Source organism: Moschus berezovskii, chromosome 1 (assembly GCF_049115385.1).
Source record: "Moschus berezovskii isolate FMDL1 chromosome 1, NW_MosBer_1.0, whole genome shotgun sequence".
In the NCBI taxonomy this organism is placed as follows: Eukaryota; Metazoa; Chordata; class Mammalia; order Artiodactyla; family Moschidae; genus Moschus; species Moschus berezovskii.
The window spans coordinates 141,920,224-142,208,581 of record NC_142460.1 but is presented as its reverse complement, the minus strand read 5'-3'; the positions used below and the strand labels follow the sequence as shown (position 1 = coordinate 142,208,581).

The 288,358-nt window shown below is 41.7% G+C and overlaps 2 protein-coding genes and 1 pseudogene across 4 annotated transcripts; 1 reads left to right on the top strand and 2 right to left on the bottom strand.

The window, feature by feature from the left end:
• Positions 1 to 6,256: 6,256 nt before the first annotated feature.
• On the bottom strand, positions 6,257 to 7,290 carry LOC129551995 (DCN1-like protein 4 pseudogene; annotated as a pseudogene).
• Positions 7,291 to 78,832: 71,542 nt separating this feature from the next.
• Positions 78,833 to 107,627, top strand: TM4SF4 (transmembrane 4 L six family member 4). The gene is made up of 5 exons (XM_055418920.2): positions 78,833 to 79,134; positions 79,852 to 79,941; positions 92,128 to 92,267; positions 102,367 to 102,556; positions 107,404 to 107,627. The coding sequence occupies exons 1-5, from the start codon at positions 78,961 to 78,963 to the stop codon at positions 107,419 to 107,421; spliced, it is 612 nt and encodes a 203-aa protein (XP_055274895.1). The 5' UTR covers positions 78,833 to 78,960; the 3' UTR covers positions 107,422 to 107,627.
• A 17,499-nt stretch (positions 107,628 to 125,126) lies between these two features.
• On the bottom strand, positions 125,127 to 266,852 carry WWTR1 (WW domain containing transcription regulator 1). Of its 3 annotated transcripts, none has more exons than XM_055411972.2 (7): positions 266,569 to 266,850; positions 265,725 to 266,161; positions 185,585 to 185,721; positions 152,324 to 152,526; positions 135,908 to 136,041; positions 133,978 to 134,090; positions 125,127 to 128,541 (listed from the first exon to the last, which is right to left on the bottom strand). In XM_055411972.2, the coding sequence occupies exons 2-7, from the start codon at positions 266,153 to 266,155 to the stop codon at positions 128,357 to 128,359; spliced, it is 1,203 nt and encodes a 400-aa protein (XP_055267947.1). In that variant the 5' UTR covers positions 266,156 to 266,161; positions 266,569 to 266,850; the 3' UTR covers positions 125,127 to 128,356. The 3 variants fall into 3 exon arrangements, with proteins under 3 accessions (XP_055267947.1, XP_055267938.1, XP_055267956.2); XM_055411963.2 differs by having other exon boundaries at positions 265,725 to 266,158; positions 266,569 to 266,849; XM_055411981.2 differs by lacking the exons at positions 125,127 to 128,541; positions 133,978 to 134,090 and adding an exon at positions 135,154 to 135,460 and having other exon boundaries at positions 265,725 to 266,158; positions 266,569 to 266,852.
• Between the last annotated feature and the right edge of the window lie 21,506 nt (positions 266,853 to 288,358).

Below are 288,358 nucleotides of genomic sequence, written 5' to 3'. Positions count from 1 at the left end.
TACAAAATTATTCCAATTTCCTTTAGGATGCAACTTCTGAAACACTCTATTTGCAGTCTCTCCATGATAATGGCTCAACCAGTTTCTCAGTCTTTATGTTTTTCTAACTCTTAATCATGAACTTGCATTCTCATCCTCTGGTCTCCTCACCATCAAACACTCATGCCCCATCTCTTTTCTCCAACTGGAAATCCCTATTTCTGATGGCTTTAATTCTATCTAAAAACTACCATTCCTTCAAGTATCAACTCCAATGTTTCTTTCACCATAAAGTCTTCTCAATCTACTCAGCTCACAGTGATTATTCATTTTTGCAAGACTACAGTACTTTTTAACAAGTCAGTTCTCCTCTGATCATCCTCATTTCCTTACCTGCAAATGAGTGACCTCCCCTACTTCTTAGTGTGGTTTGTAGAGACTGAATAAGGCAATATACTGGTTACAGTACATAATTATTGGTCAATGGTTGCCACTGCATTAGGAAAGAGTGATATTATGAAAGGATAGATTGATATTGAGAAAAAAGTTTTAAGGTTCTGCCAGTACTGGGTTCCAACACCATTTTACTTCCTGAGTTTGTAAAATGGGAAAAATAATTCCTATCTCAGAGTTATGGTGAAGATCAATGAAGAGAATGCAGATAAGGATCTTCTTGACTCTAGAACATGCAATTGGTTTGTTTTCACCTGATTGCCTCAGAGTTCATTCGTTCATTCACTCATTCCCTAAACATGAACTGGGGGCTTGAGATACAACTGTGAACCAGACACAAACAGTCCCCTCCCGCATGACCTGGTAAGGGCTGTTCTACGATGGGGACAATCAGGACACCCAGGGGAAGGCACCTGATCTAGACCTGGGAGGTCAGGAAAACCAGGAGCTGAGCGGGGACAGGAAAGGCTATGGCAGTCAGGCATCTCAGGTAGAGGTAAATTTTTATAATAACAATATTTAAGTTCTGAAAATTTAACGGTCAACTCTTGTGACCCTGTGCAAGTCAGCCCTGCACACTGCTGTTTTATGGGGGGGAAAAGGTCACCTTAGATTGATAGAACATCACAGAAAATTTCCCAGAGCACGTTGAGAATGAATTTTAATAAAGGGATATCAGTATTTAACTCTCAGGGTAAAACCATTTTTTACTGATCATAATTCAAATCTCAACACAGAGTAACCATTTAAAGAGAAAGAAAGGTATCCTAATGTCCTATTTGGCTCAAACATCCTAACAATTTAAGGTTCTATGTTCCAGCTACTGTGTGTGCACCTTGGACAAGTTCCCTGGCCTCTCTAAGTCTCCATTTTTTCATCTGTAAAATGGGGAGAATGAATGACCTGTAGATGGTTATGAGGAAATAAAATACAATCAATGGTTTGTCAGAAACAACCCAGTTCAATTAGCAGATGAATGGATAGACACATTGAGGCTTACTCTCACTAATACCTACCGTTTAGCAACAGGAATTAACTCTTAATACACACAATTTTTGGATCTCAAAATCATGACCTGAATTAAAGAAGACAGATTTTAAAAGTGTACATACTGTGCAAACCATTTGTATAAAATTCCATAAAATGCAAACTAACATGAGAACAGAAAACAGATCGGTAGTTGTGAGTGAGAGATGCAGGGAAGGGGTGAGAGGTGAGGACTACAAGGAACCCAAATAGACTGAGAAGTAATGGAAATGTTTGTTATCTTGATTGTGGTGATGGCTCCGTGGGTGTATACATGTGTCAAGACTTATCAAATTGTACACTTTAAATATACGCAGCTTATTATTTGCCAATTATATCTCAATAGGCTTTTTTTTTTCTGAAACCAAACACAAATAACTTTTTTATTTATGGGGTATCATTTTACATCAATTCCATTAAAACCTAAAACCAGTTTGCTGTACTCAAGTTAGGTGGCATAACAATATTTCAGTTAAGCTAGGGGTCACAGGACTTGCACACGTTTATGAAGGTGATGCAAATACTGACAACACGAAGCATTCACAGTTACAGGTTAGCTGCAGTTCACTGACAGTAACCCCCGAGAGAAATGACTTCATGAAAAGAAGCAACCCACATTTTGGTCTCATTTACAGACACGCAACAATTTAGTTGGTCAATGGATTCTATACATTTATTATACAACATATGAAAAAATAAAAGGTAAGGCTTACAGAGGTTATTTTAGCAGTTGCTTCCCTGGTGGCTCAGAGGTTAAAGCGTCTGCCCCCAATGCGGGAGACCCGGGTTCGATCCCTGGGTCGGGAAGATCCCTTGGAGAAGGAAACGGTAACCCACTCCAGTATTCTTGCCTGGAGAATCCCATGGATGGAGAAGCCTGACAGTCCACGGGGTCGCATAGAGTCGGACACGACTGAGCGACGGAACGGACGGAAGAATAAAAACCAAGGGCACAAACTAACTTTTAAAGCTTTCTGTATAAACTTCAGAAGCACTGTTAAGGTGGAGACGGAGAGGCAACAGAAGTCTGTTGTTAATCAAGATCCTAGAAGTCTGTCTAGTCAACTTTATAAAAACTTAGCTCAGAGGTCATGCTTCAAATAAGCTGCATGTAAGGTTACTGAGGGTGATTATGGCAAATCAAATAATGCAATTTCTGACTTACCGCAACAGTAAACATCTAAAAGTTGGATTCCATTATCACAGAGTATTGCAACGTGGAGGCCAAAACAGGAGAGAAAGGGTGGAGATGTAGGTGATAAAGAAAAACCAGAAAAAGGCGCCCTCATTTACTTAGCATTTGCCCATAAATAAGTGCTTGGTGACTGCTCAACTTATGTAGCCTAGGGAGATTTTTATGAAAAAAATATCTTATTACTTCTGGCTCTTCTTCCCCTTAAAAATAACTGCACAAAATCACAGAAACCAAGGGCAAGCACACTGCAGTCACAAAGAATTATTTTTCAAGGGAATTCAGAGATTATTTGGCCTTTTCAGTGAAGAGGAACTCAAAAGCCTCTTGATGAAAGTGAAAGAGGAGAGTGAAAAGGTTGGCTTGAAGCTCAACATTCAGAAAACAAAGCTCATGGCATCTGGTCCCATCACTTCATGGGAAATAGATGGAAAAACAGTGGAAACAGTGTCAGACTTTATTTTTTTGGGCTCCAAAATCACTGCAGATGCTGATTGCAGCCAGGAAATTAAAAGACGCTTGCTCCTTGGAAGGAAAGTTATGACCAACCTTGATAGTATATTAAAAAACAGAGACATTACTTTGCCAACCAAGGTCCGTCTAGTCAAGGCAATGGTTTTTCCCGTGGTCATGTATGGATGTGAGAGTTGGACTGTGAAGAAAGCTGATCGCCGAAGAATTGATGCTTTTGAACTGTGGTGTTGGAGAAGACTCTTGAGAGTCCCTTGGACTCCAAGGAGATCCAACCAGTCCATTCTAAAGGAGATCAATCCTGGATGTTCATTGGAGGGACTGATGCTAAAGCTGAAACTGCAATACTTTGGCCACCTCATGTGACGAGTTGACTCACTGGAAAAGACTCTGATGCTGGGAAAGGTTGGGGGCGGGAGGAGATGGGGACGACAGAGAATGGGATGGCTGGATGGCATCACCGACTCTGTGGACATGAGTTTGAGTGTACTCCGGGAGTTGGTGATGGACAGGGAGGCCTGGTGTGCTGTGATTCATAGGGTCGCGGAGAGTCGGACACGACTGAGCGACTGAACTGAACTGAAATAGGCAAGGTCATCCTTTTGGAATACTTGCTTCCATGTTACACATCATGAAATAATTTTTGCTTGGGTTTTCCAAAACCCCTGTCATCAAAGTGTTCATTGTGTGTAACATTTTCCCCGTAGCCATCCTCTTATTTTGGGATTAACTGTGCTTACTGTTAAAAAATTTTCCAGTTTCTTACAGTACCTTTGAAAATAACTTCATTGATGATTTCTATTTGCTTTAAACAAAACTAGAGTTGATCAAATTTAAGAACTGCTGTCTTTAAAGTGTGATTTGTTAACTTCATGGGATCCTTTTTAAAAATGAATCAAGTTCTCCACAGATTGGAACCTGCCTATAGCCAATCGCCAATGGAGTTAACAGGCATCCATCGGAACGGAAACCCTTTCAACATGCTGGTCTCACAGCTGTGCTTGCTGTCAACGTCTTCTGTTCTTTTCAGGGATGAATTTGTGCAAACTGGTGTGAATGTGTAAAGTAGAAGGGGAGTCTACAGCTTCTAAACAAGGAATGATTAAGTATGCTTAATCACTACAGAGTTTTTCAAACTTCTGGTTTATTTCACAGCAAACCAAACCTTTCTATTTGGTAGAAAAAGGAAGTGAATTTCATTCTACCAGATCATGATTTTGTATATGCACACACACTGTATATACATACAAAATTCCTGTCTTTGGTGGTTCAGTTAAGGGGAAAAAAAATGAAAATCTGAACACTGTTTGCAAAGAAACTGTGAAATCGTGGTCAAACAGTAGCATTGTCTGTGTGCTTTACTCATATAACGCCACATTTAAAGGTTCACATTTGACCCAAAAGGTTTTGGGCCAGGTTTTGAAATAATCTGAACCTCTTCCAACTGTCACATGTTCAGTCATGGATTCTGCTCACAACTATGCATTTACTTGCTCAAATGCACCAGGAGTGTTCACTTGGTTGAAAGTCATTAGACTATTGTGTTCTCACAAAACTTTAGGGACTAAATTAAGTCATTCAATAGCACCAAAGAGTTGAGGGAGAAGCATGTTTTTATACATTTCCTTGAGAAGGGTTAAAACAAGAAAAGAAAAAAAAAAAAAAAAAACATAAAATACAAACCTAAAAATACCGTCCCGTTTACTCCTGTTTCCTCACCCACATAAATAATGGCTATCACCTCTCTGTACAATTACTCAGGTAATGATGAGCAGCCCCTCCAGGAAAGGTCCTACCGTGTAATAGAGTTTTTAGCTCAATGCTGGTGGTGTCGTGTCCACTGCCTGCAATACATTCTGCCAGGAAAAGCCTAGCATGAAAGAAACAAAAAAAGGAAAACAAAGCAAAACACCTCTCACTTATAGTATAGTTCTCCCCCCCCCCACCCCCTCAAAACTAGAAAATCAGACACCATGAAAGCTTAACTAAAAATTCAAGCCACAACTAAAAGTTCTCTGCAGTTATAAATTGCCAGCAAACCATTAGGTTTTCATGGAGGTGGCAAAATAAATTTTACTTAGAATGGCATAGAAAGCATCAGCAGACCAAACACTGACTAGAAGAATGCAAAAGGAAAAAAAAAAAGCACTAAAAAAGCGTCAGTTCAGTTCAGTCGCTCAGTCATGTCCGACTCTTGGCGACCCCATGAATCACAGCACGCCAGGCCTCCCTGTCCATCACCAACTCCCGGAGTTCACTCAAACTCATGTCCACAGAGTCGGTGATGTCATCCAGCCATCTCATTCTCCGTCGTCCCCTTTTCCTCCCGCCCCCAACCTTTCCCAGCATCAGAGTCTTTTCCAGTGAGTCAACTCGTCACACAAGGTGACCAAAGTATTGGAGTTTCGTACAAGGGTTTAAAACCAATGGGAAAAAAAGGTGCAATTGTAATTTGTTCATCTGTACATATATTCATGGAGAAGGAAATGGCAACTCACTCCAGTGTTCTTGCCTGGAGAGTCCTGGGGACGGGGGAACCTGGTGGGCTTCTGTCTATGGGGTCACACAGAGTCGGACACGACTGAAGTGACTTAGCACCTATATTCAAACTATGACAGCTTTAACATTAGAAAATCAAAACCTATATACTGCATGGTGGAAATGATTTGTGGCATGGTATGGGTATATATGTTCAATTATTCTAACTTTCATCATTTCAAAATGCTAATATTTAAGTAAACCAAATTAGATTTGGCATAATACCTCTGAAAAGTTACGACTCCCACCTCCTTCCAAAGTTGGCCTCTTAAATAATAAGGTTAATTCTGGCAACATTTGAATATGGTTATAGCTGTTCTGTCTTGTGTTCTGAAATGCTACATTTTGAGACCAAAGAAAAGTGTAACTGGGTCATTTGAAAAAAGGGACTAGAAATATGCCACAAAAATTATTTTACAATATATTTTTGCAGAAATAATCTCTAGCTTAAGCTTTGTCTTTTTATACACATACACAAAATTTAAAAAGCAATATACACATAATCACAGTGAGGACGTTGGCAAATTCACCAATCTGTAGTGTAAATACAAACTGCAAAGCAGCCTTCCAAGAGAACAATGCTACACAGCAAGCAGAGCTGGCACATTCAATAGCAAACACCAACATGTCCCTGCCAAAGGGAGACAGTGCAAGAAAAGCAGCATGCGCTTGGATACAAACAGCAATTTATGGCTAATGGTTGACATAACTGTGGTAACAGTGACTCTCTCGCTGCTATGCATAAAGTCCTAGGACATCTGTTTGTCTTTATACCACTCCACAAACTTGTTCAACAAAACTGGCCATGCTCCATCTTCATCGTAGTTGCTGAGGTCAAGGTTAATTGTTCTGCTAAACTCTAGCACATTGCACCACTGGTCTTTATTAATAACTTTATATTTTGATTGCTCTAAGAACTGGTGAAAAACTGGAAAAAGGGGCCAGATTTTTCCTAGTAACAGTCCCAACATGCACTTGGCAGTGTTTATGTTTAGGCTTCGCTGGTCCTTTTCCGGTGCAAAGTCAAACACATATCTGTAAATAAGTTTAAAGTTTGTAGAATCATTTAATAATGATCTTAAGTAATCCAAAGTATTTCTGAGTTTTTCTGTTGTATCACATTGTAGAGAAGTCATTCCTTTTAACCATTCCTGTAGAGTAAAATAACCCATATTTTCTGCATCCAATTTCCAAGCTAGGACAAGCATAACTACTTTTTCTGGCTAGACACCAATGTCTTCACAAAATTTCTCCATGCCCTCAGGACCTACAACATCATCAGTACCTGCATATTCATAGAACCATTCTAAGCACCTCTTACTTGAAAAGGCTTCTTCTTCAGTCTTTATTCTAGTTGAATCATATTTTCTATACATGCTATCATGTCTACTTCTCTTGGCAGATAGATCATCTCCAGAAGCAGGTCTTCTCTTTTTCCTCGGCGGCATCACTTTACTAAAGCAGTCTGAAGAACTGCAAGACCGCAGACTTCCTGTTTGGTGATTGTCTTGGCCAACGTCTTCTGTTAGATTTAGCTTATTAAGGGTGTGGTAGATCTTATGAATATTTGCCAGTGTTGAGAGATGAGAGTTCAGCTGAAAGTCCGCCTTTCTCACGGAGCCGCCCGCACTGCTCAGTTCAGTTCAGTTCAGTCATTCAGTCGTGTCCGACACTTTGCGACCCCATAAATCACAGCACGCCAGGCCTCCCTGTCCATCACCAACTCCTGGAGTATACTCAAACTCATGTCCATCGAGTCGGTGATGCCATCCAGCCATCTCATTCTCTGTTGTCCCCATCTCCTCCCACCTCCAATCCCTCCCAGCATCAGAGTCTTTTCCAGTGAGTCAACTCGTCACATGAGGTGGCCAAAGTATTGGAGTTTCAGCTTCAGCATCAGTCCTTCCAATGAACACCCAGGATTGATCTCCCTTAGAATGGACTGGTTGGATCTCCTTGCAGTCCAAGGGACTCTCAAGGGTCTTCTCCAGCACCACAGTTCAAAAGCATCAATTCTTCGGCGATCAGCTTTCTTCACAGTCCAACTCTCACATCCATACACGACCACGGGAAAAACCATAGCCTTGACTAGACAGACCTTGGTTGGCAAAGTAATGTCTCTGCTTTTTAATGTGCTGTCTAGGTTGGTCATAACTTTCCTTCCAAGGAGTAAGCATCTTTTAATTTCATGGCTGCAATCAGCATCTTCAGTGATTTTTGAGCCCAAAAAAATAAAGTCTGACACCGTTTCCACTGTTTCCCCATCTATTTCCCATGAAGTGATGGGACCAGATGCCATGATCTTTGTTTTATGAATCTTGAGCTTCAAGCCAACCTTTTCACTCTCCTCTTTCACTTTCATCAAGAGGCTTTTTAGTTCCTCTTCACTTTCCGCCATAAGGGTGGTGTCATCTGCATATCTCAGGTTATTGATATTTCTCCCGGCAATCTTGATTCCAGCTTGTGCTTCTTCCAGCCCAGCGTTCCTCATGATGTACTCTGCGTATAAGTTAAATAAGCAGGGTGACAATATACAGCCTTGACATACTCCTTTTCCTATTTGGAACCAGTCCGTTGTTCCATGTCCAGTTCTAACTGTTGCTTCCTGACCTGCATACAGGTTTCTCAAGAACAACAGAATAGGAAAAACAAGAGATCTTTTCAAGAAAACTAGAGCTATCAAGGGAATATTTCATGCAAAGATGGGCTCAATAAAGAACAGAAATTGTATGGACCTAACAGAAGCAGAAGATATTAAGAAGAGGTGGCAAGAATACACAGAAGAACTGTACAAAAAAGATCTTCACGACCAAGATAATCACGATGGTGTGATCACTCACCTGGAGCCAGACATCCTGGAATGTGAAGTCAAGTGGGCCTCCACTATGTACAAAGCTAGAGGAGGTGATGGAATTCCAGTTGAGCTATTTCAAATCTTAAGAAATGATGCTGTGAAAATGCTGCACTCAATATGCCAGCAAATTTGGAAAACTCAGCAGTGGCCACAGGACTGGAAAAGGTCAGTCTTCATTCCAGTCCCAAAGAAAGGTAATGCCAAAGAATGCTCAAACTACCGTACAATTGCACTCATCTCACACGCTATTGAAGTCATGCTCAAAATTCTCCAAGCCAGACTTTAGCAATATGTGAACCGTGAACTTCCAGATGTTCAAGCAGGTTTTAGAAAAGGCAGAGGAACCAGAGATCAAATTGCCAACATCAGCTGGATCATGGAGAAAGCAAGAGAGTTCCAGAAAAACATCTATTTCTGCTTGATTGACTATGCCAAAGCCTTTGACTGTGTTGTGGATCACAATAAACTGTGGAACATTCTGAAAGAGATGGGAATACCAGACCACCTGACCTGCCTCTTGAGAAACCCGCACCACTCAGCCCCTAGGAAATCCTCACCCCTGCGCCCCGCTCACTCGCTCGCTAGCTCCCTCTCTCTGCGCCCCCCCCCATCGGTGCCAACCCCCAACCCTGCTCCCTAGCGCCCACCGCCTCCACCTCCATTCACCCAGGACACTCCTGTCCTGGTCCATCATCGCACGTCCCGCCCCCACCTTCCCCCAACACTGAAATGGAGCCAGTCCCTACCCCCCTCACCTCCCTCAATAAGCTTTTAAAAGACAGGAGAGACCAAGAAGCAGTGTTTTGCTCTGAATTCATTATGATCGTGTCATTCAAGAGGATGCTAATAGTTATGAATCAGTTTTGTTAACAATCCTTTCCCACCACAAAGGAAATGCAGTTTTCTAACAGTTTGTACCCTATGGTGTCAAACGAGATCAGTTCTCAGGACAAAAGATCATAAGGATCACGTTTTAAACATTCAGGTACTTGCAAGAAGCATGTAGTGTGCACTGGTTGTTTTAAATTCATGGCTAAAATTCCCTTCTCGTGACCCCATCCACCTTTCACAGGAGTTCATGAATTACTTGTGCTACAATCTGCTGTTTGCCAAAGTACAGACCTAATTTCTGGGAAAGAAAAAACTAAAATCTTTTATATGACTAAGTTAAATGACAAAATTGGCCAGAGTCAGTGCTTCTAAAGATTCAAACTGCTCAATTATTTATATATTTATATACATATATTATAATTTATTTTATTTTTGAGGTAGAATTACTCACCTGATGTATGTGAATATGAAAAAGTACATGGCAAAAAGCCTAAGCGCTACCCCCACCGTTTCTTTCCATTCCTGGTCATTCCCTGTTGTGCTTCCAGATATAGAAAAAAACCAACATATATGTATATTCTTTCCTCTCCCTCTATTAAAACCCAGCAATTTGAACTTCCTTGGTGGTACAGTGGATAAGAATCAGCCTGCCAGTGCAGGGGACACAGGTTTGATCTCTAGTCCAGGAAGATTCCACATGCAGCAGAGCAACTCAGCCCGTGGGTCACAGCTATTGAGCCACTGCACTAGAGCCTGAAAGCCACATCTACTGAAGCCCACATACCCAGAGCCTATGCTCCACAACAAAAGAAGCCACTGCAATGAGAAACCCAAAGACCTCAACTGGAGAAAGTCTTTCTGTAGCAAGGAAGACCCAACTCAAACAAAAATAAAATAAATTTTAAAAATAAATAAACCCCAGGAATTTGTGTTTTAACATGATATCCTTGTGACTCATTGCACACAGAATTTTGAGAAGCACTGACCTGACATAATCTTATCCTCTTGAGCTTTTTAGTTATCAGAAGTAGATATCTTTGTCCAAACTTCCTGAGTCAGGAATTATGAAGCCTTACAATTATACAGTGGAAGTGACAGATTTAAGGAATTAGATCTGATAGACAGAGTCCCTGAAGAACTATGGATGGAGGTCCATGACATTGTACAGGAGACAGTGATGAAGACCATCCCCAAGAAAAAGAAATACAAAAAGGCAAAATGGCAGTCTGAGGAGGCCTTACAAATAGCTGAGAAAAGAAGAGAAGCTAAGGCAAAGGAGAAAAGGAAAGATATACCCATCTGAATGCAGAGTTCCGAAGAATAGCAAGGAGAGACAAGAAAGCTTTCCTCAGTGATCGATGCAAACAAATAGAGGAAAACAATAGAATAGGAAAGACTAGAGATCTCTTTAAGAAAATTAGAAATACCAGAGGACCATTTCATGCATAGATGGGCTTGATAAAGGACATAAATGGTATGGACCTAACAGAAGCAGAAGATATTAAGAAGAGGTGACAAGACTACACAGAAGAACTACACAAAAAATATCTTAATGACCCAGATAATCACAACGGTGTGACCACTCACCTAGAGACAGACATCCTGGAATGCAAAGTCAAGCAGGCCTTAGGAAGCATCACTACAAACAAAGCTAGTGGAGGTGATGGAATTCCAGTTGAGCTATTTCAAATCCTAAAAGATGATGTTGTGAAGGTGCTGCACTCAATATGCCAGCAAATTTGGAAAACTTAGCAGTGGCCACAGAACTGGAAAAGGTCAGTTTTCATTCCAATCCCAAAGAAAGTCAAGGCCAAGAATGTTCAAACTACCGCACAGTTGCACTCATCTCACACACTAGCAAAGAAATGCTCAAAATTCTCCAAGCAAAGCTCCAACCATACATGAACAGAGAACTTCCAGATGTTCAAGCTGGATTTAGAAAAGGTAGAGGAAACAGAGATCAAATTGCCAACATCCGCTGGATCATTGAAAAAGCAAGAGAGTTTCATATAGAACAGTCTTTGGGACTCTGTGGGAGAGGGTGAAGGTGGGATGATTGGGGAGAACAGCATTGTAGCATGTATATTATCATAAGTGACCAGTCCAGGTTCGACGCATGATACAGGATGCTTGGGGCTGGTGCACGGGGATGACATGGAGGGAGGATATGGGGAGGAGGGAGGTGGCAGGGGGGTTCGGGAGGGAGAGCACATGTACATCCGGAGCTGATTCATGTCAATGTATGGCAAAACCAACCAATATATTAATGTAAGGTAATTTGCCTCCAATTAAAAAAAAAAAAGTCAGTGAAAATAAAAATAAAAAAAAAAGAGAGTTTCAGAAAAACATCTATTTCTGCTTTATTGACTACACTAAAGCCTTTGACTGTGTGGATCACAACAAACTGTGAAACATTCTTAAAGAGATGGGAATACCAGACCACCACCTCACCTGCTTCCTGAGAAATCTGTATGAAGGTCAAGAAGCAACAGTTAGAACCGGACATGGGACAACAGACCGGTTACAAATTAGGAAAGAAATGCGTCAAGACTATATATTGTCACCTGTTTATTTAACTTATATGCAGAGTACATCATGTGAAATGCCAGGCTAGATGAAACACAAGCTGGAATCAAGATTGCCAGGAGAAATATCAATAACCTCAGACATGAAGATGACATGTCTGCCTTATGGCAGAAAGAGAAGAAGAACTATAGAGCCTCTTGATGAAAGTGAAAGAGAATGAAAAAGCTGGCTTAAAAGTCAACATTCAAAAAGTGAAGACCATGGCATCCAGTCCCATTATTTCATGACAGATAGATGGGGAAACAATGGAAACAGTGACAGACTTTATTTTCTTGAGCTCCAAAATCACTGCAGATGGTGATTGCAGTCATGAAATTAAAAGACACTTGCTCCTTGGAAGAAAAGCTATGACAAAACTGGACAGCATATAAAGAAAGCTGAACACTGAAGAATTGATATTTTTGAATTGTGGTGTTGGAGAAGACTCTTGAGAGTCCCTTGGACTGCAAGGAGATCAAACCAGTCAATCCTAAAGGAAATCAGTCCTGAATATTTATTGGAAGGACTAATGCTGAAGCTGAAACTGCAATACTTTGACCGCATGATGTGGAGAACTGACTCATTGGAAAAGACCCTGATACTGGGAAAGATTGAAGGCAGGAGGAGAAGGGGATGACAGAGGATGAGATGGTTGGATGTCATCACCAGCTCGAGGGACATGAGTTTGAGCAAGCTCCAGGAGTTGGTGATGGACAGGGAAGCTTGGCATGCTTCAGTTTGTGGGGTCGCCAAGAGTAGGACAGGACTAAGCAACTGAACTGAATGGAGTTCTCAGCTAGAAATGGGGGTAGAGAATGGAAGACAGGAAAAACCAATAGGGCAAGCATGTAGACAGCATTACAATCCACCACCTGATTTCCTTTATTCATGCATTAGTTTTAACTACAAAATAAATAAATAGCCAGTACATAAAATGTGTGAAATCCCATCACCCATTGGTAACCACTTTACATACTGATGTATCTCTGAGAGCAATGGAATTTTATTTACTATTTTTATATGTATAAATACAGTGTATTTCTCTTCTCAACAGAAATTCTATCTAAATTTTTATCTATATTCTTCTCACTAACAGTATATCTAAAGGATTTTTTTCAATGAGGACAAGACAGTTGGCTAGTCCACTAGTTGATGGGGAAGATGCCTGGCACAGAAAAAAAGACTGCAACGACTGATCTTGAAGCCAGCCTGGGATGAGGGTTGGATCTGAGATAGTCCAAACAGGCAGGCAGCCCTGAGTGAACTGTGTAGACTCTGGGGGTAGTTACCTAGCTGAAGGTCAGTGGGCAAGTTGGCCTGATACTAACAAGTCCATCCTTATTTTATAGGACCTCAGTTGGTGGGGTGTATGGTATGGGGACAGGGACCTAGGTCAGAAAGGGAGAAAGGTACCAACCTGGGCCTCAGGGTCAAAGTGGTGCTGGTTCCTGGAAGGAGTAGCTGTACTGAGAGTCAGAGTGAGAAAGAGAACCCTTGATAACCACTTCCAATCAACTCAGTGGCACATCTATCAGGGATAAGGTTGACCCCAGACTAGCTCTAGGCTGAGGATGCTGAATTAGATTAGTAGCAGTAGTGATGGAGAGGAGGGGGTCAGTTCAAGAATTAATCTTGAGTAATAATTGGTATGGCTTCCCTGGTGGCTCAGACTGTAAAGAATCCGCCTGCAATGCGGGAGACCTGGGTTTGATCCCTGGGTTGGAAAGATTCCCTGGAGGAGAAAAAGGCAACCTACTCCAGTATTCCTGTCCGGAGAATCCCATGGACAGAGGAGCCTGGCAGGCTACATATTTGGCATGAGACAGTGACTGGTGGGGAAAGACGGGAAGAGCATAGTTTCCCAATCCGTTCTGCTAAAAATAACCTGAAAAGCCTAATAAACAGAGACTTCCCAGCCTCTTTAGATTCCAACTTAATAAGTCTAGGGTGAGATCCAAGAATCTACATGTCATTTTTTTTTGTGTGTATGATTAGTATTTTAAATTTTTTTTATTGAAGTATAGTTGATTTACAACATTGTGCTATTTTCAGGTATACAGCAAAGTGATTCAGTTTATGTCTCTGGCTTGGGGTATTGGATAAGGCAGATGTTCAAGCTGGTTTTAGAAAAGGCAGAGGAACCAGAGTTCAAATTGCCAACATCCGCTGGATCATCAAAAAAGCAAGAGAGTTCCAGAAAAACATCTATTTCTGCTTTATTGACTATGCCAAAGCTTTTGACTGTGTGGATCACAATAAGCTGTGGAAAATTCTGAAAGAGATGGGAATACCAGACCACCTGACCTGCCTCTTGAGAAACCCATATGCAGGTCAGGAAGCAATAGTTAGAACTGGACATGGAACAACAGACTGGTTCCAAATAGGAAAAGGAGTACGTCAAGGCTGTATATTGTCACCCTGCTTATTTAACTTATATGCAGAGTACATCATGAGGAACGCTGAGCTGGAAGAAGCACAAGCTGGAATCAAGATTGCTGGGAGAAATATCAATCACCTCAGATATGCAGATGACACCACCCTTATGGCAGAAAGTGAAGAGGAACTAAAAAGCCTCTTGATGAAAGTGAAAAAGGAGAGTGAAAATGTTGTCTTGAAGCTCAACATTCAGAAAACAAAGATCATGGCATCTGGTCCCATCCCTTCATGGGAAATAGATGGGGAAACAGTGGAAACAGTGTCAGACTTTATTTTTCTGGGCTCTAAATCACTGCAGATGGTGACTGCAGCCATGAAATTCAAAGACGCTTACTCCTTGGAAGGAAAGTTATGACCAACCTAGATAGCATATTACAAAGCAGAGACATTACTTTGCCAACAAAGGTCTGTCTAGTGAAGGCTATGGTTTTTCCAGTAGTCATGTATGGACGTGAGAGTTGGACTGTGAAGAAAGCTGATCGCCGAAGAATTGATGCTTTTGAACTGTGGTGTTGGAGAAGACTCTTGAAAGTCCCTTGAACTGCAAGGAGATCCAACCAGTCCATCCTAAAGAAGATCAATCCTGGGTGTTCATTGGAAGGACTGATACTAAAGCTGAAACTCCAATACTTTGGCCACTTCATGCGAAGAGCTGACTCAATGGAAAAGACCCTGATGCTGGGAGGGATTGCGGGCAGGAGGAGAAGGGGATGACAGAGAATGAGATGGCTGGATGGCATCACCGACTCAATGGACATGGGTTTGAGTGAACTCCGGGAGTTGGTGATGGACAGGGAGGCCTGTCGTGCTGCGATTCATAGGGTCGCAAAGAGTTGGACACGACTGAGCGACTGAACTGAACTAAACTGAATGGAATTCACTAATTTCAGTTTTAGTATGTTGAATTTGGAACATAACAACAATGGTGATAGGACTTCCTTGGTAATCCAGTGGCTAAAACTTTGAGCTCCCAATGCAGGGGGCCTTGGTTCAATCCTTGGTCAGGGAACCAGATCCCACCACAAATGAGATCCAGCATAACCAAGTAAATAAGTTACATTGAAATAAATATTTTTAAAAAATAGTGACTGAATCGATTGAGCATTTACTTTATACTGGTGCTTCACATGCATTATTTAAATTAATCCATAAAGCATCCATATAAGGAAATTACTATTGCTATACTCATTTTGAAAATGAGTAAACTGAGTGATAGGGACAGTAAATTATTTTCCCTTAATTACACAACTGGTAAAGATAGATCAATAGAACAAAATAGAAAGTCCGGAGATTAATCCATGCACCTATGGACACCTTATCTTTGACAAAGCAGGCAAAAATATACAATGGAGAAAAGACAATCTCTTCAACAAGTGGTGCTGGGAAAACTGGTCAACTGCATGAAATAGAATGAAACTAGAACATTTTCTAACACCATACATAATAATAAACTCAAAATGGATTAAAGACCTAACTGTAAGACCAGAAACTATAAAACTCTTAGAGGAAAACATAGGTAGAACACTCTCGGACATAAAACATAGCAAGATCCTCTATGACCCACCTCCCAGAGGAATGGGAATAAAAACAAAAATAAGCAAATGGGACCTAATTAAACTTAAAAGCTTTTGCACAACAAAGGAAACTATAAACATGGTGAAAAGACAGCCCTCAGAATGGGTGATAATAATAGCAAATGAAACAACTGACAAAGAATTAATCTCCAAAATATACAAGTAGCACATGCAGCTCAATACCAGAAAAATGAACAACCCAATCAAAAAGTGGGCAAAAGATCTATATTTCTCCAAAGAAGACATACAGATGGCTAATAAACACACGAAAAGATGCTCAGCATCACTTATTATAAGAAAAATGCTAATCAAAACCACAATGAGGTATCATCTCACGCCAGTAAGAATGGCCATCAACAAAATGTCTACAAATAATAAATGTTGGAGAGGGTTTGGAGAAAAGGAAACCCTCTTACACTGTTGTTGGGCGTGCAAACTGGTACAGCAAATGGAGAACAGCGTGGAGATTCCTTAAAACACTGGGAAAAGGACTACCAGGATTCCACTGCTCATCATATACACCAAGGAAAGGAGGATTGAAAGAGACAGATGTACTCCATTGTTTATTGCAGCACTATTTACAACAGCTAGGAAGCAACCTAGATGTCCATAGGAAGATGGGTAAGGAAGTTACGGTACATATACATAATGGGATACTACTCAGCTATAAAAAGGAGTGTATTTGAGTCAGTTCTAGTGAGATGGATGAACCTAGAACCTATTATACAGAATGAAGTAAGTCAGAAAGAGAAAGAAAAATACTGTATATTAATGCATATAAATAGAATCTAGAAGGATTACACCGATGATTCTACATACAGGACAGCAAAGGAGACACAGATGTGAAGAGCAGACTTCTGGACTCAGTGGAAGAAGGAGAGAGTAGGATGACTTGAGAGAATAGCGCTGAGATATGTACATTACCATATGTAAAATAGATGACCAGTGCAAGTTCGATCCATGAAGCAGGGCACCCAGGGCCAGTGTCTGTGACAACGGGGAGGGATGAGGTAGGGAGGGAGGCGGGTGGGGGGTTCAGGATGGGGGAACACATGTATGCCTGTGGCTGATTCATGTTGATAGATGGCAAAAACCATCACAATGTTGTAAGGTACTTATCCTTCAATTAAATAAATGAACAGATTTAAAAGAGAGAGCAGATCTGGATGTTTAAACCCAGACACACCTTACCCCAAAGCCCTTGTTCTTTCCAACAATGTTCTATTGTCTGCTGAGCGGATATGTACCCACAGGCAGTAGCACTTGAGTTGAATCACAGGTCAGGGCTAGAAATAAGGATTTGAAATGAAAATTTGCTTTAGACTGCCCAAGGAGAAAGCCTGCAGAGAGAGAAGAATATTTGGTCAGAGATGGAACTGTGTTCCTGTTTTGAAATGTGGGCAGTGGATATAAAGGCCTTGGGCATCAGGGAGATTCAAGGAGAATCAGGAGACAAACATTTTATAAACTAAGCAAGTTGAATTACCAGGAGTAAATTTAAGAGCAGTAGAGAGCTCCATTAAAATAAATTATCCATTGAATTTGGCAAAGGAGGTCATTTTTTTACCTTGCCCAGGAAGGTGGCGGGGGGAGGGGAAGGCCAGTCTCCTCAGACTGAAGAGAAAAGAGAGGAGATGGAGGTGGTGAGTGAAGGCCCCTTTTCTGGCAGGCTCAGCCTTGACAAAATAAACAGGAAAAATATCCACTGAGACGTTCACTATGCTCATCTTTGAGTAGTTGGATTCCAAGTCTCTTTCATTTCCTGATTCCTTTTTTCCTCTCAGGCGGCACTTCAGTAAGAATGCACTTTAGTCAGCATTGTTTTCATTGAAGGGTGGTGCTGGAGAAGGAGAAAGTTGGGAGGAGCAGGTTTGCCTTCCATAACCTGGGATGCACACAGGAAAAAGGTAAACTGTGGTCTTACCTTCATGCAGGAGCAGATCAACTATGGAAATGAAAAAGGTACACTCGGTATCTTAAAAGATAAAGAGGGTACTTTTCAATCTAAAAGATTAATTTTATAAAATTGATTTATTTTTCTACCCTAAAATTGTATATACTTTTGGTAATTTGAAAGTCTAAGAATGTTGGCTGTTGATTGTTGCCATCAAGTTCTTAGAAAATTATTTTCCTTTTTTCTGTGAAATGTTCCAATACCTAGCTATGCCGTTAAATATTGCTGAGTTCATCCATTTATCCTTTAACAAAGGAGCTATATTAGGGGCAAATTTGTGAATTTAAGCAAGAAACTCAATACCAGCTAATTGTGATAAAACCCATTACCAATTAGAAATAAACTTAATAATTACTTAGCTGGTTTCTTATGAAAACCTTTTCTGAGTGATTTTTTCCCTTTTTTTCTTGTCAGCGTTTCAGGAAAGAGTGAACTTGATTTCTCTACATCTACTAAATCCAGCTGTGACAAAATCTTATTTGTGAGGTATGATTTAAAGGTTAGAGAAAATTAATGAAACCTGAAAAAAAGTTTTTTTCAATTTCAACTTTAAAAAATAAACCTGTATTGACAATAATAAGAAAATTATTTAAGATGCAAAAAGAAAGCATTTGGGACTCAAGGACAGAGATGACTAGAGGGGCTATAGAATAGGTTTTAAGTTGGGGCTACCAGTACCTGTTCACAGACCCAGGGAAACAGCTTTGTGGAGGGAGAACTGGTCAGGTTAGGATGTCTCAGATGTAACAGGGCTGAGAAAACTAGGACTGGCAGAGAAAGGAAGCCAGACTAAAGAAATAGCATCTCTCATCTTTTTGTCATCATTCTGTGGATGATCCCTCTAACATTTTCAGCTTCTACTTCTAATCTGATTTCCACATATTTATGGAACACATTTTTGCTACAAACTGATCATCATTTTGCAATGTGATCTTTTTCACTTAATATTGTAGCATTTTATCATGGCATTAAATATTATTAAGTAACACTTTGGTGCCTAAAAATCCCTTATATAGATGTTACATTTTTCAAGGCTAGTGAAACATTTTCAGATTACTTTCTAGAAAAATTATATCAATTTCTTTCCCATCAGTAATAGATCAGTCCTGCTTCACCAACTCTCACAAGCTGTGATGTTATCATTTTTTTCCATCATTGTCAATTTGATAGGGAAAATAGGGTATAGAGTTGTGGATTTTAATTTGCATTTCTTTTATTATCTTCATGGTTGGTTATTTTGGTGGCATTATAGTTCACATATATTTCCACTCTGAAATATTCATGTCCTTAGTTATTTTGTTTAATATGATAATCATTAATTTGAAATTATTTTAAAATATAAATGTTTACCTGCCATCTTGGCTTTTAATTTTTTAAAAATTTAGAGGGAGAGTAGCCAGACCTCTAAATAGCATGTTTCAGATATTGAAAAGCGATAACTATTTGCAAATATTTATATTTGTTCTTTGTTGACTGTATGTTTTAAGTGCCAGAAGACATTATCATCATCATCACCGTCATTATTGCTTCATGCTTCAATATTGACTGCAGGTATTCTTTTTCTTATTTTTCACTTCGGTTAAAGATTTCCAACTATGATTGTTGGATGGCATTTCATTGCCTGTGGATTTCTTCACAGGATGTGAAGGATTAAAGAGTAAATGGCAGATGAGCTATGTTGCTTTTCTGCAAAATGTCCATTTTTTTTCAATGAACTAAGATAAGTGCATTTCATAGTGATTAAATGTGGTTGCAGGTTTGGAGTTAGAAAGCCCTGATTACTAGCTAGCAATGTATCTGTGGCCCACACTTTCTCTCTGGGTTGTCGTTTCTTCCTCTGTTAAATGGGCAAGCAGTCTGGGGGAGGTTTTGAGGGTAAATGAGAGACGCATGCAAAGTGTTTTAGATCCAGGTCTCACACAGGGTACATGCCCCATAAATGGTGCCACTCTTGGGTTCAGTGGATATAATACCATTGAAGAGATGATCTTTGGCTATGATATACTGCTTCATTGTGATTCGGTTTTTCAAGCATCTTTAGAAAATCCTTCCAACCATGAACCTTCTTAAGTTCTATTCTGTGCAGACTTACTTTTGATCCTTTTATGGAACTGTGATAAAATATTATAATAAAAATTAATCTGGGATCCCCAAAGCAATTGCTGATGGGTGGAGAAGCACTTGTTCCTGTGTAAAAACCCAACATTGCATGTCTTATGGCACACTGTGGGTGCTTAAAATACAGATATTAGTAACCAGATTCTGATTAGTGACTTGACTTGAATTCTTTCAGTGAATTAAAATGGCACTGGATATAATTTTGGAGAAGGCAATGGCACCCCATTCCAGTACTCTTGCCTGGAAAATCCCGTGGACGGAGGAGCCTGGTAGGCTGCAGTCCATGGGGTCGCTAAGAGTCGGACACGACTGAGCAACTTCACTTTCCCTTTTCCCTTTCATGCATTGGAGAAGGAAATGGCAACCCACTCCAGTGTTCTTGCCTGGAGAATCCCAGGGACAGGGGAGCCTGGTGGGCTGCCGTCTGTGGGGTCGCACAGAGTCAGACACGACTGAAGCAACTAGAACAGTATTTATGCGCCTCTTCCTCAAATGTCAAATTTCTAGAATAAAAGAGACTACTTCCTGGCCAGCTCATATCCAGAAAACAAAAACAGGAGGGGAAGTCTGGACCTTTTTGAAGAGACAAAAGTCATCTCTAAACTAAACAGCAGTTCCTGGTGGTTCTCTTACAAATGCTGTCTATTCTTACTCTCTCATCTCAATGGTCTTGTTCAGAGGCCTTGCAGACTCTTCAGTTCCTTGCCCATCGCTTTCTTCCCCTTCCTGTTTGGTTCCAATATTTAACACATTCTTCATTGATTATTTGTGCTGCACACCCGCCATCTGTCCTCTTGCCTGGGATGGACTTTCCATGAGGACAAGACCCTGGTCTCAGCATCCAGCTCGGGGCCTGACACGAGGCAGAAACTCCATGCATCTCCTCCAGGTACACCTGTTGACTGAGACAACTTCAGAGGTGAGCTAACAGTTCAAATCAGCGATCTCTGCACCTCTGTGCTGACTCTCCTCTTTTCATGATGGATCCCTTTGTGTTTGATGGGAATCCACATTTGAAAGTTCTCCAGATAAGCTCAGCTCAGGCTGTCATCAGCTCTCCTAGCGTCTATGACTCTCTCACAGGGTTCCCTGGGGAGAAGCAGGATAAATGGATTCCCATGGAGTAATGTGGTCACATGCTCGCTCCTTACTCCACAGTAGCATTTGCTCAGAGTAAATGCAGAGCTAAACTAAGATGCCTCCATGCCTTTGGTGGTTCAACAAAGATAAGACTAAAAGTAACAGCTCATTGACAAATTAAGAGAAAAATTTAAGTGGCACCTTTGTGGTATTCACCTGGATTAGAACCTGAGGAGATTTCTGTGCCCTGCCTCATCTCTCCTCTCTTACAGGACTCCAGAGAAAGCTTTAGCTTCAAAGCCAGCTCTTGTTCTCCTCACCCTATAAATGGGGGTTGGGGGGTTGGGGGGTTCTTTTATTCCACATCACTCAGCCTCAGACCAGTATACCTGGGCTTTGGAAACCTTACCTGGAGTGAAGTTCTCAAGAGCAGATTTTCATTTCTCAGGTAACAAGACATCAGTTTTGTTCGTGGTTATACAGAAGCATGGTAATACATGGAAAACACAGAAAAATGCCAATCAGGCAAGTATGAGCCCTGAAACTACCGCCTTCCCCTGAGGAAAAAATTAGCATCCACATTCTGGCATAGCTCTCCAGGAGTTTTTTGGTTTTTTTCTCTGTACTTATTTATCTTTATAAGTATAAAAAGAGCAATGATGCATTTTCAAAAGGAAATATCTTTTAGACTACCACAGCATTTAGTTTTAAAAGAAGGGGCAAATTTTTTGTTCGAGCAGAAGTTTGTCGGTTTAGTTCATGGCTATAACCCCACAGTTAGAATAGCACTTAGCTAAATAATTAACAGTTTGAATGAATGGAAGCAAATAACATCTCTCTGTTAAACAAGAAAGCAACTCTATATTGAGAATATCTACTTATTCATGTTTTTTTCTTTCCTGTTTCCCTACGTGCAACCCTTGGGCACGTCTTCTAAACAAATTATAGCCTCCCCATTCAGGGAAATCTTTAAAAGTGCCTTGGCGTCTTTACGGTTATGTCCAGGGTATTTAGCCGAAGTTTATGGGGTTTAATTGAAAAGCTAAGTCAATGGTGAGAATCTTGTTTACTCAGAAACAAAACTGTTAAGTAGCTGGATATAAAGAAATATAAAACTGCCCAATTGAATTCTCAAAAGCTTAGTCTTACAACTTGCTTGAATGTTGTCTTTTTAAAGTGAGTGTGTGTAGTGGGGTGGGGGCTAGGGAATGAGGGTGAAAAACAAATGACATCAAGTGTCTCCCACCATCATCCATGCAGAATTTTCACACACACACACACACACAAAGTTACACCTGAATCGTACCTGTGAGAAACAGACAAATCCCAATGGAGGGGCATTCTGGCTTAGACTCCTAAAAAATGAACCAACATGTGTACGTGAACCCCCAGGAAATGCAGTAGAATTTATTGCATTTTTTTCCCCTATTGCCTCCTATTTTCACTGTCTAGATTATGAAAGTGAGCTAGCCAGGAAGTAGACTCTTTTGCTCTGAAAATTAAAGTAATTTAATATAGAGAATGGCAAAGTCCCATTCATTACCTAATTAACAGGAACATCTCTCTCCTTGATGAAAATTTGTTGACCTCATTAGCTTAGACCAGAAGCCAAGAGAATGCTGCTGTCCCTAGAACATGTATTCCTGAGATAATGAACTAAAAGCCAGGGTTTTACTGTGCAGATTAAAGTTCACTCTTTTTTACCCCTAATCATCTCATCTCTTTCATCCACTAATTACCTGACAAGATTAGACATTTTGGAATTTCTTTCCTCTTTGTGAGCTCTACTGTGCAAAGTGGTCCTAGCTATAGTGTGAAGCAGTTTTCCTTTGGGGAAGTTCTGAGATGTGGTTTTCTCATAAGGCAAAGGAGGCACCCTCTCTTTTAAGCTCCTCATATTACCATTGCCTTTGAAAGATTAAAAATCTGCCATTCCATTTTAATGTGCTAAAATATAACCAAGTAAGTTCATCAGAGAATTAACAAGGCTAAATTGGGTTTAGATTATTTTTACTAGTTAATTAGTTCAACCTGCATTTACTGAATTCCTTCTATATTTGGAAATTCTGGCTGACACAGCTGTAAGTAAGAGAGTGGAGGTCACTGACAAGGGTAAGTAGTCATTATGCAACTAGTATATAATTATCTAATTAGCTACTTGTCTGGTGGCTCAGTTAGTAAAGAACTCGCCTGCCAATGCAGGAGACACAAGAGATGTGGGTTTGATCCCTGGGTCAGGAAGATCCTCTAAAGAAGGAAATGGCAACCCACTCCAGTTTTCTTGCCTGGAAAATCCCGTGGACAGAGGAACCTGGTGGGCTACAGCCATGGCATCACAAAGAGTTGGACACAACTGAGCACACATGCCTTAGAATTGAGAAGAGAACTGCAAGAGTGAAGTACCCAGTCCTGTGAGAGCATATGATGAAGGCTTAACACCATCTGGGGAAAGGCAGAAATGTCTCCCTGAAGAACACTATTGACTTGGGGTTTGGAGTAGGAGTGGAAGTTGACTTGTAGGAGGAGGTCAGAAGAAGGTATTCCATAGGAAAGGCCACAGTTATGGGGCACAGTGTGCTCTGGACACCTGCCAAGTTGAGTATGCAGAGGGGTTCAAGTTTTTAATACTGACAGCAGTGGGGTGCCCTTCAATGGTTTACAACAGATGAGTGACACTGCAGAATAGTGAGCCAGGAAACAGTGAGAAATTATCTTTGTGCATGAAGCTTTGTATGCCAATCAGCATACTTCATCAGGACATTTTCCTAGGTGGAAATTTATTTAAGTCAGAGAATGTAAAGTGGGGTGTTTTTTTTTTGATCACTGTTTCTACTTTTTATTATAGAAAATTTTATACGCATAAAAAATGAATAGCAAAATGGATCCCTGTGTAGCCATTTCCCAGCTTCAACAAAGATCAATGTGTAATCAATCATTTTTCATCCATAGTCCCATATAGGCACTTCTAATCTTCAATGGATAATTTTCAAGCAAATTCTAAACACCATGATTTCATCTGTTAATATTTCAATCTGCATTTCTGGAATATAAAAATGCTTTTTGTTTCTTACCTTAACTTCAATGCAGTAATTGCATCTAATGATAATAATTCTTTAATATGGTTAGATGTCCATATAGAATGGTTTAAATATGTTAAACTGCTTTTTGAAGTCTCTAAACAAATTTATATTTTCACCAACCACGTTTGAGACTGTTTACTGCATTTTCATCAAAATTATGCATTAGTTTTCTTTCCTTCACCAACTTAATAAGTGACACATGCTATCTTATTGATATTCGGATTTGCATTTCTTTTTTTTTTTTTGGGAGATCGCACACTTTATTTACAGTAATGCCACCAGTACATGTGTACAGGTGATAGAGCTCTCTGGAGGACGCCATTCAGAAAATTTTGGATACAGTTCCTCAGTCATGTCTGACAGATACTCTGTCAGATGTTAGATGCAGATGGATTTGGATTTTCTTAACTGGATGCTATTGTTTGGGCGTCATGATCTGGACTAGTGGGTACACGATCTCTGTCCTTCACAGGCACAAACAGCAGATCCAAAACATTCACAGCAACAGAATTTCCCCAGACCATGATGCCAGAGCCACACACGCCATCCTGATCCTGGTGAGCTTCTTTGACTTTTTACTCTCTTCCATTTCAACTCTTTCTGTTGCTATGATTGTAAATCCAGGCCAGTGACTGATGGACACTGTGCTACTTACCAGCTTCCTTCACGTTTCCCAGCTTCCAGCTCCTTTGTGCTTATCAGCAGTGACATTTGTTTCTCTAAGTTCTTTGCCTTCTGCACCAGAGAAAAATGCTTTTCCTACTCTTGTTAAACATCTGTAAGTTTTCTCTCATTTTGGCATTTGGATAAACTACACATTTTGGGGGTTTTTTTGCTTTTTAAAATTAATTTTTATTATTTTAAAATAGGTGATTATCATGTGCAATATATTCTGCTACATCCTGGGGTAAAATGGTTAAGAAGTATATTCCTGCCTTCTATTGCTAAGAGTGAAAAACTTAAGTTATACGGTAATTAATTAACCTAATTATGTTTCATTATCTAGTAGGATGTCCTGGGAAAATGGAAAGAAACATAACTGGGAGATACAATTTGTTACCATGTGCTTGTTTGCACCAAAGGGACATGATCCGCTTTGCTCCCCCACCAGACACCTCCCGTTTAGGAATGTTTATGAAATGAAGGAAATTCATCTCAGGTAGGCCACTGGTTCATAATAGCTACAAGCCTGCAAGCCCTTACTGGCATTTTTATTTCTAGTCCCCATGCCCATATCAATGGCCAGAGAGGTCATGGCCAAAGTGACATGGCACATGTGGTTAAGCAGCCAAGTAACTATTTCTTTCTCATATAGCAAAATATACTAGCATCTCATGTGATACTCAAATGTGTCCTGCTTCTGTGTGAAAGCAAACTGAACAAATCAAGAGCCAGACATCCTCCACATGGCTGAACACCCCTGGAGGCAATGTTTCTCTTCCTTCATCATCACAGCACCAGGCACCAAGCAACTAGCTGCTGCTGCTGCTAAGTCACTTCAGTCGTGTCCGACTCTGTGTGACCCCATAGACGGAAGCCCACCAGGCTCCCCCATCCCTGGGATTCTCCAGGTAAGAACACTGGAGTGGGTTGCCATTTCCTTCTCCAATGTGTGAAAGTGAAAGTGAAGTCGCTCAGTCGTGTCCAACCCTTAGCGACCCCACGGACTGCAACCTACCAGGCTCCTCCATCCATGGGATTTTCTAGGCAAGAGTACTAGAGTGGCTTGTCATTGCCTTCTCCGGGATTTGCATTTCTTTTATCAGTGGGGTTGCATATTTTTTCATAAGCTTGTGAATTATTTATATTTCCTTGTTAGTGCTCCATCTGTTCCTGGCCTTTGAACATTCACCAGTTGCAATCTTAGTGTTTCTTTTATGAGATCTACATGAAAGTTTGTTAGAGATGTAGCTACTATTTTCCCCACTGACTGCTTACTTAGCCTCTTACCATTGTCAGTGATTGTCACTGAAAGAAAAAAAAAAAACAAACCTGAAATTAAAACTCCTCCCAAAGCCACCCAGTCCTATGTCCACCCTGTACTTTAGTACTTTGCATGCATCGATCCTGCCACGTCTCTGCCAAGGTGTATCTGGCTTTTGTTTAAACATTTCTAGTAATAGAAACCTCACTATTTTAAGGGCATCAGGTCTGAATATGGGTTATAATAATTGGAAAATGTCTTACATTGAATGGAAGTCTTTATATTGAACTTAATAGTAACTTCTACCTAGTTATCTCAGAGGAAGCTACCCAAAATATCATTCTCAGCAGATGGCATCCCTTTACATTTTTGATTACAGTATAGTTTCCTACATTCAAGCCAACGTTCCAGTTCCTTCAACCACTCATTTACAGTCATTTCTAAGCTCCCAGTTATTTTGATCTTTCTCTTCTAGATATACCCAAACTCAATGCTCCTAATAAAACGTCTCTCTCTGTCTCCTTATTCCTCCATCTACAAAATGGTTCTCAGAACAAAAGGGGTAATACTATCATTCTTGTCCTCCTGCTCTATGAAATTGATTATAAGTAAGTAAGTAAGTGAAGTCACTCAGTCGTGTACGACTCTTTGTGACCCCGTGGACTGTAGCCTACCAGGCTTCTCCGTCCATGGGATTCTCCAGGCAAGAATACTGGAGTGGGTTACCATTTCCTTCTCCAGGGGATCTTCCTGACCCAGGGATCGAACCGAGGTCTCCCGCATTGGAGGCAGACGCTTTAACCTCTGAGCCACCAGGGAAGCCCTAATTGATTATAATTTAGCATTTTAAAAAAATTCTTTAAAATAGTCTCTAGATGTAAGCCAAACTTTAACATGGAATCAAACTTCTATAATAAAATTAGAATGAGATCCTTATAAATCATCTTACTTCCTAATATGTAATATTATAACATTTTTTATCAAATTTAAAGAGCAGAAATTACAAAGTTGTTCAGATGCTCTACACACCTAAGACATTGATTTATACCATGTACATGCTTTTGTGTTAGAGTATGATTGTCAGTGTATATTCTCCTGGCCTTTGAGGATTCTGCAAAAATTAGATTATGAAATATTTTCATTTCATATAGTGTCTAATGGGCTTCTTTGGTGGCTCAGATGGTAAAGAATTTGTCTGTAATGTGAGAGACCCAGGTTTGATCCCTGGATCAGGACGATCCCCTCGAGAAGGGAATGGCAACCTACTCCAGTATTCTCAAGGATGGAGGAGCCTGGCAGGCTACAGTCTATGGGAAAGAGTTGGACACGACTGAAGTGACTAACACACATGTACACATAGTGACTATGATCTTTGTTTTTTTAATGTTGGCAATGGAAAGGAGTTTAGAGACCATGTAGTTCAACCATCTCTCCCTAGTTTTCCAGAGAAACAAGCTGAAGTTCAGGGAGATAAAGAGATTTTCCCAAGGACACAGAGGGAGTTGGTGGCAGATTTTTGAGGAAGTTGGTCAGTTAGCCAATATTTTCTATCAAGGTTTGTAGGCATCTAAAAGAAATTGATCACTGTGATGTCAAGACAACAGACCCCTTTTGATTCTCAGAAGGTTCTCCTAATCAAATATACAGCAATTAGATTGCTGTAAATACCAATCTAAATACCAGAACAACTAAGATGGCAGATTGTATATTCTGAAGATAACCACAGCAATAAATCCTGAAGGATTTCTTGATCCAGTAAATCCACACATCTGTGAGGAATAATAACCTATTGTTTTAATAGATGAAAATTTAGAGTGGTTTATTATGCAGCAGACTTTCTAATCTATCCTTAGCTTTTATTTGTCTTTTTTATAAACTGTTTTCCAGTAGGTATGATTTACTAAAAGAAACACTAGTGGAAGTCATATAAAAGTATTCTTAATCCCAGTTTCTAAAACCAATGGCCCTCTTCCCCAACTCTATATACTTTGTTTATTTTGTTATATTTTGTGCAATTTACTCCTTGCCGGAACCCTTTGGACAAGACACTACAATTCTCATGTCACAGATGAAGTGCTTGAAACAGAAGGATATGAAACACCCTCAAAAACTAATAGAGCTAGATTCAGACCCACAGCTCTCTAGCTAAATCTGGAATCCTTTCTGCTTTCAGAGTTGGTAAAAAGGGCAAGATATTATTGGGTCTAGAGAAAGCCCTGGCTCTGGCTGAGCATTAAGAATTAGAGGCAGGGAATTCCCTGGTGATCCAGCGTGCAGGACATGTGTTCTATCCCTAGTCAGGGAACTAAGATCCCACAGGCCACAGAACTCAGCCACCACGAAGTGGCAAAATGAGTAATTATCTAGTCAGGTTGTTGGGAAGATTAAATGAGAAAATACATACGAAAGCAGTATGTACAGTGCCTGTCTGTGATCATCTCTAAATATGGCCTTCAAATGATTCCTCCCGTCCCTGTACGCAGAGCTGCTCCTCACACAAGCCATGCAGTCCATTTCTACTCTCCTTGAAGCTGGGTGGACTTTTACTCATTTCTAAAATTTATATGAAGACATTTTTTTTAAAAACTCTGGTGAGATGCCAGCTGCACATTTGGTTATTGTTGTCGAAATTATTAATTTGACTGACACACTTTTTAGGTATACTTCTAAATAATCGCCATAATCACTGAATTCAAAAGGCTTTTTCCCCTATTTAGAATAAAATACAGGGACTTCCCTGGTGCTCCAGTGGTTAAGACTCTCCCTTCTAAGGCAGGGAGTAGGGTTCAATCCCTGATTGGGGAGCTAAGATACCACATGCCTCACAGCCAAAAAACCAAAACAGAAAACAGAAGCAATATTATAACAAATCCAATAAAGACTTTAACAGTGGTCCACATGAAAAAAAAAATCTTAAAAAAATAAGAATATTGACACATAAATTTGTACGTGGTAAATCTACTGAAATCTAATTATAAAGATTACTTGAACAAGTATTGAGATCAGATGAGGAAATTTGAAGTGTGCAATACTTATGATGGACACAATACAGTGAAATAGATAATCTGGGACTTCTAAGCCTAGTCTTAAGAAGACTAACAGTTTTCTACTTCTTTGCTGTTAAAATGATCCCTCTTGGAGTGCTTGAGACCACTATACTATGAGGCAACCCAAGTCAACCACACAAAGAACTAAGGTGCCCTGAAGAGACATCTGAGTTGAGCCTGGTCCCCAGGCAGTCTGCCAGTTGAATGCAGCCACATGGGCAATTCCAGGCAGGACCAACTGCCCATTCAACCTTCATTATCATAATAAATAGTTAAGTCAGGTTGTGTTTAAAGCCATTACATTTTGGTGTGTTCTGCTACTCAGCAGTAAACTATTGAAATTTTGAAAGATATTAATGCTCATAAATATAATATTTAGTATATTATTACTACTATTCAGAAGTCTTGTATAAAGGATAATGACATTTATTTAGACCAAATTATCAGCAGGAAACTTTTGGTTACATGGGAAATGGGAATAAGGATGGGATGATGAAGAAAATTCTCTTTCATCCTTTGTAGATTTCTATCTTTATTAGATAAAATAAAAGCTTCAGTTCTTCAGTTCCAACCTGGAAAATCACTGCTGCTATGAATGGTTGAAATCTCCAAGATGAAATCTGATTCACTCAATTGTTTATTTCTTATTCAACCTAGAACCTTGCTTCCATCAAATGGCTTTTAAATACGTGACTTGTCATATTCTTGCTTTTCTTCCTGACTTGCAACTTTGTGTAATTGCTATCTAAGTAGACATTGCAGTAATCACTTACCAGATTTCTAGATAGAGCACCTTCTCTAAGCAAAAATGTGTATGTTCCAACCCTCTTTCACTTCCCTGCCACCCCCATACATCTGGAATTTTAACTTTCTTCATTTATTTTAAACAGAAGAGAGATGTTGGTGGAGACATCCTTTCCCTAAAAATGATTTTCTTTCCTTTTTCCATGCAGCAGTTAGCCCCTTGGGAAATTTTTAAATTTATTTTCTCAATAAGGGAATCTTGTTTCTCTAAGGGCATCATCATTTCTCTGAAATGCTAAGGGAACATAGGAAGGACTCATATTTGCAAATAAAACTTTTAAAATCCAAAACTTGAGAAAAGAAATAAGTGAAGTCGCTTAGTCGTGTCCAACTCTTTGTGACCCCATGGAGTGTAGCCTACCAGGCTCCTCCGTCCATGGAGTTTTCCAGGCAAGAGTCCTGGAGTGGGTTTCCATTTCCTTCTCCAGGGGATCTTCCCAACCCAGGGATCAAACCCAGGTATCCCACAATGCAGGCAGACACTTTATTGTCTGAGCCACCAGGGAAGCCCCTACCAGAAAAGACGGCATATGGAACCCAACCAGTGTCGCCCCTTCCTAATCCTTACTTATATGACAGTAAAGAATGTTTTTCATTGTTGTTCTTTAAGGTTTGCATGTGTGCTCAGTTCAGTCACTTCAGTCATGTCTGACTCTTTGTGATCCCTTTGTGGACTATAGCCCACCAGGTTCCTCTGTCCATGGAATTCTCCAGGCCAGAATACCGGAGTGAGTAACCATTTCCTCCTCCAGGGTATCTTCTCTACCCAGGGATCGAACCCAAGTCTCTTATGTCTCGTGAATTGGCAGGCAGGTTCTTCACCACTAGCGCCACCTGATCACAAAGATGTGGACAATAAGATAGGAGACAACAAAAGTGTGAAAGTGCTAAAACAGGACAAGTGGCAACCAAGGATGCAGGCAGGAAAGAACTGAAGCCTCAATGAGTTCGTTTCCTAAGACTGCTGTAACAAAGTACCATAAACTGGGTGGCTTAAGCATCAGAAATTTATCTCCGTGCAGTCCTGGAGGCCAGAAGTCCAAGATCAGGGTGTGGACAAGGTTGCTTCTTTCTGAGAGCTGTGAAAGATAATCTCTTCCCTGCTCCTCTCCTAGCTTCTGGTGGTTTTCAGGCCATCTTTGGAGTTTCTAGGCTTGTGGAAGCATGACCCAATCTCTGCCTTCATCTTCACATCATGGTCTCCATGTGTACATATCTCTGTATACAAATTTCCCCTTTTAATAAGGACACCAGTCATCTTGGATTAGGGCCCACGCTCATGACCTCATCTTAACAAAGACCTTGTTTCCAAATAGGGCAACGCTCTGAGATACTGGAGATAGGGCTCCAACGTATGAAACTTGTGGGGGGGGGGGGGGGATCACAAATCAACACAACACTGAGCCTACCGTGGGAAAGCTGAGACCCAAAGCAATTTACAACACAGAATCTCCTAGAGTTCCACCATTGTGTCACCGGCTGTCTCTGGAAGTGGAGGTGAAGGAACCAGACTGCAATTAGCGGGATGGGATCAAAGCTGTGTAAGCAGCTAGGAAATTGAACTTACCCTACCCTGGCTGGAGGCTAATTCTCTGGAGCTGAGCTGTCCAATAGGGTAGCCACTTGCCAAATGTGGCTAATTAAATTTAAATGCTCACTAATTAAAATTAAATAAAATTAAGCATTCCAGCTCCTCAGTCATACTAGCTGAGTTTCAAGTGCCTCAGCCTCCTGTGGTAAGTGACTGTTGTATTGGAAAGCATAGATATAGGGCATTTCCATTATTGTATACTAGAAAGTTCGACTGGACAGCACTGCTCTGGAGAAACAGGTGTCTGGTCTTGCGGGGAGGACAGGTGCAGCTGAATATAGAAGCACATACTAGAGAGAAGGGGACAGAGTGAAGACTGTGCTATCGGATACTAAGAAACCCCTGACCCCACAGCCCTCTTCCTCCACGCGACCCACCCTGCCCCATGGGCACAATGCAAAGCATAAATTCATACTTCTGACTCAAAAACAGAAAGCCTATACCTTCAGTGTTCTCCTTCTAGGAGGCAAGAGGAAAAGTGAGGACACATAAGCTCACTCTTGATTCACTACTGCATACCAAGCATTTGACACACATTTTCTCATTTAATTCTCATAACAACTCAAAGTGATGGGTATTATTCTCATTTAAAGATAAGAAAACTGAGTCTCAGAAGGCTGAGACATTTGCCCAAGTTGCTTTGTTTGTAAATGTAAACTTAAGACAGTTTTGCTTCTACTATACTATACTGCCTGCCTGAATGACTGGTTGCTTCCCTAACTTGGTATCAGCAAGTCTCTAACCGTCTCTAGGTCTAATTTGCTCTCCAGTGTCAAATATATTAAAGAACATCTACTCTATAAGATCATCTGAGAGAGAGCTGAAAGGTTTTAATGAGATAACTTATAAAAGTTTATTAAAATGTCTGCATCTCTGTACAGGGGCTTCCCCAATACCTCAGTGGGTAAAGAATCTGCCTGCGATGCAGGAGACACAGGAGGTGCAGTTTTGATCCCTGGGTCAGGAAGATCCCCTGGAGTAGGAAATGGCAATCCACTTCAGTGTTCTTGTCTGAACAATTCTATGGACAGAGGAGCCTGATGGGCTATAGTCCAGAGGGTCTCAAAGAGTCAGACACAACAGCATGAGCACAAGACAAAACATCTCTGTACAATCTATCCTTCTGTCCATATAGGAAATCCTCACCAAGAAGGCTATACATGCAGTTTTAGAAGGCTTAACAGAATTTCAAGAGATATTTGGGTTGCTTTGATTCATGGGGTTGCAAAGAGTCGGTCACGACTGAGCGACTGAACTGAACTGAACTGAACTGAACTGATACCGTCTTATCACTTTTGAACATATTCTAGCCACATTTAGAGCCAGAACTTCAACTGCTACTTCATGTCTTCCTAAAATAAAGTTTTCTAATTTGATCTAGTACTAGCTTATACTGCAAGGAGATCCAACCAGTCCATTCTAAAGGAGATCAATCCTGGATGTTCATTGGAGGGACTGATGCTAAAGCTGAAACTGCAATACTTTGGCCACCTCATGCGACGAGTTGACTCACTGGAAAAGACTCTGATGCTGGGAAAGGTTGGGGGCGGGAGGAGAAGGGGACGACGGAGAATGAGATGGCTGGATGGCATCACCGACTCTGTGGACATGAGTTTGAGTGAACTCCGGGAGTTGGTGATGGACAGGGAGGCCTGGCGTGCTGTGATTCATGGGGTCGCGGAGAGACGGACACGACTGAGCGACTGAACTGAACTGAACTGAACTTAACCCAGGGCAAGGTTCATGGATGAAGTTCAATGAATGTTGAATTGATGAATCTATCAATCAATTGATCATTTCTTAAATCAATTTTTAGATTCCAGCAAACTGTGAGACTCTCTAACCAATCTATAAAACCCTCCTTTTGTACATGCTACCTTGGTGTATTCTTTTGAAACTCCAAACTATACGGGGCCATTAGGAGCTCCAGTAGAGGCTTAGGTCAAGAGATTCAGCAATAATAATCAGGCATCTAGTATTTTATTTCTATTACAGATGGTTTGGAATTGAAGTAGGTCTCAGTATAGACACGGCTGCATTTTAACAGGAACTAAGGGGTCTTCTCCATCTTTACCTTTGCCATAGAAAATACAGATGGTCACAGAGTATTTTACTGCAGTGCAAAGTACTGTCCTGACTGCTAACACTGAAACAGCCCAGAGACTTCCCTGTTGGCCAAGAGCATTGGGAGTGGCACTCCTTAACCAGGTTTATCCTTAATGACAAGATTAACTGTAAAACTTCCCTGTAACACACTTTATAAAGGATGATGACTTGCATGTTCAATGGTGCACATTTCTAAGAGGATGTGAATTTGTCTGGGGTTCTTCGGTATTTTGGCATCTATATGGTTAACTCTTACAGGCATTTGTTTCTATTTTAAGAAATTAATTGATTGCTAATGAAATATTTTCAAATGTTATTTAGAAGGAAAGAGTTTCCTGACTTCTTTCTACAGCAGGATGTGGTGTCTAAAAAATTGGATTTTCTTTAGCTTAAATGTATCTCGTTTTAATTGAAATTTTTCTTGAGGTAATTATAGATCCACATGCACTTGTAAGAAACAGAAGAAATCCTGCCGACCCTTTACCCAGTTCGAACATACCTTTTTAATTGACTTCAGAAGAAGTCAATACTTCTGACTTCTGAGTCAGTGCTATTGATCTCTTTGTGTACATGAACAGAGCAAACAACTTGGTCAATTATTAATACTTAGTCCTCATTTTCTAATATTTAAAAGAACGTGCTCAGTCTCATCCAACTCTTTGTGACCCCATGGACTGTAGCTTACCAGGCTTCTCTGTCCATGGGATTTTCCAGGCAAGAATACCAGAGCAGGTTGCCATTTCCTTCTCCAGTGTACCTTTCTGACCCAGGGATTGAATCCATGTCTCCTCCTGCATTGGCAGGCAGATTCTTTACCACTGAGCCACCTGGGAAGCCATATATAAAAGAACACGTTGTACTAACTGATTTATAAGAGTTCAACCAGTCTGATATCCTATCAGAATCTGAGATTAAGATCTCTGACAAACCATGGCCACATTTCTGTACAGCCCACGAGAATGATTTTTACATTTTTAAGTGGTTGAGAAAAAATCAAAAGGATACAACTTTTTGTGACATAAAAATTACACAAATTTCAAATTTCAGCATCCATAATAAAGTTTTATTGGAAAAAGCCATGCTCACTCATTTACTTATTTTTTTATGTCTGCTTTCATGTTACAAGAGCTATGATAGAGACCATATGTCCCCCAAAGCCTAAAATATTTATTGGCCCTTCACAGAAAAAGTTTGCTGACACCTCCTTTAAACCAGTCTTGCATTTTAACCTAGGAATGCCAATTCTAGAGATTCATCTGAAAGAAAAATCACTAGAGGATTCATGACATAAAATGTTACCTTCACCTGATGGAAAAATACACAGTCATTAAAGATCATGTTTTATAAGAGTATTTCATAATTTTGGAAATGCTCACAATACATTGTTCAAGAACATGCTCATGTTCTTTTTAAATCTATATTTTAGGAGGAGAAAAAAAAAATTTACATGCATAGAAAAAGACACCTGCCAAAGCTCTCAGTGCGTCTTGGACGTAAGGGTTTTGAGTGATTTCTATTTTCCTTTTTATTGCATTTGGCATTTTCTTATGTTTTATAATAAATATGTTTTACTTTATTTCATCTGAAAAAAAATTTGTTTTATACTAAATTGTTTACTTGCACTACTTCTCGCTAAACAGTCATTCATAGATATTCTTAGCAGAAAATTAATATGTTTCCTTATAGTTTGCCAAAAGTCATCAGAATGTAAAACAGGAAAATCTAAGCAAGAAGAAACTGAAATTCTAATTTCTTACCTCATAATACTTTATAGCTATAATCAAGTTGGTTATGGGGCAGTTTTATATTCTCTTTAAAATAAAGTTGGGTTGTGAGATACCACCATTAACAAAATCTTTAAAATCTGAATATTGTTAGAGAAGCAACATTTTTTAAATACTTAAAGTGAAAATACATGATCAACTGCTTTGGAAAACAATTTGCAAACTTCTAGTAAAATTGAAAATGCACATATCATTCTCTAATGTATCCATTTCTAGGTATATAATCTAGAAAAATTCTCTCACATGTGCTTAAGGATAAAAAATCAGGGCAAAGATGTTCATAAACACATTTTTTTAAAAAGAAAGAACTTGGAAACATTCTATAGATCCACAGTTAGGAAAATGCACGAATAATAATAATCTCATATAGCAGATAAAATGAATGAACTATATCTGCATCATCATGATTAGATCTGAAAAAGTAATGTTGAATGAAAAAGGAACAAAAGGATATATATAATATTTATGGAACTGTTAAAAAATCACAATAAAAATATTATATATATTGTTTCATTATATATAAAACCAGAAAAATAAATGAAAATATAAACTTAAAAAATTACACACCAGATCTGTGATAGTTAGGACTGGGGAAATGCAAGGAGATAGCAATTTTATTCATAAAATTTCATTCATCTCCAAAACAAACAATTAACTTAGACATATACGATACAAAGTGAACTTCTATATATTTGCTTATATTTTACATGACTTAAAATTTTTTTTCCTCAGTCCTACTTTAACAGCCCAAGGAAGACCGGATGGGTAAAGTCCACAGACTGTGATAGTAGAAAAGTGAAAAGGATCTGTAATAGCAGATGGCACTGACTTATCTCACAGTTCACTGTAACTATTTTGAATTCCTATCTTATAAGGATGTTCTTCTGGGGCTTTATCTCTAGATTGTATCATCCCCGGAAGTCAAGCACTTTCTGTGGTTTTGCATTAGAACCAGAGCTTTCTCTACCAATTCAGTGACCCTTCAAAGTTCAATGACATTGACCATGGTAGTCATTACAGCTCTTTAAAATAACTAGAGAAGAGGGTAAGGGGTTTCTTTGTAAAACACCAAGATGATACCTCACAAATAAAAAGAATCATAAAGATTCTGGGAGAAAAAATAGCTAATTGTTGGTTATTGCGGAGGTAATTCTGGAGAAGGAAATGGCAACCCACTCCAGTGTTCTTGCCTGGAGAATCCCATGGACAGAGGAGCCTGGGGGACTACAGTCCGTGGGGTTGCAAAGAGTCAGACATGACTGAATCGACTGAGCACACATGCAAGGAGGTAATTCACAGACTCTATTCTCATACCAATTATTAATATTGGCTTTCATAACAGTCGTCTGCAGTTCATCTACATTTTATCCAATTCTGTACAAAAATTTTTTAATTTCTCTCTATATATAATATATATTATATATAATACAAAATTTTAAATGTTTCTTTCATTAAAATATATAAATATATATAAAACTATAGTTATCACAAATATATATAGCTATATAGTTACATATATATATATATATATATATAAAACTATATCTAACTGACTCAATGGACATGGGTTTGAGCAAGTTCTGGGAGTTGGTGATGGACAGGAAGGCCTGGTGTGCTGCAGTCCATGGGGTCGCAAAGAGTCTGACATGACTGAGAGACTGAACTGAACTGATATCTAATTGTACTATATAGTTCATACATATAAACTGAACTATATAGTTTTATATATTTATATATACATACTTGTATATAAACTAAATAGATATACATATATAAGTATATTTTAATAAATTTATATTAACTGAGTAGTTAAGAGCACAAGTGTTAGATTCAGAATGCCTGGGTTTGAATCCAGATTATTCCATTTACTCTTTATGTGACTTTAGGGAAATAATTTAGCTTTTTAAAATAATTTGATCAGTTTAGCTATTTAGCCTTTACAGTTCTCACATCTAAAATGGGAATAATAATAGCACCTGACTTCACAAGGCAATTACACAGATTAAATGAGTTAAGATAGATAAAATGCAAAACAAAAACGTTCACTAGACATTGGAACCTTGTATACTCCTAATGTATTCATTTACACGGATACCATGCACTCAGTAGGCACCCAGTAATACTGATGATAATGAACACGTAACAGCCCAAACTCAGACATGAAATCCATTAAGTCACTACAAAATCAGACTCAACCCAGTAGATGGCTTTATATCTACTCTTACACATTAAGGCCCATTCTTCTTGATACTTGATGTCACAATACAGCAAGAGCTGTCACGGTCTGCTTCTGTAATGCTACAGCGCAAGACAGATGTTTCCCTGGGCTATGACTTTCAGGAGGCACCCAGCTCTGCAAAGATAAAGTGTTGGCTCCCCGCACCGCGAACCAGCATAAACAACAAAATGGCAGAACTATCATAAAACTGAACTTCCGATTTAGCATTCTCATCTCTGAACATAACCATCCCCACTCCTTTCATCTTCTCTTAAAGGTATTGTCTGCTGATTTAATTTTTTCCTTTTGGTCTTTCCTAGTCCCACATGGCTACTTTAAACTGCAATGTATTTCCACGCGGAATCGGAGGGCCAGCTGCTTTCCAACGCATGCGCCATACAAAGTCCATCATTACAGACCAAATCAGGGCACTTCCAAAATAAGAATGCTAAGTACGTAGTCACAAGGTCAGCCTCTGGGGCACCAGATTTTCAGCTCTAGAAATTACAGTTTAATATGAGTTGGCGTCCAGGTATATCGTTCGCTCATTATAAGTAGCCTTATGCTACATATAACTGAAATTTACCAGGCATGGTAAATTTTCGAAAGGTATTTAAGATATATACTGGTAATTCTGTATGCCTGTTTTAATCATTGTAACCATGGTTTCCCCAAATCTGTAGCCTTCTAGGGAGGTTTCTTTGACGACAACGCAAAATAAAAGTGAGAAGAATATTCCACTACTGAAAAATAGAAAGAAAATAAATTTTTGAATCTTAACGTTTTAATATGTCTACTTTGATTCTGTCAAACAGCATATTCATATTTCTCAACCAGGAATAAGAGAATTAAAAATAATTTAGAGTTTTATTAAAATAGCACCAACTCCCTCTCAAAAAATAAAGATTTTAGCCTTTATAACTGCATTGAAATCACTCAGTAATAAGCTCAAGTCTTAGTTTATGTGACTCCTTGGGATCTGAAAATTGCCAGTTTTATCTCCCTATGATTTAGACACACTTTTCTCTCAGATCTTATTTAGAAAGGTTTGTTGTTTTTGTTTTTACCGTTCAAACCATCTTATTTCATGTGGCACATTCTGCTAGCCAAGCCACATGACATTTTTACATCCAACCTTCAGTCATCAGTGAAGGCTACAAAGATAAATAAGCCATTAAAGAGAAGGAAGTAATTAGCTTTTATTAGAGAACATTGAGGTGATTACACCCTTTGGTTTCCAGAGGTGTGGCTTGCTCATCTTATTTTTAGCAGCAATAAACACACATATCTTCCTACTGTCTAGGCAGAACTGGTATCCAAAGTATTTTCCACATGGAGATTTGCATAGAGAAAGATCAACAATGCAGTCTGAGGCATATGGGGGAAAATGAGGTTTGTTTATTTGTTTGTTTTTCCTCCCCAAAGGCTGTAAGAATAGGAATAAAAGATACAGTCTTTGATGAAGTCAGCTTTCAAAATTTCTCTGATTCTGGGTCCAGACCTTCCTGTGCAAAATAACAAGCATTGACCAGCACTGCACTGGTCTCTTGCCTTGTCCGATGCTGAGTCTTTACAAGAAGATAACCACTTGTGCTTTGAACTCTGTGACAGCAAGGATCCTAAACTTCCAGTTAAGGTCAGGAATCTGTAACTTCAAAATTTAGACACAGGTAGAAAATGTTGTTACATTGGAGCTCTTTCTTTTGAGTAATTAAAGCTAGTTTCCTATGTAAGAATGGAGTTCTTACTTGATAATATCACAAGCTCTTTTTTCTAAAGGACTAGTGCTTACAGATACATTTGTCATGGGTTCTTATCTGAGCTGAAAAAAAGAAAGCCTGCTATATAAATGGCAAGAATGGAGCAAAGGTTAGAGCAAACATAGTGTGATGTGGAGCCCTTAATTACCATGCTAAGCCCCAAAACATGATTTGAGAGGTGGCTACTAACGGAGAGTTCCACGTTCTTCCAGCAGGCAGAGTAGATCCCCTTGTCATGATGGGGAAACTTCCAGGCATGACTCTCCCTCTTGTTCAACCCTGGTGTGGTAGGGGCCTCCCTCTCTGGTCATTAGGCCTTGAGGAGGGATGCTGCCTGTAGGTTCCAGCAGAGTAGGGGTAGGTAGGACCTATATTCTGAGCCTCTTGCCACGGAGACAAAATCTTCCAGGTCTGTCTGCCTTCCCCTTCAGTTCTGACTTACCTTGTGACTTACCTAAGTCACATAATTCCTTGGGCACCCGTCCCCGCGTCTCCTTTCCTCCTTCCTCCTCCTCATTCCCTTCCATATTATTCTATCTAAAGATGTTTTTGTGAAGGATGACAAAGACACACACAGTCATTTTGTTAAAATACAAAATGCCCTGTGGTTAAATGATGACTGAACAAGAAATAAAAATCAAACTAGCAAAGCATAATTGTCTTTTAATCTTCACATGAACTAGCTTGCTCAATCTCAAAATTAGTGATTTCAGATGTTAATTTAACAATGCCTCAGTGCCTTGGGCTTGACACTGCTATTTTATAAAGGAGTAATTTGCCTGATGGGTGCCCACAAGTTAGCAGTAGAGTCAGTGAAAAGCCTCCAGGACTTCCCCTCTGGCTGGATTAGCAGCTTGATGGTATACTTCAACTTGCTTTAGATAGAAACCAGCTCCACACTCTAGTGGCTCAGAGGGCTGCCCTCAAGTTACAAGAGCTAGGCTACAGAAAAAGTCTATAGCCACATGTTACTAGCCTGGAGATGTCTTACAACCTGGGGGGTGGTGACTTTGAGATATATATATGTATTTATATATACATATGTATGCACACATATATTTATAATATATATATATACGGGAAATTCCTTGGTGGCTCAGTGGTAAAGAATCTGCCTGTGATACAGGAGACCAAGTTTCAATCCCTGGGTGGAAAAGATACCCTGGAGGAGGGCGTGGCAGTCCACTCCAGTACTCTTGCCTGGAGAGTCTCATGAACTGAGGAGCCTGGTGGGCTACAGTCCATAGGTTCAACAAAGAGTCAGACACAACTGAAGCAACTGAGCATGCATGCATGTATATACACATGAATTCTTGAAATTCAGTAATAAGGAGACAGCTAAATAGAAAATGGGTAAAAGATTTGAACAGATACTTCACAAAATATGATATATACAAGTGGACAATGAGTATAAAAGAAACACCGTTAATCATCAGAGAAGTTCAAATTAAAACCCCAAGGATGTATCACTTTATATCCATTAGAGGGGGCTTCCCGTGTGGCGCTAGTGGTGAAGAACCTCCCTGCCAGTGCAAGACACATGAGAGACATGGATTTAATTCTTGGGTGGGAAAGATTCCCTGGAGGAGGGCATAGCAACCTACTCCAGTTTTCTTGCCTGGAGAATCCATGGACAGAGGGGTCTGGTGGGCTAAAATCCATAGTGTTGCAAAGACTCAGACATGACTGAACAACTTAGAGGGGTTGAAATAAAAAAGACTCACAATGTAAGATGTTGCCAAGCTTATAGAATAACACAAATTCTCATATAGTGATTGTGGGATTGTACGTGGTACAATCACTAGAGAAAATAACTTGACAGTTTCTGCCAAAGTATTTGTATGATCTAGCAATTCCACTCCTAGGTATTTACCCAAGAGAAACGAAAACATGTCCACACAAAGACTTGTACACAAAAGTTCATAGCAGTCATATTCTTTGGTAGGCATCCTCTAACATGGGTCCCAATGAGCCCCATCACTTAGAATTCACACCTTTGTTCATACTGTCTCCTGGATTGTGGGCTGAAACTATGATTAACCTCTAACAAAGAGAATAAGGCTGCAGCTACATGGATGGGCCTGGAGATTATCATAATTAAGTAAAACGGAGAAAGGCAAATATTATATGATATTGCTTATATGTGGAAGCTTTAAAAAATGATACAAATGAACTTATTTATAAGACAGAGACCATAGACATAGAAAACAAACTTATGGTTACTAAAGGGGAAAGAGGGGGAGGGATAAATTAGGAGGTTAGGATTAACAAATACACACTATTATATATAAAATAGATGAACACAAAGGCCTACTATATAGCACATGAAACTATATTCAATATTTTGTAATAATTTATAAGGGAAAAACGTGATGCAAAGAGCCAGATCATTGGAAAAGACCCTGATGCTGGGAAAGACTGAAGACAGGAGAAGGAGACGACAGAGGACTAGATGGTTGGATGGCATCACCAACTCAATGGACATGAGGTTGAGCAAGCCCTGGAGTTGGTAATGGACTGAGAAGCCTAGTGTGCTGCAGGCCATGGGGTCACAAAGAGTCAGACATGACTGAGCAACTGAACAGCAACGATAAGGGAAAATAATCTGAAAAGGAATATAATTGAATCACTGTGGAGCACAGTTGAAACTAACACGCACAGTAAATCAACTACATTTCAATTAAAAAAACAAAGAGAGAGAAAACTTTAAAACAGAAAAGGAGAGAAAGCATGTGTCAAAAGCGATGAGGTCAGGCCACATAAACGCTGGTTCTGGTATGTCCGCCACTCTCTCCTGGCCTCTTCCGTGTATGCTCTGGTGACACTCTGGTGACGCCAGTGGGCGTGTTATGAGATTCCTTATGAACAAACCACATGTCACAGGATTGAGAGAGGCCTCTGGCTGACATTCAGGGAGGAACTGAGGCTCTTGGTCCAGCAGCCTACAAGGAGTAATATCTTCCCAATAACGTGGGCACTGGGACTAGTGGCCTGGCCAACACCTCAAGTACAATTTTGTGAGGGGACCTTGAGGCAGAAGCACCCAGCTAAGCTAGACCCAAATTCCTGACCCACAGAAACTGTAACATAATACATATTCCCTTTTAAATCACCAAGTAATTTTTTCCACAGCAATAGATAACTAATACATATTCATCATAGTCAGTGAAAACAACAGAAGAACAATAAACATACAGCTGAATATTCATACAAAGGAATGCAACTTGGTAATAAGAAATAAACAGACTTCTGATATCTGTAGCAATATAGATGAATCTAAAACAATTAAACTCATGAAAACAAATCACAAACAAAAGAGAACATACAGTATGATTCCATTTGTGTGAGAATCTAGAAAAGACAATATTTACAGTAACAGAGAGCTGATCAGTGATTGCCCAGGGCCAGGAGGTAGAAATTGACTACAGAGGAGCAAAAAAAAAAAAAAAAACTTCTGGAGTGATGAAAAGTTTTTATATCTTGTGTAAACCTTTGCCACTAGAGATCTCTTCAAGAAAATTAGAGAAACCAAGGGAACAGTTCATGCAAAGATGGGCACAATAAAGGACAGAAATGATATGGATCTAACAGAAGCAGAAGATATTAAGAAGAGGTGGCAAGAATACACAGAAGAACTCTACAAAAAAGATCTTCATGACCCAGATGATCATGATGGTGTGATCACTCACCTAGAGTCAGACATCCTGGAATGTGAAGTCAAGTGGGCCTCCACTATGTACAAAGCTAGAGGAGGTGATGGAATTCCAGTTGAGCTATTTCAAATCTTAAAAACTGATGCTGTGAAAATGCTGCACTCAATATGCCAGCAAATTTGGAAAACTCAGCAGTGGCCGCAGGACTGGAAAAGGTCAGTTTTTATTCCAATACCAAAGAAAGGCAATGCCAAAGAATGTTCAAACTAGCACACAATTGCACTCATCTCACATGCTAGAAAGGTAATGCTCAAAATTCTCCAAGCCAGGCTTCAACAGTACATGAACTGTGAACTTTCAGATGTTCAAGCTGGATTTACAAAAGGCAGAGGAACCAGAGACCAAATTGCCAACATCCACTGGATCATAAAAAAGCAAGAGCATACCAGAAAAACATCTATTTCTGCTATATTGATTATGCCAAAACCTTTGACTGTGTAGATCACAACAAAGTGTGGAAAATTCTGAAAGAGATGGGAATACCAGACCACCTTACCTGCCTCCTGAGAAATCTGTATGCAGGTCAAGAAGCAACAGTTAGAACTGGACATGGAACAACAGACTGGATCCAAATTGGGAAAGGGTAACATCAAGGCTGTATATTGTCATCTGTTTATTTAATTTATATTCAGAGTTCAATTCAGTTCAGTCGCTCAGTCGTGTCTGACTCTTTGCAACTCCATGAATCACAGCACGCCAGGCCTCCCTGTCCATCACCAACTCCCGGAGTTCACTCAGACTCATGTCCATCGAGTCGGTGATGACATCCAGCCATCTCATTCTTTGTCATCCCCTTCTCCTCCTGCCCCCAATCCCTCCTAGCATCAGAGTCTTTTCCAGTGAGTCAACTCTTCGCATGAGGTGGCCAAAGTATTGGAGTTTCAGCTTTAGCACCGGTCCTTCCAATAAACACCCAGGATTGATCTCCTTTAGAATGGACTGGTTGGATCTCCTTGCAGTCCAAGGGACTCTCAAGAGTCTTCTCTAGCACCACAGTTCAAAAGCATCAATTCTTCGGCGATCAGCTTTCTTCACAATCCAACTCTCATGTCCATACATGACCACTGGAAAAACCATAGCTTTGACTAGATGGACCTTTGTTGGCAAAGTAATGTCTCTGCTTTTTAATATACTATTTAGGTTGGTTATAACTTTCCTTCCAAGGAGTAAGCATCTTTTAATTTCACAGCTGCAATCAGCATCCACAGTGATTTTGGAGCCCCCAAAAATAAAGTCTGACACTGTTTCCACTGTTTCCCTATCTATTTCCCATGAAGTGATGGTATATTCAGAGTACTTCATGTGAAATGCCAGGCTGGATGAAGCATAAGCTGGACTCAAGATTGCCAGGAGAAATATCAATAACCTCATATTACACAGATGATACCACCCTTATGGCTGAAAGCAAAGAAGAACTAAAGAGCCTCTTAATGAAAGTGAAAGAGGAGACTGAAAAAAGTGGCTTAAAGCTCAACATTCAAAAAATGAAGATCATGGCCTCCAGTCCCAGCACTTCATGTCAAATAGATGGGGAAAAAATGGAAAGAGTGAGAGACTTATTTTCTTGGACTTCAAAATCACTGCAGATGGTGATAGCAGTCATGAAATTAAGACACTTGGTCCTTGGAAGAAAAACTGTGACCAGCTTAGACAACATATTTAAAAGCAGAGACATTACTTTGCTGACAAAGGTCTGTCTAGTCAAAGCTATGGCTTTTCCAGTAGTCATATATGGATGTGAGAGCTGGACCATAAAAAAAGCTGAGTGCTAAAGAATTGATTCTTTTGTATTATGGTGTTGGAGAAGACTCTTGAGAGTCCCTTGGACTGCAAGGAGATCAAACCAGTCAATCCTAAAGGAAATCAGTCTTGAATAGTCATTGGAAGGACTGATGCTGAAGCTGAAACTCCAACACTTTGGCCACCTGGTGCGAAGAACTGACTCCTTGGAAAAGATCCTGAAGCTGGGAAAGGTTGAAAGCAGGAGGAGAAGGGGACGGGGACAACAGAAGATGAGATGATTGGATGGCTTCACCGACTCGATGACCTGAGTTTGAGCAATCTCTGGGAGTTGGTAATGGACAGGGAAGCCTGGCTTGCTGCAGTCCATGGGGTCACAAAGAGTCAGACACGACGACTGAGAGACTGAACTTAACTGACACCTTTGTCATAACTAATTGAACTGTACACTAAAAATAGATATATAGGCATATATTACCTTATGCAAAGTATTTTACCATATGCAATTAAGTTGGTTTACAAAGTTAAATAAGTCCCAAAGTACACAATCGATAAATCAATGGCAGCAAATTTTTAAAATCTGTAGGAAACACAAGTTTCCGAAATTGGCCCAAGAAAATGCCAAAAATATACAGTGACCACATAACAAACTTAGAAGATGATTTAAAAACTGTGAAAGGCTACTTGGAAATTACTTAACTTCTTGATTTTCAGTTTCTTAATCTGTAAAATGGAAATAAAGTAACACCACACAGAATTTTTGTTAAGAATTGAATGAACATTCTTAGTCTAATACTTGGGACCCAGTAGGTGCTCAAAGGGACTTCTCTGGTGTTTTTACTTCAGACAGTAAAGAATCTGCCACGTAGGAGACCTGGGTTCGATCCCTGGGTTGGGAAGATCCCCTGGAGATGGTTACACACTCCAGTATCCTTGCCTGGAAAATCCTGTGGACAGAGGAGCCTGGTGGGCTACAGTCCATGGGGTCACAGAGTCAGAAATGACTAAGCAACTAACACATTTATTTTCAAGTGCTCAGTACCAGTTTTCCTGATCTGCAGTAGTGTTTTAAGCCTAACTCAGCATGTACACATGCACACACATGATGATAGCTTTACTTCTCTTTCCAGAAGGGCAACATAACACTACTTAACTCAGTCAACAAACACTGAGTTCCTCCTTTGGAGGCTCTTCCCAAGGAGAGTCCCAACTCCACAGGCTGGCTCAGTCTTTCTGTGATTTTCTTTCCTGAACCTAAACGTGAAGAGTGAGGAGAAAAGACAACCAAAAGCAGGAAACAGGAGACTAAGCCCTCAGAAAGGTAAGCACTACCAAGCAAGGTAGGTAGGAGATGTCTGAAGACTGTCTTCAGCATATTCAACACACACTCCCTGTGCAAGCCCTCAACTAGGATGATACTGCCAATTCTGCACTGAAGAATGTTCAGGTTTCTGAAGTGTAAGCTGTGGTGTTGCAAAGCTGAGCACTTTGCCCCTAAAGCTTAGGGTGATTGATGGAAGTGGAACTTTTCACCATGGGTGCCTTCAGCACCCCCACCCCACTCCACCCCAACTTCCCATACCCCCCCCCCGAGGGGAAACATCTAAGCTGAGGGTGGAGCCTGCTCCCCTGGGAAGTTTGGGAGTGGCATTCAGAGAAGGCAGCCTCCTGCCAGGTTGGAGGTCTGAAGGAATGTGGAAGGTCACTTCTCTGCTGACTTCCTCCCCTCTCCACCCGCATGACTGTTTCTGTTGGCCTCCTCCAAGATCTGGGAACGTTCTAGCTTTCAGACAGCTGCTGGTGTCTCCTGTAGCTCTGATCTGGGTGATGCAGAATGCCAGGTAGCATGTGTGTGGATAGCAAGGAGGAGCACAGGCTGTTATCCTAGGGAGCAAGAGTAATTTCCAATATAGCCACTATCATATCCCCTCCCCCCTCAAATATGTCTCTCCCCACATTCACGCTAAAAGAAGTCAACATCAGAGAGTCAGGTCAGGCTCAGTGAGATTCTTCCGAATTCCCAAGAATCTGCCATTGCATCTTGGGAGCTATTGAAGAACTTCCATAGGTGACTTCTGGAGACTTTCCTCCAAATAAAGATCTACATTGTAGGCAAAGTAACTGGCATTGAAATCAAACAGATCTACCAATGGGACCTGCCACGCAGCAACTTTGGGGCCTCAGTTTTCTCATCAATAAATTGGGGATGATCATATTACTTCTTTTTTAAAAAGTATTTATTTAGTTAGTTATTTTTGGTTGCACTGGGTCTTCATTGCTGTGAGTAGGCTTTCTCTAGTTGCAGCGAGGGACTACTCCTCATTGCAGTGCTTCTGCTCCTTTTGTTGCAGAGTCCATGCTCTAGGGCACTCAGACTCAGTAGTTGTGGCACACAGGCTTAGTTGCTCCACAACATGTGGAATCCGAACCCATGTCCCTTACACTGACAGGTGGATTCTGATCCACTGTACCTCCAGAGAAGTCCTATCATCTCCTCTTCATGGTTGTGTTGAGAATGACGGAGGATAGCATATGTCAAGTGCCTTGCACTGTCCCTGGCTCATGACAGAGCCTCAGTAAGTATTAATCTTCCCCAGTCACTGTCGTTTCACATACTTTCAGTAGGAGCATACAAGACAATTCCGTCTATCCTGTAAATTTTCCCCAGTGCCCCTTACATAAAAGTCACAATGAATTTTGGTGACAACTGGTTTGTTCAACAAAAGACAGTTCAACTCAAATTTAACTTCAGAAAGATCTATGGAGCACAAACTCTCTCTGTGAGGTCCTGGGGGGTAGAGATGATTTCTGGTTGCCTATTGCCAAAACCACCCCCAAAATGTAGTGTTTTAAAACAACAATATCTTACTGACCTTGTGGTTCTGTGGGTTGACTCGGTCTAGCTGGCTTGTTTTCATGCAATGACGTTAGTGCTGAGTCATTGGAAGGCCTGTCTGGGCTGGGTGTCCAAGACAACTTATTCATTGATTTATCTGATGTCTCAGTGCTTCTCCCTATGACACCTGTCTCCAGTAGATCAGCCAGGATTTCTTACGTGGTGGCTTAAGGCCCCAAGAGAAAGGAAGTAGAAACTGCCAGTGATCTTAAAGCCTGAGCCTAGGAAGGAACCTGGTTGTCTTCTGCCCGATTCTAATGACAAAGCAACTACATGTCAGCCCAGATTCAAGAAAGAAGAGGAACAGACACTACCTCTCAGTGGGAGAGTAGCATATGTACACAAAGGGGAGGAACTGATTGACAGTGGACGTCTTTACTTTAGAGACAAGCTGCCGCCAATGGATGCAACATATGCATTCCATGTGGATATAAATGCTCGATGTTTACTCATAAGACTTTTTTGAGCTGATAGTTCTTCACCCAAGTGTACCATAAATACCACTCATGTGTCTCAAGCTTTTGAGTTCTTACCACTGGAAATGATGCCACAGTTAGGCACAAATTTAGTAACTGCATCCGATCATTATATTTTTCACTTGGCGAAGAAGTCTTCATCACCTTGGAACTCTTTTTTATCCACAAATTTTATCTTCCATGTGAGCATGTCACTCACTTTGTAACTCCTTGTTCTGAATTCAGAGTAAAAACCAAGGCTTCAGATCAGTCAGATGCTGCTTTATATTTATTGTTCCAGTGATCATGGCTTCCAGTGAGTTCTGATTACTCAGCTAATTCTTCTAACTAGAATAAGCCACATCCTTTAAGAGCTCCTTGTACTTCGAAGCACTTACCTTAATTTGTAACTTTATTTGTGAGATTGTTGAATTGATTTCCATCTTCCCCACTAGACTCTAAACTCTATGGAGTCAGATACTATTTATCTCCAGCATTTAGGTCTGTACTTACAACATACTGCTGCTGCTGCTAAGTCGCTTCAGTCATGTCTGATTCTGTGTGACCCCATAGACGGCAGCCCACCAGGTTCCTCCATCCCTGGGATTCTCCAGGCAAGAACACTGGAGTGGGTTGCCATTTCCTTCTCCAATACATGAAAGTGAAAAAGCAAAAATGAAGTTGTTCAGTCGTGTCCGACTCTTAGCGACCCCATGGACTGCAGCCCACCAGGCTCCTCCGTCTATGGGATTTTCCAAGCAAGAGTAATGGAGTGGGGTGCCATTGCCTTCTCCACAGAATATACTTGGCGCTCAATAATATTCTTTGAATGAATGGTTTCTTTTCCAGAACTATGGCAGAAAGATCAACCCCAGGAAAACAAAAAGAAATATTTTAGAAATTTATTTCAAAAACGTAGTGTTTGATTTTGAAGTGTCAGGCCTTTGAAATCTTGATACCCAACTTAAGAAAAGTGAAATTATTGGATTCTGTGACTCAGGCAGTACAAACGAAAGAATCTTTCAGAAGCACTCCACCGGAGCAGACGTAACCTCAGGCACACCAGGCTCTGCTAGAGGAGCATATCTAGGTTTCGACGTGCACTTACCACTCCAGTCCCAGCTGTGTTCCTGCGTCCCACATTCCTTTGCAGTTCCTTCATACCTGGTTATTCAGTCCTTGCTAATGGATATTACAGTTGTAATTCCATTTGGCTTAAAATCTCCCTAAATTCCCTGACCCCCTCAGACGAATGCAAAGTTCTGCCCTGCCTCATGCCTACACCCACACAGAACTCTGGAATCCTTGATTAGATTCCAATACCCTGATTCTCAAAGTATTCACACACAGCCCCATTCCACTTTGGGCCTCCACAAACCGCAAACATAGAGGAGCAATAGAACTCCAGAAAGCTTTTTATTCTTATCTTTTATTATGGAAAACTCAAAGGCAAAGAAAATACTATAGGGACTTTCCTGGTGGTCCAGTGGTTAAGACTTTGCCTTCCAGTGTTCAGTTCAGTTCAGTTCAGTCGCTCAGTCGTGTCCGACTCTCGCGACCCCATGAATCACAGCACGCCAGGCCTCCCTGTCCATCACCAACTCCTGGAGTACACTCAAACTCATGTCCACAGAGTCGGTGATGCCATCCAGCCATCTCATTCTCCGTCGTCCCCTTCTCCTCCCGCCCCCAACCTTTCCCAGCATCAGAGTCTTTTCCAGTGAGTCAACTCGTCGCATGAGGTGGCCAAAGTATTGGAGTTTCAGCTTTAGCATCAGTCTCTCCAATGAACATCCAGGATTGATCTCCTTTAGAATGGACTGGTTGGATCTCCTTGCAGTATAAGGGACTCTCAAGAGTCTTCTCCAACACCACGGGGTTGTGATTTCATCCCTGGTCGGGGAACTAAGATCCCACATGCCTTGCGGTCAAAAAACCAAAACATGAAACAGAAGCAATATTATAACAAATTCAAAAGACTTTAAAAAAAAGAAAATATTATAATACACTTTGATGTATTCATCACGTAGCTTTAATTATCATCCACTCATGACCAATCTTTTTCTAGTCACATCTCCACCCACTTCCCCTCTTCCCTGTGGATTTCAGTATCCATCTCCAAAAGTACTTTTAAAAATGCAGCTAAAAAAATGATCATACCTAAAAATTCTCTGGGCCTTCGAAATGTCAGTGACCACACATTTTTAGTCTGAAAGGTACTGATATAACAGAGTGCCATAAACTTAACCCGTCTCCTCCATTGCCTTCCCCAATGATCACAGATACACACTCTCTAAAGTACAGAAACTGGCTTCCCTGGTGGCCCAGTGGTTAAGAGTCTGTGTTCCCAATACAGGGGACACTGATTTGATCCTTGGTTGGGGTACTAAGATCCTACATGGTGCAGCCAAAAAAAAAAAAAAATGTACAGAAAAATGTGCTTTTCTGATTATGTCCTTTATTGTCCCACGTGAGATATGGCCCTAACTGACTACTGGCTTTGCTTTTTTCTGTTCTTCAAAGACCACCAGAAACACCTGTAGTGGGACATGATGTTTTTTTTTTTTTTAATGGGTTGCAGTGGTGGGAACACACACTATGGGGAACAATGGAGTGTCTCAGTAAGATGGTGTCAGAAGAAGCGAGTGAAGGATTTGGGTGCTAGTGGGTAGTTTGGGGAAGAATCAATGGAAGTAAGGATTTACTCTGGTTTGGGGGTTGTCAGAAAGTGGGAGCAGTTCTATGAATGGATATCTCAATAGGTCATTTCTGTGGGGAGGTCAGACTAGAAAAGGGTGAACACTGATGTTGGTAGAGAAATTACAGTCTCCCAGGCAGCAGATGAGGGGAACATTTGCTATTTTGTGTTGTGCAGCAACCTTATTTTTGTCTCACTTGATGGTGGTCTGAGAGGAACCTGTTACAGATATTCTGTAAGAATGTTTCTGTGCAAAAGGAAAGCAAAGTGACACTGTGAGCCTCAGACCAGCTTATAATAATGTTGACATCTAACTGTGAAGGTCAAATCCATTCTGGATGTCAGGAGCTATATTTTTTTTCTTTCTCATCACTTCATCAATTTCTACGGTAAATGAATTTACTGAATACTACTATTTGTAGTCTTGTTTCTGTGTGACTTTCTGAATCCCCTTCTCCTTTAAGATCGTTTTTTTATCACTTATTATTTACCGGTGTGTATGTGTTCTATTATTTTATATTCAACTGTGTATAAACCTTCTTAAATCTTTTTTTGGAGAAGAAAAATGAATTCATGTTAGAAGGAATGTTTGAAAATGTGAAACTAGCCTAGCTTCACTAGTCAAACACTAGTCAGAAACTAGTCAAACACTCCAAAATCAAACTCATTTTTGATGCACATTCAATACCATTTTATTTTCCTAGGGCAGTAACCAGGCTTACGTTAAAATTAATGCATTCAGTTTGGGGGCAATTTTCTCACTTTTTCACCCTTGCTGGGACCCTCGGTAAGGAGTACATTGTACTCAGTAAAAAGTACACACACACAAAATACTCGTTTCATACACATAACCTTACCAAACTCAAAATTCTACAAAGCAATGATTATTTTTACTATTTGTGATATACCACAATATTTTCTATTTTATTTTATTTAAAAATTAAATAGTAACCTTCTAAATTGATTTCGTGACCTCCTAATGGATCTCAACTTGAAGGTTTAAAAACTGGCTTGGTATTAGGAAGTTATTTTGCACAAAATAACATATTTATAGGTTCTTCATTGAATTGCTGGGAGAAGGAAATGGCAACCCACTCCAGTGTTCTTGCCTGGAGAATCCCAGGGATGGGGGAGCCTGGTGGGCTGCCGTCTATGGGGTCACCCAGAGTTGGACACGACTGAAGTGACTTAGCAGCAGCAGCAGCATTGAATTGATACTGATGTTGCTGTGGTTTTTTAAAACCTTGGTGAGTACTGTAAAAACCATTTAAAAATCTTTCCTGCCTAGAATGATGGTAATTAACACTGAATGGCATAGACAATGACAAATTATTTGTGAAGAGAAATCTTAGCCCTCCCTCTTAGTACTTTTGTGCTTTCCCCATGTAGAGAAAACCTGTATTGGGTGTATGCCTCCATCATTCATCTGGACTCATAATGGGACTTTAAGCCTAGTCCAGCCCTTACTTATCAGCAGAGAAGAACTGCATTCCAGTACTTCTCAAGAAGGATGATCTCTCTTTCCCCCCCTACCAAAAGAAGAAATGGAAGAAATGTCTGTAGAAGGAAGATATTTGTAGATACATGCTATACCTAGGTCTTCCTTGCTGACTCTCCATTTCTACTCTCGTCACTGTCAACATCATTCTTTTTTGTTTCCTGGCTCTTTCATTTGCTATAAAGAGGAAAGGATCCAAATTTACACAGAGTAAATAAGAGTCAGAATGGAGATTGTAATCTCACCGTCAAGAGTAGACAAAAACTTGGCTTTGAATACCAAGAGTCAAAGAGATCAAGACATTTACCCACTAACAGTAGATGAGAGATCAAAGAACAGAGTAGAAGGACCAAGCTGAACACTTCAGGGCAGGCAGTCTGGGGTAGGGTTGGGAGAATAGGGTGAGAGTGATGAAGATTAAAAAGGGTGGGGGCATTAGTAGGCTGGAGGTTAGTGGGGCCCTACTAGGGCTTCCACCTAGAGAAGACATCGTGGCATCAACAGACTGCCCAGCCCTGCCAGGGTGAGCCCAGTCCTTCACAGGGGCAGATTGCTGAGCCAGTACACTTGACTGACCATTGACATTCACTTGAGGCGAGCACTTCAATTTTAACTAATCATTCTTAGTTGTTTTAGCTGCTTTAAAAGTGCTTGGGCTACCTTAAAAAGAAAAAAAAAAAAAAGGAAATCCTAACACATGCTACAACATGGACAAACCTTGAAGATATATAAAGTAAAACAAGCCTGACATAAAAGGACAAATATCATATGATTGCGTTTATATGAGGTCCCTAGAGTACTCAAACTCATAGAGAGAGAAAGGAGAGTGGTTACTTGGGGGCTGAGGGGAGGGCGGGATTGGAAATGAGGGCTTCATGAGTGCGGAGTTTCAGTTGTGAAAGATTAAAAAGATCTGGAGGTGGATAGTAGTGATGGTTGCACAACGATGTGAATGTACTAATGTCTCTGAAGTGTACATTTTTAAATGGCACAGATTAACCTATTTTCAGGGCAGGAATAGAGATGCAGATGTAGATAATGGACATGTGGAGACAGGGAGGAGGGGAAAGTTAGGTTGGGATGAACTGGGAGAATGTGACTGACACATAGACAGTACCATGTGTAAGATAGCTAGCTAGTGGGACTCTGTTGTACAGCACAGGGAGCGCAGCTTTGTGTTCCATAATGACCTAGAAGGGTGGGATGTGGGGGTGCGTCTGAGAGGGATAAGATCCATGAATACATATAACTGACACACTTCATTGTACAACAGAAACTAATACAACATTGTAGAGCAATTATAGTCCAAAAAAAATAGCTAAAATAAGGAGATCAAATTGCCAACATCCGCTGGATCATGGAATAAGCAAGAGAGTTCCAGAAAAACTTTATTGACTATGCCAAAGCCTTTGACTGTGTGGATCACAACAACCTGTGGAAAATTCTGAAAGAGATGGGAATACCAACCACCTGACCTGCCTCTTAGGAAACTTGCATGCAGGTCAGGAAGCAACAGTTAGAACTGGACATGGAACAACGGACTGGTTCCAAACAGGAAAAGGAGTATGTCAAGGTTGTATATCGTCACCCTGCTTATTTAACTTATATGCAGAGTACATCATGAGGAATGCTGGGCTGGAAGAAGCACAAGCTGGAATCAAGATTGCCAGGAGAAATATCAATAACCTCAGATATGCAGATGACACCACCCTTATGGCAGAAAGTGAAGAGGAACTCAAAAGCCTCTTGATGAAAGTGAAAGAGGAAAGTGAAAAAGTTGTCTTGAAGCTCAACATTCAGAAAACAAAGATCATGGCATCTGGCCCCATCACTTCATGGGAAATAGATGGGGAAACAGTGGAAACAGTGTCAGACTTTATTTTGGGGGGCTCCAAAATCACTGTGGATGCTGACTGCAGCCATGAAATTCAAAGACGCTTACTCCTTGGAAGGAAAGTTATGACCAACCTAGCTAGCATATTAAAAAGCAGAGACATTACTTTGCCAACCAATGTCCATCTAGTCAAGGCTATGGTTTCTCCAGTAGTCATGTATGGATGTGAGAGTTGGACTGTGAAGAAAGCTGATCGCCAAAGAATTGATGCTTTTGAACTGTGGTGCTGGAGAAGATTCTTGAGAGTCCCTTGGACTGCAAGGAGATCCAACCAGTCCATCCTAAAGGAGATCAGTCCTGGGTGTTCATTGGAAGGACTGATACTAAAGCTGAAGCTCCAATCCTTTGGCCACCTCATGCGACGAGTTGACTCACTGGAAAAGACTCTGATGTTAGGAGGAATTGGGGGCAGGAGGAGAAGGGGATGACAGAGGATGAGATGGCTGTATGGCATCACCGACTCGATGGACATGAGTTTGAGTGAACTCCGGGAGTTGGTGATGGACAGGGAGGCCTGGCGTGCTGTGATTCATGGGGTCACAGAGAGTTGGACACGACTGAGCGACTGAACTGAACTGAACTGAAGGAATTCTTTGGCAGTCTAATGGTTAGGACTCAGCTCTTTCATCGCTGTGACCCAGGTTCAACTGCTGGTCAGGGAACGAAGATCCTGCAAGCCTCCCAGTGCAGCCAAAAACAAAAGGTTAAAATGGTAAATTTTAGCTTATGTGTATTTTACTATAATTTTTTAAAAGGGCAGGGAGCCCTCAATATGTAACTATGCTGAGCTGTGCGCATGCTCAGGCACGTCTGACTCTTTGTAACCCCATGGACAGGAGCCCACCAGAATCCACTGTCCATGGAATTCTCCAGGCAAGAATACTGGAGTGGGCTGTCTTTTCCTCCTCCAGGGGATCTTCCGCACCTGGGGATAGAGCCTGTGTCTCTGCAGCTGCTGCATTGCAGGCAGATTCTTTACGCCTGAGCCACCTGTGAAGTCCAATATGGACTATAATATACATTGAAATAACCAATAATAATTTAAAATTTTTGTTCTTTTTAAATCCTGCTTCCAGAGGAAATCTCCCAGGTGCTCCCCCCCTCTCCACTTAGGGTTCTGTTTGCTTGCACACCCAGTTCAGTTCAGTTCAGTCGCTCAGTCGTGTCTGACTCTTTGCGACCTGTGAATCAAGGCACGCCAGGCCTCCCTGTCCATCACCAACTCCGGGAGTTCATCGAGTTCAGACTCATGTCCATCAAGTCGGTGATGCCATACAGCCATCTCATCCTCCTTCTCTCTCCATGTCATCCCCTTCTCCTCCTGCGCCCAATCCCTCCCAGCATCAGAGTCTTTTCCAGTGAGTCAACTCGTCGCATGAGGTGGCCAAAGGATTGAAGTTTCAGCTTTAGCAACAGCCCTTCCAATGAACACCCAGGACTGATCTCTTTTAGGATGGACTTGTTGGACCTCCTTGCAGTCCAAGGGACTCTCAAGAGTCTTGAACACCACAGTTCAAAAGCATCAATTCTTCAGCAATCAGCTTTCTTCACAGTCCAACTCTCACATCCATACATGACCACTGGAAAAACCATAGCCTTGACTAGATGGACCTTGGTTGGCAAAGTAATGTCTCTGCTTGGCAAAGTAATGTCTCTGCTTTTTAATATGCTAGCTAGGTTGGTCATAACTTTCCTTCCAAGGAGTGTCTTTTAAATTCATGGCTACAATCAGCATCCGCAGTGACTCTGGAGCCCAAAAACATAAAGTCTGACACTGTTTCCACTGTTTCCCCATCTATTTCCCATGAAGTGATGGGACCAGATGCCATGATCTTCGTTTTCTGAATGTTGAGCTTCAAGACAACTTTTTCACTCTCCTTTTTCACTTTCATCAAGAGGCTTTTGAGTTCCTCTTCACTTTCTGCCATAAGGGTGGTGTCATCTGCATATCTGAGGTTATTGATATTTCTCCCAGCAATCTTGATTCCAGCTTGTGCTTCCTCCAGCCCAGCGTTTCTCATGATGTACTCTGCATATAAGTTAAATAAGCAGGGTGACGATATACAGCCTTGACATACTCCTTTTCCTATTTGGAACCAGTCCGTTGTTCCATGTCCAGTTCTAACTGTTGCTTCTTGACCTGCATACAGGTTTCTCAAGAGGAAGGTCAGGTGGTCTGGTATTCCCATCTCTTTCAGAATTTTCCACAGGTTGTTGTGATCCACACAGTCAAAGGCTTTGGCATAGTCAATAAAGCAGAAGTAGATGTTTTTCCAGAACTCCCTTCCTTTTTCGATGATCCAGTGGATGTTGGCAATTTGATCTCTGGTTCCTCTGCCTTTTCTAAAACCAGTTTGAACATCTAGAAGTTCATGGTTCACATGTTGCTCTAGCCTAAAACCTGGGAAATAGTCATGGCTTTTCTCTTTCCCTGTGACCCCACATCCAGACTTTGTCATGATTTCCATCCAAATCCTTTCTGAAATCTGCCATTTCTCTGCCACCACCAACCTCAATATAACTCACTTGGGCCACCACCATGGCCTTCGGTCTGGCCTGCTGACTCATATTTTGTTTTGCTATAATCCATTCCCCACCCAGGAACCAAAAAGATCTTAACTAAAAGAAAAAATAGAAAGAATTGTGTCACCTTTCTGATTAAAACTTCCCAGTGACGTCCCACTGGGAACTAAACCCCAACTTCTAACCCTGACTTGAAGGCCGCACATGACCTGACCTCACTTTCCCTCCAATCACACTGTCTCCTCTGCCTTCTTCACTCATGGCCCAGCCTCACAGGGGTCAGGTGTTCCCACACAGGGGCCTCTGCACAGGCTGTGCCCTCTGCCTCAGGGGAATAAGACTCCCCTTCTCCCTGTTTGGATCTTATCATGAATGTCTCTGAACCTCGTGCAGTGTTGGTCATCTCCACAGTGCTCCCACTCACCTTATTATTCCCTATCTTCTTATTCTGTTTGGTTCCTTTTTAGGTTTCATCTCAATTTTTATGTACTTTCCTTGTGTTTTCTTACTTCCTCTCTCCCCCACTAAGCTCCATGAAGGTATGGACCAAGTCTGCTTTATTTACCACTTTAAACCCAGCACTGCTGGGCGCAGAGCTAGCATTCAATAAAATATTCATTAATGAATAAATAGGATCTATAAGATACATAAGCAAATCACATTCAAAGTAGGAAGTGATGTGTGCTTGAAAAAAATGTGTGCTGTTGAATTCAGAGTCAGGAAAGACAGCTGAACGTATGTGTGCTTGTGTGTATGTGTGTGTGCGTGCGTGTACATGTGTATGGGGGCACAGAGAGAATCAAAGAAAGTTACACGTAAATGCATGTGAAAAATATATCCTGAATACACTCACTGGAAAAGACCCTGATGCTGGGAGGGATTGGGGGCGGGAGGAGACGGGGACGACAGAGAATGAGATGGCTGGATGGCATCACCGACTCTGTGGACATGAGTTTGAGTGAACTCCGGGAGTTGGTGATGGACAGGGAGGCCTGGTGTGCTGCGATTCATGGGGTCACAAAGAGTCTAACACGACTGAGTGACTGAACTGAACTGAACTGAACATGCATTATATGTAAATCATATGCATCTATTTGATATTTTGCCCTTTTAGCTCTCAAAGTTATACTTTAAATGTTGACACATTTTTCCATTACAACCTAAATAAATCAAGCACTCTTGGTCTGCATTCCTATTGAGATGCAAGGGAACATAGTTGTTTAAAACGAGCTTCTAAATTTTGATGATTATAAAACAATGATTTATGAACCGGAAGGATTAAAGAATATGGTATAGTGGGAGCCCATGTGAAACACTGGCATGGACTTCAGAAGGCTTGCATGCAAGTGCTGCATTTCTGTGGACTTGATTTTGTCACTGCTTCACCAGGTCTACAGTGTCTTAGCTATAACATACTAGTTTGCGCCGATGACTTATTAGCACTATCAGTCTCTGTTTATAGGGCATAAAATAATCTTCTCTGTATTGTATAAATATTTTTTCCTGCCTTCTAACTTTTGTCATGGGAAATTTTGAACAAGTAAAAAAGTTGAAAGAACAGTAAAAATGACCCCATGTGGCCATCACCAGCTTCCTGGCCACCCAGTTCCCAGCGCTGGCTGAAGTTGCTCTGTCTCTGCTCCTACCCACGCCCATGGCTATTTTGAAGCAAATCCCCAGACATCATGTGTTTCATCTGCCATACTTTACTGGAAAAAAAATTTTTTTTAAGAGAAAGAGCAATTTTAAAATTTAGAGTCCCACAATGTCACATGTGCTCATATTTAGAAATTTAAGGACAAAGAGGCTACATGTTAACAGGGTGACTGGAAATGGACAACAGTTTGATCAGAAGTGGTTTTAAGAGGCATGATGCCTAGCTGCTAGAGTTAAAAAAAAAAAAGTAAAGATATAATTCTTTCCCAGAGTATTCTTTGCATTTAAAAATAGTCTCCTGTGGCTATTTGTCAGCTTTAATTGAAGTGATCCGATGAATGATCATGGGGATGAGAGAGAATCTGTGAGCCACAGGATGAAGGGAGGGTCAGGCCACAGTCTGATTTTCTTCTCCGGCCCTGGCTTTTGGAAGGCTGAGTACCTGATCTGCAAGGTTAGTCTGGCCTCCCCAAAACTGTGGGCAATCAGTGAATATGATAGTGTAGATTCCACACAGGTCCATATTGTAAATTAAACAAGTAAATTTGCAATACGGACCTATTGCAAAAGCTGCCAGATTTAGCAAATAAAAATACAAGACGTCCAGTTGCATTCTAATTTTGAAATAACAGTGAGTCATTTTTCAGTATGAGTAGGTCCCAGATAATGCATGAGACATACTTATATTTTTTTTTAAAAAAATACTGTTTTTCTGAAACTTCTAATTGAACTGGACAGCCTGTATTTTATCTGATAGCCTTAATTACAAGGCATATGTTCCAGGTAATCTGGCTGCATAGTGAAACTTAATGGTTTACAGCAACAAAAATTGTTTATTGTATCACATACTTTCTACAGGTCAGGAATTCAGAAAGGGCATTGGGGGACAGTTTCTGCCATTTCTGTTTCACTGTGTCTGGGGCCTCAGCAGGAAGATGGAATGTGCCTGTATTTGGCAGTGAATGCTTATCAGCACTGCACATAGCTATTGGCCGCAGTTCTCACGTGTGGGCTTCCTTACAACACAGTAGCTGGTTTCCAAGGGTAAAAGTCCCTAGAGTTAGAACCAGGAAGAGGTCGTGTTGCTTTTTATGACCCAACCTCAGTGTCACTTTTACCGTTTCAAAGGGAAGGGACATAGACCTGAACTATCTTTGTCACATAGTGAGAAGAGTGTGTGGGATGGGATTATACGTTGATATTAATCCTTAAAAATACAATCTTCCACAGTACATATGGTATCATTTAGATATCTTGTACCTGACTGTTCATTTTCAAATACAGATAAACATTCCAAAGATAGCTTGGAATGAAGACTCCCCTTATGTGTTCTTTTCCTTTATATACTATTGGACAGCTAAAATGAAATCATATGCATTTATATATCTAAGGGTAAAATGTCAAAATAATCCATTTTTATTGCGAAAGCTGTTTATTTTATATACAAAAAAATTAAGAACTACTAAGTTGTGCAATAATTCTAACCTTTGGAGAATGAATTGGTGTTTTAACTTTCACAAAATTAAATAAAATAAGCTTTCAAAATTGTATTTCAGTTTTGGTTATTTAAATTTCATTTAGGCCATGAATCTTTCAAAGGAAAGTCCTTTTTAAAAATTCTTTACATATTAGGAGGATGCATTAAAACCATAGATATAACATTGGTGATTTAGTCGCTAAGCCGTGTCCTACTCATGTGACCCCCATGGACCGTAGCCCACCAAGGTCCTTGGTTCATGGGATTTTCCAGGCAAGAATACTGGAGTGAGTTGCCATTTTCTTCTCCAAGTGATCCTCTAGACCCAGGAATCGAAACCAGGGCTCCTGCATTACAGGTGAATTCTTTACTGACTGAGCTGTGAGGGATGCCCTAAATATAACATTAACCACTTCAAAAGATTATGAGTAGGAGAAGCTTCAAAATCATTTGACATCTGTGATAAATTATCTTTGACCTAGAGAGAATAATGTAATGATTCCATGCCTAGACTATTGTGAATATATATACAATGGGATACTATTCACCCTTTAAAAAGGAAACCCTGCCATTTGCAACAACCTGGATGAATCCAGAGAGTATTATGTTAAGCGAAATAACCCAGAGACAGAAAGGAAAAAAGCTACATGATCTCACTTATGTGTGAAATATAAAGTCAAATACATAGAAGCAGAGGGTAGATTGGTGGTTACCAGGAGCTGGGTAGGTGGGGGAAATGGGGAGATTTTGGTTAAAGGATACAAATTGTAGCTATGGAGGATGAATAGAGATCTAATTTTGTACAACATGATGACTGTAGTTAATAGTACTGTATTGAATAGTGGAAATATCCTAAGAGAGTAGATTTCAAGTGTCCTTATAAAAGATAGCTATGTGAGAACAGGGTATATTAATTAGCTTCATTGGGTCTGGGAGATCCCCTGGAGTAGGAAATGGCAATTCACTCCAGTATTCTTGCCTGGAATATCCCATGGACAGACGAGACTGGTGGGCTACAGTCCACAGGGTTGCAAAGAGTCAGACATGACTAAGCTACTGAGCACACACACAGAATAATCATTTCTTTTTGTATACGTATGTCAAATCATCATGTTTTACATCTTATATATACATTCAACTTTTACTTTACTTTAAAAAATGCTATGAAAAAAAGCAAATATAAATAATAGTGTTGCTGTTATTATTGTTCAGTTAATAAGTTGTGTCCAACTCTTTGCGACCCCACGGACTGTAGCATGCCAGGCTCCTCTGACCTTCACTATCTCCCAGAGTTTGCTCAAAGTCTGGTCCATTGAGTTGGTGATGCTATCTAACTATCTCATCCTCTGCTGCCTGCTTCTCCTTTTGTTTCAATCTTTCCCCGCATCAGGGTCTTTTCCAATGAGTCAGCTGTTCTCTTCAGGTGGCCACAGTATTGGAGCTTCAGGTTCGGCATCAGTCCTTTCAATGAATATTCAGAGTTGATTTCCTTTAGGATTGACTGGTTTGGCCTCCTTTCAGTCCAAGGGACTCTCAAGAGTCTTTTACAGCACCACAACTTGAAAGCATCAATTCTTTGGCACTCAGCCTTCTTATGGTCCAGCTCTCATATCCGTACATGACTACTGGAAAAACCATAGCTTTGGTACCTCCAAATATCTTGTTTCTCCATCAGCTTCAGGTAAAATGAGCATCAATTTAGAGTAGAAGACAGCATCCAGCAGTAGATAGTGCTGATTAATTACTGATCTCATGCTAGTCATACTTCTACAAAAATTTCAAATAATAAAACTGCAGTGATAATTAAGTTTATTGCCAAAATTCCAGATTCATTCTTATATCCCTTATATTTATTCTATGGGGCAAAATTGGATGAATATTGATCTTAACATTTGGTTGTTATGCATGGGGTCAAAATAGATATAGTAAGCTTCCAGCAGCAATAAACCATATATAATCAATAGAGCTGCTACTGCTGCTGTTAAGTCACGTCAGTTGTGTCCGACTCTGTGCAACCCCATGGACGGCAGCCCACCAGGCTCCGCCGTCCCTGGGATTCTCCAGGCAAGAACACTGGAGTGGCTTGCCATTTCCTTCTCCAATGCATGAAGGTGAAAAGTGAAAGTGAAGTCGGTCAGTCATGTCCGACTCTTCATGACCCCATGGACTGCAGCCTACCAGGCCCCTCCGTCCATGGGATTTTCCAGGCAGGAGTACTGGAGTGGGTTGCCATTGCCTTCTCCGAATCAATAGAGCAGCAGATTCTAATTCCAAGATTTATACAAAGGCTCTGTTTGACTACACACTGTTTGGGGACATTTTTATTTGGTTTCCAATCACTTTCAAATTGGAATCTTTTGTATGATTTCCAACTTCCTTTGAAAGATCTGGAGGGGTAACAGCCTGGGCCCATATTTCTTCATGGTAGCCAGAAGTAAGAATTCTCAGATTGATTGAAATGGTGGCCCCAATTAAAGGCCTCAGTTTGACTTTGCAGGTCCTCTTGTTTCAGTTCAGTTCAGTTCAGTTCAGTCGCTCAGTCGTGTCTGACTCTCCGCTACCCCATGAATCACAGCACGCCAGGCCTCCCTGTCCATCACCAACTCCCGGAGTTCACTCAAACTCATGTCCACAGAGTCGGTGATGCCATTCAGCCATCTCATTCTCTGTCGTCCCCTTCTCCTCCCGCCCCCAACCTTTCCTAGAGAGGTCTATTTCACCATCCCTTGAATCTGGCCAAGCCTTGTGATTTGCTTTGATCAATAAAACATATCAAATGAAATCTGGCACATACCAGTGTCTCTCTTGAAACTCTGTGATTGTCATCTAATAAACTAGCCTAAGCACCTGAAGGAAGATGAGACCACCTGGAGGGGAATCCTGTTGCCCCAGTCTAGGCCACCCTAGACAAGTCCGCTTCTAGTCAGTCTGCCAGCTGATGCAAGACTCACGAAAGAGCCCAGTTAAGAGCAGAAGAACTGTAGATTTACGAATAACAAAAGGAGTTTACTGCTTTGGGCTTCCCAGGTGGCTCAGGGGTAAAGAATTCTCCTGCCAATGCAGGAGACCCAGGTTCAATCCCTGGATCAGGAAGATCCCCTAGAGGAGGAAACGGCAATCCACTCCAGTATTCTTGCCTAGGAAATCACATGGACAGAGGAGCCGTCACAAAAAGTCGGACACGACTGGGCCACTGAGCATGCACTCATTTACTGCTTTAAATCACTGGGTTTTGGTGTGGTTTGTTATACAGCAATCACAAACTAATACAGGAGAAAATGGATAATCTCTAGTCCTATTTAGATAACATTTTTTTCCAGCATAACCAACATTTAACACACTTAATAATTAAGTCCTTTATATATATATATATATATTTATGTACATATTTCTTCAGTTTAAGTTTTATCTGGGGGTGGGCAGAGAGGAAGGAGGCATAGTGAGCAGGAAGCTTGGCCATGAATGTTTAAATATTTTATTTATTTATTTATCTGGCTGTGCCAAGTCTTTAGTTGCAGCATGTAGAATCTAGTTCCCTGACCAGTGATCGAACCCGGGCCTTCTGCACCGAGAGTGCAAAGTCTTAGCCACTGGACTACCAGGGAAATCCTGCCATGTGTGTTAAAGTGTCAGTAATTGGAGTCCCATGCTGGGTGAGCATTCTGGTATGAAAATTCTGTCTCTCTCAGCATCACAGCAGCCAGAGTTCTAGCCTGGGGGTCAGAAGATATTTACTCTAATTTTGGTTCTGCTGTTTGCTGACTGTGTATGCTCAGATGCTCAGTCATGTCCGACTCTTTGTGACCCTGTGGATTGTAGTCCACCAGGCTCCTCTGTCCATGGGATTTCCTAGGCAAGAATACTAGAGTGGGTTGCCATTTCCTTCTTCAGGGGATCTTCCAGACCCAGGGATCGAACCCACATCTGTTGCATCTCCTGCACCTGCAGGCAGATTCTTTACCACTGCACCGCTTGACTGTGTGAACTTTGGCAAATCCCTTGACCTCTTCAGCCTCAGTTCCTCATCCATTGAAAAAAAAATGGCTGTAACAATACCGACTGGTGATCTCATGGTTGGAATCAAGTGAGATGATGCTATGAATGCACACCAAAGACTGAATAATAGTCATCTGCACTTACATGTGTGAGATGATGTGATTATAGGACCTGAAGCCTTAGCTGATCACACCCTGGTTTGGTCTGGACTATTCAAAATGTCTGATACCACTTAAGAATTTCCATTAATTTTTAAAAAGTCAGTGTTTGGTCTATATTTTGTCAAATGCCTGGATTTTAATTTATAAAATAAACAAAAGTTTTGTTCTGCTTATCAGGCAATGCACGTTTTATTCCCTACCCTAGTCTCCCTACCAGATGCAGGTAGTAAGCATTCTGTAGACAGAGCCATGACCTTCTAAGCTGCCCTTGGACGTCACCCCTATTAGCTCTGTTGTCTTCTGAGTTCAGTGTTCTTACTACCTTGGGCTTACCCTCTGGTAGACCATCAGGAAATGACACCTAACATGGAGCAGAAATCCTAGTTCTGGAATTGAGTACAAGTAACACAAGTAACCCAAATAAGACGGTAGGTATTGCAACGGGGCATCAGAGGGCAGACACACTGAAATCATAATCACAGGAAACTAGTCGATCTGATCACATGGCCCACAGCCGAATGTGGTCCACTGGAGAAGGAAATGGCAAACCACTTCAGTATACTTGCCTTGAGAACCCCATGAACAGTATCAAAGGGCAAAATGATAGGATACTGAATGAGGAATTCCCCAGGTCGGTAGGTGCCCAGTATGCTACTGGAGATCAGTGGAGAAATAACTCTAGAAGGAATAAAGGGATGGAACAAAAGCAAAACCAATACCCAGTTTTGGATGTGACCGGTGATAGAAGCAAGGTCCGGTGCTGTAAAGAGCAATATTGCATAGGAACCTGGAATGTTAGGTCCATGAATCAAGGCAAATTGGAAGTGGTCAAACAGGAGATGGCAAGAGTGAACATAGACATTCTAGGAATCAGTGAATTAAAGTGGACTGGAATGGGTGAATTTAACTCAGATGACCATTATATCTACTACTGTGGGCAGGAATCCCTTAGAAGAAATGGAGTAGCCATCATGGTCAACAAAAGAGTCTGAAATGCAGTACTTGGATGCAGTCTTAAAAACGACAGAATGATTTCTGTTCGTTTCCAAGACAAACCATTCAATATTACAGTAATCCAGGCGTATGCCCCAACCAGTAACGCTGAAGAAGCTGAAGTTGAATGGTTCTATGAAGACCTACAAGACCTTTTAGAACTAACACCCAAAAAAGATGTGCTTTTCATTATAGGGGACTGGAATGCAAAAGTAGGAAGTCAAGAAACACCTGGAGTACCAGGCCAATTTGGCCTTGGAGCACAGAATGAAGCAGGGCAAAGGCTAATAGAGTTTTGTCAAGAGAACGCACTGGTCATAGCAAACACCCTCTTCCAACAACACAAGAGAAGACTCTACACATGGACATCACCAGATGGTCAATACCGAAACCAGATTGATTGTATTCTTTGCAGCCAAAGATGGAGAAGCTCTATACAGTTATCAAAAACAAGACCAGGAGCTGACTGTGGCTCAGATCATGAACTCCTTTTTGCCAAATTCAGACTTAAATTGAAAAAAGTAGGGAAAACCATTAGACCATTCAGATATGACCTAAATCAAATCCCTTATGAGTATACAGTGGAAGTGAGAAATAGATTTAAGGGACTAGATCTGATAGATAGAGTGCCTGATGAACTCTGGATGGAGGTTCGTGACATTGTACAGGAGACAGGGAGCAAGACCATCCCCATGGAAAAGAAATGCAAAAAAGCAAAATGGCTGTCTGAGGAGGCCTTACAAATAGCTGTGAAAAGAAGAGAGGCGAAAAGCAAAGGAGAAAAGGAAAGATATAAGCATCTGAATGCAGAGTTCCAAAGAATAGCAAGGAGAGATAAGAAAGCCTTCCTCAGCGATCAATGCAAAGAAAGAGGAAAACAACAGAATAGGAAAAACAAGAGATCTCTTCAAGAAAATTAGAGATTCCAAGGGAACATTTCATGCAAAGATGGGCTCGATAAAGGACAGAAATGGTGTGGACCTAACAGAAGCAGAAGATATTAAGAAGAGGTGGCAAGAATACACAGAAGAACAGTACAAAAAAAATCTTCACAACCAAGATAGTCACGATAACGTGATCACTGACCTCAAGCCAGACATCTTGGAATGTGAAGTCAAGTGGGCCTTAGAAAGCATCACTACAAACAAAGCTAGTGGAGGTGATGGAATTCCAGTTGAGCTATTTCAAATCTTGAAAGATGATGCTGTGAAAGTGCTGCACTCAATATGCCAGCAAATTTGGAAAACTCAGCAGTGGCCACAGGACTGGAAAAGGTCAGTCTTCATTCCAATCCCAAAGAAAGGGAATGCCAAAGAATGCTCAAACTACCACACAATTGCACTCATCTCACATGCTAGTAAAGTCATGCTCAAAATTCTTCAAGCCAGGCTTCAGCAATATGTAAACCGTGAACTCCCAGATGTTCAAGCAGGTTTTAGAAAAGGCAGAGGCACCAGAGATCAAATTGCCAACATCCGCTGGATCATGGAGAAAGCAAGAGAGTTTCAGAAAAATATCTATTTCTGCTTCATCGACTATGCCAAAGCCTTTGACTGTGTGGATCACAATAAACTGTGGAACATTCTGAAAGAGATGGGAATACCAGACCACCTGACCTGCCTCTTGAGAAACCTGTATGCAGGCTAGGAAGCAACAGTCAGAACTCTACATGGAACAACAGACTGGTTCCAAATAGGACAAGGAGTACGTCAAGGCTGTATATTGTCACCTTACTTATTTAACTTATATGCAGAGTACATCATGAGGAACGCTGGGCTGGAAGAAGCACAAGCTGGAATCAAGACTGCTGGGAGAAATATCAATAACCTTAGATATGCAGATGACACTACCCTTATGGCAGAAAGTGAAGAGGAACTCAAAAGCCTCTTGATGAAAGTGAAAAAGGAGAGTGAAAATGTTGTCTTGAAGCTCAACATTCAGAAAGATCATGGCATCTGGTCCCATCACTTCATGGGAAATAGATGGAAGAATAGTGGAAACAGTGTCAGACTTTATTTTTTTGGGCTCCAAAATCACTGCAGATGCTGACTGCAGCCATGAAATTAAAAGACGCTTACTCCTTGGAAGGAAAGTTATGACCAACCTTGATAGTATATTAAAAAGCAGAGACATTACTTTGCCAACAAAGGTCTGTCTAGTCAAGGCAATGGTTTTTCCCGTGGTCATGTATGGATGTGAGAGTTGGATAGTGAAGAAAGCTGATTGCCGAAGAATTGATGCTTTGAACTGTGGTGTTGGAGAAGACTCTTGAGAGTCCCTTGGACTGCAAGGAGATCCAACCAGTCCATTCTAAAGGAGATCAATCCTGGGTGTTCATTGGAAGGACTGATGCTAAAGCTGAAACTCCAATACTTTGGCCACCTCATGAGACGAGTTGACTCACTGGAAAAGACTCTGATGCTGAGAAAGGTTGGGGGCGGGAGGAGAAGGGGACGACAGAGAATGAGATGGCTGGATGGCATCACCGACTCTATGGACATGAGTTTGAGTGAACTCCGGGAGTTGGTGCTGGACAGGGAGGCCTGGCGTGCTGTGATTCATGGAGTCGCAGAGAGTAGGACATGACTGAGCGACTGAACTGAACTGAACTGAACACTGTGTATCATCTGGTATGAGTTTTCTAGTGTCCTTTTTCTAACAGAGAAATAAGGGTTGTTAATGAACCAGATTTTTTTCTACTCTTCTGGGGAAAAAAAGTTGTTACTTGCCCTGACTCTGTCAAAGAAAGGCAGACTTGTGTTTGGTTGGAGCATCCATTTTTCTAAAATATTATATATCTGACATAATTACAGATGTTCTTATTCTGAATAAGAAAAAGGAAAGTGAAAACAGGAAAGGGAACTAATACATGAATAACTCCCACTAGAATATGATCTTCCTAAAAACAGGGTTGTTCACCACCAGGTCCCTACACCTAGAAGAGTGATGACCATAAAGTCTATTGAGCACACGGATGAACGAACTGCTACTCTTGACCTTTGCCTACGTCATCCTCTTTGAACCTTGAAAGCCAATTATTCCACTTCATCAATGAAATGACTAAGGCTCTGACAGGTTAAGTAATGTCTCAAGGGCCACAGTTATTAAGTGATAGAGTAAGAGAAGCCATCACAATGAGAAGCCTACATACCCCAACTAGAGAGTAGCCTGTTGCTTGCCACAACTAAAGAAAGCCCACACACAGCAACAAAGACCAAATGCAGCCAAAAATAAAATAAATAAAATTTTTTTAAAAGTGATGGTGAGCCTGCCTCAAAGACATACACATTTCAGTTACCATTTTGTGGGGTGATGACCAGGTGTCTTCACAAGAATGCAGCATAACATTCAGAGGACAAATCCTTTCAGCCAGGAAGCTTTGGGGGATCTTTTGGTTTTTCTTCACTTGCTCTGAAGATGATAGATGAATCCTGAGGCTGGCAGGTAGCTCTGGAAGTCACCAGAGCGGAACTGAACTTAAAAGTTCAGTTAAAACTGAACTTAAGGTCAGTTAAAATACTAGAGCTATCCAGGGTCAGGCAGGAGGAAGTCTCTGGATCATGATGGTTGTCAGACTGTGGTTCATTTGGGGACTCAAAGCCAGAGAATGTGTATACATGGGGGAAGGGAAGTGGCTGATGTTTCCTCTGTCTAAAACATAGCTGTCTTGGGAGTTCCCTGGCTGTCCAGTGGTTAGAACTTGGCACTTTTACTGCCATGGCCCAGGGTTCAATCCCTGGCTGGGCAACTAAGATCCTACAACATGCAGCATGGCCAAAAAATTAAACAAATACAAAAAGTGTCTAAACTATTTTCCAGAAAGTGTTCAATATGATGTTATTTTTCAGGTGATCCCCCAAAAGAAGGAAAAACCATGCTTAAATCAGGTAGGAAAATGTCTCCTTTCCCTCTCTGCCCTCCCCCTGAGCCACATCCCTCACTCCATCTTACCAGTTTACATGTACTCTTAAGTATCTCTCAATTCAATTGGGAAGAAGCAATGAATGGATATTCTTAAGAGCTAACTAGAATTTTTAAATGCACTCAAAACCATACAGGAAGCACAAGAACGTGGAAATCCCAGCCTCTGAACCTTTGGGTAATTAGCTGTGTGGCTATTCCAAAAGGGTATCAAAACTGTGAGTTCAAGAAATAAATACATGATCCTATCTTATGTTTCCACAAGTCAGGTTTTATAGTTGTGTGGGGATAGCTGTCATTATCATCGTCATCACCGTTATCAGTTAATAGTTTATGGTGCTTCAATTCAGTGAAGATACCGCGTACCAGGTACTGTCGAGGACTTTACCTTTCTAAAAGGTACAGTCGCTGTCTTCAAGGAATGGTCCGTCTCCTTTTCTAGGATTGAGGTTAAGATGAAAGATCTTCTTTATGTGTGTGGCAGCACCAGGCAGCATGTGGGATCTAATTCCCTGACCAAGGATCAAACTGGCACCCCCTGCATTGGAAGCTTGAAGTCTTAACCACTGGACCACCATAGAAGTCTAAGATGAATGATTTTGATGTGGTGATGAGTTTGGAAAATCAGTGTAGCCCTGGAAGTCCCAGGAAGAGAGAACAGTGCAGAGTGCTAACTTCCAAAGTCCTTGCAGAGATAACCAGTGTGACTCCAGAATGGAATGTTGCAGGGGCCAAAGAATGAAGCCTGGGAAATGACCACTGGATTCAGTCATCAAAATGTTGGTGACGAAATTTCTGTCGTGAGCCCAGACAGGAACCAGGCAGCAAGAGGTTAACAAATCAGACAGAACCAGGAACTGGAGAGAGGGGCTTGATCACAAAAGGAAACCAAGAAGTAGGGTGATAGCTGAGGGAGGGAACAGAGCAGAGGGAAGATGTTTCCAAGAAAAAAAAAATTCAGAAGTGGCAAATTTTGATAACGATTGAGGTTTGTGAATGGGTGGGTAAAAAGGAGCTCTGGCTTCCCAGGTGGCGCAGTGGTAAAGAATCTGCCTGCCAAGGTAGGAGATGCAGAAGAAGCAGATTCAATCCCTGAGTTGGGAACATGGCTTGGAGGAGGAATTGGTATTCTTGCCTGTAAAGTCCCATGGACAGAGGAGCCTGGTGAGCTATAGTCCATGGGGTCTCAAAGAGTTAGACAAAACTGAGTACAAAAAGGAGTTCATTCTATAATTCTGTCTACTTAGCAGATTTTTTTTTTGAAGTATAGTTGATTTGCAATGTTATATTAGTTTCAGATGGACAGCATAGTGATTTGATATGTTTTTTTTTTTTTAGTCGCTCAGTCGTGTCCGACTCTTTGCGACCCCATGAATCACACTCTATTTAAAGTTATTATAAAATATTGGTTATGCTTGGCAGATAATTTTTAACTTCCATAATAAAAGTTTAGGAAGAGAAAGGTAAACAACCTAGCATATGGGAAAGAGAGCAGAGAAACAAGTAAAGGGAGGTTACTAAATGTGTAGGGCTTTTCTCCTAGCTCAGTCTGTAAAGAATCCACCTGCAATGCGGGAATCTGCCTGCAATGCAGGAGACTGGGGTTCGATTCCTGGGTCTGGAAGATCCCCTGGAGAAGGAAATGACAACCCACTCCAGTATTCTTGCCTGGAAAACTCCTTGGACAGTGAAGCCTGGCTGGCTACAGTCCATGAGGTTGCAAGAGCCAGACATGATTTGGCAACTAAACTACCACCGCCATTAAATGTATATGATAGACTAACAATAATTGAGGGCACAGTGTCAGGGAAGGTGTGCTGGAGTGGAGACGAGCACGAGTGAGGGAATTTACCTTCTTATAAGAAATATAATGAAAGTCAATGAAAATAAGGATAAAAATTGAGTTGAAGAGGAAGTGTTGGTATAAAAATATTACAAATGTAGAAGGAAGATGAGAGACTTTCCTGGCTGTCTAGTGCTCAAGACTTCTAGTGGTCAATCTTCCACTGCAGGGGGCGAGGGTTCAATCCCTGGTCAGGGAACTAAGATCCTGCGTTCCATAAGGCCAAAAAAAGAAGAAAATGAATGAAGGAACATGGGCCTCCTTTTCCACAAAGTGGGAAAAGAGATTGTAAAATGCAAAGGAATGGGGACCAAAGGAGGGAGGGCTTGGGAATGTGGAAAGGGCTGCAATAACAGTTTGGGGATGCAATGGGGAAGGAGTGACTATGAGGAAGACACACTGCTAAGTAGAGCCCTTCCAACAGACATCAGCAAAAATTTTGAATGGGCCCACACTTTGAGAACTACTGCCTAAAGCATGCAGAAATCAGCAAGCCAGAGAGATGCGAGTTCTCTTGCGATCTCAGAACCTTCTGAAATCTCCAAGCTAGCTGTAACGATCTCAAGAACAAAGGTTGCTAGAGCAAGAAGCAACTGTCCAAAACATCCCACACAGGGCACATCCAGCAGGAAGTCAAAGAGAGGGTGTCCATTTGGCCCAAAATACTAAGTGTGCAAAATGTCACCAGTCTTAGAACCACACGCATGTCATACAACATGACTACCAGCATCACCTGGAAGCTTGTTAGAATTGCAAAACCTCAAGCCCCACCCTAGACCTTCTAAATCAGAATATTAATTTTAACAAGCTCGCAGATGAATTATATACACAGCAAATTCTGAGAAGCCATGGTCTATAACTTTGCTAAAATCTTTGATACATGTATAGGTAATCACAGTAATGCTAACTTCAATAAAGAAAAGTACTGTGCCTCTGCAAAGTCCCTCAGGCTATACCAGATACTGAGAAGACCACCAAAGACCTCTAGGATGTATTCTCTACCCTCTAAGTTTGATCAGCATAGTTATTACTGGGAAGATTTTTTTTTTTGTAATTATAGTTTAGATTCTAAAGGAAAGTTGTTTAACTCTGATTTTCTGTGATTTGGAGCTTGTCAATCAATTGCAAGTGAATGATGATTACCATTCATCTCAGGCTTCTGGACACCAGTGTCAGCAGAGGAGGGCAGCCCAAGCTGGCCACAGAGTAAGCACATGTCACACCAGCTGCCTCCACCAAAACTTGCCTTTTTAAAAATTTATTTATTGTAATTGGAGAATAATTACTTTACAATATTGTGATGGCTTTTTCCATACTTCAGTATGAATCCACCATAGGTATACATGCGTCCCCTCCATCCTGAACCCCTGTCCCACCTCCCTACCCATTCCATCCCTCTGTGACAATCTTGAAGACCTGCCTTTTTTCAACTTGGTTTTAATATTTTCAACACCCTACCCTCTGTCCATGGAATTCTCCAGGTAAGAATACTGGAGACGGTTGCCATTCCCTTCTCCAGGGGATCTACCTGACCCAGGGGTCGAACCCAGGTCTCCTGTATTGCAGGCAGATTTTTTACTGTCTGAGCCACCAAGGAAGCCCTATTTTATTCTTACCCATAAGTTTTTGTCTCTTGCTCAGTTGCTTTTGCAACTGGAAATCTGTCCTTAAAGTCAACATGAGCATGTTTGGGCAGCCGGGCAGCCTGAGCCCTTCCATCTCCCTGGGCACTGCCTCTCCTTTTGCTATGATAAGCAGTGTGTGGGCTTGGGTTCAAATGCTGACTTGATGCTTCCTACTGCATGGTCCTCAGCAAGCTCCTCACCTCTGTGAGCCTCAGTTCCTCCCATATAGGAAAGAGTGAGTTACTGTATCCACTTCAGACGGCACTGTCAATTAAATGAGCTAACAATGAAAAGCATTAAAGGCTCCTAACAAGGAGCAACCCACCCCAGTGTTCTTGCCTGGAGAATCCCAGGGATGGGGGAGCCAGGTGGGCTTCCGTCTATGGGGTCGCACAGAATTGGACACGACTGAAGCGACTTAGCAGCAGCAGCAAGGAGCAAGTGCACAATACGCATTGTGTGTGTGTGTTTGTTAGTGTGTGTTACTCCCTCAGTCATGTCTGACTCTTTGCAACCCCATGGACTCTAGCCCACTGGCCTCCTCTGTCCGTGGGATTTCCCAGGCAAGAACACTGAAGGGATAGCCATTTCCTTTTCTAGGGGATCTTCCTGACCCAAGGATTGAACCTGAGTCTCCAGCATTGCATGAAGATTCTTTACCATCTGAGCCACCAGTTAAAGCTATATAATTTTGTTACAATTTTTTCTTGTCAATAAAGTTTCAAAGGTATGTCACCTTCTTAGACAAGCTTCAATATTTTCCAAATTTCACTTGTTTTATGTTTTTTATTGTTTTCAAGTACATTTGTAAACTTTCTAAAAGTAAATATGACTGAAGAAATACCTGTGCAGAAGCATAGACCAAATATATGTAAATATATTTGGCCCATATATATAATTATATATTTATGAAATCATATATGCTTTTATATTGATATTAGTATATAATTTAATAAAGTAAATATGACTGGGGAAATACCTGTGCAGAGGCATAGACCAAATAAATGTAGGCATATATGTATATTTGCTATAGTACAGGTATAATGCAGGTATTTCCCCAGTCATGTTTACTTTGTGAAATTATATATATAGTTCAATTCAGTTCAGTTCAGTTCATTTCAGTCGCTCAGTCGTGTCCGACTCTTTGCGACCCCATGAATCACAGAATGCCAGGCCTCCCTGTCCATCACCAATTCCCGGAGATCACTCAAACTCATGTCCATTGAGTCGGTGATGCCATCCAGCCATCTCATTCTCTGTCGTCCCCGTCTTCTCCTGCCCCCAATCCCTCCCAGCATCAGACTCTTTTCCAGTGAGTCAACTCGTCGCATGAGGTGGCCAAAGTATTGGAGTTTCAGCTTTAGCGTCAGTCCTTCCAGTGAACACCCAGGATTGATCTCCTTTAGAATGGACTGGTTGGATTTCCTTATATATATTTATAATTATATAAAATTATTTATATATAATTTCATAAAGTCAGATTTATAAACATAAGAAATAAATGTAGTGTTCACATGTCTCTGCCTTTAAACCATGACATGAATTCCTTAACTTAGTCTACTTTAGAACCTGTGAGTACACTTAATTTAAAAAGAGGATAAGGAAACTCATTTAGTGATGTCCCACTTTATGGAGAGTAAGTGTGGGCTGAGTTTCTATTGAAAGCTAACTTTCCACCTATAACCATAGCAACATAAGGCTCAGAAGAGAAAGATCGCTGAAACCAATCGATATTTGGGCAGGTCTCAGGAAAGATTCATCAGCCAAGGTTCATGCCTCTCTGAAGGGGCAAGTTGTGCCCTTTGTACTGAGCCCTGGGTTGGGGAGGGTCACAGAGCACCTCTTTGAGTCATAAGGCAGGTGTGCTTGCTATTGCTCATTCTGATTTTGAAACCAACTGGAGACATGGACTTCTCAGTGTTGATGGGGCTTTCAAAATTCCCAAGTCCAAATCCTAATCAAGCTGTGTCCACCTCTATAAAATAGAGGGAATTATCCAGAGTGTTCAGCCTCTAGCTGAACAAGGCCCTTGATGTGAAGCTAAGTGCACACCGGCAGCCCTCCCTGTGTTGATCGAAACTCAGCATATTAAGAATTACTTTGTGGTAGTTAAGAGCTTCTCCTCTGGAGCCAGACTCCCTGGGTTTGAATCCCACCTCTACTACTGTGGCAGGTTAGAGACTACCACAAATGCTTCTGAGACTCTTTTCATACAGAGGTAAGGTCTGTGCCCCTGCCCATGAATCTTAGAGGACTCTGATGAAGAGAATAGGACAGAAGTGACCCTGTTCCGGTTTCTGACTCAGGTTTTAAGAAAGTGATAGCTTCTATTTCTAGTCTCTTGAGTCATCATATAAAATCTTACTTTGTTGTTGCTCAGTCACTAAATCATGTCCGCCTCTTTGAACTCCATGGACTGTCACACTCCAGGCCTCCCTGTCCCTCACCACCTCCCAGAGTGCACCCAAATTCATGTCCACTGAATCGGTGATGCCATCCAACCATCACATCCTCTGCTGCCCTCTTCTCTTGCCTTCAGTCTTTCCGGGCATCAGGGGCTTTCCCAATGAGTCGATTGTTCGCATTAGGTGGCCAAAGTACTGGAGCTACAGTTGCAGACCCTTAAGACTACAGAAGGAGAAGAGGGGCCCTGCTGAGCCCAATCGTATCACCCTTCCCATCAAGGCACCTGGCATGTGAATGAAGCCATCTTGGGCCCTACAAATCAATGCAATGCAGTCCCCAGCTGAACAAGAGCGAAGACTCCAATGGTACTCCCTAGAACTGAAGAATTACCTGATCTACTTTAAAACAAGCTAGTCCTACTTCTTCTGCTAAGGAGCAGTTAATTCATTTAACCTCTGTGCATGATTCTTTTTTTTTAATCTCTTGTCACAAGTAAGAGGTCATAATACCCTGGGATCGTGCTAGGTCTTGCAGCAGGTGGGATCTTCTATCTCCATTGTGGCATGCAAACTTTTAGTTGCAGCATGTGGGATCTATTTCCCTGACTTAGGGATCAAACTCCAGTCCCCTGCTTGGGAGCTCGGAGTGTTAGCTGCTGAACTGCCAGGGAAGTCCCAAGGTTGTAATACCAGTGAAGTCAGAAAGCAAGTCAGATTTATTTTGTTCACTAGGACAGTACTTGGCACACTGGTGGACACACTGTGGGTGCTTCAAACACACTTATGGATTGCACTGCATTGCACTGAATTTATGATTCGTCATCAATTGCCAGGCAAAGAGTTTAGCAGACTGAGAAACACTAATAAGCATCACCCAAATATTAATGCATGTTTCCTGCCAATGGTCAGAGTCACCTGGCAAACATCTCCCAGTCCTGTGCTCGTTGTCTTATGGATGGAGTGCCTGCATCACTCCTGAGGTCCAGGAACCCCTGGACTTTCTGTGGCTGAATTTGTTGCCAACAAACTCCCAGAGGATGTGGTCCAGGAGGGCAGCTGCTAAGCTCATATTCTCCTTTTCTTTCTACAAGGATCCCTTTCTGTCCCTTCGAGAGCTGCCATCTGCTCTCACTTCTGAGGTCTTCTTCCTGCAGAACAGGAGCCAAAGTGGGGCTTAGCCTCAGCCACCTCGTCCTCACTGTCTCTAAAAGGGAGGGCTCTAGCCCTTGTGGTTTAAGGTCTTCACTGCTAAACAGAGAGTGAACAGCAAATGTCAAGCATGGGCGTCACAGGCTCATTGTCAGAATCTCACAAGTTTCTTGAGCAAGGACCCAGCCCTTCCTGAGGGTAAACTTCACCAAGGTTCCCTCCCCTCACCTCCCCCTTCCCCAGATTAGATTGCCACTTCCTGCTTGCAGGTCTAAAGGCACAATGAATTATTGAACAATAAATGAATTAATCACCCTCGAAGTGTCTGAAGTCAGGGCATTCCAGAAGGGTGACTATCCCACAGCATTTCCCCTTCTGCATACAGGATACAAATGACCTCTGGCCTCTCCCTCATAGCTCCTCATGTACCACATCTTTTTAAAAATCATGGAAGAAACGTCAACTGTGGTCCATGGTATCTTCTACTTTTACCTGTTCACTTAGTGATCGGGCTTCCCTGGTGGCTCAGAGGTTAAAGTGTCTGCCTCCAATGCGGTAGACCCGGGTTTGATCCCTGGGTCGGGAAGATCCCCTGGAGAAGGAAATGGTAACCCACTCCAGTATTCTTGCCTGGAGAATCCCATGGACGGAGAAGCCTGGTAGGCTACAGTCCACGGGGTTGCAAAGAGTCGGACACGACTGAGCGACGGAACAGAATGGAACGGAACCGTTGTTGCTAGTCTGAAAAGTCTAGGGCATCAGGGCTGTGTTGACCAGTGTTATTCAAATGTCTTGAGTAACTTCTAGGGGCAAAAGTCTCTGAAGAAAGAAAAAACTGTCCAGGCTCCAAAGGGGAGCTCCCTAGCTCTAAGATGGCATCTACAAAGATCAACTCCACTCTTACATCCTGAGAATTTTGGACTTCCTCCTGGCACTTTCAGAACTCCTTGTCAAAGCTGGTGGGTTACAAAGAAAGCTCATTTGCACCTGCTCAGAGTGTTGAAAAGCAACAGCCAGCAAAGTGATAACAGTCCATATCTGCTGGTGGTAGGAACATGGCTGGTTCGTCTTCCTTCTGCTAATCTGTATAACTGACTTTTCTACCAACAACAAAATAAAACACCCATAGTATTTTGTAATAAGAAAATGACAATAGTTCATGGTTATTCAGAAAGAAGCATGACCCGCTGAACCCATACAGTTCACACACTGTATCATTCTATTGTTTATATTGAAAAGATAACATTTTTCTCATTTCTAAAGAAGAAAATCTAGGGAGACCATAGCCCAAGTGTGGGTGACAAAGAATCTTCTTTTGAAGTCTTCGTTCCTTGTCTTATTATGTTGGGATGACCTTGTGATATGTACTTAATCTCTCTGAGCCCTAGGACCTTCCCCAGTAGAAAGGACATGACATCTTCACAGTTCATGCTTAGTACATCATGCATGCTCAATAAATATTTGTTTTTCTTCTTGCCCCAAGGATCTCAGAAAGTATCCTTATAGAGTAACCAATTCACATTTCATAATATCTTCAGAAGAAAACTCAGCATCCAACCAATTTGACTTCTCTGGAATCAACCAACCATAGCTTCCCTGGTCAAGGGTCCCTGACTCATGGCAGATTGTAGCCCACTGCTTCCCTGGGAACAAGTGGCCAACTTCATGGTAGGACATGTCTTACCACGTTACAATGTTACTTGCTTTTTATTTAGCTACAACTTGACTGTCTGTGAAATTCTACCTGCTGTCTTTCTCTTAACATCTAGGCTCTCAACAAAGGGCTAGCAGGCTCCCTTTTCATCCCACAGTCCTTCAGCTGTTAAGCAACACCTGTACCCAGCAGGAAGGGTCACTACATGATGTAGGGCTTGGTCCAGGCATGGCAGAAGCGTTCTTAAAGTGACACAAAGCATACTAGTAACTGCATGCTGCCCCAGACAGTTGGTAAAATTCCCAATAAAGGTCCATCTTACCTCCTCTTACACTTTCTAACTGCTCTTTTAACTTTGTCCAATCTACCCCCAATCTCCTCATCAATATCTTTCCTCTCTTCCACCCAATACCAACCTCCCTTTCTCCTGACCCTTTTCAAAGATGGAGCTTTTTATTCCTGCATAGAAGATAGAGCTGAACACGTTGATTGGAAATGGTTTTTGCTAATTCTATCATGCCAGATAGGGAAGAAAATAGAACTTAACGGAATAGCAAGTGTAGAAATAGAGCAAGCAGACAACAAAATAAATAATCATCCTGATTTTGTCCTTTAAAAAATGCCTGTGGGCCCGAGCTCAAAAATACCCAACTAGACCATCAGATTGTTATTTTCCTATTGAGGAAAACAGAAGCTCTTTCAAATAACTCTTTTGCATTCCAGGCTTTCAGCGGAAAAGGCGAAGACATGCACTGTAGACCATTAAGTACTTAGGAGACATGATTTTAGCTAGGATGTAACTCAATTTTACTGTGATTTATAAAGAGCCTGGGGGAAATATTTCTTGATTTGGGCAGGCCATTGTCAGATTAAAGGTGCAGTAGGCCCAGATGCTGTTTGTTCCAGCCCTAAGTTCGATTGCAACAAGGTTGAGTGTCTTGTCTGTGCTGGTGGATTATTAACAGAGGTTATTGGTCTCCATGGCAAAATGATTGCAATGAACGTAATCTTATTTATGAGGGTGCAGGGGAAGAAAAAAAAAAGAGAGCTTCAGGTCAGGGAGAATATAAATGACCATCACCATTGAGGTTCTGTTACATTTGAGAAGCTGAAGCAACTCCCAGGACACAGCTCACAGGCTGATTTTGCTTCTCGGCTCCAAAATACGAATTGATTTGGGGACAATTGTTACGATTCTGCAGCCGATAACTTTGAAGAGAATCTGCGAGGAAGGCAGCTAGGGGGCTTGATCGCACACCCACGTCCTGTATCCCCAGCATGTGCACTGGGAGCTGTGCCAAGTGCCTGGGGGGCACCCTCATCCCCCTGTCTGTGTTTGGCCTCCTTGCTAACATCCTGCTATTTTTCCCTGGAGGAAAAGTGATAGACAACAATGACCACCTTTCCGACGAGGTCTGGTATTTTGGAGGAATATTAGGAAGCGGAGTCCTGGTGAGTAAGAAAACCTTAAAATCTCCCCCCAAAGATTTTCATCCTATCTTTTTAAAATTGGGTACTTACTGAACAGGAAGAGATTTCATTGCTAACAAAAGCCCAAGAACTGCATGATGAAACATTAAGTGCCTCAATTTTTTCCCTTCCTCATAGGGACCTGCCAAGGAATCCCCAGAATTAGGCTGGCAGCTTCCATGGGGCAGTAGACTTCTCTGAACCAAACTGAGTGCTACATAATTTATTTTAACAAGATAATGATAGGGTGCGGGGTTGTGGGGAGTCGGGGAATGAATATACTTTTTCTGGTAAGTTGATTTAAAACTACCAAGAGAAACAGGTGCCAGTGAATTCCTCTTCCAATTCTTTGGTAATGATTTCTTTATCCCTTATTTCCAACATAGACTAGGAACTTCTGCTTTAGAGAGAGAAAAACTCGTGTTTCATGACAATCAAGGACACATTTTTTTGTCCTTCTCCTAACCCACCATGTAAATGGAAACTCAGAGTGTCAGATCTTGATCTATTGCCTCATCGGATTTGCAGTTAGGCCAAATAGAAACTAAATATTCCATCACACTCGCCTACCCACCAGCCAAACTCCGTTAGCTGTTGGCCACCAAGTCCCAGGTTGGAGATGAGGCTCCTCACACAGGCAGGCAGGCATGGGCCCCCACCTTCATGTGCCAGACCACGAGGTGTTTCTTTTGCTTGTAGATGATCTTCCCTGCCCTGGTGTTCTTGGGCCTGAAGAACAATGACTGCTGCGGCTGCTGTGGCAATGAGGGCTGCGGGAAGCGCTTTGCGGTGAGTGCCTGCAGGGGACAGGAGGGGGGAATCAGCCACCAGACCCGCTCCAGGGGGCACCGCCTTCCTGCGCTAGGCATTGAGGGGATGAGTTACCAGCCCCAGGCAATACTCTGGGGGCAGCTGGTACAGGGATAATGATGGGATTCTTGCTGGTGCAAAGTAACAGTAATCATAAATTTTAAAAACCATAGCCCTCCCACTTATAGAATATGAGTATTCATTCAATGTTACAAACAGTCAGGGATATCAGAGCTGGAAAACTGCAGTGATGCCATAGAAAGAATGAAGGCTTGAGGACTTCCCTGGTGGTCTAGTGGTTAAGATGTTGTGCTTTTACTGCAGGGGGAGTGGGTTAGATCCCTAGTCAGGGAACTAGGATCCTGCATGCAGCACGGCTTGGCCAAAAGAAAAAATTTTTAAAGTAAAATAAAATGCTAATTAAAAGTATAGCTTAATAAAGAAAAGACTGCAGGCTTGGAAGGCAGAGATGGGGGCTGTAATTGCCTCTGCCACTGAGAAGCCCTGAGACCTTGGGCAAGTCAATTCCCTTCTCTGGCTCTGTGTTGCCTCGTCTGTAAAGGTGGGGCTAGACAGGATAACAGATGGTGACTCCTTCTCCTGATAGCACCCTAAACTCTCCATCTACACCCCTGCCAGGGTCATTGACTCAGAGGCTCAGCACTTCCCTACCTCTGCCTCAGTTTTGCCCCCAGCCTTCGGTTTCCTTTCTTGTTTCCTGTAGCCATCCATCTTCAGTGGGCAAGCTGCAGAAAATAGGCTTCACCATTCCAAGCTGGAGTGAGAAGGCTGGGAGTGGGGCTGGTTTCCATTTCCTCAACTGGGGTGCTCTTTGCCTCCCTCGGCCCATCTGTTAAGATGAGGAAGTTGGACTAACTCAGAATTTCCCAAGGATAGACAAGCTCTGCTGGCACACAGATTTGCTCTATCTTTCAATAATATAGAAAGTTATTTTCTTTTAATTCTCCTTCAGTCCTCTTAAGTCTATCAAGAAAACTCTTACTTTGATGGAAAAAAGTCTTTGCTATTTCTAATTCTCTGTAATCTCCCTAACGAGTCTCCAGCTCCAGGAATGCGAGAAACATTAACTAGAAATTCAATAATATTGTGTTTATGTGTGTTGATGATTCGAGCTTTTCATTCATAGAGGTGATATAAATGAATAAAATAGAGAACTGATTTAAAGAAAAATATTGAGTTCAGATACATTGATGTGGCAAAAATGAAGAAGGCTGAGCCAGAATTACTAGCTGGATAATGGATAAACCAGCACCTGATCTAATGTCCAGAGAGTCAGTTGTCCATCTGAAAGAACTCCAATGATAAATTATACATTCCTACCTTAACCTCTTAAAGGGAAAGGTGTTGCAACTTGTCCTGAAACATAATCATTTCTGACATTTCTTTCTCATGATTATTTCCTCATCCAGTCAACTAAAAATTATCTGTGCTGTGCTGTGCTTAGTTGCTCAGTCATGTCCAACTCTTTGTAATCCCAAGGACTGTAGCCCACCAGATTCCTCTGTCCATGGGGATTTTCCAGGCAAGAATACTGGAGTGGGTTGCCATGCCCTATTGAATACATGTGAAGGGCTGAGGCTGGTGCACTGTGAATACCATGATGCTTTTCCACTTGAGATCAAGGATCATTCAAAGAGAATGTTACCACTTTTCGAACACAATCAAGCATTGATTATTATAGCAACATTTAAAAACATTATTGACAAAGAGATGCAAAAATCAACCACAATGCATTTTATACAATTATGTAATTTGATGCAAGTTACAAACAATTATGTAATTTGATACATTTGATTTAAAAAATTTGTGTTATTGTTGTTGCTGCTTAGTTACTAAGTTGTGTACGACTCTTTTGCGAACCCAAGGACTATAGCCACAGGGCTTCTCTGTCCATGGGATTTTCCAGGCAATACTGGAATGGGTTGCCATTTCCTTTTCCAGGAGATCTTCCGAACCCGGGGATCAAACTCCTGTCTCTTGCATTGCAGGCGAATTCTTCACCACTAAGCCACTAGGGAAGCTCCAGTGTGTATTATATATAATTATATTTTCATATACTTAATGATAAAGGAAAAAGGAAATATGTAACTCATTTTCTCTTTGAAATCTAATCCCATTACACCTTGTGGATTTGGGGGGAATAAATCAGAGATGAGAATTTGAAAAAAAAAAAAAAAGAGCAATAGTATTCTTGCCTGGAGAAGCCCATGGACGGAGAAGCATGGTAGGCTACAGTCCACGGGGTCGCATAGAGTCGGACACGACTGAGCGACGGAACGGAACGGAATGGAAGGAAATTGGATGAATTACATAGAAATCTAACAGCTCATTCCCTGGTGCTGAGTAGAAGGCTGAACATCAGCCCATACAAAACCAGAGTTTTTGTTTCATTTTTGTTGTTGTTGTTTGTTTCACACATAATTACGGTGAGATGGGAAACAATATCAAAGTACAACATCAGAGCATGTTTTTAAATTAGATTTGTGTGAAGTCCGAGAGGAAAGCAGAAAAGTTATTAAGCACAGTTGAATATATACAATCTGAAACACTTGGTCTGCTCAATGCAAGTCATCTGACTGGGGTCCCTCACCTCTCAGGGGGAATCCGTTCTTGATGTAAGTTGAGTATGACTCCTTCCAGCCACTAGCTAACTGTCCACAAGGGCAGTGCCCTTCAAAGGACCAGCTCTGCCACTTGGAAACCAAAGCACCAGTCACAGCCACCCTGCACCAGGGGTGTGACCACTCTCTAAGTAACCAGCAAAAAGATTTCTTGTTTTGGGTTCATTTGTTTGTTAATCAGCTGCCACCATTTAAAAATAGATTTCACATATACACAAAAGAAATCTAGATATCTTACTTCTTTTAAAAAACAAACAAAAAATAACCTGGTACTCCCGGGCCTATATTTTGGCAAACAAACAGCCATCAGTCTGCAATGCAGGAGACATGGGTTCAACCCCTGGGTTGGGAAGATCCTCTGGAGAAGGAAATGGCTACCCACTACAGTATTCTTGCCTGGAAAATCTCATGGATGGAGGAACCTGGTGGGTGATAATCCATGGGGTTGCAAGAGGCAGAAATGACTGAGCGACTAAACCACCACCACCTGGGCATTACTGAGCTCTTTGCCCACCCCAAAAGGCCACGGCGTTCATGTCCCTGCTTTAGATGTTTCCTTAATGTTCCGAGGCTCTGAAGCCATAGTCAGTTTTTAAATAAAGGTATTTACAAACATGGAGGACAGCATGGCAATCCACTCCAGTATTCTTGCCTGGAGATGCCCTATAGACAGAGGGGCCTGGAAGGCTAGAGAACATAGGGTTGCAAAGAGTCAGACTGAGCACGCATGCATGCATTTACAAACATTTTGTCATACAAAAAGAAAAAACCCTGAAGCATAATTCGATCCGTTCTATAATGCTAAAGATTTGAATTATTTTTCCAAAGGCTCACAATATTCCCTTCCAGGTGTACAAGGAACACTGGGCTTCTGAGAGCATCATGTAAGAAATCCCATTGGGTAGAAAGGCCTGTGAGGCAGGAACAAACTGGGCCAAGAGCAGCTGAGCTAAATCATGTGGCTGTCTTCATAGCTGTCTCTATCATTTTTTCCTGGTCTGTCTCTCTCTTCTTTGTTCAGACTTTCTGGAATATTCTTCAGAAATTAGCTGCATCATTCTCTTCTCTTTCCTTGGGCAGTAAAACCAGGACGTAGGAATCAATAGTGGAAGCAGGATGTGATTGCTATAGAGATAAAGCAAGACAATAACCCGGGGGGAAAAAAAACCTTGAGGTTGTCTAATTGATAGTTTCAGAGTGAAACTAAAAAATGAAAGCTAAACATTCTCTAAATGTTTAGCAAGACCGAAACCCTGTCCCTGGGATCTTCACTCTTTTAAATAAGTTAGGGTAAATAAGAGCTGAGAAAAAGGAGCCCTGGGACAAAAGCTGCAAGAGGAGGGAGACTTTCAAACTGGGCTTTGAAAACCCTGGATTGGGTGTGTGGCTAGGTCTCACCCTCCTGCTCCCAAACTAGAAATGTCCTAGCAGCTGATCTAAAAATTAACCTCTCAGGGTCCAGTGGGCTTCCCCAGTGGCTCAGCAATAAAGAATCCACCTACAATGCTGGAGACTCAGGTTCGATCCCTAGGTGTGGAAGATCTACTGGAGGGGGATATGGCAACCCACTCCAGTACTCTTGCCTGGGAAACCCCACGGACAGAGGAGCTTGGAAGGCTACAGTCCATGGGGTCACAAAGAGTCAGATGCGACTGAGCATGTACACACAGGGTCCAATGGGACAGCTAATTCATTTTATCAACTCTTTCCTGTTAAGTATGTACTGTATTAAGAGCCTTTAGAAAACCTTGACCTTAACTCAGAGGAGTGTCTCTAATAATTGGCCTGATAAAGGAGATATTTAGGGGCGGACAGGTTTTTCAGCATCCTGAAAGTATATATCACGCAGATAAAGGCCCACCCCACCCATAGGCAGGGCCAGACGGTGCACAGACCCGTTCTGAAGGAAGATCTTGATCAGGTCATAAAGTAAAGTAAAGTCGCTCAGTCGTGTCCGACTCTTTGCAACCCCATGGACTGTAGCCTTCCAGGATGTTCTATCCATGGGATTTTCCAGGCAAGATTACTGGAGTGGGTTGCCATTTCCTTCTCCAGGGGATCTTCGCGACCCAGGGATCAAACCTGGGTCTCCAGCATTGCCGACAGAAGTTTTACCATCTGAGCCACCAGGGAAGCCTCAGGTCATAAATCAATCTATTCATTGGAAGTCAGCACTTCTCCCCGCGTCCGACTCGGCTCGCCAGCGACCCCTAGGGACGCCTCCCGGTTGAGCACTTCTGACGTCAGTACTTCCTGAGGCCTAGGGCACTAAAGGCTGACAGCAGCCTCTGCATTCCTTGTAAGGACCGCGAGTTTGAAGGGGATTTAAGAAAGACCCTTCTTGTGAAATAATTATCATAAAAGAAGAAATGAAGTATGAAACCCTATTTCTTCTCTAAATGGTCTATGTTTCAAAATCCTCTGCTGTAAAATGACCAATGGCAGTTGCTATCTTTCATAAGGACATGACAAGGGTTGGGAGAAAAGCATTAGTGTCAGGGCAGAGGAGGGTAGTACCAAGTGCCTGGGGTACTGGGGACTCATAGATCCTTCATAAATGCTTGTTGGATGAATGAAGTAAATGAATGTTCTGGGAGGATTTCAGGTTATTTCCATACTTATCAGGCTCAACTCTAACAATGGCTCTTTGAAGCAGACATTCCATTTCTCATTTTATAAGTAAGGAAACTGAGGTTCTTGCAAGTTAAGTTTCTGACCACCACAAACTCCCCCCCACTGCCAGTCTGTATTCCCCAGAGTCAGAAAATACAGGAGGGCATTAATGTTTAAGTGAAAAAATCTTCAAGGAATCTCTATATATCACCTTTCTAAAAGGAAACTTCATGCCCACCAGAGATGTTTCCCCAACATGTTGCCACTGCCCAAGCCTTGAAAGAGCCTGTCTCCTAACCACCCACTTTTCCTCCCTTGTCAGTGCCCCCCGCCCCACTCCCACACCTCCTCCAGGTGCTTCAGCTGACAGAACACCCATAGGCGGGGGCAGAGCTGGGGTTGGACCCAATCTCACCTGCCTCCAGAGTCTGATAAAGAGGGACGTCTTAAACTGATACCTGGTGATTTGAGAGCATTCTCTTCCACTTTAAGGGAATCATTTACAACATATGCATTAACACATGCTTCTTCAGAAATGCAAACTGAAAGTGTGTGTTGAGCAGCCTGTTTACTTTTCTTTTTCTCCCCAGAGCTAGGCTGTCTGTATTTGTGGAAGGTTAACATATGTGAGGCTATGACTATTAAAATATTATAATAAAGACATTTATCAAGTGATTGCTAACATCACAGAAAATTCTTCAAATATTTGAAATAGGCAAGAGAGATTGCTGGGTATCCTCACAGTGAAGTACTATGCTGTGCTTAGTCGCTCCGTTGTGTCAGACTCTTTGTGACCCCATGGACTGTAGTCCACCAGTCCATGGAACTCTCCAGGCAGGAATACTGGACTGGGTTGTCAATCCTTCTTCCAGGGGGTCTTCCCAACCCAGGGATCAAAGCCAGGTCTCCTGCATTGCAGGCAGATTCTTTACCAGCTGAGCTACCAGGAAAGCCCCAGTGAAGTGCTAGGCATTATCTAATAGCCTACCCCACCAGGGGGTTATCTGATTTTCTAGACATGTGTACTTTTGATTCCCGATTTACTATTGATTAGGCAATCTTACACGTTATGTTCTGGGAAAGAAAATGAAAGTCATGTCTGCCTCTTTGTGACCCCATGGACTATACAGTCCATGGAATTCTCCAGGCCAGAATACTAGAGTGGTTTTCATGCCCTCCTCCAGGGGATCATCCCAACTCAAGGATCGAACCCAGGTCTCCTGTATTGCAGGTGGATTCTTTACCATCTGAGCCACAAGGGAAGCCCAAGAATACTGGAGTGGGTAGCCTATCCCTTCTCCAGTGGATCCACCTGACCCAGGAATCAAACTGGGATCTCCTACATTGCAGGTGGATTCTTTACCAACTGAGCTAACAGGGAAGCCCATGTTCAGGGAGACAGGTAGTTATTCTTGAACCTTATTTTACGGAAGAAGAAATGGAGATCTTAATGCCTCCTAGATAGCATATTAAAAAGCAGAGACATTACTTTGCCAACCAAGGTCCGTCTAGTCAAGGCTATGGTTTTTCCCGTGGTCATGTATGGATGTGCGAGTTGGACTGTGAAGAAAGCTGATCGCCGAAGAATTGATGCTTTTGAACTGTGGTGCTGGAGAAGACTCTTGAGAGTCCCTTGGACTGCAAGGAGATCCAACCAGTCCATTCTAAAGGAGATCAATTCTGGGTGTTCATTGGAAGGACTGATGCTAAAGCTGAAACTCCAATACTTTGGCCACCTCATGTGACGAGTTGACTCACTGGAAAAGAGTCTGATGCTAGGAGGGATTGGAGGTGGGAGGAGACGGGGACGACAGAGAATGAGATGGCTGGATGGCATCACTGACTCAATGGATATGAGTTTGAGTGAATTCCGGGAGTTGGTGATGGACAGGGAGGCCTGGCGTGCTGTGATTCATGGGGTCGCAAAGAGTCGGACACGACTGAGAGACTGAACTGAACTGAACTGAATGCCTCCATTAAGTTTATCTTAAGATAAACTTCCCCATGTCATGAGGGAAGAAACAGGAATCAAACCTAATCTGGGACTTCCTTGGTGATCCAGTGGTTAAGACTGTATGCCTCCAATGCAGCAGGCACGAGATCAATCCCTTGTTTGGGAACTAAGATCCCACGTTTTTTGTCGGACAGCCAAAAAAACAAAACCCAGATCTGTCTGCCTGTACCCCATGCCCTTGGCCACTACACAATAGAGTCCCCCCTTTACTATTTATTAATTTAGAATAGGAAAAACATGTCCATAGTACAAAAACTACAAAGGAAGTCACACATTCCTGACTCTATAAAGTTTGGCAACGCCTTTCCTCAGAGGTTAGCAGTGTTCCCAATAATTGTGTCTCCTTCCAGAAATATTCCAGGCCTTTTGCCTGTTTACTTTTAAAAGCATCAGTTTAGAGTGCCTGCTCCCTAACATATTCAACTTGGCTTTCATAATTTCTCTTTTAACTTGAAAAATTTTGTATCATGAAACCCATAGTAAATGAAAGGTACTCTGATTTGAAGACATAACAGAGTAGTAAATTAAGCAGTTTTTCAAGACTTCTAAACATGAGTTAAAATGAAGTGACATAAAATGTAGCTGCTTTCTCCATCCTGGAAAAGTAATGAAAACTTATTTGGAGAAACTTTTCAAATTTCAAGGTGAGATATGTCAAATGTGAATATAAAGACAGAACATACCGCCCGTAGCTTTATTAAATTGTAACCTGATGCCATTTTTTCTTCAGATAGTTTTGTAAAGAAATAAAACCTTATTGCTTCTATTGAGAATGACTGTGTTGCCATCCTCTGTTATACACCCCTGCCTCCTGAGAGTAATCATAATCATGAAATCAGTACAGAGCATGTTCATCTATTTTTTTTAACTTTTACTACCCAAAATCAGTCTTCCAAATTTTCTAGACTGTACTGTCCAATGCAGGAGCCACTATCCACGTGTGGCTATTGAACATATAGAAGGTAGCCAGTCTAAACTGAGATGTACCATAGGTAGAAAACACACACCAGATCCCAAAGAACTGGTACGAAATATAAAATATCTCATTAGTAGTTTTTCTATTGATTATCTATTGAAGTGGTAATATGTTGGATATGCGAGTTAAAGAAAGTATATTATCAAAATTAATTCACCTTTTTTAAACCTTTTAAGTGGTGGTTATGAGAAAATTTTAAATTATGAATACGGCTTGGATTAGTTTCCAGTTGGATAGTGTTGGTCAGAGGTGCTTACCATGGGGACTCTTTGGTAAAGGGGAAATTATCTCATTGATGTTCTATATTAACCTGGTTTTGCATGTACTCAGACTTGCCTAAAATGAGGACTGTTTGCAAGTGCACTCACTTTTTGTGTCTGTAAACATTGGCCTGTTGAAATATTCCAGGAATGATATCTAAAATCCTCTACTTCTCCCACACAGCCGGAATAGCACAAGATAGATTTCTCCTCTCACTTCCAGCCACTGGATCCTGAGTTGTTTTCATTGAAGGGACCTTCTCGAACTACCCACCCCTTTCTTCTGTATACCACCGAAAGCTGAGGCCAGGAAGGTGGGGGCCTGGGTGCCGCCGAGAAGGCTAGAACCCTGGTCTCCTCAGACTTCCAAACTGCCTTCCTGGAAAAGTGATCTTCCTTTTCTACTATAGCAATTTTAGATGCTCTTTCATTCTCAACAGTCAATAGTTTCATGTTTCCTGACTCAAGACCAGAAAAAAAAAGGGGAAAAGATATTTTTTCCTTATCTGTCGTCTTATTTCTGTGAGAGAATCAATGTCACTCAAAGAGAAATTTGCAAGTGACAAATTTGATTTGTTGCTAAGTGCATCTGACGCCAGTGGCAGTGGGCCAGGTGTGCGTGTGTTTATTTGAAGAAGTAGCAAGTACAAGACACTGGACTGGGAGCAAGACTCCAGTTCTTTTTTTTTTTTTGAAGTATATTTGCTGTACAATATTAAATAAGTTACAGGTGTATAATACAGTGATTCACAATTTTTAAAGGTTATACTCCATTTATAATTATTATAGAATATTGGTTCTATGCCCCATGTTGTCCAATATATCTTCATAACATATTTTATTCCTGATAGTTTGTACCTCTTATTCTCCACCTTTATGTTGCCCCTCCCCCTGAGCCTCCAGTCTTAATCTAGCTTGGCCACCTTCTAGATGTGTGACTTGAGAAAGTGACAAGAGCATGGCCTTTGGAACCAAATGACCATGGGCTAAGCCCAGTCCCACCACTTCACTCTGTTTAACTTATAACAATTAACTTAATTTCTGCTAGTCTCCGTTTCCTGTCTGGAAAACCTAGATAATCACACCCACCTCACAGGTTTGTTGAAAAGATTAAATGAGATAATGCATCTAAGATTCTAATAGAATGAAGGTATTTTTACTCGTCAGAAAGTAGATGATTGCACTAGAAGGTTTTTGAGACCTTTTTATGAAAATATAAGAACAGTCAACCCTTTAAATAAATGGAAATTCTGGCTTTTGAAGACTTTAAGCAATTTTAAGATGAGAGACTATGTATTTGTCGATGTTGTGCTGTGATGAGAGTAGATTCATTCCAGGGTCCTGGGTCTGGGAGATATTGATGCCAAACTCTTGGCCTCTGTGCCCTGGCACTGAACTGGAGCAGCATCTCCCAAAGTGTGTTATTGCAAGGACTCATTAGAAAAAGGTTATAGTCTCCCATGAGATCAGAAAACTCTGCAAATTACCATGTATGTGTGCATGCTAAGTCACCTCAGTTGTGTCTGACTCTTTAAGACCTTATGGACGGTAGCCCACTAGGCCTCTCTCTCCATGGGATTCTCCAGGCAAGAATACTGGAATGGGTTGCCATGCTCTTTTTGAGGGAATCTTCCTGACCTAGAGATTGAACCCACGTCTTTTATGTCTCTTGCATTGGTGGGCAGGTTCTTTACCACTAGTGCCACCTGGGAAACTTGCAAATTACCATATATACACAAATATAAACTAAGAAAAAAGGAGCTTTATTGCTTTACTGGGAGAAAGGGGACACAGCAGGCTTGTGCTCTGAAAAACTGCATGTTCCAACCCAGGAGGATTTGGTGAGGAGTTTTATAGCAATGGTTCAAGAGCAGTGTTGCTGATAAGGATCAGGGTGTGTGCAGGGCCTGCACTTCTTTAATCTGGTCTCAGGTGGTCTCCTGATGAGTTTCTTAAAGTTATCATTTTCTCTGAAATGCAGAATGCTAACATCTTACATTTGTTGGGGGTTTTAATTCTGTAAAGAGCCCAGAGATGTTGCTGTGTGTATCCCTTGAGACAGAGCCAGGACCCTGTCCCAAGGCTGCACTATTGTTTCTTGGCCATTCCGCCCTTGTCTTTGCATCTCCTTTCTTCCCTGATTAGCAACTGTTCGAATCTGCCTTTGGAGAGTCTGGGAAGGTCATGGAGGCTGCAGTCTGTTCCCTATAAACAAGAAACAAGGGACATGGAAAGGCTTCCATGCCCAGGAGTCCCATAGGGTCCTGTTGAGTTTTTATATGAAGGAGAAAATGGTCAGTTCTACAGGCACGAGAAGTCAGATATGGTCCATGGAACCAGAGTTCAGTCTTGGAAAGTTGCATCCAAAGTACATTAATACATAATACGATATATGATATGAATATGAATCCAAGCTAAATAGATTACATAGATTCCAGTTGCTTAGGCACAATTAGATCCTGTCTACCCTCTAACCCCACCCTTAAACCCTCAATATACATTGTGAAAAGACTGATACTAATACAAGGAACAGGAAAAAGGAAGTATCTGACATTTAACTTAAGTTACCATGTTTAATTTAGGTAGGCTTTATCATGCACATCTTATGGGTGAGAAGCTAAGACCCTGAGGCTACATTCATTAAGCAGATTCATCACACAGGGAAAAGCAGCATTGCTGAGATTTGAGCTTGAGTCTGCTGACTTTTAAACTCTTGTGCTTTGCACTACACCTTCATGTCCCAATGCAATGGAGTTGATAATTTTTCATCTCTAACTTCAAAATTGTTAATGTTTCCAAGCTACTCTCTAATTACTGTTTAGAATGGAGATTGCATCTCTATGCCTAAATTTTTTCATCTCTAAGAGGGGGTTAGCCTAGGTGGACTCCAAGATTGTTTCTGCATTTTATATTTTATAGTTTATCTTGATCTTACAATTTGAAAAAAAGGCAGTAGTACAATCCATTTTTCACTAATTAATCTCTGTTATATAAAAATATTTAAAAGAACTCAAATTGTTGGGCCTGTGTAACCCAAAGGAGAGAAAACTTGCAGCAGGTAGAGATGTCAAACAGAAAATATTTTTGTGTAAAATATAAAATACCTTCAGATATTTTAAAGATTGCTACCTGATGGAAGAGAAGTTAGACTTAATCCCTTTTTGAACTCAAGGGATGTAATTAGGATTGATGGGGAAATATCCTAGATTTCTGCCCTTTCTCATAAGCAAAGCCTGCCCACCACAGGAGGTCCCATGTTGACTTAGACTCAGCAAGATGACTGGTCCAGAAAACTTAAGATTACTTCCCATTTTAAGAGTCTTTGATTCTGCAATAGACTGGTCTTCCATATTAACCCTGTGAAGGACAGTCTCTTTTTAACAAAGTTAAAAAAACTCTGGTTCAAAGGTATAAAACCATAACTAGCACATGAGTCCTCAATGAACAGGAGAAAAATATATGGGGATGGGGGTAGAGAAGGGAACATGGGACATCAAAATTCATTCTACGAGACTCCACAGGCCCCATTTCCAGTAAAGACTGGCTTCTCCCCCAGAACGTCCCCATACTCATCACATCAATGATTGAACAGTCAGGAGTGTTGTGTGTAATCTCTGAACACCTTTAGAACCCCACATGGTCTCTCTCCTTCTCTTTCAGATGTTCACCTCCACAATATTTGCAGTGATTGGAGTCCTGGGTGCTGGATACTCCTTTATTGTTTCAGCCGTTTCAATCAACAAGGGTCCAAAATGTCTCATGAGCCAAAACAGCACGTGGGGCTACCCCTTCCAGGACGGGTAAGGTCCACCCTGCAGTACCAGTGTGTCACCACAGTGGGCACCAGGAGGCAAATGCCCAAGGGGGATACTGTATAAGCTCCTTCATCTTCAGTTTACAAGCCTCAGGCATGTTGCTCCTTTAAGGCAGAGCTGCAGTTGTGCAGTGAAGTTCCACAAGATCTCACCTCTCAATGATCTTGTGATAGACACCAGAAGAAGTAATAAAAGAAGGCACCTCATCTGTTCCATCCCTGGGTCAGGAAGATCCCCTGGAAGAGGGCATGGCAACCCATTCCAGTATTCTTGCCTGGAGAATCCCATGGACAGAGGAGCCTGGTGCGTTACAGTCCATAGGGTCGCAAAGAGACACAACCAAAGCAACGTGGCGCTTACTCACTAAGCTGTCCTGAGGGAAGAGGTTGGCAGTATCACCACTTGCACTCAAACATTTATTAGCATCAACACTAGCAACTTACAACATTAATAAACAGAGAGCATTGTGTGAAAATCTTATAATAGAAAATGAGAATGATTACTCATAAACAGAGCTCAAAGGCCTTCCCTGGTATTCATAAACAGAGTGTAAAGACCTTCACTGATAGCCTGCATGATAAATACTTAAACAATCTTTTAAGTGCAAATTTACTGAGAGTTAATGTTAATAGAACTCATTAAAGTAACACTTCATATTTTCAGGTACTTTGTAAAGAACTTTTTAAAAAATGAATTTACAATTTAATCTGCACAACAACCTCAAGAGGTGTGACTCCCCCCTACCCCCCTGCAAGGCAGGCTGATTAAGCGTGATGTTTCACGTCTCTCAGTTAGTAAGGGGCAGAGACCAGCCACAAACTCCTGTCTTCTAACTTTGGGTCTTAGTCTTTTTATATTACACATCCTTTTGCCCCTACCTAGACTGCACCGCTCAAGGCAATAGACAGTTGCCGTATGTGTCTACTTAAACTTAAGTTCCAATAAATGAAATAAAGCTTAAAATTCCTCAATCACACTAGCCATATTTTAAGCACTCAGCAACTGCAGATGGCTATTATTGACCATATTGAACACTGCAGAAGTGGGGCATTCCCATTAGATAGGGTTACACCAGACTCTAACTTCCAAGAGGGCTGAGGTGGCCTCTGTCTCATTCATCATTACAACCTCTCTGTCTGGCACAGGGACTGACATATCTAGGGAGTCAGAAACTAGAGTTATTGGGTTTTCCTGCACACAGAGGATGGGCCCATGCCTAAAATAAAAAGCCTATAGGACATCAATTCATTAGGTCAAATCCCTAGGTATGGATGTACATGAGAGGTTACAGAATCTCAGGAGCAGGCTCCAGATAGAGGAGATGGAGGCGGCTGGTTCTTATGACCTGAGGTCTTGGTTTGTCCACAAGGATTTCACAAAAAATAGCCCCACTCTTCTCTGTAGTTACAAGCCCTCTAACATCCTTATAGTGTACGTAGCAATTGCCATGAGTGTTTATGTTGCTGTGGCAAGCCCTGTCCTCTTACAGAGGACCACTGTGGGTGCAGCATTCAGAACGCATGAGGCTGAGCCATCTCCTGAGGTCCTTCCTTGGATGGAGCCCTCCTCCCGACCCAAGGGCATACCTACAAAGCTACACATTACGCCTCCTTTCAAGGACCCTTCTAGTATTTCTATGGACAGCGTTTATCCTATAATATGAACAGTACTCCCCTTGATGGATCTGAAAGCAATTAGAATAAATCTACATCCAAAACAAAGGAGAGAGAAAGAAACACAAGAGATGCCAATTTACACCCCAAGACAGTACAGTGGTCTCGTATTGTTCTGGCACCCTCATACCCAACTTGATGTGGGCTGGCACTGATGCTCCAGGTCAGGACAGAGACAGCTGGTCTATGGGTCACCACAGGAAATACCAGCTTGGGGGAAGGACAGGAAACCACTTTCCTGTTTTTCTCATTTGATTTTTTTTTAATTGGAGTATAGTTGATTTACAACATCGTGTTAATTTCTGCTGCTCATGCTGAGTCGCTTCAGTCGTGTCCAACTCTTTGTGACCCCGTGGACTGTAGCCCACCAGGTTCCTCTGTCCATGGGATTCTCCAGGCAAGGATACTGGAGTGGGTTATCATTCCCTTCTCCAGGGGATCTTCCTGATCCAGGGATCGATTCAGCACCTCTAACGTCTCCTGCATTGACAGTTGGGTTCTTGACCACTAGCACCACCTGGGATGCCCCAATTTTTGCTGTATAGCAAAGTGATTCGGTTTTACATATATATACATTCTTTTTCAGATTCTTTTCCATTCTGGGTTCTTTGGTAGCTCAGATGGTAAAGAATTTGACTGCAATGAGCAGACCTAGGTTCGATCCCTGAGTCGGAAAGAACCCCTGGAGAAGGGAATGGCAACCCACTCCAGTATTCTTGCCTGAAGAATTCCATGGACAGAGGAACCTAGTGGGCTACAGTCCATGGGCTCGCAAAGAGTCGGACATGACTAAACAGCTTTAATTTTTTCATTTCATTTTCCATTCTAGCTTATTTCGGGATATTGAATATAGTTCCCTGTGCGACACAGTAAGACCTTGTTGTTCATCCACCCTATATACAGTAGTTTGTATCTGCTAACCCCGAACTCCCAATTCATTCCTCCGCCACTCCCCTTCCCCTTGGCAACCACAAGTCTGTTCTTTCTATCTGTAAGCCTGTTTCTGTTTCATAAATAAGTTCACTTGGGTCATATTTTAGATTCCATGCATAAATGATATCCTGTGATATTTGTCTTTCTCTGTCTGACTTACTTCACCTAGTATGATAATCTCTAGGCTCATCTATGTTGCTGCAAGTCACAATATGTCATTCTTTAATGGCTGAGTAATATTCCATTGTATATACAGACTATATCTTCTTTATCTATTCATCTATCGATAGACATTTAGGTTGAAGATATCACTTTTCAAAGTCTTCTGCATCTGTCCTGCTGAAGCAAGTTTGCATTCACATCAGACACCTATATCACACATTACTCTGTGACAGATCCTTTTGTATGTGTCATTTTATTTACCCCTCTCAACAGCAGCTAACCCATCCATTAAGAAGTATTGGATTAGAGCGGTTTAATAATAAAAACCGAATAAACTGTTTTTATTAGTGAAAACAGTTTTACTTTTTATTTTTTAAATAATAAAAAAAGAATGAACTGTGCAGAAAAGCAGGAATTCTCCCACTCATCCACTTTTTGCCAAAAGTTTTTGATAGTTATCAAAAGGGAGAAAGGTTTGTGTACTCACACATTTGCATAGTAGCTTCAAACTATAATATGATTAAAAATCGCTGCATTTGGATTTAATACAAAATCATATATACTATACACTCTGCAGATGATTTATAAGATAGAATGATTTTGACTGTTTGGGCTCTTTCCCATCAGGCCTTGACTGTAGGATTTAATCCCACATAAAATGCAGGTCCACCCTTGGTGTGAAATATGCCACGATTACTACAGAACGGCTTTCAGGAGAATGAGCTCAGACATGTCTCACCACACCCTCTGCCACCCGGCAGGCTTTCCTCAGCACCCATTCTCCCCTACATCCTGTGTCTTTCCTCCTTTATGGCCTTATCTCCTGCAACCAGCTCCAAACCTTCCTTCCAGCTGCAGAGGCTCATTTCAAGTTTCTTATAACAACCCTCGAATCTTGTGTTGCCTAGTATTTAAAGTCAAAGTGGGAGGGGGTAGTGGGGTGAATCGGGAGATCGGGATTGACATATATACACTACTATGTATACAACAGATAACTAATGAGAATCTACTGTATAGCACAGGAAACTACTCAATGCTCTGTGGTGACCTAAATGGGAAAGAAATCCCATTAAAAAAAAGAGGGGATATATGTATATGTATAGCTGATTCACTTTGCTGTACTGCAGAAACTGACACAGCAGTATAAATCAACTATACTCCCATTAAAAACATAGTAAAACAATAAAACATTTTTTTTAAAAAAGTGCTTCCACTCACAATGTTTCATTTCAGCCTCACAAAAAGCTCTCCTTCAGAAGTAGTTCAGCAGAGGTCCAAAGAGGACAAATGACTTGCCCAAAGGAATGCTATTCTTAATGATGGAAGCTCAAGTCCAAGTTTTCTGACTTCAGGTCACAATGCTTTTTCAACACTGTATTGATTCACACTGTCTGATTTTTGTAGAGTCCATTTTGAAAAGCCCAGGGGCCTCTGTCTCCAATCATTTTTACTATCCCATGGATTCATCCATCGGATCCCAGTGTGGAAGCATCAGAGGAGTTATGGTAGCTGCAAGTGTAACACACATACAGAGCGACTTAGTGAGTGGGAAGGAATAATCACGTGTATGAGACCAAAGGAAAGGACTCAGGACAGTTTCCCTCATCACCCAACGGCAGCAGCAGAAACTTCCTTCTCCTCTCCTTCCTTCTCCTCTCCTTCCTCCTCCACCTCCTCCTTCTGATAATTAAAGTCCAAGTGTTTTTGCATGCATTATTTCACTTAATCTTCCGAATAAATCTCAGAAGAATTTTTTTATCCCTAGAGTAGAAAAAATATAGTTCAAAAGGTTAAGTTGCCTGGGGCTCCACAGCTAGTAATTAGGAGAATTTAAAAAACAAAAGCACCCGATGGGACCTCACTTTTTGCTGAAATCCGTCTCAAGTATGGAGAAGAGGAGGACAGAGCTGGCCCCCTGTCCCAGTGAACACAGGGTAGGGTGGCCGCTCACCTGCCGAAAGGCTGAAATGAAGTTGCGCAAGGGAAATTTCTTGGAGGAGGTGACAGGGGATGATCTTGGAAGATGTGCAGAAGCGTGTCTTTTGGAGAGGAGGGGAAACAGGTTTCAAGCAGAGAGAAGAAAAAGTCCTGAGGCTACTTTGAAAAGGCTCCATGTGCTCACAGAATGTCAGATCACTGAGGGGCCAGAAGCTCAGGGTGCATGTTGAGGGAGGAGCAGAGGGACTCCACAGGCAGGGGTGATGGAGACACAGGTAGACCTTCAAGACATCGGGGGACAGCAGAGGACTTCAAGCAGGATAAGCCATGGCCACTTGGAGTTTTAGGATGATCGTGATGTAGTGATGTGGAGGATGAACAAAAGGACTCAGTAACTGACAGAGAGCAAAGTAGGAGGTTGGAGGAAGGATCCAGATAAGATTCTGAGCATCTCTAAGGCAGTGGAACTGGGGCTCAAAAGGGGAGAAATTTCAGAGACTGTCTGAGATGGAATCATCAGGATTAGGGATGAGAAGAAAGAGGGAAGGTTACCAAGCTGGACTTTGAGGTTTCCAACTTGGGGCACAAAATTCAGGGCTCTTCAAGGGTATAGAATTTAGTTCTGTTTTCCTTAGAAATGCCTGCTGCTGATCACATTAAAGGAACAAAGGCAGTCAACTTTTTCGGTCATGGGAACTATACTGAAGAAGCATCTTAGAAGGAAAAAGAAACCTGGGACATTTTAAGATACGCCCTCCTGGCTTCCTTTGAAGTGGGACCTCCTCCCATCCAAGGTCTTCCTTTCTGAGACAATTGGCCAATCTACCTTGACCCAGAGCTGCTGAAAGGGAAACAGCTGGCATGCAAACAGCTGCGGGAGGGAATTCAGGAGGCCAGACCAAGGACAGTCAGCAGTGGGGGAGGGACAGGGGACACCGCCAAGCACAGCACTGGCAGCTCAGGCTGCAGCCCTCCCTGTTCCCTGAGGAAGGAGTTCAGGGGTGAGGAGAGTGCTCTCTCAGCAGGCACAGAGCTGATACCATTCTGTGTTCCGCCTGGACTTCCAGTTATGACCATCTGCAGCTGCTCTTCATGATTACTTCTTAGCAAGTTCAGTGCTGTGAACACACTGCCCAGAGCAGAAAGTCACATAGATGGGGTGAGATGGGATTGCAACAAAGTGTTTCCAGCTTTCATGAAGCAGGAAAGCCCCAAAGATGTTAAGATCCAGCTTTGCCCTTGACCTGACCAGACTTTGGGTCCCGTCACATACTAGTGGTATGATCTTGGCAATCACACCTCTTAGCTCTTTCTCTGTGAAATGGGGTGACAGTAAGATCTACCTCACAGGTTCAGGCAAGAATGAAATAACATGCTGTACATAATGTAGCGCTACTCATTTTTATGAATATAAAAAATTCATTACCATGAATGGAATGTATTATGATGCATTAGAACTCTCTAAAATGTTATGTTTTTATAATAATTTTGTGATTAATTTCTGTCTTTTCAACCAGTCTCATGAGGATTCAAAGAGAATAGTCTCTGTATGATGTTATGTTGTTGTTCAGTCACTAAGTTATGTCTGACTTTTTGTCATTCCATGGATGTAGCCCGCCAAGCTCCTCTGTCCATGGGATTCTCCAGGCCAGAATACTGGAGTGTGTTGCCATTTCCTGCTCCCATGGATCTTCCTGACCCAGATATTGAGGCTATGTCAGCTCCACTGAGCCACCAGGGAAGCCCTTATTATGGTACAGGGAAGCCTTGATTTACGTACAGGAGCCTGGTAGGCTGCAGTCCATGGGGTCGCTAAGGGTCGGACACGATTGAGCGACTTCACTTTCACTTTTCACTTTCACACATTGGAGAAGGAAATGGCAACCCACTCCAGTGTTCTTGCCTGGAGAATCCCAGGGACGGGGGAGCCTGGTGGGCTTCCGTCTATGGGGTCACACAGAGTCGGACACGACTGAAGTGACTTAGCAGCAGCAGCAGCAGCAGCAGCAGAGATACTTAGCAGCAGCAGAGATACTATACATGCTATTAAAGATATATAGATCAAATTTCATGAATAAATCATATTTTAATTATTCTAAGGGAGTGATATTACTCAAATACAGGGCATGTGTGAAATGATTAAGAGTAATGGCTTTGGAGTCAGATAGAAGGAAGATCAAATTCAGTCATTTACATTTCCCTAGCCTCTGTTTCTTTTTTCTTGAACGCTTTCTAAATATTTAATGTCTTTTTTTTTTTTAGTAGCACATTTTTCGTAACTGAAGTATAGTTGATGTACAACACTGTATAAGTTACTGGTGTACAATGTAGAGATTTGTACTTTTTAAAGGCTATACTCATTTGCAGTTATTAGAATTGCCCGTGTTGTCCATCATAGCCTGTGGCTTATTTTATGCCTAATCGTTCCTACCTCTTGATGCCCTCCCCCCGTGTTGCTCCTCCCCATGAAACTTCTCAATCTGTGTATTCAATCAGTGACTATTTCCTGGGGGCAACTGTATGCCAGGCATCTTCAAGGAAAGCAGTACCTCCCTGTAGGACTGGGAGGAATGGTGGAACCCAGCTGGCCCAGTGCCTGGAACATGGGTGGGACCCCATACAGGAAAGCTGCCCGTTTATTGAACACTCCCTGTGGTAGAGCCGGGGACAGAGATGAGAGGCAGAAAGGGGGGCCATGGTCTCTTCCCTTGCGAGTGTATAGTCGCAAAGAGAAGACAGAAAAATAGAGGACAGTTCAAGGTCCCGAGCGCTCTGTACAGAGGGAACCCAGAGAGGTGAGAAGCACAGAAGGGGTACCACAGCCAGCTGAGATCACGAGGAGAGTCAAGGGGTCTCGGAGAGAGGAAGTGGCACCTATTATCCAGGCAAAGCACTTGGGTGCCCCTGCTCCTTCCCTCGCAGCCTTTGCTGCTGATAAGAAGTAAGTTGCACGAGGTTGATGGAATTACTGCCGCTCAGTTGGGACTGCCTTCACAAATGATAGGATTCAGGGAGTTTAAACTGTCTCAGATCTCTTCAATGTGGAAATATGATTAGCTTCCAGATCCACGAAAAATTAGGGAGCCCTTTCACCTGGGGTTGGAGGGCTGGAAGAAGCAATCATTTCAGAACCTGAGAGTTTGGGGCTAAAGGAAAAGGGCCTGTGGAACAACTCTCCGTGAGGGTTTGTAAGGGGTGATTACAGCTGCTGGAGGGAAACTGAAAGGATCTCTCCACCCAAACTCAGTCGTTGCTTCCTAGCTTCCCCGTGAGTGTTTCACCAATCTTACCACCAGAGGGCACTGTCATCCCTTTCCACAAGGGCAGGAACTCAGGATTGACGATGAACTTCATTTTAGGATCATTTCTTTATAAAAATGTGACTGGAATATATTGCCTTTTATTACCTCTTATAATCATTAAGTTGAAAAATCATAAAGATAAGAGAGACTGCATGGAAAAAGGCAGAAAAGAAAAATGGGTGCTTTAAAAATAACATACTGAAGTCTTACATAGCAATACATAAGGTTTGTTACTGAATTTTCAGAGTTGTGCAGTTGTTCTCAGCCCATTTTATAGATGAAGAAACTAATGGTAAGGGCAGGAGTCAGGGGGTGTTAGGTGACTTGTGTGAGGAATACACAGCCAGGAAGAGGAATACTTGAATACAAACTCAGGTCCGTCTGAATCCAAAATACCAAGTTTTTTTCCTTTACGCCACACTACTCAGCTTAAGCAAAGTAATAATATTAGGGTTTATTGAGCACTTACTATCTACTAGACACGGTTCTAAGCACCTTGAAAAGTGAAAGTAAAGTTGCTCAGTTGTGTCCGACTCTTTGCGACCCCATGAACTGTAGCCCACCAGGCTTCTCCGTCCATGGGATTTTCCAGGCAAGAGTACTGGAGTGGGTTCCTCACTTTAATCCTATTTAACCCTGTGATTTGATAGATATTGCTATTCCCACCCTACAGAGAGATACCCAAGTCACAGAGCCAGTGAGCAGCCAGGACTGTATTCTTGGGGGATGGTGAATCAATGCAATATGCAGTGCTTTATTTTTAAATCAAGAATGGCTCATTCTTTCCTTTATCCCTTCTGGATAAAGGAAATGTCTTCCATCATTTCAAAGATTTTTCAAAATCTTAACACAAAATATATCGCAAATTAGTGTGAATTGATGCGCAGGAGAAACCGTCAGAGACAGATAGTCAAAAAGACCTAAAAACAATGAGATGGGTGTTCCTTTAGCAGCCAGATAGAGAGTTTTCTACAGAGACCCTGAAAAGAGTGGATTCCTAAAGCAAAAGGGAAAAACCAATCTGGGGCTCTAAGAGTGTGAGAAGGAATTATAATACTGCAGAAAGTTTATCCCTTTACCCTCATTTTTGTCTTTTAAGCATACTTCACATTTCTCCTTCAAGGCACAATGCCTTTGATATTGCGGTGGACTCTAAATAATATATATATATTATATTATATATATTATATATTATTTTATAGATATACTGTAATTTTATAGACATTTTTATAAATTTATAGATTTTTCCATAGATACACTGTAATTTTTATATATTATATTATATATATTACATATTATTTTATAGATATACTGTAATTTTATAGATTTTTTTATAGATATACTGCAATTTCTCCTATTTCAAAGTTTTTATAAAATATGTAATAAGGCAGCAGATTATTTCTTTCTTCTAGTTAATTCAACCTTTTTGCAGGTGGAATCCGTACATTGTCACAAAAATACAGCTGAGTCAGTTCACAGTTTGACTAGAAGTAGGCCTCAAAAGAATCAAGCCCCTCCCTTTAACTATATGACATGATTGTACTTTCCATGGCTTCAGAGGGCCACTAGAGGTGACAGGTCATTTGTCAGAAGTTCAAAGGGTCCCTGCAGGCAATAGTAGGATAAAGGCCATGGACGTTTGTTAAGATTGTCCTCCTGGTGTGTCTTCATTTTCGTGGCCCCTTAATACATACTCGATTTGCCCATCTGCCTGGTCAGCTCACAAAAGCCACTTTGTCTCTCAGTAGCTGTGTGAGCTGGGTAAGTCACTTAACCTCTCTGTGCCTCGGTGTTCCCATTTGTGAAGCAGGAGAAAAGAACCATGAAGTCTCCATGAGAAATAAATGAGTGGATATGTGTGAAACATTCAGAAGAGAGTTCAGCACACAGTAGATACTCAATAAAATTGTTAGGCATTGCATTTAAACATGTTGGTATCATGGGATTCTTTTTCTTAGGAATCTTAGGTCTTGGATAGATAGTTCTGCAAAAGAAAAATCACTGTGGTGACTTTCTAGCCTAGGGGATTGCCTACTTTTTAACCAGTGTCTCTTTTCTCTCCCATGTCCCTGACAGAGATTACCTCGGGGACTCTAACTTATGGAGCAGGTGCCAAAAGCCTAGTGATGTGGTTCCCTGGAATCTGACCCTCTTCTCCATCCTGCTGATCGTAGGAGCAGTTCAGATAATTATCTGTGCCATCCAGGTGGTCAACGGCCTCCTGGGGACCCTGTGTGGAGACTGCCAGTGTTGTGGCTGCTGTGGGGTAAGCTGAGGTCTTTGGTCAAGGCAGGCCACTAGCGCAAATGGGACGAGGGGGTGGGAAGAGTGGCGGCTGCAGGATCTCCAACCAGGCTGGAAGGTCCAGGCAGCTCCTCTTTTAGCCAAGGGAAACTCTGCTCTCTGTGATGCTATTAATAGCATACCTAGGCTGAGGCTAACCACAGTTTCAGTCTTACCCACACCTGACCATAGTTCTGAAGGCAAAGGACTCCATACACGTATAGAAGTTTATGATAATGTCTACATGAAGATTCTCAGGAAGTGGACATCTGTTATAGAAAGACACATCACGGTCTGTTCCCAAATGTTCTCTTTCCTAACTCGATCTACATAGTGTGTTAAATTTGTCAAATAATACATGAAGGGTATTTTCTTCCCCTTGGAAAAGATATGGAAGAGAGAAATTGTTCTTAAGTGCAAGAAATAGTGGAAATCATTAGGGATTTCCTCTCCAAATATGACTGTAAATTATGGACACTCTGAAAAATAAACCTATGGACAGTAAACCAAGGTGATTATTTCAACTACTGAATAAGCCAGATCAGGAAATTATTTCATACACATGAAGTTATTTTTAAACACAGATTAAAGTATGAGGAAAAAATTAAATAGGACTCAAGTGTTGGGGACTTCCCTGGCAGTCTAGTGGTTAAGACTCTGCGATTCCACCACAGGAAGCACGAGTCTGATTCCCAGTCAGGGAAGTATCATAAGATCCTGCGTGTGATGTGTTGTGGCCAAAAAAAAAAGGTTAGCTAGAACTTCAGAGTTCCCTAATTGGGGAATTATGTAAGCGAGTATAAATAAAGGTCTCTTTACTTAATATAATATCATACCCAAATTAAAAATGATCCAAATAATTTTTTCAAATAATTCTTATAAGCAATATATGTATATAAGTCAACAGCTGTGTGTGTGTGTCTGTACACAGAAATCTAGGGAGGTATTCAGTTAGAAAATCTGTGCCCTGACCTTATCTTTCACCCACCAATTTCTTCAGTTATGTGATTCTTATATATCCTCCCAGAGTTTCATTGTTATTGCTTTCATTTCCTCTACCTTAAAAGGATTTTTTTCAAAACTGTAATAATACTGAAAATGCTTATAAGATAATGTTATCTAAAAAAAGCAATATACAAAAAATTATACAGAACACACAATTATATAAATTTTAAAAATCAATATTCTAAATGGGAAAAGAATCTAAAAAAGAATAGTACATGTATATGTATAACTGAATCACCTTGCTAGAAACTAAGACAAAATTGTAAATCAACTATTTGTGTGTGTACTTAGTCGCTCAGTCTTGTCCAACTCTTTGCAACCCCATGGACTGCAGCCCACCAGGATCCTCTGTCCATGGGATTCTCCAGGCAAGAATACAGGAATGGGTAGCCATGCCCTCCTCCAGGGGATCTTCCAACCCAGGGATCGAACCCAGGTCTTTCGCGTTTCAGGCAGATTCTTTACCAACTGAGCCACCAGGGAAGCCCAACTATACTATACTCCAATATAGAATAAAATTTTAAAAATAAAGAAAACTCAAACACAATGAGTAGAAAAAAGACCTAAAGGAAATCTAACCAAAATGTTTAATGATAATTATTTGTAGGTAAGAAGACTTTGACTTTTTTCCTTTCTTCTAGCTTATATTATTCAAAAATGTTTAACAATCATATATTTTGAAATATAGTCTACGGCCATACCACCCTGAACGCGCCCAATCACGTCTGAAATATAAAAAATATAAATAAAAACTTCTTCCTAAAGTCAAGAGTAAAATGCATATATTAAAAATAATTTTCCCTGACTATTGGATTTTTGTTCTATTAACTTTCTATGGTGTTGTATTTAAATTTTTTGGTCTTGAAACACAATTGGGGAGAAAAGAAAACTACCAGTTAGAAATCCATCAAAATTATTTTTACGGTAGTGGTCAAGAGTATTGTGCATTTGAATTTTGTATTTCGTCCAACAAGAATGCAAGTTTGCTAAATCAGCTAATTCATATCAAACACTGATACTTCTTTTTCTGCTTTCACGGAAGAAGTTACTTTTTTTTTCAGTTAGGTAGCAAATTCTCATTGCAAGTATAGTTGGAAATACAACTGTTCTTCTAATGGAAGATAGCAGTTTACTAAATCTGAGGATTATCTATAAATTAAAAACATACCCACAGATCATCAAGCTAAGTGAAATAAATCAGATAGAGAAAGATAAAAACTATATGATATCACTTACATGTGGAGTCTAAAAAACCCAGCTATTGACTATAATAGAAAAGAAGCAGACTCTCAGATACAGAGACCAAACTAGTGGTTGGCAGTGGGCAATACGGGGGTGGGGAATGGGAGGCACAAACTATTCAGTGTCAGGTAGGCTGCAACACGGAATAGAGCCAATGTTTTGTAATAATTGTAACCAGAAGGTAACCTTTAAAATTTTATTGAAAATTTTTACAATTAAAAATTACAAAATAAAAAACCACACCCATAGTTTTAGTCAGTTGACTCTTCCGTTCCGTTCGTTCCGTCGCTCAGTCGTGTCCGACTCTATGCGACCCCGTGGACTGTAGCCTACCAGGCTTCTCCATCCATGGGATTCTCCAGGCAAGAATACTGGAGTGGGTTACCGTTTCCTTCTCCAGGGGATCTTTCCGACCCAGGGATCGAACCCAGGTCTCCCGCATTGGAGGCAGATGCTTTAACCTCCGAGCCACCAGAGTTGACTCTTCAGTGAGTGTCATCTATTCAGACTCCATATTTTAGCAATTTTAACGAATAAATCACCTGACAGTGAAAGTTGCTGAACACTCTAGCTGGCACTAGAGAATCACAGATCATGAATATGCATCACCAGAATTCCCTTCCCTCCTTCCTTCTCCATCTTTTTATTTGGATAACTTCAAATCTATGTGAAATTTTAAAAAACAATACAATGAACACCTGTGCCTTTTCACCTAGATCCACAGACTGTTAACATTTGCTTGCTCTCTGTCTGCACCATTGGAAAGTAATTCACAGACATCATGAAACCTTCCTACTAAATATTTCAGTGCACACAAGAGCTTCATTGGAGGGAAAAAAACAAAACAGTGGTCTGCTGAGGATTCCTGCCTTTTGTGGTCGGTCAGGGTCCCTCCCACAGGAGGACACAGGGGAGTGTTGGGCTCCCAGTTAATCACTCACTTGCTGAGTGAGCTGAGCAAGCTGCCTAGCTTCTAGAAGCTTCATTCCCCCAGCCGCCTCCTGATAAACTTTAGAGAGGGTGCAGATAGACATCCATCCATTCAGACAGGAAGTATTTATTGAGAGGTCCCTGGCCTGGCACAGTCCTTACATGAGGTAATAGGTGGAAACGTGCCTCAAAATACAAGCTGTTGAATGCCAGCTGTGCGGTCTTAGCCAAGTTGGTTGCCCTCAACTGTGTCTTTGCCTATAAAATGTGATTGTTAAAGCTACTTCCTAAGGTGTTGAGTGAGTGTCTAACCTGGGGTGATCAATGTGCATCCAAGTCAGGACTTCTCTGGTGGTCGAGTGGTTAAGACTCTGTGCCATGGCAGGGGTCCAGGGTTCAATTCCTGGTTGGTGAACTAAGATCTCACATGCCACGTGGCACAGCAGAAAAAAAAAAAACGCATCCATGTCAGTAACTAGAAGGCTCAGTACACTGTACTGTTATTTCCTTCAGTTCACTTCAGTTCAGTCGCTCAGTCGTGTCCGACTCTCCGCGACCCCATGAATCACAGCACGCCAGGCCTCCCTGTCCATCACCAACTCCCGGAGTACACTCAAACTCATGTCCACAGAGTCGGTGATGCCATCCAGCCATCTCATTCTCCGTCGTCCCCTTCTCCTCCCGCCCCCAACCTTTCCCAGCATCAGAGTCTTTTCCAGTGAGTCAACCCGTCGCATGAGGTGGCCAAAGTATTGCAGTTTCAGCTTTAGCATCAGTCCCTCCAATGAACATCCAGGATTGATCTCCTTTAGAATGGACTGGTTGGATCTCCTTGCAGTATAAGGGACTCTCAAGAGTCTTCTCCAACACCACAGTTCAAAAGCATCGATTCTTCGGCGATCAGCTTTCCTCACAGTCCAACTCTCACATCCATACATGACCACGGGAAAAACCATTGCCTTGACTAGACGGACCTTGGTTGGCAAAGTAATGTCTCTGCTTTTTAATATACTATCAAGGTTGGTCATAACTTTCCTTCCAAGGAGCAAGCGTCTTTTAATTTCATGGCTGCAATCAGCAGAGGATGGAAATCTGTGTAGCAGCCTAAGTTCAAGAAAAGAAACACAGTTCCTGGGTTCCACCTCCCAGGGTTCTCTACTTATTAATTCCTGGCTTCTCTATTTATTAACAATGGCTTCAGATACATCACTTGAGCCCTCTGTTCCACTTATTAAAAATGAATTTCATTAATAAAGTGAAGCTTCCACACTTCTAGCCTAAACATAGGTAAGTGACAAAGATCTGAACCAAATTCAGAAAAGTATAGAAAACATTCAATAAGTGACCAATAAGGGCAGGAATAATTAAGACTAAGGGGGCTTCCCAGGTGGTGCCAATGCAGGAAATACAGAAGAAGTGGGTTCAATCCCTGAGTAGGGAAGATCCTGGAGAAGGAAATGGTATCACACTCCAGTATTCTTGCCTGGGAAATCCCGTGGAGAGAGGAGCCTGGTGGGCTACAGTCCATGGAGTCACAAAGAGTCGGACACAACTGAGCACAGAAACAAATTAAGACTAAGAGGGAGTGATGGGAAGGGGAAAGTACACACACACAAATGATGTTGTAATTAATTAATTTTTTCTACCTTCTAGGGAGATGGGCCAGTCTAAACCTCCATGATGAGATGTTGTAACTTGATGGCGTGTGAGAAGATATATTAAACTTAATTCTTCCTTTCTTGGAGTTGCCAGTTCCTACCTGCTTCCTAACTGACAAAGCTTAGGCAGGCCAGAGTTATTTCTTCTCCTTTCCAACCAGCTCAGTTGAACTTAGAATTTTATGCTAGTTTCAGATAAAAAATAGTTTGACCACTTAAGGAATATTTATGAATCTTTCCAATTAGCTTCCTTTTATAATTGAAGAGCAGGTTCAAAGCAAATGTTTCATAATTTTTTCTCTAAGAATGAAAAATGTATAAGAACACATGTACTGCTGCACTGCTTCTTTGTATATAGAGATGTTAATATCTTTGGAAGTTTTACAGAACTCAAAGGAGTAAATCACATTAAAAATGAGAAGCTAAGACCAATTTTTATTTTTAAGATTTATGGGGAAAACAGAATGACTGATGTATCATAATTTTTATTTATTGCCTTTTGGGCTAACATGTTTGAATTACTTGTGACTAATCTTTTGAGCCTGACATCATTTACTAGGGTTTCTTTATGTATTAAATTAAAATCAGAATTCAAAGGTGATATAATAAAGATCATGTGTTTGTGAGGAAGGAGGGGCAAAAGATTAAGTGAAAATTCATGTTTCTACAAATGCTTCCTTTGAGCAAACAAAGGCAATGTTTTTAAAAAATTGATTTGGGTAGTCATTTTGTCAGCCTATGGCCCAGGATTAAGGTAATTGGTATTATCAGTTCTACATGTTATACTAGGACATTAACTTTGGTCTTATGAATCAGGCACTAATATAGAATCATATTCATTCCACTGATTTGAGTTCAAACCCCATCTATCCACATGTCAGCTTGGGGATCCTGGGAAAGTTACTTTCTAAACCTCAGTTCCTCCATCTATATAAAGGACTACTGAAAAGCAATCAATCATCCCAGAAATTTTGAAGTCCCTCAAGGGGAAACAAAGAGACCTATGGGATTGTCCTCATTACTGATGTATAATAAGGAGATTCTCAGAGGTTGACACAAGCTAGCATCTCACTTCTGCAGCTGCCAAGCTGATGGGCAGTACTATATAAGTTCAGTTCAGTCCAGTTCAGTTCAGTCGCTTAGTCGTGTCCAACTCTTTGCGACCCCATGAATCACAGCACGCCAGGCCTCCCTGTCCATCACCAACTCCCGGAGTTCTCTCAAACTCATGTCCATCGAGTCAGTGATGCCATCCAGCCATCTCATTCTCTGTCGTCCCTGTCTCCTCCTGCCCCCAACCCCTCCCAACATCAGAGTCTTTTCCAGTGAGTCAACTCGTCGCATGAGGTGGCCAAAGTATTGGAGTTTCAGCTTTAGCATCAGTCCTTCCAATGAACACCCAGGATTGATCTCCTTTAGAATGGACTGGCTGGATCTCCTTGCAGTCCAAGGGACTCTCAAGAGTCTTCTCCAGCACCACAGTTCAAAAGCATCAATTCTTCAGCAATCAGCTAAGTTAGGCACACCAAAAACTGGGTTTCTCAGAGTCACCAAAAAGACAGTTACTAATCATAGTGCTGGCCACTCGAGGCTGGGCACTGAAGACACGACATGCTGTGATTTTGCCCTCACTGTAATGAGAACTCTGAGGTCAGAGAGTGCACCTGGCACTAGCTAAGTGGAAGGAAAAAAGGCAGGCAGATAGGCAATTAAGATCTCATTTGATGGGGGTTGGGGGGGTACTTCCCCGGTGGCACAGTAGTTAAGACTTTGCCTACCAATGCAGAGAGTGCAGGTTCAACCCCTGGTTGGGGAGCTAGCATCCCACATGCCTTACTCCCCAAAAATCGGAACATAAAAAACAACAGAAGCAATATTGTAACAAATTCAATAAAGACTTTAAAAATGGTCCACATAAAAGAAAGCTTTGAAAAAAAGATCTCATGGGGGAACTATGAATGCAAACACTCACACACTTACACGTAATGTGTTTCAAATCAGTTTAGAACATTGGTTTTCCGACATGGCTGATCAGTAGAATAGCCTAGGAAATGTCCTAAAATTATGATTCCTGAACCCTGGCCTAGACCTACTACATCTGAAAATCTAGGCACGAGGCATGAAAGTTTGTTTTTTTTTTTTCCATTCTGTAGTGTTTCGAGCTCACCAGGTGATGCTAAAATCCAACCTCTTTGAGCAACTATTGATTGAGATCACAGGCTGGTGGGCACAAAGATGACAATGGGTTGGACCCCGTGACAGCTTGTCGGGAGCTCACACTTTACTGATGAATATTAATTAACGGAGTACATGCTAAACCCTAAAGGTGACAGAGGTATCTATGGAAGATATTCATCTGAAAGGTGAAATAGAATAAAGAAAGAGGAAGAAGAGACAAAAGATGAGAAGGAGGATGAGCAAAAAGGAAAGAATAGGCCCAGGGTTTAGAAAAATTCATGGGAGAGAACCACTGAGATTGACCCCAGGAAAGAAAAAAGTCTGCCTTTCTACAAAATTACTTTGTCCTGTTTTAAAAATACTAATTGGTTGGTGTCCACCTTAAGCCATGTCAGTCATGGTTCAATCAGAGAGTAAAGATCTCTGTGTGTATAAATTACAAGGATTTTCCTTTACTAATTATGGGAGCTAGGTAAGCATTCTCTGATAGACCAGAGGTCCCCAACCTCTAGGATCTAATGCCTGATGATCTGAGATGGACCTGATGTAAAAATAAGAGAAATAAACCACACCATAAATGTAATGCCCTTGAATCATCCTGAAGCTACCCCCACCTATCTTGGCCCATGGAAAAATTGCCTTCCACAAAGCGAGCTCCTGATGTGAAAACGGTTGGGGACCACTGTTTCCCACTACTGTCTCAGCGTCTAATGCCGGGGCTTGAAGTCCACAGGGCAGAATCTGCAAAGGAAGATGGATGTAAGGGGTGAGAGAGCATGAACAAGCTGGAACCCACAGCATGAGCTGAAGCCCAGGAGGAGGCACTGAAACCCATAGCAGTTCTCATCGCCTCTGGCTTCAATGGAATGGTGTCCTGCGGAAGCTGGAACCAGGGGAGATAAACACACTGGGTATGGTGGGTCCAGGGGTCAGAAAAGCTGTTGACCCCAGGAAAGGTGAGCAGATATAGACCCAGTTGCTACCTTGTGTCAACGACAATGTACAGGAACCCCAAGGTGCTGCTGCTTTTTGTCTGCCCTCCAGGGCTGGCAGGAATTGCTCTTGTGGTCCACCCTATTCAGAAACATAACTTTGGGGCATGAAGTTTGCCCTAGCCATGCTAACATTACAAAGCCACCTCACTCAGATGGGAGAGGGAATTTCTTTTTTTTTTTTTAACTTCCTTGACTGTGTATATCAGACATCCCCAATCTCCAGGCTTCAGACCAATACCTCCTATCAGATCAGCGGCGGCATTAGATTAGAAATAAAGTGCTCAATAAATGCAATGAGCTTGAGTCATCCTGAAACCATCCCTTGTCCCCTGGTTTGTGAAAACATTGTCTTCCATGAAACATCCCTGGTGCCAAAAAAGGCTGAGGACCACCAGTGTACGTGTCCTATTTCTTAGGGTAGATCAGGGCTTCTCAGCCTCTACTCATGAGACGTTCGGGCGAGATGATTCTTTGTCTGATGTGAAGAGAGCTGTCTAGTGCACTATAGGATGTCTGGCAGCACCCTTGGCTTCTACTGACCAGATGCTAGTAACAACCTCTTCTTCTCAGTTGTGACAATCAAAAATATCCCCAGACGTTGGTAAGTTTCCCTGGGAGGAGTTGGGAGGGGGCAAACTCACCCATGTTGAGAATCACTCATCTGCTGCTTGAGGGGAAGAGCCATAGTTCCTTCTCCTGGAAACCAACGTAGTGTTTACACACACAATGTGCTCAGTGACTGCTTGAATCCTCTCCTAAGTCCATAAACAAGTATTGGCCCATCATCAAGTGACATATATACATTGAAAAAGAGATACACTGCTCCTTAAACAATTCTGACTTCAGAGCACTGCTTTTTTTAAAAAAATTATTATTCATTTTTCACTGTGCTGAGTTTTCCTTGCTGCTCGAGGGTTTTTCTCTAGTTGTAACAAGAGGGGACTACTCTCTAAGTGCTGTGTGTGGGCTTCTCATTGCCGTGGCTTCTCTTGTTGCGGAGCACATGCTCTAGGGCAAGAGGGCTTCAGTAGTTGTGGTGTGTGGGCTCAGTAGTTCTGGCCCCTGGGACCTAGAGCACAGACTCAATAGTTGTGGCACACAGGCTTAATTGCTTCATAGCACGTGGGATCTTCCTTGATCAGGGATCAAACCCTTGTCTCCTGCAGTGACAGGTGGATTCTTTATGACTGAACCACCAGGAAAGCCCCTGAGCATTGCTTTTCTCAGTCTAAATATGCTCCCAGGTGATCGTCACTGCTGTGGTTTCATGACAATGCTCATGACCTCCACATCTTTTTCTCCAGTCCAGACCACTGCCCTGCCTGCTAAATGTCTGTTTTTGAGTTTCTCATTGGTATCTCAAAGCAACATTTCTAAGCTGAACTCTCCCAGTCCTTCCATACAGGCTTGTCCTGAAATCTTTGTCTTAGTTGGGAGAAGGGAATGTTTTTTTTAATTTCTTTTTTTACAGTCATCATCTATATCAGGCAGACACAAAAATGTACGACTGAGCCACGACATGTCCTAAACACAAAGTTTAGCATGCCCCTGTCTTATCTATGCTTCCCAGGTGGTGCTAGTGTAAAGAACCCACCTACCAAAGCAGGAGATGTAAGAGATGTGGGTTCAATCCCTGGGTCAGGAAGACCCCCTGGAGAAAGGAATGGCAACCCACTCCAGTATTCTTGCCTGGGGAATCCAAGCATGGACAGAGGAGCCTGGGGGACTACAGGCCACAGGGTCACAAAGAGTCGGACACGATTGAGCACGCATGCATGCCCTTTCTGTGGCTTCCGTCACCTAACTCCCACTGGCTTCCGTCCTTGCTCTGCCCGAAACTCAGGGATACAGTAATTGCCTGATGTCCTGGGCACCCCACACACTCTTTTGAAACCCTGGCTTTGTATGTTGTGTTCTGTCTGCCTGGAAACACTCTCTCCCTATTATTCATCAGGGTAACAGCTTCTTCTTCAAGACTCAACTCAGTTCTCATCTTGCTCTTCCTACATCACTGTACCTCCAGCTAAGTCACAACCCTTCCATATTCTCCCATGACATCCTGTATATATGAGAATGATTGCCCTTTGCAGGTTATATCACATAACATTTCCTTCTTTCCCTCTGGACTGAGAACTCCTCAAACTCGGAATCTCTGTCTCAATGTTTGTACCTCTTCCCAGCACTGGGCCTGAAACATAGTATTGGCTTGGCCAAAAAGTTTGTTTGGACTTTTCCGTGGGCTGTTATGGAAAAACCCAAATGAACTTCTTGGCCAACCCAATAAATACTCACTGAATGGGCTGTTACCCTGGTTATGGTTCCATGACTAAAATTATTCTCCTCAAAGGAAAGAAAAAGCTACTCTCTAGCATTTTAGAGTCAAGTGTTTGTAACAAAAAAAGAAAAAAAGAACTCAGCATTCATATATACCCAGAAATCTTGGCAAGTGATATACATGGAGAATTTACTTAATCTTCCAAATAACCGGCCAAGTGTTCACAACTGCCCATAGCTTACCCACTGCTTTGTCTTGACGGAGCTTTAATGAGGCTCTTCTCCTCTCCCACAGGACCATGAACTCTGCTCGCTTCCAAGCCTGAGCAAGCACCACAGCATTCCTTCTTCAGCCTATCTGGGAAATGAGCTGACCCGGTTAGACACTGTTGCTGTCAGACCTCAGCCATCATGCACCCTTGCTCAACCAACTTCTTATTGCTACTAAGTTCTGCTTACCCCTCCCATAAAGGAAAGACCTTTCTGATTTATTTTTTAGATGCCTACATATTTCTGAGATTGGAGATTCTCCCACTGAAATAGTCCTTTTGAATAGTTTCCCCTTTTCTAAGTCTGGGTTTGTTTATTTGATACAACTCTATGATAAAGAAACTACAATTAGCCCATTTTGTATGAGACTAAAGTGAAGCTTAGAAAAAAACAAACAAATAAATTGCCCAGAACCTCATAAAAAGCAAGTAGGAAAGCCCAGAGAGTCTGACTATTTGAGGGTGAGAATCTCTACACTTTCAGCCACTGAGCTCTTTACCCTCCTAATTCTTCTGAAAGCATCTAGGAAGGGATGCTTTGTCACACTAAAGTTCCACTGTAAAACTGAAAATATTGTTATTTTTTTATTGTTATTTTTTTAAAGTCATGGGAACTTCCCTGGTGGTTCAGTGGCTAAGACTCCATACTCCCAATGCAGGGGTTTGACCCCTGGTCAAGGGACTGGACTCCACATGCCACAACTAAGAGTTTGCATGTTACAACTAAAGATACCTCTGGCCACAACTAAGACCCAGCACAGCCAAATAAATAATTTTTTAAAATAAATGAGTCAAAAAAATTTTAAATAAATAGTCACAATTTATACTGCTCACTATTTCATTCTAAACTGAATTAGTGAAAACTATTAAACCATGATAATCAGAGTCATTATTTTTATACAATCTTTCAAAGCACCTGTATACAGACATCCAGAGAAGGAAATGGCAACCCACTCCAGTGTTCTTGCCTGGAGAATCCCAGGGATGGTGGAGCCTGGTGGGCTGCCGTCTATGGGGTCGCACAGAGTCGGACACGACTGAAGCGACTTAGCAGACAGACATCCACCCACAGAGGCCCGCTGGTTGCTCAATCTTGTGTGTTTTATTTCTCAATTATTCCTATTTAATGATTTTCTTCTCTCAGTGTGGAAGAAGCTGGAATGCACAAGCAGAATACTATAACCCTCAGGGTTAAAAAAGAAGAAGAAAGAAAGAAAGGAAAAAAGAAGGAAGGAAAAAGAAAAGGAAAAAAGGAGGGAATGAAAAAGAACAAAAGAAAGGAAAGAAAAGAAAGGCAGGATCCTAAGCAATCTGCCCCCAGGCCTGCCACCAACTAAGAGTGAACATTTGCAGAGCATGCAGTCTGGTGTGGGTATCGGTCTTGATGGGCATCAAGCTGATTTAATAGTCACAACCTGCTCGTCGGAGGTAGTTGTGATATTATCACCCTTGAGTGAGGAGTGAGGAAACTGAGGCATGAAGAGAATAAGCACAAGCCCCAGGGCCACAGAAGGAGCTCACAGCAGTGCTGGCATTGAACCCGGGACACCCGGCTCCAAGCCTGAGCTTCCCCCGACCAGGACCAAGCTCTCCTGCTCGGTACCCCCACAGGTCAGCACCAGGACCACGCTCTCCCTGCACTACAGCCCGCTGCTTCCCACCAGCCAGGCAGAGGTTAAGCTCATTCCCAAGAAAACACAAGCTGAGTTGAATGCAAATGAGCGGTAGGCGCCACAGATGGTGAGCTAAAGCGGAAGAAACGCTCAGAGCGGATACCGAACGTCTGCCTCAGAAAACGCCGAGATCTGGCCATGCTGAGCACGCGCCCCTTCGTGTCCAGGCTTCCTCGGGAGCGCCTGGGTTCGCTGTTCCAGTGTGTGGCCATTCCTGGAACAGAGACCCACGGAGAGCTGAATGCTGCCTGAGGCTCTCGATAACTCTGTGGTCTTGGGAAAGCTCCTCAGTCTCCAGGCCTTGGTTTCCTCACTGGTAAGTGAAAGCGATGAGTCAGACCTTTCCAGGTTCCTTTCTAGGAGGAACTAGAGCAATGGCAAGCCACTCCAGTACTCTTGCCTAGAAAATCCCATGGATGGAAAAGCCTGGTGGGCTGCAGTCCGTGGGGTCGCTAAGGGTCGGACACGACTGAGCGACTTCACTTCCACTTTTCACTTTCACACATTGGAGAAGAAATGGCAACCCATTCCAGTGTTCTTGCCTGGAGAATCCCAGGGACGGGGGAGCCTGGTGGGCTGCCGTCTATGGGGTCACACAGAGTCGGACACGACTGAAGTGACTTAGCAGCAGCAGCAGCAGTGTGCTCTAGTTTGAGATTGTCAGAAATAGTCTGGCTTGTTATAATCTGGGTCTGCAGAGCTTAACTTCTTTGGCTGTTGTTCTTTAGTCACTATATCATGTCCATCTCTTCACAACCCCACAGACTGCAGCCTGCCAGGTTTCCCTGTCCTTCATTATCTCCTGGATTTGCTCAAACTCATGTCCATTGAGTTGGTGAAGCCACTCAACCACTTCATCCTCTGTTGCTCCCTTCTCCTCCTGCTCTCAATCTTTCCCAAGATCAGGTTCTTTTCTAATGACTTGATTTCCTTAGGATTGACTGGTTTGATCTCCTTGCTATCCAAGTCTCAAGGGTCTTCTTCAACACCACAGTTGAAAAGCATCAATTCTTTAGCACTCAGCCTTCTTTATGGTCCAACTCCCACATCCATATATGACTACTGGAAAAATCATGGCTTTGACTATATGGACCTTTGTCAGCAAAGTGATGTCTCTGCTTTTTAAAACATTGTCCAGGTTCTTCATAGTTTTCCTTCCAAGGAGCAAGCGTCTTTTAATTTCATGGCTGCAGTTACCATCCCCAGTGATTTTGGACACCAAGAAAATCTCCAACTCCTTTAGAGAATTTTTTAAAACCCCAAATTCCAAGAATGACCTTATTGTTACTGGAGGAAGGATGGGGGATAGGACACTTAGGGAGTTTGGGATGGACAAGTACACACTGCTACGTTTAAAATGTATAATCAACAAGGACCTACCGTATAGTACATGGAACTCTGCTCAATGTTATGTGGCAGCCTGGATGGGAGGGAAGTTTTGGGGGAGAATGGATACATGAGTATGTCTAGCTGGGTCACCTCGCTGTCCACCTGAAACTGTCACAACATTGTTTGTTGGGGACTTCCCTGGTAGTCCGGGTTTCCCTGATAGCTCAATTGGTAAGGAATTCACCTGCAATGCAGGAGACCCCAGTTTGATTCCTGGGTCAGGAGGATCCCCTGGAGAAGGGATAGGCTACCCACTCCAGTATTCTTGGGTTTCCCTTGTGTGGCTCAGCTCGTAAAGAATCCACCTGCAATGCAGGAGACCTGGGTTCAGTTCCTGGGTTGGGAAGATCCCCTGGAGAAGGAAAAGGCTACCCACTCACGTACCCTGGCCTGGAGAATTCCATGGACTGTATAGTCCATGGGATCACAAAGAGTCAGATGTGGCTGAGTGACTTTCACTTTCACTTCTCCCTGGTGGTACAGTGGCTAAAACGCTGCATTCCCAATGCATGGGACCCAGGTTCAATCCTTGGTCAGAGAACTAGATCCCACATGCAGAGTTAAGAATTTGCATGCCACAACCAAGACCCAACACAGCCAAATTAAATACATATATTTTTTAATAAGCCATTGTTTGTTAATCAGCTATCCCCCAATACAAAATAAAAAGTTTAAAAAAAAACAATAAAAATTTTAAGAAAAGGAAAAAAAAAAATCCTGATGTCCAGGCCTCACCTCCAGAGATACTGATTTAATTAAATTGGATTGATGACCATGAATCAGTGCTTTCTCGCTCTCTCTTTTTTTTAACTCACCCGGAGGCACGTTTGAGAACCAATAGGCTGGAGTGTTTTCAAACTTGAGTATTCACTAAAAATACCTGGAGGGCTTATTCCCAACCAAAAGTTTGATTCTGTAGGCTTTAAGGGTGACGCATTTCTAGTAAATTCCCAGAAAATGCTGACACTGTTGTTTTAGAGTCCTCACTCTGAGAACTCCAGAAACTTTCACACCCTCTGAAATGGTGTCTATGGGAAGATGAGTAAATTTCTTTCCCTCCCATCCTAGAGAAAAAGTTCATAGGGTTCATTAGATTCTCAAAGAGACCCATGACCTCAGAAGATGAAGAGCCAAATTTAGAGTCTAATGGCGAATTTAAGGATTTTTGTAGGCCAGGTTTAATAGCAAATGATTTTGTAATTTGTTCAAATTTGATGCAGTCCCAGAGGGTGAGTGTGTGTGTTTGTATGTGTGTGTGTGTGTGAAGTACCTGGGTGTTGCTACCACGCCAACATACTGAGCAGTTCACACTCAGCTTCCCACCCAGAAGTTGTATTCAGGCTATCGGATTGGGGAAGAGGGTAACCATGACAACTTTCCTCAGCACCAAATGGGAATCTGAGAGGGAAGGTGGGTGGGTGGGGAATATCCCCAATGACTCTTTGGAAGCAGAAATAAAATCTCCACAGATAATCATGCTGCCTCATGCCCACTGATGTTGGGGACCTAAACCTGAGAAAATGAATATTATTCCATCACAATCAGCCTGAAGATCAGTTAAACAACATTTCATCAGCACGGATTATCCTTATCCTCTCATCCAAAATGTGGCATGGGAAGTTCATTTATAAAACTTAATGTGTATGCTTCAACCTTCTATGATGTACAAGATACGTTAGGACAGTGCTGTGCTGTGCTGTGTCACTTCAGTTGTGTCTTACTCCTTGTGACCCTATGGACTGTAGCCCCCCAGGCTCCTCTGTCCGTGGATTCTCCATGCCCTCCTCCAGGGGATCTTTCCCATGCAGGAATCAAACTCACTCTCTTATGTCTCCTGCATTGGCAGGCAGGTTCTTTATTGCTAGCGCCACCTGGGAAGCCCCTAGGGCAGCCATCTATGTGTATAATTTATAAAGAAATGAGCAGGCAAACATGCATACCGTGGGGGATCCATGACAGAAAAGTTGAGAGACTACTCATCAGATGTTTGGGCTTCCCTGATGGCTCAAATGATAAAGAATCTGCCTGCAATGCAAGAGACCTGGATTTGATCCCTGGGTTGGGAAGATCCCCTGGAGAAGAGCATGGCAACCCACTCCAGTATTCTTGCCTGGAGAATCCCCATGGACAGAGGAGCCTGGTGGGCTACAGCCCATGGGTTGCAAAGAGTTGGACACGACTAAGCACAGCACACACTCACATTCATCATGTGTGGTGGTTCTCAAACTTGAGAGTGCACCAGAATGACCTGGAAGTTTGCTAAATAAATACAGATTCCCAGTCCTCGGCCTCATTCAGATTCAGGAAAATTCTCATTCTATTCTGATGTTTTCGGATAATCTGAAGCAGGTGATCCATTGACTCCACTGTGAACCTTGCTCTGAGAATGTCTTATTTTTTCCTTTTTTTCTGTATTCTTAAAAATAACTTTATTCTCCCTCAAAATCTATAGATCTTCCTGTCAAGAGATATATAGGCGAATGCAAGGAAGGTAACAAAATATCAGCACCCTGCATGTCCTTCTTGTTCCTCCTCCCATGACGCCTGGCTCCTTCTGCACCCTCGCTTGGCTCTGGTCACACCCTGACAAAGCCATTTGCTGCCCTCTAATGGCAACTCAGCCTAACTGCTCACAGCAGATAATTTCTCAGTGGGCAGGTTTGGCCATCTTTCGAAAGAATACAATTGTAAAGTAATTAGCCTCCAATTAAAATAAATAAATTTATATTTTAAAAAATGATGTTGTAAACTTCAAAAAAAAGAGTACAATCTTCCTCTGATACCTCTCCCATTGAGGAACATTTTCCAAAAGCTTTTTTAATTCAAGACATGGAAGTGCAAGCCAACAAGTCAATCAAAGATGCGTCCTCAGCAAGGGTTGTGGTGTGAAAGACAAGTTCTCTTAAAGATATTCACTCATTCAACAGATATTTTTGAAAATAATTTTGAATAGTGTACCAGGTATTGTTCAAGGTGCTAGGTGTTTCTGCTGCTGCTACTAAGTTGCTTCAGTCATGTCCGACTCTGTGGGACCCCATAGATGGCAGCCCACCAGGCTCCCCAGCCCCTGGGATTCTCCAGGCAAGAACACTAGAGTGGGTTGCCATTTCCTTCTCCAGGGGATCTTCCCGACCCAGGGATTGAACCCAGGTCTCCAGCATTGCAGGCAGACGCTTTAACCTCTGAGCTACAGGGGAGCAGCAAATTTGTAAAGGAGACTGCCCACACCTGCCCTTCCTCAACTCACACACCCACCTTCTCCAGGACCTGTAATGCTGCACAGAATGTGCTGGCCTCACCTTTCTCCCTTCATCTTTCACTTGTTCCCACTCTCTGAAACTCTTATTTCAGTCTGTGCTAATTCCATAAATGGATCCTCTTGCTAGAGCGCGAGAGTCTGGTGACTGTTAATCTCTGCTAATCCCATAAATTATTTTTTTCTATTTATAGTTTAATTAGTCACATCGTCATTACCCAGGTAAGATATCTGAGGGGTACCCAGGGCTTCCCTGGTGGCTCAGATAGTAAAGACTGCCTGCAATGCAGGAAAGCTAGGTTCGATCCCTGGGTTGGGAAGATCCCCTGGAGAAAGGAAAGGCTACCCACTCCAGTATTCTTGCCTGGAAAAGCCCATTAACAGAGGAGCCTGGTTCATGGGTTCTCCAAGAGTCAGACATGACTGAGCAACTAAGCACAGGCATTTCAAAAGACAGCCTATAGGAAAACGTTGCAGAGTCTCAGGTCAATAGAAGGGCTCCAGAGAACCTAAGAGCCATCTATGAGCCATTAACAGACTGTGTGAGCAGCTTCCTGAGAATGACATCTAAAGCTTTGGTCAGTTTCCTAAAGCCGCCAGAGACTGTGCAAAAGTAAAATGTGTTGGTTGCTTGTTTCGGTAAATCTTGAAATCTGGGAATGTTACAGAGAAAATTTTAAGGCATTCTTCTTTGAGGACCTGAGTGTCCCAGACCTTCTGAAACATCCCTGGAATAAATTCATTCTGTTTCAAGGCCAGAATTCAAACAACCATCTCATACCAATGACCAGAATCTCACCTCAGAAGTCTTCTGAACATGACCTAATATGTCTGATCTTCATTCTATATTCATTTTAATAAATCACATATTTAACTATTCTGAGGAGCAAGGCAGATGTCATAGTTTCTGCAGATTGTTAACACCTGTGGTCCCTTCACATGGAAGGCAGGAGGAGAAGGGGATGACAGAGGATGAGATGGTTGGATGGCATCACCTACTCGATGGACATGAATTTGAGCAAGCTCTGGGAGTTGGTGATGGACAGGGAAGCCTGGCGTGTTGCAGTCCATAGGGTCGCAAAGAGTCAGGCGTGACTGAGTAACTGAACTGAACTTTCATATGTGCTCTCAGTGGAAATCAAGTAAATTACATTTGCAGAAGCTTTGATAGTCACACAATATTTAATCATAATGTAAAAAAAGAAAAAAAAATACAGTGCCCCAGGGAAAAACCCAAAATATAGTGATCACAGTTTTTCATGGGGAATATCAATATATGAATTTTTTACAGATTCAGTTCAGTTCAGTTCAATTCAGTCACTCAGTCGTGTCTGACTTTTTGCAACCCCATGAATCACAGCACGCCAGGCCTCCCTGTCCATCACCAACTCCCGGAGTTCACCCAAACTCATGTCCATTGAGTCAGTGATGCCATCCAGCCATCTCATTCTCTATCGTCCCCTTCTCCTCCTGCCCCAATCCTTCCCAGCCTTAAAAAAGAATAAAAGAAACTTGAGTACGCTATAAATGGACAAGTCCTAGCTCTCAACCGGTTTGGCTGCAATGCCTGTCAGATTTACTCACCAGCTAGATCAATCCACTACATGAACAACGTGGTCGCTACAACGCTGTCATCCCGTCGATTCAGTTCAGTTCAGATGCTCAGTCTTTGTGACTCTTTGCAACCCCATGAACCACAGCACGCCGGGCCTCCCTGTCCATCACCAGCTGCTGGAGTCCACCCAAACCCATGTCCATCGAGTCGGTGATGCCATCCAACCATCTCATCCTCTGTCGTCCCCTTCTCCTCCTGCCCTCAATCTTTCCCAGCACCAGGGTCTTTTCAAATGAGTCAGCTCTTCGCATCAGGTGGCTAGACTATTGGAGTTTCAGCTTCGACATCAGTCCTTCCAATGAACACTCATGACTTGATCTCCTTTAAGATGGACTGGTTGGATCTCCTTGCAGTCCAAGGGACTCTCAAGAGTCTTCTCCAACACCACAGTTCAAAAGCATCAATTCTTTGGCTCTCAGGTTTCTTCACAGTCCAATTCTCACATTCATACATGACCACTGGAAAAACCATAGCCTTGACTAGACAGACCTTTGTTGGCAAAGTAATGTCTCTGCTTTTTAATATGCTGTCTAGGTTGGTCATAACTTTCCTTCCAAGGAGTAAGCGTCTTTTAATTTCATGGCTGCAATCACCATCTGCAGTGATTTTGGAGCCCAGAAAAATAAAGCTAGCCACTGTTTCCCCATCTATTTGATTGATTTGACAGATCTGTTTAAGCAACTAAATTGTCTAGGAAGTTCCTTCTCCCCTATTGTGCAACTACTTCTCTCTGTGTGTCCCCTCTGACAGTACTCACTTCCTGAGGAATACAGTTTGCCCAAATATTAATTCACTCAATAAATATTTACTGTTTGGTCATCCATATGTTCTGGACATTGCCCTAGAGACTGGGGATATAGTGATCAACAAAACAGACGAGGCTGCCAGCTTCGTGAAAGTTACAAAGTGCTTTTCTCAGTTTACACTGCTACCAACAGTACAGTGCCTTCCCACTTTTCCACATCCTAGCTGACCCTTGGTGTTACAAGTCTTTTGGAATTTGCAGTTTGATATAAGTGAAATATTATGTTACTACTATCTCATTTCCATTTTCCTGATTAGTAACAAGGTTGTGAAATTATCTGGCACCTAGTTTTCCATTCTGTAAAATTTCAGTGCATATCCTTACCCCACATTTTCATTGGATTGTTTTTCTGATAGATTTGCAAGAGTTGGCTGTGTATTCTGGATGCTAACTTAGGTCTGGTTTTCAGAAGCAGATCTTGATATAAGGCTTCATGTACAGGTGGTATACTAAGGGAGCATTGTTTAAGAAAAGGATTTATTAAGAAAGTGGATATTTAGAGGAGAAACTGGTGAGAGTCGGGGAAGCAGCACTGGAAAGGGGAAGAAATAGGAAATGTGCTGTCAGGCAATATTCCACAGAAGGTAGTCTCTGCCCGATCCCACAGGGGGCTCTGGAATGTGAGTTAAGGCCCACCTGTCATTGGACAAAGTCATGTCCTAGGATGTAAATTCTTATGCATTTCCAACTCTCTTCTGTATGGGGGCAAAGTGATCCTAACAATCCTTTTAAAAGAACCACAGTTGTTAGCTTTTGGAAGTGAAAATACACCATCATGGAGGTGAAAAATGAGAATGAAAGTGTTAGTCCGTCAGTCGTGTCCGACTCTTCTTGACTCCATGGACTGTAGCCCACCAGACTCCTCTGTCCACAGAATTCTCCAGGCAAGAATACTGGAGTGTTTTTTAACAAAAACAGTAAAAAAGAATCTAAGGTAATCTGGGTAATTGAGAACTGACATCACCCACCATAGACAATAATCTTATGAAAAGATCATTCAATTTCACTATTAATTCAAGAATTACAAACTATAATAGTAAGCTATTTTCTATATATCATATTTGAAAAGTTTTAAGAGTTAGTCAAAATTCTTACTGCACATAGAGAAAAATTTTGTAACCGTGTGAAGTGATGCGTGTGTTAACTAACCTTCTTGTGGTGACCATTGTGCAGTATATACATGCATAAAATCACTATGTTTCATACCTTACATTTATACATGATGTCAATTATATCTCAGTAAAGCTGGAAAAAATCAGAAAGAGAAGCAAATTTGTTTTGTATACTATTGATAGAAATAGAAAAAATATTTTTCATTCAATTTTTGAACTTCATATCTTCAACATATATTCATGAACATTTCGTGGGATGTACATGTGGGTGGGGGGGGACAAAAAAAGTTAATATTCATACAAATCAAATTTGACTTTCTTTTTTTTGCGACTGTATGTTTGTAGCTTCAAACTGGAAAAACAAGAAAAACAAGAGTTAGGCAATATCCAGCTCTAGGTTGGCAATGGTGAAACAGGCCTTTGCATACATTGTCCTTGAAAGTATAAATTGGCATGGACTTGTTTTCAAAAATATTTGACAGAATCTACCAAGATTTAAGATCACATAACTTTTGATACAGTGATTTCTTTCTGAGCAATTTATCCTCTAGACATACTCATACAAGAACAAACTGTTGGGACGAGTGGTCCAGTGGCTGAGACTTTGCACACCCAATGTAGGGGGCCAGATCCCAAATGCTGCACCTGAAGATCCTACATGCCACAAGTAAGACTCAGTGCAGCCAAAATAAATAAATATCAAAGGGACAAACTGCTAAGTTCATTACTATTTGTAAGGGCAAAATCTGAAAACAACCAACTGACTACCAAGAGGGGACACCCATGCAAAAGGATATTATTTATTGTGAAATATAATAAAATTTACATGTACTGGCATGGAATGACAGTCTTGAGCTTTTGGATATATTTCTTGTTTACTATGTACCCTTATAAAAATTATTTTATCTCTCTAAGCCTCAGTTTCTTCATCTGTAAAATGAGGACAGTATTGAAATAGTAGTGTTGATGTGCAGATTAAATTAACATAAATGTTCAATATGTATTGGTAATATCATTATTATTCAGAGAAAAAATGAAAGCTTCAAAACTTCACACAGAATTGCTCTACTTTTGTTAAAAAATAATCCAGCTTATGGGGGGAAAAATCTAACATATTTTTTAAAGTGTGAGATTTGAAAGATAGAGAACTTTCATATTTTTACTTTAAACATGTTGGTACTTATAACACTTTCAACAGAGAGCCTCTGTTAACTTAAAAGTGATGACGAAATACAGTTTTTAAAAAGATGCATGAGGCTTAGACTCTGGACTGTTGCTAAGTTCTTTCCCCCAGAATTTCTTCTTTTGTTGTTACTGAGTGCTTCTGCTTAAAAACACTCTGCTACTAAAAGTGCCCTCACATCATAAAGTGTCACCACAGCAAGAATCAGGGGGCTCCAAAGACAGAGGAAATACACTGTCACAGAATAAATGGTGACTGCTTTGGGTTTGACAAGAAGTCACGTTGTGCTTAGTCACTCAGCTGTGTCTGACACTTCGTGACCCTATGTTCTGTAGCCCTCCAGACTTCTCTGTCCATGGGATTCTCCAAGCAAGAATACTGGAGTGGGTTGCTATGGCTTCCTCCAGGGGACCTTCCTAACCCAGGGACTGAACCAGGTCTCTCGCATTGCATTCTTTACCGTCTGAGCCACCAGGGAAGCCCAAGAAGCCACAACATATTGTCAATAACAGAGAAACGAAGAAAAATACTATAGTCCTGATGTTTCAGTCAAATCTGCAAGGTTGTTGAAAGGGCTGATTCGGGTTCAGTTCCTGGGTCAGGAAGATCCCCTGGAAGAGGAAATGGCAACCCACTCCAGTATTCTTGCCTGGAGAATCCCATGGACAGAGGAGCCTGGAGGGCTATGGTCCATGGGGTCGCAAAGAGTCAGATACAACTGACGTGACTTAGCACAAGGACACACACACACATAGTTTTTAAAGTCTCAGTGAGTTACTTCAAATAAAGTAGAAACCAGAATTCTGGATATTTAAAATATTGAAAATCAGGCACTTGAGCCAAAAAAATGTTTGCCTACAAAATTTTCTTTCCTTCATTGTCTGCCAGGAAGGTTACATAAGCCTTCCTCCAGTACCACCCAAAGCCCTCAGTAAAAAAAACACACACAAATCATGACAAGATAAAGGCTCCAAGTGGAAATTCAACTGTATTTATTTTTCTTATACAGAATCAGAAAAGTAAAAACCAGTACCAAACTCCAGGTGAAATAGTTTGATCTGATTGATTTTTCTGCATACTCTCTGTATGCATAGCAATCTGAATTAAAAATAAACACACATATATCATATTACAAAATGTAGAAATAATTTTTTTAAAAGTTAAAACATGAACACATAAATGATGTAGTGTGTTAGGGAAACGGTCTCTGTTGATCACCTACTTTCCCAATTAAATTAATCTATAATTTCCTTTTAACAGCTTTTGTTTGTCATAAAAGTTGCACTTCTGAAAGCTGCTTTCTAATTCTGTTATGAGAACATCACTTGTCATTAGCAAAACTCTCTCACTCCAGATCACCTTCTTCTCCAGAGAGATTTTCTGGCAAGCTGGAGTCAGTAGCACCCCCAGCACACTAACTATTTTACTCTGTTTTCACTTATATTGTATAATCAGCGAAAGAAAGGCCTATCACATCCTAAATTCTATGGTGAAACACTAACAATTACTTAGATTTAACAGAATTGCAAATAGGTCTTGATGATGTATTTACTTCAAGGAAATGTGTTTTATCAGGGAAAGAAAATACCTTAAAAGAAAGATTTCTGAAATTATTTTTCCATTTTTAATCTGGATGAAATGTTGAAATCTACTGATTGACAGGACTAAAAAGACATGATATTTGGCAGTCATTTTATAATAAGAAACATAAATAGCACCTTATCATGAATTCTGCAGGGGTTTTAACACTTACAATAATAGGAAAGAACCTTTAAAAAGTTGTTTTTAGATTTCTAGCTTTAGTGTTCTTTAACAAAGGCTTATTTCATGGCCTTAAAAATAACAACAAAAATTAGATCTGGCTTCTTTTATTAGTAAACATGTAGTCAGGATCTGTTCTAATTCTGGAAAAATAATTGTTATGTTCATTAATATATGTTCCAACTAATTTCACTAAAAAAAAAAATTCTTCTAGTATTTTCTAATGCCACAAGCTTACTAGGAAATTATTTCTAAAAATTGATAATATAAATCATCAATGTTTTAACTACTTAAAAAAAGGAGGGATAATTGTTTCTTTAATGTTTAATAACCTGAAAATGCATCTATAAAAATATTTTTTAAAAATACAGTAACACTGCTCAGTTTTACTAGGTCCCTTGTTTTCGAGTCTTTTTTTTTTTTTTTTTGCTTTTTCTTAGAAAGAATGTACAATGCTTTTTGCAATTGTTGCTAACAGAAGAGAAAAAGAAATAGTGCTCCCTTCAATATAGTAGCAATAGAAACATCTACCCTCATCTCTCAGAGCGTTTTGAGAAAGAGATGGAATCAGAGGAAGAGAAACCATGGGTCCTTCAGGGGAAAAAAGTCACTTCATCATGTTGGAAGCAACGGTAGGTTTAAGCTCTCATCCGCCTACTCACTTAACATCAGCGTGGACAGGGGAACACCAGCGCTGTGCCTCTTTCTCCCACATAAAGTGCACCGAAATGAAGCCTTCTTTTCTTCTACAAAAGTCTTTTGGTACAAAAGTTGTAGGAGAAAATCATTGCTTTGCTCTTTGGGGGCACCTCACACCTCCTTCTCGTCTGGCTTTTGGGGCACCATAGCTTGTCTATTTCCATCTCACACCTAGTAGCCTTTCCACTATATTCCCTAACATTACTACTTCATCTCTGACCTTTACACTTGCCTTCATTCCAACAAGATAAGACGTATTCTGCCTGTCTATCTTTTGGTAGATCAAAAAGGATCTCAGATCCCCAGCAAATAAGCCCCTTTGGGAATGGAAAGGTTCCTCTCAGAGACCTGCATTATTAATGTCTCTCAAAAAAGATATTAAATTCATAGATTATAAATAATGTCAGTTCAAAATAATAAACAATTGAGGACTTCATTGGCAATGCAGGCAGAGTGCATGCCAGGCGAACCCGATGCTCTCTCTCAGTCCTTAAAAGCTAATAAAAAAAAAACGGTTTTGGTTACATAAGAGGTACTGAGTACATATTTCATGCCTTTCTATACCAACTGTAGCAAACAGGATTAGGATAATACAACTAGGAATCAACTTTAGTGACTTCGGGAACACTAAGGGTCTCCACCATACACCCTCAGGGGGCATTTTTTGACCCGTCAGTCAGAGGTCTGCTTCATCCTTCAAACAGTTTCATAGATAAGATTACTTTAAATCCTAGAAATCTTGAAAGAAGAGAAACCAACAAGGCTTCAGAATTTTACAAGCAACAGCTCACTGTATTGAAAGCTATGTGGTCCTGATGTTTTCAGAACAGTTTCAAAAGACAAAAATACAGTTGCCACTGATTTATCTAAAACATTTGGCTGCCCTTTGTCATTAGTCACCAGATGATAGTGCTTCATGAAATAAACATCAAGTTCTAAGCTGTAAGTTTTTTAAAAATCCAACTTGTCATTTAAAAACCTTTTGTTTAATAAATGTTCATAATTAATACCAAACTGGTCTCTTTCTCTTTCATGAGATCTTGGTGTCGGAACTGTGACTAATGCCACTGCCACTCTCCTGTTGGAAGGACTAGTTGTCTAGATGCTGTGCAGTAAAATGATGAAGGATAACCTACAATAGGACTCTGTGTGCCTTTGCGAATACAGGTAATAAGAGCCATCAGAACCTGCATGGACTGAAAACTACATTGTATTCCAAACAGCAGAATTTTACTATCAGTACAATGATTTTTAAAGCTCAAGTTAAATATTCTTTAAAGCATTTGGTACTAATGTCATCAATACAGTTTTTGAAACTGTAAATCAGGTCGAGTTTTGTGTACATTTCCTGGACCGAGCCACCTGTCAAAAGTCACTGTCTGTGGTCATCAATTTTTCATGATTTATAATCAATTGATGTATAAATTTAATACACCCATAAAGCTTGGTAATGGGGTAGTAGAGAGGAAAACAAAGAAGCAATTCTGCATAATCAATTCTGCTGCACAACCCATCACAGGAATGCAGGCTTGCAGAAAACAGAAATAGAATGTTTATTCATGTTTAAGTGACTGCCAATCAAATCCAGGCAATTATTAAACTGGCCACAAGGAAAGGAGGGAGCATGTGTGATGGAGGCAGGAGGCAGCTCACCTGCCACCTTGCTCTGCTCCATCACTTTTTCCAAGAGGCCCAGGAAATGTCAGGTCACGGCTTCATTCAAGCTACAATGGTATTAATTACAGCCAGGTTAGAAAAGGCTCGCTTTTGTTCAGAGCAGATTCTACATCATTGAAGAGGGGGATCAGATCTTCAGATTCCAAAGTTCCTAGATCAACGTTTGTTCCCGGAAGACAGTCAAGAAAATCGGGGAAACGGGTCTGCTGAGGGTTGATATTCATGGGTGTTTGTCCTGTGTTTTCTCCTGTAATGGAAAGGAATGAAACCATTTTAATTATTTTATTGTAGTATAATTGCTTTACAATGTTGTGTTGGTTTCTGCTGTACAATGAAGTGAATCAGCTACATGTATACATGTTTCTACTTCCTCCTAGACCTCCCTTACTCCCCATCCCACACTTCCAGGTCGTCACAGAGCACTGAGCTGAGCTCCCTGTGCTACACAGCAGGTTCCCACTAGCCATCTATTTTACACATGGTCATATATATATATGTCAATCCCAATCTCCAACTCATCCCACCTTCCCCATCCCCCACCCCCGTCCGCACAGCTGTTCTCTAAGTCTTTTTCTATTCCTGCAGAGTGAAGTCAGAAAGAGAAAAACAAATATCGTACATTAACACACATATGTGGAATCTAGAAAAATAGTACAGATGAACCCTATTTAATTCTTTTTTAAGGCTCCTGAAAAGAGGAACAACTTCAATTGTCAACATAACTCTCATCTTCATTTCCATTGTGCTCACATTCCACCAGAAGATCTTACTGCTGCAGGTTGCAAATATTTCATCTCCTTGCAAAATTCCAGCTACCACATTACTGAAACTGAGTTGGTGGTGCTCACGCCTAAGAGACACAGAGATGCTGGGTGAATCTTTAATTGTTCTGGGTAGACATGGTCCAGAATGGGTAAGTCCATGGGCACAGGAAAGGAGAAAATGAGGACACTGTGGATCTGACCTACCATCACTGATTTCCCATGACAATGGCACGAAGAGCTGGTTTGAGTACAGAGGTCCTGGCAGTCATAAAAACCTTATCACAGAGCTATAATCCAACAATTTGATTGTAAACTCAAATTTGCCCATAGCATCCTCTTTATGTTCAAAGGTAGTAGTGAGGAGGTTCTTTTAACTATGTGAATAAAAAACAATCTTCATTGACAACTCTGGGGATCATCTTCAAAGTGTTTTAGAAAGTGGCTTCTGCAGATTGCTCCCCTCACTACACACACACATATACCTCAAAACTATCGAGTCGAGTATTTTCACAAAGCATATGAGTTACAATGCATGGGAGCATATAGGTTCTGAGAAGTCTTGTAGTAAGAAAAATCTGTTTTATTTTGTTTAAGCCACTATCACCTCCTCGAATCCAAGTTTGGCAGAATTTAGATCCTAACAGAACTAAAGTCTGCAGAACCTAGTTGAGAGAATGTTATTGTAGAGGAAAGTTCAGTGTCTGCGATATGACATGAAGAACACATCCTTCATGAATGACAAGACAGGAGAAAACATACAGACCACTGTGCCAGGAGATGCAGCGTTTTAGCTGTGTGGCCTAAGACACACTCGCTTATCTGAAATTGGGAGGTAAGTGCCGTATCGTATCTGCCACACATGATATGAGGCTCTGGGCTTCATTCATACATAAATTAAACACTTGGTGATTTAGTCGCTAAGTCGTGTCTGACTCTTTGTGACCCCTGTGGACTGTGGCCCACCAGGCTTCTCCGTCCATGGAATTCTCCAGGCAAGGATCCTGGAGTGGGTTGCCATTTCCTTCTCCAGAGGATCTTAGCAACTCAGGGATCAAACCCATGTCTCCTGCACAGCAGGCAGATTCTTTACCGACTGAGTTACCAGGGAAGCCCACATAAATACATACACAAATACAAAAACACCATAAATGTTTGTTGACTGTGCTGAAAGAACTCAGTCATGGTTAATTAATTACATAATGTCAGAACAACTGGTTCTTTCCAACAGCCCCAATCAATTTTCTGAAGGGATAAAATATACCTCGAAGTCTGAGGTGCATTGATAACTATGGTCAGCTTTCACCATGGAATCATTTCTAAGAAACTTATTCAATTAGCTTTTGTGTCATACAAGTACTTTAGGCTTCCTAAGAAGCCTGCATAGAGATTTCACTATTCTAGACAAAATGGGAGAGAACTCAATTTAATAATATGCATTTTCCAAGGAGAAAAATTACTTCTTTCATAGAGATGAGGGAAACATAATCACACTTACATTTTTGGAGGTAGCAAAACTTCATGGCTTTTCTGCAAACTTATAAAATATCAGTGACTCTTGGGAATATTTTATAGGACTTGCATTGCAAAAAGCAGTCATTTGAAAAATTAAAATGAGTTCAACATGACCTCAGGGTTGTTGTATTACCGACATTGAAAAACAAGGTTAGTTTAGAAAAAAAAATCCAAATAACTTTTTTCTACCCAACAGGTTGTAACAGAAGGAAACTAGGCTTAAAAAAAAATTATCTGCCCTGAAAACTTACCTGATCTAAAGTGCTGGATGTCTTTTTTCTTCATATCCAGATAGAAATATCCACCTCAACTGATTTCCCATTTTACGTTTTAAATAACTTAAGAATTGATTTTTTTAACCAAATAAAATCTCTCTGTTTTAAAAAATTCTCTTATCCTTTCTCCTCAGAAAGCATGATGAGACTAGTTAAGGTTCTTCATTAAGGTTAACAATCTTAAAATATCTCTCCTTGGAGCAACTTTGCAACCTCATAGTAATCTTTTTGGTCATTATAGTTTTCGTCATTTGAAAAGTGGGACATATTATACATATGTATATTCCCCATGTATATTTCACAATATTTCACAATAACTATAAATGGAGTATCACCTTTAAAACTTGTGAATCACTGTATCCTACACCTGTAACATATAATATTGCATAGCAACTATATTTCAACTTTTAAAAAAAGATGCACATTTGCATCAATAATAAAAATGAATGGGTGAATAAAAATGAGACAGACCAAAAAGAGAAGTTCTTAGAAGGGTGTGATTATTGTAGAATATTCTGGAAAGTGAACGACCTCCAGCTTTTGCTCCTATTATTCCGTCTACTCTATCCTCCTATGTCTCTTACACTATGTCCAGCTGTTGCTTCCATGTGTATTTTACAAAGGGAGTGTTTGGCTGGCTTGTCACCATTTAGCATGTGGTCAGCATGTGATCAGTGGGCCTACCAGACCTTTTCCAGCCACCTTTGAGCTCTGCCCATCTCTCGGCTTTTCTTTTTCTTGCTCCTGTATAATTAACTACATGTCTCCCCTTGAGAGGGCGTATGCCCACTTCCTATAAAGATGTCACATTTGTGACTGTAAATTCAGCACTCACTAAGCCAGGCTAACCTGGAACCCGGACATTTAATAGGACTAGTCTCATCCTTCTGAGATGATACTTCATCCTTCTCAGAAGGAGAAGAGAACTTGGTGCCAAGCGCTGTGACCTCATGATGCCTCACCACTGCACCAGGTGTGCACATTACGCCCACTTTACAGGTGAGAAAGCTGAGGCCCTGGGAGGTTACGTAACTTACCAAAGTTACTACTAAGAAGTAGAGAAGCAAAGATCCAATTCAGGTGGCCTGTCTACAAGGACTATGTTCTTTACAGGACATGACTTAATTCCACTTTTTGGTTTCAAAACATTCCCTACTTATCTACTCGATGAAATTTTAAAAAGCCAAAGACTAGAATCCATCTTTTTTACATTTTAAAGTCAAGCTAGGGACTTCCCTGGTCCTCTAGTGGCTACAGCTCCACCATCCCAGTGCAGAAGGTCTGGGTTCAATCTCTGGACAGGGAACTAGATCTCACATGCTGCAACCAAGACATGGCACAGCCAAATAAATAAATACTTTTTAAAAAATGTCTAGCTAGTGGAAAGTTGCTGTATAGCACAGCGAGCTCAGCCTGGTGCTCTGTGACGACCTAGAGGGGTGGGAGGAAAGGTCAGGAGGGAGGGGATTATGTATATTGATGGCTGCTTCACCTTGGTGTATACCAGAAACCAACACAACATTATAGAACAATTATCTTCCAATTAAAAAAAACTTTTTTTTAATGTCATACTTGCTTAGATTTCGATTTCCTGAGTCTTTTCTTATTTAACTTTGCTTTTTATGTTTACTAGCTTTCCAATGTTGAAAAGATGAAAGCAAACAATTATTAAACATGGGAAGGAGCCGCTTCATTAAGCTGTTCCAAAGAAGGCAAGATAAATCTCACACCAAGAAATAAAGAGAAGGATGAAGAAAGAGAGGGAGGGAGGCAGGAAGGGAGGCAGAAGGCTGAAGTAATAAATTGAAGACTAACAAAACAAACAGTTCAAACTATTCCTGGGTGACTCCTCACAAGACAGTCTGTTCAACTCTCTAAACACATAGATGAGAGGCTGCACAGAGAGCCTGGAACAGCTGCTCCTACGTTCTGGCAGAGTCTGCATCTTGTCTGACCAACTGTTTAGTTTCAGAGCACAAAGCACAGCCATCGAGGAGCAGAAGGTGACAAACACAGGTCCTCTGGATAATGGCACTGGGGAAAACAATCCTTTACATCACAGAACAATTTTCTATCATCAGTGGTGATGGAGGAGAAACTTACATGAGCAGCTCCAAAGAGGGGACATGTCAGCTAATTTTTTTTAAAATCTATTTTTAGGTTGTTTTTTTTTTTTTTTACTTGAAGTATAGTTGATTTACAGAGTTGGGTTAGTTTTAGGTATACAGCAAAGCAATTCAGTTATACATAAATATTCTTTTCCAGATTCTTTTTCATTACATGTTATTTCAAGATACTGAATATAGTTTCCTGTGCTATAAAGTAGGTCCTGGTTGTAAGTTGTCATTTAATTTTGGTTCAAAAGAGTATCTTCTTGGGGTTCAGGACTTTGATAATTAAAACTAGACCAAATTTGGAGGCCTTGCTCCTGGAGAAGTGGAGAAAAAGAGGTAACCAAGAAGTCAGCTGAGGCCTAGCCTGAAGGCAGAGCAGACCAGGAACTACTTAAACTTAATTGCTAAAGGAGGACATTGTTAGGACTCAGAGCTGACAATTTAGAATCCTCTGAGTTGCTTAACTTTCCAAAAGCCCACTGCCAATTGCTTCCCAAATGCAATAATGACATGAAAAACTGCATACTGGTGGCCTGTACATTACAACAAAAAGCGAGAAAAGTATAAATATTCAATTGTGAAAGAATAGTAAAGCAGACAGCGGTATACTAACGCAACTGTGAGGAAAGGGCTAAATAAAGCAGACAAGAGGGGAAGGGAGAGAGGAAAGGAGGGAAGGAAGGAAGGAGAGGAGAAAGAAAAAAAGCAGAAATCAAAATCATGTGCCCATACATAAACCTACATTTGCATCAACGATGGGGAAGGAGCTGGAGTTTACTAATGGTGCTTGGTTCTGGGGGCTTTGCAGCTGTCAGGTCATGTCGTTGAAGATAAGTGTTTCTGGTTGGATTTTAGAATTGAGAGGATCACTGCATAGGGCACAGGTTCGAACCCTGGTTGGGGACCTAAAGTCCTACATGCCTTGCAGTGTGGTCAAAAAAAAAAAAGGATTGGGAGGACTAAAGAGACAATTTAAAAGTCCAAACCCACTGCAAGGCTTCACAGGTTTGGCCCCTACCTGTGTCCATCTCATCCACATTGCTGAGGAAGTCCTCTGGAGTTGTGGGGACACTGTAGCACCCCAGCCCCAGGCCACTGTCAGTGCTCTGCTCCCTCGAATGATATGGCCCCCTGCAGAGCAAAAGATGGGTAGACATTTTAAAATTAAAATATAATCATGAAGACCCCCAACTAATGTAGATCTGCCTGATGTTCCTCATAACAAAGGGAGGTGGACTTTGAACCTCATTTTAATTTTGAAACATATATCCCTGTGTCAAAATAATCAATTGTAAGCAAAGAAAAAAACAACTGGCCAGTCATAATAAATTGACACTGATTCCCTTTTCATCTGAAAATAATAAAATAACAATACATATAGAGAATGATACCATTTATGTAAATTAAAAAAATAAAACTAAAATAAAGATGTTGAATATTGCTTCTGGATACGGACATTGACAGGCAATGTGTGTGTGGTGTGTGTTTGCACATATGCACAGTGTGTCCAACCCTTTGCGGCCCCATGGACTGTAGCCCGCCAGGCTTCTCTGTCCATGGAATTGTAAGAATACTGGACTGCGTTGCCATTTCCTCCTTCAGGGGATCTTCCTGACACATGGATCAAACCCATGTCTTTTGTGTCTCCTGCACTGGCAGGTAATTCTTAATCAGTAGTGCCAACTGGGAAGACTTTGACAGGCAATGAGAAGTATAAAAATAAGTGTGATAGATATATATCAATTTCCAAATGGTGGCTACCACTAGGCAGGGAAGAATAAAAAGAAATGTATTTCAGGGGTGGTGGGGAAGAGTTTAAATATTAGTTGTAGTATTTATTTAAAAAAATAAGATCAATGTAAATATGGAAAACCTGGGTGTTGGGTAGGTGGGTAAATCTCAAGTTATTCTTTACATTTTTTCTGGACATTTGAATTATTTTTGTATCAGTCATTTAGAAACTCCTTTCCTCCAGTATTTTGATTACTGTTTGTTTTCATTCATCTCTCTATTTTTAGTAACTTTCATAACTGTATTTGCTTGTTGCCTGAAGCCTCCACAAGGGCAGAAAAGACACAGGAAATAGAAAACTGCCCTTTATTTGGGTTTAAAAGGCTACAATTAAGGTTGACTACTTCTACTCATGAAGATATTTCTGGTTCAATTACCTTTTCCTTCTGCTCATATATTCTTTGTTTTATTTCATTCTTTAATTGTGAAATAATTTTAGACTCACATAGAAGATGTGAAAAGAGTACAGAGTTCCTGTGCATCCTGTGTGTATTTTCCCCGAGGACATAGTACATAACCACAATAGAAGGATCAATATCAGGAACTGACAATGTATAACACTAGACCTGGGTTTGATCCCTAGGTCGGGAAGATCACCCAAAGAAGGAAATGGCAACCCACTCCAGTATTCTTGCCTGGGAAATCCCACAGACAGAAGGGCCTGGCGGGCTACAGTCCATGAGGTTGCAACAGAGTCCATAACTTCGTGCCTAAACAACAACAACCATAATAATACTATTAACTAACACCTTATTCATATTTCACCACAAACATCACCTCTTATTTGTTTTGTTCCTATTTGCCACGTAACATGTTTTTATCTCCATTGGCTATATCAAACCACAAGATTCTTCTAAGTAATTAGAGCAAACACCATGCTATTGAAATCATAAATTCATCCCTATTTTCAAATTATTGACTAGGGGTTTGCTCCATACCACAGAATCAGTTTTTGAATTTGAGATTTAAAAAAAAAAAATTGGTGACTTCTTGTCTGCTTTTATTTTTTCTGCCACATCCCTCCACATCTTCCCTCTATCCTCACCCAAATTTTCCTCCAAGCTCCCCAAATTTTCCCAATATAAACAAAGATCCATTATACTCTAAACCTCATAATAAAGAAAGCAAAAATAAGTGGCCTTAAAATGTTGACTTACCCATTGAGGAAAGGATCCGAGCTATTATTAGTGATGGATCTCATGTCTGGGGTCATGGCAGGAGGGTTGACAGCAGCCTGAACCGTAGCTAGAGTCTCGGCCTCCATGGGGAGCTGTCTACAGAGGGCAGCTTCCTGCAGAAAGATGGCAGTCAGGGGGAGAGGCAACAGTGATTCACTGGTTACAAGGACTGGAGCAAAGGATGCTTCACATAAAAACTTTTCCCCAAACACAAAAGCACTTTATGTTTATTCCTCATAAGTCAGAATCATCAGGAAATCATTAGTGTTCTTTCTCTGAAGAAGTCTTACAGGCATAAGTCACTTTCTCACAGACACCAAGTTAATGAGAAGCTCATGTAATATTTGCCCTCAAGGCACTGACGGAGCAACTGTCCAACCCACCCAAATTGCTTAAACACCCAAATCATATAAAGACCTCTCAAGACACTTTCTCAAGGACAAGGCTATTTTTACCCCAAGTGATCACACCAAATCTAAGTCAATCAAAGCAACTGGACTCTTCTGGACTAGCAGGTACATTCTGGTCTTTGCCACTTACAGCCCAGTAAAGCTGTGGAATTACAGAGTTCAGGCTCTGTGTTAAATCACAACTGGCAGTTTTAGATGATAACCAGGAGAGGAGAGCAAAGCACCTGGTTTAAAAGTTTGTTAGTCAATCGGTTTTTCTGTTTGACTAATTATTCTGTCGACTAAAATGGCTGAAGTTTGGAGAAGCATGCAGATCCAATCCAAATCTCACTTGATGATTAACTGTTTGATAGCATATGGATTTCATTAGCCAAAATTAAAACACCAGCAATTTTTTAAAGCTAACATGATTTTGCCAAGGAGAGTCAATCCAAAAGGTTACAAATTTGACTGCAATTACTTTCTCTAGATATAACCTCCAGGGAGTCTCTCCTATTTTGACAAACATGACCAGACATCAAATTCCTTTCAAATTTGCTGCTGTTTCCAGTGAATAAAACTTTTGTATATTTTTACATGTGTTCAAAACCAGAGTTAAGCCCTTCCCATGTTTATGCCTATCAGTTTCCCACTACCCAAGCTGAATCACTGGTCTTGCCATCCCTCAAATCCCAAAACCAAGGCTACAAGGGCAAACAGAATATTCAGGCCATCTAAGTTACAGGGTCTGCGTTAGATCTCTTCCAGCCCTAAGAAGTGATGATTTTAGACAGCAACAGAGTAAGTGCTGTCTAGACAAGTCTATGAAGTCATTGGGTATAAAACTTTCGGTTACTAGGGTTCATCATACTGTTCCTAGGAGTTATGGTAGCATGACTATTACAAACCATGAAGATCTGATAGATAAGAAACTGCATTTTTAATTTATACTGAAATAAATACCCTGTCTAGAAAGGGCTCCTGGTTCACTTCTGTTCATCCAGATTTCAAATAATTCAATACTTAACTAACCTAAATTTTACTCAGTAATCTATGAAAAGCAACCCCCCCCCAAAAAAGGAGATTTTTAAAAGGGGATTTTAGTCCATAATTCCAATCTCAGAAGTACCTTCTGAATACAGGTAGAAAAGCTGAATTATTTGCTATAGTTGTCTTTATGTGGTAGGCAGTGTTCATTAGAAACCTTATCTTCTAACCAAAGCTTACCTAGAGGCTTCACACATAAGAATAACAGGGATTGGACATGGTATGAGGAACACAGAGCCCACCAACCCCTCAAACACACTCATATACACACACCACAATCTGAAAACAGCTAGTCAATGATGTAATTTTTAGTCCTTTATAGACAGTAAATGCAAAGATCCTTCAGGCAATAACCTTCATTATCCAAAAAAGAAAATCAACTGTAACTAGACTATTCCCATTCTCCCACCATTCTGAATAAATGTGGAGTTTACTGCTAAATGCCCTTTTAAACATACAATATGAAGAGATTGCTGCATTTCTTTACATGTGATGCAATTTTATCACCATATATCTTAAGAACACTAGATGAATTTGCAATTTCCAGGTGGTCTGAATTTAAACCTAATAAGAATCATTTCTGGAATTTCATTGGATAAAAAAATATATATATACAATATTATACAATACATGAATTATTATTGTAGAAATATATAAAATAATACAGTTTTAATATTTTAAGCTTCCCTGTTCATTTAAGTTACTCCTGGGATAGTTCTAATAGAGCATTTATTTTAAAAGAATATTTGTGAGTGGCTAAATATATAAACCAAATTCAAAAGGACTATAATAACCAAAGCTGGATGAATTTTATACTATATTGGTGGAAACGTTTAATGGTGCCATTTCACTTCTTCTCCCTCTATTTTAAATGAAAGATACCTGAAGTTCCATTCCTCCACATCCATATTTTCCAAATGATTCAATACTTTGAGGATTTGACATTATCATAAGAGGCAATGCTTTGTTCTGCCTGTAGGGGGCTCACAATATCATTTTCACCTTGAAATAACTAACAAATGAGAGACTGCAGAAAATGTGTTGAATGTACCTGAAAACTAGCTCCAAAATATAAATTAGGCCAGTCTGAGATAGAAGGTTTTTCGGGGTGGGGGGACGGTGCAACACTTTCATCGAGATTATTATGAGACTGTTCTTAAGTCACAGCAGCCACCGTGAAGGTGATGTTGGCCCCTGGCCCTAACCCATGCTCCCGATCCACAGTGGCCCACAAAGCCTGACATCACCGGCCATGTCTCCTCCTTTGTCTGGGATATGTCCCCCCTCACTCCCTCATTCCCTTCCCACTGCTCCTCCCACTTTGGGCCTCTGTTCCAACTGTTCCTTCTGCTTGGAACACACTCCTCAGATCTTCCCAAAGTTCATTCCCTCACTGATGTCTGTCTCAACAGATGCAACCTCTTCAGAGATTACATTAAATGTTCTTCATGGCAACTGACATATTTACTGTCTGTCCTCCGCTTTAGAGTGTAAGCTCCAAAGGAAAGAGACCTTAGTCATCACGTTCACTTCTGTGTCCCCACTGTGTATAACAACCCAGACATATACTAGGTACTTGATAAACATTCACTCAGTGAAGAAATGAAAATATCGCTGGAATTCAAATGGAAATATTTTCAATTATAATTAATAATAAAAGAAAAAATTAACTAAGAACATTCAGTTCTCACCCTCAACCACAAATATGAGTAAAACAATAGTCTATTGTATACAACCCAACTAGTCAGGCTCATATGCCATCCTAATGAAATAATCCTACTGCGTTTTTCCTGCTCCCAACACAGAAGATGAGCAGAAGGGCAGAGTCGTCAGGAGCAACATCTGGGGCCAGATGCTTGGGTCTGAACCCTGGCTATGCCATCTCCCAGCCAGTTATTTAATATTTTTGTTCCTGATATGTAAACTGGGAATAATAATAGAATCCGCCCAATAGGAACGCTGTGGTGATAAAATGAGGCAATATACTGTGCATAGAACAGTACTGGCATACAAGATCATTTAATAAGTGTTGCTGCTATTGCTGCTGCTAAGTCGCTTCAGTCGTGTCCGACTCTGTATGACACCATAGACGGCAGCCCACCAGGCTCCCCTGTCCCTGGGATTCTCCAGGCAGGAACACTGGAGTGGGTTGCCATTTCCTTCTCCAATGCATGAAAGTGAAAAGTGAAAGTGAAGTCACTCAGTCGTGTCCAACTCTAGCAACCCCATGGACTGCAGCCTACCAGGCTCCTCCATCCATGGGATTTTCCAGGCAAGAGTACTGGAGTGGGGTGCCATTGTTAACTAAATATTATTATTACTGGCACCTCATGTTCTGTATTCCAACACCAAGAAAACTAAAGTAAAAATAAACCATCTTAAAAGTCACACTACAATATGGAACTAATCCACTTTGAGTGGTTTGACACTTTTTCCTGATCAGCTTTCACCTTGGAAGATTATAGCAAGTGTGAAATTCATCATGAGTCATCAAGGCTAAAAATATAGCTTTTTAAAAAAAAAAAAAAAAACAAGGACAGGCTTATAAACCTTTTTATATAACATAAAATTAAATTTTAATATAATTAGGCAATAGTGAGAAGCTTCATTTCATTCAGTTATATTTTATATAAGACATATAATTATATATTTAATAATATATATATATTGCATATTTATAATTTTTAAAGGTCTAGTCTCTTTTTTAATGCAAATAAGTTTCCTATTTCTGTTATAAATTGAAGAAGAGCAGTACAAAATCTAAGGTTTGGAAACAAAAGAACTAACCTCACTGACATGTCCTCATCCAAACAAGGGAGATTTTTACTTAAAAAAAAATGAATAAACTAAATTTAGGTATAAAATTAAGCCCTAGATCCGCTGTGATTTTACTTGCCACTTGACACCCCCCTCCCCTCACATGTGCAGAAATGAAAGGCAAACACCTGACTTAGTTTGACTAAGATGTGGAGTTAAGACTGATGGAACGAAAACAGCTGAGGCAAAGGCTGAAGATGGGACACTGGACTAAGTGAAGTGACGTGCAAACGGGGACAGTTGAACAAGGCTGGTCTAGGATGTGACTCAGACCTCCAACTCAGAGCTGGCGGTGCAGCTGCCCTAACCCAGTGCTCCCTCCCCACCTCCCCCCAGTCCAAGCAGGATAACAGAAGCTAAGCTGGAAGCACATCTGAGCCTTTGGTTTGTTCTCACCTCCTACCTCCACTCCAGGTCAGCAAGTCTATTCACAGATCCCCTCCCAGCGTCCCTTCCACTGCCATCCACATGTCCTGCCAAACAAGTCTTCAGTTTCTTGGACTTGTCAGTACTTTGGGTCCCTCTTCATCAGGCCATTCCTCCCCTACCTTTAGAGGTTCTGTTCCACTGCCTTTTTCCCAGAATGCCTTTCCTGACGACCACAGCAAGCCACCACCTGCCCCTCTCCCAGCCCTGAAGTCCAAAATAATATGTCCATCTGGGGTCTGAAACTTCACCTCTCACAAGTACAGTCCTCACCTGGCCCTAGAGCAGCTCTTCCTGCTAACTTCAAGTTTTTTCTTAATGCCATCACCACCTCTCCTACTTCCAAATCTCAGCCAACTGTCTCCCAAAGACCCCACAAAGACTCATTCATTTGCACCTGTATTTATTTATTTTAATACTATGGAGAGGGCTTCCCTGGTGTCTCAGTGGTAAAGAATCCGCCTGCCAATGCAGGAGACATGGGTTTGATCCCTGGTCCAGGAAGATCCCACATGCCTCCAAGCAACTAAGCCCAAGCACCACAACTACCGAGCCTGTGCTTTAGAGCCCAGGAGCTGTAATTACTGAGCCCACATGCCACAAATACTGAACCCTGCATGCCCTGGAGCCCATGCTCTGCAACAAAGGAAGCTACAGCAATGAGAAGCCCTCACACCCCAACTAGAAAATAGCCCCCACTCGTCGCAACTAGAGAAAAGCCTGAGCAGCAATGAAGACCCAGTGCAGCCAAAAATAATAAATAAAAATTATTTTTAAAACATACTATTGAGACTATCAGAGGCCAGGCACCTCAGCAGCAGGCATACAGCAATGAAAAACACAGATAGTGCCCTGCTTGGCGAGGATTCTAGAGGGGAAACAGGCTACAACAAAAAATAATGGAGAAGGGCCATGCCTAGTAGAGTCTCTCTCCCTGACATCTACATGCTCCAAACGTTCTTTCCAACTCAAGTAGTCAGCACTGCTTCTATTTCTACTGCATTCAAGGATCTACCAAACTCCACACGCAAGACTTCATCCAGGTTCTACACTTTGTCAAGACTTTTAGAATGAGTGATCAAAGGAGAAAATTCAAAATGGGAAGAGGTCAGGGTATCATGTCTATGAAGAAGCAAGTGAAAGTGAAGTTGCTCAGTCGTGCCCGACTCTTTGTAACCCCATGGACTGTATAGCCCACCAGGCTCCTCTCTGTCCATGGGATTTCCTAGGCAACATTACTGGAGTGGATTCCTCCTCCAGGGGACCTTCCCGACCCAGGGATCAAACCTGCATGTCCCGCATTGCAGGCAGATTCTTTACCATCTGAGCTACCAGGAAAGTCCCATGAAGAAGCAAGGGGACTGTTTAAAAGAGATACTGAGTGGCAACTATGGCTCTCAAACTATTATTGGACTGCCACATGGAAGAAGGAAGATTCCCTCTATCCCAGATTGGAGCCACATCTGATGTAGTCCATTCATTGATAGGACTGGCTGCTTCTCAATTCTCTGGGCTACTGGCCACTGGAATTTTCAAACACTTGTTGAGGCATAAATGCTACTGGACATGACCTGAGCTTGGCATAGGAAAAAAAAGTGTTCTTGGAATCAAAATGATGAAAGCTTAAATCCTAGCTCAGCTACTCCTTAGATATAACATCTTCAGTTTGTTAATCCGGAAAAAAAAATGACTTTTAAGATTTATCTTGCTGGCTGGTTATAAAGATTGAAAAGCATATTTATCAAGAACCTGGCACAGGGAGGCAGCTAATAAAATGAGCTACTGATGGTGCTAAATGTTTTAGGGTACAAAGATATTAGCTAATACTTGCATATCACTTGCAACTTGTGAAGCACTGTCCTAAGTGTGTCAACATACTATTTCATCCCCGACAGCACAGCTCTCTCCATTTTATAGATGAGGAAACTGAGGCACAGACAGGCTAAGCAATTTTCCCAGGATCTGGCCCCAGAGTTTGTTCTCACAGCTACCATGGCAGACCTCAAACTGGCAGACCTTTCACCTACTAGCTGTGGGACCTGGGCGCATTATCTCATTTCTCTGAGCCTGCTTTCACAGTTAGAACATGGAAATACAAGTCCCTGCCTTCTTTAGGTTGTGTGTGTGCTTATTTGTCCAGTTGTGTCTCTGCGACCCCATGTACTATAGCCCGCCAGGGTCCTCTGTCCATGGAGATTCTCCAGGCAAGAATACTACAGGGGGTTGTCATGCCCTCCTCCAGGGGATCTTCCCAACCCAGGGATTGAACCCAGGTCTCCCACGTTGTGGGCAGATTTTTTAAAGTCTGAGCCACCAGGGGAGCCCAAGAATACTGGAGTGGATAGCCTATCCCTTATCCGAAGTATTTTCTGAACCCAGGAATCGAACCCAGGTCTCCTTCATTGCAGGCGGATTCTTTACCAGCTGAGCTACCAGGGAAGACCGTCCTTCAGACAGTTTTAGAGGATTTAACAAAGTGTCCTGTTTCACTTCCTGAACACACTTTCTCTCTCTGGATTGGAAAAGAGATCGAACTGGCCTCTCTGATCCGTTTCAATGTATATGGGTGGAGCTAGTGTCCTGGGAATTCACAAGCACAGCCAGCAGAGTTATAAGTTAAGATGTTAAAGCCCAGTTTTCAGAAGGATCTGGAAAGCTGCCCCTGGTAACCCCACCCCTACCCTCCTCCACCACAACTTAATTTTTTTCTCTACATCCAAGCTGGGGGTGGAGAAGGCAATGGCACCCCACTCCAGTACTCTTGCCTGGAAAATCCCATGGACGGAGGAGCCTGGTAGGCTGCAGTCCATGGGGTCACTAAGAGTCGGACAAGATTGAGTGACTTCACTTTCACTTTTCACTTTTGTGCATTGGAGAAGGAAATGGCAACCCACTCCAGTGTTCCTGCCTGGAGAATCCCAGGGACGGGGGAGCCTGGTGGGCTGCTGTCTATGGGGTCGCACAGAGTCGGACACGACTGAAGCAACTTAGCAGCAGCAGCAGCAAGCTGGGGGTGTAAAGACTGATACAAAATAAAGGCCTGAGAATCTCCTTCAGAGTTTGTGGTCTTCCATCTAGCTTCCTGAAGCAAATAATTATATATATGTGGGTTTAAAAGTGCCCTCTCCTAGGGGCTGGGGGGTGGGATGGTGTTTAAAATAGCTGGAGGGGTTAGTGGGTGAAAGACAAATGCTGAATCATAAGAGGAAGATGTCCCTGGAAGAGAACTTCAAACCTCCTCTCCTTCCAGCTCCCCATTGGCCTGCCGCCTGCCCGTGGAATAAATCAGCAGAGGAGGTGAGAAAGTAAACAGCAGTTGAAAGCGCCCTGTAGCCCTGTCCATCCTGGGTGAAGGGAGTGTCTCTTGCCAGCCAGCCAGCTCTGGCCCTCACTGGAATGTACTTCAAAGACAAAGGAAGACAGTAACTTCTTCTGAGGGTGATCTGTTTAAGTGTGTGTGGCCAGGGATACTACAAAAATGGAAGATTGGATTGTTTTAATTATAAGGGGTGGAGTGAGTAGAAACAAATGAAAAAAAAAAGAAAGGAAAGACAATATTTTGAAATCCTAACATTAAAAAAAATTATTCTGGTGCAGAGAAGTTGCTCTCGCTGCCAAAACCCTGAGGGACTTCAGAGGCAGAATGCCGAATTATTGACCTTCTTTATAGGGGGAAAAAAACCTCCATGCCCAATGTAAATTTCTTTTTAACTCTGTGCCAAGGGATTCTAGAACTTCATTGTCACATTTCCTAGAGCCTCTCTTTGGAAATACCTCATCACACAGGCTCAGCTGCCAGACTCAGGCTGTCGCTAGGAAAGAATATTCAACACTCTGACACTTTGGGAAAGACATTTGTTGAGTCCCTAATTATTAACCACAGCCTTCTTGACGCTCTTTAATTCAAGATGTATATAACAGTCTTGTGTTGTTCCATAATCTGTGTTATCCTTTAGAATCACATTAAGGGAAACATTATAATTTAGATATTCTCTTCACTTTAAAAAAAAATAGCTGAATGGATTTCAAGATGGTTTATTTCTTCATACCCCAGAGATCTTAACAAGATCAGAAATATGAAGCTGCTTTTCCTTTGTGCAAACTTGGTGAACCTCCATTTGAAAAAATGTTTGTACTACTCAGCCATAAAAAAGAACAAAATTTTGCCATCTGCAGCAGCAAGGGTGGATTTGGAGGGCACTATGCCAAGTGAAATAAGTCAGACAGAGAAAGACAATGTGCAATATCACTTATATGTGGAATTAAAAATTACAAGAAACTAGCAAATATAACAGATATAGAGAACAAACTAGAGGTTACCAGTGCGGGAGTCAGGGGTAATACATGAGTGGGGGAGAGGGAGATACACGCTATTGGGTGTAAGACAGGCTAAAAGGATGAACCGTACAACATGGAGAATATGGCTAATGCTCTGTAACTGGAAATGAAAAGGAACGTTTAAAAATTATCTAAAAAATTTCAGCAATCTATAATGGAAAATAACCTAAAAAAGAATATATGCATCCTCAGTCGCATCATTTGTGTCTGACTCTTTGCAACCCCATTGACTGTAGCCCTCCAGACTCCTCTGTTCATGGGATTCTCCAGGCAAGAATACTGAAGTGGGTTGTTATGCCCTCCTCCAGGGGAACTTCCCCACCCAAGGGTCGAAATGCTTTCTTATGCCAATTCAAATTGGTTGACCAATTTAATTAATGATTAAGAATGCTCAGTATTTTCCATTTTTGGCTTTTTCCATCACTCTCAAATTCTGATAAAGCTTTCCCAGGATTTCAGCCACACAGCATGTATGGCCCTAGACAAACATTCCCTATATCACAGAGAGGATATACATACACACACACACACATATATGTTACTGAAACATTTTGCTGTACACCTAAAACAAACACAACACTGTAAATCAACTATATTTCAATAAAGTTTTTTTAATTGTATAAAACACATACTTAAAAATAAATAAAAATTTTAAATGTGTTTGATTTTATAACATCTTTCAAAAGTGTCCTTTTCAAAGGAACTGGTAATTATTTTGGAAAATGAATTATTTCCAGGACCTTTAGGCAAATAGAACACTGACAGCAGTTAGAATGGAAACTCTATGAAAGTAAAGAACAAGCCTATTAGTGCGCTGCTGTGCATTCAGTGCCCAGAACATGTTGAACAAATGAATGAATGAGCACAGCCAGGCTACTCTAGCGGGATCCTTGGGTGGACAACATGACCACTGATGTTCCCAGTCAGCCCCTGAAACCTAATTCCCTGAAATGCTTTTCTAAAAGGAAATCATAGCCCCGTGTGCTGAAGGCATGACTCCGTGAGGCTGCCACCGTTTATGCTATGATATGACACGTTTTAACCGCTCCAAACAGTTGTTCTTCACATGACAAACAACAGACCTCGGAGCCTCCCCTGGACCCGCCTTGCTCACAGCCGGGTGTGTCCCTCCCCAGGGCCCTCAGTCAGGAATGGCTGAAAGAGGCCGGCCAGCTGGCCCGCCAGACCCGATAGTGGCTGTCAAGCCCCACAGAAATCTGTGAGACCTGCCAAAAGAATTCCAAGGCCTCCCGCCCAAGCCCTCTCCCCTTGTCCCCGTTGTCCTGGCAACCAGAGGCCGAGCTGAGTCAGCATTTTTGTCTGACAAGCTGCTTTCTCCTGTCCACTGAGCCCCAATTAAGTGAAGGATGGGGGTGAAAGCAGTGCTGAGTCTGCCTGGGAATAATAACGGTTTCTCAACAACACAGAGGGAGCGAAGGCTTCTCTACTTATTCTTTCAGGCCCTGGGGGCTGACAGGAAGTCCTCCAGTCAGAAATCATCTTTGAGCCAGAAAGACCCCAAGCTTCACATTTGAATGAATAAAACAAGGATACTCTACTCAGATAAAGCCAAGAGTCTGTTTTCACGTCAAGGAATTGTTCTTTCAGAGGGACAAATAGGGACTGAGAAGCTTGTTTCTCAATTTCTGACCAGTTACTCAAATTTTCCATTTCATTGGGTAAAGCTGTAAACATGCCCTTTATGATACTGAGCAAATATTGTGTTGGTTTTTAAGCTATAACAGCAGAATACTCTACAGTCTTGTGGGCATGTGTGGTTCATGGTTTTTTAAATTTATGTCCGGCCTTGCTGTAGAAAGGTTTCCAGGCAGCCTAAAATAGATAGGTCCAAACTCAAAGCACAACTTCCATGGCTGATACAGAATAAACAGATGACTTCTCAAAATATATTAAGAAAAGAGGTAACACACAGTAGTATAATATACTACCAGTTTTGTTTTAAACTAAATATATATTTTTTAAAAAAAAGATACATACAAAGACTGGAAAAGAAATCACCAACATCTTCACAGCTCTCTTGAGGTAAAAGAATAGATGACGATTATGTTCCAACTTGGTTTTGATTATTTTAAACATTTCTACCTGTCTTTTCTGTGCAATAATTTTACTTCACTACTATTTTTATTTACATATAGTCATGGTCACACTTTGTGAAATTGTACGGTTCCGAGTTTTGACAAATACCTAATACAGCTGTGAAACAGCTACCCCGTCTAAGACAAAGAATTGTGCTCTCACTCCCCAAATCCCCTAGTGCCTTTCCTTTGCAGAGAGCCCCTCCCTCACCCCTAACTCTGACAAACACTCTTCTGCTGTCTCTATAGTTCTGCCTTTCCCAGAATGTCATATAAATGGAATCATACGTTATAAAGTCTTCTTCCTTTCCCCTTCTTACAGTTATCCCACCTCCAGAGCACAGCACCCTCAGCAGAGTGGTTTTCCAGAGGCTGGGATTTGCCCTGGGGTTGAAGGTCACGGAGAAAAAGCAATGAGACAAAACCACTTGGGTTTGTTTGTTTTGGCTGCATGGCGTGTGGGATCCTAGTTCCCTGACCAGGGATAGAACTTGTACCCCCTGCCTTGGAAGCACAGCATCTTCACCACTGGACCACCAGGAAAGTCCCTGAAGTCTGTTGAGTCTGGATTTTTTTCAATCAGCAAAACGCTTTCTCTTATCTCAGTCAGACAAAAACAACAAAAACAACTACTGCTAGTTATAATTTTAAAAGTTAAAAACTATATGAAAAGATAGTAAGAAGTACATTATCCAACTGAGATTTTTTTGTTTTGTTTTTGGTCATGTGGCTTGTGGGGATCTTAGTTCCCAGACCAGGGATTGAAGCTGGGACCTCAGCAGTGAGAACTCAGAATCCTAACCACTGGACCACCAGGGAATTCCTGAGAAGTGCTTTCTTTTCCAGGGTTGCTATTACTTTGATGAACCTGAAACTGCTTCACCAGCAAAAAATAAAACTCTCATTATCATGGACAACGGAGAACGTCTTTCATGAAAGGTCATTCTCCATTAGGTCTGTGAGAGACACTGAAAGCAGAGAAAGTTTCCTAACAAGGCCATGTTCTGCAGACCTGGCTGGGATCCCTTTGGGCCCGCTGGCACCCCTGCCTGGGAGCACCTGCCATGTTTTGAGATAATTCATCAGTTATCAGATACAAGCAGTTCAACTGTGTTGCTGCAGAAGCCAACATTAATGCATAGGAAACATTTTGAACAAAACTTTCTTACTTAAAAAGATTCCTAATCAGTGGAGATACCAAACCTCACCAGTCCTTTGACCCTAATTCTGTAGTTATCCAACAACTTGCTGGCCTGTGGGGACTGAAAAGGAAGGCAAAAAGCACGTTATGCTCCTTTCCCCGAACTCTGGGCTCAGCTGATCTGGTCTCTGCTCCAGTCAAGAAAGTCAAAGATGGCAGCCACTGGAACACCACAAAGTAGGGAACGGTTTTGAATTTATCCTTCTGACCACCAATTCGGATTAAATTTAGTCATTTTGTCTCCTGTGATAAAACGTAAGTAACCTGAAGGCATCCGTGTCTCGTTTATCTTTTTATTATTTTGCACTATGCAAATACTGAGTGAATAAACAGACGAGATAAAAAAAGGAACCAGAAAATAATTTTCCATCCTGAAATAATGGAGGTTCACTTCAGATCTGTATTCAGACTTTCCTCAAATTCATTGTGTTGATATCTTCCGCATGATTTCAGTGATAAGTTCATGTCTGAGTCCTTGGCATCAGAAGGTATATGTCAGATTGTGGAAGAAGGACCAAGGAATTGTTTTCTCCGCAGGCTACATGCCTAGAGGAACAAAGGCATGGAAGCAGAAAGAAGAAGAAGGAAAATAAGACAATATTTACATTACATATAAGGAGCTTCCAGGGGACTTCCCTGGCGGTACAGTGGTTAAGACTCTGCACTTGAAATGCAGGTGGCATAGGTTCGATCCCTGGTCAGGGAACTAAGATCTCACATGCCGAGAAGTCACCAAGACTGTGCACCACAGTTAAAAATCCTATTGCTGCAACAAAGACCTGAAGGAGCCAAAAATAAACAAATAGTAAAAAAAAGAAAAAAAATACAGCATAGTGATAATTTCCCAAGAATTAGGGAATAAATTCATTCTACTTATTAAAATGTACCAACCCCCTTTCCTACCTACAGATGAAGGATAGGAAGGGGTTTCTCTCCCAGAAATTTTCCTGTGAGAGGAAGGTCAAGGCCTGCCTGCAAAGTGCCTCTACCTTCCTACCAGATGCCAGAAGGCAGCTAAACAGGTGAGCCAAGTATCACTTTTACTTCCAGTCCACTAAGTACAAATAAGTGATGCTTAAGAGCAAAGCAACAAAAGAAAGAAGTTAAAAAAAAAAAAAAAACCTACACACCAAGATGATACACATAATCCACACCTGAACAATCAGACGTCTTGGCAAACGCCCCAGAAAACTGTCATCACACTAACACCATTTATTGTACGGTCTTAAATAATATCTTTCACCCTGAGAAGCAAGCTAATTCTGGATGGAGGAAAACCTCTTCCACTACTTCAAAAAGTCTCTTTAGACCTTTCTTCCTGTATTCCATAATAGAGAAAAGAAGACATCAGAACCACCCATTCCATCTTCTCCTCCTCCATATGTGTGCGCTTGCACATTCAAAGCTAACTATATGAACCTCTGTGAGCAAATCTGGACAGTATTTCTCCCCATGGTCCTGTACACGGCAAATGACACAGTGATGAAGCAAAATACTCTGAGTTCCACAGCCTCTAGGGATCAGCATTTAAGGAACTTGGTTGGTATTTCTGTAATACGAACCATCAATACTAACATTCTGGTTCAAAGGCACCTACGGTTGGCATAAAGGAAACAATCTGGGGCACTTTCCTCCACCCCTTTTCAGAAATACTTTCTGTGGGAAAGGAGGAGGTGGGCTAAGAGAAAGAAACACGATCAGGCAGAAACTGAGAAGCAAGTCACTCTTTGCAGGATAGTCATAGCTTTGTGTGTGGGGAAACCACTAAAAAGTATAAATGCTACTTTACTGCTATTTAATTTACTCTATATTATAAAACAGATATATTATTCCAAGTAGAATCATTATCCAAAGACAGAAAACCATAATACAATCATTTCCTGCTAAGAAACATGATAGTGTACATCTAAAAACAGTATAAACAACTGTTACCCTGAAATAACTAGGAAAGTTCAGACATAAATCCTCAGGGTAAAAAAGCATAATAATGGTCATATTACAAAGTTGTACTCCTCAAATTTAGAGGATAGTTCAACAGAACAACAAAGCACAATTTTATATTCATTTCCCGCATTTTCAAAGACTGTCTAAGGAATTCTTGTAATTCATCATGGTTTTTAAACTTCACACAGTGTAATTGTTAGTCACTCAGTCATGTCTGACTCTTTGCAACCCCATGGACTGTAGCCTGCCAGGCTTCTCTGTCCATAGAATTCTCCAGCAAGAATACTGGAGTGGGTAGCCATTCCCTTCTCCAAGGGATCTTTCTGACTCAGGGATTGAACCTGGGTCTCCTGCATTGCAGGCAGATTCTTTACCATCTGAGCCACAAAGGAAGCCACCTCACACAGTATAAAGTATCACACAGTACAGATACTTTGTATTTTAGAATTTATTTGACAAGAAATTCATTATTTACCTATGGTAGTAAGTGTATATTTTTGAAAGTATCAGATATAATAATACCAACGGGAAAAAATAGTGTTTACTATCCCCAGCCCCCTGCAAGAAAGCTTTCTGGAACAGTCAAAACTACTCATTTCCTTAAACATGGAAAGGAAGCTACCCATGTACCTTGCTTCATGTGAGTCAAAAGGCAAAGCCTGAAGAATTAGAACAATAAACTGAAGCCTTCCTCCCCAAAATACAGCCAGCAAAATTTATGAGGCCTGAAAACATGTGCTACATTAGTTGAGCAGCACAGAAGAGAATTCTGCTCTTGCACAGACCAAGCCGTTTCAGCAGGGAAGACTGTGGCCTCCTTCAAGGACTTTCATTTATTTTTTGAAGGGAAGCACTGAGCTGACTCACTGAGGACACACCTTCTTTGGACTGGCTGACTGCATGAATACACGAACGAGTGGAGGATGGCACAGAGGTGTCTATTCAAAGCCCAGGCAGTTTTGCAGACCCCTCTATCAGAGTCCATAGGCAAAACATTTTGCTGTCTCAAGCCCCCTCAATTTTCTCTGTTTTTCATGCTTCATGGCAGATCAAAGACAGTTGTATATTCATTGTCATTTCCTCCATAGAACACTCCCTGTTATCTACTCTAATTTGGGGTGGGAAGGGTAGCGAGGATTGGAGGAGGAAGGTGCAGACTGCTTTGATCAAGAGAATATGGAAGAAGTGACTCTGTGGCAGTTTCTAGAGCCAGGCCCTAATACACTGGCAGCTTTCAATTCATGTCTCCTAGAACATTCTCTCAGGGAGACCCAAGCTGCTATTCCAAATAGAATAGTTCCACTGCTCTAAGACTGACAAGCTAGAGATGCCATGGGCAAATGCTTCAAGTCTTAGTCCCAGCTAAGCCCAGACTTTCAGCAACCCTCACCATGAGGCCACACACTTAAGTAAACCCACCTTGGACCCTCCAAGTCAACCCATCCACCAGTTGAACACCACTAAGTGACTTCAGTCTACACTATGCATAGAAGAAGAACAGTCCAGCTGAGCCCTGCCTCAACTCCTGACCACAAAATTGTGTGATATAATAAAAAGGCTATTTGGTGGAAAGCGGGGAGGATGGGAAGAAGGGATGGTTAGGGAGTTTGGGATGGACATGTACACCCTGCTATATTTAAAATAGGTAACCAACAAAGACCTACTGTATAGCGCAGAGAACTATTCTCAATGTTATGTGGCAGCCTGGATAAGGGGGAGTTTAGGGGTGAGCAGATATATGTGTTATGTATGGCTGAGTCCCTTTGCTGTCCATCTGAAACTATCACAACATTGTTGATCAGCTATATGCCAATATAGAATAAAAAGTTTTAAAAATTAAATAAAATGGTTATTCTTTTAAGTCACTAAGTTTTGTGATAAAAACTAATTGGTACATACTCTTTCTGTCCTTCCAGTGACGAGTAATGAAAGCCAAAGGTAGCCATGCTAATACAGCTAGTCTGTGTGCTCACAGATTCGGCTCTCAAGATAGTGCAAGTAGAGAATGGAAGTTCGGAGCAGGGTTTTGGGCCTTTAATGCTTCTGCAGAAAGATTTATTTTACTCTGATGGAAAGTGGCTACCTACCTAGTAGCCTTGGCCACGAAGCCTCCACCAGGTACCACCGAAGGCCATACCTGCCTCATGAGCTCCTCCTGGCGCATCCTAATCCTCTCTCTCTCCATCTGGATCCTCTGAAGCCGAAGCTTCTGCTGCTGCTGCTGTTGGGTAGTCAGCGCGTTGGGCATACTCATGAGCCCCGCTGATGGGCTCTGAGGCGGATGGCTCTGCTGGCTCAGGGAACTGGGTGCCAACTGCTGCGGGTGTTGGCGATTCATCACTACAGGAGAGAAGAGCAGGGAGATGAGTGACCAGGACCACAGCACCTTGTCAAAAGGAGACTGTCAGAATGCTGTGTACTTCAGAGTATAGATTCCTGAGATTCCTTCCTAAGTACGTTGCTGCGTGTCATTACTGTTTAAGTAATCATTACCTTCATTCAATTCTCAGAGACTCAGATTCTGGCCCCTCTCCTGACTCACCTAGTCTCAGCTCTTGCGCCCTGTTAAAAGTCAGATTTCACACCTTGCCTGTGTCGAGGGTACATTTCAATCCTTAAATAGAATATAGTGGTCATAAGCAAATTCCACAAAGGTTACCACAACATGAAAGCTAATTTCACCAGGACATCTGGGTGTGTGTGCCTGTCCTCAGACAACCTGCATGTTTATGGCAGAGCTACAGAGGGCATGTGATCATTGATAGTGGTAGGTGTAAAATAATATTTAGGACAGGTGAGAGAATTGACAGGTACATGTAAAACACAGCACCTAAATCAGGGGTCTACACAAAAGCAGGACACCATTCATGCTTTGTTAAAAGAGGATGCTCCAAAGACATTATTAGTGAGAAATTATTAGTGAATGATTAGAGAACATTTAGTGAGAATTATTAGTGAGAAAGAAATTATATAAAAGACACTAACCATGTTTGTGACCGGATAAAGGTATAGAAGTGTTTTCAACTTTTTAAGTATTTTCTATTTGTCTGTATTTACCAATATTAAAATTTTACCATATAGTATTTCACGTTACAAAACATTTTTAAATAGTTTAATAAATTATATAATTAGTGTCCCCTCCCTCAAGAAAGTGCATCTTAAAAAGTGCTAGTTTTTCTCAACACAGTTTACCTATCAAATTTGCTTAACTTCTACTGGGTAATATCCTGTAATAAAGAAAACCATGTTTTCCAGTCTATTTGCTCCTAAGTCAGGGCCAAAGGCAACAATGTGTAACTTTATACACTTACTTAATTTCTGAGGAAAAAAACCAAAAAACGTAATTTGTGCTATATTTGATATCATTACCTTTAAAGATAAAATTATTGGCATATTTTACTTAAAGTTCAGAGTCAAATATTTTAGATCTTCAGTTTGATATAGACATTACATGGAAACATATTATAACCAAACTTTCTTAGGTGAATTTTAAAGTAGCCTAGCATATTAAAAAGCAGAGACATTACTTTGCCAACCAAGGTCCGTAGAGTCAAGGCTATGGTTTTTCCCGTGGTCATGTATGGATGTGAGAGTTGGACTGTGAAGAAAGCTGATCACCGAAGAATTGATGCTTTTGAACTGTGGTGCTGGAGAAGACTCTTGAGAGTCCCTTGGACTGCAAGGAGATCCAACCAGTCCATTCTAAAGGAGATCAGTCCTGGGTGTTCATTGGAAGGACTTATGCTAAAGCTGAAACTCCAATACTTTGGCCACCTCATGCGACAAGTTGACTCACTGGAAAAGAGTCTGATGCTGAGAAGGATTGGGGGCGGGAGGAGATGGGGACGACAGAGAATGAGATGGATGGATGGCATCACCGACTCGATGGACATGAGTTTGAGTAAACTCCGGAAGTTGGTGATGGACAGGGAGGCCTGGCGTGCTGTGATTCATGGGGTTGCAAAGAGTCAGACACGACTAAGCGACTGAACTGAACTGAACTGAATCAATTATGTATTAAAAGAATGTGTAGAAAACACACACACACACAGTGAAAAAAAGTACAAGGGAACCCTCCTACACTGTTGGTGGGAATATAAATTGGTACAACCACTATGCAGAACAGTATGGAAGTTCCTTAAAAGCTAAAAATAGAACTACCATATCATCCAACAATCCCACTCCTGGGCATATATCTGGAGAAAATCGTAACTTGAAAAGATACATGCACCCCAAAGTTCATTGCAGCACTATTTACAATAGCAAAGACATGGAAGCAACCTAAATGCCCATCAACAGAGGAATGGATAAACACGATGTGGTACATGTACACAATGGAATATCACTCAGCCATGAAAAAGAACAAAATATATTTACAAAACAGAAACAGATTCAGACCTAGAAAACAAACTTATGGTTACCAAAGAGAAAACACAATGGGGGAGGGGTAAATTAGGAGTTTGGGATTAACATACACACATTATATAAAATAGATAAATCAACAAGGGCCTACTGTGTAGCACAGGGAATTCTACTCAGTACTCACTCCAGTATTCTTGCCTGGAGAATCCCATGGACGGATAAGCCTGGTAGGCTACAGTCCACGGGGTCGCATAGAGTCGGACACGACTGAGCGACGGAACTGAACGGACGGAACTCCATAATGACCTATATGGGAAAAGAATCTAAAAAAGAATGAATACATCTACATGTATAAATGAATCACTATGCTGTACGCTGAAACTAATACAAAACTGTAAATCAACTACACTTCCACAAAATTTTTAAAAAGAAAGGAAGAGAAAACAAAGTACCAACACTTAAGATTTTCTGTAGAACTGGCTTCCTTAAGGAAGAATTAGCTCTTTGACAGGAAGTTCCTCTGGAAAGCAGTAGAAGTGGGATAAAAATACTGATTTTTGAAATTTACGTCTAACTCACTCAAATCTTTATTGCATTCCCACTGTGTGCTGGATGCTGGGTTTGTAGCTTGATAAACAGCTCTTGCCCTCACAGGAACTAACAGGCTACTGCAAGGAACATGTGAAGAAATGAGATGGGGTTGTATGCTTGTCTGTGAAAGTTAAATTGAAAGTTCCTCAATTGTGTCCAACTCTTGGCAACTCCAGGGACAGTAGCCAGCCAGGTTCCTCTATCCATGGAATTCTCCAGGCCAGAATACTGGAGTGGGTAGCCATTCCCTTCTCCAGGGGATCTTCCCACCTCAGGGATTGAACTTGGGTCTCCTGCAATGCAGGTGGATTTTTAAGCATCTGAGCCATCAGGGAAGCCTGTCTGTAGAGCACTGGAATGTTAGGCTTTGTAAAGATTCCTGGAGAACATCTGGTTCAGCTTTTTATTTTGTGAAAGCCAGGGAGGCAAGGGGTGTGCTCTGCTTAGAAACAGGTACAACTGGAGCCAAAGTTGAACTCCTGACACCCTGCCCACCTGTCCTTTCTACTGTCCTTCGCCACCCTCTATCACACCTGAGACCAAAGTCCAGGAACAATCCCTGAAACTGGGGCAACCCCTCTACACACAATTTGCCTTCAATGGACCACAATGAAAGGTCACTTAAACAGCAGGCCCTCAAAACAGGCTCCTGGGCCCAAAGGTTGCTCAGGTTACCTGTAGGAAGGGCTGAAGGAGGGTTTGGACAGGCTGACAACTCTGCTCAATCACAGAGAAATCGCCCAAGACAAGGTAAGATACTGGAGTATTCTGCAAAAATAGTTTGGGTTTCACTTCCTGAATCAACTCCACCATCAAGAACTCTCACCTCCTGGCACAGAAGGAAACTCGGTACATGATGGGATGAATGAATGAAACCAGCTGGGCATTCCTTATGTTCTTAGTCCAAGAACAGAAAAAAAGCATCGTTGTGACTGATGCCAAAATAACTGAAATAAGTAGATCATTTCTACAGCTTGGAGCATAATTACAATCTCTACTTGAAGGCCTGGGTGGGAGGGTCAGGGATTGTGCACATACTGTGTCATAGAGAAAAATTCTCTTAAAATAAAGATTCAAGCAAGACAAAGTCCAGATACTCAGAAGGGTTTAATTCATAAGACCTCTTTCAGGCTAGAAGAAGGAAGCTTAGATAGAAAAATAGTGATTATCTCCAGGCACAGTTGTTTCTGAACCTTCTGCAAAAGTATGCTCCTATTTTTCTGATGTAACTACCACAGGAAAAAGAAGCCCAATTGTGTCTATAAGAGGAATGTGTAAATTGAATATTTCCAATATCACAAATCCCTAGGTTAGGAAAAAGAGGCTTGAAAATGTTAAATTTTTGTTAGTAGTTCAGAGGTGTGTTTTTTTTTTTTGCCACTCCATGTGGCATGCAGGATCTTAGTTCCCTGACTAGGGATTGAACTCTTGCTCCCTGTGGTGGAAGTGTAGAGTCTTATCCACTGGACTGCCAGGGAAGTTCCCAGAGGTTAATTTTTATAACTCAGATACCTTGAAAAGTATTAAAACTGACTCAGGTCTGGTACTTACTGACATGCCAAGTCAACTGGATCAGAACTATCTTCCACGACTTGGGAAGCCAGCTCTGTCATTGTGTTCACACACAGGACTATTACTCCACTCCACACATCATCCAGACACTGGGAGCCAAGTTTTACTGATGTCTGCATCCTTATCTGGGGGAAGTTTAAGACTGGGTGGAGATCGCTTCTAAAAAAACCACAACTTTGCTAGCCTTTAAAACACCAGCCCTTACAGGGACCATCCACAGGGAGGCATGGTGGACATGCTTTCTTCCATTTAATTTAGAATTGACCATTTAGACTAAACATCTCCAGTTATTAACTGTAAAGACTGGAAGAGAATAGAACTTAGCCAATGGCTTTGTCTTCAAAATAAATTACATCCACCAACAGAGAAGTCTGTATGATAAAATTCATCTTGGTACTGTCCGTAAGAGCAAAAAACTGAAAACAGTGTCCACCAATAAGAGATCATGATTCATTCAGAGGAATGCTATGTAACTATTCCAAAGAATAAAGAAACTCTGTAGTTACTTCTATGAAACAATCTCTAAGAAGCAACTTTCAGAAGGGGAAAAAAAAATCCAAGGGACAGGATGTATGTAAGAGCATAGTAGTTGTAATTAGAAAAATAGGGGTGGGGTGGGGTGCATAGTATACATAAAACAGTAAATTTCTCAAGAAAAATATACAACAGTAGGTGCCTCTGGAGAGGAAACTGGGTGTCAGGGGTGGGAAGAGATCTTCCTTTTCCTCTTCTGTACTGTTTGAAGTTTTTCTGTGTGTATTACTTATGTAAAATATACAAATGCAAAAATAAAAAAACAAAACAAAAGCATGGTCATGGATGCATCAAATATGAAATATTTTCTCGGTGGAATGAAAGGAGGTAACCCCCAAATTATTTGAAAAACAACAAATGAGGCTTAAAATATAGTCAAGATCCTCAAAACTAAGAGCCTGCCTGGTGCAACTTCTCCACGTAGAGCTGAGGAAGCAACACCCAGAGAAACAGCGAACTGGGTGAAGGTCATAAAATAGTCACGGCCTAGAAGCCAGGTGTCCTGACTCAACCCACGTGCCCAAGATTTACCCTGTTGCTCTGCTCCCTGTAATTGTTTCATTTCAGAGTGTTACTCAACCTTTTATTAGGTTGAATCTTGTGAACTTTACCGATGGTTGAGATTCTTTAAAACCACTGCTTTCATAGCTGCTGCTGCTGCTAAGTCACTTCAGTCGTGTCCGACTCTGTGCGACCCCACAGACGGCAGCCCACCAGGCTCCCCCATCCCTGGGATTCTCCAGGCAAGAACACTGGAGTGGGTTGCCATTTCCTTCTCCAATGTGTGAAAGTGAAAAGTGAAAGTGAAGTCGTTCAGTCATGCCTGACTCGTGGCGACCCCATGGACTGCAGCCCACCAGGCTCCTCCGTCCATGGGATTTTCTAGGCAAGAGTACTGGAATGGCTTTCATAGCTACTCAGAGACAAATGGGGGCAGAAGAGTTTCAAGACAGAGACAAACAGAGAGGAAGTCCTCGGGAGAATACAGGAAGGAAAACATCTAGATTTGCAACAAATGAAATATTTCTTGGGATAATATCCCATAACATTTTAGGGAGAGAATAGTTCAGTTTAAGAAAAGAAAAAAAAAAAAAACAAAACGTACAGTATCTGAGGCCAAACCAGTTAAGGACAGACTACCATTAATGCCTTAAAAATGCTAAACTAAAGACCTAGTCAATTCTAGACTTTTGCCGGCCCCCACAGAAAGGAATAACCCAAACAGAAGTGTTCTCTGTTGAAGCAGGAATGCATCAAAACTAAAGCAGAGACTTTTTTTTTCCCTTCCTAGAGAATCAGAATTTAAATTCAAATCCACATTTATCTTTTTCACTGTTTTCATCTCCTTTTCCCTTTTTTTCCCCTTCTTCAATAATTGATTTCTCTTGAGTGTTTGGCCATCAAACATAACCAAGCTCTACAGACATGCAGCCAGACATATTTCACTGCTATTTATTATTCAATATAAAAGAAAACACCAAGAAAAGCAAACTCCACAGCATCTGAGATAGGAACACTCTTCTGAGTCAATGACTGTGAATTAAATGGTCAACATGGGAATGGGGTGTGCAGAGGTGCACGGGGCGTACCCATGACCCTCTGGCTAATGCCCACTGGGACACTGATGCACCCTCTAACTTGCTCCAGCAAACACACCACTCAGTCATGTCTACAAAGGCCCCACAAGATTCGAGGTCAGGAAGGTCCCTGATCTCCATTTTAAGCCAGCATGTCATTTGCTGTGTAAGAAGCAGACAAGAAAAAGGTTAAAGCTTCACTCCTGAACTTTTTGCCTTTTGCAGCACCGGGAACTGAGAGCAACAGCTCATAGACAGAGTATTTTGGCAGCTTCCCCAAGCCAGAAGCTGTAGACTAGGAGGGAGGCCAGGGAATCAGACTGCCCAGCGAGCCTCCTGGAATGTTTGACAAACGTCTCTCTGGCCTCGGAGAAGTTCAGTGGCTTGGTTTTCTGTGTCCTGGGCTTGCCTTCCCCCGCTCCCTGCCCCTTTTTTAAAAAAAATAGGCTATGGTTATATACACACACACACACAAACAATGCCAAGTGAAGAAAACAAAACCATAAGGTTAGGCTCAACTACAAAACCCACCACGGGCCTGCATCAGGCTGGCTCCGAGCCGATTATGGAAAGGACAACCAGAGTGCCAATGGCTAGACGCCACACCTAAGCTCTAGAAAGACACAGCAATGACTTTATTCCCTTTCAGTCCTTCTCTCACACGTGAGTCTAGGGAGGGCACAGAGGAATATTTGTTGTTAGTGAGGTATTTCTCCTCTTCTCCTCAGCCTCCTTTCTCCTCTTGACAACAGCTCCTCAGCTGTGGTGTCTCTATGCATAGCTCTTTGAGTTGAACTTGAAAAACATGTGGTTTTGGACTTCCCAGGTAAACTAGTGGCTAAGACTTTGTGCTCCCAATGCAGGGGGCCTAGGTTCAATCCCTAGTCAGGGAACTAGATCCCACAGGCTGCAACTAAAGATCCTGTATGCCACAACTAAGACCCAGTACAGCCAAATTAATTAATTAATTTTGAAAAATAAACGGTTTTGTCAACACGTCAGAGGCACAATTCCATGCAATTGAGGGGGAAGGCCTGCCCAGCACTGCACGATTCTTCCTCTCCCAGTACCCATTATCCAACTTCTGTACTTCTCTTCTGTCAAGGATGGAGAGAGTTTCATATGTTGCTATGATTCATTATTTTAGTAAAAATATAATGTCCATGAGTCTACACTCATATAAACAAATAACTGAATAAAAATAAATGCCAGGAGAAGAGGCAAATATGTAGAGACAAATTTCACATAATTTAATATAGATACACTGTCCTCAATGAAGGGGAGAAAACTCCCACTCCTGATATATGGATTGTACATAGTAACCTCCTCCCAATGAGCACAGTTATCCGATGGTAGTGAGGGATAGCAACTTTCAGTTCAGTTCAATTCAGTTCAGTTACTCAGTCGTGTCCAACTCTTTGCAACCCCATGAATCACAGCACTCCAGGCCTCCTTGTCCGTCACCAACTCCTGGAGTTCACTCAAACTCATGTCCATGGAGTCGGTGATGCCATCCAGCCATCTCATTCTCTGTCGTCCCCTTCTCCTCCTGCCCCCAATCCCTCCCAGCATCAGAGTCTTTTCCAGTTAGTCAATCCTTCACATGAGATGGCCAAAGTATTGGAGTTTCGGCTTTGGCATCAGTCCTTCCAATGAACACCTTTACAGGGGAGGAATTCTGTATACTGGGCAGCTGATCAACATCAACAGTGATAAGCCATGGTGGTGACATGACCCTTGATAAGATGTGATGAGAATAGTACTTTATTTCTGTGGTCTTCCTCCCCAAGACCCATCATCCCAAACTGATTGGAGAAAAACAACAAATTCCTGTAGAGGGAAATCCTATAAAATTCCTAAGCTGTACTCAGAATTATCAAGGTCATCAAAAACAAGGAAAGTCTAAGAAACTTTCATAGCCAAGAACAGCTTAAGGAGACATGACAAGTAAAGATAAGGTGGTATACAGCTGGGGATATTAAGAAAAAAACTAAGAAAATCTGAAGTATGGAGTTAATAATAATATATTCATATTGGTTCATTAATGATAACATCTGTTTTCATTGTATGTTAATATCATACAATGAAAGATGTTACTAATACAGGAATTCGGGTGAGAGGCATATAAGAACTCTATCTTATCATGATTTTTTCTGAAAATCTAAAACAGGTATAAGAAAAACATGTGTATGTCTGTGTATGTATGTGTGTGTGTATAGTAACCACATCTTCAATAAATACCAGGAATCATGCTTGGCACTGTCTCTTCAATACTATCAAATAGTCTCCATAGCATATATAAAAAATGAATAGATATTATAGGGTATATTAAAAATGGACAAATATTCAAAAGATAACATGGTCTGGGGACTTCCCTGGTGATCCAGTGGTTAAGACTCTGTGCTTCCAGGGTAGGGGGCCTCGGGTTCAATCTCTGGTCAGGGAACTAAGATCCACATGCCATATTGCATGGCCAAATTAAAAGAATGAAAGGAAGGCAGGAAGAAAAGAAAGGAATGAAGGAAGAAAAAAAGAAAGAAAGAAAACATGGTCTAAGTGTGTCCCATGGGAATAAATATATATTAAGTTAAAGTTTAAAAAATTATTAACAGCCACTTCTCATGTTTCATGGTCAATTAAGATTGGGAAATACTGGGTTAAACAAAGTTGAATTTATTTTATTGCAGAATTTCTCAAAGACCTAAACATACAAACAGACAATGAGACTTTCCAAGAGGGAGGTATAAAATGCAGCACTTCTCAACCTTGTTCCCCTGAGGAGGGATACTGGAAAATGCTGGCCCCATGCATCTTAGCAGATGTCTTGGCATCTGCTTCATCTGCTGAGTATCGAATTGAATTGAAAATGAACAAATATTTATTAAGCTCCTACTATATGCTGAGCTTCTCAGAGTCAACTGAGCAGCTGTGTGGGGTGTGGAGTCAGAGAAAGGGACATGCAGCCTATAGATGTTGAACGAAGTGGTTCCCTGTGCCTAGAATTACCCACTGCTATTCAAGATACAAAGTTACAAAAAAAAAGCACAGGGAAAGCCAGGGTTATAAGAGTCCCAGAATAGCGGCTGATATTCTCCATCATCAAATACTGATTTAACAGGAAGATTTCTAAGATGGTTTAACTTGTGTATCAATTTTCACAGGTGGCAAGCAGAATCCAGCTAAACGAACTTCTGTGTCGTATATTCAAAATAACCTATCTTTTATTTTAGTTTGGGGGTTTCTTTTTTTTTAACCAGCTTCTATGATAAAACAACATTAAGAGCTCTAAAGCACCCTTCTGACAGCACCCCTTTGAAGCACTGACTTATTATTGTGAAAATCTGGTTACAGTTTCCTCAAGTAGGTGAATACGCAACATTTGAATACATGGGTTGGGTATGATCTGGAATGTGGGAAAAATTCTTCCTCCCAGATGGAACAGGTGTTAAACTCAGTCTGATGTTTGGACTAATATGTTTATATGAATTGCACTGGAAACATATTCTAGAAACCTAAACACCAAGAGGGCAACATGAGCTCTTCTGCATTGTGGGCTGTTACGATTCCATTCTCTGTCCCCATCCTACAAATGACAATACAGGTCTGTCAGAGAGGGTGACCAATTGTCCTGGTTCTACTAAGGGGTTTCCTGGGACACGGGACTTTCAGGGCTGAATCTGGAAGAGTCCCAAGCAGATGCTGTGGTTGGTCACCCTACACCTGAGACTGTCCACATTCCCAGAGCTAACTCATGGCAGTAGGACCCAAGTTTCCTATTTCCATCCCAACATGTTTCCTTACAAAGAGAACCAGCACTCATAGGAGATAAGCATTTGATATTCAGAATGACAGTCAAGCTGTCCATCAAATTGGCTCTCAACGTGTCCTCCATCAGTTGCAACCAGCTGTCTGTCCTGTTGTCACCCATACAACTTGGTAAGCGGTGCCTCTCAGGCAGCACCAGCGGTAAAGAATCCACCTGCCAATGCAGGAGATGAGGGTTCGATCCCTGGATTGGGAAGATCCCTGGAGGAGGAAATGACAACCCAATCCAGCATTCTTGCCTGGAGAATCCTGCGGACAGAGGAGCCTGGTGGGCAACAGTCCACGGGGTCACAGAGAGTTGGACAAGGCAGCACACACACACATGTGATGACTTGGTAGAGGGACTATTACTCCGGCACTTACTCTGTAACTTTTTAAAGAAATTAAGCACTATTATGACATTGCATTGTATTGCTCATACATATGAGCCTTAAAGTCAGGAAATCTTTCTCGTTGGATTCTAGATTGAGCCACACACAGTGAACAGAAGCACTTTTAAGAAACACTGAACTGTTCTCTTCCTGTGATTTGAACTCTCACCTTCCTGAGGGCTGGATTCGTGCTCTTTATAAACAAAACCTAACAGCCATGTCTCCCCCTGTCCTTTAGAACAACTCCACTGGTATGAATATTTCTTATAAACACAGAACAAAAACTATTTATTTCAAATCTGACTTGTTGATGCACACAGTAGGCACCAAATACATTCTCCCTGAGAATGTTTATGGATTTATGGGTCAGAAATGGGTCGTAAAATATCAGTTCATTTTAAAAATAATCAGCAGAGGCTTTTTTTCTTTAATTTAAAAGAAATATACATATTTTTTTAATTTAAAAGAAAAGTCAGAGCAAACGGGAAACCCATCCTCACTACACACACAGACACAATTCTTTCTGTTTGGGATGCATTTTAATTATTACATCCCATACTCTTTGAAAGATTGAGGGCAGGAGGAGAAGGGGGCGACAGAGGATGAGATGGCTGGATGGCATCACCGAATCAATGGACATGGGTTTGGGTGGACTCCGGGAGTTGGTGATGGACAGGGAGGCCTGGCGTGCTGTGATTCATGGGGTCGCAAAGAGTCGGACACGACAGAGTGACTGAAGTGAACTGATACTCTTATAAGTGAATATTTAATTAATAATAAATTTTTGTTGGGGCTTTCTCTTTACTCCCGGAGCATAATTCCCTACTGAGGACCCAATGCATTTTGTTCTGGTTTTACCATTCAGTTCAGTTCAGTTCAGTCGTTAGTGTTTTACAAATCCCACCATCCTCATCATAGCGGTGGCTGTGTATTTACCCTACTTTGAAGCATTACCATAGAAGTTCAGGCTGGAAGGAGCTTAGTACATTTTGACCAAGTTCCTCAATCTTTTTTTTAGCAGCAGACTCTTTCCCCACAGCCTGATACATGGCATGAAGCAGAGACACCCCACATGTGCAGGGGTTCACTCACAGCATGCCTGCAGCCTGTGCTAGTATCAGTAAATGCTTAAAAGGCACTCCTTTTGATTCTCTTCTCTAAATTGTCTCCGTCTGGCTTTCACTCTGCTTTTCTACAGGCGTTTCCCAACTCTTGAGTCAAAATATTAAACAAAGCTTTAAAATATGTTGGACAGACATGGCTCTTGGAGACTGGATACTAACTAAGCTTAGCTTCTGCTTGCATGCCCCAAAACCCTGGCATGGGGCCTTGGGACACAATTTAAAACCAATGATTTAAGCCAATTCACTCATTTGAGAGATGAAGAAACTTGGAAGGTTAATTGACTCAGCACAAATCATAAGCATAGACTGTGACAAACCTAGGAAGCTCAGGGAATGTGCTGGAATGCATGGTTGGCGTCAGCTGCACTGACCACCAATCACTGCCCTGTCCTGCAGTCAAAAACTATTTACTGAGTTAAATTTGGTGACAAGGATTAAAAGGAGTTTCCTTTGCCCTATTTCACAAAAAGGTCCAAAGCAGACTAATTTAATTAACTTATTTACTTGTAAAATGATGAAATCAACATAGTCACATGTTAGGATGACACCCTGTTTGTGGGATCTGCTTTTACAGAAAATGGTATAGGGCTTTCTTCTTCCGTCCTTTAAAAAAAAAAAAAGACCAAATCAGGTATCTTTGAAGCATTACATTTCATAATACAGGAAGGGTTCAACCAGAGAGGTGGCGCCATCAAGCAATACTAGCCCTTCTGGCCCCACAGGCTCCGAGGAAATGATGATATGCAACAGAGAGAAGCCAAAACATACAGGTGTAAATCGTATCTGACATATACATGGACCTAGCCACACCAAGCTTCAAAAATATTTCCGCATCGAGAGTGTCTGGGTACAGCTGCGGGTCTTTTTCTCTCTGTTTATGGGCCATACAGGGTTTAACTCATGTGAACTGGCCAATGTCAGGTGTCCTGCAGCCCAGTCTGATGGAAAACACATGTCTACGGAGGTAGAAAGACAAACCCAGTCAATCCAGCCTGGATTCAGTCACGATTCAATGAAGGGGGGGGGTAAAAAGGCTGCAGACACGTCTCTCGCCCTTCTTGCGTCTCTCTAAGCTCCTGCCAACAATGAGTCGCTTGTTTCTCTTATTTCCCAGAAACAGTATTAGCCATCCAACAAGGTCAGAAAAAAAAAAAAGCAGCTTTTCACTTCAGGGTGCATTCGGTTCCAAAAATCTGTAAAGTATTAAACCAAGAAGTCGCACTATCCCAACTTCACACTGAGCTCTTTATTCCAATTCTGGGTGAGAATAACTCTAAGGAAATTTCTCAGTCGGCTAGGTTGATAAGACACAAAATTCTGGGATCCATGTACATTCAGACACACTTTCTCGACTTCAAACCTTAACATCACTTCCAGGTGCCCCCAGAATCAGACAGGTGGATCTTAGATTCTCCAGATGCCCCCGGTTCAACTGGTTTTAGACTCGTAACCCAACCTACATTTACTTCCCAGGAATCCCTGAATTTTTAGCAGCAGCCAACGATTTTCCTACCTGCCATCCTGTGTGCCCATCCAAACAGTAACTGAGTCAACAAACCAGGGTGCAAACACCCAGGCAACGCTGTTCTCTTAGGTGTAAAGATGGAAAAGCCTATAACACAGATTTTTATGTTTTCCTAGCAAATGCATCAGGGCTTCCCTGGGGGGTCAGATGGTAAAGAATCTGCCTACAATGCAGGAGACCAGGGTTTGAGGGAAGATTCCCTCAAGAAGGGCATGGCAACCCACTCCAGTATTCTTGCCTGGAGAATCCAATGGACAGAGAAGCCTAGTGGGTCCTCTGGTCACAATCCGTAGGGTCACAAAGAGTTGGACACGACTAAGCACAGCACAGCACAGCACAGCAAATGCATCATCTACAATAAACTCTCTCCTGACTAACAAAAATAAATGCATGAACAGTGAATATATACATTTTACAATGAAATAATATTTTTTTAAAAATAGACATTATAAATGTATATTTTACTGGCATGTAAAGGATTTCAACATCAGTTTTCATCATTGTAAGAGATCTAGAACAAGCTATGAAAAAAAATCACATCTTTCTGGCATTCATTTCTTCTGGGTCCTTCAGCTATAAAGAAATCATATTTCTTCCACCTAAAGCAGCACCAGAAAGTGCTACTTGATTACATCTGATTTCTGAGCTATCGAAAGATTTATCAAAAGTGGCCAAACAGAAGGCACATCTATGAAGGCAGTGAATTTAGGCACATAATGACTAACTCGGAAAAAAAGAGAAAACTGGGTGCTTCACTGTACTGCTTCACAAAGTTATCTTTGTGTCTCTGAATTTTATTCCATGGCCTGGCAACAGCAGCAAAACCAAAACTTTTCTTGTTTTATTATCTTCAGACAATAGGTATACTTTTATCCCAGCAGGAAATGGAAACTCTGATCCATGCATTTATTTTCATTAGTCAGGAGAGAGTTTATTGTAGCTTTTTATTGGTTAGCTTTCCTGAATGATTTTAAAACTACTCCAGGTGCAGAGTGTGGCAACCCAAACTCAGTAACAGAAAATGAATCCACAGCTGTGTTCCACTAGAAGTAGGAAGAAGTTGCCAGCCTGGGCCAATAGTCCTTAATCTGTTTTCTTTTTACTATGTGCCATTCTAGTAAACATCTTTATTATTGAAAGAGCTCATACAACAGACACTCCAAGAGATAAGTCAAAGGATTTGAACAATATATAGACAAGAACATGTATTTACTAACCAAATGTGGAAAAATTATCAGCTTCACAAGAAACTGTAGAAATGCAAATTAAACAGTCATTCTTTAGCAATCAAATTAACAGAAACAACACAGTAATGAGGGGTATTTTGCATCACGCCATGAGTACACAAGAAAAAAAAACAAAACAAGAATTCAATCGGGGCAGCAGGATTAAGAAATCTGGTAAAATTATGTGTCAAATTTGGAGACTTTGTGCTTATATGCATTTTAAAGACTGTACCCATAGATCTAGGATCTCTAGTGACCCCAAAAAGGTTAATTACCTTTGCAATGAAAATGTATCAAAATACTAATAGTGGTCCTCAAATGGTAGGCCTATGGATGATTTTTTTTTTTCTTTCCAGTGGTCTACGGTTCACTAAAATATTCACTCAGCAAATACCTGCTGAGCCCCAAGCAAATGCAAGGCCCTGTTTCTAGGTGCAAGAGACAGCGGAGAACAAGGCCAAAAGGTCTTGCCCTTCAGGAGATTATAGTCTAGTGGGGAGACAGACAATAGCAAATACATAGTATAACTCTAGTGATAAAGGCTTTGAATAAACAAATGCAGAACTATTGAAGAGAAGCATCCCTTCTGTGTTTGAGGAGGTAATTTGTAAAAACACTGGATGGGGTACTTCCCAGGTAGTCCAGTGACTAAGACTCCACGCTCCCAATGCAGGGGGCTGGTGCAGGAGGCTCCCAATACAGGAATCAATGCAGTTTGATCCCTGGTCGGGGAACTAGATCCCACATGCCTCAGCTAAGAGTTCACATGCCCCAACCAAAGATCCCATATGCTGTAGTTAAGACCCAGAGCAGCCAAATTAAAAAAAAAAAAAAAAATTTAAACAATTTAAAAATATTCTTTAAAGATACTGGTTGAAGTGCAGAAATCAGGGTGGGAGACATTCTAGGCTGATGGGGATCAAAGGTCCTGAGGTGGGAGGGTGCCTGACCTGTGGGAATGGAGAACATGCGCAAAACAGGGTGGCCAACATGGCTGGGGGCACAGGGTGGGGGGAGGGGGCGGGGCCTGTGGGGCATCATGACTGTGGTGAGCACTGCTGTAGTCACTAAGTTGTGTCCGACCCTTCTGCTACCCCATGGACTGGAGCCTGCAGTCCATGGGATTTCTCAAGCAAGAATACTGGAGTGGACTGCCATTCCCTTTTCCAGGGGATCTTCCGAACCCAGGGGCTGAACCCACATCTCCTGCATTGCAGGCAGATTCTTTACCACTGAACCATGAGGGAAGCCCAGTGAGCACTGCAGTTAGTCTCTATTACAAAGTGATAGAAATCTCCGTCAGGTTTACCTCTCAAACTCCATGAGAAACTGCCAGAGTATTTCATACAGTACGGTAAAATTTTAAATTCTGAAGAAATCCAGAGATGAAGAAGTTCTGGGAGTATACTGCTCAGGATCTGTGTCTCTGGGCTGTTCTCCCAGCCTGGTGAGGTGATTCAGAGTCACTTTGGGGCAAGAAAGGAGTAAGCTCTGAGGTGATGAGGAGAGGTAGAAATTAAAGCAGCTGTGCTTTTTAAACATGTTCAGAAGGAGATTCTGATTCCAAGCAAAACAGAACAAAAACATACACCTCTAAATTTCATTTGGGAAGGTGTGCCAAGGGGGTTCTATTCTTAAAAAAGAAAATGAGGGATTTCCCTGGTGGTCCAGTGGTTAGGAATCTGCCTGCCAATGCAGGAGACAGGTTCGATCCCTGGTCCAGGAAAATTCCACATGCCTTGGGGCAATAAGTCCATGTTCAGCCAACTAGTGAGCTCACACACCCTACAGCCTGTGCTCTACAACCAGAGAAGCCAGAACAATGCACAACTAGATAATAACTCCTGCTTGCTGCAACTAGAGAAAGCCCCTGCACAGCAACAATGACCCAACACAGCCCAAAATAATAAAATTTTTTAACAAAATAAAAAAATGAAACAAAACACCCAAAAGTAAAATGCCTCAACTCTGAATTTTCTCAGTAGTATCCCTGAGTTCAGCTGGGTACCGTGGGTAGCCTTGTGGTCTGCAGTCATTCCCGGCTGGTGTTCTCAGATGATGCCACCACCCAGGGTCTAGGGAGGGCAGAGAAAACATCTCTCTAAAGCTCCTGGTGTTCACCATGGGAAGACTTTTTCAGCACTATCTGCTAGATCAGTCTAGATTATTTATGGGGAATTCCTTCTTCAGCCTCTACACTTCGAAAAACTGTTTCTCCTCCACACCAGGCAAATCTTTCCATTCTGATGTTCTGACTCCTGTAACTGAACATGCGGCCCTCTCTGCACAAGTCCCAAGTCTCGGAGTTAAGTCTTTGGGCATCTCTGGAAACCACACAAGGCCTGCAGTATGCACTTTCTTCCCTGGCTTTATTATTTTCTCAATCTTTTACCCCAACTTAAGTTTATTACCTGTATCCCTTTTTTTCTGGCCAGGCTGTAGGGCTTGTGTGTTCTTAGTACTCTGACCAAGGATCGAACCTTTGCCCCTGCAGTGGAAGAGTAGAGTCCTAACCACTGGACGGTAGGAATTCCCTATCTGTCCTTTCGAATTAAGTGTTTTGGAAGAGGCAAGAGTAGAATCAATGGACAGAAACACCACAGTTTCATTTTAAAACCCTGTCTCTGTACATGGGCTTCCCAGGGGTCGCTAGTGATAAAGAACCCTACTGCCAATGCAGGAGATGTAAGAGACGTGGGTTCGATCCCTAGGTTGGGAAGATCCCTAGAGAAGGGCACAACAACCCACTCCAGTATTTTTGCCTGGAGAAACCCATGGACAGAGGAGCCTGATGGGCTACATACAGTCCATGGGGTCGCAAAGAGTCAGACATGACTGAAGCAACTTAGCACACATGCACAAACATCTCTGTATATATAGCTACACTGATATATTGATGGTATTGTTTATGAATTAAGTAGTGTTCTACGAAGCTTAAGCGAGCATGTTAAATATGGCATTTTCTCATCATCCTAAGGAAGAAAAAGTATTTATATGACCTGAGAACACATCTTACAGAGACCTGGGGGATCAAAAAGCTTTTCCTCATGTTGCACTGCCTTTATGGAACACACTTGTGAGCGAAGCCCTCTGACCCGATCAAACTGCCCTCCTCCCAACATCACCCATTCTGGGACAAACTGACATGTGCCTCCTGACAGGATGCAGGAAAAGAACACAAACATCACCTTTGTGCTGCTGCTGCTGCTAAGTCGCTTCAGTCGTGTCCGACTCTGTGCGACCCCATAGACGGCAGCCCACAAGGCTCCACCGTCCCTGGGATTCTCCAGGCAAGAACACTGGAGTGGGTTGCCATTTCCTTCTCCAATGTGTGAAAGTGAAAAGTGAAAGTGAAGTCGCTCAGTCGTGTCCGACTAGCGACCCCATGGACTGCAGCCCACCAGGCTCCTCCATCCATGGGATTTTCTAGGCAAGAGTACTGGAGTGGCTTGCCATTGCCTTCTCTGCACCTTTGTGCTACTCCTGCCCAAAAGGTACAACCTAAATCTAAACCAGGAGGAAACACCATGTCGAGGTCCAGAAACACGAAAGCTATAGGCAAAAAAATTCCAGGTAAAAACAAATTAAGGAGAGAAGACGATTAAATACAATGAATGACCTTCAATAGATCCTGCACCAGAAACCAAATGGCCATAAAGGACATTACTGTGGCAAATGAAACTTCAAAAAGTGAAAGTTGTTCAGGCATGTCCAACTCTTTGTGACCCCATGGCCTGTAGCCCACCAGGCTCCTCTGTCCAAGAAATTCTACAGGCCAGAATGCTGGAGTGGGTAGTCATTCTCTTCTCCAGGGTATCTTCCCAACCCAGGGATGGAACCCAGGTCTCCCATATTGCAAGCAAATTCTTTACCATCTGAGCCACCAGGGAAGCCCCACAAAAAAGCAAGTCATACAAATTTTTTGGTTTCCCGGTGTACAAAAAACTATGCTTATAGTATACTGTAGTCTATTAAGTTTATTGTACACACACACACACACACACACACATACAATGGCATTATTTCTAAAAAAATGTACGTATCTTAATTAAAAGGTACTTTCTTACTTAAAAATGCTAACCATCATTTGAGCCTTTAATGAGTCAATCGTTTTGCTTTAGTGATCAAAGCATACTGATCACAGACCATAATAACAAATACAACAATAATGAAAAAGTCTGAAATATTGCAAGAATTACTAAAATCTGACAGAGACACAGTAAACAAATACTCTTGGGAAAATCATACTGATAGTCCTGGATGATGCAAGGTTGCCACAACCCTTCAATTTGTAAAAAATGCACTATCTGTGAAACACAAAAAAGTGAAGCGCAGTTATACAAGGCCAGCCTGCACTGTGCTTACGAAAGAATATGTCCTTTCAGAAAATGCACTCTAAAGTATTTAGAGGTAAAAAGGCATGATGTCTCCAACTTAGTCCTGAGAAGTTAAGAAAAAAATGTATATATAATACGTCTTCATACAGGGAAAGAGAGAGAAGCAAATGAGGCAATTATAAACAATTAACAGGATGCCCTGGTGGAGAAGTGGTTAAGAATCTGACTTGCCAATGCAGGGGACATGGCTCAGTCCCTGATCTGGGAAGATCCCACATGCCTCGGGGCAACGAAGTCTGCGTGCTGCCATTACTAAAGCCTGTGTGCCCTAGCACCCATGCTCCACAAGAGAAGCCACTACAATGAAAAGCCCGTGCACTGCAAGGAAGAGAAGCCCTCGATGTGCTGTAACTAGAGCCAAAAATAAATAAATAAATAAATAATTTTTTTAAATGAACAATTAACAAAGGCAAATCTGGGCCAAAGGTATGTGTGAGTTCCTGGTACTATATTTGAAACTCCTCTGTAAGTTTTAGATTATTTCAAAATAAAAGGTGACACATTACAACAACAAAGAAAAAACTTTCCCTAAACACACCCTAAACTCCCTGGAGTTGGAAACATCTCAGTCTGGCAGAATCCAGACTACTGTATACAGGCCATTGTGCTGTGATGTTATTTCTCCTGGAGGAAACGGCTAGTGCCCAATGGCTCTGAGAACTGACTGGGGTTTGGAGGGGGAGGACCCTAACAAAAACAGGTGCTACAAGACTCTGATAGCTTACACTCACTGTTCCTCCTAGCCTCGTAACCTCCACCCTGGATCCCAACTGTTATTTGTGGACAAAAATACACTGCCTGTCATTTCAGTAAACAGAGAGTGTTGTTCTCCATCAGGCCATCCACCACTGCAGCCAACCCCAACAATGAGCCCTCATAAACACTCTGGATAGAGAAAAATAGGATACTGACCCTAGATAATTAAGGTGTAAATCAAAGAAATAATTTCAATGAGTCTAGATTCCTGCATCTTCCCATACACAGAAAAGCACTAAAGTCATTAACTTGAGATTCTGTTTTTCTGTGTGATTAGCAGAAATTTTTTGATGTTTGACTTTTTTTTTTTCTTCCAGTAAAATCTCCTATATATCCTGACTCCCTTTACCTTTTCTGAACAGTCCCTCAGTGCTATCTGAGAGGCTGTTTCCTGGGCAACAATCCTCAGGAAGGCCCCTGAACAAAACATAATTCTCAGCTTTTAGGCTGTACTTTTTTTTTTTCAGTTGATACATCACAAGAAAAAAAAAAAACCAACTATGTGCGGTGACAGGTGTTAATTGGGTTTATTGTCCTGATCATTGCATAGCATATCTGCATATCGAATCACTGTGCTGTACACAAGAAACTAATATAATGTTTATATCAATTACATCTCAATTTTTGTAAAAAAGAAAAAAATCTCATTTTAAAAAAATAAAGAGCCTGGAAAGACAGGATAATGAGGTGTGCTCCAGGTCTGGTCTTGCAGAAGAAAAAAGCTCTATGCAATTGGGCCCGGCAACAAGACACTGAACTAAAGAATCACAAGTTTTCTTGGGGAGAACTTGGGCTCCCAGAGTTAGCTGACTATAAAGCTTGAGGTCCTGGGGTGAAAGGCCCTCACTTCCCAGGGTCAGAGTAGAAGAAACTGTTCCAGGTTGGCCTTCTTGATAGAAGGAAAAAATTAGACAAGCTAAGAAGGGCAGAGTTGAGACTGCAGAAGGAACTGCCATTAGCAGCTGCCCTGAGCATTCGTTTTGCTCTGATGGAATGAGCCAGTTACACTTGGGAAGAAATAATAGTTCCCTTCTAATTAATTCAGGCATTATGGCAACGGATAAGAGTGGAAGTAGAATATTTTTCTTTCATTTACAGTGTAAGTTTGAAGCAACTATATGAAAGCCCTGTGAGCCAGGACTAAGTCATCCATATTAAACTTTTTTTTTACTTTATTTTTTTCCATCTCTGCAAATATTTAACTCCTGGCAAAATTGAAAACTCACAACTCACTCTTCACTGGTGTCTGAGAAATATAATACTGGAAAAGAAAAGGATGAAAATAATATGGAGTGAAACACATGACATGTACTGGGAAGCAAACTTCAAATGAAACTTCCATTTATGATTTAGTCAAAAACATATGGATATGCAAGTTGAAAACCAGATCAAGTGGGAAAGCAAGGTGCCTGGCTAAAAGTACACTTTTTTGTGGCAACTTTAAATCATTATTTCGTGAAAGAAAGTAGCACCCCAAACCAATTCTTCACAACAAACAGAGCAGGCCTGCAGTAAACTGTCTATTTAGGTAAACAATTACTTGTTTAGTTCGATAAAAGCAAACAACGTTTAAATTGTATTTTTTAAAAGGAATTCTCATACTTTCCTAACAAATGAACATTCCAAAGAAACTTGAAAAAATGAGGAAATTAAAGGAAGGCACAAAAATTTAAGTACAAGAATATTTACTGCATATAATATAATTTATATAAATAATAAAAAATAGAATCAACATTTACATCTCCAGTAAAAGAACTGGTAAAATAAATTATGATAGAATTACACAATGGCAACTATATAGCCATTAACATGATGGCTGTAATGGTATAAAGAAAGAAATATGCCCCAAGTCCATTCATATACATATTTATACATATATGAATTAAATGTGGTTTAGTCACTAAGTCATGTCCGACTCTTTGCGACCCCATGGAGATTCTCATTAAACAATGATATCTAATCCATACCAATCAGAATTACAAAAACGAAAAAGTTTGATAATGAACATTATTGGCCAGAGTAGGAGGAAAGTAACACTTTAATACACTGTTGCATGCATGTCAAGTCGCTTCAGTCATGTCCGATGCTTTGCAACCCTATGGACCCTAGCCCGCCACAGGGATTGTCCAGGCAAGAATACTGGAGTGGGTTGCCGAGCCCTTTGACCCAGGGATCGAACCCAAGTCTCTTATGTCTCCTGCACTGTCAGGGGGAGGAGGTTCTTTACCACTAGCGCCACCTGGGAAGCCCCATTAATGGTAGGAATATAAATTGATGTCACCATTTTAGAGGAAAGTGGAACAGCTATTAAAACTTGAAATGCACATAACTTTGGACCCAGAAATTTCACCTCTGCAAAACTGTCCTCCACATAAACAGCATATGGCACAAGGATTTGCATACAGGGATGTACACTGTGGCTTTGTCTAATAATAGCAAACAATTAGCAAATAACCTAAATATCCAGCACAGAGGACTGGTTGAATAACTATGGTTCGTCTGTAGAGTAGAATATTATTTACTGATTAAAAAAGAATAAATACATCTGTAAGTGCCAATTTAGAAAGCTCTCTAATATATGTTAAGTTTTAAAAAAGGCATATCCATCTAAGGACACGTACAAATATAGAGTATTTCTGAAATACAAAGAGCCCTCTGTACCTGTGGTTTCTGCATCTAAGGATGCAACCAATTTGGGATAGAAATGGAACCTGCAGGGCTTCCCTGGTGGCTCAGGGGTAAGGAGTCCTCCTGGTAAAAATGCAGGAGACACAAGTTCAATCTCTAATCCGGGAAGATACCACATGCCTTGGAGCAACTAAGCCCACGTGCCACAACTACTGAGCCTGTGCTCTAGAGCCCAGGAGCCACAGGTGCTGAAGCCTGGATGCCTAGAGCCCGGCCTGCCCTGGTGAGAGAAAAGCCCACATAGCAACAAAGAACCAGCATGGTCAAAAATAAAGAAATAAAATTATTTTTAAAAAATAAATGGAACCTGCAGATGCAGAACCATGGACATGGAGGGTGGACTGCACTGCACCATTTTATACAAGGGATTTAAGCATCCTCAGATTTTTGCATCTGCAGGGGTTCTGGTACCAACTCCCAGTGTACTGAGGAAATTGGTAGTAGTGGTTTCCCTGGGGAGGAGAGAAAGGCTGGGGGACCTGGTGTGACAGACTCTTACTTCTCTGGAACTCTTTAGAACTGCATGAATGTTTTGCCAGATTTGTGTTACTTTAGCAATAAAAACAGCTAATCAAAAAATATGCATTTAAACAGATGCTCATAACACATTAAGTAAAAAAAGCAGCTACAAAAAAAGAATGTAGAGGATTCTCCAACCTGTTTACATTTATACTTAAAAAAGAGAAATATGAGACTTTAGTGTGATTTTGAATGATCATATTACAGTATTTTTATTTTCTCATTTTTTGCTGATCAGTACTGTCTATGAAGACCAAGTAGTAATTACATAATATGGGAGAAAATCACATTCCTGAATCTTGCTGCCTCAAGTAAGTTTTAAGACCTGGATTTTTCCCTGCTTTACTTTTTCCAGGGAGATCTTCCTCTCTTCAGCACACTTAATGAGACAAGACCATGAAGGCTTTTGTTTTCCTGGATTCTCTTATGGTATTATCAATATTTTGCTGACTTCATCACAGAGAATTATTCCAAGTCAAGCATGGCACAACAGCTGTTCCTGACCACCAGCAACTGCAAAACACCCCGGGAATAAATTTAGACTTCCAGAAAGGAAGAAGAAATCAATCTTGCAGTTGATACAGGGTGGGGGAGGTGATGATCACACACAGGCGAAGTCAACATCACCAGAAGCCCCAAAGAGGAGATCAAAGAAAAAGTGTCCAGATGTCACTAGACATATCAATTTGGAACAAATGGCCAAATGACTACCATCCCAGCATCCCTCTGCCTAAAACTTTAACTGGATGACATTCTCCACAGCAAGGAAGCTCCTGGGGGCAAACTACTGAAAGTCAGCCAGCAGATAGTACTAAAACTGTCCAAATTATTTCTAAAATTCTCAACCGAGGCCTGCAGCTTGGTGAAGAGTTTAGAACCCATTAAAAATAAATAAGTAAATGAACGTCATGCCTACAAAGAAGGGACAAAGGAAAAGCTTGACCTGGCCTTGACCTCCTTCCTAAGAGGATCTGTTCATCTTTGGGGTATGGGGCAACCCCTCTGGAGTTTTTCAGGGGCTTAAGCCTGTAGAGGGGGCTTCCCTGGTGGTTCAGATGGTAAATAATCTGCTTGTAATGCAAGAGACCTGGATTTGATCCTTGGGTCAGGAAGATCCCCTGGAAAAGGGAATGGCACCCCACTCTAGTATTTTTGCCTGGAGAATCCCATGGATAGAGGGGCCTGGTGGGCTACAGAAGATCTCATGGAATCGCAGAGAGACTGCAAAGAGTCGGACACGACTGAACGACTAACGCTTTCACTTTCAAGCCAGTAGAGGCCTCTTTGGTCAGTTCTCAGCTAGTGAAGTTCAAGGTGGGCTTACACACTGATCTTGTGAATTCAGACAGCACACTTCAATAATCAGGATGCCAAACAGCAACGTCTCCTCTGGTTTTTGAAATTTCTGGAAAGTGGCTTCGGCATTCACATACCAAAGCTCATGTGTGCACTGATGCCAAGGGCCAAGGTGACAAGTGCCAATGTCACCATAAATGTCTATTTCAGGCAAAAGTCCCAGTTAGAAGTTGGTGAAATAAGTCAGACAGAGAAAGATAAATATTGTCTATTATCATTTATGAGTGGAATCTACAAAGTAAAACAAATGAACGCATATAACAAAACAAAAACAGACTCACAGGCATAGAGAAGAATCTAGTGGTTACCAGTGGGGAGAGGGAAGCAAGGAGGGGCACGATAGGGGGAGGAGATTAAGAGGGACAAACTACTCTGTGTACAATAAATAAGCAACAAAGATGTATTGTACAGCACAGGGAATGAAACCAGTATTTTGTAATAACTATAAATGGAGTATAATCTTTAAAAATTGTGACTCATCATGTTGTACAGCTAAAATTTAAGAGTTCTTTTCAGGTAACTTAAGTTAAAGGCTGGATTTCTGAGTGGGTTTTTGCCAGCTGTTAGTCTCCCATCTCTATGCTAAGGCACACAGTTCTGTGGCTGTTCCTACACTTGGCTGATGACCAGAGGCATCTGAGCACTTGAAAACAGCGCCCATTCCCAGACCCCACCCTACACTGTCCAAGGCAGGATTTCCCAGGGGTGGGGTCCAGGCAGTCTTCCTCCCAGCAGCTGCCCGTGATTGTTCTTTGGAGAGCAATCCACACTACTACTGGACTCTGAAGATGTGTGTTTAACAAATGCCCCAAGGAATCCTACCCAGCTAGGCCCCACTTAAAGAAACACTAATCTTAAGAGACTAGGGAATGACTTGTTTGCCACAAATAGACTTAGCTGCAGAGAAGCTTAACAATTCATGGTTTTGTCTAAACTTCACACGGAGCCTAGAGTATTCTTCCCTACACCCCATCCTCCTCTCACAATAAAAAACTCAAGTCTTCTCTGATGACTCACGGTAAAGAATCTGCCTGCAATACAGGAGACATGGGTTTGATCCCTGGGTCGGGAAGATACCCTGGAGTGGGAAATGGCAAACCCACTCCAGTATTCTTGCCTGGCAAATTCTATGGACAGAGGAGCCTGGTAGTCTACTGTTCAAGGGGTCGCAAAGGGTTGGACACTACTGAGTGACTAACACTTTCGCCAACCAAATGGTTCTCCTTTTTTTTTTTTGGCTATTAAAGAAAGAATATAACTATATTTAAAAGAAAATTAAGGGGACCACTCCTGATTCAAAAGCCATATTATAATCTCTATCAACATCTAAAAACACATAATTGATTTACCCAATACACTTATTCTACAAAATGGTACACCTGTGATGAGTAATGCACTTGGCCATGGGCTAGAAATACACAGGTTGAGAGCAATGTCTCATGGGAAAAGAAAGTCTCAACAAAGTCTTTTTTAAGAAACAAAATTATAATCATAGTATAAACAATTTTGCCTATTTATCAAATTAGACTGATATAATAAAACAGTTTTCCATATGCTATGTAGTCCTATGACAATTGTGTCAGTGGTTACAAATATATTTTCATATTGCAAGCATTCAACGTCAGTGGTATCTGATAACCAATACACTTTTGTATAGTATTCCAAATAGTTCACCTAGCAGCTATTTCAGAATTTTATCTTGGAGAATATTTCTTAGCAAAGCTGTGGCATCAAACATTTTCAATGGCTCTTGAGACTTCTTATCAAAGAGTCTTACTTTATCTTACCTATATTTCTAAATTTGGAGTGATAAAATCTATTAATACAAGTCTTCATCATGTCATCTTAATGCAAGCATAGGAATGAATACCGATATAGATGAGAGATTTAAGAAAACACAAGGTTCATTTCTTTATATACTATTGTGTGCATGCATGCTAAGTCTCTTCAGTCACATCTGACTCTGTGCGACCCTATGAACTGTAGCCTGCCAGGCTCCTCTGTCCATGGGATTCTCCAGGCAATAATGGTGGAGTGGGTTGCCATGCCCTCCTCCAAGAGATCTTCCAGGCCCAGGGACCAAACCAAAGTGTTTTACATCTCCTACATTGGCAGGCAGGTTCTTCACCACTAGCACCACCTGGAAAGCCCTTATATAACATTATGTCCAGTTTTATTGCATAAGAAGAATTGATCAGTCGACTTTATGTGAAATGAGGCCTGAAAACCAATAATAATCTTTAAAAGCCTTAGAAGGAAGGAACTGTAATGAATCTCTTTTAGGAAATTCCAAAAGTGCAGTCTACAATAATGTTGATTAAATAGAGTAAATCCTGACAACTCTAAATCTAAGAAAACAGTGTTGATTTTCTGCAGTTTAGAAAATAGTTCTTTAATTTTTTTTTTTTTTTTTTTGATGTGGGCCTCTTTTCAGTCTTTATTGAATTTGTTACAATATTGCCCCTGTTTTGTGTTTTGGTTTTTCTGGCCGCAAGGCATGTGGGATCTTATCTCCCTAACCAGGGATTAAACCCGCACCCACTACACTGGAAGGCAAAATCTTAACCACTGGAACACCAAGGAAGTCTCTGTTCTCTCTTTTTTAAAATCAAGAAAGGGAAAAAAAAAAAAAAACAGAACCCCTTCCCCTTTCCCTATGCCCTCCAGTCTCCCATAAAGACCCACTTTGCACCACAGCAATCTTATCAACGCCCCATCACCCCAACCCTCCCCAACGAGGGTGGAGGTTTTTCAGTTTGTCTTTGGATTTGCGTGTGTATGTGTCTGTGAGCATTAGGCTAATTTATGCTGCAGAAACCACAAAGTTCAAAAAGTAGTGAGAACAGAGCTGGAAAAATCACAGTAGCCAGATGTGTCTGCCATAAACTCACTATATAAATTTAATCGGGGGTGGTGGGGTGGTGGTGGTGAACTACTGGAAAAAGACAAAAATAAGATAGCCCACATATAAATCTAACTTCCAGTAAACTTTCAGGACACCTCTCCACATGCTTTTAGCAACACTAGACTGATGTGTTCCTTAGCTATTTTATTTGCTTTTGGTAAAACGTCTTTAAGTGCCTTTGAACACTTCCTAGAGGGACACAGCAGCCAACTTTGCAAACTGAGCAGAGACAAGATTTTCCATCTTGTCTTGAAAAGCGTACCCTGCAAAAGTAAGCAAGCAAGGAAACCACACATGCCTTTATAATTTGAAACACAGATCAAGACAGACCTGGAGGACAGACTCTGGCCTGGTGGATGGCACATCTTCAAAGAGGGATTGTGTGTGAGAGTGTGTGATATTTTAAAAATTCCTATAGCATTAAAAATACACCCTGGCTGCACTTTACCAGAAGTTTCTGAACTGGCTAGGCTGGCAGTCTGGTGAAGCTGTTATACAGTCTTTATTTTTCCTGTTCTGTCTGGGAGGATACTGGCACCCCAGGTCGGGGCCTCATTCCAAAAAAAGGTCTGTTAATGTGTGACAGGGGCTCAGCACACCACAGTAAATGATCACTAGGATTATCACAGAAAAGCCAAAATTGCCTGTCACTTTCTCTCCCCAAAAAACATCTGAAAATATGGGAAGATTTTAAGTTACTGCATGATTTCAGTCCTCGTGTGCTGAGAAAGGGCTTCCTAGGTGGCACTAGTGGTAAAGAACCCATCTGCTAATGCAGGAGACGTAAGAGACGTGGGTTCAATCCCTGGGTCAGGAAGATTCCCTGGAGGAGAGCATGGCAACCCACTCCAGTATTCTTGCCTGGAGAATCCCCACGGACAGAGGAGCCTGGCGGGCTCCAGTCCATGGGGTCGCATGACTAAGGTGACTTAGCATGCACGCATGCGTGTGCTGAGAAATGGGAAAACCTGGACACCAATACACTTGCAGAGGGAGAAGGTTCTTCAGGTAGAGCTCAAGGTGAACCTGCTCTTCAGAAACTCCCTCTCCCCATGAAAGAGCCAGGGCTTGACCAGGTGTCTCTTCATCTTCTCACCATCACTGGCTGGGCTTAAAGATTATTTTCTCAACATGGAAACAAAGGGTCTAAAAGATCAACGATTCCAATGCACACACCACAGCTTCTTCCTCCAGCTACACAAGGGCCAGGAAAGTGAGGACAAACCAGGCTGCCAGTTCGTAATAACAGTGATAACAACACAGTCTGGGGGGTTGTGGGGGGCATTTTTTATTCTATACCAAAATACGCAATACCTAAATAATCAAAACTTTTATGGGGAAAAGACTATCATTATCACCAAATTACAAATAAGGGAAATAAGACCCAGGTTAACGAATAAGCAAAAGTAGTAAATGTCTAACCCAAGAGAGAAACTCAGTTCTGACTGCAAGTTTTCCCATTAACCACTATACCAAAAGGTCCCTGCCCTCCGCCTCACCCCCATCACCGCCGTAACAACCTAACTGATAACCTTAGCACATTCAGTTTTCCCCAAGCCCATTGTTTCATGTATTATGATATGGCCTGTGTGGAGTCCTTTTTTTTGTTTGCTTCATTTTTCCCCTCCTTCAATAAAACAGAGTAGCTGTTAATAGTAATTAATCATACCAATGAACTCACTGAAAAGACATGAAATCCCACCTGGTGTGTGTCACGAAAAAAGAAAAAATCAACTTTCACACGGACAGTAATCTTCCTCCCTCACTGTGTTACGTAAAAGTGAGGATTTCAAACAAGCTGTCAGCCCCCAAGTGATACAGCTTCCACTCAGTGGTAATCTCTGTCTGCTCTTCACTATCTAAAGTTTTCTAAGACCTTCCTTTCTGCTACCATTCACTGGGTATCTCTGGGGATTCACACTCAAAGGGGATCTATCTGCCCAGACAGAATCAAATTGGATAAAACCTAACAGACAATCCGATTTGGTAAACATGAAAACAAAAATTTCCGTTAAAAATTAGACCAAGCTGGAGAGGGCTATTTGAAATAACCCCCTGAGAGTCTATTTTGTTTTACTTTGGCATTTGAAAAGAGAGCAAGGTTAATTACACAACAAATCTGCATCCTGACAAAAGTATGGTCACAAAGTCACTCACCAAATGACTTTCACAAAGTCACTCATTCCAGGATGCCTTTAAGTGATGGGTGTCTTCTCTTGCAATTAAAATATGACTTGACTTACAACCCACATTTAAGGAATATATCCACTGAAAAAATGAGATAACCACTGACAAAAGCTTCCCTCATAGCTCAGTTGGTAAAGAATCCACCTGAAATGCAGGAGACCCCGGTTCGATTCCTCCAGGGAAGATTCCCTGAAGAAGAAAAAGGCTACCCACTCCAGTATTCTGGCCTGGAGAATTCCACGGACTCTATAGCCCATGGGGTCACAAAGAGTGGGACACGACTGAGCGACTTTCACGTGGTGGTGCTGGTTTAGCAGCTAAGTCGTGTCCGACTCTTCCGTCCCCATAGACCGTAGCCTCTCAGGCTCCTCTGTCCATGGAATTCTCCAGGAAGGAATACTGTAAAACTGACTCACTGACTGACAAAAGGTTTCCTGGACTGGCAGGGGGTCGGGGGAAGGGAGGAGACCTGAAATATTTTCACCAGGGGGCGCTATCCTCGCTGAAAGTAAAAAATAGTGTTCCTAATTTAAAGCTCTTTGAATACTAACCAATCCAAAATAAATCTTTCCTGGTTGTTTTTTCTTTTTTTTTTTTTTTTTGAGAGCTTTTAACTTGAACAGTGAAATGGTCCTCAAATATAACATATAATTAAATAAAACAAAATAAAGATTTTATTTCCACAAAACACAATGATGGTAGTATTTTGTTATGTGCCAGGCATGGATCTACACGCTTTACTTATAAACTCATACAACCTCCTCACACTGTAAATATTATTCTCATTTTACATATGGGGAAACTGAGGCAGAATTAAGCAACTTAACAGAGTCACCTATAGGCAAAGCCAAGACTCCAGTTCTGACAGCCTGACTCCCAGGACCATGGCTCTAATCCACAGGAAAGCACAGAATTGCAATATAAGGAGATTTATTGCTGAATATATTTTGCTATGTCATTGATTATAGTTGCTCAGTCGTGTCCAACTCTTTGTGACCCCAAAGACTGTGGCCCACCAGGCTTCTCTGTTCATGGAATTCTCCAGGCAAAAATACTACAGTGGGTTGCCATTCCCTTCTCCGTGGGATCTTCCCAACCCAGGGATCGATCAAACCTGGGTCTCCCACAATTAAAGGTGCTCATTCTATCACCTGACAGTAATGTTTATTGTATTTTGACATCATTTTCACATGGACCTAAATACCCATCAGTGAAGGGGACATATGACTTAAGTTCACTTATTTGTCAGATGCATGACATTGAAAAAACCAAAATTCAAGATTTAAGAAGTAGAAGGAAGAGAAGGATCTTCTCCACTTAAAAGGAAAAAAGAAAAAAAAAGTGGTTGATAAAACAGACCTAAAAATTTTGAGTTATTTTCAAAATAATGACTTTATATATATGTTTATATACATATACACACTAATAATATTAATCAGTTCAGTTCAGTCACTCAGTCGTGTCCGACTCTTTGTGACCCCATGAATCACAGCACGCCAGGCCTCCCTGTCCATCACCAACTCCCGGAGTTCACCCATGTAAACAGATGTATACCTATTATTTTCAAAATAATGAAAACAAAATAACACATGTTAAATCTTAACAGAAAAAGTAGAAAAATCTGTTCTATTTTTAAAGATCGATAATAGAGAATATAAACTACAGGCAAAGCTATAGCTTAAAATAAAATACTCTGAGTAAACCATTTATTATTAGGACCATATTGTGACTCTAAATATCCCCAGTCTTTGGAGCTTACTTTGGATTCCCCACTATATTTCCATTCTTGGGATACATCTGTGATTCTCAAGAGGCTAGGAACTCACTCTGTAGTGGGCAAACACTCAAATATTATTGGAAAAATCCCAGAATGTGTGTCTTGAGAAATTCACTGCCCCAATTTATTAGAGATCTGGGGGAAAGCATTTCATTCAGCCACAGGTAAACTTGTTTCAGACATGCTGATTACAATTTCTTTAGATAAACTTTACCAACAATTGGGCTTTGAGTGTGTTGGAGGGTGAGGGAGGACCTCACCGATGCTTTCAGCATTAAGTTTTCAGCATCCAAAGTCCTTCTAATCTAGTCCTCTTCCTGCTTGTGCAATTTTTAAAATTTAAGGGAAGTACATAAAAGAGCATAAACAAGGATATTCACTCCAATATTGGGTGCACTAACAACACACTAAACCCAAACACCCATCAGATGGAGTCCAGTTAAATATTTATAATTGGGTAATTAAAAAAAAAAAAAGACAGCTTTGTGTGTTCAGATATGAAAGTGGAAAAACTAAGGTGCAGAACAGTGGATATCATGTGCTAGCATTTATGTGAAGAAATATACATAAGACTGGAAACACTGATTGACTCCAGGCAACACACAAAGGACGGAGGCATGGTGATCACAGGGAGACTTACTTTTTGACACCCCTTTGAAAAGTGTTTGAATTTTTTTAACCAGGTCCATGAAAGATCTTTTCCAATTAAGACTGACTACAAAGTTAGCAATAATACTTTAATAATCAGCCTTTAGAACTTTCAGTAAAAATTAAATGGTTAAAGAAACCCTGAAACAGTCTAATGTTACCTAATTTGTGGTTCCTTTGCTATGCTCACATCTGCTTTTTACTTGAGCTCTGATATACTGGGGACAAAGGACTCATGGGAAGCTTTGGTTTACCACTGCTCATACAAGCACTGGCACCATTTTCCTTGATCTGACCTTTAGATACTAAACACAACAGAGGCTGTTCCAAGTCATTTGCCTTTTGTATATATTTTACATCTGCAGGCTTTAAAATGGTAGATCCAGACTTCCTGAAAGAAGGGACAATATATTTACTTGAGTATACTGACTCAGATCTCCTTGAGTCCATACTCACCATGGTTAAGCCACAGTTAAAAACAGAGGGTGTCTAGGAAAACTGCTTCCATTTTTATCTGTTCATTGTTGAAAATCCAACAGATTCTTTTCATTCTCTAAAATTCTGTTCTGCGTATAAAACAGTATCTGGACATCTGATCTTAAATGGAAACATCACCTGAAAATGGCACTATCTTTTTAAAAACTTTAAAATAACTTTTAGGGGCATGGGAGAATGGCTAACAACAAAAGCTGATTGGTTCTGTTGCAGGAGTGTATTCATTCACACCTGATTCTCTCCAGTGGGTGGAATTTTATTTTTTTACAATTAGCAGAAACTAATCTCAAGTCTAAAATCACACCTATTCAAAATGAAGTGAAATGTGAACCATCTTTTCCTAGGGTAGGTGTGGGGAGAAGCCACGCGCAGATTATGCAAGGGTTGAATGCATCCTCAAACCAGACCAACCTCAGTTTCAACTCTGGCTCTACTCGTGCACGAGCTGGGACTTTGGGAAAGTTTCTGCATCTATAAAATGGGAATGCTGTCACTTCCTGTAGGGTTGTAGTGAGGACTGAATGAGATAAGGCAAGAAAATACCTGGTCTGGTGTCAGTCGCACATTATGAGGGAGAAGAAAAGGAAGGAAGCAAAGAGATTTGAGGCCAGAATTGTACCCTTTGGTAGTCTTCAGGGACCAAATTCACAGGAAAGGGATAAGTACCCTACTTGCCTTGGTGTGGGTGAAGACAGGAGGCCTAAGTGATTTTTCCAAGAGCTTCAATAAAGGTAACTGGAAAGGATGCTGGCTCTGTAATGTCAAGCTGGATAGCATGTCATGAACCACATAGCCAAGAGGCCAAGAAAAGACGGCAAGCGCAGTGAAAGGGTAACGCAGCCAAAAGGGAGGAAAGGATACTGTCTGGGTACATGAGTAGGCACTGAGGCAACCAAAGCTGCTTCTGAGTTCCAGAGGCCCTTGCTTGAACATCTATTTATCCAGCTCCAAGTCAAAGCTTACCAAGATTCGGCTGAGACACGGCCATGGACCTCTGGGGCACTGGTGTGGAAGTGGCAGCTGGGTGGAGGTTCATATGATTCAGGGGCTGATTCATCGCCTTCCTAGGGTCTTGCCATGTGGTGATTTTTTCTATGTGACTAAAAGAAGGAAAACAATTATCTCTTTAATTGTTAGCATCATTATCATCATCACCAGTAACAACACAACAGTTAAATGATGCTGGCCTTTCTTCCTTTAGAATCTGCTTACAGGAGGTTGACACATTGTTTCCAGCCAGTCAAGCTTGCCTACTTACCCTCCATCCAAGTCGGGCCATGATGGGGATTTGGCATGGGACTCTCTGACAATAAGTCCATGATTTAGTTGACCGGTTGCCTCTGTGTGCAAATGCCCTCTTAAGGGTTTCCTGCCTTACCAAGGATGGACCACCCCCAGCATACCTCCCCAAGTCCAAGGAGCCTACGTTCTCCAGTCCCCAGTGCTCACTGCCATCCAAGCATTGGGATACCATAGCACAAACTCCTCTCCCAAAGCAGTACCCTGCTCACCTGCCCATCAGCCCTCCCATTCTCTCCCAGCTCCCATGTAATTGACACAATGAGACACCTCCACCTGGCCCCACCCAAAGACTGGACCCATGAAACCAATCTCGTAAACATGACATTATACAGCTCTTACTAATGGTAAGACACTGTGAGGTCCACAGGAAGCTTATGTTCTACCATGCAAGGTAACAAGTGTGTAGCTGGAGAACAGAGTAGCAGGAAATACACGTAGGAAGTGCTAGATTATGGAGACACCCAGATTACTGAGGCATAAAGGCTTCTGGGGAATAAGACATGATTAGACTTTTGGTCATATACAACACCCAAGCTTTGTTATTAATCTTAGAGAAACCAGGAGGACATCAGCCTCCGCCCAGAGTCTCCAGTATGTCTTCAGAAAGATGGATGGGACCTCTAGCTTTCCTACCTCTTTCCAGACCACATCACAAGTCACTTCTGGTGCCTTACAGACCCTGTGTCACTCCATAAACTCAATCTTTTTTGAGAGTTTAGTACGTTTTTCTTTTAAAGATAAGCAAACTCATTTGGTGCCACAAAACTGTTTTCTGAACTATACCAAAGATCTTTCTGTATTTATCAAAGACAACAAACTTTGATGGCAGAAGCTGAATGTCAGACTGTTGTTCTAAGCCTTGTAACTAGGCTGCCTCTCCCAAACCAAAGGGCAATGTCAACCCCACATGCTATAGATCCTTCTAGATCCACGTGAAAAAGAGCAATCTTGTTTCTTTTAAACACACCTTACTTTTGAATAGCAATGACTTCCTTTGAATCCTTCATGTAGAAAACCACTATTAGTATCACTGGGTTTAATCCTAAATCAGTGACTCTCTTGTAATGGAGTTATATTTATCTTTTCTTTTGCTCCCATTTCCTCACATCTGAATACAGCCTCTGCTAAAACTCTTCTTCAGATTTCTTCATCCCAGACTAGCAGTTATTGCCATGGGACGCTCATTCATCTCCTTGAGTGAAAACTTGGATGTTTTCCCAAGGAGGCCTTTAAAATTAGTACGCTTTAAAAGGAAAAGAAAAAAAAGTCAGCTTCCATAAAAGAGGCAAAATTAAATTTAACTGTAGAGTTTCATACTATAGGAGTCCTAAAAATATAATCAAAAATAAATTGGGAGGAATAAAAATAAAAAACTAAGACGATCTTGAGGAGGGTGGTGGTGGTGGTGGTGAGGAGACTGAACTGAAAAGACAAAAATCAACTATCTAAGGATCAAGAAACAACTGTCTTAGTTACACCTTCAAGGTTAACAACAGTAATTCTGTTCAAAGAGTTCATAAAATTCTCTGTCAACCTTTGGTCTCGTGGAAACTCATAGCCAGCCTCAGGGGGTTTGTCACAGTCTTCCAAAAGAGGGAACAATTGACGAGGATGTCAAAGTTGAGTAAGCTCCCTTTAGCAAAGTAATTAGAGCTAAGAAACCCTGTGACTACCTATTCCTTCAGGATTCCATATTACTAAAACACATGGCAAGGAAGAAATATTTTCCACTGTACCAAAAAGGGAGGCATCCTTCTCTATTTCATGAACCTTTCTTAGATCCCCTGACACCATGAATATACTGACACTGCCATAGAACCAGCACGAGCACAGCCCAGAGTGAGAAGCAGTCACAGTGATATATACTGTGCATGCTCAGTCGCTTTAGTCGTGTCCAACTCTTGGCGATCCTATGGACCATAGCCCGCCAGGCTCCTTTGTCTGGGATTCTTTAGGCAGGAATACTGGAGTGGGTCACCACACTCTTCTCTTGGGGATCTTTCCAACCCGGGGATCAAACCTGCATCTCTTATGTCTCTGCACTGGCAGGTGGGTTCTTTACCACCTGGGAGACATTTAAGGATATTGCTGTGTACACACTCAGCTCCCTGTCAGTGATCAGAACAATACGGGAACCGGAATGATGGATTCTCAAATGCCAGTCCCCCTCTCACCCTTCCCATTCTGAACAAGTGGGCTGGGGCTCTCAAGTCTGCAGAGAGCAGAAAGGCTCACGCCCAAAGTGGTAGGGGAGCCTAGCTTGTCTGAAGACAGCCACTGCGGCTGACAGCCTCCATCCCCTAGGAGAGAGGGCAGGGCTTTTCTGGGTAGACACTCTGACCTTCATCCTAAGAGATCTGACCCCAGAGGTGCACAACTCAGCCACAGCTTCAAGCAAGCCCAAAACTCCCCCCACAACCGTGGGAGCCTCCTCAGCCCACCCTTCAAACTCCACACCCCTCCAACGCTTTTAAAGGAGTTTTGTTCCCAGAGGGTTTGATAATTAAATGTGTCACTCACTGTATTCCCCAAAGACTTGAGTACAAGGGGGAGCCTTTCATACGTGAGCAGCTCTCTTTGCTCTGAAACAACTCTGAGAAGAAGTTCTCTTTGCTCTGAAACAATTCTCAGAAGAAAGCCACTCCACTTCCCAGCCCCTGCACACCAATCGACCCCAGGGCAGTTCTACTTTAAAGCTCAGTTTATGTGACATCCAGGGTGACTCTTGGTCTGAATGCCAAGAGCAAGGGCATTGCTCATAAGAACTTAATCCACCATTCATGATTTGATTTGAAAACTAAATTCATCTAGCTCCCCTCACCCTATTCCCAACCGTAGGATAAACCATCTCTGTTTCATGCTGCTGCCTCATCTCTGCTCCCTCTCTCAGAGCTACTGAGTCACTTCCTTTCTTGTATTTCTCAGTGCAGCCTTACTCTTTGCCAGGACCCGCAGTTTAGCTCAATTAATCTCCACTTCCCTACTACTCCCACCCCTGTCTGATGTCACTCTCTTGCTGAGTCCACTTCAAGCAAACATCTAAGGGGGAAAAAAAGAAAAAAAAAAAATGATGAAAGAAAAGGGAGAAAGAAACGATGAAGGAAACAAAGAAAATGTCTCTCTGCTGCTTTAAGTCCAGTTTCCCTTAAAAATTTACATATGTAATATTTATATACACTTATATATGTAAATTAGCATATACTCTATGAACACACATTCTACACAGCTTTCATACAAAAGTGGAACAGAGGACTTCACTGGTGGTCCAGTGGTCAAGAATCCACCTACCGATGCAGGGAACAATAGTTCAATCCTTGATCAGGGAACTAAGATTCCACATGCTGTGGGGCAACTAAGTGACACAATTACACAAGCCCACTCACCACAACAAAGACCCAGCACAGCCCTACTTCCCTAAATAAAGGAACCAAAAGGAAAAAAGATACCGAAGTATTTAGGCTGATAAATGCAAGTGATGGGCTTCCCAGGTAGCACAGCAGAATGAATCTGTCTGCAGTGCAGGAGCCACAGGAGACTCAGGTTCGATCCCTGGGTCGGGAAAATCCCCTGGAGGAGAGCATGGCAACCCACTCTAGTATTCTTGCCTGGACAATTCTATGGACAGAGGAGCCTGACGAACTACAGTCCATGGGGTTGCAGAGTTGGACACGACTGAGCACACATACATGTAAACAAGTATGCTCACTGGAGATTTTTCCCCCTAATCTAAACTCTTCTATACTTTCCAGTTTTGAACAGTGATAATGTACTGTTTTCATAACCAGTAAAAATAAAAACACTTCTGAAGGTGCAAAAAGACAAAAAAGGAAAATGATGCATGAAAATGCAGGTCATAGGTACTAAAAAGTTACTGGAGATAAACTAGAGATTTGGCTCCTATTTTTGAGTGGCCAAAGTAAGAAGGGAAATGGATTCAATTACCTGTCTCAATGCTTTTTATAAAGAAAGCCAGTCTCTAAAGGAAAGAAAAACTCTTCTTAATACACACTCTCAAACACCCAATATTCCTGGACTGAAAAAAAAAAAAAAAGATATCTGCAAGGATTTCTCATGAAAGCCCAGGGTGGTGGGCAATGGAAATGGCACCTGTTAAAAAGGTAAGGGAATCTTTTCCTCTTCCTTTAGGGGCCCCTTTGACCACAACTTCCCAGACTGCCTTTCTTCACAATCTTATAAAGGACAAATGTACAACCACACCAGGGCCTGTGAGAGCTTCAGTTCTGAGGACCTGCATGTTTGCCCAGGGGCAAGAAAGGTCAAGCACTTCTCTGAGAAGATATTAGGTTGGAAATGGTAGTTTATGGAAAGCTGCGTTGTGTTAAATAATTTTTCCTTCTAGAATTTGAATGTGTTCTTCAATACAGACACAAGTTGGGAAAGCCATTTTATGTGTTAGGAACATTCTGTGTTTGGGGTTAGAATATCATTGAAATCAGTGGGGGAGGGGGCAGCATTACCACTCTCCCAATCACCCTCCCCTACAGGCCTGGCCCCTCCCAACAGCCTCCAGGAGATTGTTAATTTAGCTCCTATTTGCATGAACTTTCACCTGGATGAGGACAATGGCCTCCAGGCTTCCCTCCCCCAGTCTCTCAGGTTTTCCTTCTGTCCTCCCATCCCTTCCCCACCCTCTCTATCTGACAATCCCTTCTCTAACACACCTCCAGATTCATCCCTAGAATAGCTGGGTCTGAGGTCCCCATGACCCTTGACATCCTACTGGGAGACAGTGTGAAGCAACTGTGTCTTCTGGAAAGACCACAGGCTGGGAGTCACACATACCTGAGTTTTTTGGGTTTTGTTGTGTTTCTTTGTTTTGGCCACACCTCACAGCTTGTGGGATATCCAGTTCCCCAACCAGGGATCCAACCCTCACCTTCAGCAGTGAAAGCTCAAGAGTCCTAAGCACCAGATCTCCAGGGGATCCCTACATGTGCCTGAGTTTTAATACAGCTCCGACCCCATGTGACCTAAGCGGACAAGCCATTTAACCCATCCTGGTCTCAGCACCCGTATCCATGAGTCAGGGGTAAAAAAGCCAACAAATGCTCCAGTTCCTTTTACTGAGGGTGAAAAAAATGGCTGTTCTGGGAAGCCTGTAATCACCGAGGTCACCTGCCAATTTCATGACCAGTTCACTTTGCTTCTCAAGCTCACCTCCTTAGCCAGTGAACTCACAGAAAACAGCTTCAGCCTCCAGCCCCAGGCTGGCAACCTTTAGCTCAAGAAGCCTGGACTGTATAATACCTATGGCGCACGTGCACTTGTTAGGCATAAAAATGAAAATCATTTTATGAAATATAAAATCTTTACTGGCCGCAGAACCATGAAAGGCAAAGATAAAATCTTATCTGCAAAAACAGAATCCACCAGCTTCTTATAGCTAAGAAGCTGGGCTATACCCAACTGAGGGCATAGCCCAGGAAGAGGCTTGGTGCTTTTTGGATAAATTTACCCCCCAGTTCATGACCTATTACACTAACTTCATGGAAGGAAGCCACACAACAAAGACTTTCTGAAATACAGAAAGCCTATGTAATACATTTTGTATTGCTGGAAGCATACAAAGATACAGAAATAGTAACTATTATGAGTGTTTAATTTTGAAAGAATTTGGAGTTCATAGCAACATAAGCTGTTTGCTTATATATGTGGGCAAAGATTTCACGTGTAAGTCTAAGTGTTTGACCATTTTACTCTTCCTCCTCTCTTAATATATTACAGAGTTTTACATTAGTTGTGTTGGACATTACTCGGGGCTCCCTCAACCGAGCTGTTAGGGCAGGACTTAAAAGCAGCTTCTTCTTCCCTACTACCATCTAGACAGATGATTATGTGCACGTGTTAGTCGCTCGGTCATGTCTGACTCTTTGCGACATCATGGACTGTAGCCTTCCAGGCTCCACTGTCCATGGGATTCTCCAGGCAAGAACATTGGAGTGGGTTGCCATTTCCTTCTCAAGGGGATCTGCCTGACCCAAGGATCAAACCTAGGTCTCCTGCACTACAGGCAGATTCTTCATTGTCTGAGCCACCAGAGAAGCCCAGTTATAGACAACCACACCAAAGAGACGGGACTATAAAGGCTCTAAGTGTTATGAAAGTGCAAGTGTTAGTTGTTCAGTCCTGTCTGACTCTTTGTAACCCCATGGACTGTAGCCTGCCAGGCTCCTATGACTTACTCAAAACTCAATTCATATTCACTGCTTCTTGGCTTCATCCTCCTGCCAATCCCAGTTTCTCTTTAACCTCTCCCTTCATTCTTTCTTTTTTTTTTGGGGGGGGGGGGTACTAATATTTCTCTTACAATGGAACACAAGTTCTTTTGACGACAGAAAAGACCCAGCGGAGGCAGAGCAAGGTGTCCTACACGTGGTAGGCATTTGAAAAACAATACTCCTGGAACCCCCAGAATCTTCACAAGCCCAACTGAGGGCATAGGTAAAAAATCTTATTTTTAAATATCAGACATTTAAAGCTCTTTTTTTTACTTACTAGGCCAATTCACCACCCTCTTAATGTTATAACAAATGTTTATACAGACTGAAGAAGTTTTGCTTAAAAACTGCTAACTAAAATAGGTTTGCAGCTTGCTTGTTGTGAACCCATTCAGCTAAACTCATCAGTGTTAAAAATGAAAACTGAAGCAGATTTGCATGAGGTTGATAATTTCCCAGGCAGGTCTTGCCAAATAAATTGGACCCACTGTCAGCAGAAAACAAATGCTATGCCAATGTTTAATCCTGTACCAGATGGCAAGAAGACTTGCCCAGGACTCACATAAAAATTTGAAAAATTTTCCCCAATTAGAATTAAAATACAAATACGTAAAAGCTGGTTCACTTTTCTGTTGTAGTTCAGGGATAAATGCTGTCTTTCTGTTACATTTAACATGTGGGTAGTGTGTTCTGATTTAAATTTCAAGACCTAGGAAATGACACATCATATCTTACTCATATCTTGCATTTCTTTGAGTGGAGCCTTTTGTTGTGTTTTGCTTTTTTGCCAGTGATACTTGGCTCTTCCGACTGACACAAGAGATGGGTCTTAATCACGAGAACAAAGACAGCTGGCATGCACACTTATAATTCTCCCAGGTTCAGAAACATACACTCTCCAGACAGTTCCTCGTGTTGTTTAGTCTCTCAGTCATGTCCAACATTTTTGCGACCCCATGAACTGTAGCCCACCAGGCTCCACGGTCCATGGGAATTCCCAGGCAAGAATTTTGGAGTGGGTTGCCATTTCCTTCTCCAGAGGATCTTCCCAACCCAGGAATTAAACCCACGTCTCCTGCGTCTCCTGCACTGGCAGGCAGATTCTTTACCACTGAGCCACGCAAACCCAGGGAATAGTAGGAGCTGATCACAGTGGAAGCCCCATAGCAGTAGCAGCTCAAAGCCCTCATTTAAAGTAGCAACCCAGTCTGATTAGTAGCCATGAGTAAATTGTTCCCCTCTGTTTAACCCTATCAGTCCAGCTGGATAATAAGGACCTGTCTTTTGAATACATTGACAATTGGAATAAAGTGCTGGCTCTTCACTTGGCTGAAAAGACGCACAGCTGATGTATTATTTTCTTTCTAAAGCGACCAATCTCCCTCCCAAGTTGTCATCTTTCCTATTGTCAGCCCAACTGATGATTCTTCGTCCTAAAGCAGCTTTCATTACATTACAATAATTCTTTTTCTGTTCTGCCAAAATGCTAAACATCACCATCACTTGCTAGTCCAATGCATAAGAATAAAAGATACAAAGAGGTGAAAGCCAAGCTGCAAATGTACCTAGCTGACACATCCATTAGAAACATTCATACCATTCATAGACTAAGTCCTAAAGCTATAAAAACTGACTCTCTTATGCTATACAATAAAGGTAACTGTTCACATAACACAAGTGTGTTGGCTGAGAAAGCTCACCCTTCTTTGAAACCACAAGGAATTTATAGTTAAAAGGTTCCGGTCAGATTTTCAATCAAACGTAGTTGCAGTCTATGACACAGGAATAATAACTCATACATAAGTGGGGTTTTTTTTAGGATCCTCTAATAAAAGATGATACAACACCAGAAGCATTATTTTGGTGCATGCTTCCGGTCTCTACCATTCACTTGCAAATTCAAAAAATTTCAGAGTTCTCTGGAATTCCAAATGAATGACAGGGTCTGTATTTTTAACTACCAGGCTCTAATCCTCAACTTCCACCTCAGTGGTGCCAAGAAGTCCCCACTTGTTGAAATCAGCAGCAGTAGGAGCCGAAGCAGCGTGGAAGGTCTTCGGGCACTTCCACCTCAGCCAGCCTCGGGCATCCATCTACACGAATCCAGCTTTTCCGAACCTGCTCCATCTGGGCAGAGAGCTGAGTCACACAGAACTGCAGTCAGTCCTGAAGTGCAGAGTGAGCCCACTTGAGGCTGTAATAATCATAGTTCCCTCCTGAAGGGGTTTATTTACCAGCGTTTATCCCTGGGGTGAGAAAGCCGGGGACACAATGCAGGCGCCACTTCTAGAGAAAGCCTCTCACGGACATGACCCAGAGGTATGACTCAGTGACCTCACTCCGGAGGGTGAGCTTTTGTGTGAGAGGCACCCCCTCATCCCCACTGAGGTCCCCAGTGCCATATGACTGGGGCAGACCTGACTTCCTCTGTGCAAACTAAGCCAACTCTTGCTTCACCTTACTTTTCCTATTCCCAAAAAAAAAGCAAGAAGAAAAAGGACTGTGTTTCTGTTTGCTTGTCTGCCTTTGGCCAAGCACCCTATTAAAGAACTTCAGCTATACTGCAATGGTATTATCAACACTTTTTTTTTTGCTTTTCATGTCAGGATCAATAATGATATTAAAAGATTGATAAACCACATTGTTTCTTGTGTTGAAGCTGAACAATCAGGTAAGAGTTTATTTTACCAGGTTTTATTATTTCCAGGCATCAAGTATAAAACAGTTGCTTGGTACCTATTTTCCCACTTTGTCACCTTGCTTATTTAACTTATATGCAGGGTACATCATGAGGAACGCTGGGCTGGAAGAAGCACAAGCTGGAATCAAGATTGCTGGGAGAAATATCAATAACCTCAGATATGCAGATGACACCACCCTTATGGCAGAAAGTGAAGAGGAACTCAAAGGCCTCTTGATGAAAGTGAAAGAGGAGAGTGAAAAGGTTGGCTTGAAGCTCAACATTCAGAAAACAAAGATCATAGCATCTGGTCCCATCACTTCATGGGAAATAGGTGGAAAAACAGTGGAAACAGTGTCAGACTTTATTTTGGGGGGCTCCAAAATCACTGCAGATGCTGATTGCAGCCATCAAATTAAAAGACGCTTACTCCTTGGAAGGAAAGTTATGACCAACCTTGATAGTATATTAAAAAGCAGAGACATTACTTTGCCAACAAAGGTCCGTCTAGTCAAGGCTATGGTTTTTTCCGTGGTCATGTATGGATGTGAGAGTTGGACTGTGAAGAAAGTTGATCGCCAAAGAATTGATGCTTTTGAACTGTGGTGCTGGAGAAGACTCTTGAGAGTCCCTTGTACGGCAAGGAGATCCAACCAGTCCATTCTAAAGGAGATCAATCCTGGGTGTTCATTGGAAGAACTGATGCTAAAGCTGAAACTGCAATACTTTGGCCACCTCATGCGACGAGTTGACTCACTGGAAAAGACTCTGATGCTAGGAAAGGTTGGGGGCAGGAGGAGAAGGGGACGACAGAGAATGAGATGACTGGATGGCATCACCAACTCTGTGGACATGAGTTTGAGTGAACTCCGGGAGTTGGTGATGGATAGGGAGGCCTGGTGGAGAAGGCAATGGCAAGCCACTCCAGTATTCTTGCCTAGAAAATCCCATGGACAGAGGAGCCTGGTGGGCTGCAGTCCATGGGGTCGCTACGAGTAGGACATGACTGAGCGACTTCACTTTCACACATTGGAGAAGGAAATGGCAACCCATTCCAGTGTTCTTGCCTGGAGAATCCCAGGGATGGGGGAGCCTGGTGGGCTGCCGTCTATGGGGTCGCACAGAGTCGGACACAACTGAAGTGACTTAGCAGCAGCAGCAGCAGCAGGGAGGCCTGGCGTGCTGTGATTCATGGGGTCACGGAGAGTCAGACACGACTGAGCGACTAAACTGAACTGAACTGAACTGAATGAGAAGTGAAGATGAGGATCTTAATGAATGGTGAATTCTAAAATTATCAAAGGAAATGAAAGGCATTCATCCATTCGGTCATTCAACAAACTGTATTTATTCCAGGACAGTATCTTCCATGAGGATTCTGCCCGAAAAGCAGTTCCGGCAAATGTGGAGTGTGGTGAAAATTACCACTGCAAATCCTTTAAATGGGCCACAATGTACAGTGTGCTAAGCTTTGTGTATATTATAAGGTCTTTCAGTAAGTCCAACACAGCCAGATCTTTCCAGGGTTAGGACATGGTACTATTTCTACAGCCAAGCTCTAGATGAAGTGATGCTGTCCCCAAATACTTATGTTGGGATTTGCTAGGCATGTAGAATTGAATTCATGCCACTTAAATAGACATATGATCCTGAATGCCTGCAGTGTCCTCTCCTCCCTGGGAGGACGTAACAGAAGATGTAGCATGGGACCTGGAAGCTGGCGATCAGGTGGGCAGTGGCAATGAAACAAAGGTTTGGTGTGGAGGGTAACAAAGCACACACCCTATTTTTATTGTTGCTATAAAAGGTCCAGAGCCTGACCTCAATAGCTACATGTTAGATACGCTCCGGTATCAACAGCATCTGACATCTGGGAAGCAGCTTTAATCTCTCAATCCATTTTTAAAAGAAAAAATTTTTAAGCTACCAAGCTACTTTAAGTGCTCAAATACTTTGAAAATTGTTTTTCCAGGCTCTCCGTGCTCAACACATGTTTCAACGTGTTGTTTTTCCAGTTGTTCTCAAATGGGACATTGACACACTGCTTGTTCCAGTGGGGCAAAATGAACTAAATGTCATTTGTCCAAGGAAATAGGGCAAAACCTCCAAAAAAACCAAGAATTCTTTTGGGTTAATCTAGTCTCTTCTCTATTCATGTGGGGAGAGCCAATTCCTTTTTGGTTTGTTTTTGTTCTTGTTTTTAATTCTGGGAAGAGGATGGGCCACCCTGGTCTTCAGTCACTTTATGCACATGTTCGAATGACAAGACACATGGAACTAGAGAAGAGACTGGCATGAGCCCCAACCCCGGTCTGGAGAAAGATTGGAGGTGTTTTTCAGAGCCAGCATCCCATTCTGCAAGAAACGGTTTGGAGGAGCAAAGACAAAAGAACGGGAGTTGAGTTAGGTTTCCCAGCAGGGAGGGGAGAGAAACACGGGAGGCCTCGAAGATAATCACCAGGCAACACTGCTTATGTTTCCTGTAAACCCAGCCCAAGGCGTCTCTTTACATGTATTTCTTTGCCTCTTGGCTTGAAAGCATCACCCAAATGAGGCAGTACTGCAATAGTTTTGAGCTCTGCAATTAACCAGTTAAGAGACCACAGAAACTTTACTTAGCGTCTCCCAGCCTCAGTTTCCTCCACTGTGAAACAGGCATAAGAACATCCTTTCATGCATGAGGATGTTTTAAATATTTCATCCCATAACAAAACACCTACACAGTGCCAGACACACCCATGACACTCTATAAATACTAATTCCACTTCTTTCTCTCATGAAAATCTATCCCAACTTTTTACAAAGATCTGAGGAATTCAAATGCAAAATTGTCAGTAAACACCCTAGGGTACAGTGAAAATGGGGAAAAATAAGAGTGGACATTAATTCGCTGCAAAAGCTACAGATTTATATGATTTCACATAAAGCAGCTAACTAACCATTGATCTTGAGACAAAAACATTCTCGAAACACAAAAGAACAAGCAAACCACCAGACTTCCAGTGGCTCCTTCACTTCCACCCCTCCCCTCACCCTACATTCTAATAACAACTCTCAGATCCAGTGTAAGAAAAAGCCAAAGCTGAGATTCCTCTAACGCCTTTGTTAGGCACTTTTAATGGTGATAAACATCCCGTGTCAGACCAAGACTTCCAGTCTCATGTATAAACTAGTAAGGATTTTAGCTTGAAGTGAAAAGCATAAGACAATACTAGAAAAAGAGTACCTAATGGCTTTCCCTCCTTCCTAACAGAAATGCTCAAGAAGTTTTACCCTAATGAAGTTCTTTAAATCAATTACAGGGTGAAAATAGTTCACTCCCACAGTTTACCCCAAAATGCAGGGACACAGATTAGGTACAGAAACACAAAAAGACTTGAAACTTCTGTGAATCAACAAAATGGAAAAACAAATTAACTTTAAGAAGTACTATGCTGCTGCTGCTGCTAAGTCGCTTCAGTCGTGTCTGACTCTGTGCGACCCCATAGACGGCAGCCCACCAGGTTCCGCCATCCCTGGGATTCTCCAGGCAAGAACACTGGAGTGGGTTGCCATTTCCTTCTCCAATGCATGAAAATGAAAAGTGAAAATGAAGTCGCTCAGTCGAGTCCGACTCAGCGACCCCATGGACTGCAGCCCACCAGGCTCCTCCGTCCATGGGATTTTCCAGGCAAGAGTACTGGAGTGGGTTGCCATTGCCTTTATACAAAACATGTTAATGCGAAACAAACGAGTTAGCTTTGAACCCACGGGTGTATGTTAATCAAAAATATACTACTGTTGGGAATTCCCTGGAGGTCCAACGGTTAGGACTCTGCCTTTTCACTGCTGAGCACCTGAGTTCAATCCCTGGTGGGGAAGCTAAGATCCCATAAACCAGACGGTGCAGCCAAAATACACACACACACATACATATGTTTAACAAAGAACAGAAAATGTATTTTTTTTAAATTTTTTACAACTTACTAACCCATCCAAACCCCACTGTTCTTCACTAACATATTATAGCTAAGCATTAATTCTCATAGTAAAAAACATCTATTTAGGTGTATGCACTTTTAATTTTGATATGATTTTTAAACTTATAGGAAATAGTGTAACAGAAATCAAATATCTTTATATCTTAACACCAACATGGGCTGAGCAAGCAGCTTCTTGGTTGTGCCTTTTTACTTGATTGGCAGGAAAAGTTTTCAAACTGGGTTCGCTTGTTAATTGAATCTCCAAATAAGCGTTCTTAAAAGTGGAGGAAACACGTGTGAATAACATTCAAATTCTCAGGCCAACATCCTTCCAATTTTTGGAAGGAATACTCTTACTCGTACAGACCTTGATTTGAAGAAAAAATTGTATCAGAAACCTCTACATCAACTCCCTCCAGAATGCATGATTTAAAGAAAGACAAAACACAGCTTCAGGAACAAGTTTTAAAATGCCCTTAAAATGCTCACCAAAGAACCCATAGCCTCATTGAGGGTCACTCTTACATATTACTAAACTTAATTCGTAACCTCTTTCTGGAGAGTAGTTTGTCAACACATTACAAAATCCTTGATAAATCTTTGAGTTAGAAACTCGTCCATGAAACATATACCAAGGAAACAAAGATATGGCCGAGATTGCCAGCTGCTTCTGAATATCTACTCACCCTCTCTTCTGGGTGCAAGATGTGGCCAAGAGACTAAGTTCGAGACAATAAACAGAATGCTGTGTGAAATTCTAGGGAGGTTCTTTAAATGGAAGGGATAAACAGTCTTTTCTGCTTTCCACCTTCTTTATTCCAGCTTGGAAAGTAGACGTTATGACCAGAGCTACAGCAACCCATTTAAATCATGAGGAAGGAAAGCTACTCAGTAAGAACAAGACAATAGAAAAGAGACAAGTGCATGCAGAACCATCACATCAGCCCATGATCATCTTAATTTAATGTTAGAGACAATCTCATTTCATGCCCCTGTTAATTACAAACATAATTCCAAACCAACAAACAAGTATGCAAAATGTATGTGCAAGGATGTCCACTGCAGTTTTATTTATGTTTCAAATGTGTTAAATGGTTAATTATGGGTCAGCCAGACCATGGAAGACTGAACAGACATTACACATGACATAGATCTATACTTGTTAAAATAGAAAGTGAACATAATACTATTTTGGTTAATATCCAAACATATGAATAAGAGGAAAGTAGGCTTTAGTCATATCTTTAGATTTCTTGACACTTTCTCCACTTCGTACAATAAGCATTACTTTCCAATCAAAAAAAAAAAAAAAGGAGAGAAAGAATGAGAAAAGCTATCCTCCTCTGCCCTGCTCCAGGGAAATTGGCTTCCTGCTGAAAAAAATAACATTGCATTCCACATTCGAACATAACACTGCTAATTACAGCCTCCAAGAATAAGCCCACAGTTAGAGTGTAGTTGAATCTCTTGTCAGTCCCTTAACTGTGAGCTGGAAAAGACACCATCCTAATACTCCCCTGAGTGCTCAGCCTAAAGGTGCTGTGAACCAGGGAGGGGCACAAAGCCGGGTGCGGGGAGCGGGAGAAGGGATAAAGAGGATCAAGGGAAATTCTATAATTAAGCAATATTTCATGGCTGCCTCTGGCAGCTGTTTGAGCGAGCCGGGGGACTGTGAACCAGGCGTCAACAGACTGAGCAGCTCTGTCCTCTGGCAGATCAAGCGGGGCCTGTCATCTGGAGCACTGTCTACACTTCACAGGACAATCGGAGGCATCTTATATCCAGCACCTGTCTGCTCTGGAGACGCCCAGCTGCGGGGCCGTTCTTGCTGTCATCTGCCTAATCCAGAAGGGAGAGGCATTTATTGTCTCTTGAAAGATTAGGGTGCATCTTTGATTCTCTTCTCATGAAAGAGAATGCATGCCTCATGTTCCTGTGTTTGTTCCTTCTCATGCCTCCTGACTTCTTTTCTTATTAAAGGAAGAAAACTACCCTTGCAGCTGTATTTTTCATTTTTTAACCCCCACGTTAATTACATAGTCATTCCAAATAATGGTTTAAATTTAGTCTGATGACCAACCACAAGCCTCATTCTCCTCCCACTCCAAGGCACATCCTGCCTTCAGAACTGCTAAGCAGTTCCCACTGAGTTGGAGAGGAACTCTGTATAAAGAAAGAAGCAGGATAAAGATCATAATAACGGTCAAAGGAAATGGTATTTTCTCTACAGGACACATTTAGATTTTTCCTTTCCATGAGACTTTTTTTTAAAGGATGTTGAATTGAAGGAGACTTTAAATAAGCTTTCAAGTTCTCAGTAGTTCCAATACTGGATCTAGTGTGGAAGACCCACAGCAGATATTCAAAAATTACTCATGAAACAAATGACTTTAAAAAGCAAGGAGAGAAAAATGTATTTAATGAACTTCCTTTAACAAAATATTTTGTTTCTCAATGACAGTATCAAACAAATCACCTATATCTTATGTACCCTTACCTATCAAGTGTTCAAAAAATTCATCCAGGAAAATGTGTTCTTTACTGGTCCCTGGAAGGACATGAAGCCTAGAGGATGCTGTAACATCCTCTAAAACAAATGAAAGCATTATTAATTTATTCGAGTTTGATGCAGCAAACTGGTCCACTGAACCACCACCAAGTACTGCACACCATGGACCCTAAAAGTACACCACCTCGGGCATATTGTAGACACCCAATAAATGTTTTTTGTTGCTCTTGTTGCTGCTGTTGGGTTTTTGGCCACACTGCATGGCTTGCAGCGTGAGCCTGGGCCACAGCAGCGAAAGCATCAAATCCTAGTCACTAGATTGCCAAGTTATGCTGTGCTTAGTCACTTCAGTTGTGTCTGATTTTCTACAACCCCATGGACTGTAGCCCACCAGGCTCCTCTGTCCATGGAATTTCCCAGGCAAGAATACTGGGGTGGATTGCCATTTCCCACTCCAGGGGACCTTCCCAACCCAGGGATCAAACCTGAGTCTCTTGCCTCTCCTACATTGGCAGACAGATTCTTACCACTAGCACCACCCTTATGTATATAGACTGCCAGGGAAGTTTCAATAAATAAATATTTGTCAAATGAATGAATGAGTGAACATACAAATGAAGTTAATAGTGACAATCACGATAATAATGACTATTAGTCATACATCACAATATTCACAGTAATGATGGTAATAATAATGTCTGACAGCAACAGTTGACATGTATATAGCACTTCATAACTCCAAAAATTACCTTAATTGGACCTTCACATAGAAGATTTACTAACCTTAATTTTTAACATCCAGAAATTGAGTTGGGAAAAGTTAAATGACTGAATAAATTTCCTGATGTTCTATGTGACACAGCTGAGAGCCCAATCGCATTCTAGAGTTGGGTCTTGGGCTTTTTTTTTTTTCCATAACATGATACTGCCTTGTGAACCCAAAGAGGCTAACACAAATAATCTGGACCTTTAGGAAGGAAGGAAAAGAGGGTACAGACAGTTGGTGCTGCTGATAGCCTGACTTTGTCCCGGAACAACGTCACCTACAGGCTCGGTCCCTCAGAGGAAAGGGCCCCACAAGACAGACTCTTCCCTCCATTGTCTTGCTTCAACAATCCCAACTCGTGGGCTTCCCAGGTGGCTTAGTGGTAAAGAATCCACCTGCACTCTGGATACACAGGTTCAGTCCTTGGGTCAGAAAGATCACCTGGAGGAGGAAATGGCAACCCACTCCAGTAGTCTTACCTGGGAAATCACACCCTGGGGGGTCTTCTACAGTCTATGGGGTTGCAAAAGAGTCAGACATGACTGAGCACACACCGATCATCCCTCCTCATCCCTCCTGAACCCCTTGAGTCATGGAGTGTATGCACTTGCCTACAAAGTTGACCTTTTAACCGGCCTGGTTTTAATCAGGCCCATCCGGTCAAGAAATAGGACTCCCGTGACAGTAAAACAAATTAGCTCCATGTGATCCTATAGTTGATGTTAGGGAGAGAGAAGAAGAAAGACAAATACTACTTTAAAAAAGTAAACCAAATACAAAGCCAGACTCTCTACTGCGACTTAAAAGGAAGAGGTAAAAAGACTCTGAAGATGGATTTGTAGACAAAAAGGTAGCAACCGAGTATGGCTCTCAAGAGCAGGGCTCCCAGCCAGAACTGGGGCTGTTAAAGGTCCCGCTTCCTGGCAAGTTCCTTCCTTCAGAAACTTTGACAATAACAGCGTCAGCCTGACTTGTCTTTGGTCTTTATTCATGTTGATTACTAGGGAAAATATTCAAATATTGATGTTTTTGATGTTTGATAAATATGTTTATTTATAATTCTATAAATGTTAGGTTAACTTTTGTAATTGACGATAATTGGCTTCCCGGGTGGCTCAATAGTAAAGAATCTGCCTGTAAATGCAGAAAACACAGGAGACCCAGGTTCAATCCCTGGGTTGGGAAGATACCCTGGCGTAGAAATGGCAACCCACTCCAGGATTCTTGCCTGAAAAATTCCATGGACAGAGGAGAGGAGTCTCGCGGGCTACAGTCCATGGGGTCACAAAGACCTGCACCCCAAAAAAGTGTTGTTATCAAATAAATTTGATAACAAACAAACTCTGAATGCTATATTTCCCTCCTAAATTGCATTATTACAAAAAGCTCTGTGTTTGAATTAGCTTAACCTAACATTTATTTTAGGTGTGATCTTTTCTTTCACTTGATTAATATGTTGTAGAATATATTTTGGACTTCCCAAGTGGTGCTAATGGTAAAGAACTCGCCTGCCAATGCAGGAGATGTAAGAGAGGAAAGTTCCATCCCTGAGTCAGGAAGGTCCCCTAGAGAAGGAAATGGCAACCCACTCCAGTATTCTTGCCTGGAGAATGCCATGGACAGTGAAGCCTGGTGGGTTATAGTCGATAGGGTCCCAAAGAGTCAGATATGACTGAAGCAACTAAGCATGCACTCATGCAGGCAGAATACATTTTAGGAATCAGAATATACCATTTGTGGTATTTATTCCAAGCACAGCATCAGACTCAGTTCAGCAGCACTGCCTGAACACACAATGTTCCTCAGATGTGAAAATGAAAGAAAGTGAAAGTGTCAGTTGCTCAGTTGTGTCCGACTCTGCAAACCCATAGACTGTAGTCCACAGGATTCTCCAGGCAAGAAGACTGGAGTGGTTGCCGTGCCCTCCCATACTTCAGATATTATCGCACTATTTTTATACCCAACTGACCGGAATTGAAAAACATAGGCAGCTCGCATCCAGAATCAGTGGGCAAATCTGAGTGTAATGCTATGAAGCTGTAGTACCAAAGCGACCTGATGACAGTTTATCCAAAGCAGAGTTCGTATAAAGATTATGGAGCTGGAGAGAGACAGTGACGGACATATATGGGCATGTGTATGTATATTATGATTTCAAGCTATTCCATGTTTGTTATATGCATTTCCATTTATGAAAGCTGGAGATTAAACTTGTGGTTTTAAAAAGTGAACTGAATTTTTGCACCCAGAAGATTTTAGCTTTCTTCCTTACTTCAAAATCGGGAGCTTATAAGAGTCTGTCTATTCTTAGTGTACCTTCAAAATGTAGCTTCCTTGGCTCGGGGGTCACAGCTGCTGCAAAGCACTCTGGGTGGCTCCGCTCAATCCCCTTGAAACAACTGGTGGGAACCCAGCACTTAGGCCATCAACCCAGCTGTTCAATCTCACTTTCTAATTTTAGCAAGTCACTTTGCAACTAATGTCACTAGGGCATGTCACATTGAAAACCACACCAGAGAAGGTTGATTCCTATCTGTTCCCTGCCCCCACCGCCTAAAAAAATTTGTAAAAACTCCAGGCACACAGAGCAAAGTCACCCACAGATACCTACAACAATACCACCCAGATGCACATTGCAGGGCCCTCACGACCCAGTTTACATGGGGCATACTGGTGATCTAGTATTCTCGCCTGGAGAATTCCATGGACAGAGGAGCCGGCAGGCTACAGTCCACAGGATCGCAAAGAGTCGGACATTAATACCACCACCACCACTGGTGATCTAAGAAGGCTTCATTGGACACTACAAATAGGCTTCCATCTCCCTGCTTAGTTCAGCCCATTAGATGGTTACCTATTAGTAGCTGCAGAGCCCAACAGCCTGGAAATTCATGAAAACCAACCTTGGGTCAAGAGACTTACACATACACTGTGCTGCCAGCCTTCTTACTAGAATGCAGGATGCATGCTTTTCCACACTGTTAATGTACCATAAAATTGTCATGAAGCCTTCATAATGTAATTACTTGCATCGAATTGATTATACATGCCCCCAGCCTCGTTTTATTTCCTTTTTTTTTCAACTGCATGCTCAATGTAATTACTTGTCCCAAAGCCAAGCAATTTAAGAATTATCTGACTATTTATTATCCTTTGCGAGTTACTAATTAAAATAATTTCCTTCCTTGAAAAATAGTTGCTCTTTTCCTGAATTTACTTCGAGATGCTCATCACTGAGGAGAACTCCAGGAATGCCTTGCTAAGCTCCCCTATAATTGACTGCCTCCATTGTTAACATATGGGTGGACTTAAAAAACATTAAACGACTTATCCTAATGGAAACAAAATGCCCTTTGAGTTCCATTGATAACTTAACCTTTAGCGTTTTGGATTAAATCCCATTTCTAGAGAAGCAGGGGGAGCCTCTGAATGAAACCATTATGTAAAACATTGTTGTGGGAATTATTCTGTGTGAAAATATATACAGTATATCATTTACAATGTCTTTGATTGAAGGTGGGCTTTCACAATTCCAAACTAAAATATGCATATATTTTATGGCTTCTCTAGTTCATTCTTTTAGGGAACTAGAAGTAATTTTGAGCAGACTAATGAACCCATCACACCAGACATCAGAAGAGTGATACCCTTGGGGGATGTGAGGGTCTAGAAGAGGGCAGATGGGGTACTTCTTGGTGCTAGGAAAGTCTTATTTCTTGAAAGCTGCTTATGTGGGTGTGTCCAATTTGTGAAAATTCAACAGGCAACATACTTAAGATCTGTGTACTTTTCTACAAAAATTATAGTACATTTTTAATGTAATTAAGAGAAATGTCATTTTTTAAAATTATTTCAATTTTAAAAAATAATTTCTATAAAAGAAAAAATATGTGGTTGGCATCTAGCAGAAACATAAACATTGACCTAAAGTGTTTACCAGGAACAGCATTAACGCTAGTCTATTTTTCTACTTTGTTTTTTTTTTTGTAATAGTGCAAAATATTTCCTTGGAACAAACCACTGTAAAAAAACAAAAACAAAAAAATCTGAAACAGTTGGGAAAGTCTGAGTAAGCACTGGGAATTAGGTGATATTAAGAAAGTATTGTTTGTATCTTGATTTCACGCAATAAGAAATACACAAACTGACTTAAGCATTTTCGTCAAAATTTTCAACCTAATGTGATCCTAAGAAACCCAAGTGGAATACTAGTCTAAAAAAATTTTAAACTTTATATTGTGAAAAATAAACACAATGGTGAAGAGGAGAGGTCACTTTCCTGAATCAAAACAGAGGCATAAAACCAGAGCATGGAATATGTGAACACACAGAGTGGCAAAAGATATTGTGCAACTGGGAGAATTTGAACAAGGGCTATATATTAAGTTATACTATTTAACACAGGCTAATTTTCTTGGGTAATCATAGTATTTGCTATTGTGCAAAAGAATGTCCTTACTCTTAGGAGCTGCATGCTGAAGTATACAAGGGTGAAATCATGGTTTAGTGAAAAAAGAAAATACACAGAGAGACGTGTGGTGAAACATTTAGAATTGCTGAATTCAAATGAAGACTGTACTCTACTTCTCTGGGTTTGAAAACGTTCAAATTTTTTCTAAAAAAAAAAAAATCATTGTTAATTTCTTTAGGTCTGAAAATGACAATTTTGTTATGCAGGAATATGTCTTTAATCTTTAGAGATAACTACTCAAATATTTAAGTTAATTATTTGCTTGAAATACTTCCATTAAAGAATAGGATACAAATATGGCAAATGTTAACCATTTTTAAATCTAGGTAAGGGGTTTATATAAATATTATAAATAGGTAGTCATTGTACTCCATGCATGTTTGAGATTTTATATACAAAAATGTCAAAAATGGCAAGTTTTCTAGTATTTCTTCACTCTCTCTCTCTTTTTTGCTTTTCGCAGGGACCACACAGTGGGGCATGCAAGATCTTAATTCCCTGACCAGGGATTGAACCCATGCTCCCTGCAGTGGAAGCTCAGAATTTTAACCATTGGACTACCAGGCGAGCCCCCTTTTCCTCTCTTTACCAATAAAAATCTTCCCAACTTTTTCTGGTCTCAAGTTATCAAAATAAATTTCAGTAGAATTCTCCCCAATTAATGTTCAAAGCTCTGCATGAACTGATAGAGCTTGGAGAGACACCATTAGTTCAGTATACCTACAATTCTAATTGTAGAGTCAAACAGCACACTTCCCTCTCAACTTATTATAATCAGAGGAGGGGATGGTAAATGTGCTAAGAAAAATACTTAAGTCTGCTCTGAAACTTCAATGTTGTTTGGCCATCTTCCATAGATGAGCCCTCTCAGACACAGACAATGTAAAGGCCTTCAGGCATGTTTTATTCTCCTGGACCATTCTGCACTGGGGAATCAGCTCTGGCCCCCCAAAACCCTTTCTGGAACCCAAGCAGGCCCTGACACCACAGCTCTCCCAGGAAAACCACTCTGTCACTTGCTCTTAAGTCAGTGCACTGACTCAGAAAAGTGCATTAACTCCGAAAAGGAGAGCCGACTTCACAGTGGCCGCTTGACCTCAGGAAGTGAGAAACTGTAGATTTTAATCCACAAGGAAACAGCTCTGCTGCAGTGGGCCTTTGATGGGGACCTGCCCTAATGTGAGTTTTCTCTGCTGTTAGGCCAACAGAGGGCAAAAAGCCCTGAGAGCGGCACCTAATCCCTTAACCTCAGTCTCTGGAGGCCATATAGCACAACAGGCAAGAGAGTAGGTGGAGGAGTCAGAAAAAACTCAGTTTGAAGGCCACATCTGCCTCTTACTAGCTACGAGACCTTGGACAAGTTACCCGGCCTCTCTCTAATTCTCAATTTCTTTATCTGTAAAATGATATCATAAGTAGAGCCTGCCTAACAGGTTGAGGGGATGGGAGGAATGGGGGAAGGGGGTCAAAAAGTGCAACTTTCAGTTAAAAGTTTTGGTGATATAATATGCAGCAGGACTATAGTTAACAATACTGTGTATTTGTAAGTTGCTTAAAGAGTAGATCTTAAAAGTTCTCATCACAAGAAAAAAGTCTGTAACTATGTGAGATGACGGGTGTTATTCATCATTTTGCAATATATTAATACATTAGTGGTGGTGTTCAGTTGCTAAGTTGTATCTGACTCTTTCTGACCCCATGGACTGCAATATTTTGCAATACACACATACCAAATCATTATGTTGTACATGTTAAACTTTGGGCGTGTGACTTAATCACTCTGCACCTCAGTTTCCCACCAACAGCTATGGCATAAAAACTCTTCAAACAAAGCTTGGCAGGTAGAAAGCCATTAATCAGCATTACCTACCATTTTATTATTAGGACTAAAGCATCCACCCCACAAATTTATCTTGAAATTAAAGTTACTAAAGCACAGAAAGCTCTTAGCATTGTTCGCAGCATATCATAATTGTCTATAAATGTTTGCTATACATCTGGAGACAAAAAATGGCAGAAAAGGGGTGTTGCTGGCATCTAGTAGGTAGAACGGAGAAGGCAATGGCAAGCCACTCCAGTACTCTTGCCTGGAAAATCCCATGGATGGAGGAGCCTGGTAGGCTGCAGTCCGTGGGGTCGCTAAGGGTCAGACACGACTCAGCGACTTCACTTTCACTTTTCACTTTCACACATTGGAGAAGGAAATGGCAACCCACTCCAGTGTTCTTGCCTGGAGAATCCCAGGGACGGGGGAGCCTGGTGGGCTTCCATCTATGGGGTCACACAGAGTCGGACACGACTGAAGTGACTTAGCAGCAGCAGCAGTAGGTAGAGACCAGGGTTGCAGCTCCACATCCGATGGTGCATAGGATAGCCCCACAGTTAAACTACAGGGTATGTGGCAGCTTGGATGGGAGGGGAGTTTGGGGGAGAATGGATTCATGCATATGTATGGCTGGGTCCCTTTTCCGTCCACCTGAAACTATTACAGTATCATTAACTGGCCACATTCCAATACAAAATTAAAAGTTTAATAAAAAGAAAAAACTACAGGGTATCAAATGCTGATAGAGCTGAAGCTGATAAACTGCTACAGAAAAAAAAAATACAGTTTTGTGGTGGGGAGGACATTCACAGAATGGAGGAAAAACAAAACTGCTATTATTACTGGACTTCACAGCAGTTCTGTTAAGTAAGCAATGCCAGTATTAGCACTTTGCAGATGAGGAAACAGGATGAAAAAGATGCAATGACCTTCCCTCTGTTACATGTTGACAACAGTTACTACCACTGCATGTTACTTCCTAAAATTCTCCACACCTCAAGGATCCAGTAGGAAGGAGGGAGGGGGGGGGCGAAAAAAAGCACTAAAATAGCATTGAACATGAACTCATGAAATCAGCCTAAGTTCATGAAAATAACTCATGAACATCAGCCTAGGCATTCTGAAGCTAAGATTGAAATAAAAACTAGTAAGTGATGGAAACAACTGTAGACTGCCCTGAGAAAGATGCTGGGAGCTGAAGCAATCCTGGACACAAGTGGACTTAACTTTGTGCCACAGAAAGCTCCTGCTGAAATCCTTTTTTGTTTGGTTTATTTTAATCACATTTTAAATGCAGAGAGAGCTCCCTTTGAAAAATAATTCTGCTACAAACCTTTCTGGAAAGTCTGTGATTATTTTTTTTTCTAAAGAATTGACCTCCCACCCACTTTATCAAGTTATTATAGACAGAGATTTTTCTGTACCTGTTTAAAATTATCAGCACCAGTATTCAAGAAGAGAGTGCAAGCCTTCAGGTGGGTGTTGGTCCATCTCAAGTAGAGTGATAGTCCCTAAACGTGCGACAATACTGAGCACAGGTGATGGTGTTTGATCTGCATATACAGTGGACCAGAAGAAGCCACAAAGGCAGATTCTCCCACCAGAGGCTTTGCATAATCTCTGTTTCTCAGCAGCACATTAGCTTAGATTTTACAATGCAAAACTCACAGCACAATGCCAAAGTCAAGAATACAACTGAGAGTACCTTCTTGACACCATTAGTACTAGTTACCACCCAGCTGTTGGCCTCCTACAGAATCTCAAGAATCTTCCTTGCAAGGTTATCTCATTTAATACAACAATCCTGCAAAGAGAGATTATCCCCATTTTATGAATGAGAAACTGAGATTCAAAAAGTTTATGTTCTGAGACTTGCCTGAAGCCCCAAAGCTCATAAATCACGTAGGAATCTGGACCCAGGCCTGCCTGGCACCAACGCCAAGCACTCTTGAAATTTTCTGTAATCTTGTTAGTGTCCCTTGGATGAAAAAAGAAGATTCTCAGAATCTTAAGAATCTGAATCCAAAATTAAAAGAAAATAAATATTTTAAAGAATTAAGCCTAGTAGAGTCCAAGAATTCCCCCATGGGCTCTTGCAGAGCAAGCCATCACTTTCTAAACAAATGCAGGCTGCTGGGTGCCCCAGCCCTGAGTCTTGCGCCTCCTGCTTGGTTCGGAAGAGACCACAATGGTAACCATGGTCTCTGGTCCCCTACTATCTGTCCTGGGTTGCCACACGACTCCAAGATTAACTTTTATAAGTCCAATCACAGCTGGGGAAGTTGATGTGGTATCAAAAGAGAAACAAAGGGACATAGAGCAGATGGGGGTGAAGGAAAATCAAAAGTGGGTAAGAACTACCACTCCCCTCTCACTAAAGAATGTGAGTCCGTTGCTGGGCAACAACAAGAAGAAAAGCAGTTGACAGCCATTCTAGCATCTGCAGTTGGGCTTCAGTTCAAGAAAAGTAACACTTGCTTTTAGCTTCTGCCTCTGTGCTACAGAGCTTCACTTTAGATAAATTTATGTTTTACACATTTTTATTCATTTTTACCTTCCAATTGGCAGACTTTCTTTCCAAACCTCTTCAAGGAGATATGAAACTCAACAGAATGGAGAAAACTTCTAAGAGTAGCATCATTCAGGATTTTGTTTTTTTTAGCAAAATAAATATAGGTGGTGTTTTTAATCACTATAACTTGCAGTGGTAGGTGTAACCACACAGCATGGGCGAAACGGGTTGAGGCTTCATGACACTTTTGATCATACTGTCCCCACAGTTTTACACATTCAAGAAGATGGCTTACTCTTTTGCAGCAACATGGATGGACTTAGAGATTATCATACTAAGTGATGTAAGTCAGACAGAGGAAGACAAATGGCATATGATACCACTTATATGTGGAATCTAAAAAATAATAGTAATATAAATGAACTCACAAAACAGAAACAGACTTATAGACATTGAAAACAAACATGTTACCAAAAGGGAAAGTGGGGGAGGGACACATTAGGAGTTTGGGATTAACATATACACACTGCTGCTGCTGCTGCTGCTAAGTCACTTCAGTCGTGTCCGACTCTGTATATAAAATAAACAACAAGGACTTACTGTACAGCACAGGAAGCTATATTTAACATTTTGTAATAACACAATGGAAACAAATCTGAAAAAGAATACATGTATAACGGAATTACTTTACAGTACACCTGAAACTAACACAGCATTGTAAATCAACTATATTTCAATCTTTAAAAAAAAAGTTGGCTTACTTGTTTAGATTTTTTTTAATTTGACAAAAATGAGTAAAATTTTGATAAATTTCTTGCTATCTTAGTGACAGAAGCATCAAAGCTAGGGTCTCAGCATTTTTATATTTAAAATTCTATTTTATGTTTGAGCCCTCAGGAGATAAATACATTCAAACAGACTTTTCCATAAGGAATAACAGTTATACATCCAAATGCAGCTCAGAGTGTTATTTTCAAAAAAGAGCCTTGCAAGGATGTTTCAAATATACACATCACCATGCCCCATGCCCATCAAGCTTTGTACAACAACGTAAATAGACTGATAATTAAAACATCAGGATTCTTTAATACTCATTCAGATTTTATCCCAGATATCTCTATCAATGGTCACTGATTACAACACCATAAATCATAAGCAGCTACTACACTGTATAAGTACTGTAACTTTCCCCAACAGAACTCCTGTGTTCCTCAAGCTCTTTGTGCTATGTAAAGCTCACAAGTAGCCTACAGAGAAGACCAGATGTGCAGGTATCTTTAAGGCAGCCTCAACCTACTAAATAAATGGTTTTAGGACTAACAGTATCCAGCAACACATATACATTCATCACATATTAGAAGGGCTGTGCTTCAGAAAAGCTGTCATCAAATAGCTCTTTTTAAATCAAAGCCCCTTTTCTCTTTCACTTACATATGATCAGAGCTTACTCCTAGGAGACAAAAATGCACATTCCACGCACACCTTGGATATTAAGAAATGGAAAAAAAACCTGAGACCATATAAACTAACTTCTTTGTTAATCTGTCTTCTGCATCAGTGTGCCACATTCCTAAGTGACAGCAAGAAGCATGAGAATCACACATCTCACAGAACATCTCAACCCACCCCACGGAGGAAAGGGAACCTGACGTGGGCATGAGGATTATTTTTTTCTGAGTGCAAGGCCAGGAGATCTCCATAACTTGAGGGATCTGTTCACCATTCTGAAGACTGGCACTATCAACAGTCTACCAATGGCAGCAACTGGTTTTACCTTCAGTTCAGTTCAGTTCAGTCGCTCAGTCGTGTCCGACTCTCTGCGACCCCATGAATCACAGCACCCCAGGCTACCTTAGGCTTAGTTTTATAAGGTGAAAAAGTGACTGCCTTATTATTGAGGACGACTCATCACATACAGACTTTATATATTATGATTTGTGTATAAGAGCAATTTAATGATTCTGTACTATAAAATTATCACTGATTGATCAACCAAGTTTTAATCATGTGCCATTGATGTTCCATTCCTGCCATGTTTGAATCATGTCAGTCTATAATGTAAGAATTCCAAAACTTCAACAACAAAGGTCTACCATGGGAACTTTATTCAGAAATTAATGTCACTCTACATAGTACTGATGTGTAGATTAACGGCTGGATATTGGAGGGAAGATTTGATTCATCAAAGTTAATAGGCAGGGGGAAACAATGGGTCTGGTTAACAAATGGATTATTCTTAGACCCTTGGCTAATTTCAAAAGGCTAAGCTTATTGGTTCCCATGGCAGAAAATGCAGAACAAATAACCAGGTTAATCACCGAAGTTCAAAAAAGTTGGCCAGTAATGGTCGTCAAGGGCTCTGTGTCCAGGAAATCCCGCCAGACAGGCAATGTTTGCAAAAGGCTGGGAAATATGGTCCACTGCCATCAAAAACAGATGAAAAGCAGGATTTGGTTAAAAGAGTGAGTCTTTGCCCAGGCAAAACCTTTCCAAAATAAAGAAACAGTGTACACCAGCTGCCAACTGACCTCGGCTGAAAAAAGGGGACAGTCCCGCACTGCTATTCATTATACTGACTCTCAGTACTACTAAATGGTGTTGAGTGGAAATAAGACTCAATCAGAGAAGACCCTGACAACCCTGACAGTGTGGTAATATCCCAAACTAAAAGACCAGCATTATCATTATATCCCATGTTTTTTAAACTTAAAAGTAAAATACACCCAGATAATATCTATCCAAGTGTTAAGAGAAACTACAATAACAGGAGGAAGGATTTAGCCCTGTTTTCAAAAACAACCAAATTCCAAGCATTTTCAGAATATCTCCATGATATCTTCAAAAGAGCAACAAGGTATATATTATGGGCTTTCCAGGTGGCTCAGTGGTTAAGAATCCGCCTGCCAATGCAGAAGACACAGGTTCAGAAAGGTCCCTAGGAGTAAGAAATGGCTACCCACTCCAGTATTCTTGTCTTGGGAATCCCATGGACAGAGGAGCCAGTGCATGGGATTGTAAAAGAGTTGGACATGACTGAGTGACTAAACAACAACAAAAAAGTATATATTATACAGAGTTATAAAACAGGGCAAGGGATTATTAATAATAACCTCTTCTAAAAATAATGTCATTATAGCAGTATTCCAAGACTCTACCTGTAACACAGAAAGAGTCTATAGGAAGTCTCCTATGGAAATATAATTCTGTTAACAGATGTAAACTGCCTCGTACAGAGTAAGCATTATGTAAGTATTAGTTGAGCTAATAAAGACACACGCCCAAAAGCAGAAAGAGAAGCCTGCCAACTTTCTCATCCAATCCTAACTCAGAGTGCCTTTCTCATCCCTCCAAGAAACTCAAGCTGAGATCCAGTCCTCTGTTTCGACATCCTGTTCACCTGAACAGGAATAGAAAAACAAATGTCGCAACAAGCATGAATTTCAGCTCATGCACCTTCCTTTACACCTTGGTAGGAGGAAGGCCACATCCCCAAGATAGGAATCACCCTAAGGGTACCAATGTGATCCATTAAATGAAGTTCAAATAAAATGTTTCCTTAAATCGTGAAACTGCCTGTTTAAAATTCACATTATCAACTACTTGACTATGGTGCCAGTTTCCAAGCTCAAGTCTTTAAAAACTTGCAACTTCTACTTTCTGTCTCTTGGAATGTTCATTCTTAGAACCTAGCCACCATGTCATAAGGAAGCTCAAGCAGTCAATAGAGAGACCCTAATGTGGAGAAACCGATGCACCCAGCTGATAGCCAATACCAGCTTGCTAGCCATGTGAGTGTTGCCTGGAAAATCCCATGGACGGAGGAGCCTGGTAGGCTGCAGTCCATGGGGTCGCTATGAGTCGGACACGACTGAGCGACTTCACTTTCACTTTTCACTTTCATGCATTGGAGAAGGAAATGGCAACCCACTCCAGTGTTCTTGCCTGAAGAATCCCAGGGATAGGGGAGGCTGGTGGGCTGCCATCTATGGGGTTGCAGAGAGTCGGACACGACTGAAGCAACTTAGCAGCAGCAGCCATGTGAGTGAGCTGCATTGCAGAGGTTATCTAAGCCTAGGCAAGCCACTCTAATGGGCACTGTGGAGCAAAGACAAGCTGTTCCTGCCAAGTCTGATCAAATTGCAGATTGGGAAGCAAAATTAATAATTGATATTTTAAGTCCCCCTCTCCTCTCCCACAAAAAAATCACATTATCACAGTAAAACACAGAACTATGCTCAGGTTAATTAATCAACATTCCTGAAGTTAAAATATGTAAATTCTAAGAGATGGGTGCTTATTTTAAAAGAAGCAACCAAAAAAATGACTATTTCTCCTTTTCTTGAAACTTCAGGATCAATTCTCCCCCTGAGAATTTTCCAATAGTTACTATGTAATACTTTTCTAGTTCACAACCAGTACAAATACCCACAAGCCAATATGTGCTCTAATTTTTCATTCTATATTATTGTTGAAAAAAAGCGGTATGACCAAGGATATGAAAAACCTTTGTAGATTTTTTAAAACAAGGTCCTGTTCCTTACATACCTTATAAAAGTCCTCTAAACAACTTGAGAAATTTGTGCATATTTACAACATCTAGAAAACAACCCTAAAGGCCTGGGATTGGAGGCAGGAGGAGACGGGGACGACAGAGAATGAGATGGCGGGATGGCATCACCAACTCAATGCACATGAGTTTGGGTGAACTCCGGGAGTTGGTGATGGACAGGGAGGTCTGGCGTGTTGTGATTCATGGGGTTGCAAAGAGTCGGACATGACTGAGTGACTAAACTGAACTGAACTGAACTGAAAGGCCATATAACAAGTAAGTAACCTTGCATACAGTATGCAGTGGCTGCCTCAATACAGAAAGAATTCAATGTAAGCAAGATGTGAGCATTGGGGTGCACTAGATCTCATTTATATTTATTCAAAGAGTTTTACACGGGTGGTTGCGGTAGGTCTTATTTCTATCAGGTTTTAAACTCCTTTTGAGTCCAGACCACATCTAATTTACCACTAACAACCACAAACCAGACCCCACTAGAAAAACTATCAATACGCATTTTGCAGAGACTGAAATAGTGCTGGGGGAAATGAAGAAACAGTAAAGAAGTTTTCCCACAGAGAAGAATTGTATCTATGTAGAAAAGTCAGATGCGACTGAGCGACTTCACTTTCACTTTTCACTTTCACACATTGGAGAAGGAAATGGCAACCCACTCCAGTGTTCTTGCCTGGAGAATCCCAGGGACGGGGGGAGCCTGGTGGGCTGCCGTCTATGGGGTCACACAGAGTCGGACACGACTGAAGTGACTTGGCAGCAGCAGCAGCAGCAGGGTTCAAAAAAAATGTTAGGAAACCTCAAGGCAAAGTTCAATTACATTTTCACTCTCAAAGTCACAGTGTAACAGGATATTTTAAAACCTTCCATATTTGTGAATGAGCTTTCACATCTATTTTTACTACAACTACTTTGTATCAATCTGGATTAAACAATAAGGGAAGGATGTGAACAAAGGCAACTCAAGATAAGATGTTTCGGACAGCAAGGATCCTCCCTGCTTCATTGCACTCTGAGCCCTGACCGGCCCTCAAATCCCAGCAGTCATAGGATCGTAAGCGCTTGGTATAAAGCAGGGGTCCCCAGCCGGGCCACACAGCAGGAGGGGAGCAGTTGGCAAGCAATCCAAGTTTCATCTGTATTTACAGCCACTCCCTCATTGCTCACATCACCACCTGCGCTCCACCTCTTGTCAGTTCAGTGGTGGCATTCGATCCTCGTAGGAATGAGAGCCCTAACCCGAGAGTCAAAGTGGAATATCTTGAAATTGCCACAAAATAAAAATAAAGTGCACAATAAATGTAATGTTCTTGAATCAACCAGAAACCAACCCCGCCTCCCTGCCTCCAGTCCTTGGAAAAAAATGTCTTCCACGAAACTGGTCCCTGGTGCCAAAAAGGTTGGATACTGCCGGTATAAAGGACAAAATCTCAGGAGCTTAAACTCCAGTGGTTGATCATTACTGTGACACAACTTTTGAGTGGTCACTAAACCCCTTAAACTGCTCATACTTTCATCATTGTTTAAACTGACCATATTGATGTTCAAAGAATTTATCAGAAAAGCATAATTGTAAAGCCAACTAATAATAACCAGGCTTCATACAACTCTAGGCTCCAATTGTATTTTCAAACTGCAAAACATACTAACTTTGAGTAAGAACGTTTAAAATCTGCCAGGAAGAGACTATTGAGGGAATATCTGGTTCCTCTTATTTTGAGGAGCCAGTGTCACCACTGACCTGCCCTTCTTTGTCCCCACTCGCCCAGGACCCACAAATTGCTTTCATCACCACCTCTCTGGCTTCCCACCAAGTCCTCAAGAGACGCGTTTCTAAGTTCAGTCGAGTAACCAGATTCTATGAAATAAATAAAAGGAAAATGGAGTTCATGACTGAAATCAAGCTGGGTGGAGACATAAAGGGTCTTTTGTTAATAACTGTACAAGGGAATGCAAATGAAGTCAGGCTTCACAAGGAATTCTGACATCTTAATGAAGATATACGAAGAATGTTTGGCATATAAACCTCAATTGCAAGGGGAAATGGTCACATAAAAATACTGGTTTATGATTTCTCTAGCTTCAAAACAATTCAAAAGACAGTTCCTTCATAATAATCCTAATAACTGAATTGTAAGGTTGTTTTTTTTTTCCTGTTCTCTAATTACATTCCCCAACCCCCACTACACTTGTCCGATTCTTCTTTCTTTGGTTAACCCTGGAGTGGAATAGTTCATCAGCTTGCCCTAAAGCTGGGTACTGCCCCACTGATGAAATCATGAGAGTGATTAGATTTCTCTATGCCACACAGAAAATTTTCTGTTACACAGTTTTCTTTGTTCCTGTTCTTAGTAATGAAAAAAAATCAACTGACATTTTCTCCTAATAATGATTGGATTATGAGATAATGTCACTTAAAAAAATGCTGTCACAGTAAAATGCTTAGCGGGTGCTACATAAATGTCACACAAGAAAGCAGCATGTGAAGCTGTGCAGATTTCATGAGGAACACATTTCCCACACCCAAGGTCAGTGATGGTCTTCTGCCACAGTCATGGATTTTTATGTTGCATTCAAGACACAGAGAATTAGAAAGGCAGAGAATTCATAAAATATATTCAAAGGACAGGAAGTTTTTTAACTTTAGAAGCAGAACAATAATATTACCAGTAGGAACACACTATGAATAAGTTGTTTATGCAAAGTATTTTCATATTTCATAATATGCAAAGCATTTTTTTCTTTCAGTTCTTCTGATATTTATTTCATGCTCTAACCCCAGAAGATAAGTATTAAGAATTATCAATCCCACCTAGGTAAAGAAACTGTACTGGTGATTAAATAATTTGCCTAAAGACATGCTGCTAGAAAATACCTCAGACCCAGTCACCTGGGATGGACACCCTCATTAACATTATAGCTCTCAGCTGGCAAGTTCCAGGGCACCTGAGAAGGGGATGCCCACAGGCTTTTTCAAGAGCATCCGAGTTGGCTTTGACATCTCAGCCACCAGAGGAGGAGCTGGAAAAGAAGCCAATCTTGGGGAATCCATGATAGCAGGGCCTGGTTTACTCCTAGGGTTCTGGCTCCATGATAAAAGGCTGTAATATAAATTCAGTGGCTTCCCCAGTGACTCAGAGGTAAAGAATCCACCTGCTAATGTAGGAGACACAGGTTCAATCCCTGATCCAGGAAGATCACACATGCCTCAGAGCAGCTAAGCCAGTGAGCCACAACTATTGATCCTGGCCTCTAGAGACCAGGAGTCACAGTTAGTGAGCCCACATGCCGCAACTGCTGAAGCCCTAACACCCATGCTCGGCAACAAGAGAAGCCATGGCAATGAGAAGCTGGCCCAACACAACTACAGAGTTGCCTCCACTCACCGCAACTAGAGAATGAAGACCTGGCACAGCCAAAAAGTGAGTGAAAATCGATCAGTCATGTCTGACTCTTTGTGACCCCGTGGACTATTCAGTCCATGGAATTCTCCAGGCCAGAACACTGGAGTGGGTAGCCTTTCCCTTCTCCAGGGGATCTTCCCAACCCAGAGATCGAATCCAGGTCTCCTGCATTGCAGGCGGATTCTTTAGACCAGCTGAGCCACAAGGGAAGCCCAAGAATACTGGAGTGGGTAGCTTTTCCCTTCTCCAGTGGATCTTCCCGACCCAGGAATCAAACCAGCGTGTCCTGCATTGCAGGCAGATTCTTTACCAACTGAGCTATCAGGGAAGCCAAAAATAAATTAATTTTTTAAAAAAAGGGCTGTAATTCAGAAAATGCAGGAAGTGAAGGAAGGAGGTCAAAGAAGGCACTCCGGGACTTCCGGGAGGGCCAGGTGCTCTCTGTGTCACAGTTGCTGCTACAAGGGCTGCCTTAATCCCCAGTCCCTGGCCCAGCCCCATTCCTCCCAGCCCACATGCTGACCAGCTGCTCAGTGCTTCTGTGTGCAGAGCATGGGAGCAGATGCCAGCCAAATCCAAGGCTCCTGGCCCTCCACTCACTACCCTTCCTCCTGACCAAACACGATGGCAGGCCAGGAGGCAGGTGTGAGCACACGTGCCTACAGAAACCAGACAGAGAAAGGTCCACATGAAACTGAAGCCATAAACTCTTCATTGTGCCCCACCAAGCAGAATGGGAAATGTCAATGGAAGGCTTGAGTTACTGAGGAGCATAGTCACCTTACCCCCCGGATTTCAGGAATGAAGGTTCATGACGGCTTTCAGGACCATGCCCTTGCAGGAGCTAAGAACCACTAATTGAAGGGACAAGTAATTCAGACAGAGGGAAGAGCACTGCAAAGGCCCAGTGACTAGCGAGAATGCAACCTTTAGAAGGAACTATAAGAAGTTTGGCTTTCCATATGACTCAGTGGGTAAAAAATCTGCCTGAAATGCAGGCGACTCGGGTTTGATCCCTGGGTCAGGAGGATCCCCCGGAGAAGGAAATGGCAACCCACTCCAGTATTCTTGCCTGGGAAATCCCATGGACAGAGGAGCCTGGAGGGCTACAGGCCATAGGTAGCAAAGAGTTGGATACCACTTAGTGACTAAACAACAACAATAACGTAAGAAGTTCAATCTGGATGGAAAGTAGGGGTTATGTCACAAGGGCCTTGTAAGGACGTTACGGCACTTGAATTTTATCCTAATGCCAAACGAGAAGCTTTACAACAGATGATATGACATTAATACATTAGTCTTTTTAGAAAATCACTCTGGCTGAAGCCTGGCAACCAATCAGAGGAGAGTAAGACCATCTCAAGGAGGTAATCAGGAGCCCAAATAAGAGACGCTGTGACCCAGACCAGGGAACATAGAGAAGGCAGTTTATGGAGACACTGATCAAGTGGGACTGTGAGAAAGACGATGTGGGAGGTGAGGAAGAAATGATGGGTAAGGTTCCAGCTTGAGCAGTATTTACTGAGTTTCAAACAATGGAGGAGAAGCAAGTCTGGGAGTGAGATCATGAATTCACTTCACACATGTTGGAGTGACTGCAGTATACACAAGTAGATGTGTCTAATGGACAAGCGGACACAAGTGTCTGGAAAGCAAAAGAGAGATTTAAGCTGCAGGTTTAGGTCAGGGACTTGTCTGAGAACAGATGTGAAACCAATTCTCTAGTTACTGAAAAGTAGCCATGACTTATAAGGACTCTGTCAAGCCCCAACCACACCATGAAGCTGTTTTCTTATCACTAGCTCATGTTCTGAACTCCTGAACTTGATAGCCTGTACAATATCACTGAGATATTGGCAGAAAAAGATCAAACAGGTGTACAGACAGCCACTGTCATTGATTGCATACTCATTATTTTTTTCTTTTTTGGCCATGCCCCACAGCTTACGGGATCTCTGTTCCCCAACCAGGGACTGAACTCGTGCCCATGGCAGTGAAAGTGTGGAGTCCTAGCTACTGGCCTGTCAGGGAATTCTACTAATAATTTATGCATAAGTACTTTCCTGCCCCACCCAACTTTAAGCTGTTTAAGGACAAAGATGTGTCTGATATAGATCTTGGATTTTCCAAGGCAGTCTTGGTTCCAAATAGCCTGGCCCTATGCAATCCTGTGCCATTAAATTTTCTTTAAGAATTCCACCATTTCCTCAAACAGTAACTGAACATATCTTTCAGCAAATGTTATATTAAACACATAGATCATGAAAAAATTGAGGACCACAAGAAGATATACAGACCCACAGGAGGAGGAAACATCAAGATCTCTCAGTGAATTCCATTTAGCAGCCAATACTGATACCTCTGAAGGGCCCACGTGAGACACAGAATCTGGGTCACACAAACCTGGGTTGGCACTGAAGCTCCACCATGGATAAGGATGCAACCTAAGGGCAAACTGCTAAACTTTTCTGTGCCTCAAAAGTCTGCTTTGTGAGCAGAATATGGAAATACATAGCTAACAGGTTCATTCACACCAAGCTGGGTACATAAAGGCAACACAGACTCTACATTCATCCAGGTAACAATAGAATAAATTATAGTTGCTCTGAAGGAATATAAGGCTTATAACAAGCAGAATCATCTGTTTCCAGAAAAGTCGGGGAAAGCTTCAACAAAGGGGGACCTTTTAAGGCAAAACTTAAGAAGAATTAACTAGATGATAGGGTTCAGGTAAGGAGAATCCCAAGGAGCAGTAAATGGATGAGTGAAAAGCCTTAGGTCATAAGAAGTGGAAAAAAACATTTTTTAAAAAAACAAACAAGCAAGGGACTTGTGGACACAGGGGAAAAGAGAGGGAGGGACAAATTGAGAGAGTAGCATGGAAACATATACACACCATATGCAAAATAAATAGCCTATGGGAATTTGCCGTATGACACAGGGAGCTCAAACCTGTGCTCTGCAACAACCAAGAGGGGTAGGAGCGGGTGGAAGGTGGGAGGAAGGTTCAAGAGGGAGGGTACACATGTATACCTATGACTGACTCATGTTGATACATGGCAGAAACCAACACAAATTGTAAAGCAATTACCCTCCAATTAAAAATAAATAAATGCATTTAAAAAACAAACAAACAAGGGACTTCCCTGGTGGTCCAGGGGTTAAGACTCCTCGTTTTTAATGCAGGGGACCTGAGTTCAATCTTTGATCAAGGAACATGATCCCATGTACTGTGGGGCAACTAAACCCTCACGTCTCCACTGGACAGAAGCCCCTGGACTGTAATGAAAGATTCTGACACAGTCAAACAAATATTTTTTAAAAATAAGCAAAAAATTTAAAAAAAAGGTCTGAGGCCATATTTAACATTAGTAGAAAAACTGAAAGGTGACCACTCTGCAGAGAAATAGAGTAGAGCAGGGAGTAGTCAAAGGGGAGTGATGGTGAACAACAGCTTTTTCTATTGTTGGATTATTTATTACTGTTATTGTCATAGCACTATTATTATAAAGGTCTTTTTTTTCCTAGTTGTAAAGCCCAAGAATGCCACCTTTTTATGAAAATAAACAAAATTTGTGACATTAAGGCCAAGTTGTGAGACAGCTTTAACAAGTATTGTTAAGTATTTCAGTTGTTTTTATTTTGCCTGTGATTTTTTTTTTAGTACTCATTTAATAAATGCATGTGGAATATTTTTATAAGGAGTGTTGTGTAACACAAATATAAATCTACTAGTAGCACTTAGAAGGCTGATAGTATTAATTAACTTCAGTGGCCTTTGATAACCTGACATCATAATTTTCTAAAGGACCTATCTGATTGACTTTTTGTAAAACTGCAAGTTGAAAGTACTTTCCAAATTTGCCAATGTAATTTTAAAGTATGAATTCATTCTGTCAGTGAGGAACGAGAGTCATCGTCCATGATTAACAACTTTAGGAGACTAGGAAAGTCAACAAAGACCTGTGTGACTATAAAATTTCCTCAGATAATTCAAAAACATGACTCAGAGATTTGCCAGGAGATAACTGAAACAAAAAATACATGTATGAAAAACAAGTAGTGAGTAAGCAGACCTCTTACGAAAAGTACAGATAAAACTACCCACCCATCACCTTCAACAAAAGATTCTCACTTTATTAGGGGAACAGCTTGGTCCTCAATGCCTAGACAAGTGTCCGGCACACAGGAGGTATTGGAAGTGTTGGATAAACAAATAAATGAACAAATGAGGAACTACAGTAAAAATGCAAATATGAATGTCTAATTTTTTATTTTGAATTATTCATATATTTTTTAACAAAAATTTTTTCTAATTTTTTTTCTTTTTGAAAGCACACAGCTTTCAACATCTTAGTTCCCCAGGGATCAAGCCCACACCCTCAGCAGTGAAACTGTGAGTTCTAACCACTGGATCACTAGGGAATTCCCACAAACACATTTTATATGTATAATTACTATATTATTTTTATAACTATAAGAAAGGCTATTTTTTTCAATGTAAAAAAGTTTCATTTGGAACACTAAAATCTACATTGTTGTATGCTGACCAACCCACCATCCATATCCAAACATACAACCACACCACTGAGCCCTGTACAATTAGGGTACGTTTGTTTCCCAATAAATATCTAAATAATTTTTAGGAAGGTAAATTGCAAGAATGATCATCAGAAAAAAAATGGAAGCACAAGTGATAGAGGGTCTAAAAAAAGAAGAGTTACATGAAACCTTAGAAGTTATCGGGCTTCCCTGGTGGCTCGCTGGTAAAGAATCCACCTGCAATGCAGGAGACTTGGGTTCGATCCCTGGGTTAGGAAGATCCCCTGGAGAAGGGAAAGGCTACCCACTCCAGTCTTCTGGCCTGGAAAACTTCATGGATTGTATAGTCCATGGGGTCACAAAGAGTCGGACACAACTAAGCAACTTTCACTTTAGAAGTCATCTAGTGGACTTCTCTGGTAGTCCAGTGGCTAAGAATCTGTCTGCCAACTCAGGAGACATGGGTTCAATTCCTGGTCAGGAATTAAGATCCCACATGCCTCAGGGCAACTAAGCCTGAGCACCACAACTACTGAGCCCACATGTCTTGGAGCTGTATTCTGAGAAAAGAGAAGCCACCGCAGTGAGAAGCCTGTGCATTGTAACTAGAGAAAGCCCAGCAACTAAGACCCAGCAAAGCCAAAAATAAAATACATAAAAATAAAAAACAAAAAAATAAAGAAGCCACTTAGTCTGACCCCACCACACACGAGATGGGTAACAAGGTCCAAAGCGCCACTCAATTCTGTATTAATGGGTCAGGGACAAAAACACCTGAAGGATCACCCAAATTCCACTAGAGATTTTCTTTACAAATTTGTGTTAACTAATCATAATCAAATTACCTAATGAAAGGTGCATGCATGCTAAATCACTTCAGTCATGTCTGACTCTTTGGGACCCATGGATTGTGGCCTGCCAGGCTCTTCTGTCCATGGGATTCTCCAGGCAAGAATACTGGAGTGGGTTGCCATTCTATTCTCCAGGGGATCTTTCCTACTAGGAATCCAACCTGCATCTCTATGTCTCCTACATTGGCAGGCAAGTTCTTTAAAACTAGCACCACCTGGGACGCCCTGTAAAAGGTACTGAATACCAAAGACCACTATACCCTTCCCCTCTTCAAGAAATTATCATGCTAATTCATTAGGATAGATAGGAGTCAGCAAATGATGTCCAGCAGCCAAATTCCATGCACCACCTGTTTCTCCACAGCCAGGAAGTTAGGCGTGGTTTTCACAGTTTAAAATAATTTTAACAAATTGGAAGTATAATAATATTGGTGACACATGAAATTTCTGTGTCCACAAATAAAGCTTCATTGGAACACAGCCATGCTCAACTGTTTAGGTATTGTCTGTGGCAGAGTTGAATAACTGTGACAGTGACCACAGGGCCCAGAGCCTAAAATATTTATCATCTGGCCTGTTACAGAAAATGTCAGCAACCCTTGCACCAGGAGACAGTTAACGTGACTTCAGTAAATTTCACCTTCAGAAAGAGCCAACCCTGTCCCGCCAACCAGCTATAGTCACTCACATGCTATTTCCTCTTCTTTGATTATTGAAACTCCACAGCAAACTATTGTTTTTACCAGTCACTCAGAAAACAAAGATAAAAGTTTCCACAGAGGAAATAATAACCTTTCTTTTCCAAGGCCCTCATCTGCCTCACTTGCAGTGAAATTAAAAAGCAATGCTTCATGGAGAAGGAAATGGCAACCCACTCCAGTATTCTTGCTATGAGCAGAGGAGACCAGTGGGCTATATAGTCCACGGAGTCACAAAGAGTTGGATACAACTTATTGACTAAACAACAACAATGTTCAGTTGCTTTGGCTACCATTTAAATAGCTGGAAAGACTATCCTGCCTCTATTGAACTTAACTTGGTAAAAAAAAATCAGTTGGGCATATTCATTTTGGTCTATTCTGAGTTCTTCATATTATCTTATTGATCTGTGTATTTAAACCTCTGCTAATACCACATTATCTTGAATACTGTAACTATCATTAAATCTTAAAATTGGGTAAAAGAGGAAAAAAAAACAAAAAGCAAATGTTTCACTTACAAATTGGTCTGTAATGTTTTCCCCAAACAAATTCAGAAGACTCCAATAATTCACTTTTAAAATGAAGAGCTCAGGCAGAAAAAACAACAACAAATAGCCAGGTTAGTGAAAATGAATTTATTTAACCTAAGGGAAAAAAGAATATTATCTGGAACTGAAAGCATTTTTCTCTTCCTTTGATATGCTATTCTTTCAGTATCAAAATGTGTAAATGATCCTTACAAACTACTCATCTTGAAAATTATATCTATACTAAAACTTTTCATTTGCCAATTTTCCAGATGAAAACAAAGTACCAAATTCATACCTGCTCAGCATTGCAAAACAACTTCTAAGATGTCCAGAAGTTTTTTGTTTGATTTTGTTCCATATTCCTTTCCTCTACCAGTGTACAAAGTACTGGTTTGTAACACGTCAACTAGGAAAATCCCATTCCCGGGCCTTTGGAAAGAAATTTAAAGGTGTATATATTTGCTTACATCGTGACTCCAGCTGTTATGTTCCTAAAGTTACAAATGGCCACTCTTCATTTTCAAAGCACATTTAAAGAAACCTAATGTTAGTTCAACATGGGTAAACAGTCTCCAATGCTGTATAAATAAAGAATTCTCTGAGTTGTAAATAGTAGCTGCTCAAAGTAGTGGAAGGCTGGCTGAGAAACACAGAAACAAGAGGTGTATACAAAGTTCAGAGGGCCTCCCCCTAAACCCCTTTCCAGCAGGGCAGAGAGGGTACGGGACATCAGAAACTTGGAGAGCTCGGCCATCCAGAGGTGCAGTGAAGATGCCAAGACCTGAAACCCAACGCCATTCAGTCATTCTTTGGCTTGAACATCAACTGAACAGCCTCCTACTTAAACATCCAGGGGATTCAAGGGCAAAAAAGGCCTGGACTCTACCCTTGAGAAGCCTTCAATAAGCCTACCCAGAGGACAATGACATATGCCAGGGGTTGGCTAAATGCAGCCTTAGCCCCCTAGTCTAGCTGGCAGCCTATTTTTGTAAATAGAGTTTTATTGGCACATGGCCACACCCACCCATTTATTGTCCGTGGCTGTCCTGATGCTACAATGGCAGAGTGGATGCAACAAAGCCCATGTAGTCCACAAAGTCGAAACACCTCCTAACTGAACCTTTCAGAAAAAGTTTGCCAACCCCTGACTAGGTCAGAGAACTTCCTACCATCCAGAGGGGTAATCAGAGCAGGCTACATGAAAGAGCTGATATTTGATCTGAGCCTTGTAGAATACAGAGAATTTCAAAGGAAATGGGGAAAGAATATAGTAAGGGACAAAACAGCCAAGATGAGAAGAGTGTGAACAAGAAAAGGACGCAATCTAAATGGGTTACAGAGTATGAGCAGGGGCACAGTGGCACCACTGCTAACAGGACTCACCTAGATTACACAGTTTAACTACTAATAACACAGTGCCATCGTGTTTGCTAACTTACTGGCAATGTCATTCCCCTTTCCTCTAGCTTCCTTGTCATTTATGGCAACTCTCACCAGGACCTAGCAAAAGCCAAAGTGCATTATGAAAGTTCAAAAAATGCTTATTCCCTGAATGATGATTATATCCAATTGTGTATTTGCATGTGAGTTTAATTTCAAAAACACTTGTATTTATTATGGCCTTAAAAATTTTTTATTTTATTTAATATTTCATATATCTTTCTTTTTATTAAAGTATAGCTGATTTACAATTTTGTCTTAGTTTCAGGTGTACAAAGTGAATCAGTTGTGAACCCATTCCTTTTTAGATTCTCTTCCCATATAGGTCATTAGAGAATTTTGATTTGCATTTAATTTTCAACCATGACAGACATTATTACTTCCATTTGGCAAATGAGAAAAACCTGGACTTATTGCATGTCCCATATGAAGTCAGGGGCCAAGGAAATTGCACTGGAGCCCTGGATTCCCCATTCCATTCTATGACTTACTTTAGGAAGATACTCCTACTGGGGGGCTTGACACATGGACTTCATTCAAGACTAGAAATTCCAATAATAAAATACCAAATAATCAAAGAGAAATGCTTTTGGTGGACACATCCTTGCCAAACCTGAAAGAGGCCTGCTCATGCTGTGCTTAGTCGCTCAGTTGTGTCCAACTCTTTGCGACACTATGGACTGTAGCCACCAGGCTCCTCTGTCCACAGGGATTCTCCAGACAAGAATACTGGAGTGGGTTGCCATGCCCTCCTCCAGGGGATCTTCCCAACCCAGGGATCGAACCCAGGTCTTTCGCATTGCAGGGAAATTCTTTACCATCTGAGCCATCAGGGAAGCTTGGTGCTACGTAATATCGAGATCAAAGACCAGGAGCTGGAGGTAAGTTTATTCTGTACTTCAAAAGCTGTGGTCAACATACACATTTTGTTACAACAGGCACTAGGTCAAAGTTCACAGGGATTAATCTGAATTCACTAGAGAGGGAAACAAAACTTACCTACCAACATATATCTTGGCAGGCGATCACCTTCTTCTTCACTGGAAAACTTAGTATCCTTAAGAGGAAGGCATCATTAATAACTAATTTCCAAGACTTCCCTCATAGTCCAGTGGTTAAGAACCCTCCTTGCAATGCAGGGGACGTGGGTTCAATTCCTGGTTGGGGGACTAAGATTTCCCATGCTACGGCCAAAAAAAAAAGACTAAGCCCTCTCACTACAACTACTGAACAACTAGAGTCAGTGCATCTCAACAAAAGATCCCACATGATGCCACAAAGATCTTGCATGCCACAACCAGGACACCCGAGGTAGCATAAATAAACAAATATTTTCAAATTTTAAAAAAATAATAATAATTCCTCTGTCCTTGTGTACTGGCAAGTACACAATAAACAGAGTTTGAATGAGTCCCTTAGAAACCCCAGCTGCCTGCCAACTGAGTAATATCTTCTTTTCAGGGAAGGACCATAAAAGAGAGTCTAATACTTGGCGACCCAAGTATTTCCCGTGCAAGAGGATGAGGCTTCCGTACTGCATTTCTCCACCAGCAGGATATTCGAATGATGAGTAAATTAGCATGGAAAACAGAAGTGACTCTCCCCATTTGTCAATTCCACGGGTCAGACTTTCCATAACCACCAAGTTGGTATAGATGGCTTCTTTAATCATGGAAGCCTCCTCTCAACCCCTTCTCCATGCCTCTCCACTCACATCTCACCATCACTAATCCTTGAAAATATCTCTTCCTGAACAATTTTTGTGTTCCTTTAACACAAGCCCATGTAGAGGCCTGCATAACTAAGCTATTTCCATTAGAGTTAACTTCCAGACAGACAATGGTTCCAAGGCAGGTCTGAAACCATTTTGAGAAATGGAATAACTCTTCTTTTGGAGTGGAGGTGGGCAGGCTGGCAGTGGAGCATAGAAACATTTTTATGCTTTCAGGAGGAGAGAAGAGACTACGCCTGCTCTCTGAGGTCCCTGTCCCAGCCATCCTGCCCATTTCGTTTCCCAGCTTCTATCATCTCCTAGCCTTTCCCCAACACCCACCTCTTGAAGCCAGGGCAGCCTCAGAAGGCAAATCAGGACACATAACAGCAGAGGACAGAACAGAATCAAATACAAACAGAATCACAAATGAACCTAAATACAGCTTAGAGACCTGGCCTAGGAAGTATGTTCAACTGTTTTCCCAACTTGGCCTACTGGAATGATGCCATGAAGGTAAGTATCATTCTCCAGCATCAGTACCAAGGAAATAGAGGGAAGAACCAGGGACCAAGCCACGGCTGAAGATAAGCAGCAAGACTAAAGGTAAAAACTTGGTAGTTAAAGGTATCCACGGACTTTCCTGATGGTCCAGTGGTTAAGACTCCACTGGAGGGGCCGTGGGTTCAATCCAATTTGGGCACAAAGATCCCAGATGCCTTGTGGTGCAGCAAAAAAAAAAAGGAAAGAATCTGCCTTGCACTTACATTATTCAGTCGATAAATCATGTCCAACTCTTTAAGACTCCATGGACTGCAACACAGTCTTCCCCGTCCATCACCAACTCCAGGAGTTTGCTCAAATTTATGACCATCAAGTCGGTGATGCCATCCAAACATCTCATCTTCTGTCGTCCCCTTCTCTTCCTGCCCTCAATCTTTCCCAGAACCAGGGTCTTTTCCAATGAGTCGAATCTTCACGTCAGGTGGCCAAAGTATTGGAGCTTCAGCTTCAGCATCAGTCCTTCCAATGAATATTCAGGGTTGATTTCCTTTAGGACTGACTGGTTTGATCTCCTTGCTGTCCAAGGTACTCTCAAGAGTCTTCTCCAGCATCACAATTTGAAAGCATCATTTCTTCGGCACTCAACCTTTACAGTCCAACTTTCGAATCCATACATAACTACTGGGAAAACCATAGCTTTGACTATATGGATCTTTGTTGCACTTACACAGTACTTCAATATAGCCAATCTCTACTCCCTGCATGCCTTCTTTTATTTTGGTAACTCACATTTGTTTTATTACTTTTTTAACAATGAAATAATCTAGACTTATGCTAGGGAAAAAATGTAAAATACAGAAAATAGAAAATGAAACAGATGCATGGGGTGAGAAAAAGAAAAGAAAGTCCATAATTTCTCCACCTAGAGAACCCACTACTAACATTTTGTTATGGCCTTCCAAACTTGTTCTTGCTTCCATGTCTTTTGAGGAGGATTTTCTTGAACTGCTTTCAAACATCAAGCAAATTTTAACTTTATTCCATTTGGAAAAAAAAAATCAGTTCCTCTGAGAAGCTATCACTGACACACTTTTCAAAGGCAGCAATGATTAAGGATTTCTTTCCAATGAGTATAAATGTTTGAGTCTACATCTTTTTCCAAACTAATAATGTCATTTTGACCCAGGAATTCTTTTATAAACAACATGAGCATCCTTCAAAGGGTAACACACAGGAGCGACAGCTTAGGTGATGGGTACAGAGGAACTGATTATACTACTCTACTAGTATTCAGTTCAGTTCAGTCGCTCAGTCGTGTCCGACTCTCTGCGACCCCATGAATCACAGCACGCCAGGCCTCCCTGTCCATCACCAACTCCCGGAGCTCACTCAGACTCAAGTCCACAGAGTCGGTGATGCCATCCAGCCATCTCATTCTCGGTCGTCCCCTTCTCCTCCCGCCCCCAACCCTTCCCAGAATCAGAGTCTTTTCCAGTGAGTCAACTCGTCGCATGAGGTGGCCAAAGTATTGCAGTCTCAGCTTTAGCATCAGTCCTTCCAATGAACACCCAGGATCGATCTCCCTTAGAATGGACTGGTTGTATTAGGGTATATTTAAAATCTTCCATAATAAAAAATGCTTTGCATATACACCTCAATGCTAACTTACGTACAAACCAATATGTGAAACATTAACTAAATGAAAAAAACAATGCTTTGTACTTTCAAAGTGTTACTCTTCAATAAAATATTTGTAAACATCTTTTTTTGTGGGGGGGCCTTCACCATGCAAGATCTTAGCTCCCCAGCCAGGAATTGAACCCATGTCACCTGTACTGGAAGCACAGAGGCTATCTGTATCAAACATCTTCTGATTTAATGCAAAAACATCTAAAACTCAGCTGTGACTATTGGGCTCAAAATAATGGTTTCAGCCATTTTTAAGAGTTTCTTCTCTTGGCCCACTGATGTTTTTCAGATTCTAAGAAAAGCTGTACAAAATCCCATACCATGTAGAATTTACTTTAAAATAATTTAGCAAGCAATTAATAATTATAAATTTTAAAACATTTTTAAAAGAAAGAGTGGCTCAATGAACAAGAATGTTGAAAACTGAAGTGGGTGATGATGGGCATGTGGGAATTTATTATACTACTCTCTGTCCTTTTATGTATTATTTGAACATTTCCATACTACAAAGTTTTTTAGGTTTTTTTTTCCACTTTTTTCAAATCACTATGAATATATTGTTCCTATTGTGAACAAATCCTTCACACTCACTTCATTGGAGTTTTTTCAGTGGAGTGTGCCCAATGCTGGTCCTAGCACGTCTATTCCTCAGGACCTGCCTGTGGGTGGGTGTTACTGGTCCCAAGTTGATATCTGAAGAAACTGAGACCCAAAGAAACAAGCCACTTGGCCAAAGACTGAAGACGATGAAGATGGGGGAAGAACAGCCACACCATGGTGGTGTCTGCTACACATATTGTTTGGTGCCTTTCTAAGTATTATTGTACGTGAACATGTCTGTTTCATTGTCACTTGCAGTATTTTAGTGCATCCTGTTTTTCTAGAAAAATGAATCAGCCTGCCCCTCTCTGTTTATCCAAGATAACAAAACAAAACAAAAAAGGCCTGAGAACAATATTGGTCTGATGGAGGCCATCCTGACTGTAAAAGGAAACGTCCCTGAGTCAGTATCCTCAGTGAGAGACATCCCTTCATAAAACAAACCAGAAATATTCCAACAGGGTTCAAATAAGCATAAACATCCACACAGTTCAGTGGAAGCTACTCTGAACTCACGGAAATTCTGGCTGCTTTGGGAAGGCTTTTCCCATCTCAACGCGGATTTATTCCATAAGCTCTATTCCCTCAAATGGCTTGGACTTTAAAGCCTTCAGAAAGTCTTATTTTTCCCCTTAACTGAGATATCTCTCCCACCCCTCTTTTCTGCCTCTCTAAACTCTATCCTATCCTTAAAAGCCTAGCTCAAGGAACAGCCTCCTGGGTGGCCTCATGTAACCCCTCCCCAGGCTGGAACTGTTTCTTTTCCTGTATTTTCTTAATAAAATGTTGTGGTCTCCTTTAATAGATTTCCTTGCATGGCTGTGTATTATGATAAGCCATTTTAATATTTCTCTCTAAAATTCAATGCTCATTATTTAGGACAAAGGCCATTCAATCATTGTTACATCCCACAGTCCCAGTAGATAGTAGAAGCTCAGTGTGGAAGGAAAATAAAGGAGGAAGGAAGGAAAATGCTGCTTTTTATGTAGAGGCCCGAGATGAGACTGATAAAGGAGTTAGGATCGAAACTCACCAAGAGAAGAAAAAACAGATACCGGAAAACTACTCTTGAAAATCTACCTGAACACTCATTTGCTATACCACTTATAGCCTCTGTCTTATTAAAACCAGCACACCCAGTTTTTCCTCCAGCTTTAGGACAGACAGCTGGAGAGATAAGAAGCTTTCACTTAGTCATATTATGGTCATTCCCTGAGGGTTTCCAAGGAACCAAGATGAGCAGAAGAAAAAAAGAGACTCACAACTCATTTCACACTCACTCCAGGGTATACCCTCTGAGAACCCAGAATGGACCATTACGCCATCCATCTTTCCTTTCTCTCTGCCCCCACCCCACCCTCTCTAGGCTGACAACAGTTTTGTGTGGGTGCATTCAATGCATACATAATGTAACTCCACTGTGAGTCCTCAAGTTCATGACTACTGGAGGCTTATGCGTTTCCAAGAACCAGCCACTTTCATTATCTCAAGCTGACCTTAATCTAACCAAGGATTTATTTAGAGTCCTTTAAAATCCCATTGGAGAAGGAAATGGCAACCCACTCCAGTGTTCTTGCCTGGAGAATCCCAGGGACGGGGGAAGCCTGGTGGGCTTCCGTCTATGGGGTCGCACAGAGTCGGACACGACTGAAGTGACTTAGCAGCAAAATCCCATACATCAGTATTATTCATGAACTCTAAAAACCTCTACCACGGATACAAATGAAAATGTAGAATAGTCTACCACCCAATAAAAGAAAATAGCTGTTCAAGTACACACACAGAGAAATCTGGAAATAGATACCACACTGGACAGTAGAAATTCGAATGATGATTTACAGCAGATTCCCCTCTCTCTTTTATTTAACAAAGAACTATGGATACTTTTGAAATAATTTTTAAGAGTTACTTTTTAAAGGCGACTATCAAGTTCCTGGGGATGGACTGAAACAAGAGATTCCAAGGATAAAGTCTGTGCCGCCTGTAGGCACGTTCTTTTGGACACTGAAGAATGGTATGAGGGGCTCCCCGAGCCAACAGGCTGCCTGTCCAAGTTGGCCATGAGCCGGGGCTTAGTATCAGGCAGCCAACAGATCTGTCTGGGCGGCTAGGGGTGTGGGCAGACACTGAGGCGCTACTACCAAGCTGGGGGTGAGTAGCCCAACATCTCTGAGCATCCATCCGTGCCCTCCCTGGTGCCAGACGCCCCGCATGTGTTTATCTCTAATCCTCAGAACGACACCCAAGGCAGGCAAGAAGCTAGACAACTTACCCAAGGTCACCCAGCCAGAAAATGGCAGACAGCCAGGAGTGGAAGCGAGGTCAGTCAGGCTCCAGAAAGTTCTCGGAACCCATGGAATTCAAAGATGTGGTCCCCACACACCTGGAGCTTACAGATCGATGGAGGAAAAAGTAAGGGCAAGGTCGGGTGTGAGAAATCCCAGGGAAGGGTTAGGGACTGGAGGGAATGGGGAATCGAGAACAGAGAAACCTTATAAAAGGCAAAGGTGAAATGCGAACCCAGTTCTGTCTGGACCTGAAGTTGCTGGGCTCTGCACTGTTGCAGGCTGCCTCTCCAAACTGCAGGAGCCTGGAATAGCAGGGCAAGTGCCAACTTCCAGAACAGTGACCTGACAAATATAAACTTGTCCCCTCTCCTTCTCCCCCTCCCCAAAGACCTCTTGGCCTCCAGAAAGAGGCAAGGCAGGAGGCAACACCACCTCCAAGCCCCTGACATCGTATTAGACCCAGAGATATTCAACCCAGAGATGTTTCATGTTTAGGCTGCTGGCCAAACAAGGAAATCCAAGATAAACCTGTCATTCTGTCATGACCTCATCCTGCTGCGAGACAGGCAGAAACAATGGCAAAGAGGAACAGCCCCGCTGTGTTTTCATGGCACCTTTCAGGAAGAGATGAAACTCCCGTCAGTCGCACCCCTCAGAGGCTGAACCACGTGCTGAGGCGGGGAGCAGGGACTCCCCTGAAGGCAATCCAATGGGCCCCCTGCAACCCCTCCAAGGTGAAAAATAGCACGGCTTCCCCTCAGTCTCTTCACACTAACCGACAGGAGTTCCTATGAGGCAGCGTTTGTCTGTGGTATTATCCAAAGAGAAATCAGGTGTGCAGTTGACAATTTCTTCAATCTCCACACTCTCTTCACTGGAGTAAAAACAAAAAAGTACCTTTGCTCAAGCGTCTTACTTTAGGCTTTAACTGAATGCCAAAAGGAGGCCAACAGTGTACCTTCATTGCCCGAAGATGAGAGGGCCCGCTTGGGGAGACAGTTAATCCTAGAAACGGGCTGACTCTGGGGACCCTATTACTCCAATGCCTTGGTTCTCTCAAAATCTCAAGGAGCTAACTTCCAAATTTTGTTTTCCAAATGGTGGCCCTTTGGAAGCATTTAGGGTTCCACCGCTGCACCCTACTTTTAGTGCCCAATTAGGGACTTGGCTCCACTTAACATCTATACACTTTGATTTTTTAGTTTATTTTTGGTCCTGGGCTCTATTGTACTGACACTCTGAGCACTTATCTAAGTTCTTTACAAAGACTGACTCTCTTAATCCTGGAAACAAGCTTGTTGAATAGGTGCTTTTGTTATCATCTCTGTTTAGGGATGAAGAATCTGAGACACAGAGAAATTATAATGTGTGTCATACACACAGGGTCACACTATTGGTGAGAGGTAGAGTTTAGAACTGAACTCCAGTACTTTGATTCTATACCTGTATTCTCAACCACTACCATATACCATCTCCTTTAAAGAGGAGAAACTTGGTTTCTTTATGTTTCAGATAAGGCACTCACAAATGGAGGCAGGGTACATGGAGCATAAACAGGCTCAAGGTCATGTGTGGACATTGTAACCTCAATGGTATGAAACCCAAGGATGTAACTGGATCTCCTTTGAACCCATCTGGTCAGTCCTCAAGTTGAAGCAACAAAATTCATCTTTCAAGATGATCGTAAGTCTGTCTGACCGCAAAGCTCAGCTGGACTGACAAGTGTGGATGGACAACAGTATTCAGGGATCAGTTGCCTTCAAGTTCAGTTCCAAGTGCATTAAGGAAGACCCTTTGGAAATGTCACACACCTAAATATCATGTTCTCCAACACTCCTCCTGCGCGTGCGCTCACACACACACACAGATCTACCTTTGTAAAAGACTTCTTTTAAACATCACAGAGTGGGACTTCCCTGGTGGTCCAGTGGTTAGGAGACCGCCTTGCAATGCAGGGGACACCAGTTCAATCCCTGGTCCGGGAAGATCTCATATGCCTCAGAGCAGCTAAGCCCATGTGCCACAATCACTGAGCCCACCTGACCCAGAGCCCGTGCTCTGTAACAAGAGGCCCCTGCGGTGAGAAGTCCACACACTGCAGCCTCTGCTCATCTCAACTAGAGAAAGCCCGCAGAGACAAAGACCCAGAGTAGCCAATAAATATATAAATAAATTTAAAAAGAAAAATCACAGAGTAACATCTACTCAAAACATGTTTCTGCAGAAGCTGAAACAGATGTCTAGATCGTTTTTATCTAGATACCATATATCTACACCTCAAGATCCAGCTCAAATCCAATCTGTCCAATTCCACTGACATCTATTTTTGCAAAAAGTTACCACTAGGTCTGCCTCACTTGCCTCCAGGAATGAACCATATCTCCAGGCTGCAGAGACCACACACAACACGTTTTACAGAAGAATCTCAAGGTCTTTGACTACAAAGAATGCCGACAACTGCTTGCTCAAAATGACGCAAGTGAAGAGAATACAGAAATGCAGAGCATCGTAAAAGAATTCATGTCACTCTTGGTAGGAACAGTTTTGCACTGGGTTTAAATTTGCTGAGTGAACCAGAGATCCTGAAAAACACATTTGCTGCCATTCTGACTTATGGTCCTGAAAATGTCACAAAATGACAGGCTTCTCTACCCCAGCTTTCACCTTGCTTGAACTGTTTGGAGGTATACTAAATATGGCATTTTAAAGGGCAAAAACCATGAACCCAACAGCTTCGAGACCTCCCTTATAAAGAAATAATCGTTGTTTTTAAACTTTTCAAGCTTCTTAAAATTGCTTCTTCCCTGTCTACTCTTCCAGACAGTAACACTGATCACAGAAGTCTTTGTGAAACTGTATTTCTGTGATTTTTTTAACTCAAGTAATGTTATTGGAAGGAAGCAGAAAACCACAAGGCCCGAACAGAAGTGACTAATGCTAGTAGCAAGTGCTAGAAGAAATAAGGCCCCACAGAAAAAGAGGGCACTGCACCACAGTAGCCTGTTGTATGTCACTGTGGCCATGACTGTTTGGAGACCAGTAACCAGACTTTCCAGCTCTCTTGATGTGTTAACCAAGGTAACCAAGTGTAACTCCTTTCCCTGGCAATCTTTTGCTAAAAATGATAGAAAGGAAACAAGAAAATCTAAGGAGAGGAAGAAATTCAACTAAAACACTCAATTCAGTAGAAGACAGAGTCATCTTGTACTGATCTCAACTATATTACAGATCTATTTTTATTTTATTTATTTTTTATTATTTTGGGGATCTTAGTTTCCCAACCAGGGATTGAACCCCGCCCTCCCCTGCGTTAGAAGCATGGAGTTTTAACCACTGGGCCACCAGGGAAGTCTCTTTATTTATTTATTTATATTTTAGATTTATTTTTAAAGAACTACACACGTTCTATTGTCTGATGTTCTACATTGCAGGTGTTCTCAAAAACTTACATGGAAGACAGGCCAATGACCTAACAGTAAACTCTTTGAATTCCTCTACTATCATTTCAACATATTGGCACAGTTTCAAAATCAATATGCAGTTTTTCTTTGGTGCTATAACCATGTTTGCTCAGGGTCCCCAAATGTCTTCATCATTTCACTTTCCTTATATTTATTCTTTCAGCTCACACTCGCTGCTGCTGCTAAGTCACTTCAGTCGTGTCCGACTCTGTGTGACCCCATAGACGGCAGCCCACCAGGCTCCCCCATCCCTGGGATTCTCCAGGCAAGAACACTGCAGTGGGTTGCCATTTCCTTCTCCAATGTGTGAAAGTGAATGTGAAGTCACTCAGTCATGTCTGACTCGTAGCGACCCCATGGACTGCAGCCTACCAGGCTCCTCCGTCCATGGGATTTTCTAGGCAAGAGTACTGGAGTGGCTTGCCATTGCCTTCTCTGTACACTCAAACTTCAGTTCAGTTCAGTTCAGTTCAGTTCAGTTCAGTCGCTCAGTCGTGTCTGACTCTCCGCGACCCCATGAATCACAGCACACCAGGCCTCCCTGTCCATCACCAACTCTGACAGAAATCATGAATCCATATGCCACATCCTTCCCCAAAAAAGCTATACCTCTTAATATTCACTGTTTCCTACCTGCCCTCTTATGACATAACTGGTAATAACTATCTCTTCATGAATATAAAACTGTTCATCTCAGAAACAGCAAAAGCGAGACTTTCCTCGTGGTCCAGTGGTAAAGACTGCACTTCAAATTCAGGGGTACAGGTTCAGTCACTGGTTGGGGAACTAAGATCCCACATGCCACAGCCAAAAAATAAATATGAAAGGAAAGGAAAAACGACAAAAATCAAAAGCAGCAAGGGCAGGGCTTCCCTTGTGGCTCAGGAGTAAAGAATCTGCCTGCCAGTGGAGGAAATTGCAGGAGACCTGGGTTCAATCCCTGATCCAGGAAAATCCCACTTGTCTCGGAGCAACTAAGTTTGTGCACCACAACTATTGAACTTGTGCTCTAGAGCCCCGGAGCCACAACTACTGAAGCCCTCATGCCCTAGAGCCTGTGCTTTGAACAAGAGAAGCCATCGCAATGAGAAGCCTGTGCACCACGGCTGGAGAGTAGCCCCCACTCACGGCAGCTCGAGAAAAAGCCCAAGCAGCAACCCAGCACAGCCAAAAACCAGCTATGCTGGTTTTTGTTTCTAGTCTTCACATGAAAGCTAAATAAATAAATTAAATATTTAATAAATAAATAAAATATTATTATAATAAATTTTAATTTTTTAAAAAATAATTTATAAACTATTTATATTAACTGTTTAATATTTATAAATAATTTAAAAAAAATTTTAAACCAGCAAGGGCAAAGGAAGAAGAAGCCTAATGTCAGAACAACTGTACAGATGGTAGAATCTCAATAAAGTTATTTTGCAGCGGGGTCGGGGAACAGCAAGGGGTTTGTTTTAATGCAATCTTAAGAGCTTTTCCCAGACAACAATGCTTTAGTTACAGCCAGGTTGATTAAAGCACACTGGGAATAATGTTGCTGTTACTATTTTTCCAAGTACTAGTATGTTTTCTCGGAGAAGGCAATGGCAAGCCACTCCAGTACTCTTGCCTAGAAAATCCCATGGATGGAGGAGCCTGGTAGGCTGCAGGCCATGGGGTCGCTAAGGGTCGGACACGACTGAGCGACTTCACTTTCACTTTTCACTTTCACACATTGGAGAAGGAAATGGCAACCCACTCCAGTGTTCTTGCCTGGAGAATCCCAGGGATGGGGGAGCCTGGTGGGCTTCTGTCTATGGGGTCACACAGAGTCGGACACGACTGAAGTGACTTAGCAGCAGTATGTTTTCTACCAAGGTTGTTATTATTTAAATAATAGATTTAATTTTCAAAAAATCATGAAAACACAATCAAATTGTCAATTTATTAGAGATGTTACATAATATATAACAACAATACAATGTATGAATAATACACAATGATAAAAATCATTTGGTATTTACTACCAAATTCTATTTTCCCACATAGTAAAAGAAAATAAAGAATTGATGACGTATATTTGATTCAATAACCAACTAAAATGATTCTAAGTTGACCATGATTCTTTCCCCCACCATCTGCCATGGTAATAAGAGCTTTGGATCCAATAATTTCTAAGAATCAATTCTAATGGAGCAGTCACAAATGTATCTTAAAAATTTATCAGATTTATCAGATGGCTTATTTAAAGTGTGAAAACTAGAAATAATCTAAATGATTGGTCATGGGAGCTGAATGAATACATTAGGGTACAAGGACTTCCCTAGTGGTCCAGTAGCTAAGACTCCATGCTTCCAAGACAACGGGCCTCAGTTCGATTCCTGGTCAGGGAACTAGATGCCGCAACTGAAAGATTCTGCATGGCACAACTAAAACCCAGCATAGCCAAATAAATCTTCTGCCACCCCTCCCCTCACCCCAATCTTCCCCTCTTCTGACTGCAGAACCTCCCACCACTATGATCACTTCCACCTAGCAGCTGCTCTTTCTCAGAAATATTCCAACAAGTTGATTCCTGGATGGTGACCAACCCAGTGCCTAGCTTCGCTGGGCTCAGGAAAGGGCAAATGAGCAGATACAAGCACACACTGAAGCTTGGGGGAGAACAAAGACCTCTCATCCCTTTAACATTGCTTACCTATAATACAGGAAGCCCAAATCTGCCCAAGGCCACCCTCCTGCCAACTGGAGAAGTGAAAATGGCCAAGGGGAAGAGAGACGCCAAGGAAATACATGGGAGTCCAAAATGATACTGATGCAACCCTGGATCTGGAGTCAACCTTGGCCTCAATGGGTACATACCCTAGCTGGTGCTAGTGTTACTGAGCCATCTGTCACTTCCATCTGGACCACTCCTGACTGGCACACTCACAGAGAACAGAGATGAGAATCTACGTTCTGTGCTACGTTTATGGCCAAAAGGTCCAGTCTCTACCATCCAAGCTCTTCCAGGTAACTGGGTTACCCATCACTTTTGAGGTGTACATCATGTAACACCCAGTCAGCTGCATCTTTCTAAAGTACCAGTGCTTATACACAGAAGAAAGAACTGGTTCATTCTGTTTCTTCCAAAAATCAGAAAAATAATAATCATTAAACCTTCATAGGAAGCCTCTTAGAAAAAGCTGGTTATTAATGAAATAGACAACTCTGCCCTTGTTTTATCCTTGCCTTCTATGACAGAGCTTTCGTGACTTGGTTGGCTTGTTTGTTTTTAATGAAGCAGAAATTAGGACCACATGCAAATAAGTGTTTTCTCATAAGGAAGACATGAGCTGTTCTAAGCACAGGCTAAAAGCCCTGACTCAAACCAAATGGCACCTCCTTAATCACTAACACCTCCAAACAGCTCCCTGAGCATCCCATTTTAGTACCTACTAAGTCCCTCCCTTCCTAGAGGTCTGACACCCAGTTGAGCTCATAGATCAATGTGACACTCATCAACCATTTCTAGTGATGAATATGCTGCAACTACACAGTAATGGCTGCAAAGTAATTGTCACTCATGAGCAATGAGTTTTCCTGCAAGGCCCAAGAAGAAAAATATCAGAGATGGCTTTCTGAGTCAAACCAAGGTCCAAGGGACAGGTCTGCAATTGGGAAAATATCTGTGAAGATTTCATAAGGAAGCAACTATAAATAAATAAATTCCACGATGTCATTCCTCTACATTCATGACTGGAACCTAGTAATTAATAACAGAACCTCAAAAACGGTTCCCCCAAACCCAGGAAACATTAATGCATCCAGGGGCAGACCGTGTTAGATAAGTATCCTCTGTGCTTCATGACCGTATTTCCTATGGGTTTTTCCTCCTCTAAAATTCATTCAGTTGAAATCAGTCACTATACAAAACAAAGCTAATGATTTATTTGAATCAGAATGTTAAAAGAATGTTTGTATACAAATATATATATATTTGTAATGTGCAATAAATAAATAAATGTTTGAGGGGGTGTACTGTGCAGCTTGTGGGATCTTAGTTTCTCAATCAGGGAACAAATCCAGGCCTTGGGTAGTAAAAGCACAGAGACCTAACTACTACTGAACAGGGAGCTTCCAATAAATAAAAACTACTGACCTTAACAAATGTGATGTTAAACACGCAAATTAAAGTTTTTTTTTCTCAATTTATTTAAATAATTTGTACTAAAACCCCAAAAGTACACTCAGTATTATCGGCTAGAGATGAAATTCTACTCCTCTTTTTCCAAACTCCAGGAGAAGGTACTGCAGGTGTTTGCCCATGAAGACTACAAAAGGGCATCAGTTGGATAATTGCCCACTATGAATGTGTGCTCAGATGGGGTGATGAAATACATTGAACATAGGGGTGAATCCAAGAATAGTATCCAAAACAAGGTGTTGCCCAACCTTGGCATATCATGAACAGGTTGCTGAACACCCACTCTGTCCTGAGGCCACCAAACAGCTCCTTGGCCAATACTTTATTTATGTCCTGCCCTGCCCTCTCTTAGTTCACACTAGCGTAACAGCCTGCTCACTGTGCTACTCCCAGCACCTCTTCAAAGAAGGTCAGGTAAGCCAGAGGTTAACAAAAAAGGTGAAATGAGACTTGAGTGAGAAGTATCTTAGGGACTTAGGGCTACATATAAAAATGGAGGACACCCAGTTAAATCTAGATTTCAGATAAACCACCAATAATTTATTTGGTATAGTATATTCATGAAATATTTGGGATATATTAAAACTTTATCCATGTTTTATCTGAAATTCAAGTTTAACTGGACATCTGTATTTTATCAGGCAGCCACACTTATGGTAAACATCTTCTGCTGACTACCCATCACCTATGCCCACTGCTTTCCTAATCACAAGCCAAATTTCCTGGGACATGCCCTCATTTGGGGCCTTGTGGGGTGTCATGTGGAATAAGTCAGTCAACTCCGAATATCTGCTGAAATTCAAGGAAGAACACAAGCTTTGATAAGAAGAAACTGGTCTTTATTATCCTAAAGGTGAGGAGGTCTGAGAGAGAGGAAGGTATGGCAGTTGCTTTACACCATGACATTCCCTCTTCTTCTCTGGAATGTCAGAGAAGCCAGGAAGGGGGGAACAAGTGGTGGTAGCTGAAGAGAGTGTGATGTGGCCATGGTAGGCATACCTAAACCAAACTGGACAAAATATGTACTAAACCAACCAGGGACATCCATGCTGTATGGTCCATGAAACCACAGGGTTTTCTATCCGTTGATAAAACTTGCAACACTTTCTAGGGTAGATCTTCTCCCTTTCTTTGTATAGTGTAGCCAGGCTTCTCTGTCCATGGGCTTTTCCAGGCAAGAATATTGGAGTGGGTTGCCATTTCCTTCTCTACAGAATCTTCCCAGCCCAGTAATTGAACCTGGGTCTCCTGCATTGCAGACAGATTCTTTACCATCTAAGTCACCAGGGAAGCCCATAATGAACCCTATGAGGGTTCTTCTTTTGTTTTTTAAGGAAGTATTACTTTTTGAAAAATTCTAAAGGTATAAAAAACTCGCATGACTAAGCCAGTTTGGGGCACTCTGAGCTATTGAAACAGGAAAACCCAAACACATAAACACTATTCTAACAAGCAGCTTCCACTGAAACTATTTAGTTCTTGGTAGTTCTGGTTCTAGCAATGAATAGAAAGATTTTTAAAAGAAAATCTCAGGACAAAAGGAAATTAGCAACTTATCTCAGGCCAACAGACAAAGACAAAGACCTAAAATTTTCAAAGGTCTTTTACTGTTTCCATGATCCTTTCTGACCACCTCACAAGCAGGATACTACACCTCTGTTTGAGGACAGGTGGTCAGAATTTCTTCTTGCTCTTCCTCCAGACCAGCTCAGGCCTGCTCAGTTCACTGTAGTTTCCAGGCAGCTCTGAGCCAGAAACACAGGGCCAAGGCTTGTGGCTTCAGGTGAGGCCCCAGTCACGTTGCACAAGCCTTTCTGCCCTTGCTGGGCTGGCAAACAGAAGGAGTCTGCATGTAAGTCAGGGCCCTTCAGTCCCAGGAAGAACAACAGGAAGCAAAGTCATGATGCTAAGGTAATAACCATCCTCTTCCATAATCATGGTAGGACCACAAGGCCCTGAAGTCACCCCAGAAATAATGTCCATTCTCATCACACCCATTGGTTTCTGTGCAGTTTCCATCTAGATATAGCAAACTGCATCTCCTTTACTAATTTCTTCCTTGTTTCTAAGCTCTATTTAATTCTGAAAAGAGCTACAATCTAATGATGGAAAGGTCAGACTTAATGGGAAAAAATGGGTGTCAGTCCCCCAGAAACAAATACCCTTTTGTTGAGATCTCCCACACAAAATCGGGTCATCATGTCAGCCAGGACATGTTGGCCTGTTCACAGTTGTTTTGCACAGTTCAGACTAGTGGGCAGGATGCCAGGCGAGACCTGTCCACACTCACCTGGGGCCAGAATAGAAGCGGGAGGGAAGATTATGTAGCCCCACAAACTTCACAAGGGCAGAAGCTAAGTTTGGATAAGGACAATGACTTATTTTCCCTTCTCTCAAAAGACTTGCTGTTATAAGAACTGTATGTTTCTAAAACCTACTTATTTTAAACAATAAGAAATACTTTCATTTTGGGTGTGGAGGCAGGCCTTTCCTAAAATCCAGAAATGTACAAACCCTTGATTCTTCATAACACACTCACTAAAACAGTGAAATTGTTATTTACACTACCCTCCAAATCAAGTTTGAATCAAACTTAACATTTCATCTCTTATTCATATATTCAGCAAAAAAGGCATTTCAATCTTCATATATGAACCCCAAATACAAGAGCCAAAATGTATAATAACCATTAAAAAGCTCACGGTTTCAGCTACACTCTGAGACTAAGCCTATAAAGGAAGTCTCCATTTTCCTTGCTCTTTTCCACAAAGAATGAAATTTATTCCCTCTGTATCTTTTTATCAAAAAGATCTTACCCCCATATAGTCATTCTTCTCAAACGGACTGACGGAGTAGTGACCAGATCACAAATTGAGCCCCAAGAGCAAGAAACACTATTAATACAAGTAAGGAGAGATGTTTAATTATCCCAGTAATACTAAGCAGGTCCACTTTGGTGACTGCAACTGGGATGATGGCCCCGGGCTCCATGCTTTGAGTCACTGCACCTTAGTAAAATTGATGATATTAAGCACTTACTTTTTTATTACCTTCATTTTTATTTATTTACTTATTTATTTTTATAGCCATAATGAGGTCTCTGCACTGACTCAGTTTCCCCAAGCTCCACACCCTTTCTAGCATGACCCTGACGTAAAGGAAGTAGGCAGGGTGGTTTCCATTTTACAAACGAGGAAACTGGAGCTTGCTAAAGTTATGCAAGCTCATGAAGTGGCAGGGCTGTGATTCAAACCAGAATGTTTGACTACAGAACTCACGGGTACTCCCTGCTCCCCACTGCAGATGACAAAGTATCCAACCCCTTACACCTCCCCACTTCGCAAACACAGATTCCTACTATAAAGCAGCAGAAAGAAACTACTGTTGGCAACTGAAAAAGCCACAGCAGAGAAGACCATTTTCCCCTCAATAGTAAATATAATTAGCCAAAAGGTAGAAACCCAAATGCCCATCTCGACAGATGACTGGATAAACAGAAAGTGGTATATTCATACAATGGGATATTATTATGTCATAAAAAGGAATGGAGATGTGATACATGTGATACAAAATAGAGAAACCTTGAAAACACTAAGCCAAGTGAGAGAAACCAGGCACGAAAGAGCATATAAAACTCCATTTATATGAAATGTCCAGAATAGGCAAACCTACGGAGACATAAAGTAGCTAAAGACTGGGGAGGGTGAGGTTACAGGAAGGGGAAGATGACAGCTAATAGCTACCTGGCTAGTAAGTGATGAAATTGTTCTACGATTGACTGTGGCAATGCTAGCAACCTATCTGTGAATATGCAGGCGGGAAAAAAACGCACTGAATTATACACTTTTCTCTTTTTTGGGGCATGCTGCCGAGGCATGTGTGATCTTGCTTCCCCAACCAGAGATCAAATCCGTGCCCCCTGCTTTGGAAGCAGAGTTTTAACCTCTGGGCCACCAGGGAAGTCCCTGTATTGTATCCTTTAAATGGGCAAAATGTACGGCATGTAAATTATATCTCAATAAAGCTATTTAAGAAAGTAAGTGTTATCGGTTAAGCAAAGTAAGAGACCTTGGCTATCATCTCATTCAAGATCATTTTTAAAGGTGAGGAACCCTAGCGATCAGGCCACTATGAGGACTTATATCAGTGTCCCAGTGTGCTCTGCTTGCTGGCCCCACAATTCAGTGACCCTGAGCACTCAGCTCAGAGCCAGGTCACAGATAATGGGGAACCCTCACCCCTGCCCTCAAGGAGCTTAAATATAGTTGGGTTTTTCAAGCCGGAAACAATGAGATTCCACCCGACCGACTGTAGCACCAAGTGTAGAGGAGGTGAAGACCATAGGAGCTAAGGAGACGGGCGGAAGCTGAGGCTTGAGATGGGCTTTCCTGGAGGAATGAACGGGATGGAGGGCCAGAAAAGAGAGGCGAGGGCACTTCTGGGAAAGGAGATAGATGCTGTTGAGTGTTCAATTTACACCATGTCTTTCAGATGAGGTTTAGATAACATAGTTCTGAGACTTCCCTGGCAGCCCAGAGGTGAACACTCCATGCTCCCAATGCAGAGGGCACGGGTTCGATCCCTGGTCGGGGAACTAATAATCCACATGCTACACAGCATGGGTGAAAAAATGATAGTCCCATTGCTAGGAGAACGGATGAATAGGGGAGAGTTCAGCCCTGACAGGACAGTATGCCAGGGAGAGTTCTGAGTGGGAAATGACACAGTGAGAGCTGTCTTTACAGAAGTCTAGCCTGGCTGGACGGAGAAGGCGATGGCACCCCACTCCAGTACTCTTGCATGGAAAATCCCATGGACCGAGAAGCCTGGTAGGCTGCAGTCCATGGGGTCACGAAGAGTCGGACATGACTGAGCGACTTCACTTTCACTTTTCACTTTCATGCCTTGGAGAAGGGAATGGCAACCCACTCCAGTGTTCTTGCCTGGAGAATCCCAGGGACGGGGGAGCCTCCTGGTGGGCTGCCGTCTATGGGGTCACACAGAGTCAGACACAACTGAAGTGACTTAGCAGCCTGGCTGCAGCGTGCAAGGGACTGAGGTCAGAGACCAGTGTGTTATAATCTACAAGCGAAGTGTCAAGTTCTGTGGTAGAAGCAACAGGAATGGAGAGGAAGGAAGGAAGAGAGCTCACAAAGGAGAAAAACAACAGAATCCAACCATGTCAAGACCTGTGGGCGGGAAGAGAGGGACAAGGAGGGCACCGACTCTGACTGCCCAGACTGCCTGGGCTGAAATCCTTACCAGCTGTGTAACATTGGTCAAGTTAGTTAAATCCTCTGCACCTCAGTTTCCTGAGTAAAGCGAGGATTAAAAATTGTGTTTCTATCAAACAGTTGTTGGGAGAATTAAATACAAACTGCTTGGAGCGATGCCTGGCACTGAGTAAGTGCTCTGTATATAGCCTGTTGAATAAATACACATAAATGCATATTCAGACCTCAGACCTCACTTTCTGACAACAGCAGCAACAAGGAAAAGCCTCATCCAGCTTCATTTTTCATCCCATCAAGCTTCCTTTTTCACTCTCTTTTCCCCATTCGTTCACCCCTTGGTGGAAGTTCTAGGAAGAATAAAATATTTTATTCTTATGCTCCCTGCCCTTGAGGATGGGCCTTCTGGGAAAAACTGAAGAGAAGAAAAACAGCAGTAACTGTTCTCGATCCAGGCACTAGGAATGGCTGAACCACAGGCTTGGTGAGCAGCTCCAAGAGGCCAGTAAAAGAGCCTGACCATGCAGGCTGTGTTCTGCAGACAGGCTTGCAGGGCTCCTGTTTATACAGCCCTGAGGGACTGCTCCTTGGGTACCCACCTGCTCACCCAGGCTGCCCTTCCCAGGAACTGCCTGCCAGCAGGAACCCCTGAGCCTCTTTCCTGCCCTGCTTCCCAGGAGCTCAGCCTCTGGCCCTGGACACCACACCTGCCCCCTCAAAACTTACATCAAAGGCTCTGAGGCCAAATATTGAACTGATGATGTTGGCCAGAGAGCGCTGGGCAGAGCTTGCAGAACTGCAAAGGAGGAAAAGGGTCCTTGCCTTTCCTGCCCAGGAGGAAGGAACACGCTCTGTAATCTTGACCAAAAAGCCCCCGGAAGGTGAGAAATCAGAACAGGGCTCTATTCTCACCTTCACATGGTTGTAATTATGTGGTGGAGTCTCTCCACAACTCCAACCATCCCACCCCACTGGCACTGGGCATCTTCATGACACTGCTAGGGTGCCATGCCCATATTGAAAAGAAGGGTAAACTATCATACAAACACAATGTATTTTTAGTAATTAGACTTGAGTCTCCTACCTTTGGATAATTACTAAAAATCTCCCTTCAAAGTGATAAAAAAAAACAAAAATCCTCAAAAACTCAAAAGAAGAATTCAATTTATACCAAGTCTTTCCAGTGAGGTTTAAATAACATCACAGTCCCATTATTGGGAGAATGGTAAATAAACTGTAGTATAGCCATACTATAGAATAATATATTAAGGTAGGTCTCTAGTTACTGTCACAGAAAAACATACTTTCCAGCGGGGGAGAAAAAAAAGGACATGAAGATACAACATGTAAAAAAATCTGAACTACAGGTCTGTACATGCTCTTGGATGGACTGTGAACTGAGAAGGGGGTTCAGTTTCCGGGGGCGATGAGCACGACTAGTATAGAAGAGTCAAGAGAGACCGTCTCTGGCTGGATTTCTTAAAACAAAATGCATTCGTGTACAACTTGGGCAATTTGGGGGAGCCATAAAAAATAAATAGATGCTGTTGCATTTACATATACGACCAGCTGTCGTTATTCAGTCGCTAAGTTGTGACCGGTTCTTTGCAACCCTATGGACTGCTGCATGCCAGACTTCCCCGTCCTTCACTATCTTCTGGAGTTTCTGAAAACGCATGTCCATTGAGACAGTGATACCATCCAACCATCTCATCCTCTGTCATCCCTTTCTCCTCTTGCCCTCAATCTTTCCCAGCATCAGGGTCTTTTCCAATGGGGCAGCTCTTCGAATCAGATGGCCAAAGTACTGGAGCTTCAGCTTCAAATCTAATTTATAACTTTATATTCTTCTTTCCTTTATTCTGATCAGAAGAGGGTTCTTTTCCTGCTTTTCAGATCTGAAAAAACTATAAAATTAAATTCTGGTTCTGTGTGATCTTAAGAAACTTGTAAACAATAAAAGAACCCAAGCCAAAATTTAAAATAAAGATATTAATAATAGATATATGATTTAGAAGGTGATGTTCCCAAGCGAACCATTTCTCCTGGGTTTATCTGGCTAAACTTCCTTTCAGATTTGTTTGTGGATGTTGGTGATACCACTGAGGATGAACTTGAGGCTGTGTTTTTAAATACTTGCTAACTAACTAGCTCCTCTGACATCTCTCTGTATTCACTACTGACACAGTTAATCTGCTTAATTACAGTTTTGTTGATATCTCAAATTCCCCTTATTGACTCTGCATCCTGAAAAAGTCCTTTGAAATCTAAACAGTCCACTACCTCTCCAGCTCTGTTTGGAAAGGTTACAGTCTTACGATCCTTTGAAAGGAGAGTCGGGGGGTGGGGGGTGGGGAGCCATATTTCCAGCATGGAGTGGAATGTGAAAATAATCTGGGAATAGAATGAATACACTGGATTTATTCTCAGCAACTTTTTCTCTCCTAATTTGCTATTGTTCTGCTTGAGGAAGTGATTTCTTTGAATGTATAATCAAACTGATAATTAATACAAAGATTAGAATATATTCCAACTTGCAATACACTCTATGTATACTCCCTATGCCAATAAGCAGAGTACCCGTTTCTGCACAGAGTATGTGCTCAATAAATATCTACTGGCTTACTGCCTAAGAAAGAAGTACTAGATGATCTAAATAAAGGAGACAGTTTAAATTATTTATATTTCTTTCAGCAGATATTAACTGAACTCCTATGACGTGTGCTAGGCATTAGGCTGGGCACTGACAAGATACAAATGGGGTAAAATTTGGTTATTTGTCCTTACGGAGCTCATAATATAAAGAATGGAAATAAAACATAAGTACTCTCCCTTGAAAAAAGTCAAAAGTGCCTATTATTTCTAACTCAAATTCAAATCAAACTCATTGTACTATTACTGCTGCTGCTGCTGCACCCGATCTTAAAAGCATCCTTTTCTGCCTCTGACCACCTAGTACATTTTGATTATTTTAAAAAGTATGTTCAGCATCAGCCTTGATCTTTACAGATACTCCTTTGTACCAAGACATACTAGGTACGAAGAACAACACCATATCAGGTCCAAATTCTGAGAGTTGACATGTTGACATGAAGTAAACCCATTCATTTAGCAACAAGCCTTGGGACTTCCCTGGTAGTCCAGTGGTTAAGAATCCCCCTGCCAATGCAGGAGACACGGATTCGATCCCTGGTGCAAGATCCCACATGCCACAGAGCAACTAAGCCCACACCACAACTACTGAGTCCGCGAACCTAGAGCCTGTGCTCACAATATGAGAAGCCACGCCAAGGAGAAGCCCATGCACTGCAATGAAGAGTAGCCCCCTTCACCACAACTCGAGAAAGCCCAGGCGCACCAGAAAAGACCCAACCCAATAGCCAAAAATAAATGAATAGATAATTTTAAAAAGCCTTCTGCTACTGCTAAGTCGCTTCAGTTGTGTCCGACTCTGTGTGACCCCAAACACAGCAGCCCATGAGGCTCCCCCGTTCCTAGGATTCTCCAGGCAAGAACACTGGAGTGGGTTGCCATTTCCTTCTCCAATGCGTGAAAGGGAAAAGTGAAAGTGAAGTCACCCAGTCGTGTCTGACTCTTAGGGACCCCATGGACTGCAGCCCACCAGGCTCCTCCGTCCATGGGATTTTCCAGGCAAGAGTACTGGAGTGGGTTGCCATTGCCTTCTCGATTAAAAAGTCTTAGCCGACATTTTAACGGGTAATAGGAAAGATCAATCGCCAAATTACCCATACAGATCAAATTACTACGGGATCTGGAGGAGAAGGAGGAGATCCTTCTAGCTAGTTGGTCTCATCAAGTGTCAGAGAGGAGATGGCGTTGGCTGAGGGTTAACACACCAAGCAAGAGATGGAGAACATTTCAGGACAGTGAGAGAAATGATACACTACTGTTAATCAGAAGTCCAGTATAAGCCACTGTGTATATCCAGAGGCCATGAGCACAAAATGGAGAGAAAACTGGAGCAAGAAACACCTTCAGGATCGTTAGGGGCTAGCTACCCTCAGTCGGTGGCTCAGAGGTTAAAGTGTCTGCCTGCAATGCGGGAGACCTGGGTTTGATCCCTGGGTCAGGAAGATCCCCTGGAGAAGGAAACGGCAACCCACTCCAGTATTCTTGCCTGGAGAATCCCATGAACAGAGGAGCCTGGTGGGCTACAGTCCACAGGGTCGCAAAGAGTCGTTTAGGACTGAGCGACTTCACTTTCACTTTCCCAAAAAAACACTCCACACTTAGATACACACATGCCTTGAGATGAAGGGGATCAACCAACAGCAAAAAGAGACACGAGTCCCCCAATAGAGTTTAAATTCCATATCTGTCTTTTTAAAGTATTCATATGAAGAGCAATGGCATTAGCATAATACTGGCTCTAGACTTTGGAGTTTTAACCAAGGGTTCAAGATGATTTGTTTTCTTTTCTCTGTGCTTCCCTGACTCTCTTGGCCAATTTCTCTTCTCTCTTCCTTTATTTTTCTCTCTCCACCCTTCTTTGTGTAACTGTGTAAAAAAAAAAAAAATTCAATGCCACAAGACTGTACATTTAAATTCAGCCCACATGACATTTCCTCCAAGTTTAATTGCTTCCATACAATTTATATCCGCTAGTCACGCTAGACCCCAGAGTATTAACCATGCTCTTTTACAAAGAAGCTCTTGTCCCATAATAACCCCCATAATCAAAGTGCAGGAATTACGGGTAAGGACCAGCCGGATGATGGATGAAACAAACAGGTTTTTAAATTCACTCAAAGCAGGCAGAAGGCAGAAGGCAAATCAAAGCTGGCCACTCTACCATCGGGCTTGAGAACAGAAACACTAGCTTGAACAGAGATCTGGGGATCTCCGCAAATCCAGACAGGAAGAAATGAAGTCATATACCTTATCTGTGGGTTGACATGAAGAACCACCCACAGTGTCGCTTAAAAACACCTGGCTACATTTTCTCTGCTTTCAAGCCTGTCCCCCAAAGTTCTAATGATGGACGCCAGTGAGTGAAAGTCGCTCAGTTGTGTCCAACCCTTTGCAACCCCATGGACTGTACAGTCATGGCATTCTCCAGGCCAGAATACTGAAGTGAATCCCCCTTCTCCAGGGGATCTTCCCAACCCAGGGATCTAACCCAAGTCTCCTGGATTGCAGCTCGATTCTTTATTTAAATATTTATTTATGTATTTGGCTATGTCTGGTCTTTGTTGCAGCGTGCAGGTTCTTTAGTTGTGGCGTGTGAGATCTAGTTCCCTGACCAGGGATTGAACACTGACCCCCTGCATTGGGTGTTTCGAGTCTTAGCCACTGGACCACTAGGAAAGTTCCCAAGTCCACTTTTTAAATGAGTCAATCTTTGTTATTCTGAGCAGATTGAAGTTAGCTTTTCCATCTTCCCACAAACAACTTGGGCAACATTTCTAGACTTGTCATACAGCAAAGCAGTGTTAGTCACTCAGTCATCTCCAACTCTTTGTGACCCCATAGACTGTAGCCCGCCGGGCTCCTCTGTCATGGATTTCTCCAGGCAAGGATCCTTGAGTGGGTTGCCATTTCCTTCTTCAGGGGATCTTCCCGACCCAGGGATCAAACCCGTGTCTCCTGCAGTGCAGGCATATTCTTAACCATCTGAGCCACCAGAGAAGCCCGTCCTACAGCAAAGGACATCTACAAAGATCTCAACTTCTTTTATAAACCCTTATCTTTCTAAACACTTGTTCGACTTTTCCCACTATCCTTCCCACCTCTCAACAAATCACTACCTTTGTGAACTTCAAAGTTCACCCTTGTGATTTCATAACTGCACGAGGCAGTAACAGGACTCTGGATTTCTGGATCTCCCTTATTCAGCTAGCCCACTCTGCACAAGAAATATGCCTACCTTTCTTACAAAAGCCTTTTAAGCAACATTTTCGGTCCTCCTCACTGGATACAGATAGATACCTCTCCACCAGTATTTTTCAGAAAACAATTTTTTAATTTCATGCAATTTCTTTTTCTGCTCAAAAATCCATTCAGGGTAAGAGGAAAACAAAGTCAACTACTTACCAGATACCCACCCTTGCTTCTTTAAGGATTTAGTGAAGGTTTCTATAGCTTTCTCCTTTGCCTACATTCCCTCATTGATTTTCATAGACCAATGATGTCTATGGATTAAGGGTAGAACCAGTAGAGTCTGGATCAGCAATGTTACTCTAACCTTAGAAACTGGTGGATGGAAACATTTTGCTTGTTGCCAATGAACTCCAGGAGTTGGTGATGGACAGGGAGGCCTGGCGTGCTGTGATTCATGGGGTCGCAGAGAGTCGGACACGACTGAGCGACTGAACTGAACTGAATGAACTACTTTTGGCCTATTCCAATAAAGAAAAAGAAAACAATTCCCATGTTGTCACTAAAACACATGTCACCGAGATTTTATTACTTTTACATGCTATACAGCTGTATTATTTATTGTAGCAGTCTAGATCTGGACATATTCTGAATCATAATCATTTCGTGTATCAAGTCATTGGACAAATCAAAGTAAAATCAGATTTTTAAAACATTCATTTAGAAGCTCCTACTTACATTTTGGAAAGGAAATCTTATATTTTAATGGCATTAGATATTATTTATTATGCAGTGTCGTTTTATCTTGTTCCACAATGTAACTTTTTTATTTTACCCTTGGCCAACTTGACCGTCAAGGTACAAAACAGACATTGTTTTAAAAATCCATTTGTAATAAGTGTCAGTAAATATAACCTTTCACTTCAGCTGAAGCAACTCCACAGCATCAATCAGTTTACAACTCCACACTGACTGGGAAATTTATAATACTCTTTTTCAGCAGCTCTCAAAACTAGACTCCAAAGAGATATGTACCAATCACTAGGGTGTTTACCAATGCCCAGAATGACTTAAAATGCAAAACTTAACTGGCTACTGATACTTTGCTTTATGGTGAATACAGACAATGCATTTAGTCAGATCATGGGCTTTTTTAAATTCACACACATGAGATAAGCTGGGCATTTCAATGCATGAGCAACCGGGAAATCAGAGTCCTTTAATGGTTTTCAACTAATTAACTAGGATTGGCCAATTAGTAGGTTAAGTGAAAAGAACTTTGGCAAAACCTGACTCATTTCACTATGGCTAATAATTTTAAAAAAGGCTGTGCTGGTCCATCCCTTGTTCTAGCCACCTGCCAAAGTTTTCAGGCAAAAGTTTCAACAATTCTGCATCCAGCCTTCAAAATCATTTATTTAATGTTGACACTCCAAATTGTCAATAATGACTCTACACTCTCCTATGCTCCCACTGTTAAATATCTGTTAATAATCACTGACGACTCAATAGTTATTAAAATGTAAGCCACAGATAAACACAAAGAACAATGGCTCCACTCTGTCCTGTGTGGGTTATAGTCCTTGGACCTTCGCTAGAGCACTTTCCCAAAGCCTCAGGCACAACCCTTGCCATCTTCAAGCTTACAGAAATGTCAGATCAATAAATCTAAGTTTAACTATTTTCAGATCATAGATAATTAAACTTTTTAAAAAGTCTATGAAGAAAACGGACCATATTTTAAAAACCTATCTGGGTACTGCTTAATGTTTAAGTAGCTGATTCTTCCTTCATTTCCATCTTTCCTTTCTACAAGTTTTTTAATACAATACATATTTATGGATTCTATGCTAAAATGCACAAAGAGCCAAATATATTCTGGATGATATATAAGGTAACAAGTACTCATATTTGCCTAAAGTCCTAAATGCACAGGCTTCTATTGCACATAGTACATAAAACTAAGACCCATAAGAGTGGTGACAATTGTACTGAAGAGTGTGTCTACAGAAAACACAAGTGATTTTATAAGCAGCACTGAAGTTTACTGCTTCTTTTATGGTTCTTAATCCCTTCTACTAAATTCACATGTTCACACGAATCCCAAGCCAGTAACAGGACCACTAGATGTTCCCAAATTTGCGAAATGCAGAATAGCCTTTTACCTACAGTTCCAGCTTTCACTACAAAATGTATTCAAACTCAAACTAGTTTGACATAATCAAGCATGTTTTATTTACCTAATTGTGAAAGAGTAAACTGACCCAGAGCATTGACATGCATTATAATTTCAGAATCTACTTTACCAGCTATTAAAATCAGTCTGGCAAAATGAAGAAACAAAGATGGAAAGATAAACGTTTATCTGAAACTACAGTTACATAATATTCTAAACCATAAATTTTTAACTGATACTCTGCAAATATAATCTGCTATTTTTATGGCTGCAATTAAGTATGACGCGTCTAGGCAGTAACAGTTCTGTGAGCTACAAACTGTGACAAAGGTTTGACCACAGCTGGGATTGGAGAAGGCAATTTTCCTCCTGGCAAGTGAGTATCGTATCAATTAGAGTAATATTTTTACCCAAGCCTTATAGTCTTATAACTTATCTCGGTTAGTTATAAAACACTGATTTCAACCCTCGTTTTAACCGGATGTTTAAATAAGCAAATGTGTGATCCTTCCAGACGGCCAGCAGACCTTTCCAGGGAAAACGTCGTGCTCCTTAGCAGGACACCCCAGTGGAGGTGGGAACTGGTGGGCTATGACTTATATAATTCAGGGGCTTATTGTCATCATTTTTCTCTCTTCTGTCCATAACTTTGTTCTATATTTTCCAAGTCTCCTATAAATGTGTTATCATTCGTTTATAATTTAAAAAATAAAATGCTTTAAAGAAACATACAAAAGCCATCTTATTCAATGTAGTACCCAATGTAGTACTTATTCAACGTAGCCCAACCCTGGAAAAAGAAAAGTGACCCCAGGGGAAAAATCCACTGGATATTTTTCAGTGCCCATCTTCCTCTGAGAAACATGCCATAAAATTAACCCTTCCTCTTTCTTGAACTTCCCTGAATTTCAGGCACTACTTTCTGGATTTCATCATAAATATCTCTGACTGCTTCCTCTCCATCTCCTTCACCAAGTCTAGGAACTTCTCTTTTCTTCTAAATCGATGTGTAACCTCTCTCTAAGAAATCTTATCCATGCCTGGATTTGAATAATAATAATAATAATCTATGATCATAGTCATATAGATAATACACACATAGATAGTCACCTGGGGGGGAATATATATATATATCCCTTGGGTATCTTTAACATGTTAAAACATTTCTCAGCCTCTTGTAAAGTTTCCAATACTGCTCTTTGTTACAACAAGAAGCACTGCCATTCAAGCCATTATACAGCCAGTAACCTGCAAATTTTCCATTCATCTCCTTTTCTCATGGCCCTTATTTCCTCCATTACCAAATCCTATCCAATTTACCTCTCTAGTGTCCCTGAAATTATTTCACTAGCCCTCAAATGACTGATTTCACTTCTTCCCTTTTCCAGCACCACCAAAGCAATTCCCCCATGACTGAGTCACTCATGTGAGTGAGTACTTTCATTCCAGAGTGGCAGAATATTCAAGTTATGGCTTGTGAATTCTGAAACTGCAGTTAAAATGTCTATCCCCATTTCATCCCAGTACAACCCACATCCTGACCGGTTTTGGAGCACCAAGCACATCAATTTTCCAAACCACAAAGCCAAATCCCAGTCTCTGAACTATAGTTACCCCAACGAGGCTTTTTGCCCATCACGAATCTCATGAAGTTCTCCAGAATTTAACTCATATCTATACTCAGTCCTGAGGGTGTGTGAGGACCAACCAGAAAAAGAGACCACCTAAGCTGTGGTTCCCAAGATCCCCAAACAACCAACTGATGCAAGTATAAATGAGGTCATGGGTATACATAATAAATCCCTAGAAGATACACAAGCAAATGTGAACAGTGGTTCCATTGAGTAAAACTAGAGGGCGGGGTACCTTTATTTTTCACTATACATTCTTCAGCTCTGCTTAAATTTTTTGATGATAGTATGTTAAAAAGCCATCTTTTTTTCTGGGCCGGGGAGGAACTGCAGGATCCTAGTTCCCCAACCAAGTTTCAACCTGAGCCCCCAGCAGTCTAAGCGTGAAGTCCTAACCACTGACCCACCAGGGAATTCCCCAAAAGTCATCTTTTAAAAAGAAATTCAAAGATAAAATCAAGTCAGTAAAAGTTATGCTTGTTCACTTGGGTTATATTTCTTTTGCTTGTGTTTCCTACTTTTTTTTTTGATGGATTAACGGATTGTCACAGTTGCTTCCTCGACCTGTGAACCCCAAGAAAGGTTTTTCATGGACAAATTGGGAGACAGACAAATATTCAGTATTTCAATATTCGCAGAAAATCCATCACAAAGAAATATATTTTTTTAATAAAAAAATCTAGTATATACATTTTTCCTCAGTGAACATGTTTTGTTTTGGCACCCCACAACATCTCTGAATATCCATCCTTCATCCATCTTCCTCACCACTGCATTTAGTACATCGAGCTAGGATTCTAAATTTTCAGTCCAGGCACGGGACAGACAAGATTCCTGAACATGAAGATTCCTACAAGGAATTCCAGGCTATAAGCTTGCAAAGATTTAAAAGAAAATACTACAGGATTCTTTCCTTATCAAACACCTACCTATGTGCCAGGCACTGTGCTCGGGTCATACAATAACAAAGCAAGAAAAACATCCACTCTCGCCCTCGTGGAAGTTACAGTGTAGTAAGAAAGAGAAATAAATCATCAGTAATAAGGGTAATTTCAGGAGTCCCGTGGTTGGGACAGCCGAGTTTCCAATGCAGAGGGCTCGGGTTCTATCCCTGGTTGGAGAGCTAAGATCCCACACACAGTGAGGCACAGCCAAAAAAAAAAAAAAAACACACAAATAAAAACACAGTGATACAGCAGCAGTGCTAATCTGGGGAGACACAGAGGGCTATGGGAGAACCTAGTCGAAGCATCTAAGCCAGTGCGGGGGCTGTGAGTCAGGGAAAACCTCCTGCAGGGCTGGCACCTAAGTGGATGCCTGAAGGTAGTGTGGGCGTTAACCAGGCAAAAAGCAGGGAAATAATGTTCCAGGCACAGGTAGCAGCTTGTGCCAAGTTCCTGAGGCCAGAAGGAGTGTAGCCAATGGGAGAAACTAAAAGACATCCAGACCAGCTGGAAGTTTCAGATTTGTAACCATAATAGAAATGACTGACTTATTGGGACACACCTCAAAGCGCTTCCAAGCTGGGCGAGCCGCTGCACACAGGTCAGAAAGGGGTTTTCAACCTGGTTGTGTCTGTATTCTTCAGGATTCTTCTAGACTGTTAGCTGCCTGGGGTCTGAAAACCTGCCCAATTTCTCCCCTCTCCACACAGTGGCCTGAACTGGCACAAAAGAGCAGAGCAGTGATTTTTCCTGGTGGATGCTGAACCAGTTAAGATCTCTTAAGGTAGCACAAAGGTAAGGCCCTGGGAGAGTGCAGCCCCCATCACCATCTCAACCAGGAACAAGAATAGGAATAAATAAACTTTCAGGGGTGCCAGGTACGGCACTAAGCACTTGGCATATATTGCTGATTTCACTTCATCGAACATCATTTTTTCCCTTGTTATCTGCTGTGTCTAGATGGAACATTAAATAAAAGCTAAAAGTCCAAGAAAGAGAGCATGCAAATAAAAAATATGTTAAAGGAAATTCAGAAGATCTGCTGCCATCAAGTCTACTTCTTATCCTGACTTCTACGGAGAAATTTTGGTTAAGATTTTAGCAATTACTGTGTCAAATATGTTCCCTGGTGGCTCAGACAGTCAAGAATTTGCCTGCAATGCAGGAGACCCGGGCTCGATCCCAGGGTTGGAAAGAGCCCCCAGAGAAAGGAATGGCAACCCACTCCAGTATTCTTGCCTGGAGAAGTCCATGGACAGAGGAGGCTGGGGGGCTACACAATCCATGGGGTTGCAAAGAGTCAGACATGACTGAGGGACTTACACTACCGTGTATAACTGAACCACTTTGCTGCAGAGCAGTAATTAGCACAACACTGTAATTCAACTACACTTCAACAAAAACTTTTTAAAAAGAAAAAGAAAAGAACCCAAAACAAGAAAAACACAGGTAGTTCCCAAAGAGGACTTCCTTGGTAATAAAAACTCCAGGCTTCAGTTACTGAGCTAAGGCTTTCAGATTCCCTCATGCCCCACACATCTACCCAGATCTACCACTCCATCTTCCCTTGCCTCTGTGCTTGCTCTCTCCTGTGATTTTTACCCTACTTATCCTGATTTATGTGTATTGTGCAACATTTGGAACATACCGGAAAATAGAAACCAGACAAGAAAAGTCTTCATAATCCCACAAATGACCATCGAAAACACTTTGTTTATGGAACCCTCTATCAGACAGACACACACATATACTTTTAAAAATAGTATCAGGATTATGATACTTACACAAGGTACTGTGTAACTGTTGGGTCTTTTTTATGTTATACCCCACTTGTTTGATATTTAAGGCCATTTCTTATCTCTAAGCATTGGTAACTGACTATTAAATCAAGAAATACAAATGAAAGCCTAACACATATACACAAAGCACACTGAAAAGAAAAACTATAACTTAATTTAAATATGAACTCAACTAGAGAAATAATAGTGAAGGTCACAAAAAGGCTTCCCAAAGTCTATGGAACATTCCTGGGTGGATGGTAAGAGATGATAGTTGGAATAAAATGTTCAAAAAATAAATATGCTTGTGAAATATTGGTTTAAAAATGAACTAGCTTTGTAATAAGTGACTCTGGAATCATTAATGCATATTGTGAAATTCCAAGAGAGGGATAGAGCATGCAACATATCTCAAATCTATTGGTCTTTGTGAACTTTTGTTCACAAAGTATCTGAGTGGACTAGGGTTCCAAGGAATACACTTTGGAAAACTGCTCTGCTGATATTTCAATGCACTAAAATATTCACAGTCCCCCAGTGGAAGGGCCATCCCCTCAGAACTTGCCCTTCAACAATAAGTTTATTACTTCAATCCTCAGTCTTCCAAATCACATTTTTTAACAAAATTATCCTCTGGATTGGTGAGTTCTTTTATTTCCATCACCCTCTCCTGTGGTTAGATATTTCCTAACCACAGGAGGGAGGAAAGAAAATACAAGGATGATAAAGGTATAATTCCCACCCGTCTCAACTCAATGTCAACAAACAAAAATTAAGATCACTCAACCCTTTAAGCAATTTATTTCTAATCAATCTCTGCAATTATAAAGACAATGAGAAGTAACCTTTTCTCCTTTAAGCTACTTTACTCACATTACCTAACTAAATTTCATCAGGAACACATCCAACCCTGGCATAAACTAGGCCATCCTCCATCCATGTCACGCTTGTGTTCCCTGCAAAGTGATATGAATTCATGAATGGTGAACATCTCAATGAGACAATATAGTCATTGTCGATAGACTGTCCATTTCTGGTTGATTTGCTTTGTCATCTCTCTCTCTCTTGCTCTCTCTCCAACAATGAGAGCTCCAAATCTGATTGCCCACACTGAGCCTGGAAGCAAACCCTAATGCTCCATCCACCACTCCAAAGTTATCTGGTCACCAAGGATACCTAATTACAGGGCCTAGTTATGGGCACTAATTGGCATGAGGCAGTACAGTACAAGGGTAGGAGGACAGGTCTGAGAATCACAACGTTCTAATACCATCTCTGCCACGTGCCTGTAAAGTGACTCTGGGCCATTTACTCAACTTTATTGTGCTTCAGTTTCCTCAACAGTAAAATGGTATAATAATATGTACCTGTTCACAGGTGACTGTGAGGGTTAAAAGAAAGAATGTGTGAAAAGCACCTAGGGTTATGAATAAAGTTTCCACACACATGTGTCAGGAGTGGGCTCCATGGGTGCTTCTGATCTCCCTGAGAAGCACTGATTCAGCTCCCTGCCTCCTCTGGCATAGAACAGATAATCAACACATGTCAGTTATCTGCCCTTCTCATCTCTCCCCACTTCTCAATCCCACTCCCCTTCCAACCCCAGCGCACACACAAAACTAGTAACCATAAGCCAAATTACAAAAATCAGAAAGCAGACTTTCCTCAGAAGTGATTGGATACCTTTTGCCCAAGATGCTGCAGCAAAAAGCCACCATGCCCCATGGTGGGCATCCCTATTTAGGTTTTCTTAACATGAAGATTGACTGCCAGTTCTTATTTTCAACTTTAAAAACCAGCTTGCAATTCCAGATCCAGGCTGTCATTCAGCGCCAAACTTTAATTGAGAGCCAAAATTAGTTTACCCTACTACAAAAGTCTCTGCATCTGATTTTGGCCAGGTAGACAGAGTATGCATCTGGGGAGGCAAGAATGAACTTGTACTGAAATTCGACTATGTACCAGACACTTCAGGTATGTTATCTAATCTTCCAAAATACCATGACATAGGCATTATGATACTTATTTTACAGACAAGGAAACTAAGGCAGCAAACAATTTCTTTGGACTGACAAAAGGCTCTTCATGAAAACAACTACATTATCTAGTCATCCAAAGGTAAACAGAGAAAACCAGCCAGAGTCAGTTCTGTTTTAAGAAAAGTAAAACTTAAATAACAATTTTAAACAAAATCTCTTCTAACTGAAAAGAATTTGAAAATTTTACCTCCCACAAACATCTTTAAGAAGTTACTCAAGTTTGTACTTCAGCTTTTCTAGCCATAGAAAGAAAGAGAAGTCCTAGGATGACAGCCCTGCTGTAGGTCTAGAGAGAAACCAGAATGGGACACAAAGATTAAGGAATCTGGACATAAAAGCTTAAGGAAAAGAAACCTGACAACCAAGGGGATTGCGAGCCTAGAAAATTTTGAGATCATAATAAAGGCAAATAACATATAAATGCATAAAAAGGCAATTAGAAATACTAAGGTCCAAATATGAAAAACTAAAAGGTGACACAAATTTAAACAACTGATGAAGAGTGAAAAGAAAGAATCCACTTGACTTTGTTGCTGGATATATCCTCCTGAGTGTCCCAGGGGTCCTGACACCAGACCCAGTGTGCAAGTCTAAGACCCAATCTAATACACAAGGCAGTAAATTATACTAAATGTTGCCTCCGGTTTTTCAACTTCAAAAATAATTTACAGTCAATTGGGGGGCAAAGCACAAAATCTTTATTAGTCATGGATTCAGAGCTTTGGAATGTTAAGGTGTCACTGACAAAAAGCAAACTGTGGAACTGCCAGCCACCCAAATCTCCTTGACTTACAAAATGGGGAGTCGAGAGATACTGTCAAAAGTTTCCAGAAAATAACAAAGGTGACCTAACAGACAAACTCAAAACAATGTAAATATCAAACTTGGGAGAGGAAAAAAGAAATATTTTAAGGAGCTACTTTCTCATTTTCTTATTAGGAGTTAAAATATTGATAACAATAGTGGTAAAAGCATATTACTTAAAGGGTTAAGAAGGTAACAATCTAAGAATTAAATACAGAAACAGTTTTTAAAAAAATTTAAAAGTTGCCTCCGTGAGCCTTGAGAAAGTGAAGGAAACCAAGTCCTTCTGTACTACTGAGTTTGTTACCAACTGCATAGATCACTTTGACAAAAATAAATTTCTACCACACATTACAGAAAAGGCTAAACACTAAAATTATTACTAAAAACTGGGAGTGACAGCAAATGTTACAGTTGGAATTATATTTAAGAGTAGGGACATATTCTCTTACAGAATATGCTATTCAAATATAATTTTTCTGTAAGAATGGAAAGTTCTACTGAAGCCAGATCATTTTCTTCTTTATAATTCTCTATTTTCTGGTCCAGATACACCAAACATGTACTCCATTTATAACCAGACATTTTTTTAAAATTTTAATGTGATCAGTGTTCAAAGCCTGTTGCGGAGAGCCCAACACCTACACACCCCGACCTGATTTATGAGCTGTAGAGAACAGTAGAAACAGTGCAGTCATCTTCAGAGGCCATGCATTTTAACATGGCCTGGTTCCATCCACCCCACAGTTAAATGGTACCCTAACATCACAGGGAAAGTTTGAACACTGAGAAAAGGTGTCCTTTAACAGGTGTCAGAAAGTAATTACATTGTATACATACAAACAATCTTACCTGAGAAAATGACAAAAACTGTTTAAAGCTTCTTAGATGTCCAGGCTTTATATCCCACACAGCTCATTGTTCAACTGGGGAAGTGACAAGGGGATTAAGTGGGGCATGGCAAAGGGAAAATTGCTCCTGAAGTAAAGGCAACAGATTAGAAGGCCAGTCCACCAATAAATAAGCACATGACTTTCCCAAAGTCATGTTGATACCCTTCCCTGGCCTCAATTTTCTAACCTTCCCCTAAAAAATGACCTTGTCAATTATGAAATAATTTGATTTCTGATTTATAAAGCCCTCTACTCCTGACAGAATCAAGGATACGATTCTACTGCTAGCCCCATTTCACAGATGATGGTGCAAAGTCATGGGTAGATTTTATGAAAATTAATCCAGGGTCAGCTGCCATTATTTTCCAAGTTTCTACTTAAATCCACCAAGATACACTACTTGATGAAACAAAATATGACATATAACATTTACCTTATTCCAACTTTAACAAAGCTCTGAAAGAAATTCAGAGAACTCTTGGAAGAGTTCTTTATCTCAAAAGACAATGATCACAGTGATTTAATTTCTTAAATTCCCTTAGCTACTTGGCCAACAATTTTCAAGGATTGTTATCAGCTCAAGCCTACAGGCCTATTACCTACATGTTTTTCCAGTTGTTGTCATCACTGACTGTCCAAAGGAGATTCACCCAGCTTTGGACTGAGGAGTGGCTTGTTATTGTTTAGTTGCTAAGTTGTGCCCAACTCTTTTGTGACCCTATGGGCTGTCCATGGGATTTCCCAGGCAAGAATACTGGAGTGGGTTGCCATTTCCTCCTCCAGGGGATCTTTCCCACCCAGGAATTAAACCCATGGTTCCTGCCTCATCTCCTGGATTGCAGGAGGGTTCTTCATCAGTGAGCCACCCAGGAAGCCAAGGAGTGGCTTTAGTTGGGGGAATAAGGTAGATGTAGCAGATCAATTTTTTTCTAAACCCAAGGCTGACTTCCACTTTTCACAAACATATTTTTGAGCTACTCCAATTATTCAAAATGTGTATAAAAGAGAATTCTTTTGTTTTGTTTTTGTTTAGGGATCTTTTCCCCTAGCTTTCCTCAGACATTAGGCAAGACTAGCTCTTATTTTATATTTTTAGCAACCAGTTATACCGATCGCATATCATATACATTTGTGTATGTATATATATAAACATAGTTCAAAAATCATTTGGGACCAAAAATATCTTCCAAAATTATTGTAAAATATTGTGTCTTTTTCTATTTGTATGTACTACTAAGTACATTTCTACAAAAGTCACAATAACATATTCAAAACTGCATTTACCTAAGTAAGCAACACAACATGCTGCTTCAGACCTTTATATAGTACATAAGGGCTGGAGCTAATGGTAAAGAACTTGCCTGCCAATTTAGGAGACACAAGAGATGCTGGTTCAATCCCTGGGTCGAGAAGATACCCTGAAGGAGGGCATGGCAGCCCACTCCTTTATTCTTGCCTGGAGAATCCCATGGACAGAGGAGTCTGGCAGGTTGCAGTCCAAAGGGTTGCAAAGAGTCGGAAATGACTTTGCACATACACACAGTATATAAATTAATGCCATCCTTTAGAACAATATCATCACACTTAGAAAAATGTCATGCTATTATATCATATACTTGAATTCCACCAACTATTTAGATCAAAGCACTCAGTATGTGTCCAGACTAGCACTCAATAAACCAGAAGACCAGTTGTGGACTAAAATGATCATCAAGTCTGTTTCGGACAAGGTCTTCTCAGTGCTACATCAACCCCATCAACAACAAAGAACTCCTTGCACAAGATGTCAACAGCTTTGGGATGGAGAAGAAATAATTGGCTACCAGTAAGAGTCAAATGGTTGGCTATTATAAGCCTTCATCCATCGCTGTATATTTGTTATCAGATTCTCTCATAGCAATCAAAGTATCAAATATTACCTTATTAAAACTGCACATAACAACTACTAAACTAAGACTACTCTATTTAATATATATGTATATACATATATATATATATGCTTTAAAATAAAGTCTAAGGCAAGTTCTCAGAAAAGTTTTCCTCCACGGCAATCAACAGCCAGCCAGTGCAGGCAATCCTGAACCAAGTGCTCCAGTTGGCAGGACTTCTATCCAGGCCATTGATGGCCTGACCCCCCATGACCTCACTGGTTATGTTTCAAGTTCCAGCTTGGCTTCTCCTCCAGAATATAATTATTTTCGGGTACCACAATTGAAGCAACCTTCTTTACGCCTGTGAATACCTTTTTCTACACAGTCTAATTCCACTCGAATGTAAAATTCACTACATCGAAAAGCCAGAACAATCTGTCGGGAAATAAGACAAAGCAGCTCCGGATCGATGATATTCTAGGTTACCGAGTTCAACAATAAAACTCCTGACCCAATTTCCACACAATTGATTTGTCCAGCCCACAGCTACTTCACCACGCAGTTCCTAATTACATCACTGGGGGGTGCTGTATGGTCATTACGTCACCGAATTGGGAGCTGTAAGGCCTAAATCAGTGTTCCCTTTTCCAGATTGCTTTTTCCAAGAATGGAGAAACAGCAGACCACCTACGGTAACAAAAGTTCCTCTCTCCTCCCCAAGCCTCAGTTCTGTTCTAGAATTATCTTAATGTCACATCGCAATGCACCAGGCTAGGAGTTACCTGACTTAGAGTGGGCCGGAAAGGGAGTAAGAGTTTGGGTCCAGAAGTCAAAGTACTCCAGTATCAGTACTCCAGACTCAACGCATCTGTGTGTTTCACGAGAATTCTGCCCAAGTACTTTTTTCTTCTATCTCGAAGAGTTTTCATGTCCTGAAAATCTCGCAACTTCCAGGATCCTGGAAGAACTCCACCAGACCCAGCTTCTGATCCCTTACAATTCCAACACCCTAAAACTAACTCCCACTTCCAGCCTCCCAGATTTCTGGAAAAAGAGCCGTGCAAGGACACACATTATCACGCAGACACACGCACGCACGGTCACGAACACGCACAAGAACAAGTGCGCGCGGCCGGGTTTTGTGACTCTGTGTCCCCCCCTTGCTCCAGGCTGACTTACTTGAGGAAGTACCTCTGACCAGTGGCCGTAAAGGTCATCTCCCAGCCCGGGGGCAGCGGCAGCTCGTCGGTCACGTCGTAGGACTGCTGACGGAGATGTGCGTGCTGCTGCGCGGGGCTGACCGCGGCGCCCGCGCCCGTGCCCAGCTGCAGGGAGGCGGGCGACGAGTGCGAGCGGACGTGCTGGGCGCCGCCGGCCAGTCGGGGCCCCGGGTGGCCGCCGGACGAGTCGGTGCTCGACTGGCGCGAGTGCGAGCCGGAGTCAGGCTCCTTGAAGAATGATTCGGGCAGGATCTTCTTCCGCCACGAGCTGGGCTTGGGGTTCATCACCGAGTTGAAGAGGGCTTCGAGGTCCGTGTCTAGGTCTTGAGTGACGTGGATCACTTGCTGCCCGGGTGGTGGGAGCGGAGGGGGCGCCGAAGCCGGATTCATCTTCTGCTAGGGGAAAGGAGGTCAGATTAGCTTCTTATAGAAGGTCGGAGAATTGAAGGCGAGAATAGAGAGAAGAGACAGATAGGTGTCCGCCTCGGGAACCCAGACACCCAGCACTGAAGACCAGCGGGATGGGGGAGGGGTCCCTCCTGGCCTCCAGAATTATGCAACTTTCTTGAAGCCAAGAAGTTAGTTACCAGGAAAGGGGGAGAGGGTGTCTGCTGGGAGTTAACTGCACTGGAGACGCTATTGAAACTGCTGGTGTCTAAGGACAGGTCGAAACTTTACAGGGCAGGCAGCGCCCTCAAAGTCTCAACCCGAGCCAACTCCAAGACGTCTCCACTCGGGAAGCCCGAGGAGCCGGGCGCCCTGGCGTGGTGCGGGGTGAGCGGGCGCGCGCCAGCGGGCACTACCTGGGCGCGCAGCGAAGCCGAGTCTGGGCGTGCGGTGGCCGCGGTCCCGCCCGAACTCGCGGTTGGGCCTGGGTCGCTCGGCTGCGTCCCGAGCTTGCAGGGCTGGAGCTGGGGCCCGGCTGGCAAATCCCGACCCCACTCAGTGTCTGGCAGCCGACAGGCTTCGGCTCTCACATCCCCCGAACTGGCCTCAGGCGCTCGCGCTCCGCTGAGAGGCGGAGAAGCAGACAGCGCGGCCGCCGCGGATCCCGGACTGTCCCATAAACAAAGTTTGGAGCAAACTCCCACTCCCAGGAAAGAGGCGGGCCCGAAAGTTGAGCTGTTGAATTATGCATGACCTCCAAGTCCCGAGCCTGCCTACCCCTTCTCGTCCCTCCCCTTCCTCCTCCTCCTCCTTCCACCCTGGCACCAGAAAACCCTGGGCGTGCTGGGTACTCTGTAGGGTAAGAGGAGATGGGTGCCCCCCACCCACTCCTCCTGGTCGCGCTGACCTCGCTCGCGGAACCCTGGATCTGCATTCCTTTGAGTTTACCACGGACTTGGGGCGGGATCAAAGGGAAAGTGGCCCGAGCCAGTTTAATCAAGGACTTGTGGACCGAAACCAGGCTGGGGGCGGCGGAAGGCACGCGAGTGAGGGGCCCAGACAGAGGAAGGGCGGGGTCCTGGGTGCCGCGCCTTCTCTTCGTGCCGGGTACCGAGGCCGGGAGCCCGGAGCGCGGCACTGATCAGTGATTCTGCCTAAGGGCGGGCCCGGGTACGCTCCGACGCGGGGAGCCACCAGCGAGGCCAGCCTTTCCACGGGAGGCTGCATGTGACCATATTTGGTCTGGCGAGGAGGCATCTCGGCTGTTTGGCTTTCAATTGTCTGCTCGTGCGCAGACGGTGCCCAGAAAGTGCCTCTGTCGCTAGGGATGCGACTTCGCCAACTAGTCCACTGTAAACAAATAACCTTGAAACCATTTATCAGTTCTTTTTTCCTCTCCAGAGTGACTCGGGTCACCAGGAAGTTGAGAAGGGGTTGAGAAGAAACCTGGGCAAATCTTCGGTGCTGGAAAGGGACAGCAAGGGGCCCCCCTCTCCCGCGACATCCTCGCGGGTCGTGGGAGGATTGGAATGTCCCTGACGCCCTCCAGAGAGCCTGGAGCCTGGATGGAACCGGAACAGGTGGCTGGAGTAGAGAGGCTGCGCCAGTGATCCGGAAAAAACCACCCACCCTCCCACCGACTGGATCTGGGCGTGGGATGGAGACCCCCTGCTTCTAGATCTGGCCTGGCAAGACAGCTGCGGGAAGTAGGAGGCGGCCTGGCCCTCCGAAGAAGCTCAATTCCTTCTTTCCCTTGTCCCCTCCCGTCACGGGGAAGGGGAGAGTGGCTGCGAGGTAAATTCGGCTTCAGAAAACCCCTACCCCACCCCAACCTACTGGATTCAAACATAAGCTTATGAAATGAGTCACATGAGACAATATATGTAAAGCACTTTGCAGACATATCTGCCTACATACCTTTTTGTTAAATAGAAGTGCAAGTATTGTGCCTCCACATTTTTATAAGAGTGGAACAAAATCAAAATTGAAATCTGGAGCTGCTGTGAAGGAGAAAAGTGTGTGGGAAAGACAAGGCCATCCTGTAGTTTTGCATGGAAAGGGTAGGAGTATTCCGAGCACAATGGCTGCTCCCTGTCACTGCCCAAAGTAGAGCAGAGGCCACCTATGTGAGCCCCCTTCCTCATTATCTATATCTGAGGGTGTGCTCCTCACAGAATGGGAAATATCAAAGCTGCCTGAGAGATCACTATGAAAGGTAAGCAGAGCATGGCTCCTCCAGGAGACTCTGAAACTGTTTCCCATCAGCAAGTCCTCTGCCCATAGGACTGGAAGAGGGAAGGGGAACCTGCTGCAGGTCACTCCATGGGAAGTAGCATCTTTGCAAGCTATTGTCAAAAGCCACTACAGTTTCAACAATAGGGAAATTAGCTTTGGAACTACAGGACGTGAATGGGACCAAAGGGTTACTAATTGAGAAGACTCTTGACAATGAAAGGATGGAACTTTGAGGCTAGCCCTATTGCAGGAAAGTCCTCACCCGGGAAGGAAGGTCTTGCTTTGTAAGAAATACTTGGTTGCTAGAAAAGAGGAAATTACTGGGGGAACTATGAGGTTAATCAGCCAGGGAGAATCAAGGTTGAGGTTGGTTGGGCAAGGATGCTGTCACTCCTTGCCAAACTTCAGGCCCTAGATAATGAAGGACAAAGTAGACGCCTGAAGTGGAAAAGGCTCTGATCATGTGAGAGCTCAAAGGGAAAACTCCCAGGTCCCAGTCTATAAGATATGATAGTGGATGGCTGAAGAGATTTACTTCAGTGCTTCAAACAATAGTTTCAGATTAAATAACATTTACAGTCACCTTATATGTATCAGGTAGTACCCTGTAGGAGACAGCAGGCAAGTGTATAATGAATCTCCAGAGGAAAATACCTGAGGCAAAGTAGTTCAACTCTCTATTCCTGAGTTTTCCTCATTCTAAATTAGGAACGATAACAGTACCCACCTCACAAGATTTTAGATTAAAACAGATTTTAGTCGGCCCTTTTGTATCCCTTGGATTCCACATCCGTGGTGATTAAAAAAAAAAAAAATCCAGAGTTCCAAGAAGCAAAACTTGAATTTATACCACACTGATAACTATTTACATAGCATTTAATTGTATTAGATATTATAAGAAATGTGGAGATGATTTAAAGTGTGTCAGAAGCTATGTGTAGGTTATATTTAAATACCGCACCATTTTTGTATAGAGGACTTGAGCATCCTTGGATTTGGGTTTCAGGGGGCATTCTTTATGGAATCAACCCCCCAACACACATTGATACTGAGGGACAAGTGTGTACAAATTTTATCTGTTCTCCCATGCTTATCTCTATTCTCTATGTGGGGCAAGAAATTTAACCTCCCTAAATCACAGATGACTCATTTACAAATTGGAGATAATATTGTTGTAGTCCGTGACACCGCTGCCCTTCACACCCTTATGGAGTCCCTCCCACTTAAATCTGGACGGGGCCAGTGACTTCCCTTCACCTGGAAATGCAGCCCTGCAGCTGTGCTAGTTCCCTCTTTGAACCCTAAGGAGGTGTGAAAGTTGCTTTTGTACTTTGGGGAGATCTGAGCCAATGGGGAATAAGTGCAACTAATTTACTGGAGAAACCAGACCCTGAGATAGGGGAGAGAGAGAAGTCCAGCCATCCAGCACCCAGCCACCCACCAGGCAACTGCAAACAAGTCAGTGATCAGCATCAAGAGCAACAGAATCACAGAGCCCAGTCCAGCCCAGATTATAGAAGTATGAACAAATAAAATGAATATTGTTTTAAGCTACTGAAGTCTGGAATTTTTTTTTTTAATGAAGAATGGGCATTCTAAAAAGTAAGAAATGAAGTTCTTAAGTTCTGTTACCTGCTGAAGTATTTAATAAATAATGGCTGTGATTTATGGGCTAAGACCCATAAAATAGATAATAGACAAATGTTTCACAGATAAGGAGACTGGCCCAGGGAATTTTAAAGTACAGGAATATCTCACTTTATAGCACTTCACAGATACTGCGTTGTTTTGTTTTTTACAAATTGAAGATTTGTGGCAACCTTGTGTCATGCAACACTGTCAGCTCCATTTTTGCAACAGCATTTTCTCAGATCACATCTCTGTCACAGTTTGGTAATTCTCACAGTATTCCAGACATTTTCCTTATTACTATATTGTGTGTGTGTTAGTTAGTTGCTTAGTCGTGTCTGACTCTTTGCAACCCCATAGGCTGTAGCCCACCAGGCCCCTCCATCCATGGGATTCTCCAGGCAAGAACACTGGAGTGGGTTGCCATTTCCTTCTCCAAATGGAACTATAGAAAGAAAGAAAGTGAAGTTGCTCAGTCGTGTCCAACTCCTTGCGACCCCATGGACTGTAGCCAACCAGGCTCCTCCATCCAAGGAATTTTCCAGGCAAGAGTACTGGAATGGGTTGCCATTGTCTTCTCCAATTACTGTATTAGTGAATACAAAATGTTTACAACTCACTAAAGGCTCAGATGATGGTTAGCATTTTTTCGTGATAAAGTATTTTTTAATTAAGGTATATACATTGTCTTTTCTAAGAATAATGCTATTGCACCTTAAACAGACTACAGTAGAATGTAAAACATAAATTTTACTTAAAATCGTGTGCACATGTGCTCAGTCGCTTCAGTCTTGTCCGACTCTTTGTTAGCCTATGGACTGTAGCCCACCAGGCTCTTCTGTCCATGGGACTCTCTAGGCAAGAATACTGAAGTGGGTTGCCATGCCCTCCTCCAAGGGATCTTCCCTACCCAGGGATCGAACCCGTGTCTCTTGCATCTCTTGCATTGGCGGGTGGGGTCTTTACCACTAGCACCATCTGGGAAGCCCCTTTTTATATGCATGGGGAAACCAAAAGAATTTAAGCAACTCACTTTATTCAGCAGTATCTCCAAGGTATGCCTGTATTTTGTCCAAGTACCTGAAATGAATGGGGGGAAAAGAAAAGGAAAAAAAAAAAAAAAGGGACTTAGCCTAGGATTTGTAATCCTAGATCAGAGTACTTTTTCCTACTCTGCTCTCCTGTGAGCCAGAAGTTTTGTCATTTTAAATTCCTGTGATACCTACTGCCCACCTATCTCACAGAGAAACTCCACAGTTTCCATAAGATAATCAAGTGAGACTACACTCCTGCAGATATGTAAATCTTTCCACTTGCAAAGACTTTCCACTGATCTCCTGAAGCTGATCTCCTGTCTCCAAATCCTCCCTTCCACTCTTCTACTGAAATCTACCCTGAGTCATCCTTCTCTCCTCCCTGCCCATCCACATCTAGTCATGGCAAGGGCTGTCAATTCTTCCTTCCATTACTCCTCAAGCCCATCTTCCACTCCCACAACAGGCCCTTATCTCCCAAAGTGTTCAGTGGCCTCCTAATTGGTTTCTCTGCCTCCAGTCTCTCATTTCTGGCCTCCCATTTTCATGACATCATTCCTTGGCTCACAAGCTTTGAAATACCACCCACAAGAATAAGTCTGAGCTGTCAATCTAGCACCCAAGGACTCCCGACAAACTGCCATCTTCACGGCTTTCTGACCTAAATTTTTACACAAACGTGTTCTCATCCGCTCCAGCCAGGCTCCAACCCAAACACATTTGGCCGGATCCTTCACTACACACATCTCTTTGTTTGAACCCTGCTCAAAACTGCCCTCCATACAATCCATTGTCAAGCCTGCATCCATAGCTCCCTTCTTTCCCCTAAATTCAGCTTGATCTTGTCTCTTTCACTCCCTTGACACATCCTATTTTAAAAGATGGCAGAGTAGAAGGACGTGTGCTCATCTTCTCCTGCAAGAACACTAAAAGTGCTACTCACTGCTGAACAACCATTGTCAAGAGAATGTTGGAACCCACCAAAAAAGATACCCCACATCCAAGGGCAAAGGAGAAGCTGCAACAAGACACAGGAGGGGCTCAAGTGCATTTAAAAGCAAACTTCATACCCACCAGAGACACTTGGAAGGCACAAACAAAACCTTGTTTGTGCACACCAGGACCCAGGGAAAGGAGCAGTGACCCCTACAAGAGACTGAGCCAGACCTGCCTGTGAGTATTTGAGGGTCTCCTGTGGAAGCATGGGTCAGCAGTGGCCTGCCGCGGGGTCAGGGGCTCTGGCAGCAGCAGTCCTGGGAGGCGCAGCATGTGGCATAAGACCTCTTGAAGGAGGTCACCATTAGCAACTATCACAGAGCTGCCAGGTGGGCGATACACAAACTGGAGAACAATTATACCAAGGAAGTTCTCACACTGTGGGGAAAGTTCTAGCCCCCACAACAGACTTGTCAACCTGGCAAAGGGAGTGAGAATCCCAGGGAATCTGACTTTGAAGGTCCCCAGGATTTGATTATAGAACTTAACTTTTACCTCAATAGCTCTTGCCTCGCCAGTTGGATTGTCAGTCAGTTCGGTTCAATCGCTCAGTCGTGTCTGACTCTTTGCAACCCAATAAGCCATAGCATGCCAGGTCTCCCTGTCCATCACCAACTGCCAGAGTCTACCCAAACCCCTGTCCATTGAGTCGGTGATGCCATCCAACCATCTCATCCTCTATTGTCCCCTTCTCCTCCTGCCCTCAATCTTTCCCAGCACCAGGGTCTTTTCAAATGAGTCAGCTCTTCGCATCAGGTGGCCAAAGTATTGGAGTTTCAGCTTCAGCATCAGTCCTTCCAATGAACACCCAGGACTGATCTCCTTTAGGATGGACTGGTGGATCTCCTTGCAGTCCAAGGGACTCTCAAGAGTCTTCTCCAACACCACAGTTCAAAAGCATCAGTTCTTCACGCTCAGCTTTCTTTATCGTCCAACTCTTACATCCATACATGACCACTGGAAAAACCATAGCCTTGACTAGACCAAGCTTTGTTGACAAAGTAATATCTCTGCTTTCTAATATGCTGTCTAGGCTGGTCATAACTTTCCTTCCAAGGAATAAGCATCTTTTAATTTCATGGCTGCAAGCACCATGTGCAGTGATTTTGGAGCCCCCAAAAATAAAGTCAGCCACTATTTCCACTAGCTGCAAGTCTAGATGCATCTTTCATTTCCTTATGGATTTGCTTCTCTGAAAGTCATAATTCCTTGTTATGAGGGAATGATGATCCCCACATGATTGCCTGTTCCTCTTCCAGAACCCTTTGGGGTACTTTGTTCTGTTTTGTTAATATTTAGTTATTTGGCTATGCCAGGCCTTAGTTGTGGCACTTGGGATCTTTGATCTTGGCAGCAGTGTGCAGGATCTTTAATTGTGACATGTAAGCTCTTAGTTGCAGCTTGTGGGACCTAGTTCCCTGACCAGGGATTGAACCTGGGCCCTCTGCATTGGGAGCATGGAGTCTTAATCACTAGACCACCAGGGAATTCCACGCATGATGTACTCTTAACAGTTTGTAAATTACCCTCTCAGCATTCACTGCAATTTTGGCACCACATATGGACTCAGCTCCTGAACGGATTGCAAATTCTTTGAGGACAAGTCTAAGAGGGCTTCATTTTCTTTTTTTTCTTTCCCATGCCTAACAAGGGATTTCCCAGGTGGCACTAGTGGTAAAGAACCCACTTGCCAGTGCAAGTGACATAAGAGACTCGGGTTCAATCCCTGGATCAGGAAGATCCCCTGGAGGAAGAAATGGCAACCCACTCCAGTATTCTTGCCTGGAGAATTCCACGGACAGAAAAGCCTGGCCGGTTACAGTCCATAAGGTCACAAAGAGTTGGACTGACTGAAGCGACCTAGCACATGCCTAACAGTGTTATACACACGGAGGCGTCCAGTACATGTGGTGCCTAGTCCAGTGGCTGTTGCCTGCCATTTTCCCTCAGGAGAGACACAAGCTGATTTTCTCAGCTCTGAATCACTGACTTGGTCTGAGTGAATGATTTCAGCGAAGGTGAATGGTCAGGAACTTGATGGGGTAGGTGAGTTGTTAAAGGACTCAGACCCAGGAACCCTTGGGGGCAGAACCTGCCTGAACTTGCGGAACTAGTATGGAGAAAATTGCCAAAGCAGTCACCATTAGCAACTGAAGAGGAGCAAAACAGCAAGGACTTTGAATAGATAAGGACTTGAATAATAAAGAGTCCAGAAAACTATTGAAAAATATTAGTCTTTATTGCAACAGGGGCCTAAGAGTTGACCAATTCCTTGGTAACTCCAACGTGGCACTTGTATGTTCTTAATTTAGCACATCCCAAGCATCGACCACAGTGTCCAGCATATAACAAGTTTTCACACACGACAATTGGTGCTGCCACTCAGTTTTGCATTTACTTTCCCCAGGTACAGGTTTCACTGTCCGGTTTCACTTTGGTGTTCCTAAAAGATGCATTGCTGGTATGATCATAAGGAAGATAATTTTGATAATCGTGAAGATGATGGTCATGATGGATGGGACTATTTCTGCTTAGTGTTATCTGTTGCTTCAGCAATGCAGTTGGACCCGAGGAAAAAGGAATTTCTGAGATGCAGTCTTTACTTGGATACTGTGCATGAGTTGTTTATCCTTTAGTATTATATATGTATATATATTTTGAACTGGATAAAATAATTTTAAATGGAAAAGGTTAATTAATACATTTTTAGAAAAGAAAAATACACTTTTGAAAATGCTTAACATGGGAATTCCCTGGCAGTCCAATGGTTAGGACTCTACATTTTCACTACCAAGGGCATGGGTCATGGGTTCAATCCCTGGTTGGGGAACTATGATCCCACAAGCAGGGAGGCTTGGCCAAAAAATGGAAAATGCTTCACAACATAAAGTGAGCTTTAGAGGTTAGCTAACAGCTTTATTGCTAAGTTGCCACATACAGCATTATTTATAGTAGGAGAAAGTCAGAGTTTTCTTAAACAGTTAACACGAGATTGGCTAAAGTATATGTGATGGCTCAACACATCCAGTGAATTTTTGGTAGCTATCTGAGGTAGTATTTATGAAGATAATGTACCAATGTGAAAAAGACATTTAACTTTTGTTAAAAAAAAACCAAGAATCAAATATTAACTAGTACCATTATTATAACTTTGTTCAAAAACACAGGGGGGGGAATGAATGAAAAATAAGATGATAAAGTAATCAAAAAAAAAACCTTTGTAAAAATAAAATAGATAAATGTCTCTATGTACTTAGATCTGTGTAAATGTGTCACATGATGTAGAAATAGAATCATCACCCTCAGAAACCCAAACCGTATTTATTTTGGGTGTGATAAAAGAACTAATTAAGTGTTTGGGGAGAAATCTCAAGGTGCTCAGTATTATTCATATACACATATACACTCATGTATACATATATATGTATGTGTGTATACATATATCACATACACATATGTGATATATGTGTGTGTATATACATATATCACACACATATGTGATATACGTGTGTGTATATGTATATCTTGAATGTATGAATAATACTGTGTATTATATATACATATAATGATAGTATATGCATATTTGGAAAAATTTTTTTAAATTGTAAAACAAACAGAGACTTCCCTGGTGCTCCAGCAGCTAAGACTCCATGCTTTCAAAGTAAGGGGCCCAGGTTCAATCCATGGTTGGGGAACTAGATCCCACATAAAGATACCACAACGAAGATCGAAACTCCCACATGCTGCAACCAGGACCTGAGGCAGTCAAATAATAAAAATCAATATGTAAGAAACATACACACAAAGTTTAAAAAACAAACAAAAACAGAAGAAAAAAAAAATGGGGTGCCTACTGTGTGTAAGACCAGACGTGGTCTTTCAGGTTGAGCTTGGAAGAATTTGCCTCCCAATAGGACATTTATTGGTTGATGATGTCATTCACCTCCTCCCTCTACCCAAATAAGTCCCAGATCTGGTTACACCAGCTGTTCAAGCCATGTCTCTTCCCCTGTCTTATTTGTCTTGTTGACAGGAGCCAAGAGTATACAAGCTGTCCTATTATCTCTCTGTCTCAGGACTGACCATGCTCAAATGAAGTCACTTTCGTGCCTGGTCAAGAAAAGTCAACTTGTGGTTTGGAGCCCAGGAGAAGACGAGAGGACCAGCCAAATCAAGACAGAGTGGAGAGAGGGCCCAGGAGGCAAATGCTGCTACTCCAGAGCCGACACTGCAGGCACGGGTTCAACTCACACATGCTTAAAATCAGCAACAAGTTTCTTTAAAAATATATATTTGGGGATGTCCCTGATGATCCAGTGGTTAAGACTCCATGTTCCCAATGCAAGGGGCATAGGTTTGAGCAAAAAAAAAAAAAGACACAGTAAATAAAAATAATAGAAATATATATTTGCAGATAATCTTGGATAAGAGAGTGAATTTATTCTCATGTAGTGTCTGCCATACAATGAATCCTAATTTGACTGTATGGCTGTAGACATTTTCACTTAGCCATATTAATTAAAAGCTACTAGTATTTCAATTATCATAATAAGAGTAAACAATATTTATATAATATTTCTATAGACTACAAAACAATTTCACATGTACAATCACACATGAATCTCACAGTAACTCTAAGAATTGGCAGGCAAGTCTTACTGGAACTCTTATTTTATAGACAAGAAAGCAAAGATTCAGAAAAATTTATGTCTTACCAAAAATCATTGAGTTGTTACAAAAGAGTCAGAACTCAAACCTTTTAGTGTCTCTCAGCTTTCAAATTATATTTCTTTCATAACTTTTTTTTCTCTCTTGACTTTTTAACCAAAGCACAGTCTTAATTGCTTCGTCCTTCTTGAGCATACAGAATTCTGTTCTTCAAAAAAGAAAAAAGAGAGAGAATATTTTTAAAGCTATTTTTCCTCCACTGACTTACAGTTCAGTTCAGTTCAGTTCAGTCACTCAGTCATGTCCGACTCTTTGCGACCCCATGAATCACAGCACGCCAGGCCTCCCTGTCCATAACCAACTCCTGGAGTTCACTCAAACTCATGTCCAATGCCTTGTCATCTAATGGCCATTCGGTGCACAGAAAATTGAAGTTTAGTTGTCCCCTCGCTCTCGTTAAATACATGAAAAGTCAAATATGATGGAGGGAACTTAATACAATCAAGCCCTGATTAGTGGAGTGCTTGTATGTATTAAAGAACGCTTTCTGGGTTGTGAATCATCACTGTTAATTAATACGGCATAGAAAGTCCCTGTTTTGTTTTGTTTTTAAGAATTGTAGTCCTAAAACTGTCTTGTAAATTGATGATTTAGAAGTCAGAATATAGTCTGTTATAGAAAAAATATATTACAAACAATGGCCAGGCATTCTAGCCATCTAATTAGGGGCCCTAACCTCCCCAAAATCCTTGGGAGCGCCCAAACCTCCATCTCTCTTGATCTTCAGGTTGAGTCTTTCTAAACCCTTTGAGAGTTGGTGTGGGGAGAAGGTGCAGAAAGCAGGCAGACTTTTTTCCTGCAGCCAGAAGAGGTTCCTACATGTTCAGAGTATTTCCTGTGAGTCCAGGATTACCTGGTTGGGCAAATTCATATTTTCTATATCATACACCTGCCAGGAGTGGGAGGAAAAGTTAAGACTCCTCTTGGCTGCAGGTGAAAAAGTTGTGTTCTCTTATTTATTTATTTTTGGCTGCTCTGGGTCTTTGCTGTTTTTCACAGGCTTTCTCCAGTTGTGGCAAGGGGGTGCTACTCTTCATTGCAGCGCTCAGGCTTCTCTTTGAGGTGGCTGCTCTTATCGCTGGATCGGGATCTAGGGCGTGCGGGCTTTAGTGGTTGTGGAGCGTGGGCTCAATTCCGGGCTCTAAAGCACAGGTTCAATAGCTGTGGTGCCCAGGCTTAGTTGCACCAAAGCCTGTTTCCTGGCCCATAGATTCAACCCGTGTTTCCTGCACTGATAGGCAGATTCTTTACCATTGAGCCACCTGGAAAGTCCCACAAGTCATGTTCTCTTAAGCAGAGAGCAATTACAAGGATACTGCATAAAACCTGAGAAAGTTCACATCTCCAACTCTCCTTCTGTCTCCTCCTGCAGGCCCCACCCTCCCGCTTCTCTCTGCGTATGTATTCTTTCTGCACCAGCTTTTTCTGCTCCTCAAGCCATGTGGCATGTGGTTGTCTGTGCCTCATAACTTCACATATTATGCAAGTCTTTGTGACCCCATGGACTGTAGCCCACCAGGCTCCTCTGTCATGGAGTTCTCCAGGGGAGAATACTGGAGTGGGTTGCCTTTCCCTTCTCCAGGGGATCTTCCTGACCAAGGGATAAAATCTGGGTCTCCTGCATTGCAGGCAGTTTCTTTACCGATTGAGCCACCAGAGAAGTCCTCCTATTATACATAGTTTCTCTTAAAAGAGAAATAGACTTTTGCCTCAGGTTTAAATTCCCAGGGAAATGTATCTGATTGGCTTAGCTTGAATCAGGTGTCCATTTGGACCAATCACCTCTGATGGTGGGGGAAAGTGATGGCAACGTCAAGAATAAGTAAAATGAGTGTGATTCTAAAAGGAAAGCAGGAAGCTCATGTGAAGAATCAGGTCCACAGAGAGAACCCCAGAGATGCAATAGCTACCTATGTTCATATGCTTAGCATTTCATAGCAGAAACCTGAATTTTTAGCTCTTTACCTTCTAAAAACACACCGCCAACAAAATACTTTAGAGGTATCACATGATGCCCTTACAGCCAAACAGTTTTAGAACTACATGGACACCAACCCAGTGGCTACACATTGTGGTTCTACTGAATCATCATCTCCTATTTTGGGGGCAATGATTTCAGGCAAGAGACATTTTATTGTTCATTTTGTGAATTTCCTCCCACCTGCCATCATTTTTGTTTCATAGGAAGGGAAAAAATTTAAAAATATTAGAAAAGCGACACCCTGATAAAATGGTCAAAAAAAAAAAACAAAACTTGAAGGACAGGATCCCTGAGATGTAGCCACCACCTTACTACAAAATTATGTAACTGCTGTCTATTAAATTGCCAATCAAAGCTCTTCCTGTTATTGATTGCACAGTCAGGAGCTCCAGGTTAGAGATGATAATATAATTCAGTCTGGATAGTAGACCTTGTATCTGTAAACTGGTTAGGGAGTTCCATGGTAGTCCAGTGGTTAAGAATCCACCTTGCAATGCAGGGGACAGAGGTTTGATCCCTAGTTGAGGAACTAAGATCCCACATGCCATGGAGCAACTAAGCCCACACAAGGCAACTATGGAACCTTCACAATACAACTAGAGAGTCCATGTGCCCTAACGAGAGATCCTACATGATATAACTAAGACCCTTGTGCCACAACTAAGACCCTACATAGCCAAATAAAAAAATAAATAAATAATTTTTTTAAACTTGGTTAATGTCTTTCAGGGAGGAAAGCTGCTTAAATCTTTAGTTTTCTCTTGCAATTGTTAAAAGATTGCCTTATTCAATTAAGTATGGCAGCTTGTACCATTCAATGAGGAATGACAAGTTTCTTTGATATTAAATTAAATACATCTTGGGTGAGAAATTTATCTCTTTTATAGTGAAGTGTCCAAGAGCTAATGCTTCATTTTGCTTTAACTCACAAGCTAAGGTCTTAAGTTAAAAGTGATGGATCTCATTCTTAGAATAAATGTAGTCACTAATAGAGAGGGACCTTTTAGATGAATTCCCTGACAACTCTGGAGCAACAGTTAATATTGATTCTTCCACGTAAATTCCTTTAGACACTACTCACCAAAAAAATATCACAGGGGTTTCAAAACATTTTGTTTTAGTGTTTGAGCACCCCCAGAAATAAGCCTGAGTCTGTTTGGCTGAAAAGACAGACATCGTCTGGTGGTAAATTTCATCCTTGCTAATGAATCCTCCCTTTGACTTTACGGGCAGTTTGACCAAATGTATTTGGAGCCCACATTCTACAGCTTCCAAAGCACAAGCGGTTGGTATGGGAGAGACCCAGCCCGTTTTACCTAAAATTACCAAAAGCCTTTGTGCAGAGTCCAAGTGTTTACCTCTAGTCAGTCTTTTCTATTTTATCACTGCCAGGGGATTTGTTTTTGTAGGAGAGGCAGTAAGAACCTCACATATAGGTGTTTTCCTACCCAGACTTATTTACTTGCAAGGAAAGCTCTTTGGTGGCCACAAAGTCTCACCAAGGAAAATCCCAACCAAGTTTTTTCCTGGGCCACTTCCATTAATCTACAGCTTGGGGCAGCAGTGAGTAGCCGGTTTGGGAACAAGAGCCTGTTTCTCTTATTTATCACAAATCCATCTGAACTCAACAGGGCCTCACTTAAATCAGGAATTTCTATTCTTCTAGAAATGTCATTTCATTTGAATTAGCAGTTCTGTGGTTCAAAGGGGACAAAAAAGAGTTCCTACCGCTAAAGTCCAATGGGAGGGAAAAGGGAGGCAATAATAAAACAGTTTGAAGGTGAACTTGCCCTTCTGCAGATAGATAAAATAGACTTCTGTTTCCCCAGTACAAGTTCTGGAAGACACTGACATATCCTGTAACTCCTCTGCAGAGTTAAATGACAGTGAATTGACCAGCAGAGATACCTGTGTTTATGGGGTAGGTATGCATTCATTCACTCAGTCGTGTCCAACTCTTCGTGATCCCATGGACCATAGCCCTCCAGCCTTCTTGTCCATGAAATTCTCCAGGCAAGAATACTGGCATGAGTAGCCATTCCCTTTTCCAGGGGATCTTCCCGACCCAGGGACTGAAGCCAGGTCTCCCACATTGCAGACAGATTCTTTACTGTCTGAGCCACCAAGGAAGCCCATTTATAGGGCAGGTATCTGTTAAACTTTCAGGTTTAAACTGTCTATCAAGGGGGGAAAATTTGAGAAAAACAGATGGTTATTTGGGAAAGAACTAGGAGTGTGATTTATGGGGGCAGTTCAGATCACCAAGATGGAACAAGATGACCAAGGGATATTTTGAAGAAAATGCCTGTGAATACAGGGGAGAAAGAAGAAAAGCAAGTTGGGGGGGGGCGGTCTTCAGATTGCAAGGCAGATATGACCGCAGTGAATGGAGGAAAGAGGAAGGAGGATTCGGGTCCCCAGAGGGAGTACACTCTTGTTAGTGAACATAATGGTATCATTGAACTATAATCTATGAATGCTACAGGCACCCTAGACTCCTGTGTCCAAGATCAATAAGAGAGAGCAGTTGCCATCATTCTGGCCAGAACCAATGAGCCTGAGCAGTGGGAGGAGCTAAGGCTGCTGTTGCACTGGAGCAGCGCTGAGGAAGAAGAGAAATATGCACAACCATGTGATTTACTTGGTGCCTCTGTGGATTCCTTTTCCCAGTTATAACTTACACAACAGCCCCACGCTGAGAAGGGTCTGATTCCAAGGATTTGGGACCCCAGGAATGAAAGTTTGAGTTGCACTACCAGGTAAGCAAGCCATCAACACCTGCCAAGGTGATAGCATGGGATGTGGAGTCTTCAGAGGGCATAGTAGAGGAGCGGGAAGATAAATGCCAGTGTGACCTGAAGACCAACTGCAGCAGTAGGGGCTGTGGTTTATGTCACTAAACTCCCTCTTCTAAGTTTCCCCTCAGGGGAGAGGTCTATGGGAACTAGGGGAGAGCTGCACCCTGAAAAGTGATGGAGAAGAGCACCCATGTAATGCAGTCTGTATAGACTGCGGTGAAAACCACGCAGATTCACTGCTTAGGGTTCCCTTCAACAGAGAATCTCCTGTGAGGAGGGCAGGGAGCTGACAGCCCCAGCTGCCATGTCTGTGAAACTGACTGCTGAAGTCCATGCTCTCCTCAGTCTGCCAATGACTGCACATACCAGGGTTTTAAAGCTGAGCCCTTCCTGCCTATGTGGGCCACCAGTCAGTCAGTCACTGCCTTGAAGCTCCACATCAGCCCGGTCAGGACATTCTCAGAGCTGCACTGAAGTCTGAAACTCTTCACACCCAATCCTCCTTCCCTCTTTCCTACCATCTACTGCCAGGTATTAGCCACATCATGCTTATTTGCCTAATCGGCACAGTGTCATTGATGTAATGGATCATTGTGATATTCTCCGGGACTTTAGATGGTCCGTATCTATATCCAGACCATATATAACAGAAGGTAGGTGAATTAACATATCCCTGGGGTAAAACTGTAAATAAATGTTGTCTATGGGCTTCTCTGGTGGCTCAGTGGTAAAGAATCCACCTGACAATGCAGGACACATGGGTTGGGAAGATCCCTTGGAGAAGGAAATGGCAACCCACTCCAGTATTCTTGCTTGGAGAATCCCATGAACAGAGGAGCCTGGTGGGCTACAGTCCGTGGGGTCACAAAGAGTTGGACAGACAGCAACTGAGCACTCACATACAATCAGGACCACCCACACCCCCTGCACCCTTGCATCCTTTAGATCAGTGGTCACCAACCTTTTTGATCCCAGGGACTGGTTTCATGGAAGACAATTTTTCCATGGGGGTATGGGGATGAGGCGGGGGATTCAGGCAATAATGCTAGTGATGGGGAGTGGCAGACGAAGCTTGGCTCCCTCACCCTCTGCTCACTTCCTGCTGTGCAGCCCAATTCCTAACAGCCCACAGCCTGGCAGTTGGAGACCCCTGTTTTAGATTTTTAACAATGGCATTCATCTTTACCACCCCCCACTCCCATTCTTATCCTCAGGATGCAATGCTGGTTTTGATTTGCTATGCTGCTAGGAGTGAACAGTTGGGCAGGGTGCCATTTCAGAGCCTTCTCTTGACCTTCCCCACTATGATAACTCTTATTCCACAGGCCAATGGCCAATGGGAGGATCAGTCCAGCTGCCAAGAGGATCAATCCCAGTTACATACTCAGAGTCAGAAAAAATGGCCACCAGATGGGAATGCAGGCCCAGGGAACCCACTGTAAGTCAGACTTTAGCCAGAACTCCATTTTTTTATTCAGGTCTCCAAATGTCAATAGCAACCTAGAACCCGTATTCAATAATCCTCAAAGTATCTGAGTACCTTCCTCCAAGAAAATAGCCATAGATTTCCTTGGAAGTCAAGTGCCAACTCACCTGAAAACACCCTGATGCTGGGAAAGATTGAGGGCAGGAGGAAAAGGGGGCAACGGAGAATGAGGTGGTTAAATGGCATCACCAACTCAATGGACATGAGTTTGAACAAACTCCAGGGAGCCAAGCTTCATCTGCCCCTCCAGGAGATGGTGAAGGACAGGGAAGCCTGGATTGCTTTGCAGTCCGTGAGGTTGCAAAGAGCCATTCGGACACATCTAAGCTACCGAACAACCAGAGGCCTTGGAAATGACTAAGAATCCTTTCTTACAGCATAACTTGCCATTTCAGGATCCCTGCTCCTGAGGACCTGGCTACCTCTTCAGTCAGTGAACTCCTGACTGAGAATTGACTCAGACCCATGAGAAAAGACTCATGACTTTTTATTGGGCAACCAATGTCAGCCCCTTTGTCTTATGCTGATTATAGATATTGAGCAGACCCTTCAGGCGGTGGACAACACCTAGAATATGAAGAAGGCTATGCAATACCTTAAAGGCTATCATTAAATGTCAAAGATAACTTATTTAAAGGAAAATCTTATTTGTTAATAATAGTCCAAAATATTTAAAGCCATGAGCTTCCACTTTTACATACAACCAAACAGAAATGTTTATGTATGTTTACTCAGAGACATGAATTACAATATTTATTGCTCACAGCAGTAAAAGCTCCAATCAGAAACACCCACAAATCCTTAGAGTGTGTCGAATAAATAAGCAATGAGGCACTATGCAGTAACAGATTGTAGAATATAAAATGAACAAACTATAACTATAAACATAACACAGTTAAATCCTATATATATATATAAAACATTGAAGAAAAAAAGATAAACATTCAAGAATATAAACTGTATAATAACGTGCATGCTGTGTGCTAAGTCGCTTCAGTTGTATGTGACTCTGTACAACCCTATGGATTGTAGCCCGCCAGGCTCCTCTGTCTTTGGGATTCTACAGGTAGGTTGCCATGCCCTCCTCCAGAGGATCTTCCTGACCCAGGAATCGAACCCAAGTTTCTCATGTCTCCTGCATTGGCAGGCAAGTTCTTTACCACTAACGCCACCTGGGAAGCCCTGTATCAGTTCAGTTCAGTTCAGTCACTCAGTCGTGTCCGACTCTTTGCGAACCCATGAATCACAGCACGCCAGGCCTCCCTGTCCATCACCAGCTCCTGGAGTTCACTCAAACTCATGTCCATCGAGTCGGTGATGCCATCCAGCCTTCTCATTCTCTGTCGTCCCCTTCTCCTCCCGCCCCCAATCCTTCCCAGCATCAGAGTCTTTTCCAGTGAGTCAACTCGTCGCATGAGGTGGCCAAAGTATTGGAGTTTCAGCTTTAGCATCAGTCCTTCCAGTGAACACCCAGGACTGATCTCCTTTAGAATGGACTGGTTGGATCTCCTTGCAGTCCAAGGGACTCTCAAGAGTCTTCTCCAGCACCGCAGTTCAAAATATATAAATTATAAAAATAGGAAAAAGCAAATTTGTGATGTTCAAAGATAGTGATCACCCTTGGCAAGAGACGTGTGACCAGAAGAGGTTACAGGGAGGGGAGTGCTTCTGGCTACTGGAAATGTTTTGCTTCTTCGTCTGGAGACTGGTTTCATGGTTACGGTCAGCCTGTGAAAGTTAACCAAACTATACACTCATAATATGTATATCATTTTTGATATATATATCACTCACTTTTTCTATGTATATCATGTTTCAACAAAAAGTTCAGTATGTATATTTAAAGCCACAAGATACCAAACGAGAACTTCTGAATACAACGTTTTGGATTTCTTAGTGTAAGTCAGTAGTTTTCAAACATTGAGAAGCATCACAATCACCTGTTCCCCAATATATAGAACCTCTGGGCTGGAAAATGGTAATTCAAGCATGTTAGGAACAGGGTGAGGCCAGTAGGTGGGTTTCCATGATCCACAGCAGAATACAGTCAAAGACTCATTCGTGAGTTTCTTAGCTTCCTACACTCTGACCACTTCAGAGTGTTTTTTGAATTATACAGGATACAAAAAGTTCTAGCCAACTGCTTGGTCTTTACTCCTGGGGATAGCATCTGCCCCTAGTTTCAGTCCCTTTCTAATCCTGGTCAAAGTAGTTTTAATGGACATCTGATGATTTTGTTTCTCCTCATTTTCCCCCTCCTTCTGAAAACAGAGCACTTCTGGTGGAGGACCCATTCCAAGGAGTTTAGGTGAGACTGACCCCCACTCTAGCCCTCTAGCCTTAAGAATGGCACTATGACTCAGATCTGGCCAATGAGAGTTCCACCAGGTGTTTTTTACCTGCAGTTTCTAGAGACTTAGCCTCTTTACGCTGAAGCCACAAACAAAGGAGGTATGAGTCTGGCAATGGTAGCATAAATCATGTTCTCCACATGCAAGAAGCCAGTGTAGAATAAAGACAAAGCCAAGTCAACAAGGATGAAGCAAGATATAGATCTCCAAAGATCTCATTTGAGTTCCTGGATATAAGTATTCCTGAAATCCACAGCTGTATAGTTATAGGATCAATGAATTCCTATCATCATGGTTTGAGTACACTCCTGCTACTTGAAACAGAACTGATGAATAACATCTAGAATAAAACAAACCAAAAAACCCTTACATGTCTTTTTATCCCCTTTTCTTGAGCTTAGAGGAAGCCATAAACTTACCTGTTTCCTCTATTTGGGACCCACCATGGTTCTTCAGTTCCTCTGTGACACAAACTGATTTTAGTGAGATCTTGCATATTCAAGGAAATACTTATTAATGTTAAAAAACCCAAGCCTATGGCCACGTGGCCATTTTGACTCCTAAATTTATCATCCTTGCCCTCTACTCTTTCACTACCTAGAAATCCATGCCTAATTAATAGGAACAGAAGGAATGTGGCAGATAGCTATACTCCAGGTGGCCATTCTCCCCTCTGCTCTGTATGTTTTCCTTTGTGCAGCAAGTTTACTTTTTTTTTGCTTTCACCACTGATATTTCATTGGCGGAGCCTTTCCTCCTGCTCTAGATCTTTTCTCCAGTTCCAGTTCTTCATATGTACTAGGTCCCTCACCTAGAGTAAAATGGGTCTAAGAACAAAGTAAAGTCTAATGAGTCAAGGTCTTATCCTAAGTCCAGAGACCAGCCTTGGAAAATGGGAGAGAAGCTTCCCTCAGCAGCCAATGGTTAGAGAAGCAGATTTAACTTCCTTTGTAGCCAGAGCTATAGATGAGACAGTATCACCGACTCAGTGGACATGAACTTGAGCAAACTCCGGGAGGCAGTGGAGGACAGGGAAGTCTGGCATGCTGCAGTCCATGGAGATGCAGATAGTTGGACCCGATTTAGCAACTGAACAACAACATAGCCAGAGCATCTCAGTCCTACCTATTGAGCCCCATCCTCTTAGGACTGTCTCCAGATAGATAAGGACTTTAATAGCACTAACCAGGACTTTCCTGGTGCTCCAGTGTTAAGAAACCCTTGCCAATACAGGGTACACACGTTCTATCTCTGATCTGGGAAGATTCCACATGCCTCGGGGCAACTACTGAACCCCAGTTCTAGAGTCCACGAGCTTTAACTACTGAACCCGTGGACTCTAGAGCACATCCTCCACAACAAGAAGAAGCCACCACAATGAGAAGCCCATGCACCACAACTAGAGGATAGTTGAGAAGCCTGTGCACAGCAACAAAGACTCTGTGCAACCAATAAATAAATAGCATAACCAGACTCCTGTCACTACTACAATGTTTAGAGCCTCATGGGAATGTCTGGATTTTCAGGGAAATGAAGAACCACTTCTTGGCCTTCTCACCACCACTCTAAGAGTATTTAGGCTTGGGCAGCAGACCTGGGTACAGGAATTCTGCAGTCCTTATGGTTCCCAGGTTATCATTTTAAAGCTTCACTATATTAAAAGCATGCGAAAAGCCAATTACATTAAAGTGTTTCAGATATCTATTGCTGCAAAGCAAGCCACCTCAAGCTTAGTGTCATAAAATGATCAAAGTGATTTTTTATTATCATCTTTCATGGTCCTAGGAGTTGACTGAGCTCAGGGCGGTGGTCTTCTCTCAAGGGCTCTCATGTAATTGGTGTCAGGTGGTGGCTGGGGCTGAAGTCATCTCAAAGGCTGTCTCATTCACACATCTAGTACTGATTGACTATTGTCTGAAACCATAGCTGAGACTGTCAACTGGAACACTTACAAGTGGCCTCTCCATATGGCCTAGGTTTCTTCACACTACTATAGCTCAGTCCTAAGAATAGTGTCCAAGCCTGAGAGCTAGGAAAAAGCTGTATCACCCTTTATGATCTGAAATCAAGTCACTTTCACCATATTCTTTTGGCAGAAAGGTCGCAAAAGTCCACCCAGGTTCAAGGGACAGATACAGATGTCATCTATTGATCAGAGAAGAGTAAGGTCACATGGTCAAATGCACATATGTGATGAGAACTATCATTGCAGCCACCTTTGGAGACAATTATCTGCCTCAGTAAGTTTCTTTCAATAATGCTGACTAGATGCTGGCTGAGTTGATAAAATGTGTCTTTGTTTTCTGAATATTAATGATCAGGACCTGCACTGAAACACTGTGTTATAGGAAAGCAAAAGTCACCTTGTAATGAAAATATTACCCTGTAATGAAAATATTCCCTAAAATGTATTCAAGCATCTCTTCCCTCTTAACTCTGAAAGTGTCTCCGATTTTTGGAAGTTGTAAATATCCACCCATGCAATGCAAAATAAAAGGGTTAAATCTTGCAAAAGAGGAAAGACTTCATTAAATCAAGTATTTTTAGAGAATAAAAGATTTATGGAATCTGGTATAACTGGTAAACCAGCTAACAATTGAAGAAGGAAAAAAATCAACCAGGATGATCTTGAGTCCATGGAATTATTTAAGAATCCAAAAGATTAAGAAAGGCATTAGGGAAAAAACACTGAAACTGAATATTTCTACATCTTGAGTGTTCTGTGTGTCCTTAGCTTTTTTTTTTTCTTAGCTCTGAACTTTATTTGTAGCTCTTTGTTCTTTTTTTTAATTAAACTTTTTATTTTGTATTGGAGTATGGCCAATTAACAATGTTGTGATAGTTTCAAGTGAATAGCAAAGGGACTCAGCCATGTTGCTAACTTTTGTTGAAAAAATTACATGCCATCTGGGAGAAAAAAAAGGCAATACTTGGTTCAGTCTTTGTACATTTCAAGGACCAAGCCATA

Excerpts from the sequence above, each read along its gene's own strand:
- TM4SF4 (XM_055418920.2), top strand. The coding sequence starts at position 78,961 with ATGTGCACTGGGAGCTGTGCCAAGTGCCTGGGGGGCACCCTCATCCCC. Across the intron at positions 79,135-79,851 it reads TATTAGGAAGCGGAGTCCTG|ATGATCTTCCCTGCCCTGGT; the intron begins GTGAGTAAGAAA and ends TTTTGCTTGTAG. Across the intron at positions 92,268-102,366 it reads GGCTACCCCTTCCAGGACGG|AGATTACCTCGGGGACTCTA; the intron begins GTAAGGTCCACC and ends TGTCCCTGACAG.
- WWTR1 (XM_055411972.2), bottom strand. The coding sequence starts at position 266,155 with ATGAATCCGGCTTCGGCGCCCCCTCCGCTCCCACCACCCGGGCAGCAA. Across the intron at positions 185,722-265,724 it reads GGTCAGAGGTACTTCCTCAA|TCACATAGAAAAAATCACCA; the intron begins GTAAGTCAGCCT and ends TCCTTCTTTTAG. Across the intron at positions 152,527-185,584 it reads CGTGTCTCAGCCGAATCTTG|TGATGAATCGCCAACACCCG; the intron begins GTAAGCTTTGAC and ends TCTCTCCTGTAG.